Source organism: Dromaius novaehollandiae, chromosome 1 (genome assembly GCF_036370855.1).
Source record: "Dromaius novaehollandiae isolate bDroNov1 chromosome 1, bDroNov1.hap1, whole genome shotgun sequence".
Lineage (NCBI taxonomy): Eukaryota > Metazoa > Chordata > Aves > Casuariiformes > Dromaiidae > Dromaius > Dromaius novaehollandiae.
This window is the reverse complement of record NC_088098.1, coordinates 100477089-100765446: the sequence shown is the minus strand read 5'-3', so window position 1 is coordinate 100765446 and position 288358 is coordinate 100477089. Positions and strand designations below refer to the sequence as shown.

Sequence of the window (288358 nt, the reverse complement as noted above, 5' to 3'; positions counted from 1 at the left end):
AAACCCCGCCAATACTATCATACCTTAAACTATTAATATCTACCAAATTTATAAAGGCCATAAAATTAACAGCTGCACAAATGACTCATCACACACAATTCAAAGAGATATTACCATCTGTCACCAAATTGTCCGAATACATTGTGGAACAATTCCATTAACCCTTTAAAAAGAATTGAGATTCTCGCAGGTTCTTGCATGGGATGGTCACGTACTATAAACTCATTTATGAAAGACTACCTTCCTTTTTTTATGAATGTGACACCAAAATGTATTTCTAGCTACTTTAATCTGGATTTCATAGGCCGCTTTCTTGCATGAGGATCTATCTGCTCCAATTCATGCTGATGTCAGTAAAAAATAGTTTTATTAACTTCAGTAATTTTGGCTCAGAAATGGGGGAGGGCGGGAGGGTGGAACCTAAAATGCTGCAATAGTAGTCAAAATATAACAGTAAATATGTATCTCAGTTAAAGAAGAGCAGAGTTTTCAACAGCTTTGCTCTCACAGCAAACTAGTACTCAGCTCTGAAGTCCTTCCTTCCTTCCTCATTATCCTGCACTACAAAATAATTCTCTCCTATTGCATCAGAACAGAAATGACTGACTGTGACTACGTGCTGATCCCATGATCTCTCTCATTACTAGCATTGCTTGTTAGGGAAAAAGAACTTGAAGAAAAACTTCAGAATAACCTGTAAGAATTTTCTCTGTGAACACTTCTAAGTGAATTTTTAAAATAATGAAAAGTTCTAGGTGTCCTCCATTCATTTGTCAAAGAAATATAGAGCAAGCATTTGCCAGGCTAGATTTTCTATTCACATAACAAAAGTTGTAAATGTACATTATCTACTTTCTCATGTTATTCGTAAAGTAGGAAAAAAATCTATTTTATTGAACTGGATGCTCAGTGCTTTCTCACTAATCCAATATTAAGAGGCCTTTTCTATTACTAGAGCAGAGCTTTAAATTAAATACCAAATATATTTTGTCAGATGAAGCATAGCAAATGTGACCACCCTTAAAGAAGGGCTGACAGTTTAGCTGTGTGCTCTATGAGTCTATCGTCAAGCATTACTGACTAATGTATCACTGCCTGATAGGATGCAGTTCTTGTCCACTAACCAATTTAAGCTTTCTCCCCCTAAGGGCGTTTTATCGATATTGGTTCTTCTAAAAACGATTCTTTTCTAAATTCAATCAACAGCTGTTTTAGTAAGCCAGGAAGAGAAAATAAAAGCTTTGAAGGCTTGTTTGTTGATTCAAAAATCATTTACAGAATATGGGGAAAGTATTTTCTATGACCTATGAGAAAAAAAAAAGCAGCTCTGGATTGTTGATTTATATCAGTGCACAGAAATTCAAAATATGAAAAACATTTACAATCTATCCCCTTTAAATACAGAAAATTGAAGGAAATTCATGATAGCTGAGGAGTTTTGGGGACTGTTTTATGCCTCCCTCACAAAACTTACTAAATTGACATGTATCATCTCAACTTCATGAACTGTTCATGTGCATACTCTTAGTTCATGATAAATGCAGAATTTCATCATCCAGTTTAACCTGCTGTTAGATGAAATTGTTTTCCTACAGAATAAGAACACATGCATACAAAATTGTCACAACACAGATGACTTACAGTAACTTTGTCACAAAGAGGTCTTAAGTCCTTACCAAATTACATTAACTATAGCACAGTGAAAAGTGTGTTATCCTTGGATAGGCATGCAGATATCTTACCAATATCAACAGCAATCTCAAGGGTACACACATGAGAAATAATTTGTCCTTTACTATTTAAAAATCAAAGACATGTTTTAGCTTAAACTTTACAAGGATCACTTTTTAAATGAGTTGCTTGCATGCTTAAAAAAAATGAAAAGAATGAAAAGAAAGAAAAGCAGTAGAATGCATATGGAGACTGGAATAAAGCTACTTTGTGCTTGCACAGCTTACTGCCCCTTTATATTGGTGAACTACCTAAAAAACAGTGTATGTGCTTTTATGCATATATAAGACTGTTCACATGTTCATTTATTTTAAATCAGTAAATTGCATAGATTTCTTAAACTACATCTTTTCAGTGAAGACAACAGTCCAAAGTTGACTCACAAGGAGGATGAAAAACAAGCTCAGAATTCTCAAGTGCTTGGAATTCAAAATGTTCTTTGAAGACTTCACTTTCCTAGTTTGTAGCAGCTTAAAAGAACTCACTTTTCAGAAAACACCAAGCTCTATCTTCTAAAAATCAGTAAGATAATACATAGCACCAAAAATAACTTCTTATAAGACTAGGGTTCCTACAGTTAAAGTTGCACGCCTAATTTAGGTAAACTTTACAAATTTATATTAGGCACGCAAAGACACAATCATTAAAAAGAAAAAGGGAGAGAGGCTTTTGAAAAATGGCTATTGGTAAGAAAAGACACTTTTCAGTATAATGTTTTATATTTTGCATAATGTGACCAAACTTCACATGCAGAAACTGAGGCCTAGGCAAGTCCTGGGCTCATTTTTTAGCTCCTCATTGTTCAGCAGAGGCACTTGCAGTAGAAAGGAGAAAAAAATACAACCCCAAAACCTGGAAAGGAGTAGCGTGCTAGGTAATTAGCTGAGCTAAGGACTTCATAACAGGAAAAACAAACCTACTGCCAACATCCGGTGAGCCAGTGAGGTCTGGCTAGAGACTGGGGGTGGTGTCTTGTTGGGGGAAGATTACTGAATTCTTCAAAAATAAAAAAGCAGCAGCGTAAGAAACATTCCCCAAAACAGCCCTAAAGTTCTTAGAACATGTCAGAGACAATTTTTTGTTTCAGATGATTGCTGCAGTAGGGCTCTTTAATGACCTGGAAACCAAAGGGGAATGGTAAAAAGGGCTGAAACAAGGACATGTTACTAATGATGAACAGGAAAGAACAGTCCGAGTGTGCAGTCACACAATCAGAAAAGCTCTGTCTTTAAATGAATAACAGCTAGCAAGGGATGTAAAAAGACAATAAGTAAAGATTCGATACATACACTAGAGGTAAGAGAAAAACAAAAGAAAGTACAGGTCCATTACTTAACAAGGAAGGTGAACAAATAATGGATGACACACAAGGCTGAAATGTTAAATGTCTTTTTTCCTTCAGTCTACCAAAAGGGTGAACTGTGAACAAACGCTAGGCACAATTACTATTAACAATAAGGATCAAGGAATGCAATCCAAAATGGTTAACAAATAGGTCAAAGACTATTTAGGCAATTGAGAGGTATCTCAGTTGTCAGATGATGAAAATATTTTAGGAACTGATAAAAGCAATCTCTGGACAATTAAGAGCTACCCCTGAGAAGCTGTGGGAGAAAGCAAGTGCCCAGAGAATTGAAAGATAAACATTTATTCTAAAGAGAGACAAAAAAGAGAAACAAGGGAATTACAAGCAAGTCAACTTAACTTTTTGAACCTATAAAGAAACTGAAACAAGTTTTCTAACCACTCAAGACGGAATGAATGAAAAACCATGAATAAATCCAGAGGATGAATCACAATATTATCAATCTAATTTATTTTTGGACAGGCAGTTTGAATAGCTCAGAGGGCAGAAATAAGCTTAGAAAAGCTTCCGACACAAGCACTGTGTGGCACTCCTGTTGACCATCTTTCATAATTATCTACGTCCATGGTTTGTAACTGATGCCCTGCAGGCCTCTTGGAAACATGGAATAGATGCAGAAGGTTTCTGAGAGGAAGCAAGAAGTGGGTGCCCTAAGTTGCAAAGCTGAAGGGCATACATGGATACCCACATCTCAGGAAGATATTTGTTTGCTTTTTAAGGTATCTACAAATTACAATGTTTGCAAACTACTGCTGCAAATAACGGTATTGTAAGGCATATACACAACCGACTCAGGCAACACATGAATAGTCATCAACACTTCAATCAAACCAGAATATTTTAAACTGTGTTCTGCAGGTGACTTTCCTTGAGAAATCTGAAGAAAATCATTACAATAAAGTTCAACAATATTATTTTAGATGGATATTACAGCAAAAAAAAAATCTAGGAATTGCAGTTGACTTAAAACATGCAATAATACTGGGATTTTATCAGCATGCAGCACAAACTTTATTCTGTCTTCTAGATAGGCATGACAGGATGAAACTGGCTGTTTGACCTCAGCTGGAGTCCAGCTCTGGGAACAACACTTCAAGAGGGAGAAGCAAAAACATGACTGTGGCTGGAGGAGAACCAAAAGACTGAGAGGTCTGGAGAATGTGACCTCTGCAGGGAGGCTGAAAGAACTGACTTTCTTTATTCTACAAAAGAGGAGATGCGAGAGAACGCAGAAGGAGGCAGGACTAACAGGATTCCTCCAAATATTTAAGTAATTGTAACAGGAAAGATGCTCCCAAACTGAAAAATAAATAACAAATAAGTTGAGAATTTTCAGGAAAAAGCAAACACACCCCACATAACTCCAAGGTACAGCTACATATAGGAATGGGTTATTCAAGGAGATTGTAGCTCCTTACTGAGTATATCCAATATCACAGAAACATCAGTCAGGAATTGCTTGTGCCTGTTTACTTCTGTTATAGTACAAGGGGATCATTTCTATCTCCATGAGTAGGAGGTTTACTTCATGTTTCAGGTTTTAGTAAATTTATTCAAATCCAAAGTGTTAAGCAGAAATCATGAGAATCAAAATACATTAAATACTAATAATGAAAAGTTTAATGTACTTGTGTGTGTTAGAATACCAACAAACAATTTGGCTGAAATAAGACCCATCAAAGGAAAACTGTAACTGAGTGCTAGGCATAGAATCAAGGACAGTATGTACCATGCACATTGCATAGAGCTCTGTGTTAAAAATATCTCCATTCAATATTTTATTTAGGCTTGTAAACAGAGGGAGAAATGCCCCAAAATCCTGATTTCTAGGATGACTGTAATTCAATCTTTAAGAAATTGAGACTATTAGACCAAAACATGCTGAAATGAAATATTTTTAAAAAAACAAGGGACTATTATAAACTTTAACATTCCCTTCTTTTTATCTTGAATTCAGATTCCCAGTTGAAATTAGAAAATAGATTCATGTTATTGATTCCATATTTCCCAGTTAACTGATTCTCCCAGGTTCAAGGCAGTAGAAAAGAGAATAAGTATACATGTAAATATTAAAAGCCTTCAAACTACTATTGGGTATTAAATGCATTAACATGCAGATTTATCAGTCTATGTTAGAAATTCTTTTGTAGGGAAAATAGGAGGAAAAACTGGATGGAAGTATCTGAAATTAGATTAAAAGATCTTTTTGAAGGCATAGAATTGTAGCACAGAACATGGTTGTGCTTCACACAAAAACTTAAAATCACATGCATTGGCTCAGCTCATCAGAATTGCCAGACGTATTTGTAAAAAAAGGTTTAATTTTTGTTTAAAGAAACAAAATACATAAGCTGATGAGATAACGGAAGGAAACAAACTGAACTTTCTTTTCCCCCACTTTGAGGAAGAAAAGAGAAAACAAAACAAAAGAAAACTTTCCTATATAAATTAAAAAAAAAGCATTAACTTAGAATAAAACAAACATCTTGCATTTTGGCATGAGTTCTTTTTAGTTAAAAAGGTAAGGTTGTCTTTTTTTCTTTTTTTAAAAAAAATTTCTCTATTTAGATTACCTTTCAAGGAAAACCTTCTGCCAGCTTTACTTATCAGTTTGATGAAAGGAAATAAAGTGCTAGATTTTTGAGACAGCCCACTGTATGGGCACCCAGCACACATAACACAGCTAGCTATGCATATGCATGTTATAACTACCAATGCGGTAGTTCCGTTACGACTTATTCAGCTAATGCAGCAAACCACTGTAAATGGTTCCATTTACAGTTGATTTTAACATAGGAAATGCTTGCTATACTGCATTACCAGAATCCTTTATGGAAAATGGGTTACTCTGTTTCAAAGAAGAGATGGGGAAATCTATGCAAGTTGCATCCTTAGCAACAAAATCCAGGCCTTGCTATATGAAAATAACTATATCAAGTGAGCAGTAATCACGGCCTGTGTGGGATGGAAAATGTTAATCTAGAGGAGTAAACAGATAATGGGTTCTCTAATTTGAATTGTATTGTTATTCTTCTGTACCATCCTAGAAGAAAAAAGAGAAATACATTGTAGGTAAGTGATACAATCTTAGAAACACACAAATAAAGGTGAAAACAAATGAAATGACTTAGAGTTTGCATTGATTTACAAATCAGCTACAGAGGTTTCAGTTGTACTGCACAAGTAGTAAATTTTGGCTTAATACATTACAGAAACCTCTATTTCCCTATATTATGCTATGTACGTAAACCTGCATGTGTGCGCAGATATACACACTTACATAGATAGAAATTACTAAAATTAGTAAAACATATGTAGCCCAGAACTAACTGGGAGTTACCCAAGCTTTGACAAGAAGGGCAGCTTCCATGAACATTATCACCTGAATGATTAAGAAGGTATAACACAGGAAAAGGCCTGCATATACTGTCATTGCCTAGATAACTGCTGAATAATTGCACCAAGCCAAGGCAATTAGTGTTTCTTTTGGTCTTGTATGTATGATAATAAGAGTCATTCTCCTTGTAATAAGACATTTGATTAATATGAGTGTCTGGTAATTTCAGATTATTAATTCCCTAAACCATAAAGAGACACCCATGCACTAGCAAAATTGATGCAAATTGAAGCTGATATAAATTATCTAACACAAATTGAAATTTACAAAAACCATTAAGCATCACAAATATGAAAATAAATCATACTCGGCAAACCTTTAGACTTTTTTTACCCCTTCTGTAATTCTGATTACTAAGTGAAAATTATTCAAACTTTGGGCTTTAGAACAATAAACTCAAGTGAAGTAAATGAAGACAATTTTAGCTGGAGTTCGCTAATCACTGCACAACAGTGACCTCTCTGTCCTCTCTGACACAGCACATGCTATATTTTACCATTCAATACTCCACAGATTTTACCAGGAAATAAAAGACATGACAGTCTTCTCTTATTAACATCATCGGAACACTTTCGTTTTCCCACATTGAGGAAACGATGCTCTGTTTTAAATACAGGCAATAATTAAAAAGAGTCATGTTTTTCTATAAGTTCAGAGTGCAGGAAGCCAGTACTCTAGATATTATGTGATACTTTGTTCAGACAATGCAGGAAGTGCAAGAGAACAAAAATGGCACTGCTGCTTCCTAAGCTAATAAGTAATATTGCTAGATAATCATTTTACTTTCACTAGGGTAAAGAAAGAGTAAATTAAAAAAAAAAGTAATTAACAATCCTCAGCCATTCACAGTACCCACATGCCACATTGTCCTCTACCTTGCATTAGCTATGTACCTGGAGATGCACCCACACTTATCACAGAGTGATTGCCATTTGAGCAGCTACCTCTCAGGACTTACATAGGCTGAGGCAAAAGAAGTCATTTTAGAAGAGGAAAACTTAGAAGCAGGGACAAAAACATCCATCCTCTCCCAAAGAGCGCTGGGTTTGTGGCAATAAAGAAGAGAGAAGCACAACTTCCTGCTAAACTCCTCTGTGCAAGGGGAGGATGCCAGCTAAGCACAACACCAGTTCCTCCAGCCTTGTATTACCTAGAAGAGATGCAGGAGAGATGAAGGACCATTGAAAGAAGCTTGGGAGAAAACATTCTGTAAGGCTGTAAGTGTATGTATACTAACAAATGCTATCATTGTATTAGAGAAAAGACCACCCCAGATGATTTTAGATAAAACAACGAACATGATTGTACTGAAACACAAAACAAAACACCAACAGCCCCCCCCCCCCCAAACCCTACTTCTACTATTAATACACTGACCCCACAGTTATAGTACCACGAAGTAAGAGAGCAGGGGTACCCTGACTGCCTGTTAGGACTACTGATAACGTATAGTAGTGCAGTGGAACAGACTCTCTAAAAGCACTTGGGCAAGCCAACCCTGCCACCACCAGCAGTGGGCTTTTACCACTGATCCAGCATTAGTGGATACCAGCAAGATTGGCTGGGTCACTGCTGTCAATGACCCCACCCTAACAACTGCAATTATACAGTTAGGAGAGAATCTGCTATTTTAAGACATGAGGAGTCTCAAAAAAAAAAAAAAAAAAAAAAAAAAAAAAAAAGATTAGGAAAATAACCTGAAGATGTGAAGTCAGTTGGAGCATTAGTTAAAGTGCATTAAACCTTTATGTGCTGCTTCCATTTAGAAGTAAAATGGTCTTGAATTGTTGTAACTTAATCCTCTTTAGCAGCTTAATTTTTTTACTTTCCTGAATGTCCCTCGCTTAAACATGGCCAATGCTTAAGAATAAGCTGTGATAATCTCATAAGAATGCATAGCAAATTGTTTTTTTATTTATTATAGCATGTATCCTTATCCTACCAGAGGGGTGTCTTTGACCTAATTCTGAAAATAAACATCAATAACTATTGATCTCACTTTTCCTCCTACAGGCACAGAACACTAAGATTAGGATCTAAAAAATAATCTTGGCCATTATTAATCCTGAATTCTGGTTCACTGCAGTAGTTCTGAACAGAATAAATATGGCAGAAATTATGATTAGCAATGCACAAGTTTAATGGGACCCAGTCCTCCATCAATAATTTCTCACTGTGCTTTATGAAGACCAGGACTGCCAATACTGCAACACAAGTCTCTCGGCTTCTGATAGCTTGCTTTCCTGAAACTCAAGTTGCTGCAATCAAGACTATGCAATATACTTTTCAGAGCGAATTTCTTGCTCTCGAGATTGTAGTAAAACTCTTGAAAACAAGGAACTAACATCTTGCTAAAAAAGTAGAAAAGCCTTTTTTTGCTTTTAATCTCATAATTTGGGTTAACCTGTCTCCCTCTCTCTTTTTTTTTTTAAGAATGTTCGACACTGGTAACAGCAAAATAAATGCAAAGATATGTGAAGACCCTCAATCTGATTCTGAAAGGATTCATCTAATCCTAAGTAACTACAAAATACCTGCTGCATCTGCTTTCTGTGAGTATTTATATTTTCCTTGATGAAAACTTTCAAAAAACAGAAGATACATTTGTATTTATGAAACTGATTTGTGTCTATGCATAGGTATATTACCCACAACTGTCTTTCCAAAGAATACATTCTTCTGGCAAGAAATTTCTGAAGTCCTAATCTAGGTGCAGAGAACTTTTAGCCCCTTGCAGCTTTTTCAGCTTTTCTGTTCAGAGCCTGGAAGGTGACTGACTGCAGCAGACACTGCGTGGAGCAGGACCGTGCTCCTAGAGGGCAAGCAACTGCTCGCAGCAATGCTTTGCCAAGATGGGCTCCTCCTGGCTCTTCCCTTCACAAGAAAAGTCCTGCTGATGAGCACGTTTGATTAAGAGGTTACACCTTCTTCTACCACATCTGTTTGGTCAGGTTGGTTCCTCTGTGATCACACAAAGCTGAAATACTGTTAATGCACAGTAGAAACTAAGAGTGTCTCATTCACACAAACCACTTTGAGACTAAAAGACCAATTTACAGATGACTTCTGCTAACAGCAACATTTCAGACTGAGGCACCCTGGTGTAGTAAAAAATAAAGTGAAACAGCCTGCAAATAATTCTTACTTGCTGTCAGAAGCAAGTTTAAAAATCACATTTATAAGCACTTGAATAGAAGGGACTGGAAGAAAATATAGGAATGTATAGTTAAAAACTGTCATATTTATATATATACATAAAACAGAGCCATAAACTGCCTGGAATGTTCCCAGAGATATGTCTCAACCTTCCAAGTGTTTGAAGGTGACTAAACTGAATGGAGCTCAGGGAAGGAAATGCAGATGTTATGTAGGCCAACTGAACTTTAGCAACTGCTTGCTACTGACAGGCTGGGAACTAAAACAAAAAGAAGAAATGTTCTTGTTAATTGAGTGCAGCCTATCTGAGGATGCAGAAGTTTATTCCTTCCTTGCTCTCTCACACACACACCCCTTTGTTTCTGTTTAGCACCTCGATATTTATCATTAAGGCAAATGATAAGAAAACTGGTGGAAAAAAAGGAACAGTAAACGAACCTTTCTGCAAGCATGATGTATGCAGGTCGAGTTGGTCAGGTGCCTGGAGAGTAGCTGTTCATTTTCACACAGCACAAAATCATTACTTGAAGATACAAACTTGCTTGTGTTGCTTGTTTTGGAGCACGTGATGCTTTTCTAGCAAGACAGCATTTATTGAGTAATAGTGCCAAGTGAAAGTGTAATCAATCAAATGTAATCAAATGGAAATTTGAAACATATTTATTTTTTGGTGGAACACTTACCGTATATGACAGATAAGGTGGGCTTGTCAGAAAAGATTAATTCCAGTGCCCTGCACCTACCCCATGAACTTTGGAGCACTAAAACAGCGATGTCTAAGTTTAGGTGGAGCAAGCTATGTGACCTTTAACAGAGACACTTAAAGGCTTCATACCCCAACTCCTCCCCTACTGTGAAACTAGATACCTATCCACCAGGTTATCAAAATGCAGAATCCCCACTTCGAAACAGGCAAGTCCTGCCATGACAGTTACAGGTCTTGGGATCAATGAACACATGCATGTTTATGCCACATGGCATTCATTTGCATGGGCATGACAATTTTGTTCTGGTGAGAGCCAAGAGGGAAAGCTACAGGCTACGTGAAATGTTGTTCCAGGCCAAGCAACAGGACTATGGAGTTGTGGGTCGACCTTCCCTGGGTTAACCGGGAATTTTGAATTACTGATGCTGAAAGCCCAAATCAACCAGGTCTTACAGTAACAATATTTTAAAAGCTATGGAACAACTCTTACACTGACATCAGTGAAGTGACAGGAGGGAGGAACCTGGCCAGAATTCTACTAATTATCCTGATTTGAAAGAGAACTGGCAAAACATTTCTAAAATTTTCTCTGAAAATGAGCTAGCATAATTTATTTCAGCTGTTTTGCATATAATGATTTCCCACACATTCTGAGAAAATAAATATTAATTGACAAAGAGGAATTCAACAATAAATTTTAAACAACTATTAAAAAGTATTGATAGAAAGCACATGTTTAATGACAAAGGCAAACATTTTGCATCAAATTCGGTTTTAAGAGATTTACTTATCTAATGAGGTGACAGCTTACTTCTTTCATCTATCATTTAATCAGAATTAACCAGCACATATTGATTTTTAGCACTCCTAAACTGCTCAAGAAAACACAAGTGCATTGATGAGGTGTTCTTTAGTTATTTAGCAGAATTAGTTCCTGAAAGTATTCTAAAAAAACAGCCTTAAAAATGCACTTCTCAGTTTCTGAATTTTTATTACTTGCAGAAGAAAATACACATTTTTTCCTTCAATTCTGTCATGCTGCAAATTATTCCATAGAATGAATCAGCAGAGTGACCGGTGTGTGAGTAATCTGGGCAGAAATAGGCTATGAATGCTCAGTTATTTGCAGTATGTAACTTGTCCACCCCAGAAACTAAACTATGGTTTTACAGTTATTTTACCGATTGCTATCCTGACAATCTGTTTATTTAGATGGAGGCTGGTGTTTGAGAATCTATTAATATCCCTATGCCTCTGTTTGAAAAGGTAAGCATCGAAAACAAAACTTTGAAGATGCAGAGGTTCCCAGAACAAAACAACAGGATTTCCAGCAGAATTTGCCACTTCTGTCCAGCATTATTATTATTATTATTTTTTAATAAAGCAGAGAAGAGGGCGTGCTGGAAGGTATTAGCATTACATTATGATAGACTTAAAAACAAGGTAGAAAGCTGCATGCTGCTTGAAGTTATTCCAGAAAAGCTCCAAAGTAGTCATGCTAGCCAAGAGTATATGCAAAAGGAAGGTGAAGACGGCGACATTTCATAAAACGCTGAATGTTTTTGCTGAAAGCATAACAACAACAAAAAATTGAATGTCACTGGAATTAGAGCAGCAAAGATCAGGGTGGGCAAACAATCATTTGGGGATGAAGATTATGATTAGAAAGATGACTGGCTCAAACCAGCAGTTTTAGTCCCACCAGTATGTGTGGAACTCAAGACTGGTGGTAAAGGAGACACCCAGTCACACGCCAAACACCCCGATTTCAAAAATTCCTCCAAAATGTAAGAATAGTATGCTTTCTTTCTATTGAAAACATGTGACTGGAAAAGCAAACAAAGCTAACTATATTTTTCAGATCTCTAGCTTTGCAGAGAGAAGAGTCATCTTAGGAATACAGCAGCTACATGCTCTAAAGAAACAAAACACACATATTGTGCTTTTAATGACAGGGAGGAATGTGCACATAATTGAGAGATCTTACTTGCAATAAAGCTGAAACTTTTCTATGAAGTTCTCCTGTTGGCTTTATCTTTCCTTCCATGCAGAGATCTGCACTTCATCTTGTTTTCTGCTGTCATTAGTCTTTATCTTCCTTCGTCATATCAAAGAATGCTAGCGAGCGTCCATCTCTACAGGTGCTCGCTAGTCCTTTTTTTTTTTTATCTTTTCTAATTGTACACTCACTTTTGCTCAGTTTTTGCCAGCTCTAGCAGATTATTTCATCTGCATAAGGTATACAAAGAATATATTTGGCTATTCAGGCGAACACATGAGCAACCTAAACAAAAACCAGTAGTCCTTAATAAATCACATTCAGAATAAATTCTAATCCAAATGTGACACAGTTAAAAAATGAAATGGAAAATAATAAACTAATAATTCCATATCTTGCATCTCATTTCATTTTCCAACACATGCTTCAAACACTGGCAAGATGATTTTTGTAGATCTCTTTTCTAAGATACATCAGAAGGGATCTTCAGAAACTTTAAAGACAAAATCTCAATGTCTGAGATTACATCGTTCTTCTATGTCCCAGTGCAGGATATTTCCATGTCAGAAACATTTACAAAACAATTATTTGCATACAAATTCTATAAAAAGATCCAAGTTACTGGCTTTTTAAATTTATACCTCAAAAATGCTTAGAAGCTGGGTTTATTTTGCAAAGCAACTTTAACAGCTACTACAAAACAGTGTTTTCTATTTGGCATAAACCAAAGAAGTGTTGATAATTTGCATTTATTTTATTCCACACTAGCAGCATTCATCTTGAATGAGAATTCCCTTTACTATTTCTGTGCAAAGCAAGTAAAATATTGTTAACAGGTAAATTAGCTTTGTATCATGGCATCACATTTAAATGTCACATGCTTCAGATCTATCACAGACCAAACAAAATCAGCCAGCTTCTTTTATTGATTTTTCATAAATACTATCCTATATGATAGCTATACCACATCTTACTTGAGGATCTGGGGTAGGCCGAGTAAGCCCAGCTCCTGTGCCTAGGAAGACAATAGAGCAAATGCTCCTCAAAGCCATTCCCAAGCACATGAAGGACTAGAAGGTGATTGGGAACAGCCAGAACAGATTTACCAGACCAGGTGCAGTCTCACAAGTGCCAGATAGAGGGGAAGAGTCACTAAACACAGCCCAGCATACAGTTGGCTGCCTTCGCTGCAAGGGCACACTACTAAAATGTGTTCAAATTGCTGTCCGCAGGGACCCCATGTTCTTCTCTCCAAAGTTGTTTTCTCTCCAGCTGGTCCCAGCCTGTGCTGCTGCATGGGGTTACCCCAGCCCAGGGGCAGGACATGGCAGGTTGTTAATGAATACTTCACACAGTATTGGCATCAGTATCAACCCCTGGGAGACGCCACTAGCAATCAGCCATCAACGTGTGTCACTGTTGACAACATTTTGAGTCTGACACTCCAGCCAGTTTCCACCCACCTTAGCATCCATTCTACCAAGTCCATATCTCACCAGTTTGGCCACAAGCACAACACAGGAAACCACACCAAAGGCCTTGCTAATGTCAAGGCAAACAACCTCCACTGCCAGCCCCTTGTCCACACAACCACTCTTCTCATTATAGAAGGCAAACAGATTGGTCAGGCATGGTTTGCCCTGATAATTCCATGCTGAGTGTTTTCAACCACCTTCCTGTCCTTCATCCACCAGGAAATGGCTTTCCACTACTTCTTGACTACTCTCCATTTAAAAAAAATAACAATTATGGTTATTTGATCTTTCATTTTGTCTTCTGGCAAGTCAGATACCTTTTAAACTCTACATAACATCAAGGCCAATAGGTAAGCACGACCATTACATCCACAACTGACTGACAGTAAATTATAACTCAGTCCTACCTATTCACTGACAGAGAATTACGCGTTTTTCTCTATGAAAATGTCCAGTATTGATGAGACCACATAAATAGCTTAGCTAGATCAGAGTAAACTTTCTTTTTTTAAGGAAAGTATTTGTTTCAGCCATGCAAAACATGCAGTTACATCTTCAGCTTTTAAATTGCTATAGTGAGAAGTAGTAGGGCAAAGAAACACTCTCTGAGCACTTTCAGAAAACATTCTGTGTAGATTTATATTAAGCTCAAAATTCAGAGGAATCTGTTCGACATAGTCCAGAGAAGAATTGAGTTACGGAGCTTATGGCTTCAGGCTATCAACTGAAACTGTGCTTTAATTAAAAAGGATTTGATAAAGCATAGTAGAGTTTGGGATAGCTTCAAAAACCATTTCAGAAAGCTGATGTGGTTTGCCAACTTTAAAGCGGAATAACTGTACTATGTGGATATTACAGTTTTTAAATGATGCTTAAGAAAAGATAGAGGTGAAATCTCTGTTAACCAACAGAGATAGCATCTTCTAAACAAAAGTCTGCTAACAGCACATCTGTAGCATGTGAAATTTGCTCACACTACTTTTTAGCTATCGGCTAAAAACTACAGCACTGCAGGCTGCTTGTGTGCTGTGCTTTTACTGTACCAGCAGCTCACGTTGCCATCCTTCAGTTGCAACTCTAGTCATGGCTTGCAGGTACAGCGTACATTGCTTGCAAGACATGATCACAGAATCACAGAACGGCCAAGGTTGAAAAGGTCCTCTGGAGATCATCTAGTTCAACTCCCCTGTTCAAACAGGGTTGTCCACGATGCCCAGGACCCCGTCCAGACAGCTCTCCAAGGATCGAGACTCCACGGTCTCTCTGGGCAACCTGTTCCAGTGTTCAACAACCCTCACAATGAAAGCTTTCTTATGTTCAGACAGAATTTCCTACTTCAGTTTACTCCCATTGCCTCTCATTCTGTCCCTGGCCACCACTGAAAAGAGTCTGGCCCCATTCTTTTTACACCCTCCCAAGAGAGATGCTCCAGTCCCTTAATCATCTTAGTAGCCCTCCACTGGACTCGATTCGGTAGCTCCATGTCTCTCTTGTACTGGGGAGCCCAGAAGTGGACACAGTACTCCAGATGTGGCCTCACCAGGGCTCAGTAGAAAGGAAGGATCACCTGCCTTGACCTGCTGGCAATGATCTTCCTAATGCAGCCCAGGATACCGCTGGCCTTCTTGGCCACAAGGGCACATAGCAGGCTCATGGTCAACTTGTCCACCAGGACTCACAGGTCTTTCTCCACAGAGCTGCTTTTCGGCAGTTCAGCCTGTACTGGTGCATGGGGTATTCCTTCCTAGGGGCAGGACCCCGCATTTCTTTTTGTTGAAGTTCATGAGGTTCCCCTCTGCCTGTCTCTCCAGCCTGTTAAGGTTCCTCTGAATGGCAGCATGGCCTGCTGGGGTATCATCAGCAAACTTGCTGAGTAGGCACTCTGTCCCTTCATCCAGGTCACTGATCAGTAAGGTTCAACAATACTGGACACAGTATTGACTCCTGGGGGACATCACTAGCTACAGGCCTCCAAATAGACTCTGTGCCACTGAGTACAACCCTCTGAGCTCTGCCGTTCAGTCAGTTCTCAATCCACCTCACTGTCCACTCATCTAGCCTGCACTTCCTGAGCTTGCCTATGAGGATGTTATGGGAGACAGTGTCAAAAGCCTTGCTGAAGTCAAGGTAGACAACAGCCACTGCTCTCCCCTCCTCTACCCAGCCAATCATTCCATCATAGAAGGCTATCAGGTTGGTAAAGCACAATTTCCCCTCTGTGAAACCATGCTGACTACTTCTGATCACTTTCTTATCCTTCGTATGCTTGGAGATGGGGTCCAGGATGAACTGTCCCATCACCTTTCCAGGGATCAAGGTGAGACTGACTGGCCTGTAGTGCCCTGGATCCTCCTTCTTGACCTTTTTGAAGACTGTAGTGTCAGTGGAGTGACTCTTACACTGCCATAAAGCCCAGTCTCTACAGAAGGTTGCTAACTTTTACAACTCTCTAAAGAAATGATATCATGTAACTTTTATTTTCCATTATCCATTACTAATACATGTATCTCTGATCTTGACTCTGACAAACTGCACCCAGTTATAACTAAGCTTTACAATCCAATGCAATGCTGCAATATGACATAGTTCCAGGGTAGTTATGAGCCCTTTGATCATACTCCAGATGATCTCCATCACCTGGCAGGCCTGGTCACCTTAAACAACAGCCACTACCCTACCTAGCCTTTGCTCCACTTAATCTCTCATTCATGCAGTGCAGCTGTATCTCACACAATCAATTTAGCTGGAAACTAAATTCAACTGGGGACTAAAGCTTGAGACTTGGCAGATAATTGAATTTTGCTGAACTTGAAGTTCTGGAAGGCCTGGAAGAAGGAAGTCACAACCTTCACTCTGTGTTAATGAAGGTTTTAGTCACTGAAAAGAAATCGCTCGGCCTTTAGAGAGATTAAGTGTTCTATAACTTTCATTAAACTCTATAGATGAAATTCTGGCTCCTTTGAAGTCTATGGAAAACTTCCAATAATGGTTAATCAATGCTAAGTTGTACAGTACTCCGATAAAGGTGTTGTAGAGTTAAACCCATGCTATGGGAGTGCATCAGAGCAGCCTATCTATCTTTTTTCAAGCTCTACAGAGGTTAGGGCACTGCTTTAAAACATGTAACACCCATTCCAGAAAAAGCATCACAAAAATACTCCAAACTCTATTTTTGGATTTTTCTTGACAGCTTATTCAAGTAATGTAGGCAGCCATAAATTAAGTACCATTATTAATCACAGATGTGTAAGTCACAAAACTCAGAATACCCTGGGTTTTTAGAAGTATCTGCTTTGATTGGTCTTGATTATGAAAGTTGTTGTTTTCTTCTATTAAAACAACACAGCTGAGGCATTTTCGTGCCCTGTTTGTCTTGGCAGAAACAAGTGTTTTAATAGGCACTGATGAGACAGCATTTGTGAACTATCAGTAGCATTAGGTGCTTGTGCGGGGTACCAACACTAGTCAAACATTTATCTAGATAATGAAATAACCAACTCAGTCCAACCTGATAGCATCATTTACATAGTAGTAGATGTGGCGGACAGATGAGTGAACTTTTGCCTTAAACATTTCTTGGTACATAAGGTGCAAGCAAACCATAACCCCGAACAAGCCATCTGTTCCCGGCGGGAACAGGACTGAACTGCTGCGACCCCCGAAATGGTCTCCCTGCAACCATTCAGGACACACCAAGCCTGCGCTGAACCAGACCACGATCGGGCAGAGACTTTGGGACCTGGACTGTAAATTACTGCTGCTTAGCACAACTTCTATAAAACTTGCTTAGCATGAGTAGCTAAATTTGCTGAAGCCTTAGGCTGCACTCCCTAGTGCAGTGAGAAAGGGCCCCAGAGCTGGTGCAGGCAGGAAAGACAAGGGGGTTACCAGCAGTTTGCATTCCCATGCTTCACGCTCCGGGAGGAAGGATGTCAAGGCATTGAAGTGAGTCCTGCTTGGGTACCGGGACCCTGGGGGGGCAGGGCCTCCTCTCGTTGTGGAAACAATGCTGACTGGGGGGTCTGGGCTATCTTGGGGTCCAGATCATATTCCCTTTGTCTGGACCTTGGGAAATAACACCTACCGTCACTGCTGGGGAAGTAATAAATTGTCAGGGCTTTGAGAGGTAAGGGCAAGACCCGAAGAATGAAAACACATCTGTCAGCAGAAACCACAACAGTAAACAACCTACCTAGGGACCCAATAAGGAGCAGGAGACCCCAGACCTAAATATTACTATTGGTCCAAACTACTGCGTGAAGGGCGGAGAGCTTAGATTGGAAAGTATAATTGCCCAGGGATTTCTTTATTCGGGGTCCCTCTTCGGAGGCACCCAACTCGAGCTGTAACTACTGCACGCGTGTCATTACAATTTATTTATTTAATTTGCCTTGATTTGGCTCCGAACTTTTCAGCGGGAACCTAGGGTCGGACCCTGCTCGAGTTGTAATTACTGCACGCGCTTCACTAAAATTTACACCCAGGGTGAAGAGGACCAACAGGACGCCGCTGGATCCACGGGTGGTGATATCCCTTTCTCTCTCTCTCTCTCTTTTTCTCTCTCTCCTCCCCTTCACCTTTCCCCACCTTTTCTCCCCACTCCGTGGAAAATAAAGTTAAAAGGCTGTACGATATTTGACTGGTTTTAGCGTCTTAATCTCGTCCTTGGGATCGTAATGAAACCCCCCCGATATTGGATCGGGACAGTAGAAGACCACAGATCTCAGAATTTCCAATTTATTGTTCACAGGTTTTGAAGAATTTGTTGAGTAAAATCACATACAAAAAAGAACAATCCCCCCCTCCACAAAGGATACGATTAAATTGGAAAAGCATTTAGATAACAATGATTTTGATCATGCTGGAAATCAGAGAGATGTTTTCTAAAGCCAGAAAAAAAATTACCCTCGCTGTAGGATTAGTTAGAATATTTAGCAGAAATTAATATCTCCTGGATTTTTTTTTTCAAAGACATTACCATTATCAATTTACAAGCTGACACACAAAGAAGAGATTTGTCAAAAAAACAGCAGGAAGAAAAACAATGCGTGTGTGAGAGAGAGGAGAATACACAGCCAATTGGTACAAGTAAAAGCCTTTACGGAATAAAACCTTACAAGAAAAGATTCACACAGGGAGGGAAAATTGTTTTAAGACCAGTATAGGGCAAGAATAATATATCAGCTGCTCTCTGGCAGCATTTGTATCATAAAATAAAGTTGAGGATTGTGTGGAACTCTCAATGTAGGGCATACAGAGGGCCAGCAACATCACGATAGCTGTCTGTAGAGGAAGCCATGAAAATTGACCATGTTTATCTCTGTTGTTTCCTTCACAGAAATATGTGTGAACAGATAGAGTTCGACTCCCACAGTTTCCTCCCTCATGAAGAGCTATTCTGTCTTTTTCCTTAAGAAACATTTTCCCACTTTGCCTTTCCAAATTCAAATGGCCAGATTGTATCCTAAATTATTCCGAGCTTTGTATCCACAGCATACACTATTAATCAGTTTCTGCACTATCAATACTGATCAATACAGGTGCACAAGCTAGATTCAGGACATAAACTATTTGGAGCAGACACTATCTTTTAAGGCTTTATTCCTAGCAGGTGCTAGGTATAGTTGTAAGAAACTAAGACTGTACTGGCAAACATTTAAATCCTGGACTCACACAGAAAATTTGATTGAGAATGTGAATGAGACCAATAACTAGCCAATAAAACCAGGTACTGCCTATCACAGCAAGCTACAGTGTAACACTATTCCCCAGATATGCTGCAAGGTATTGGAAAGAACATCCAAACACTGACATGCAAGAATCACATTATCACTGGATTACTATCACCTCTTTAGTACAGCCATAGAGTAGATTTACCTATGAAGACTTAATTTAACCTAAAGGGCAATAAGGAGTATGTAAGTGATAATTTCCTAGTTTTATTTAAAAAAAAGTTGCCAAACCACTAGCATTATCTTATGAGCAGAAGCATCTGGTCTGATTCTGATCTCACAGCATAAATGAGAAGAACCCTCACAGAAGGCAATAGAACTATAAAATCAATGTAAGGAAGGTCAGATTAAGACCCTCCACATTTACCATTAAGGGTGTTATTCAGTCTAGGCATTTGTGGTATTCTGGATCGATCATCAGTTAGTTGTGACATTCTGTGCTTCACTGAAAATGTGTGCTGAATAAACACTGGAAGGATGACAGCTTAATATCTGGCAGCAGTTAGAGAAGAGTCAGGCCATATTTTTCATTTCCAAAAGCAATAAACAAAGGACCATCCCAACTGCTAGGAATCATTTGAGTGGATTTCCTTCACATAAGAACCTGGCAAGGGTCACAGCACTGGAACCTTTTCTTCTAGGTTGTTTTTTTTAACAATAGCACTTATCAGCTCCAAAGCACAGCAGAGAGAGGAAACCAGTAATAGACGTGGGAGACATAAGCAGGTGACAAGGTTTCCGACTTGCTTCTTTCTTCCTTCCTTTACAGCTTCATCCATCTTGTGTATTTAGTTTCAGAGTACATACTTTGACCATTGCATTGGCTCCTCACCAAAAAGCCAAGCTTGACTTTCAATCCTAAACCTTGCCATGCACAAAAGTAAAGTGGTTACCTTTGTACCATGGCTTGTGCCATCTCTTCCCATATAGCAGTGGAAAGCATCACCTCAGAATCTCTGGACCCAGAGATTGCCTTCCTGCACTAGACAGCTCAATCCTCAGAAACTCCCACCACTGGAAGTTAGAGAAAGACAATTTCCTTCTGCAGCTCATCCTTCCTGACAGTGGCAGTTTTAAAATCCATAAAATATCTTCTTGCTTTGAAATTTAAAGCTTTTATTGTCAATAACCTGACTGTAAGTCAATATTAAGCCATCAACATAACCCTGAATAAATATCAGACCTCCTCCCAAAGAAAATTTCTGTTGCAGTCAAAAAGCAGAAATAGGTGCCATTTCTTGCCATTCCTTTGATCCAAGCCTGGCTACTTATCTTTATGCACAACACAAATCTGCATGACTAATGAGAAATAGATCTGCTACAACACAATCTGGGTTCCCTCAGCAAGCAAAAACATGCAAATCAGATTCTGCCATATCAAGCTTTATGTCTCCCATTTTGGTAGGGCAGAAACTGTAAGAAACATATTAGCCTAAATCTTTGTCCACGTTGGCTAAGACCCCTGGCCTGTAGCTTTTACTCTTCTAAAACTGCAACTGCATGTTCTCAGCTCCTCAGACTGTGTGTTGCAGCACAGCCTGTGAAATGACCGTCCTTATTCAAATCTTCCTACTAAGGCCTTGTTTCTTTTTCTGCAGTGCATGCCCAAGCATCAGCAATAGTAATATTATATTAAAAACCTCAAAATGTAAAGTGTCCTCCTCCCTTAAACGCATTTCTCAATCTCTGCACTTTCTGCATATTTCACCTATTCACTGCAAGGCAGGCATTGCCTATGGTGTTTCGTCTTGAAACATGCTCAGCATGACTTTAGTTCTTAACTAAAAGTAATGCTTTGGGTAAGTGAGAATTAAGTGTGCAGTCATGGATCAGTACAGTACCCTTGTACTCTGACTAGCTGAAAGACTTCTATTTCAGTACATTTCTGTATAATAATGAACTCTGTACATCTAGAGCCTGCTTATCAGGCTGAGGTTTGACCAGATATTTAATAACTGTATCAGAAAGGTCAATTACCTTTCCTGAGATCACTCTTCATGAGGACAAAACAAGATGCATTTGGTCCATCTTCCTGCTACCCAAGGATGCACGAAGTGAAGCACTTGATCTGTTTTATTGCACTTCAAAGCTAACTGCTGTGGGTCACTTGTAGGAAAATTATAAATGCCAGTTGTTTTTCCTCATCAGGGAGGACAGTAAACTGCTTGGGTAGTTGTACTGAGCTGTGCAGGGGCACTTCTGCAACCAGCGGGCTTATGACCTTATCAACAGATTCAAAGTTTGAGTATAGCCTGAGAAGTTTACTGCCTTTTGTGGAAGGGAATGAGCCAAGGCTCCTGCCTAGAAGTGTTCAGCAACTGACTGATCTAGGCTTCACTCGTTCCAGCAGGGAAAGTTTCCTATCTTGCTCTCCATCTAAGGAGAGATGTACAAAAGAACTGCCATCAAAGGGGTCAGATACAGATCAGCAGCCAAAAGTTGGGATGCTTATATGAAATACTAGATGTCTTGAATCAGCAATGTTGATGCTATTTTATCTCTTTAAGCACTATTTAAAAATTGGAACTGCACACACAAACTGGAAAGAAAATAAACTTTTTTGAAGAAAAAAAGTCAAAACTATAAAATAATGCAGCTTCTAGAAAAAAAAGCAAAGATAACCAAAAAGACATGACTTTTATATAAAAGACCCCTAGGTGACAAACATTTGTGAAAAATTTATGTCTATCTGCATACACTTCTTTGTTAAAGCAATTCAGTCTTTTCTCCCTGTTAAAAAAAACAAACAAACAAACATATTTTGGCTAACAGATATTACCACTGTACAGAATAACACAAGACCTATAATTTTACTCAAGCATTCCTTGGCAATAATTCTTTCCCACAGCTTGATGAGACAGGATATCAACTCATGGTATCCACAACATTATGGCAGAAAGAAGAGAGAAAGAAAATCTGAACCTTTGGACGTTATCTGCATCATCTAACCCAGGGCTTCTAACTGAGGCTCCAGACCACATAGTGTCCATTTCTGCCTGATGACTACACATGGTATTTAGGTTTTTTAATGTAATGTAAATACAATTACTCTAAATTAAGTGAGATGCCTAAAGTTACAGATACTCAGAAAAATAAGTTATTTGGGTTTCATCAACTTCAACTGCCAGAGAAGATTTGCTCAATTTAAGCTAAGGCCTAGTCAGGCTGAAGATACATTTGCCTAGGTGCTTTCAGAGGCAGACACAAACAGGAAGCAGTAGACAAAACTTCCTTTACCTATTTGTAGAGAAGAGTATATATTGCTGTCTGGTCTGCCCTGGAGATCAATGTTTTCCTTGACTAGCAGTATATGTCTCTGTTCATGAATGAAACAGATGAATTAAAAAACTGCACACAGTATTCAATGCTTAGGGTTGCCTATAGATGCTTCTAGTTTCAGCAACAGGCAAATATGATCAAATTTGTCTGAAAAGAAATGTACAAATCCTTTGAGCACAGGCAGTGCAGAATTTCAGTTACAAATCCAAAAGCAGAAGGTTTTCACATGCTTCTGAAGTTCACTGGGAAGGTGATTAGTGTGTTTATCATGACTATGAAAGACATTAAAATGACATAAGAAAAACAAGGCAGAAAAATACTTTCTTGGCTCCAGTTCATCTTGACTTATTGCAAAAAACAAGAAAGAGAACAAAGGCGTCTATATGCAAGGACAACAGATTTTGAACTCGGTAGTTTACAAAAGACTTGCACAATTTATCTGTAAAATCTAATGACTGAGTCATAGGACAGATCATGAAAGCCTAGATTCCTTACACTTTACTCTAACTACTCAAGTACTTTCCTTCCGGTTTAGCAAGATCATTCCTGCTAGTTCAGTCATAATGTTTCACTTTTCCTTGGTTAAAAAACATTTCTTTCCCAGATAAATATTGTCTTTTACAGTTTTTTTTTTTTACTTTTGCTTTCTTCTTAAGAGCTCAGTAAACTGTGATTACACCTGTAATATTTTTGCTCAACTTGTTTAACACCTGTAAGTGCACTGTGCTGTTTTGAGATTTAGGGGAGGGTGAGAGAGGAGTGGAGAGGCTTTTTTTTTTTTAATTTAGTTTGTCACAGAAAGTCCTGTGATTGATTGGAGATTAATAATCATGACATCAAATTGACTGTAATACAGTTCTTTTCCAGGAATGTCATGTTTATTGCCTCGAGTGAGCTGCATCAAATTGAAAGTCCAAAAAAATTATGTGCCAAATGCTCCTGTGGGCACAATTCGTCACCCGCCCTTTTCCAAGCCACTGACATGCAATTAAAATAGCATCATATAAATAGACAGAAAAAGTTTAAGAATATTTTAATTCCTCAGAGAAGAGCAAGTTGGACAATGCATTAAAGTACATTTTATTACCATTCTGTATTGTACTATCATATTTGGATGGGAGACTGAATTGAAGAAAAGCACAGATTTGCAAAGTTTGCTGCTGGAAGCTCAGTATCTTAGTTCACTTTCTGTCATCTGAAAAAAAGCAACTAGATTTTTCATCAACTCTGATTAATATTTTTCTACTGAATACTCAACCTTAGAAATAATAAAACCAATTTGTTTTGATGCCAAAAATCTAGATTCAGAACCTAATATTAGGCTTGATTTTTAGTTTGCCGCTGGTTTGTTTGAGTAACAGAGAAGTCTAAAATAAGCCCTGTAAGTAGATCCATACTTCCCAAAGGTTCAAACAGAAAAGATTTTTCAAAACATATCATTATAATTATTTATTATAAAGTCACTTGGGAATAATCTTGCTAGAAAAATGCATTTTCTTCTGAGCTCCAACGTGTACAAAGCATGACTCATGATAGACATCAGGATACCAGAACCCCAGGATCTGTATAGTTCAGAAGCTGCTTCAGCCCACCACATTTTCTAGTGACCCAAAAATATAATTTCTGAGGTGATAAGATCTTTGTGACATATGTGGATGATGTTGGATGTACTAATATTTCAACACCTGTTCATTAGGCTCTGCAGACTAACTTCTCTCATATACCAGGAATTTAGTATGCAAATAGATTAAGTTTTCTGCCATCTCCTTAAAATCAGTCGGAGATATCACACCTCTGTACGCTCATTTTGGGTGTTTCAGTGGCCTTCCTATTCATAGTTGGTTTTTTGTAAGATCATCTTGAATCTTGAAAAACTTACTTTCATTCCATGTAGTGTTCACAACAACATTCTTCTCTCTGATGCAGGTTATTTTGCTAGTTACTACATCAGAAAATTTCTAATTCCATTTTTCAACAATATTTGCAACCTAAGTATTATGTATATGCTTTGTTAAGTTAAGGCAGATTCTGTTATTCTCTGCAGATGGGTTATACTATGCACTTTCCAGGAAAGAAAAATACCATAAGAAATTTCTAAGTCAGTTTTTGTAAGAGATGAACTGCAACTGCTGATATAAACTCTCCACCTGTTTGTACTAAAGGTAAATGCTAAAATTTCATGGCTCTTTTCAAAGACCTCATTTAAAAAAAAATGTACAAGTTCCCTCTCCTTACATATGCAGGCACCAATATAGCAAGTAATTGAGTTAAACTAATGCATTACTTATGCATCTCCCTTAGAAGCATAGGTTGTGCCCTGATGGGATATATCCACTCACTCTGAAGGAGCTAGCCGATGTCACTGTGAGGCAATTCTCTATTATCTTTGAAAGGTTGTGGTGATCAAGGGAGGTTCCTGTGGACTGGAAGAAAGCAAATATCACCCCTGCCTTCATGTAGGGCCAGAAGGAGGATCTGGGGAACTACAGGCTGGTCAGCCTCACCATGATCCAATGGGAAGGTGAGGGAGCTACTAATCCTGTATACTATTTCCAGACACATGAAGGACAGGAAGGAGAGCCGGAGTAGTCAGCATGGACTTACAAAGGGGTAAATTGTGCTTAACCAAACTGATAGCCTCCTCTGATGAGATGACTGGGGCTTAATGGATGAGAGGAGAGCAGTGGATGTTGCTTACTTTGACTTTTTTAAGTTTTTTCACACCATCTCCCCTAACATCCTCATGGAAGGGCCAATGAAGTATGGGCTAAGTGGACAGTGAGGTGCTTTGAAAACTGGCTGAGCTGCTGGGCTCAGAGGGTTGCGATCAGTGGCACAAAATTGAGGTGGAGGCCGGTCAATAGTGGTTTACCCAGGGGTTGATACTGGGACCAATACTGTATAACTTCTTTATTCCTAGACCTGTATGATGGGACTGAAGGTACCCTCAGGAAGTTCACAGATGATACAAAACTGGGAAGAGCAGTTGATACATTAGAGGGCTGTGCTGCTGTTCAGAGGGACCTCAACAAGCTGGAGAACGGGGCAGAGAGGAACCTCATTGCCAGCAGGTTGAGGGAGGTGCTCCTTCCCCTCTACTCAGCCTGGTGATGCCACATCTGGAATGCTGCACCTAGTTCTGCACTCCCCAGTACAAGAGAGAGACAGTTTTGGGCAACCTGCTGTAGTTGACTCTGCTGGAGCAGTGGGGTTGGACCAGACGATCTTGAGAGGTCCATTCCCACCCAAACTATTCTGTGTTTCTGTGGTAAAGCTTTACCTCACTGCAGCAAACTCAAAAAAAAGGAAAAAAAAAAAGAAAAATCCAATATTGAGCTGCCTAGGCAGCAGGTGTAGGTCATATCAAAGTGATTACTAGGGACTGAGAGGAGGGCAAAGCAACTAATAGAGTACAGCAGTATGTAGGTGCATAGCAAGAACAAACTGTACTAAACTGTGAGTGCTCTCAAGATCAGTAGCCTAATGTAAATCACTGTTTGAGTACACTCCCCTTGCACAGGATTGCAAAGATGCCAATAAGGTTTTGTCTGATAAAGCCTGCTCCCTCTGCTGCATGTGGACAACCAGACAACCCAAGAGACAGGCACCATCCCCCATCTCCTCATAGCCTTTTCTCTTTAGGATGATTTACTGCTCCACTGACACTTGGAACAAACCATTTTTGCCCAAGAGCACTAGGCAAACAAGCAAGCTCAAATGAGCAAAACCACTCTGCATATTTTCTCCCTTCAACCTGGCTGTAAACCTTCAGAGAGGAGTGAAATATTCCTGTAACTTATCAAAACTTCTGCAGTCTTCAACACAGAGGCCTATTTATAAGTTTACCAGAGCTAAAAGTGGACATATTGCCCACAGGAGATTAATGCTTACAGCTAGACATGGACTCAAGAGGGAATGAAGCTCCCACACCATAGAGCCTTCCAGTTACAGAGATAAAGGGCAGGGGAAGGACGGCACTGAAAGGGACAGAAAGTTTTCAGTAAAACCAAGTAGAAATAATGTCGTTTAACTGAAAATATGCTTCATCAGGAGTCCAGTTTTAGTATAAATGAACTGTTACTTAAACATTACATGCTGACTTTGCTAATGATAGGATTGTTTCCATTTAGAAAACTATTTCTACATGAAGTGAAAAATGTTTTTTATTTGCTTCTATATTTAGATTTCTGGATAATGCCTATCAGAAAGCTTTTAAAAGCATAACACCTGGCTAAATGTATCATACATGGGTCACGACAAGTGGTCACTGACAACTAAGAAAATTTTTTCTGCAAGGGCCAACATCAAAGGGTGCTCAGGAGCTACAGATTCACTGGGAAGTTATACACTTGTTCTCACAATTTTTGTCAACAATTTCCCCTCAAAAAAGTGTAGCTCACCCCATTAAAAAAAAATCCAAAATCCTTTTGAGACTGTTTCCATTTTACTGCTGGTGGGGAGGGAGTGGGGCGGGGGGGAGATGACAAGGACTAGCCTGTATTTATGATTATGCTGGGGAAAATTGATAGATACTAGCAAAATATGCCTTTGATTTACGGGCATTTGGAGGTGACTGAAAATGGTCATTTTGTGAACTGACCATCATAGCAGCTATAGGGAATAAATTAAAACTCAGTTATTATGGAATGAGGTAGCTGAAACAATAAAGATATACAACTGAGGCATGCTTGAAGAGTGAATGCCTACAGTTTTTTCCTCAGAGTGATGTTTCTTATTACCAGACCACACTATTTTGAACACAGCCTACAAAACAAGTCAGCTGAAGTGTTGATGGATTACAAAAAAAGCGATACTCTATTAAACAAAGCCAATTAATCCCAATAGCCTGCCTCCGACAGTGACCAAAGGTGGATGCTCAAGGCAAAAAAAAGTATTTTGAGTGTTCCTCAAAATACTCCTCCACCTCTAACAATTTGTGGGTTCAGGAGTATTTCATAGACCTCAGTGGAGTTCTCTCTCATGAACTTGTCTACTCTCCCTTTGAATCCATGCAAACTTTTAGCATCTGCTACATCCTGTTGAAAAGGGTTCCACAGATTAAGTCAGTATTGTTAATGTTAAATTTTTATTTTGAATCTGCCACCTGTTCAGCTTCTTCGGATGAATCAGTTTCTCCTAATGAAAAAAAAGGATAGACAAAGCCCTGAACATTGGCTAATTACTTGGATTAAGAGAGGCCTGATTTACTAAAGAAAAATAAATCTTTTACTCTAAGACCTTTTTTACCCCCATGGTTTTGAAGGAGATTGGCAGGGGTGGGGGAGAGAACATAGACACCTACTCAAAAATCTTTTAAAATACAAGAGATATAAAGCTCTGTAGTTGACAAAGCTGACAGCTCTGGCTCTCCTGTCATCTCTTCTGCTTTCAGGATTGCTAGGAGACGCATCAAATTAATCACATCTGTAAAGATAGTGCACTAAGGAATCAGCCTATATCTCAGGCAGGCAGAACCTATAGTCTATAAAGCATTACAAATCAAACCCGATCTATGTAATTACATCTAAAAACTAAATGAAAGCCAATATATTGTAAATAAGAGAAATATGTTTCACATTTATACTCAAAGCTGGAACAAAAGTTGCTATTAATAATTATTTGACTAAGTCATCATAATGAATCTCAAGACTCATTTCTGTTCACTTCATGACAGCATTAGTGACTGTCTTTTTGACCAGGAGTAGAGGAAGCTGCAGCATGAATCACAAAGCCATAGGAGTGCCTGCCTCTGTAAAAGGTGCTAATGGGAGAAATCAGCTCCTTTGGTCCTTGTGATAAATCTGTGTCTGCTGGCACAAACATCTGAAAGTTCATTTCAAAGTCTCATGAATCAGTATTTGTGGCAGAAGTATTTGAGCAGTCATCTGATCAAGGAACAGACAAAACTTCTCATGTGACTTATTCAACCTTATGCAGCTAATTAACAAAGCTCAAAACAGCAACTATCAATCATAAAATGCTGTCAACAATCAGAGCTTAAAAAAGAGCACCAAATGCATAATTAAACAATATAGCTGAAATAATTCTGTCTAACAAACATTATTTTGTATTCAGATTTTGATTTGTCATGATTTGATGAAACTTATTGGCACAGTTATATCACCATATAAGTGGGTAGCAGAGAGAAAGAGAACGTTTCATTTCACAAAGCACCAACCTGAAAGGGGCACAATTTTGTTGGCAGAATTCCTCAGGACAAAAGTTCAGAATACTCATCTTGTTTTCAAAATGATAACTTTTTAAAATAAGCAGAACACTTTCTGGAAAACCTCTGAGATTTCAACGTAGGGTTTCTAATCCAAGTATTGTCAGAGGTAGCCATAGATTGTAGGGAAGCCAAAGGTGAGATGAATTCAGCGTGGTTTGCTGAGCTTGTCCAAGCCTTCCTTCCTTTCTCTCTTGACTTCCCATGGACACTTTAAATTCTCATTTTCATTCTGATGAATGGAATAAAATGCCAAAGTCTCAAAAGTCAAAAATCTCAAACTTCGGCACAGATTTTGTTGGTCCTTCAATTTATTAGATCAGTACCTCTACCTCAGGCTCTGTGATTGTAGGCACATTATTTTCAACACTTCATTTCTCAACAAACATGGATATTCGTTGATAATCAAGAATGTCTGTAGATATGATTGGTGATATCTACAGCAAACTAAGGTGACTAAAAAAAGAGAGAAACCTGTACTTCAATAATTAACTGTTTGTAGGGTGAATGAAATTTCCAAGTGGTATATTCATGATAATGTATGCTAGAGGTCAGATACATAAGCCACTAATGATGAATCTACATCACAAGGGAAAGCAACAGATACAAGTGGCATATAAACACTCCAAGAACTGCCAGTGCTAAACAAAGACAGAACAACAACATACCTCTGAACATCCCACAGTTATTCTCTGCCACTCAGTAAACTCTCTTTGTTTATTGGGATTAAATTTCGACCCCCATGGTTATCAGTTCATCCCAAAACATAAGGTCTGATTTTATCTTTCCTAACAAGAAACAATGTTAGTGATCATAATGTTATCAGCCCTCTTAGAAATGCTGATACATCCTCGGTGTGACCTCTTGAAGTAGTGGCTGCCACAGAGGCTGAAACATGCTCTGAAGAGACAATGACTTTCTTCTTTAGATTCTAATTTCAGCTAGTGTTCATGTCTATGATCAATACAGCACGTATTTATAAATAACAACCATGTCTGAAATACAAAAGAACAAAATTATATCTCACTTTTGCTTTATACCTTATCTTAGCTAACAGTTAATAGCTACATTTATACATCATCTCTGAACTCAGGCTTGTCTACAGAGTTTGACAGACAGCTTTGCTTTCTCCTGAAAAATTAGACCTAATTACATAGATCTGACAGACTAACAGGCGTGTTTGTTTTGTTTGTTATTGTTGGTGGTGTTTATCTGAAAGACAGAGCATTGATGAGCTAGGGGACTTCCCAGAACTTTGAGGGCTTCCGAGCTTATCATCCTAAAGATGGATTGAAACATAAAACGGTACAAATGCTAGCTTCATGTTTGCAAGCTCTTTATAGCTCCACCACTTTCACCTGAACAACTTCTGGGCAAGCAAGTTAACCTTCTTCTATCCGAGCTCTTAGTTCTATAAATTAAGGGCATCATAATTTGACCACCTTTAATGTTCTTAAAAAGGACAGAATAAAGTCACACAAGTACAAGGTTGTTTATCTCATTACCAGTCCTTGTAAGTAGAACTCTACTAACCAAATGATTTTCACACTCTCACCTTGTGAGCATACTTATTTTACCACCCTGACTAATGAAGTCACCCATGAAGGTGTATGATTCTAAGTACTCAAGCTAGCTGCAAAAAACAGTGACACTACACACTGGTCAAAAGAATCGGGTGAAAAATGAAATCCTGTGCTTTTTATTTTATACCATGCGATAGAGACAACCTACTCTGATTTCTTCCTGAATCACTTCAAAATCTTTACCTTCTTTTTCAAATGTTTTAACCTGCTCCTCTTATTGTTAAATTAATATAGATCTTCCACTACTATAAAACAAATATTTTTCCACATATTTATCACTGACAAAGAAAAGGCGACCAAAAAAAACAAAACAGAAAAAAAACCCCAAAATGAACTTTCCAATACCACTATGTACTATCATCATTGCTAACTTATCAAAGAATCTGGAAATAACTATTTCAGTCATTTTGAATATAGAACAGTCAGCAGGATTTAAAAGGCAGCCAGAATTATACTTCTATACCATGTATCTATGGTGAGATAAATCTTACCTCACTTACAGATGTTTACATTATAGATAACTAATCTGACCTAGTCTGTTTAGCTCCCTCTGATAGCTATCTGATAGAAATAAGCACTTTTATAATGAATTTTAGAATGAAATGAGTTGGTGGGGGGTGGGGACAAGTCAAGTACAAGAATTATGAACAAACAGGCAAGTGTGAATTGGTAAAACCTCAAAGAGCTACGAAAAAGCTCATTCTGTAAGCTTGAATAGAACTTGGAAGCAGTTGAAATGACAAGGTTAACATAATTGCCTACAACTAATGTGTTTCAATTCTGAGTAATTAGAGATAATTAGCAAAAAAAAAACCTCTTAAAAAGTGTACATTACAGTCACCTTTGCTTTTCCATCTCAGTTTCTCATACAAAAGTAGAAATATTTTGCTGGCTTTTAAGTATTGTTCTGACCAAAGCCTACCATAGGATCAAAAAGTCAACTGGTTTCAAATGATTTTTTCAAATTAGTTTCTTCCCTGTTGACCCCTTGAACCAGCAAAGTAACACAGGAGAGATAAAAGTGGTAGAATGTATTCAGTATATTAGGGACACACAGAAGCTATGACCAATTCTTCTTTATGTGTCCTCAGCAAATGAGTCCTCAGTTCCTTCATTTCCTTTGAATGGCAGCTGTGCAGATGGATACTTGTAAATAGTAATACGGCTAGAAAGGAAATGGGACTGAAGAAAGCATGCAGTGTTTATGGTACAACTGACATAAAACAGCTTGTTCCTTTACAAGATAGGACCAATTCAATCATCTTTCTAACAGCCGCTTGCAGGGAGGATGATAGAAATGAGTTATTTGCTGCTCATGGAAGGAAAAAAAAAATTAATTGAAAGGAAACAAGTTGTTCAGAGATAAAGGAAGCAATATCTTTGTTAGGACAAAATGTTATGTTCTAGTTTACCATTCGGCCTGAAATATAACTCCGTTCTCATCTTTCAAAGAGAATGTGGATTTCATTTGCTTTTGTGAAGTTTCTACAGCTCAACACACTAACCACTTTCCTTCCTCACACCTAGCAATGGATCAATCCACAAAATCTGGAGGAGATCATTCTGGAAGAAACAAAGTTTAATGACCTGGAACATCCAACTTTTTTGTTTTTCCAAAAACACTTATTCCATCACAAATGCATTCGGAATTGCATTCAAGTGTTTTCAGCTCAGCAGTATGCATGTTACTATGGTCTATGAAAAGTACCAGGCAAAGCTACTTCAACACATTTTATTATCCACACTGTCCATTTTAGATTAGTGTATCTTTGGATTACTGTCAAAAAGAGCATTTTACAGAGGCCTTCAGTTGCAGCTTGGTGAAGAACAAGCAATACCAAACCCTGCTTGGGTGCAATGAAGCAAAGACAGCATACTCTGTCTGGGCAGAAACTAGAGTCTGCCCATTTGGCTTTTACCTTATGTATCAGAGTACTACATTACAGGACAGTGTCTGCAAGCTTTTCAGACTTGCTAAACAGTGGTAGCAGTAAAATGGTAAATAAAGACAGTGCTTGAAGGGTTCACCATCCTTTCAGTTGTTACTGAAATATCTGAAACACTCAAATACTGGTGGATTTTCTTCTTGAAATGACAAACAGGAAGCAACATTGTCTCACTTTATCTAAAGATATCTATACCCAATTACAAACTTTCCTTACAAGCAGGCAGCGGCCCCATATTTCTACAGAGCAGGACAAAAAAAACCTTTCATACAGTCGGGCAGCTAAAGCTGAGCAAAGGAACCAACATGATATATAACAAAATTACCTTTTCCCAGCACAGTTTGCCATGTAAGTGAGGTTTATGTAAATGCAGCCACCACATCTTTTGGCAAACCAACCTTCACAAGTTCTACTGTTCACAAAACTTAGTCCTTCAATTGCATGAAAATTAAAAGAATGGTAAAAGTAGGTGATGACCTACTGGGAGCTAAAAGGCAACACTGTGCTCTTGAGCATTACTTTGAAATTATAAAGTGAACTTATTAAACTTGATAATGAAGACAAACATAGTTATTTAGCTGGGGGTGGGGAAGAGACCTGAGAGGGGGAAACTCTCCTAGAGAATCTGTCAGGTATTTGGCACAGAACAACTTCTCTAGGACTAAGGGAGGCAGGGGGGACAAAGAGAACCCAAATACCATAAATTACCACCATGGCATCCAAGATCACCTCATTCCACAAAAATAAGCCTTTAAAAGCTTTTGTGGAAAAGACAGAACAAGATATCAAAATTCCATAGTGTAACTTGGCCACTAATTGTATTGAATTCTTCACATGACCCCCAGCTTTAGGCAGGTGAACCACACAACTGGGGCTCAGTCTATAATGGAAACTAAGAACATATGGAGTCAGCATCTCCTGCCAGATCAGACTGAAAACAGAGAAATCTCCTGCTTATGTCAATGTAAATGTACTCAATGAGCATCCACAGTGGTGGTCAGCTGATGAAGACATCCTTGATTATTGGATACTTCTTTCCCCAAGCAGAAAAAGTTTCTGAACAACTCACTTATACATGAGCTGCACTACATAACATTTGGCCTAATGCATGCACAAAATCTTGTTCTGCCTGACAAATACAAAAATTTTTTTTTTTTTGCCTCATTAGCAAGAGAAGCAAAACAAGTATCAGGAGAAAGGATGAGCCAATTCACCCTTGTTAAGAGTAGTTTAATGAATTTTGTATACAATATGCCTCAAGGAAAAATATCTTCTTTATATAGCTAAGTAAAGTTATGCAGCAACATTTCTGGAAGAAATGGGTCACCAAAATATTGAAGCAGAAATGTACACTGGCAAAAGATTGTCAAAAGTAGTCTACAAACAGAGAAAATGCATGTGTCAGGATTATTTTATATTCCTAAAGAAAATAAATCAACAGAACTTAGTAATGCGTTCAGGCTACCCAATGCGCTTCAGGCTATTAAAGAATAAAAGAGTTGATGGGATGCATTTTCTCACTGAAATAGGAAGAAACCCCCTTCTATAAGGTATTTCTTCAAATACCTGAAAATGTTTCAGAGTCCTGAGACTGGTTTTCAAGGGAGGGAGAGGAAGTATATACAAAGGTGGAAAGGCAAATCTGGTAATTTCCATGTAGGTTTTGTATTCAGATATGAAGCCTATAAAATTTTCCACTGATTTTGAACATAGTTTCATGTAGTAGCAGAACAGCTTCCTCAGGTTTGTCACCTAAATATATATTTAGCCATTTAAGTTGTTGTTTTTTTTTTTTGTTTTGTTTTTTTAAACAGATGTTGAAGACGCTTAAAAGTGGTAAGAATCTAATTTTGGGAGTGCCTGTACCTATTCTAGTTACTCAGCTTCCTCACATCTAAAAAAGGATTAATATTTATCCAAAGTTAATACTTCACACAGTTTTGTAAACTTCATATAGATCTTAAGAAAAAAAGACAAAAAAATACACACTGAACTAAGATGTTTTATTTGACGAGCGATAACCCACTTAAATTTGACATGAAAACAAAAATGTGAATTTTGAAAAACCATTAACATTCTTAACATAAGCACAATAATAGTAACTACAGTTCTATTACTCAATACCTCATACACTATGCATTTCTTAAACTTTTAAATATAACTTTTTTCTCACTAAAAAAGCCTGCATTTAGGAAAAGGAGGAAGGAGGACTTCAAACTATTCTGCCCTGAAAGTAGTTATGTTTTGAAGCACAATCTCAAGTGTAACTACAATTGTTACATAGAAGGGGAAAAACAATGATATCTGTGTAACATCTGCAATTGCTGCAATTTACCAACAATATAGTATAAAACAGTGAAATAAATATTTCAAATATTAAGGAGAATAGAATGCTATTTGAAACCCATACAGCAAGAAATACCAAATGCAACCTACACCTCAAACCAGTTTTCTGAATGCTTCAGTAGCAACTGAACTGGTGAAGCAGGCAACTGGAACATTGCAAGATGGAACGGGAAATGAAATTGCATGTGATGGTAAAATGCTCAAACTATCAAATAAATATTTCCTAACTATTAACTCAGAGCTGGTTCATCCAAATCAATTTGCAAACTGCTCACTTTTGCAGATTTAAGTACCCTTCAAATTAAAAGTTGATGGCAAATGCATCCTTGAAGATGGATTCCCATTTAACATTCTCCACCTACCCAGGCATAATGATATGAAGATTACATTTGGCTGGAGGTGGGTGCATTGAAAGATGAGGTTTAAAACTGTTGCATTAATCTGATTATTTATTATTTCCCCCAAAGCAACAGGGTATAGAAATACACAAACAGTATATTACCACAATCATTTAAAATAATTAAAATTAATTTAGAAGAACATTAGAAAATATCTTATGATTGTCTAACAAAAGTCTACTGAGCATTTTTTATACTTGAGTTTCCCCCCTTTTTTTTTCTAAGCATGAAAATACAGAGGTTGTAACACAGTAAATATTATTTTGTCATTTCTTAAAGGTCACAGGCTTTTTTTTTTTTTTTTTTTTTTTAAAAACTCTGATCTGACTGTACTGGGTCTCAGAAACTGTCTGGACTTTTCTTGGTCTGAGCTGTCTTTAGCCTGTTTATCTGTGATAACAATCATCTACCCGTCTGGTAACTCTTGCCCAGCTTTGGTTCAGTTTTGATTTAGTTTACAATAACAGGCACTTTATTCTGTGTGAACTCCAGAATAAAATATGATGTGGAAGAGCACACCTGCTCTACATCAATATTTTTGAGCTCAGAAGTATGGTTTCTACAGTTATCGATTTTATTATTATTAAAAAAGTGAAATACTTTTGTTTTGTTTTGTTTTGTTTTTAAGTTCTCCCCTGCTGAAAGGTTTCCCAATGCTTTTGTTTCAACAATTAGAGGAAATTAATTTGCTTTAAGCATTCCTGTTTTCTTCTGATGCTGATCAAATGGAAGATATTTTTCATCAGCTACTATGATGCAAAACAAGAACTTGAAGCAAGGTTCGTTTCTGTTTTTTTTGTTTTGGGGTTTTTTTTGGAAAGCAAATAGGTGGCTGGATTCAAAAGAAATCCTTTCATAACCCAGAACATGCAAAACAGCATGTGGAAATTTGGCCACAGATTTACTTCTGAGGCACGTGCCCTAAAAAACCCTCCCATCATGCTTTGTCCATCATGGTTTGTCTTTGGTTAGCTACTCTCCCCTCCTCCCCTTGCATGAGATGGCTAGGGAACTTAAGAGTGCTTTGAAATGTTTCTTCCATCAGTCAGTTTTCTACTGCAGTATTTGTACTTTAACACCTGAACATCCTTGCTAGGACCATCTATCTCTACTTTTTTTCCTTTAAATTCCCTTTACATCACTGTAAGGTTCTGCTTCTTTTTTATGCCTGAAACTAACACTACTTTCTGAGCACCCTTGGATTACATTCTTTCTATTCTGATGCTTCAATATGGCCTGTTTAATACCTTAGCTTTGCAAACTACCCAAAATTTAAAAAAAAAAAATAAAGTAAAATAAAAAAAATACAAGCAGAAGCACATGCTTTCATACCCAAACTCTATCTTTTTAGTTATGTTTTTGACAAGAATAGCATATATGAAGAATGGAATTTAAAAAATAGTAGATCCATTACAAGCAATCTGAACTCAGACAGCTTATCTTGCAGCATGACATTAGCTTTGTTGGTCTCACCAGTGCACTTTTAGCAGCCTTCTCCTGGAACCTGAATTGTACCAGCAGCGCTGTGACACTATTTGCACCCTGGGCATTCCCCAGGGGGTTCCGGACAGCTGAGAGAGCAGCAGTTCGGGCACATCAGACCATGCAAAAGCAGATCGGCACACACGCAGCGAGTCCAATGAGACTCAGACTTTCCACCTTTGCTTCTCACATGGGGACCTTTGTGCCTGTGCAGTTGCCTTGCTCTCCTACGTCAGCTAGAAAGAACATGTACGTGACAGCACAGGTCTCCCATATTGCCGATGCGTAGGAGCAGTATTTTTGGACAACCAAATGTTGGCAGCAATACAAATCCATTTCCTCAGGATAGCAGCAGTCCCTCAGCAATCTTTCAGTAGTTCCACAAAAAGCAAAACAGGCTACCTAATTCCAGTGCTTCCCAAATCCCTTGAGTTTTATGGTTTTATATTTCTGCATGACTGCAAAATCAAGAAGCCAGCTGTAAATGAAAGTTTTCTCCTCTCTCATGAAATAAGCCAAGAAAAGGAGCCTATCTTGCAATTCAAAGATAGGCCAGAAATTGAGCTATTTCCCAAGCATTCTCACAGGAGGATACTAGGTCATCACACCTCAGATTTCCCCCACCTCAAAAATAGCTTTGTTTCTGTCACAGGAGCATGGTACATGATACTGAACAATGAGTACCAGAGAAAAACCCATCAATAAAATCAATCAGTGAATTTTCTGATTAAGTGCTAGATAAAGTACCTCACACATCAGAAGTTTTAGTCCATTCACTGATAGATTAATAGCAGCAGGGGAATGCTAACACTGTGAACAGCATACAGTATGGCAAGAGACCTCAGCACTTAGAAGCGGAGGAGAAAAAGCACAAAGATCTGACTGTGGGAAATTTATGCCGGCAGGCATCATTTCACGCCTGTAAACTGCTTTGAATGAGCTGACAGACAGCACAAGTCACATCTTTTGTAGTCTAGATGTGCACTTCATCTAGCATGGAATTACTAAGTAGTACGGGCTGGATCCCTTATCAATCCCTTTTTCCTGCTAAAACAGGTCTGACAATTAATGAAATATCAGTTTAGCAGATCTATTGTATGGTAAAAATGAAGAATATTAGTATCAAAAATATTTCTGCTATTATTTTCACTTGAAATAGGTGAGTGAGTCTGATCACCAGTTAAAAATGCATGTTTTCAATCAATGTATAAACGATCAGGTAAAGAAAAATTAAAGGGGTTCATATTATGTTGGAGAGAATTAAAAAGAGTGAACCTCACACTCAGCTGGGCAGCAGTGCTTAAAGTCTAGCTCGTTCCTAACAAAATCCCCAAACTCAGGGGACTTGGCAGGCTCAGCAGAGCACAACATAACCCCAGCAGGTATGTACAGTGTGCTGGGAGAAGAGGTGGCACCAACCAACCCATAGAGTTTGAAGGCTGGCAACAGAATCCCCAGCAACTCATATCTGGTCCGTGTGGAACAGCAGTAATGAATGAAAGCCATGATCTCTCTCATGTAGAGCAGGTCACTCATGAGTGTCATCCTCACTTTCAGCCTATTAATCGATCCTCAAACCAATTCTTTATTTCCAAGGAAGAGTTAAAGAAGTAAAAATCCACACAAGCTTAAAACCCACTTTAATGAATTCTGAGATCTGAAAACATCCTACAAAGTCTGCAAAACCTCAGACTCCATAAGATTTAAACCACTGCTCAAATCAATTAGCTCTATTTATGATGCACTCTTTAGCCAGTGCCCTAATGAAACAGCAGCTTCCTGTAACTCCAGTAAAGAACAATGCACAGCAGGTGATACTAGGTAAGCAGGCCATACTTAAGTACGTGCCTTTCCAGCTTTTTTCATTATGTTGATTTTTCAGAAGTCTATTAAAAGTGGGTTAAAATGGACATAGACTGAAAATGCTTTTTTTAGCAGATACTGAAAATGTATTTAAGGAATTAAGCAATTTTAAAAGTAGGAAGAAAAATTCACTAGACCAACCTTTTGTTTTTACCCCTCTGTCCTTGGAGAACCTAAAACCAGGCAAATAGGCTAAACAGCTGCAGCTTCTTAAAATAAGAGTCTTTTTTTTATTAATTGTTATGGATACTATCTAACAAAAGGATGATTTCACAACCAAAGATGCAACTGTGTAATTGTAAAACAGCATTAGAGTCTTTATTTTGAAGGAAGAGCTAACGAAATATTCTTATAAATTCTGAAGTAAAATTTTAGCAGACAAAATTTACCCCTCTCACCTGAGCTCTGGATTGATCTTAACTTTGAAAATCTGTCTTCATGTAGCAGAAAAAGAACCACATTGAGAGCATACCAATTTTTAGTCCAGTAATCAATTCTGTTCTAAAATTATAGTCAGATAATGCTACTCATAATACTGTGTAAATACTGGGAAAGACATTATTTTATCCTACGTTTGCCTTGTTCATCAAGTTGATATTTTATTGTTTGGAGGAGAACACAAGTCTAGAGTTGCAAATACTATCCATCACTAATTTCATGCATTAATTATCTCACTTAGGATAGTCTATTAGCAGCAGATAAAAATTAAATCTACCCCCTCCCCCCATTTTACTGGTTGACATTCAGAGAACTGTTCACTCCAGGCCCACAATGGATTGTGGAACTCTGGCCTGACCAGTTCCCATTCACCTGAATGGTCAATAACCCCTGGCGCTAGCAGTCCCTTGGACACAGAGTAACATTCCTCAAAACCTTATCCCACTTTACCTTTCTTATTTACATATCTACCAATATCTGAATAAGTGATATGGGAAAGACTCTATGAAGTTTCACTAGCATCAATTGCATCAAATGTCTTTTCATTAGCAAGCATTTCTGTTTTTTTCCCTGGTATTTGTTCCATTTGCACTTAAATTTTGTGACTATAGAGCCTGTTGCCAGCTTTATCAGCAGCCTGCTGGATGATCTTGGCCAAATCTCTACATCTCTAGGCTCTTCTTTGTTCATCACCTCCCTATCAGTCAAATGGGAACACTGACTCCTTTTATGAAAGGGCTTCTCACTACTACTGTGTAAGGCATACGGTGCTTCACATCTTCCTGTTTTAAGCTTCTAGTATGATTAAATAAGCAAACCACTGGTGTTTATGGCTGCAAAAAAACATGGTTTGCTGTAGGAGAACCCACTCTTTCAACTTTGACATTAGACTTCAGAGAAGAATGGTTTGAGATGAAGTACTTATTCTACTTTTTGAATGAAAATCTCACCATTGCTTTTGCTAGAGCTGTAAAAACTAAATTTTTTCTCAAACAATATTCAGAATAAAATATCATGCTCAGCTGCATTTGAAATAAAAGACATCACACACAGGACTTGAGACAAAGGAAATGTCACCTGTAACACTTTTTGGTAGATATATTTAAAAAACTAGGTTTCTATTAAAAAAATGACAGTGGTGACCTATTACATAATCATCAATGGTAAAAAATAGCAGGGACTAAAATACAGCAAGTTTCCTTGAAGCCCATAGAAAACTCCTGAGGAGTTGCAACAATGCAGCTTACAGAAAACGAGCTACAGGGCATAGAACAACCACTATACAGGACACAACTACAGCTGCTTTCCACAGGTTTAGCAGCACTGCTTGGACACTGAAAGTAGAAGTTTCACCTAAATTGAGTTTTCTTTCCCTTTTGTCAGAGGTATAAGAGGAAAACCTCTACTTTTAGCAAGTCCTCTTGCCTTTTGGAGGGTGTCGGGTGGGCAGAGTCAGTATTTTGGAAATCATTATAGATTTAATGAATTGGTTACCTTATCCAGAAGCAGTTCAACCATCACTTCAATAAGACATATTTTTCCACACACACTGGACAAAGAAGGTAAAATTTGCTTCTATACATTGGTGTATAAAGCAGGGATAGAACAAGGTGTCATAAGAAAGTTCAGAAATGGAAAAAACAACCCAACCCAACCAACTGAAAATCTGTTCTCTATTCAGACCAGCCAACAGCCTGTCTCAGAAAGCAAAGAACTTGCAAATTAACCACATTTTTTAAGTACCATACAAGATATCATAAAAATTACACTACCTACTGACTTTCACAGTTGGAAAAAAAAAAAAAAATCATCCTTTTCACCTTTGCCTCACATCACCATTTTAGCCCCCCCTCCTTTTTAATATATATTTTTATTTATTTACGTAAAGGCAGATGAAATTAAGAAGGCTAAGAGGTATGCCTGATTCCTACACCCTCAAAAGCAGGAATGTGTGTCATGCAGAAAGCCATCTTCTTTTGAAACTGGGTGCGAAACTTCATTTCTTTCTTTTTCCCCTTATTCTTTGCCCTAGCTCTACCACAATATAAATACATATACATGGCGTACAGTACATATGCACGTGTGTGGGTATGCGCAAGCGCATGCGCACACTTATAAAACAGTGAGGCATATGAAACTCAACTGTCAAGGCTAGAATTCAGTAGCAATAAAGCCTGACTACCAGATTGGGACAAATGACTAAGAAACAATCCAGTGGGAAGAACTGCTGAACTCCTTGTACAGCAAGCATCTGTTCTAATGTAAACATATCTAGAAACTAAAAGAGGAAGAGGAAAGAGTCAAATGGGATAAAAACACACAAAAAACCAAAACACAGCTATCTTGAGAAGAATATTTTGAAGCACTTATCATGAGATTTCAGCACACACTTTGAAACAGCTGCCACCATACTTCGATGTATTTCAGGCCTACACAGAAATATCTTTCCCATATAATGTGACTGGGTACCTCATTACTGGATATTTTAAAATTCTATTGTTCAAATACAGCTAAAACTGAGCTCACGAAACCATCATATATTTTAATACAAAGGCTCTCCTGAAAGCCTCCAGGAATTTAATATATTCTGAGCCATATTTGTGAGCCAGAAACCTACACTGTAACTCTCACCAGGACCCACACACTGAGAAACATGAATACTTAATGAATATGCAGTATTAGCTATATAATTACTCCAACAGAAAGCCAGACCACTGAGGCCTTGGGCTGTGCATGTAAGGCAGCAAATTGAAGCTTTCACCACAGTTGTATTGTGGATAAACTTTAGAAATTCCAATCTAATCTTTATACAAATCAACCTGCCACCAATCATGGCAATTATCACTTTAGATGGTGGTTTTCAATAAATAAATAAAAGGAAAGGGGGAGAAAATTGGACTAAATAAAAAGACGCTCCATTCTACACTCTACTATCAGAAAAGAGAAAGGAATAATTACACCCAAGTTCTAACTTTTTACTGCATTTGGTCTCAAGAGATATTTGGCACTTGCAACTTCCACTGACTTGCAGCGATCCAGAGAGAATCAAAGATTCTCTCCTCTCAGGAGAGACTGCATTTATAAATATTAAGGGTTAGATATATCACATTCTATCAATTTAAAATACCTTTCTTCATCTATAACCCCAGCATCCAAGTAATGAAGTTGGAACCTAATGTCAGATCAAAGAAAATTTCATAGAAAGATGAAAGCACTTAAAAGTACACTGGTATGATGCCTGATCTTATTTATCCTGCAATTGGTATCTGATGCTTTCAGATGGCTCCCATGTATTACAATAGCATTTACAATCTGGAAGTAGTTCAGGATGTTAATAAGAAGCATTTCAAACTCCAGTTTAAAATTTAAAATTCCAAATCATGACCCATGAATGCTGCTAGTCAAAAATTGCAATCAAACAGTAACTGGAAGTAAGTCACCTCCTGCTGAAGAGACCTAAGGCTACCAGAAACTTGATATTACGAGCACAGCCCAGGAGCCTCCTGCTCTAAAGCACGCACCTACAATTCCTTCCTTTACATAACAAACTTTGTAGTACAAAGGCAGCAAGATGGTATCCTGTAAGGAAAGTGCAGTAGCACGTAACAGGCAAGTTTAACATCTGTTTTTAAGAGTATGTCAAGGGCACTTAGACATTGAGATAGATGCTGGGTTATAGTGCAATATAAATGAAAGTAACTAGGCCAAAAAAAGTACTAAAATACAGGCCCAATATTAAATTGTCTTTACGTCCTGGAATACAAAGCTTCCATGGACTTTAACATGAGGAAAATGCAGTTTGTTAGCCACAATATATAAATTTATTATGGCAGTTGTAAGAAAAACATACACTTGGCATCCACATAAACTTTGCCTTGATCCATGGCTTTACTGCAAATTAAAAATTAGCTCATATTATCAACAGGGAAACCAACAGAATATGCAAGAACTCAAAGTTTTGCAAGGTTTCAATGTGATGCAAAGGCAAATGAATAGAATCTAAACCTGACCTGCAATATTGGATCCAGCTGGGGGCGGGGGCGAGTGTTTAGGGTAGGAATTGGGGCAGAGGGGAATCAAAACTAAATAAAACAATACCTACAGTGCGATGGGTCAACATTGTTATGTGCCAAACAACTGCAGGCTGAAAGAGTTTAATAACCTGTCTGCATTTCAAAATTCTCCAGTTAATCCACTGAGTGCACTGAAGCACCTGAACTGTTAAAACTAAAGGCCAGTATAAAACAAGTTCACATGTGTTCCCCCCCTCAACAGTTCCTAATAAACCTCTCACAGAAAGCTATTTCAGGCACTTATTAGCAATCATCTTTGGGGGGGAGGGGGGCAGATAAACGGGCATAGAATTTAGAGTAGTTTGCTCATCTAGAGAGCTTCTTTTTAGGTCAGAGATATGATGTGTTAGGAAAATAGCACTGAACAAGCCTTGTTTTCATTTTGCAGCTTTCCTGTAGATGAAAGGAAGGTTTTGACCTCCAGGAATATCACTTTACGGACTCTGAATTGTCAGGTTCTAACATGGAAAGAAAAGCCAAACACTGAGGCATATGCAGGTGAACAATTTTTGCTAGCTCCAAGGAGGTCCTGCCTATGTTCAGGTACAGGCCATGGTTCTAACAGTTCATATTTTTTAACAGAAAGGTTCTGAGCCTCTGCCTGGAGAAAATATCAAGCAGCTTACATCTTCATGCTTACACGATCAGTTACACCACAAGGTTACCAGAGGATGTGTTTACACTCTGCACTGAGTCTGAATATATCTATATATAATATAGATCACACATACATAATAAATATAATCAAATCCTCTACACTATCATACCTCTTATTTATTTGAGCAGTACTTCAAAGTATTCTTTGCAAACTGCATTCTGCAACAGTGGCTTAGGAACATTCAGAACAAAATTACACTTACTTGATCTACATAAAAACAACATATTTGTATACAAATTGCACTTGCAGCTGTTAAAACATGAAGTACTTCTCAATTTCCCTTGTAAGATGAACACTAATCTTTATGCTTAACATGGTGTTTAAGTATTAATTGACTTTCAGATTGTCTCTAGGCATGACACACTTCACTAAGGCCAAAAAAACCAAAATCCACAGGCAAAGAGCTACAGAAAAAGTTGCATAAGTTGTATATGGCTGGTGCATTAGAGTATAATTACCTAGAAGGGGTTAAGGATGTGGATGGGTGCAATATTTCCCCTTATATATTAGAAAATTCATCAATTGAGCTTTCCCTTACACTTGATGGATACACTAGGTACACCAGTGTCAGCAATCAAAGAGGGGAAAGTGGAGGAACAGAGTATTTTTACTGAAAAAAGACCAGCTTTTAGATTCCCAGAAAAGGTAATACTCTCCTATTTGGAAGCGTTATTTCACGCTAAACTTAACACATTGTTGTCCTAGCAGTCCATTTCCACCTCACAAGCTATCTTACAGAATATAAACAGAAAATTCACCTCTCATGGCCTGTGGCGTGATAGGAGTTGCACATGCAGAGACTGGCCACAATACCAATCTCACTCCTGGCCTGCTTAGTTATGTCAACAAGATGCACTTACTAAAGTAAGGGAGAATGCAACAGCTGAAAGGCACTTGGGAAATAATTACATATGGAGATTGTTTCTGATCAAAGTGACTTTAGTCTAACGGCTATATAACCATATGGTCATGCCACGTGCTGATTCCGCAAGAAAAATCCTGACCCCTCTAATCCTTCAACTGCAAACTAGCACAAGAAGAGTGTTCAATAAGAATTTTACATCTCCTAGGTAGGGTTGATTTGGGTGACTTTGTTTTTGTGTCTTTTTTTTTTTTTTTTTTAAACCTGCTGTGATGACAGTTTTTTCAAGGAGGGATTCCTAATCCACTGCTGCAAAGGAGCAGAGAGAAGCAGGGAGGAAGGGGGAAGAGATAAGCCCTTTCTACCATAATTCCACTACTGTTATTCCCATACCATGCACAAACATCATTTGCATCCAATGTAAATGTTCATTAAAAGATGACAACTGCTCAGTTAAAAGTTTACTAATTATGTATCACAACTAACTGGTGAATAGTTCTCATCAAATTATGCATGTACACTTGGCTTAGATGATACACTGTTCACTATGAAGCTGGAAAGCTAATTAGCCTCTGGATTTGCCTACCTAACAATCAGTACTTGGAGATGGAGAAGCTGCAGCATATAAAACTTGTATAGAGAAACTTCTTTAGGCTTTAGCCAAATCACAACTAACTGTGCTCTGGGATGATATAGGTTTAATTGCCCCTCTACTGTACTTGAGTTTCATGCTCCCATACCAAGAAAGATGTTTGTTCTTAAACCAGAACCTTCCCTCACTTCTGTAAGACTGCATTGCACTTTAAGGACTGAAAAACACTCACACAGCTAGAGATCATATCAGATAGAGCCACTGACATTTAGAATTCAATTAAGGGCCAAAGAACTTTAATATAAACAATGAAAAATTTCTAAGCTGCTTCAGGACATAGGGACAAAACAGTTTGCATTGCGGAGGTTTAAAGAAAAATAAAAGACAAAAAGCAATTAAGAGCTGTAAAGTATATTCTGCAAAAGCTTGAGAAATCTAAAGCATGAGTCTACCACATATTAAACAGAAGATCCTGAGCCACCAACAGGAGCCAAGGTTCAACTGCGTGACTTCAGAATAACAGCTCCAAGCACTTGTGCTTTCTCCAAGTAACTACTGACAGCCCCACCATATCTCAGAGGGCTTAAGTACCATAATTCAAGAGCCTGTTACTTTTTCTATATGTGTCCTTGATTTGCAGAATTTATTTCAAAACAGACATGCTTGAGTTGTTTATCAACACAAACATTTGGTTCTCTTTACCATGATAAGAGATGAATATTGCCTACCCAGTTTAAGGCACTATCTGAACTTTTCACACGAAAAAAATTTGGGTGTGTGAGAAACACAATGTATGACTTGCAGTGTTTCCAATGCTAAGCGCTGCAACCAAAGAACATGCTTTTGAAGCTTTGCATGGGGGGAGGGCAGGGGGATCTACTGAAAATTTACAGCTTCCACAGTACCATATAATCTTTGATGAAGTACCAGACAGCTTACAGAGCTTATTACTGGCTTTTGTCATAGCAACAGATATTACAGAATATCATAGATATCAATTTCCTGTCTTCCTAAAACTCACTGGACATGTGCATTTAATCTGTATCCTTCTCTCCAATACAGTGGCAAATACGGCCAGCAACTTTACCTTGGGTTTTGCAAACCATAACAGAGGAACAGGAGTCCTGGGTGAGCATAAGCTACAGAGACATGTCCACCCCAGACAACATGGAGCTCAGAAACCCTGTGCTGAAGGGAAATAGCAGGCTAGGAAGAGATGATGGTCAAAGTAGAGATGTACAGTCACCCTTGTTCAATACTTCTTCTTGACCTGAACACCAAAACAAGAAACATTTTGTGAGATGAAGTTGGGAGCTACGATCAGAGGATGGAGAGAATATTATACAGAACAGATGGAATGACCACAAGGACTGGAATAGGAAAAAATGGGGTTTAGTTTTATACTTCAAAATAAAGTCGTGATTGTAGGCAAAAGCTTCAGCAACAGAGCAGACACTCATCTCATGGAATAACTGAGCATGAGGACACCTAAAACCAGTGTTTCATAAGTCTTCCAGTAGCTATCTGTGTGTTGCCACGATGATTATAAAAATAAGATAAAGATAAATGAGATCCTGTCAATAATCTCACAGCTATTTCAGAGATAAGAAAAGAGGAATAACTTATTGTATAATATGCTGGTGAACCTCACCTGGAGTAGAGCACAAAGTTCCAGCCATCCAGCCACCTATGTTCACAGAAGAAATCAGGAGAGGTGCAAAGAAGCAGAACAAAAAGGAGATTTAATCTCTCATTTATTTAACCTCCAAACATGAAGGCTAAAGTCGATTTAACTGCCCTTATGAACATAGCAGGTAAGTAAATGACACTGAACAGACATACAGAAAGGAAAAATGACAGAATCATTTAACTTAATAGATCAGGCTGAAGTAATTCTAACAATGGAGTAAATCACTAAAATTACCTTAATACCTGAAGACCTAAATAGAGCAATGATATTCCAGTATGACTTCCCAATTCAAAGACAAAAACCTAAATTACTTTCAATTAGGAGCTTCCTTCAACTACAAAGGTAATTGTATTGATACAGTAACCAGAGAGAAAGGGACAGCGCTGAGCAACCATGGAAGTTGCCTAAATTGTATAAGCTGTAGCACGTTACTTTAAAAACAGCAGGGGAACACTTTTTAAAAGCTCGTTAGGAGCACTAAGCTTTTAGCTTGCTGTTGACCATCAACAAGGGCTTCAACAACAGCTATCTATTGGGAATTGCCAGGTCTGCACCAAGTTCTGACAGAAACAGGTTGCTGTCAGAGTGCAGCAAGAGTAAAACTCCTGAGAGAATATGTTGCTTTTTCCTGTTTAAAATAGAGCTCATCTCAAGAGCTCTACTCTGCTTTGATACTGTAAAACAAAATACAGACTAAAGAGGTATCAGGTGTATAAAAGCAGGTATGCTGCAGCATTTGGGTCTCAAAGAAATCGAATATTTTTCACAGATGCAAAGAAAGTTGTTCCCAAAGAATTTCTGGAAATCCATGGATAGTCTATTACCAGGATGATGAAGGCTCTGATTAAAGCGGTCTGCTTCCATGGCTCAGAATCTTTTTAAAGTGGGGAAATACACCTTGCTCCAATCCTCCAAGACTACCTTCAACAGCAACTCGAGACTGTTTTCAATACTGTCAGAATATTCCTTTCTCTCCAGGGACAGGTGTGTTTTTTCTTATTCTTTGGGTTCTTATAGACACCCTATTGACTAACAGTATCCAAAAGTCTTTCTAGCAGACAAGGAAGGAAAGTTGATTTGCAGCATTGCTCTCACCACTGCACTGATGAAGCTCACTAGCTCTCTTGAGGCTCTTTTATAAACACTAAGGAAGTTGAGGGAATTTTCTCTTTGACATTCCAAGGCGCACCAACACCTCATCACATGGCCTGACAGCACTGCATATGAGCTATTACTTCAAAGTCGCTTTCAATTTTCAGCCACTCTAGTTCAATCCCATTAATTGGTATTCATGAATTTATTTTGAAGCTAAATGTGTATTACTTTCCACTTGTAGACATACAATTTCATTCACTCTCTTTGAGATCATTTAAACAGCAGATCTAAATCCTTTTTGAATTTTACCTGCTGTTCAGCCGTGACCTCAATTTTTGATTTTGTGGCATCAGCAAATTCAATTAGTTTATTCTCCACATTTAAGTCTTTGACTAGCTGGAAACAAAAAGAGGTCGAAGTACTGACCTCCATGGAACTCTCACTTAGCAATGCTTGCCAGTCAAACATGCCTTCTCTGTTTTCTATTGTTCCACTGCTTTATTGTGCATTTTTAATCATTATTTCAGATGCCTGAACTTCACATACATTGAACTACAGCTTGCCAACTATAACTGTTTCTTTTTTTCTTAACTGCCAAGAACATCATCCTGTGATAATCAAAATTATCACCATCTGTATTTGCTGGGCTCTGAAGGAAGAAAAAGAGGATAAATTGAACAAACCAAAGTAGATGGAGAATTGGTTCTTTATTGATACATTGAAAGGTGTGGGTACCAGGAAAGCAGAAAGATTATTTAAACAACAAGCAGACTGTTAGAACGAGTTATGTTTTACAGGAGTACATCCAAGAATGCCACTTTTCTTTTACAGGACTTTTCCTACTGTCTCTGCTATGCCTTATGTCATCTTACCTAACTGCCCATTAGGTATTAGGAAGTCACGGATTAATTCAGCTTGAAATGGTCCTCTGGAGGTCATCTAAACCTGTTTACCCCCCACGCCCTTCTCCCTGGCAAGTCTAATTACAACAGGCTGCTCAAGCCTCATCCAGGAGTTTTGATTTCCTCCAAGAATAAAGGTTCCAAAACCTGTCTGAGTACCAACTTCCTTTATGGTGAAAATACTTTTTTTACATTGACTTGGAATTTCTCACATTCTAGTTTGTGTCTTTTGCCTCTCGTCCTTCCATTGTGCACCCCTTTAGAAAGTCTGGTTCCATCTAGATCGTCCTACACCCTTGTCAGATCATTGATCACTTAAAGTCATTTGCACACTTCACATTTGCAGGACAGTGGAGAAGTACACAACTGAAAATCAGACAGAATGAAGAGACAAGAGCTGTCAGTAAGAGTTTACCGCAATTGCATCTAAAAGCTACATGAATGACTGTGCATGTCTCCTGCAAGACTCCCGCTCCAGAGTGAGTATGACGTCTGCAAGACCAGAGTTACTTACTGTGGCAGAGCGTGACTCCACCCCCCCTCCTCTATCTCGGGCCCAGCTGACAACAAATGACTGACAGCATCCAGTGCTAACCAGGAGGAACTAGGCGATACTGGTTGCATCTGGTGAGGCCAGAAATGGGCACGAGATCAGCAAAAAGGGTATATTTTCCCTAACATGGCATGAGACCAGCAAAAAGGTACATCTCCACATCAAATAGCGCTGCAGCCTAGAGCCCATCGAGCTTTCCTGCGCAGCAGCAGGCTGCACAGCAGTGAATTTCCCCTTCAATTGGGACACCTCTCAAGGTTACTCTCTGGGAGTAAAGAGAACCTCTGACAAGAAACCATTGGAGAGGTAAGAAACCAGGACTTAGGCAATGACAAATGTGCAGTAAGATTTGCTTGCTATGACTACACTGTATCTCTGTCTTCAATAAACTTGTTTGCAATAAACCCAGAGTTAATACTCCCTCATGACACTTATGAAGCCATCCCTAAGAGTTCATGGCTGCCTACATCAACTTGCACAAGCAAAAGATAAATGCTCCCAGCATGACTGGTACGTTAGGGATTTGCTTGTTGCCTTTTGGTATCACATTGTTTTTCCATTTTGAAGTTCATCAACTGAGTTTCTGCAGATGAAAAAGCATAACAGCAATCTATTTACATCACCATTTATTTAAAATTATGGCTAAAGTAACACTAACTCATAGATTTATTTGGGCTTGACTCCTGACAAAACCTTTGTTTACAGCACTGGTTCTCAAATCATTCTTTTGAGTTAGCCAATTCAAAGACAAGTTCTTTTCATTTTGAAATTCCAAAGTAAAACAGCATTTTTGGCCAGCAACAGTGAGTCCACAAACAATAGGAAGGATGGCTAGAGGGCCCAGCTTGCCACTAATGAAGATCTAACTGGATATAGATTTGAAAAGCTTACCATATCCACTAAGCTGTTTAACTAAAATTTTTGCTTCATGAAAAGTTAGCAGGCATCGTCTCCTAGGAGTCTGGGGAGCAAAACCAGACAAATTTGACAAGATGATCATTGGTCAACCATTTGATGATTTCAGTACTTGAACACTACAAATCCACCCCACAGCCATTATAACAAAGACATTTCCTACCAACCACTCATCAACATGAAAAGAATATGCAACTTTAATGATGAATAGATCCTTTGCAAAACAGTGGCCATTCAGCTCTGGAGAGCTTTCAAGAAACAGACCTTGCAGACAGCAGGTAACTATAGCACTTGGCAAACACCAGTTGTTAAGCTAGCCTAATAATTGGAGATAATATTGAAATTTTATTTCTGGTTTATCAAATTGTAATCCAAAAATTGAGGCAAAGATACCAATAAGCAATACTTTACATTAATGCAGTCACAAAAAAGACACTGTGAAGCTGTTATGCAAAAGCTATGTTGCAGTCATCCTAGTTCCAGCTGGGAGGAAAAAACAATACAAATACAACCCCAGCTAACCTGTGTCTGGAATAAATGACATTCTCATCACTTGCTGGACATCTTTAGGTGACCACAGCAGGTGAACCGGGGGTGGGGGGAAGAAGGTTGGGAAGAGTTGGGAAGAGATGGAACTCACTAAGTTTGATTTAAACAGCCGGTTTGTAGTCCAAGCCTATCATACCCTACAGAACACATGACTTTCTAAAACAATGATCACCATGAACCAGGTATTTATTCCATCATCAAACCACAATATTCACACATAGTACAAGTAAATACAGCTAGCAGTATTTTGGACTAGAATTCAAGTTTCCTGGCTCCTGCATCTACAGTGATCACTGGCGTTTATCTCAAGATAAGCACCTGAATTTTCCAAGGATATTTTCTGAAACACATTACTAAGTATATAGGTTTGTAATGTGGTAGGGCTGTAATTTTAAACAAACCGATGGAAATTTTTTCTTCATACATTTTCCACGTGTAAAGCAGGATGCCTGCAGGCAGGCACCTTGCTGAGTTCAGTTAAACAAGGGAACAAGACAGGGTTTTCTACAAGCTAAGACACTGGTCACACTGCTAAAAATCATTTGTTCTTTCCACTAGAGCCAAGGCTGATCAATCCCCAGTGAGAACAGCTACTTCACAAAAGCTTCATAGCAACATACTGTTGGTACTGTTAAAACTGTGGTCTTGAGATTATTCCCTCTGTTTTTACAAGGCCTTCCATATGCTTTTCTTCGCAGCTAGCTCATTTGGCAGAACATGCTACCTGCTGGCAGTCTGCAATACTATGGAAGAAAAGCAAAGGACTGTGACAAATAATAAAAATACCTCTGAACAGAATGCAAGGAGGAGGGAGAGTAGTTGTGCAAAGATGTCAGAAGTTCAGGGTATAGAGAACTGTCAAACTGCTGGTGGAAAACTCACTCAGTTAACCATGACTATAGCACCCCTACACTAAAAGCTCTGCAGCTAAAAGCAAATAGCAGCTTAGCTCAGGAATTGAAACAGGACCACATGCTTAGGAAGTGCCTTAGACAAAGCAGAAAGGCTTTGTGTAGATGGCAGCATGATATGGTCAGGTAAATCAGCTTGGATGTACATCTCTAGCTAACTGTCCAAGCAGCCAAAATGCACCACTATGCAATCAAAGGACATATGTTGTGCATTTCTACTTTATATTTTTCCTAGTCACTTACTACTAGAAAAAGATGTGTTCTAAAACTTCTTTTGAAATTTTAATTCCTTTATTCATTTATGGACAAATAAAACCCATCACAGGGTTATCTGGTGACACCCCATAAACCTTATACGGAAAGTCAATTGAATACAGTCTTTCCATAAAGCAGATTTTTCTGAAGAGTATGTGTAGATCAAAGAATGCGTTCTTTTTCTTTCACTAATAAAAGCATTAAAGTGATGAAGAAATTTGGTCCAGTTTATTTGAGCTACCTTAACACAAATGCCTTTCCCACTTTGCTTAGTCTCCAAACACTTTTTGAATGGAAAACTATTAGTAAGACGTTCTATGCAAATCTAAAACATTTTCAATTTACAATTGCAAAGTTCACTGCATCCCAAAAGGCTTTTTATGTATCAAGAAATTGTTTGGCTATATAAGCCACAGCAGCAAGCACTGGCATTTGGAAGCAGCGACGTAAAGACTTTTCCTTCATTGTCATGCAGGACATTGGCCAATGATTTAATTAACCCAAACACTAAGAAATTTTGTTCTCTTCTCTTTCAAAGAATAGATGAAAATGAACATTATAGAAGAATAATAAGAAACACTCTGAGACAGAAATATAAATGTTGCCAAGGAATGGATAAATGTGCAGTAGATTAAGGGCATGGCATCTTGTTTAATGCAAATGTTAGCTGAAGGGCAAGAGCAAAATGCTATAGTCTCTACCTCGACAGGTAGAGGACGCCGACATTTATCACAAAGGGATTTTTAGAATTGGATCTTCTACCACCTATCTAAAGTTGAGCTTCATTCCTTATGTAGTCCATAAGTATTTCAAAAAAGAAACAATAAAGGAAAGCTCAGCTGAATCCAAGTAGGGGCAACAAAATCTAGCACTTATGTACTGCAGTTTTATTAACATGCTAATAAACCTCCAAGGCAATCCACATTAATGACTGTCAGCAAGTGCTGGTGTTTACTGGTAAGCATCTCCTATATGTGAACAATGACAACCAGCCAGATTCCATCTGCTCACGTGAACAGAAAACAGAAGTACTGAGCAAACCATTTCGTAGTAGCAAAATATTTTCCTCTCACTATTATTTAAATTGAATTATGACTGACTAATGCAGATCAGAAAAAAAATCCTGTAATTTATTACTCCCCACCACTGCTGACGGTATGCTATAACTGACATACAGATTTATCCGCAATCAACAAGTGTTGACTGTATGCTACAGTTCCTCTGAGAATGTTTCATGAGAGCTGATATAAAGGGTAGTTTTACCCCTCTTCTGCCAGGTGATATAGCAAAATGATGTCCTTTAATGCATGAAGAGTAGATGTCTTGGATTCCACTCAGAAAAAAAATTAATCTCTTTTGACTGACATGAACCTAAAAATTCCTGCTTACTCAGGCTTGTTGAAATGAAAAAAAAAAAAAGTTTCAAACTTCAAAAGAGGCTACATCCTCCAATTTGTTCCAGCTACATTCTGCACAAGAATGAGAAAGAACTGCACATGAGTAGTGTGAGATCAAACTCCTTAAGTCACTGGGAATTTTCAGTGACTTGAATGGGAGGCGGATCAAGCCCAGGGAGCATAGCAGGGCAGTCAGTCAGCCCAGAGGCACTGATTGTGAGCCCCTTGTCCTTTTTGAAATAATATGTTCAACCCTCAGGCTAGATAGGCTGGCACAAATGATGTACGCTGAATAGAATGCTACCAACTTGGGCTTTTATCAGACGACTCACAAAATTTGGCGTTTCTCTTTAGCCTCAGCTGCTGACTCATGTAGCTATGTAGGAATCTAACGTTTTCTATTAAGAAGTTTTTGGCCATGAGATGCAGAAAACGGCTTGAAAAGCCAAAGCCCATAAAGGCTCATGCCAACAAGTCTGAAGCATTATTTTTTTGCAGATCAGACTCATGATTTAAGATGATAGTAAGCATTAAATATCCAAGGACGACTCTTATTCTTCAATTTCCTCTACTAAAACCAAGAAAGCATAAAAGTAAACCTGCATAATACTTTCAGTGGGCAGCCTTATACAAGTCCTTTAACTCAGACACGTCAAGGCAGAAAAACAATTTTGATTAATAGGAAGTTACATTACGCATTACTTTGAAATCACAGTACTTTGCAAATGCTGTAACTCCTGAAGATGCCTAAACAGACCATTTCAAAAGGTTAGGTTAATTGAGACACACTGAGGAGTAACACTGAATACAAGTAAATAACACAACACAAACATGGAAACAGCTTGTGAAAGATAAACACTTCTGCAACACTGGAAAGACTTTATAGGGAAAATATAAGACAAAAAATCACAACCATTGACTGAACGGGATCACAATTTTAGTTTATAAATCATCTGCAAATCAATGGTTTCAGATCCTGACAAAAGTCTGGTTACTCTGGAATCTATAAAAAACACATTACACCACTAATTACACACTAAACAATATAAACAATGTCACAAAAAATTTAGAATGTAAGATCTAAAAAATAGCTTGGGAGAACCTCAGCTCAGGGAGATAAAAGCAAATTCAACTTTACAAAAGTTTTCAGGTTTAAGGGGGAGAAAGTTTACACAAACAAGCTCATTCATTCTGAAATTCCTTTAAAATATAGATCAAAATATTTTTCCTTTCTTACCCCAATGGAAAAAAGAAATCTGAGAAAAATATTTTTCAGACCGAAAACAGTGCTATGATAGATGGTATAAGATGTACACATTTTAATTTACTCTATGTTATATTCCTTTAAAAAGATACAGCTGGTCGCTACAGAAAAAGGCCTCCCTCTTTACTTGCAAACTGGGGCAGATAAAGGGCATGCTGTACCTTCCCTGGGATGGGCTGAACTTTCCCAGAGCACAGATGATGGAGGCAGAAATGAGAGGTAGGCAGAGACACCCACTGAACTGGAAGCCTACAGCATCAATCCAGATTGGGAGAGTCCTGTGAAGATCAGGAAGAAAAATACAGCATGAAGACACAGGGTGACTGTGTAACATTTAGTTGCTCTCTACAGCACTCTAACAGGTAAGTAGTTTGAAAGAAAACTTGGAAGAAAGATTCTGTCCCACAAGGACACAATGGAGCAGAAAGGGGACATTTATTTTTGGCAGATACGTACCGTTTCTATTCTGCCCCAGTGTTCTGTACCTTTAAAAGGTCAATATTCTTGTTCATCTTTCAAGATTCGAAGTCCTCTTACTGTTTTGGGGATGAGCACTGAAGAAAACTCTGCAGACAACCTCCACAAAGCTCTGAATGATTTGAAGTCCCACCACTTTACAAAAATGCAGTGAAGTTGAAAGTGACTGAAAAAAACTGCTCAGCTCACATGATTTAAATCAAATCAGGATTGAAACTGCTTATTGATTTATTAACAACATGTAATTAACTGGCAAGCAGAGAACTATATATTCAAGACCAACAGCAACAACACAACAGATAACATTTTGTAAGTGTACAGTATTGTCATTTGACAAACACCTATAAATTTCTAAACATCCTTCTAAAATGAATCCCCAGAAGTTGTGATCACAAGCACCCACACCATAGCTGTACGGGTTGCACACAGACACCTTCCCCCCCCCTGCCCAGAGCACACAGGTTCTCCTTTTGTGCCCCGTCCCATGGGCTATGCAGGTGCTCCAGCTGCGCCATCACCACTGCTGCTCCCTACAACCGACTAACCCCACACTGGGAAGAAAGCCCCTCCAGACACCCCCCACAGGCCCATGGAGGGGCCCCGCATCAGGCACCCATGCTGCTCATCCCCTCATCAGGACAGGCTGGGCACAGGGAGGCTGCGCTCATTGGCCTGGGAAGGCTCTTCTTTCCAGGAGGCCACATGGACTCCATCACAGGTGACCAAAACCCAAGTGCTTTATACTGTCTTCAGAGGAAGGTCTGTGACTAACAAGATTTCAGAATAATTCAGGTTAGAAGGGACCTCAGGAGGTCTCTAGTCCAACCAGGTTCAGCCATGGGACCAGTCAAGGTTGCTCAGGGCTTGATCCAGTCAAATCTTGAAAACCTCCAAGCTGGAGAATGCATAGCCTCTCTGGGCAACTATTTCACTGTGTCACTCTCCTAATGGGGAAAAAGTTTCTCCTTATATTTAGTCTGAACCTCTCATTTCAACTTATGTCCGTTGTCCCTCATCCTCCCACCATGCACTGCTGCGAAGAGACTTGCTCCATCTTCTTGATAACCTCAGTGCCTTCTTGATAACATACATACAGGCAGGCTGCTACTAGGTCCTCCTGAAGCCATCTCTTCTCCAGAAGCCCAGGCTTCTACCCTGATTTGCCACCACAGATGCAGTCTACCTCTAACTGAGGTAGACTAGCTCTAATTAGGATAGATTTTCCTTGAGTTTCTTTCACAGTTCTGGAAAAAAAAAATAGTTCTTCTAGGACATGGATGGTAATACACAAAGCCAGTGGTTCAGGAAAAAACATTGCCAAGATGTTGTGCTTTACTAGGGACTGCAGTTCACTGTGAGGGTAGGGAAGCAGCCACAATTACTCAGGTTATCTAGAGATACATGTATTACTCGAAGCTTAAACAGAAAAATACTCCCCCAGAAACAAAGGCAACAGACTTTCCAACAGCTCAGATGGAGAATTAAAATGGAAACAACAGGATTATGAAATAGAGGACTCCACTGCCAGCTAACAAAAGATGCCTACAAACATCATGGTCAAGTCCTACCGAACAATCAAAACTCAAGTTGGTTGACTCTCAAGGGAGCCTAAAGGCCACAAGTTACCTTTGACTCCGATCCCTAGTTGCCCTTTCTAGAGATGAAACTTCCAATACAATTAAAGTACTAAAATACATTTAGATACTTCTAAAGACTGTCTCTCCCCCAAAACCTATTGAGAAGGTATGGGGAATTTACCTGACCCCACGCAAGTATGCTACAGAGAAAGCGGGTAACCAGGATTGGTCTGCAGGGTGTTACAGAAAGGCAATCTTACTCTAGTCATTTTTGGCAACTCTTACCAGACCTTGAGGAAAGTATGACTGGGCAAGGCCTCTCTGACCAACAGGCACTGGTGGAGCAAAGAAATAATGAAGGAAAGTAATAGTTACCTCTAAAAGTACAGAATGCTACTTTCTGCCTCAAGGAGGGCATCATGCTTTTCAGAAGTGAAAGGCTCCAGCCAGCCAGGTATCACCAGCAAGCAGAGCATTCAGTCATACAAACTAGTCCTCTTTTATCCTAACTGCACGCCATGCTCTTATAGAGGCAGTCTTCTCCCCCTCTCCTGCCTTGACAAGACTGTAAACGCTACCTACTTAAAAAGCAGGGATTATGACATTAACTCTCAGCAACAGAAGGCTTAAAAATCCCTGTGGCTCTGACCTGCCATAACACAGGCCACATACCAAACACCTATAGTTCAAAGGCAAGCTCTATAAAGCATGCTTAGCATCACAGTGAAATCCCAGGGTAGGTGGCAATACATGCTAAATAGTCCCCTCTCTTCAGGATGACCTGGATATAGAATGCACAGCCAAGTGAATTTTTAAGGCTTAACAGGAGTGCAGGTAACTCCTCTCATCTGTGAAGGCGTTACAGATTGAAGATCTTCAGCTCTGTCTGTAAATATAAGACAAAAAACAAGGGTCCAACAGTCAGAAACCAGGCCACATAGTTTTGAAGTTCATACACACAGTGCCAGGGGACACCATAAAGCTAACAAGTGATAGGACTTGATGTCTTTTGTAGAATTTAAAATAATTTCAGTGATTATGTAAAACAAATCTAAGCTCAAGCAACAAGCAAGTCTTTGAAACAGGCCTGTTATCTGACTGACTATTCCCATTGCTAATCAATACACAGAAAGGACATTCTGCTTCTGGCACTCTTCCAGGATAAGGAATACACATGCCCTTCAATCATGTAGCACTATGGGGATCAAAACCGAACGGTGTCAGGATAGCATCTCTTTCCCCAGCATGGTTTCCAGCACAGATATTCAGCACTACAAGACAAATAATTATTTCAAGACAATAAATGTACAAGTTTAAAAAATAGCAACTATTGAGAGAAAAAGGATTGAATTTTCAAAAACAAAACAGTAACCAAATAAAATGTGTGCATCACTCTCTAAATACAGAATGAAAAATAAAATCACACAAAAAATTAGCCATTGATAATGAGACGCCAATGGAGATCAGCAGAACCTGTTAAACATAGAAACTTCACAACCTGAAGAGGAAAGAACAAGATGCACTTACCAAATTAATCCCATTTTCAACATTATTTCGACATATTTCCCTTAGCTCTCTTGAAAACATTACCATAACATTAACACCAACCAGAAGACAGGCACATGCACATTTCCTACAAGCAAACAGCACATCCAACCCAACTCACATATGGCATGACTTTATTTCATTTATAGAAATTTGGTATTCTACCATGGTCATATCCTCTTGGGCTCTCAAAAAGGGAAGACATCCTTTAAAGAGATACAAAAATTCACACTCTTCACACTCTACTCCTACAGAAAATGTTCTGCATATCTTAGACAGAAAACATCCACAGAAAAAAGCTAAATTGTCAAAGCTTCAAAGGTAAAGGACAGCCAGCTGTTGCTTTAGTTCCGAAAAAAATGAGCATCATCTCAAAATATCTCTGCCCACTCTTGTCTCAGCAGCCAATTCCCATCCCTACAGATGGTTTACCTTCTCTGAAAGCTTTCCGACAGCACCCTTTGCCAAAAACTGTCTGGAATGTCAGCAAGGGAAAGGAAAAAAGCCACCAAAACTTGGGTTCAGATTTTTGCAGATGTAAGTGCCATGATGTGAAGCATACCCAAAAGCATCACCCAAATAAATGAGACCTTAACTGCATCTGCCCAGCTCTGATAATACAGCACAGGCTGGACAACCAGGAAGCAGCAGATGAACTTGTCATGCAACTGTTGGAACTTCACACTTTTTGAAACACATTTGGGAGGGGAGATGAGTGTCATAGAGAAGACAATAACCCCTGACAAGGATGCGGGCATGGATGTCCAACACTGCACAGAAGGCTAAGCTAACAGTAGGAAATGTAGGGGCTGTGTCGCCAACAAGAATCCAACGCAACAGCCGGGCAGAAAGAACAATTGTCCTGATCCCCTTAGTCCATTGTGCCATCTAAACTGTGCCAGAGGGGCAGGAGCCTTCCCTGGTATGAATGCATAAAGTGTGTCATAGAACAGAAATTGCTATCCACCTGCTATACCTATCTGGCTTAGTAAATAACCTTTAGATTATCAGTCACTGATACACTACAAATTTGTTCTTGTGGCTGACCCACCTAAGTTCCCCAATGACATATAGGGCAACTACTTCCCACTTGCTTAATGGTATTTGGTACCTCGATGCTCTAGAAAATTTAATCTTTTTTTTCCTCTCTGATGTCATTAAGTCACAGAGTTTACAGGGCTTCTATAGAAGAGACAACAGCAATGTGTGTGATTAGGGAGACCACAGAATGCATGCTAAGTTGATCCACCAGACAGCTAAAATCACCTGCAGGGGACTGAAGCAGGTTTTATTGAGAATAGAGTTTACCCCCAAGCTTATAGCTAAAAAGCAGCAACTTCAGCTACTTCAAAGTTACCAGAGTTACAGCAGCATATAGAGTTTTTGATGCATTCCTCCCCCTTTTGTAACTTTTTAAACAGAAATATTACTTTTGCAAAATTAATCTGATTCTCTCCCCCTTTCGTTACAAGATTGATTCTCTGCAATCATTTAATGATCGTCAACTATTATGTCAAGCATAATTGACTAACCTAAGGTTTAAAGACATCAGCTATTATTAATGAAGTGTTTTAAAACACATTTTGCTGACATGGCCATGGCTGGAATTTTATATGGAGCTTTATGATCACAGAACAATATAACAAACTTTTGCTGCATTGCTACAAAAGCTTTACATAGAAACTACCTTATAGTGATGGGCAGAGGGAGGAAAGGGGCTGAAGCACAGAAATTGCATACCAAAAATGTTTATAAAATATATTCTTATAAAAGGCAGATGCCTGCTGGTTTAACCAAAGAACATCAGGATTTTGTGGCTATTTAAGCAGCAGACCGAGATACTACACTGGTTTTTTTCCTCCTGCAGAACTGGAATTTCAGTGCAAGTCAAATCTAACAAACTGGCTTTAGAATCTGCAGACCCATACTGGGAAAGGGGAAGAAAAAAAAAAAAAAAAAAAGGTTTAGGGTTTTGTCCTTATTTTTAATCCAAGATAAGCACGTTTCTACAATCCAGGACGAAATCCTGGTCCCATTCACATCAGGAGTCTCATCACTGACTTTGGGTGTGTGGTGATGGAGCAAAAAGAGGAAAGGAAATAGCAGATATCAAACTTCATTTCTTTCAAATGCAGGTAATCTGCTGGATGCTTAGATGTATAAACTTCTGTTGTCAGTATATCTGGCTCTCACCTGTGGCGGGAAGTTTATGGCTTTTCTAGAAGCCAGCAGAAATGGTCAACAGTAAATGGAAGACACTAAGCTGGAGATAGCATAGCTCCAATGCAATGTCTTCCATTGCTGAGAGTCATATCTTCAATTTGCCTTGGCTGAATTTACTCTGCAAAGGTGACAATAGGCTCAATTTCACTTATGTATCTATTCTAACGAACTCTCACAGGAACTGATTCTTTGGCTGCTTACTTAAGTTTTAAAAACATATGATATTTCAACAGAACTACTTACTATTTGCAGTAATATAAAGCAGGGACAGAATCAAACCTGAAGGTTTTGACTTTCTGCCATCATGAATAGTAAGATCAGCATTCAGGAACAGTTAGGTAGATAAGACACTGTGTGTGCCTCTCTGATTTTAATATTTAGACATCTAAACAGCAGCAAAATCACTGGCAGGCAATCAGCAAATCCTAAAGCAGTGATGAAGCTATTTTCCATTTTTGGGCTATACTGTTTAGTAATTAACATCTGTGTCAAAAGTTTTATAGGTACTGGGAAAGTTGAAAACACTCCCTATAGTAAATTTCCCCTCTCCCCCTGCCAGTGGTGTATTTTACCTTTCTCTGGCCTAGAAGATGAAGACAACTTTCCCCTGATGACAAGTCCCCCCCCAAAATCTTCAAAATGAAAGCACCAGCCTAATAAAGAAAGCTCCAACTTTAGTGCACCAAGAGAGCACAGAGGACTTGGGCAAGCATTCCACCTGCGGAACTAAGAGCACGGGAGGAAGATCCAGGCAAATACACTACAGTTATCCTCAGGCTCATTTATAGGAAAATTAAGATCAAGATATATCTGCCAGAATAATATCACCTCCTACAAAGAGCAGGACATCTCTCCAAAGGTGCAGAATCTTACTATTTTCTACCTTACACTTTCTCATAAAGTAGGACCCAAGTGTCATGAGGACACCACCATGACATGACACAGCAATGTGCAGTTGTAAAAGTTATTCTTCTGCCTACAGTACCGAAACCTGGCTGTCTTTAACAATACAAAGTTAAACTGTGGGCACCTAGAACATTATCTTTTTCACTTCTGACTCCAGGATATCTAGGAAAACAGGCAGCAGGGACAGATGTGCTTTTTTAGAGTCTGTATTTTAATTCCCAGTTCTGTTCCTTACAATAAGGTTCTGTCCAAAGTCCTTCAACACAGAGGCAAGGGCCAGGACATAGATCCAGTCGTCTCCTGAAACCTTTGAATTAAAGGTGTTAAAGATAAGACAGTTCCTTCTTTGGCAACATAATTCAACTATGCTTGGTTTCATTATTATGTCTACACACATTCACATGCTACATGCAACAGCTTGCCTCTAGAAGATACTACTGTCAATGAGAACGGGGGACACAGAGAGGAATTCAGCACCTTGTGCGTTCAGGTTTTTACAGAATATCTGGTTTTGGGCCAGGCCACATCTATAATACTTGAGGGTAGATTGAAGGGAGCAATTCTGATATCATGTATCATAATGTTAGACGACATCAGTGAAGCTTCAACAAAGCTATCCTAGTGTGAAGTTAGAGAGAGAACAACTCTTTCACAGCCACTTACCTGCAGAGGTGTGCTGTTGGGCTTATCATGCACATTGCCTTTATACCAAGAAATTTTCTAAGACATTCTCACAGGAACAAGAATTAGAGTTGGCAGAAATCAGAGTTCCGACTGGTCTGGATGCTGGTTTAGGGAGAGTTTCTACAACAAGAATTGTTTTAACCACTGTGACAATGAAATCTCCTTTCAGAAGAATTATAATTTGGTGGTAAAAACAAAATATCAAACAGTTCCTTGGTAACTGACAAGCAGAGAGAACTATTCTGAAATAATCCAGGGAGTAAGAATCAGCCAAAAGACTACAGTAAAAAAACCCAAGCACACATTTTTACTTCAAAAGAAGAGACAGCCTGTAACCTTGCTGATATTAGTGCCTTCTTTGGTCATGTCATTTATCATTTGTTATGTAGGAGCACTTAAAAACCTTAGGCTCAAAGGAGGGTTCCATTAAACAGAATGAGAGTATGCTGCTCCCTCCTCTTGAGCCCACTGACTTTTGTCAAATTCTTTAGAAAACATTGTTGTTGAGACATTTATTCCCAGACAGTTGTTTTGGATGCATTTAGGTTGAAAGGCAAAAAAAATTCTACTAAACGTCCTCATAAGTCTTAAAAGTGTCTTGATATACTGCTTTAAACACATCTACTGAAAGACCTGGCTTTGGTATTTCCCCTCTCTCCTGTATGTGTCAGTTTTTTGATTTGAATTCACCACCTCAAGTTATTAAAGAGCAAAACTGAAATCTATTCTATGACAGTACTAAATCAAAAGTTATACATAGATATAAGGATCCATCTCTTCCAGGAGGAAGAGAGTGGTCAGCTTTCAAGCCACATGCCTAAATGTAGTTGAGGCAAGTGATTATCTCATGGAAGATAACACACAGTTTTCTCTAACTCAACACAAGGGTTTATTTTTTATTTTGAACATTGGATACACTTTTTCACACAGTGTTTTTCCCTTTGAAGTGCTGAAAATCATTAGTAATGGTTATTGGCACAAGATCCATTAGATTTTCTAAGTAATAAATGCTCTCTATTGATTTATCATTAAAATTAAATTAAGTGATAATATTTTAATACTGAGTTCAATAGCACTGTTCTACTCCAGCTTGGTTAGCTAAGTAGAAGTCTGGGCTTCAAAGTGAAGCATATACACTTAACTTTTTAGCATTTCCCATTTTGAATGTTTTATCTATAAACTCCACACACAACTGAATCCTAATCTAAAGCATCCATTATTCAGCTAGCATTTGTCTCCTCAACTCCACTATAGGAGGTGGAATGAAGATTACATGAGATTAACATATTTATCCTCTGGACTCAAGTAAAACCATTCTAATCCAGTCTTATTTGCAATAAATAAATAAATAAATAAAATCTTTCAGAACCAAGGTCCTCAAAGGTGAAAGTTTATCACACTGCTGTTCCACCTACCATTGTACTATATCCTTGCTACTCTTCTGTAATCTTTTACAACTTCACATGGCAGAGAAGTGATCATTGCTAGACTACATTAAGTTCATATATGTAAGTACCATTCTTCAAGTGTCAAATGCACAGAGCAAGGTGCATGAGGCGAAAATAGAAACACTGGAGAAAAGTCCATAGGTGACTCAAAACATTTGCAGGGAATACAGAACAAGGCTGGCTTTTCTTAGTCTGTTAAGCAGACACTTTCCACAAAAGTGTTATATTTCACCACCACCACAATGGCTGTTGCTTTTGTGAACTGCTCAAACAGAACCAGAAAAGGCGACGTAAATAAAGCTTTATCTCATATTTAAGATCCATTTACTCTTCCCAACTTCATTCTTCTAATCAAAGCTGGCAACAAAAATCTACTTCCATTTGTTGTTAACGCAAAGTGATTCATAGGATAATTCAGGTTGGAAGGGACCTCTGTAGGTCTCTAGTCCAACCTCCTGCTCAGAGCAAAGCCAGCCATGGGATCAAAGCAGTTTGCACAGAGCTTGCAAACCCAAAGCTGTAGACTGCACAACCTCTCTGGGCTCCACTCCGTGGCCATTTTCACGAGGAAGTGTTTCTCCTTATATCACTGCAACTTGTGCCAATTGCCTCACATCTTCCCACCATGCACCACTGTGAACAGCCTTGCTCCCTCTTCTCAATAACCTTCCCATAGGTACAGGAAGGCTATTATATCCCCCCAAAGCCATCTCTTCTCTGGGCTGAACAAGCCCATCTCCCTCAGCCTCTCCTCACAGAGCAAGAGCACCTGCCCCCAGCCATTTTGGTGGCAGATATCCAAGATGAGATAAACGGATAGTGAGAGAGAAAGAGCAAGAGTGAGGGTGTGCACATGAGTGGGAGTAAGCACATATGTGCATGTGAGAGAGAGAATGCAAAGGGAAGGGGGAGAGCAAGAGCTGTCAGTAACAAGCACTGTGGCTAAGGGACAAAGCTAAGCTGATTCATGACTGGACTATGGCACAGTACTATTGTACTCAGTCTGTGACCTACCACAATACACTCCTGGGTGCTCTGAATTTTATGTTTACATTTCATATTTCTTTAATTATCCAAAAGAAGGCTCTCATCTATTTATGCTTCTTGGAAACACCTGTAACTTCTTGGCAAGTCCAGGGAAAAGCTACATATTTATACTCCCTACTGTTGCCCAGACAGCTGGATTTGTCAAGTCATTGGTCTCAAAACCACATACTGCTGGAAATAAGCGGTAAATGTTTTTTCAACAAATTTATGAAAAAAATCTTGAAGAGAAATGTCTTTTGCAGAAAACTGATCCATCTGCCATAAACCTTGGCAGGGAAAGAAGGCTTCTGGTTCAGGCCCTGAGAGTCAAAACAAAGATGCTATTTCCACTTTGGTCAATGGAGCATGAGCCTCACAGTAAAGCTCAGAGTGACACTGCATTCCCACAAATAAATAACAGCCATTTAATAAAGAGAGAGTTCTGGTGCACCTAGGTAGAACTAGAATTGAAGCCTATTCTAAGCCCTCAATTGCATAAAAATAAGGCAGTTGGTTCAATATAAGTGTTTTGCCTAAGTATACAAGCTCAGATTTTGATCTGAAGAGTGCTTGAAATGGTGAAAAAAGGGTAGATAAACAAAAGGGTTTTTATCCCCTAATCACTAATCAGATATCCTCTTCAATACAACTCAGTTTTTGCTTGCATATCCATTCAGTAACTTTTTCATCAATGCTGGATGTGTCAGTCACAACAGCTATCTACTGATAAAGTTTGACCTAAATACTAGCATGAACATAGTATCCACACATAAGCACGCTGGGTGTTAAACATCTACTAGCAAGCAATAAATAGGAGTAAGAAAACCTGATCCATGCAGCAGTTAAAACATCACATCAGGATCCATTTTCTCCCAGACACAACAGGAAGGACAACTTGGCAGAGCAACTGGAAAAATGAGTAGAAAATTGTGAATGAACGACATTTTTTAAAGGAAGAGTAGTAGACAAAAAAGCAGTATGGGCAGTAATTACAGATCACAATGGGATGTTCCACTTTGTTAGCTCTCTTGAATAGAGCAAACCTGTAAGCAGACAATTTCCATTCCTGAGTACAGATAGTTTCTATTCAGGCAGAATTAATGCAGAAGGGAAGATTATTAACTCACTAGTTCTAAAAGGCAAACCTATGAAAGTTAAATACATAGGGAAAAAATACATATATACATACAATATAGCAAGACAAATTTCCTGAAAGGCAAATTAATAGGTCATGTCTAAGATATTTTTAATCTAAATTTGACTGGGAAGAGCAGAAAGGGCAGGTGTAGTGTAAAATTAGGATGTGCACTTTGTAATCCAGCTCTAGGTAGCTTATGTTATTAAAAGTGGCTCATTCAGTGAATGACAGAGTGTGAGAGCACACATGCGTGAGTGCATTAGTTAGTTAAGCAAAGCCATTACAATAAGTAGCACCACTTCTACTCCACTTGCTACAGTTCCTGCCACGATGCTTGTCAAAGACAAGCCCACACCACCACAGACACTAGACTTCTGCCTGCAAAGCAAAGCCATAAAGCCATGAAAACATTTAGATTATAAAGCCTAGTATCCTGAAATTAGGAAGTGAGAGTAGATGAAGGATACTGTAAACACTAGGCTTGCCCTGTCCCTCCTAAATGACTTTCTAGCTCCTCTTCATCTCCCTACTATTTCCCTCTCCTTGCCTTCACTTTTCCACCCCCTTCTTACAGCTTGAGAGCCAGGAGCCATTTGGAAATGGCACATACTCGTCATGCAGAGAAAGCAGAAAGGGAGCATGCTTGGTACAGAACATCTTCACCAGAGCAGTGGGGAGAACCACTTCCAGCACTCATCAACTTTCTACTGCTGAAGAACCAAAAGGAATTTCTTCTTCCACAGCTTTCCAAGGTCCTGCTTTAGTACACAGGAGTAATAACAGCCACACAATGGAATAGTTATACAAATTCTATAAGACAGAGAAGAAAAATCCCTTTGATCTTGCACACCAGGATGTTTTCACCGTTTTACCCCAAGCTTTCCAGAACATTGCCAGCTACAGCAGGCAGTCAACACTAATAATAAAAACCTGATTGGGGGGGGGGGGGGGGGGGGAGAGGAGAATTGCACTTTCCACAGCTGAAGTCCTGGTTTTCTGTGCTTATATGTCATGCTTGTAACATGCTGCAACTGTTCACTCAACTCCTGCTCAGACTTCAGGCCTAATACACAGCTCACGCTAAAGCCTGATGTATGCTGGGAGTGGCACTATTAGGCTAAAGCAAGAACAGCACGTACACCTGATACTCAAGGACAAAAAGAATGAGGTCTGCCATCCTTGCAGTTTTAGAAGTAACTGCTTGTTGACACCTGATAAGACCAAAATTCTTCAGAATTTAGTAAATCCTTATCTAGTAGCTGAAATGACCAATAGGGATGGTACAGACCAAATTCCTGAGCTAGAAGGTATAAACACATCAGCTCACCCAAGCAGCCTTTGGAGCAGATCCACCAGCAGCCAGATGCTGAGGCTTTCCTGCTTCCCAGAGCAATGCAGGGGATGCCGCATCATGACAGAGGAGGAACACTCTCACTGTTGGTCAGGGAACTATTTTGCTCATAAGCATGCGATATTAAAGAATTATCAAGTTAATGAATCAGTGAACTAGTGAATTAAGTAACTAGAGAATTAACAATTTAGGCTAGTCTACGGAGAAAGAATTACTTCTTTGCTTGCTTCTTTGCTTTTTATTTCCTAACGAGCTCATAAAAATAAAGTTTGTTTACACATTATGCCATCCTGTAAATTTGTGAGTTCACAATGAACCATGATACATGCATTCTGAGAAACTCAGAAAGCCAGAATATTTTGGAAAACTGTTTTCTGGTATGCATAAACTATTAATTGCTATGCTCTGCACAGAACAAACAACACAGGAAGAGGACATTGCTCAATACAGGACTGTGGCCACTCCTAGATGAAATGTGCTGATCTGCAGCAGCAGTAGCCTTAGATGCTATTAGCTTGCCCTGTTAGCAGTCCTCAAAAAGTTAACCCACCTGTTTGGTGGATCATAAGTGGAAGTTCCTCTTCCAAGCACCTTAAGAAGCTTTGCTTGCCTTCACAAGATGTACAAGATTTCCTGCAGTTCCAAACCGCGGTCAACTATTTCGTAAGTATGGTTCCAGTGGGCCGTAACCTCTTGCTTTAGTGATGATTTATTTAGTATTTTTCCCGCCACAGCTCAGTCAGTTTCTCAGACCATGACTGCGTACCCAAGAGCCCCTAGACTGGACTATTTTCCAACACCTTCAATGTTTGCGATATTTAACCTGTACAGAGGAAGTCAATTGTCAAGCAGACTTAAGAATTGTGCAGAAAATGGAGTGGAGTCATGTACACACAGTCCAGCTATACTAAAATTTTTCCAAAGAGAAATCAGAGGTGCTGAAAGTCATCCTCAGACATTGTATGCAAGTCAGCAACAGGCAGCAATGGTGAGTGGAGAGGGCGGTGTGGCACACGGGGATGAGTTGTGTGGTGGCACTAACAAAGTAGTTATAGCTAAAACAGACCATTTCCCTGACCACAGAGATTTAAGACAGCATGTCCATAACTAATTTTCAGTCTAGAAGTTAGAAAAGTAGCCTGTTTATGATCCGTCTTCTGAGAAATGGCAGAAAGACATTAGAATTATTTGAACTGTAGCCTACCATTTTTCCTCTTCAGCCAAGCACTTTCTACCAGGACAACTCTAAGCATGTTCCTATAACATAAAAGGGCTTTGGGAAGGGTTAAGAGATATGATTGTTCTTTCATTTGGTCTCTGCCTGCTTCTAAAGTGAAAAAACAAACAAAAAGTCACTGCCAGGTCACTTTTTTCTCTTCAGCACATCACAGAACATACTTGCTGACAATACATGGCCTATCTTCCACACTAAGAAGTGAAACCATTTTTTGAAACAGTTATCGTACTGTTTGGTCTATAACAAGGAAGTATGCTAGCTGCAGTATGCAATACCACTTCCACAGTATTTATAACAATGAATAAAGTAAGGAGAGGAAAAAAAAAAAAACAAACAAACAAAAAACTACCCCCCCCACACACCTAGTTGACAATTCATAGGAACTGTTCTTCTGCATTCAGATAAGAGTTTGAACCTCTACCACCTTCTCTTCTTTGCCGTAGAAAATTAAGAAATGGGTAACAATGTGCACTAGAGTGAATGAAATAGAATGAGATGATTTGGGACCTTTTTCCTATGCTAGACTTCTCTGTTCTGACTGATTTTATGCCCCTGCTGCACCAGGAGCATTTCACTACCTATGCCTTCTCCCATCTGTCTCTACGAAGGAGGTAGGGGGTGGAAGGCAGGGGCTTATGACCCCGATATTTTACATTTATTTCCATTCTGAAAAGAGAACCACCTCACCAGTGTGTGCATCCTAAAATACTGTTCTGAGCACCTGAAGGAGAAACAGAGGAGCAAGATCTTGCCTGCAGAGATTGATTCCCTGCTACACCTTACGAGGTTATTAATGCTGCCTTATCTCACACAACTTACCCTAAGGTTACTAGGGTAGACTCAGTCAATAGTAATACACACCCTTTCCTTTTCAGACCCGCAAGAAGTGGAATTTTGACTAGGTTTCCCCTTTTGTTGTTCACTTCCTATTGAGGATCAGGGAAGCGGGGGAAGAAGTCTCATAGACTTTCACTACAACATTCTTGCTCAGTTTATTGCAGGTTTGGAAATCCACTGCTTCTGGTTCAAATCTAGATTTAAACCTAACAAATTTTCAAGTTCATAATTTATATTGCACCATGTGTACTAACAGCTAAAAACATAGCTGTTGTATATTAATTTTTATCATACACTAACTTTCCCAATATTAATTCTAATACTAACATTAATTTAGAACATGAATTAATTAGAAGGGGGACAACATCAGCATGATTTATCAGTATCTTTGCTTTTATGTCTAATACACAATTCTTACGGTTCAATAACAGATATACTTAGATTCAGGAGATACACAGTACCCTCAATATTCATACTACAAGGCTACTAAGAATCATAAACAACTACAAGAGAGTTAACTTATTTATACTTCAAATACAAGATTCTTCAAAATGCTCAGAGTTACCTGAGCATTCATGAGAATTCAATAATTCATATTCAATAATATGATACTAATAAAACTCTGATATGTCAAACTATAATTCTGTTCATTAAAAAAGTGCTGTCACTTTAAATAAGTTCCATCTTAAGATCTTCATCTTAAGGTTTCTTCAATATCTAAGTTCTCTCATCTGAATTCTTATATATATAGACAAAGAATAATAAGGCAAAAAATCTTAACATGTAAGTGCAAAACAAAAGACGGCATGTAATTCATGTACACTATGCAGCGTATCAAGTACAGGATTCTGGTTGCTAGTTTTATTACAGAAACAGATGCATTCACAGCACAAGCTATTTTCTCATATATGGAGCAATTAGAAAGCATGCACATATATACAGAAAACTGCAATTATGGATGGCAGGCTCCATCCGATACTTAAACATTTAATCAGTTTCTAAACCAGCTTTCCACAGCTTCTCAAAGTCACAACCCCCTTCCCCCCCGCCAGTTGCACAGGGCTTGATCCCAGACTGGTGGTGTTAGGGGGAGCTTTGTCATTAACCATAACATACAAACAGTGTCTGCAAAGGCCCCCGGTAATCAAGCACTACAGACAGGACTTTCCTAATTACGCACAGTTCTGAGCAGAAACAAACACCCAAACTCTCAACAGCTGACTTCAAAATACCCCTCAGAGGCATCAGCTGGCTTTGTTCTCTGCCACCTTCTGAGACAACACAACAGCACTAAAGCCTCTTCTGCTGCTTTTAATTCTCCCCTCCATATCCTTCCTGAAAAGGGAGGATTGCCACTACTCAGTGGGTCAAGTAGCCATTTATTGCTGTGATTGGAGATCTTTAAATAAAATTAAGAAAATGGAGGGTAAATGTAAGTGCATTCTACTCTGCTAAAATCTAGTACACAATTCAAATTTTCCAGCTTGATTTTAATGGAGGTTCTTCAAGGGATATCAGAAAGCAAGAAGAACAATTTAGCCAAAAATATGACTCAAATGCAAGCATTTAAGAGCAATATAAGCTAATGAAATTGCATAGACTAGAACAACATCAATCTCCAGAGACATTCACAGACGAACAAACAGAACCCATCATTCAGGTCACCTGTTAAGAATAGGACTTTAGCTGGCACAATTTACCACTAAACTGAAATACACAAACTACCCTAGAAGATATGTTTTTAGCTGAGTGAGAGATCAAGTCTGGAGCATCTTTACAACCATTACCTCTCCTTGGGTTCCTCAAAACTCTTCTTCACCTCATGCCTATAACCCTACCTCATTCCAGCAGTTACCCTTGCGACTCAACCACCATACCTTCTCCATCTGCTCCTCATGTACTCAGTGGTATCACACACTCATGCAAAAGCTTTTTCATATTAGATATAAGCAGCAAAATCACAACACAGTCTCTTCATCCCATATACCATATGGATTTCTTTAGCAGTCCAAGAGAGAACCTACACATGCAGATACGACAGCACCAAAGCCTTTTGCAGCTCCCATAGCTCATCTTCAACACACTTCAGTAAAATAGCCACCACCAACACCAGATTTTCTAATCAACTCCTTTACTTATTTCTCTTGAAAGCATTTTATTCCTTAGGGGACAGTTTCCAACTCCTGTCTTCAGGCTACCTGTTCTCTGACCCAACCAGATCACAGAGATGACCCCTGTTGCCTGGCTGTTAGTCCTGCAGTTTGGAGAGAGACTGCCGTGGCTCTCAAAATTCTATAACCCCCTAGCAGACAAGCCTTTGCTCTCACCTTGGACCCGGTTCTGCTCTGTCTCTCTCCAATTCTGGAAGGTAAGCCATTGTCTGCATCTCTCTGCTTCTATAGCTCTAACAGCTCTCTCCCCAAGTATTTTCCTTCCTGATCACAGCTCAACTTCTGTGGGCCTTTCTTTGCTATTTATAAAGGGTGGGGCAGCATCTGCCACTAATCAGTTGTAGCTTAAGAGCACCTGGTCCATCACCCTGTAGCAGGATACTTTGCTTTGTGTTGCATAAATCTGAAACTGCACAGAGAGTAGAGGATTGGTATATATTTCCAGTGTTTTACCTGAATTAAAGAACAAAACCAGCTGCATCTGCTGTTATCTAGAGCAAGACAAATACACAATTTTTCAGTTAGACCTGGATACTATTTTTGCATTGGCATTAAAAAAACACCTCTACTGAAGACACTAGAAATGCCTGGATTTCCAGATGGCGCAACAGAAATCAAAGTCTTTTCTTTGTAAGTCCTGTAGAACAAAATGTATCCTTAGCTTACCAAAACACAACTAATTCAAGTTAGCATGCACCACAGACAGATTTATCTCTCTCCTTTAAAATGCAACTCTACAATTAGTTTGAGGAAAAGAAATGGAGTCTCTTTCTTGTATTTCACCTCATCTGCTGCTGGGAATAAAAAGTAGGCAGTCTCCCTTGTGACACTCCAGAACTCCTAACACTGCTAAAGGCTGAAAGGTATAGGAAGATGCATAAGGGAACATAAACAAACAGAAAAAGCAGAAGTTAAACAGTAAAAGACAGTATCTTAAAGATATGTAATTGCTGAAGACTCTATAATACTTAGTAAATACCCTACCACTTTTTCCTTGCCTTTCTGACAACAGAAAAACACAGTGGCCATGCAATGATGAGGTTGCATTAGTACTGATAAATTTTTCTGCGTACATTAGCAAAAAGATGAATATCAGCTTAATATCACACGTGCCGAAGAACAAAAGTTCTTAGAGAATGCGAGAGTCTCAACACGAATCGACATTAAAAAGACACACCAAAAAAATGGACTATTGGTATGATAACACCTAACTTTCTCTCCAGAGATGGGGAGGGAAGGCTGGAGAAGAGATGCACTTCTAAAACAAGCCTCGACACGGCAGTCATGCTAAAGTCCAAGTGTCTTCCTGTGGGTCACTCCAGCACCTGTGTTGCATAAGCAGCTCAGTAGCTGTGTTGCTCCTCCCTAGTTCACAGCTAAGCAACATTCCTCTATTCCATACCATCGAAGTCAGAAGTTCGACAGTTTTATATTTTCTACAGGAAACAGTGAATTCTGCCAGTGAAGTGTGTGTCCAAGAATCATCACATCCTGGCCCACCGCTCACTAACCACCACATGTTCACAAGTCATGCAAAGGTGCTATGTGGCCTACACAGCACAAGCTTAGCAGAGGTACTTTGCTGCAGCTCTCTGTCCCTTGCTCCTGTACTTGCATACAACTGTTTTCCCTTTGTACCTTGCAACAAAGGGAGCACATGGCCTTAGGTTTTCAGCTGTATAAGCCTTGAGGGGATGCAGACTTTATGTTCGGCTTAATTTTCTTAGGTAACTTTCTCCTTGGTAAAAAACTAAACTGTAGACTCTAATTTGGTAGAGGTAAATTAGAGGGGAGGGGTTCCGCTAGGTCCAAATGAAACAGGGATGTGTGTGGGGGGGGATTCTTCCTTCTGCCTTTCTTACCAGCCCCAGTTTTTATTCTCACCTAAAAATAAATGCTTATGTCTACGCTGTGAGAAGATGGATGGAAAGGGAAGTTACCTTCAGAGCATGAGAAACATGATGCTAAATGCACATAAATCTCCAATACAAGATCTCTAACAACTCTGAAGAGAGAAAATTAGCTATAGATTCCTTAAATGTTTGAAGAAGTTTGCTGAATGTGTGTTATATTAGGAGTGATCATGTGGAAAGAGGGACACATTTTAACAATGAGAGCTCCTTGTCTAGTGCATGCTGGATGTAAGATATAAATGCTCCAGGAGTACACAGGAGGAATACACTCCTATAAACAATGTGCTCGTGCAAGAGTCCTCAGGTTAGCTCAAACAGCAGCTAATAGATGACCAGCCCAGATGGACTTCAGGGAAGCTAACAGTAAGGTGGAGGCAAGAGTAAGCACCAGAAGTCAGCAGTACAGGAACAAAGAGGCTAAGGCAGACTAGCCTGATGCACCCTAATATAACCACTTCCACAGGATGACATTGATGGTCTGCATTTTTAGGAATTATACTGAAGTCAAAAGCAGTGGGTCTTAGGAACACTGACAGAAAAGCAGGGAGCACTACATTCTTCAACATCCATTTACTATTAACATAAACTAGAAAAAGGGAGAAAAATTTTCCTTTGTCTTCACAGAATAGTATCTCTGAACAAAACAGACATGAAGCAGCCAGTTGTCTGCCTCACTGCTGTCATTTTTGGAACTGATTTGATACGGATGACACCCGATCTGGCTGATAGCCACAGAGAATTGGGGCCTCAGCCACTGTCAGACATCCACAAAACACACACTGTTCCTGAAGGCATTTTAAATACACTGCACTCTTACTTCTCACACATGTTAACAAAGCCATAGGTCACAGAGGACCTGACTCTAGGGTGATGCACACAGGTGAGGAGATAGTATATGATGCTTGAGAAGAACCAGTCTCTCTCAGGACACAAGGAACCACGAGGCTACCATTTGTAAGGTACCAATGGATCTGGTCCTGCAGAATTACTTAACATACCTACTTCCTAGATAGCAGTAAAATGTGAGGTATTGGAAATCTTGCAAGTCCCCCCAGCCTCTGCCATACTCCCCCCAATTACTTGGTATATCTGTGAAGAAATAAATAGCCCAAAACCATCATGGGGCTGGTTTCCTCCTCCTTCATACTACCATTTACACCTGTTCATAGCAACTGTATCTTGGACAGCCATGTGACTTGGCAGTTTCTGTAGCAAAAATAAATCAAGCTGAATTTACTACAGAGAAGGAGAAAGGCAGAGGAGAACTGAGCATTCAGATGTAGAAGTAACACCATCCATTTTAATAATAAAGGCAATTACATCATAATTTTTCTGTAAACAACAATATATACTATCTTCAGATATATATTGGTTCAGGTTCAGGTACTCTGTTGACATACATCCTGCCTAATAGGTATGGCAAATAATTTACTTAGGGGAGTACGCCCCAGCAGCATCTGATATTTCTGCATTCATCTTATTCCCATTTCATTAAGATGACTGCCTAATCTGCCTGTTGTAATAATGGTGACACATCACACATGACATGGAAGACCAGTCTTTGAAATGAAAACAAGGCTGTGGGGTATTTGTTAGCTTCTACTTACCCTTCCTGCATAAGATGACAATTTAAGGTTAGTTCAATGTAGATAGGAACTTCTGAAATCTCTGATAATTTGTTGGGACGTTCTGGTTTCCTAGCAATAAATGACAAATGATTTTAACTGAACACATGTCTACAACAAATAAAACCTTTTAAATATTCTTAAGCAAAATTTTGTTTTAAGGGTATATATTTTGTTATTAATGAAGAAAAAGACAGCAATAGACAAAAGATTTATGTTTATTCTCAGTAAAGCACAGCTTTCAGGATGGTATAAGCTTCAACCCAAATTGCTCAGTGCTTATGGGGGAAAAACTATGAATTATTTCATCAGCATCAGCACTCTCCAATACTATGACTGAGCCACCCTCTGGATACCACTCACAGGAGTACACAGCTTGCATGCATTTCTTGCATCTGCTTTAATGTCTGTGGAAAGAAATGATCCTTCAAGTGATTTCAGTGGCTTTGAGATCAGACTTTAAATCTTTCATCCCCATAAAGACAACATGTGCAGGGAGCAAACTGAATTGATCTGTTTATTTCAGTGACATGGACCACACTCCCACAGACAGTGGGCTGAACTTGCCAACCCAGTTCCACATCATGTCCTGTACAACCAGCAGAGGGTAAAGATTGTTGATCTTTGCCAGCTTGGGCCTGATTTAAATTGATATCCTAGAGCTGACAGACTCTGTATCCATTAACATATTTCATGGTGCAGAGAAATGGTTTCATGTACATGTGAAATTAAATGAATTGAACTTGATGAAAACACCTTGTTACCCCCTGCTGATGTTGATTCCCTCAACTGTGCAGAAAGAAATCCGTTGCCTGCTGACAAAAGATAAAGCAAGAGAGGGAAAAAATAACTTTGGCATAGACTTTCAGCTCACTGTGTGGTGCTTTAGAGTCCAGTCACAAATGCTATTAGCATTAATCAAAGCAAAATGATGGGCTTTCTAACATGTTTGGTCTGGTAGACAGAACCTGAAAAAATTTGAGAATTGGAACTTCACAGAGCAGGGAGAGAGAAGGATGGGTGGTTAGACCTTCTCTACTTACCAAAATACTGATCCACAGGGCATAATGAGGAAAATATTGGAGAGCTCATTTCCTATATTGACTTCTCTAAAGCATTGCACACTAATAAGCAGCTGTCACCAAGGTGGGTACAGCAATAAAATCTCAACAGTCAAGCTGAACAGATACAGTCCATTACCTATTGAATCATGCCTATACGGGTCTCTCAAATGAATGATTACAGCAGTACCAATGGGCTGTGGACTGCAGTGTTGTATTACAGCTCTGGTTCATAAAATTTTACAATGTATAAGTAAAAAATTAAATGCTACTGAAGACATAAGCATTTCTCTTTCACACATGCATCAGGCATATCCAGCAATGGCTGAGGTTTAAAATGCATACATGATGAATTTCTAGGAAACTGGCCAAAATCTAACACAATTCAGCTACATGGATCTCCTGAAAAGACATCCAGCAAAAGTCTGTTTTTTGAGTATTTACAGCTGATATTATAATTGTGTGGCTTTTACTGAACTACTGTTTATCTTTATTCTTTATTTTGGAAACAGTTCAATAAGCTTATAGGCAGATGAGCCAGAACCAAAATACACGCTTGCTGGCATGTGTTTTGAAGTAATCGCCATGAAAAAGAATATTCCAGCCAGAACTGCATAACTGGAGAACTACATGCCATATCTAATTCTGAATGTGTACAAAATCTAAATGTCTGCCTTATTGACATAGTAAATTTTTTCTGAAAACTACACTTTTGTTCAAATAATATCGTTGATTACTTTTGTTAGAGATGGTCAAATAGTATTCTCCAAATACTGATTCTGGTAAATTTGGGTAAGCTTTTATGTTGTGAAATATTCACAACCATCACCATTATTTGCAAGTCTCCTTGGAAATACATGAAGAAAATTACAAGCAGTCTTGTCTGTTGACTATTCACACAATGTATTGAGGCCTCGTATTTGCTCTTTGACATTCAAGCCTCAAAATTAGTTTTGTGATTAATCTGCCTGCCAAAATAAGTACATTGTATCAAAATACTTAGATTTGTTCAAATTGTGCTCTTTACTCTTGAGGTTTGTTTTGAAAGATCAAGTATAATCTAATCACACTGCATGTCTACCACTATTGAGGTGTTTATGCTTTCCTACCCCTAGCCACCAATACTAGGTCAGCTCTGATCTCCAGAACAAAGGTTAAACAAACTCTAGCATATAGATATATTTGCTCACCATCCTGAACCAGGTTTCCTGCTGGTATAAGTAGGCTTAATCTAACAGTTTTCATTCATTTATAACAGCAGACAATACACAATATGAATGTACACTTAGAACCGATTTTTGGAAGTGTTCCTTTTGAGAATAACCTTTACCAAATGCTGAGATCCCAGTGAAATTTCTGAAGACAGTGAGATTTAAGCCCCTGCTTTAATTAACTCATTCTCTGAAAAAGCAGGAATTCATTGATAACTTTTTATTGAGCAGTATCTTAATAAACAAACCAACCAAAAACCCCATTTGTAGCCTTATACCAGTAAGCAACAGTGATATAAACCAATTAATTTTCTGTTGCTGTACCTACACAATCTAAAACAAGAGCTGGGAAAGGAGAAATCATACTCTTGAAAATTAAACATGCATCTACTCCTGTACCAATCCTGTTGCTAGGTCGTAACATCCAGACGTGTGTAACAGCTGAATTATTATGATCAAACATTTTCCAACTGCCACAGAGCTTAGACAGATCAGTTCTCACTTTGCCTAGGTATGTTTGCCCCAGTTTATTAAACCAGCTATATTTGAAAGTGAAACTCTACACAGACTTCAGAATATGTTGCAAATAACAAAGCTGTGTAAATTAACTCTTGCAAGAGGCAAATTCTACAGCCACAGCGTAAGTCAGCTGTGTTGCATGTCTATGAGATCTAACAATGGCATTCTGGCAGTTTTAGCAGAATGCTGACACTCGTGCCCTCTTCATGTCTTCCCATACACACCTGGAAAGAGTTCTCCAGTTTGTCTCCACTTTTTTCAGTGTGGAAATCTGTGACCACTTTTGATAAAGTCACTTTGCACACAAGAGCAAATATTCACAGCAAAAGAACTCATGGTTCTACACTTTCATTAACCCCACATATTTATTACTAGCATTTTCTGTGTATGCTACCTATACATCCTTATTTAATTCCACTCACTTCATGGGCTTACACCAACTAAGGGCAGAAACGTTATTGACATAATTCTGCTTGAACTGGTATCAGTGGTGGAATTTTGGCATTAGTCTGCTGTTAACTGCTTATGAAAGCAGACCATAATTGTTTAAAAACTGGTTTAGAAGCTACTTCACATTAAAAAAAATTAAAAGCCATAGCCATTTATGACTAAGCTATTTGGTTTTGCTTTTGTAACCCTACGCTTAATCTCAGTAAATAGTACACACAGCAAACAATGAAGAAAATACAAACTTTGATGAGTAAAAATAAGGCAATGCATCCTCAAGTAAGGGAACTATTCCATTCAAGACTGCAATCAATAATAATAGCTTAAATAAAGAGACCCAGAGCAGGATCTCTGGATAGAAAAGATCCAGGAAATCTTACTAGTACTTATTGAGCCTTAAGAGGTTTGGAGGCCTCTATCATATTTCACTGGCTGTTTTGGACCCCGTCCAGGCATACTGCAGTTTGTTTTCACAATTGTCTGCTCAAACTTCAGTCTTACAAAATACTCACAAGATCAACAAAAAAGCACTGTGGGAAAATTGGGTGTAAAGAGGAAACTACCTAGCAATTCTTGAGGTATAGCTGTACTTGTAATGGGACACCAAGGCAGCATGAGCTTTGAGGTGGCCCTGCCAAACTGCCTCCTACTGTGAATTCCCCAAAGAAAATTACTTGGCTTTTAATCAAAAGCTCGGTTTCTTTACAATATCAACTAGAATATTTATCTTTTAAACACAGTAAAAACTGAGTGACAGAAATAGTTTATACCCTGCTCTCCCCACATGCTTGTACCCATGCAAACTGGTCCTTGCTTCTACGCCCAGTTTCAGTCACTTAATGATATACTGAGTTGCAGCAAATTCCACCCAGTCCCCTCTGGTTCCCTTCGTATCCTGGCAAGGGGGGCTGTTCTCCATACTTTCTCAGCCCCTGCATGAACAGAAAGCTCCCACCTCTGTGATGTTGCCAGAAAATTCCTGCCCTCACCATGCCCAGTAGCTCCTCCAGGGAAGGACCAACCTGTCCTTGCTCCAGGGAATGCTATCTGACCTGGCAAGATAAAACCTGAATGCAGATAAACCAAACACAGTTTGTAAGCAAACAGATATTGGTGCTGTTAAGAAATGCTTTGATACAAAATTACTTTACAGAAATATAAGCATAAAGTTAAGTCCCAACTTTTGATTAGTAAAGGCCAGGGCTAAGGTCATATGAAAGAAAGCAATGCAATGGGTTCCACTGTTCTGGCATAAGTTGTCCTGACTAGACTGGTCAGGACAAAAATAAACAGAAAACAAAACACATTTTAAACAGGCTGACAGTCATCTGATAGGACTAAACTATGTAAGTGTAGAAACAACATCAAACAGCCATGTTTCCAGAGGAGTCCCTGCAAAGACTATTCTAATGCTAATTCACTTTATCAGTAATGATGATAAAGTTTACAAGGGAGAAAGATTGAGGATAAACAGCAAGAAGGTGAAGACACAGATTCACAGCAACTGAGATTGCTCTGTAATCTAGGGCACAACTGAAGGGTATGTACAGTAAAACATCAGGTTAAATATCTGGGTACTTAGAGAAGGGATTTGAAGAGGCTACCTTTAGCTAAGGAGACTTCACTTGTATAGCTAGTGGAAGAAAATGCTCCTACAGAGGAGGATTCAGATAACTTCAGGTGCTCTAATTCTCCTTCTGGCAGAGCCTCAATCTCCCTCTTTCTTTTCATTATAGAGGGAGAGTAGAGGGGTGACCTGATGTTAACTTTTGTGAATGTCTCCCAGGAAACAAAGACCAAACAGAGTTTGAAAGCAACTCTGTGTTTGAAGATCTGTACCCCGCTCTGCTTGTTGACCCTCACATGGTAGTTGCAAAATCATGAGAGTATTAGGAAACCACAGTAAAGAAAGTAGACTTTCATGGTAGCAAACAACAAGAATTTTGCTTAACAACTTAATCACGTACTGCAATGAATGTATTTAAAAAGTGATATGAAATGGCAAATGCATGTACCACCATGATACATAGGAACTGCATCTAAATTTTGATTCTTTGAGTACAGGGTGAAAAGAGAACAAGCAAAAGAGAAGAAATGTATCTAAGTTAGCAGGAAAGATTATTTTGAAGATACTCAGAGGGAAATAACTTCTTTCTCAAAAATCTTATCTAGGTTGCCTAAGTTCAGCAACTACATTTCAAGAAGGCTTTGGCATCCATAGATGGGAACATCTGTAGCCATGTAGGTTCATGGGCAGAGGAACACAGTTAGGATGCCAGGCCCCTCTTTTATTATCTTAATCTATAATATAAACTATCTTAAACAATATAAGGTAACCAGATACAGTGGTATGGTCTCATTCAAAGGAGGCAATGAATATAACTTCTACCTATGTAGCTATGAGGCTGTTTTCTTCTGACCTTTTAGCTGTAGAAAACCCTGAATCCTCCCTCCCTTCCTCCCTCTCTCTCATCTCCAACATTTCCTTCTCTACAACTTCTGCTCAGCCTATCTAAAGTTAAATTGACCTATGCTGCCAGTTAGAGTTACACATATATGCAAAACTGTTTCTTATACTTGTATTCTATACCTGATGGTTCTTACACACTACTTCCTATGCTATCTTTTATATAGAAGCATTCTGAAAGAGTGGGGATTAAATGGCAGGTCAATTGGCATTAAACCTTCCAGAAGGACAATGAAAAATTGGAGGAGGTTCAAAGAGCCATGAAAAGAAACCTACAGTAAAAAGACGAGATAAGGTTAATTCAGTTTATTTTGCTTTTCAAAGAGAAAGTTAGAAGCAGAGATGATTATAGGAACTTTTATGTTACTATTATCTAATCTGATGGCACAGTCCTCTTTAATCTAAAAGACAAAGGCATGAACAAGGTCCAAGGCTTCAAGTTCAAACCAGATAAATGTAGATGAGAAATGAGGCTCAAATCTTAAGCTGCAAACACAATCAATCACAGCAAATTACTGAGTGTTTAAAGTAGCTTCTCTTTTATTGCAAGCCTTTGAACCAATATCAGTTTTTCAGTTTTTTTTTAAATCACTTAAAGATCTTAAGACTTAAAGATCAAAGCAGATCACAAGACTTCTGTGACAAGTTACTAAACTACATGGAAAGTCAGACCAGCTATTTTTGAGACACCATTCAGGCCTTAAAATTTATAAACCAATCCATGTGCTGTGCATTATGGTTATGGTGATATACCCCACCCCTCCTCACTTCCCCCAGCAAGATCAGAGCCATACCAGGTAATCTGCATAAATTTTGGAAAGAAAGTCCCTGCCTCAAACAGCTTGCAGTCTCCACAAATAAAGTTGGTTTCAGGTTGTAGGGAACCAGGTGCACAAAGCAGCGAGATGACTTTGATCAAGGTTAGTCCCACGTGTCCCAGCCACAGCCTGCCCCCAAATATGAATCAATTCACTGTTAACACTGGTGTCATAGTAGCTCTTATTTTATCAGAACTAATTAGACAGTCTTAGGTTGTGGTTGACTGAATCAATGCTTTGCAAGGACAACAGAACCTTCAATGTCTCTTTTGTAACAAAGCCTTACCTATAAGGCAAAGAAAAAAAAAAAGGAAACCTACATACACTACATACGGCATACAGAAAGAATTCCCTTCAACTCAAATTCTTGGTTTAAAAGTTAGCAGACGAAATGTTTCCAAAATGCTCATATTGCAACAGCTACTATTTTCAGTCATCACCTTGCAGGTGCTTTCCCCAAATTCAAGTGACACAATGCTGAAATAAGTTATATGCATCCACTTCTGATGCGTATCCATGTCTGGACAGTAGCAAAAACTCTTTCAACAGAGCATGAGCTCCATTTTTGAAAACTCAGGCTCCAACATCTTAACAAGTAGAGTTAACTGAAGATATAGCGTTATTTTAGAAGGATGTTTTATATACGGACTAGCACTATCACAGCCCTCTCTCCACCTGACTACAGGAACTAGAACAGCCTACAAATATCATTTTGGATATCCCATTGCATTGGGATGTCTAAGCACAGTGGATCAATTGTCTTTTGGGCCTATAGCCTACATATTTCCTACTCCTGAGTTACAGTGGAAATTAATGATTTATTTCTCTTCTAAAACATTTATTTTCACAGTCTGGGAAATAAGATTTGTGGTGCCAAAGGCCCACTCACATAGTATAAATATATTTATATGTTCTTGTAATTATATTTATACTATACCTGAGGGATTCCAACTCTGCAAATAAATCTTGTTATTTTCTAAACTATGCAAATAAACTTTCTATAGTAGAAATAAATCATCTGTCCCACTACAGAATTCTCTTCTCCAGAAGCAGGAAATTACATTATCAGTACTGATGGCCTGTCAGCCAGTAATGGTCAAGTCCCACCAAACTGTGGTAAGTTGTACCTTCCAATTAGTTGGATACTGTAGCTTACTACAGGGGAAGGGAACAGGAAAAAGAAAACATTCAGTGAATATTGGGACCGGTTAGCTGTATGTATGCTCATAACAGTACTATGCTGGGACATGCACAGGGAATTCACTACACTGTGCAATGCAGCTCAAGAACCCCTAAGCTAACTCTGCCTAAGCTATTTTCCCTCCACTGTATGGTGCAAGTACATACCTGATGATGTTCGGCATCACCCTTGAAAATAAATGGGGGGGGGGGGGGTGAGGAAGGGGTAACCAAGGCAGGTTTGGGGGCAAACAAGTTTAGGAAGTGCTGATTTTTTGCCATGCAATATTAATCTTGATAAAGTCAGCAAGGCAACTCTCATTTTAAACATATCTGTGAGCAGAATTAATCCTGAGTTTAATCTAGTTTACTTTCTTTAGTGGCACCACTACAATAGCATCTGGGCATCCTGCATTATTTAATTGCATTTATCCTCACAACAGCCTTGCAAAGAGGAAAACACTATTACTGCTATTTAACAAGTGGGGGTCTGAAGCACAGAGAAACTAAATGACCTATGCAAGGTCACAGGGAGGTCTGTTTCAGCGAAAGCAGTAAATCCCAGATTTGCCGAGTCCTCTGACAGCACAATCCAATAGGACTACCTGCTTATGTCTTCTGTTCACTGATACCGGAGATTCTTCCTGAAAGGAGAAATAGTATTTGCCTCATAATTGTCTCAATCAAGCTGTTTCTTCATAGTCTCAGGAAAAATTAGGCAAATAAAACAAATCAAAAACACACTAGGAAGAAGAGCTTGGCCTCAAAGACATTCTGCACAGGACTATAAATACAAGCATAAATGATAATCCACCAAACTTTTCTACTTCATAAAAGCAGTATTTTGTTCATTCAAAATATACTCTTCCTGATGACAGCAGTGCAGCACAAAGAGATAAAACACCTTGTGTTTCACGTCCTGAGGAAAAAAGGATTTCCTCCCTTTTCTTTTTCTTTTTTACATATACTTCATCTTCCCTCTCCCTGCCTCTCCTCTTCCTTTCACTAAGGAAGGTAAGTCATAGCAATGAAGTTATGGACACCTGTTTTCCAGTTGCTAGTACAGGCATTTTTACCAGTTCCCTAAGGATGATGCAGCTCAGATTAAAAATTCTTCATGTCCTAATTGGTAAGTCTAGCTCTACAGCTGCTGGGATATGCCTTGCACACAGCTAAACCACCTTCCAAAGGATCTCTGTTCACAAAGCATCATAGTGTGGGACAGAAGTGAGGATTCTTGAATTACACATTTTAGGAAAAATAATGTGAATAGCAAACAAGGTAATTAAAAAGCTAACCAGATATGTGGCTTAGGGAAAGCAAACAGACAGAGGAAGGTCAATTTACTGCAAGGTCAGGGTAGAATCAGGCTCTTGTTCTCCTTGTGCATGCGCCAGAAGAGCAGATACAGTAGGAAACATATAAATGCCAAGTAAATAATTCAACTAATAACTTCCATAAAGAATTGGCACTTTATACAAAACTGGGTGAAAAGGGAACAAGGAAGGAAAGGGGAGAGGTGAGTTAGTGAATAAAGCATCAGTCTGAACTCTGGACATACAGATTATATTCTGGTTTGCAAATACCCATTCAGCTATTTTGAACACATTGTTTCCCTATCATCCTACAGTTTCCTTACTTGTAAAATACAACACAACTATTATTAGTATAATCACACAACAATAATGCTGGCATGGCCCTGTGAAGCACTTTGATTTCTGTCAATGAAAAAGCTAAATATTATTTCTTATGAAGGAATATGTCAAGACATCTTAAATTTCACTGTACTGACAGAGAGAGGGAAATCAGTTAAAATTTTAGTAGTCCAGTCACTGCCTCTTCACTGCTTGATAATTAGCGTTCCTGCTCTTTGAGACCCTTACATATTCCAACACCGTAAAGTCAGCCTCCTTTTGCTGCAGCACCAGGTATTCATCGTGAACAGACCCTCCCTGGGAAGCCAGTTTTTGAGCACTGCCCCCATAGCAGCACAGGTGCAGCTTTAAAACCAGCTTGAGGTCTCTGCTTCAGCCCAGGTTTGTTAGAAGCTGGCAAGGCTGCAGCCATGCCAGGATTTCACTCTGCCAACTGCCTTTTGACAAATGGCCTCTTTGGGACTACTGGTGGCTGTTACAGCTTAGCATTTGGGGGCTGCTCTAATCAATGGGGCAACTGGTCAAGGTACTGGCCGTAGGGTCAGAGACCTGCAACCTGTATCCTGGCCATTCCGAGAGAAATGGGAGAACAATGGAAAACCATGTGTTACTGGGTAACGCATATTTTTTGGAAGCCATTTCAGACTGCTGTAACACAGAGGTCATTTACTAAGCTGTCCGATTCATTAAACAGAGAGAATGGCCAGTTTCACAAGATTAGGAAAAAGGTCTGAATTTGATTTCTCCTATGGCAGCAAATTATATTCTGTAGTTTATGAATACTTTACACAGTAACAGCCCATCTGAGACAGCTCTAGTCAGTCATCCTTCATGGATCTTCAATGCCTAATCATTTTGAGTGTGATTGTACAATCCTTCCCCTACCAGCTCCTCTGACCTCAGCAGCATCCCTCACATGAGTGAGGCCCACAAATGCTGCATCTTAACATGGACTAGAATGGGTGACTTTTCTTTACATCTCTGTGCACTGCAGGCAATCCAAAAATCAGTAGAAACAGAAGTATTGCCTACCCCACCTTAGGATCTCTAGTCGCTAGTTAGCAACGTTTTTTGATTTTCAGACTTCCAAGAGTTTTCCAGAGGAGGCATGGAGCCAGAATATTGGGTTTAAGCTTTCTATTAGTAAGCCTGATTTCTTAGACCTCTTTTGTGAAAGGCTTTGAAAAAGTTCACAGCTTTTGAGGGATGCACAAACAACAGATTTAAAAATTAAATAAGCCTAAAACCACACTATCTAGTTTTAGCTTTATCAGAGCAGTGGAGCAAGTAATCTTTCCCAAGGTCATCACTACAAACAAATTAAACTTGCAATTTGTTAGAATGATTAAATTCCCCAAAGGAAGAATATAAATCTCTCCAGTATATGGGACATCCATGTTATCTCATTTCACACTGCATATTTTCATTAGCTGGCACCATGGAATGTGCTCCCTGTCTCCATATGCTCTGATTTTCAAACTGTCTACAGATTTATGCAACTTTGGCAGGTGAGGGATTCAGACCCAAATTTGGCAAATCTCCCCCTTGATGAGGCATCTTGGTGTCAATTCTTCTTCACTGCTTTTGCTGGCAGACTTCTCCCTGGGGCCAGTAGAACACCCTGCTGCTGCCTAACACTTTGGGATGTGACTTCTACTCTAAATTGTGCAGAAACCTGTTCATGCATAGGTGAGAATACTACAGTTATTATTGCATTCATCTTTGTGTTGACCTTTAAGCTTCTCTTGTTACAGTACACACACTCTTTATGCTCACTGAGCTTTCCTTTGGAATCAAGAGGTGAAACCTTATGATAGAGGTTGCCTGTGTATGCCAGCTTTTGTGAAAAGAAAACATAACATTTACTTTTTGTATTGGAGCAATGCACTTGGGAAACTGCTGTCGCTCTCTTTAAATATGAAATTTCATTTGCCCAAGAATTGCCGTTGCTGCTCTCCAACATGCACTCATTTCCTTATGGGGCTTCTTTCCAGATCCTCCTGGAAGGATAACTTTGAACTTTGTTTGCCAAAGACCAAGGAGCAGCAGCAAATGTTGTTTAATCAGAAAAAGAGCTGATCAGCTAAAATGAGATAGAAAGCATTTCTTTTCTAAACCAGAAAAGAATTAAAAGGACAGGCAATAATAAACGTTTTGTGATCAAATTTTTATGCATCAAAACTTTGATTGACAAAATACATTTTTGGGAAGAAAGATGAGGAACAATATATATGCCAAGTAACAGCATCTTTCACTTTAAAATTGGTAATTTAGACAAAGGAACTCAGTAGTTACTCTTAATTTTAAGCTAGTTATTAGAATAACACTCCATTTAATAGAAATGAATAATCAAGCATCATCAGCATGTGGGCCAATCAAGGAAAAGAAAGCTCAGCAATCAGTCAACAGAATACATCACAAGCCCTAACAGCAGGGATTGCACATGAAACACCAAAGCTGCTCTACGGGTTAGTGAATATGAATAGTTCACTACTGTCCCATAGGCTGAAAGCCACTCAGCAGGCCTTGTCAAGAAATTTCCATTGGAAAGTTGACTAAAGCAAAGTTTTCCCCATTTCTACTTTCTCTGGGCCTTTTTTTCCTTCTGAAATAACATTGTTTGTAATTTCTGCAATGAGGAGCAAAAATCCATCCATCTGTAAGTTATGAATGAAACAAACAGTTGCACTTACACTAGTATTTGTTGGTGGGGGAAGGAGTGGAGGTGTCATATTTTGCCTGTTCAGCTAAAATCTTTGATCCATTCCCATGTAACACATTTTTCCAATAAACTAAGTAGGAGTATGTGGCACACAGAATGCAGGATTAGATTCTCATGAAAATCTAGGAACATACTGGCAGTCTTAGAAAGCAATGCTGTGTTAGAAGTCTGGTGTTAAAGAATCGAAAAAAACTGTTCCAAAATCCCCCAATATCATGCGAGTTTTAATAACTTCTGAAAGCAGACACGGGCACATCTTGCTTTAAAATAGCACTGATACTTCCTCACCCAAGTATCAGGAAAGCAGCCCCGCAGACACAGAACCTGCTTCTTGCAAGGTTACCTTATCCTTTTTGGAACTTCCTCTGCTATGCTCAGGTGAAGGCTGCATCAATCTAACCATCAATTCCATAAGTAACTGATGCCACAGCTTCTCATTACATATCATGCAGATGCCCTTGGTCATCCTGAAGTTAAGAGAAGGGGTAGGAACTCAAAATCCCCCAGGGTCTTCCAGGATCTTCCCTCAGCAATGGCAGCACAGGACACTGATTTGTCAGCTTTCAGTTACTTCACTTAAAGCTTTTATTTTGATGCAGAGATTCTTGTTGCTCCTTGCTGTTCACTACTAACATCAGTCTGATGTCAGTAATCATCATGCATCGCATATATAACCTTATCAGTGCTCTTCTCCAATTGTTATTTGGACAGGTGAAAGGGGAAAACACAAAAGAAGGCAGGAAAAAAACAACAACAATGAAACACAAGATTCTGGCTGGCACCTTATTAATGCCTCCTTCAAGTAGCCAAATGTGTGTCTTAATAAATCTCAACCCTTCTGGAGTACAGTATTTTTCAGCCTTATTACTTCCAATATTTTGCCTGTCATTTCTGAATGGTTTCTCAGAAATAAAAGCTTGTCCTTGAGAAGCAAGAAAAAGTTACTATATTTTCAATCTGAATCGCCTCATAATATAAGCACTGAAATGCTAGGAATAATGTAAACTCTACAGTAAAATACAATGATATAGTATACCTGGAAATACCTCAGCTTAATAGGTGTTGTGCCATTAACAGTGAATTTTATGGAAGGTAGCAGATATAAATCTGTCAGGTAGACAAAGATTTACAGTAATATTCACTGCCGTGGATGATTTTCATCACATTTAGGACTGTCAGGCAACTAGTGTGTTTTCCTCAGTACCTTTAGGCATGAAGGCCCCTTCATTTTATTTAAAAGGTTGCTACTTTGACCTTCAGGAATTCTACACTGATGATCTAAGCTCTCCAATGCTTTGTCCCTCTTTACAGATACAGCCTGAAGCTTAGGTAACTTTGCACATTCATGCCAGTCTTTTCAGAGAAGAGAGATGAGACTTCTATGTGTATGAGTTGGACACCAAGTCACGGACATGACAGGCAAGACCAAATCCATGGCATATGCATTTGCAAGGTTAAAACAATGTTTGCAGTACAGTACCTCCACATTCCAAGAAACCAGTGTGAATAGTCTCTCTTTTTCAGGAATCACTGCTGGTGTTTATTCGGCAGGCGGAGGCGCTAGTACCTGGTTGACAACTAAGTAACTGGTTTAGAATGTATGTACCCATGTGAGATGCGTCACTGACCTTAAGGATAATACAGAGAACAAGCATTGAAACTTTACCTCCTGACCCTGCTACAGTGAGACACTAAAAACTCACCAAGAGGGGCTTTGTATTACTATTTCCACAGTAAATAGTAGACTGCAAACAGCACACACTTCTCAAATGCAAATAAGAAAAAAATCTGTGCCTTATATCCATGATTGTTTCAAATTTCTGTTTTAAAGGTCCTTGAATATTTGTTTAAAAAGCCTAAAGATTTCAAACAAATTTAACACTTGCCTGAGACAAACATTATTAATTTGAATTAGATATAAAAAATGAAGCAGAATAAGATTAAACTCAGCCCACAGTATGACGAAATACACACAACGCTACACACAAAGGCAGACTATGCAATATAATAGCCTGCCAGAGGGGATGACTGGTTGTTTTAATTTAAAACAGTATTTTCTCATACCTCTCCTATGTGCTCAAAGATTTGTCTCAGGCTTCTATGAAAGGGCTGCTAACACCAGAGAAGAGGCTTGGAGGAACCACAGGAAAGGGCTTGGGGAAACACCTGATAAGGGTCTGGACCACATCTGCAAAAAGACAATTCCTTAAGAGTTCCTTTACAATACGCAGGTTTCCAAGGTGAGTAGGAAAAAAAAATGCTAGTCAGTTCTATTTCTAAGAATGATGACCAGCGTCCCACCTCAGCTTCCATCCAGTTCCTTCCTGGAGGAACTGCCTCAGGCCTTCTGGGCAACCACAAAGTCTTCATCACAGCTAGCAACAGAGCTAGCTGGGAACCTCCTGTTTTAAACTTTGTTTTATGAAAGAAAAAATTGATGAAGAAAACAAAAACCACTGTTGACTAACCACATTCCTTCTCTTATGGCACACCTGTTAACCAAGTACCCATGTTAACCCATGCCAGAATTTTTCGAAGCTTTCTCAAGCACGGAAAGAGACTTTTTTCCTGGGATGAAAGAGAAGTTTCACAGGAATCAAACAACAACAACAAAGCTAACGGTACTTCTTAATTATATCTCACTACTTCTGGGCTCTTAATTGTCATCAGGTCTGCAAGAGCACAATTATACGGTACACCATAGGCAACCTAACCATTCAGTACTTGCAGTGCATATTGTAAAAGATGAAGAACCTCTGGCAATCACAGTTAAATACAGTGTCTAACTGTGCTAATAGCTGAGGTGAAACACCTCCACACCACAACACTTCAAATACAGGAAATCTTGAGCCAACAATTTCTTCAGAAGCTGAGCAATTACAAACCTAAATCTCCTTCTGATCAAGAACTTCAAAAGCACCTGATATCCAAAAGGAAGCCTGCCGTGCATTTCCTGCAGAGAATCCCTTATCGTCTGCAATTCTAATTAATCTTTCAAGTTGCTCAGTTTCCAGCTTGAGAAACAACAGAAGCAAAATACCTGCATCTTACAGGCTTATTCATGAATAGCATTTCCCCAAACCAGTCAACATGGCTGCCATTCTTACGAACTCCAAGTTTTTGGCACACAAGCCTATAAATAATTCCCTAGCAACACATACTAAATAATGCTTACCAATTACCAGTGAAACATATAGTACGTTCAATTGCATCCTGTGGTAACGGAAACTAATAACTATGCAATTCCCACGTTAAAACTCACTGGAAAATAAATTCAAATACACGATAGCAGTAGCATTTAAAGTAAATTAAAATACTTAGCAGTTTTATTTGTCACTGCAAACACTCTAATGCACGCTGGCTACTTCTATTTACTACTTTAAAGGCTTTTTTCCTATTAAAGTTTCACTACTTAAAATTCTGCTTTGACGACAATCTGTCAGGTGTCTCCTATCACCTTCACGGTGTATTTCAATAGTAGTAAGCTAGGGCTTTTATAGATTACAAGACCAGAAGAGTTCTCTGCAATCTTTAGTCTTATTTTCAGCATGAGATGGTTGAATTTAAGACAACAAATGATGACAGCTCTTCCATATCCTTACCTGGGTAGTTCCATTAGTTATTTACATTTACAATTAAAAGTCTGTTTTTTATTTTTATTTTCTTAACTGTCATAATTGCATTCCTGGAATCCTATAACACCTTGTTTTCCAAGGGACTCCCAGAGAGAGGAATTTTCTTTTCATAGCCTCACCATCTTTGTTCCCTCTTCCTTCCCCAAAAACAGCTTTTTGAAAAATATTTGCAATGGGAAATCAAGCTCTCTGGGTCCCTCACATTTGGGGTTATAGTGGCTCAAGCTTTAGTTTCCTTTTCACTGTTTGCATGTTCGTTTTACTCCCTGTATAGTGAATAATAATTATTCAGTTAATACTTTGTCAAATACATTCACATTTACACAAAAAAATTTTGCTGTCATGCTTTAAAAATACAAGAACATTAGGAAAAACAAAAACCCCAAACAATTCCCTAACCCTAACTGCCTTCTATCTGTATTAAAAACCTGCTTGGATAAATAGTTTGCAATTCTTTTTGCAAGCTGGGAGGGAATGAGGAATAGCAAGTGAAAATTTGCCTGTTTTTCCTGCTTTGGGAATGTTATTCCACACACAGCATCAGATGTGCTAGAAAGTAACTATACAGTATTTATTTAAGATTTCCCAGAGTATGTGATGTTAACTGAAACACAAAGGAGTTCTTGATGTTCTTAGATGACAGAACAATCACAGTCACCTTACCTAATCAATGAAAAAAATATGGATATTCAAAAATATCCGCACAAACGTGCATATTCCATAAACATTATTCATATTCTATATCCACTCCTCAGGATTTTTCTTGGGATGCTGCTTAACGCCTACTAAGACTGAATAATTTTGTGATTCAGGGCATTTTATTGTTAGGAAAAAGATGCAAAAACATGAACAAATAACACTATCCAGTAAGTAAAAACTTTTCTTACAGCTTTTTGAAATAAAATCAGCTCAGGAATAAAGCAAAATATAGGAATTTTTAATTATAAAGCAGATGGGCTTTTCACAGCTTTTAAAAACTTCTGAAGATAGAGTTACAGTGAAAGTTTCCACGAAGTGCAAGAAACTTGCACTGAGTACATCGAAAAACTTTGTTTTTCACAAACAGCGCCATTGAAATCAGCAGATCCATCCATGAGTAAGGTGCACATCCAAGATTAAGCCACACTGCAATGGACTGCAAGTCAGGTCAGCATTTTCTGAATTATACATACACATATACATACAAACACGTGTGTGTGTGTGTATGTGTGTGTGTGTATGTATGTTTTTGCTTACACAATTAATAAAAAATGGCTGCGCTAGCACTACTTACTATTAAACTAACCTGGCATTTCTCATAATAAGACTCTTGTTTTTCAGGTATCTACCACTCTTCAACCACACAGGCTAAAACACTTTGAAAGGTTCAAATACTCATTGCAATGGAAGAGAGTCTTGACATTTAGTAGGGAGCATCTCATCCAAATGAGCACAGATTTGGCCAAACTATAAGACTTTGGATAATAATATCTCATTCATCCCCAGTAAGGACACACCAGAATTAAACAGCTAAAATGTTCGGAGTGTCTCACTTCATGCTTGAAACCTGCGCAGCCTTAATACAAGTGGAACACAGATACCTCATCACAGCAGGGAAACCAATTGTATCCTTTCCAGCTCTGTATTAATGTTTGCACAAGGACCTGACTTACTTCACCACTATTAAAACTGTGAAGTCTAGTAAATGGACCACTCCAAAACTACCTGTAAAAACTGTGCATCACATTAGGAAGTTGGAATTATCCACAAGAATACTATCCACGTGCTATTTCAGCTCCTGAAGGAAAAGGGATATTGAACCTTCACATTTATTACTCATCCATTACTTGTTCTTGGTTACGGATTCCCTCTTGGAGCCTATGAATATTTCTAATATTTAGTGGAAACCCCAGTAAGAAACATGTTTTTCATGTTTTTGAAAACTACTGTATAGACAACTTTAAAATATGTTCACATGTTCTGCTCTCTCTCCACACACCTGCAAATCCAACATTTTATATGACCCTGCCTGGGTTTCTACAGAATATATATGCATGGAGACCCCTCAACACTGTATTTCTTTGCAGAGCCTCTTCCTGTAGGTATTGATATCAAGTAGCAACTTCCTGAACTGCAAAATACTTAAATTACTTTCTTCATTGGTCTGAAAAGCTCCAAAGGATGGGGGCAGTGGGGAGAACCAACAAGAAACCCCACCTTTCTATACCTCTGTATTAACTGCTCGTAGAGGCTGTTACTGCGTTGAGGCTGAACTTTGCAGTGAAACTTCTCTTAAGGAATTTTCTTCTGTGATTATATCCCCTGGAGCATAAATTACAGAATAAATACAGGGTAGCTGCTGGGATTTAGCATCATTTGTTGTGATGACTAGGTAGCTCAGTCCATTGGAAAACTACAGTAACACGTCACCCTGTATACTGCCCTTCAGGAATTGCAATTTCACAGTTTGATTCCCAGCACTGCCTTCCAGGGCTGCTACTGTAATGAGTTTCTGGATCTTCGCACACCAGGTGAGAGATTCTCTTTGCAGTAGTTTCCCAACAGGGAATGCAGAAAACACCAGAGGAAAAGGTAGTTAAGGCAAAGCATAACAACACCGAGAGAACAGGATGAAGCGTTCTGAACACTTCACCAGAGGCAAGCGTGGACTACTGTCATCTTCTTCTCCACTGCAAAGATTACTATTTTAGAGCACCAACACAGTCAGTCTTACACAAGCTAAATTGCAGGGAACACATCCGGAAATGGGGAATGCTGTTTTTCTGCATGGGTCATGGGCACTAATTGCAAACTGTGCCTTTATGCACTAGGTAGAGCAACTAAATTGAAAGAGCCAGGAATAAGTGAACCAGGAAACTTCTGATGAGAGGACAAAAAGCTTTACACAAGCTTTACAACAACTTTGTTATAACACCTTTCACATTTCTTTTCAGAATACTCCAAATGTTATTGCTAAGAGTGTTTTTTGGTCAGAGAAAGAAATTTCATATTTGGTGCAGTGTCTTTCACTAACAACTGTTTGTCTGCTGCATTTTACATAACTGAATTTTTAGACAGTAGAGCAACACCTTTGCAAAAGCAGAGTTGTAAACCTCAGTCACCTTTACTAAAGGCCAGTAAAATCTCAGTTTAAAGAGCATTCAGCCAGGACAATTACCTTTTTACCTTTTTATGTAGCCAGCTGTTAGAATATAGCTATATGTTTGGTTTCAAAATTTTTGCCTTCCAGGAGGGGGGGAAAAAAAAGAAAAAGAAAAAGAAAAAGAAAACGAACAAACTATGAATGAACATAAGAAAGATGGTGGCTAGCCATTTCACCCTTATACTTTGAGAGTTTTCCACGAATGTCTGTAAGTCATTTCAAACGCACCTTCATTATTTTGAAACATAAATCTCATTTTAGGGCTTGTCACAGTTGAAGAGCATGAGCAATCCAGTATAGTTCGAATATAAAGGTGGATCCACAAAAGGGTTGGTGCAATTAAACCATACAAAACTGTTTGTAAAAGATTCCTCACAAAAAGGAAAGATAGAACAGTAAAGGACATATTATAATCAAATTTCCAGTAGGATCATTATGAGCTGTTCAACTGTTTTGATAAATAGTGAATGGGGAGGAGAGCAGAGAAAATGGGATCACACTCCTCACAAGAATAACTATATCAGTAGAAAACATGTACATCCAGATCCAGATTAAGGCCCCAAACCAAAATATTCATCCCAGAGAATCCTTTTGGAAATGGAACTGAAAGAAAAAAATCTTTTAAAATGACAGGATTCATAGAGTGCCCTGCACAATTACTGCAGGACTGCTGGTAGTAAAGTGATATAAAGTAAACCCATACATGTCAGGAAAAACAAAAACAGGTCCCTAAGTCAGCCATAATAATGGGAAAATTATGAATGTATAGATAAATTAGTGTATGTAGCACATCCAGAAGTATCCAAATAAAGAGAGATGCATTTCTAACTCAGTTTGCTGGCCTGCAACAAGCAGAAGAAACCAAAGCAACAGAAGAAAAAGGAGTAAAGATAGGCAATAAGCATACAACTCTGCTACAGCCAGGCTTTTTCCTCAGGTCTAACTGAAATTTCCCAATGTTACAACTTGTGCTGTTGTCTCTCGCCCTGTCACTAGGCACCTCTGGGAAGGGTCTGGCTCCATCTGCTCTGAACCCCCAGCCTCCCACGAGGCAGCTGCAGGAGCACTAGCAGCTGTCCCAGCCTCTCTCCCACATCCGGGGCTCCAGCCCTCACCAGCTCGGTGGCCCGCCCTTGAGCTCGCTCCAGCAGGTCAGTGTCTCCCTTGCACCGGGGAGCCCCAAACTGGATCCAATGCTCCAGGGGTGGTCTCACCCACACCAGATAGAGGAGAAGGAGCACTTCCCTTGACCGGCTGGCTGCACCTGTGCTCATGCAGCCCAGGATGCAGTCAGCCTTTGCAGAAAGATGCATTTCACATTTTTGAGCTCCAGGAAGTTTCTGCTAGCCCATTTCTCCAACCTGTTCAGGTCCTTCTGAAAGGCAGCCCTGTCTTCTAGCATATTGAACACTTCCCCCAACTTAGTATCCTACAGGGATTTGCTGTCAGAGCCCTCTGAACCCATCATCAGGTTGTTAATAGAGAATTGTTGTTAAACAGTATGGGTGCCAATATTGAGCCTTCAAAGAGGCCACTGGTACCCAGCCAACCTTTCAACTTTGTGCTGCTAATCACCACCCTTTGAGCCTGATGATACAGTCAATTTCCACCCACCTTATCATCCACTTATCCAGTCCCTATCTCACTGATTTGGCTACAAGGGCACTATGGGAGACCATGCCAATGGCCTTGCTAATGTCAAGGTAAACAACATCCACTGCCTGCCCCTTGTCCACACAACCGTCATCTCACATCTCATCTCAGGAGGCAATCAGGTCAGGCACAATCTGCCCTTGCTAGATCTGTGCTGGCTGTTTCCAATCACCTTGTTCTTCATGTGCTTGGAAAATGGCTTCCAGGAGGATTTGCTCCATAATCTTCCCATATATGTCCAATCGTATATGTCCAATTTTCTTTCTGCCTGCATGTTAGAACTGAGCAGACAACACATCCAGGGAAAAGGGGATCTGCGGTATGGGATAATTAGAGTTGCACTAAACAACTGAGCTGTCCTGGAGGTGAAGTAAGAGAATGTTTCTTTAACTTGCTCTTCAATTTGTTCAGATTGACAGATCAGGGTAGGTAAATGGAGACAATGCCCAATGGATTAAATTCTTCACTTCCTCCTCAGCTAGAAGAGGAATCACATTTATTTCTCTCTGAATGAGTCATTCAGAAGATCCAGAGGACCTGAAGCTAACTTTAGAAAAACTGATGTGCAAAAATAAAGGGATGAAGCACTCCCTAGCAAATAAATTAGGGTCTTGCTCAAAACCTGGGTCTCCACCTCTCTGTTTCTTCAAAGGATCATATCCTTCTCACCCCAGCTTCCAACAAGAGCAACACACGGGGGATTGAAAATAGCAGGAATAGCACTGGTTGGGGGGAAGCAGGAGGTGAAAAAAAAGAGTTGTTCTCCCACTACATACAAGGAACATTCTGCCAGCTTCACCAATTATAATATCATGTAAATGGTATTCTAAATTAACTTAAGACCTTTTTAATTTCTGATTTCAAATTAAACCTCCCCTAAGGGCCCACCCTCTTTAAGAAAGACAATTTAGTTCATTCCCTGAAGTTATATTTGAAGAGGCATGACAATTATCCCTGTTAGGAGAGGAAATAAATGTGATGTCCAAAAGAAGAGACATAGGGAAATCAAACGCTAGGGATTTACGGCTACTTTGTGTCATGTGAGGTGCACAAAGCAGCCAGTGCATAACATGGAATCTGGTCCCTAAGCTTTAATGGCTGTTAAGGGATTGCCATGTTTCTGTTTTCTTTTAATATCGCTTCCAAATATCTCAGTATCTCTGAAATTCACAACCCTGATCACAGGAACATTGCCCTACCACTTTTGCCAGCTTCACCAGCAAGACTCTCGATTTTCTTTAGTCCAAAAAAAGGAACTGCATGAAAGTTTTGGTAAGGATGTTATTACAGAAGGACAGATGAGAAAAGCACATCCCTTGCATTTGGAGGAACGTCATTTGCCAAATCAGTTTGGACATCAGTCTTGAGAGTAAGAAACATACCTGCCTAACTCTGGGCATTACATAGCTCCCACTCTGCAGTTCACTATTTAATTTTCCACATTTGATCTGGATTTTGCTACTCCAGAATCATTAAAGCATGTTATTAAATATTCAGGGGATCACTAAGCCATCAGTCTACTGTAGGAGCCAAAACTGCATTTACTTTCTTTTCTTTAATCTCCTGGACCTTAATTGCCATATTGACAGAAAAGAAACAGTTGTTTACCTTCCAAAGTCTCAGGAGTGCCTGCCAAATTAATCCTTTTAAGCAGTGTTTCTTCAGCTCCAGAAACAACTAAGTAGCATGCAAAGCAGCGAGATACTCCCTTAAGAGGCAGTAAACATTCACACTGCTCAGAAATTAACCTTGACTATTAGAACTTGTCAAAATTTTTTCTTTTTCATTTCTTATAGTCCAGAGGTTCCAAAAGGTAAATGTTTTATTAAAAAACAATCAGGAAATTTTGAAACTCTTATTCAAAAAAGTTTTGTTACCTAGATAGGTGCAGTGGCCAAAATGCACACAGAGATAGGGAAGTTTCCAAGATTTTTACACTAAAGGATGAGCTTGCAGAAACTTGTAGTACCAAGAGACCAAAATTAACTGGAGTCTGGAAAACATAAAAAGTACCCATACATCGCAAAGCCAAGCAATAGCTCTAAAGGCTATGAAATAATGCACACTACTGATAAAATCTGTGTCAGCATATCCTACAATCAGTGCTCTAAATTTTGGTGCATAATTATTTTTCCTCCCCAATACTGACTTGTCACCCATTCTCTTGACAAATAAAGACTTGGAATTGTGTATGTTAACTGACTCTTCTCTTATGACTGAAACATAAAGAAAAGAAATTGTTTCCTCTTAGATGATGCTTTCACTTCAGTTGCAAAGGAAATGAATTCTACTGCAAAAAAACAGGACAAGTGATTCATATTTCAGATTGAACCAGGAGCATGTTCAAAAGTTTCAGTTAAAAATCAGCAACACAACTGAAGTACTCTGAATGATTTTCAACAAGTCTCCTCATACTGTCCTTTACCTGCTCTGAGGCAAACCTGGGTTCCCTTGAGACAGGATCTTTCCCACTGTGTTTGTGGAAGGAAACATACCCCAAAAAGTTCCGTAAAAACTGCAGTGTCTGGTTACTGAAAGGAAGTTTAAATCAAGAGGCAGCTGCATGCTTAGATGCGCTTCAGCATACAAGATGCAATACAGCTACTTTTTCTGTATCTTATGGCCTCACCTATTTTATAGATGTCAACAGAGGCTCTGTCTACCATCTCTACATTTCAACGCCTCTCAGTTGTTCTCTCCAGCATTATTTCAGTCTAGGAAGTTTAAGAGCTTGTTTATAATAATGAGGCTGTAGCTAAGGCTGTAATAGAGTTGCAAGAGAAAGCAAATATGAGAGAAAATACATGAGGAAGGGGGCTCTTGGTGTTAGCTAGGTTCTGAGCAAGATCAGTGGGAAGGATTAAAAGGAGCTAAATTGACATCTTATTCCAAGTGCCAAAAGGTCTTACATGATTGCAGCCAATGCAACAGAAATTCCACTTAGAGTAATACTGCTGCACTGTTACCAGTATTATTCTTTTTACACTCTTGGCATTGTTTTAGGCCTAGCAGGAACACTTGTGGCAGAAGTGAAATAAGGAATACAAAAGGACACCTTCTGTATGTATGTTGTTTAGACATATATACCCAGGCATGAAATACACTGCCAAACAGCTGGAAGCCAACCTTCCCATACCTTCATCTCAACCCAGTATTTGAAAGCTTCTAAAAACATACAATAAAACACAACACTGAAATTAGAGATGGAGTCTCTCATATTCATCTCATAATGAAAATGTAAGCAATGTTTTACCTATATACATCTTCAGACAAGTTACAGTACAGGAGGTTGCTACAGTACAACTGCATTCTTTAAGACAGAGTGCCAAAGTACACATATTTAATTTTTTCCTTCATTTTGCCAATTCATTACCTTGACTGACTCCTCAAGATTACTAGAAGGAAAGCAAGGTGCCTTGGAAAAACAATTTAGGATAGCATTTCACTTCAGATCTCCTCTATAGCCAATGTTTGCTCATTCCATTATGAAAGAGTCTGACACTTTACTACTCAAGACTGATCTTTATTTGAGGGACAATCTGTGTGTTGCTGTAGCACTGGCTCCATTAGTTCTACTGTGGATGGGCCAATGTTAACAGAGAGACCATCCAACTGTTTTAATATAAAAATGCCAGCAACAGTCAGAAGCCCACATGCACTGGGGCTCCAAATATTGTTAAAAGCCGAAAGGCTGAATATAGGGCAGTAATGAAGGGAAAAAAATCCAAATACTCTTCAGCGTGGACAGGCATCAGAGGATGACACAAGTTTCCCCCTGGAATGTGACTACTTTTTGTCTTCATGGACTTCTACAGCTTCAGAAAGCATACTGCTATTTGCATTCGATCCCAGCAAGCAATGGGCTAAAAATAGTGTTGAAAATCCACTCTGTGGATACTGAACGGTGCTCTAGGAACTTTACAGTTAAGCCTATTTTTTTCCTAGCAATTACAGGCAATGTTGCAGAAAAAACCCCCAAGGCTTATCACTTTTTGCAGAAGAGGAGTTTCCTTTTGCAAGAGAAACCATGTGTCTTTCATACATATTAATGCACCAGCATGCCTGTATACATTCACTTCAGATTCTTCATAGCTTTCCTGCTTTGATATCTATTCCTTCACCAGTGCTAGAAACAAAAGAATATACAAAAAGTTGAATTATATTTGCTTTCCAGAGACCATCAGTGAAGATTATTCTTCAGCATTTCTGAAGTCGCAGTCACCACAGCTTTTAAATATGATTCTTTGTACCAGAACCCTGCTCTGCATAGTCCACTATGATACATATGCATCAAGAAGTTAATTTTAGATAAGCACTGAGAAATCCACAGACCTGAGCGCAAGGTCTAAACCAGCAAAAGTTGAAATCAGCTTGGCACAAGACTGCTAAAAGTAGAAAGCCTACCAGAAAGCAAAACAGATATGGAAGCTAATGGCACCAGTCAGGACTGAGGACTGCTCTCCAATGCATCTCACTGACCCCTTACAGAAATAAGGCTATTATCCCACTGGCTGTCAGCAGAGAAGCACTTCCTAAGGAGATCTATATCTATATTGGGACAAGCCATTTGCATCTTCCATCATTTTGTAAAGGGAAACACAATATTGAAGATATCATCAACACAGCTATGTGGTAAAGGAGTATTGAAAGTATGGATGCTACAGAAAATCAGTTTCTTCGACCAACAGTTCTTGTTTCTCATTACTAAGAGGGAGAGAAATATGTAGTAGAGAAAAGCTTTTAAAGAAATGTTTCCAGTCAGCTCTAAAATGAGAAAGCCTTCTGCAGTCTTTGAGCAAAGCTAGAAGATTCTGAACTAGGTCTGTGTTCATACTGCAGGATTTAATGACACCAGAAAACTGTCAAGGCTCTGAGTGCACTAATAAGCCTTAATAGCCCTGAGCAGCCTCACTTGGGGCATCCACCTATGGACACAGGAGCTCCATTGAAGCCCAGTCCAGGGAGTACTAGTCTCAGCCTAAGCTATGCTGTAGGAGTGCTGGTCTCCAGCTCAGCCATAGCCATACTCCTGCCTAGCCATGGACCCTGATGATCTGAACTCTCATCCATGGTCTGACTGTGGCGGACAGATGAGTGAACTTTTGCCTTAAACATTTCTTGGTACATAAGGTGCAAGCAAACCAAAACCCCAAACAAGCCATCTGTTCCCAGCGGAAACAGGACTGAGCTGCTGCGACCCCTGAAATGGTCTCCCTGCGACCATTCGGGACACACCGAGCCTGCACTGAACCGGCCCACGATCGGACAGAGACTTTGGGAACTGGACTGCAAATTACTGCCGCTTAACACAACTTTTATAAAACTTGCTTAGCCGCACTCCCTAGTTCAGTGAGAAGGGGCCCCAGAGCTGGTGCAGACTGGAAAGATAAGGGAGTTACAAGCAGTTTGCATTCCTATGCGTCACACTCCAGGAGGGAGGATGTCAAGGCTTTGAAATAAGGCCTGCTTGGGCGCCAGGATCCTGGGAAACAAAGCCTCCCCTCACTGCTGAAACAGTGTTAATTTGGGGGGGGTCTGGATTATATCCTCCTTGTCAGGACCTTGGAAGATAACACCTATTGTCACTGCTGGGGCAGTGCTAATTGCTGGAACAACACCTCTTTGTCAGGGCCCTGAGAAAGAAGGGCAGAACCCGAGGAATCAACACATTTGTCAGCAGAAACCGCAACAGTAAAGATAAGGGAGAAAAGCAGCCTGCCTGGGAACAATAATGAGACCCAATAGGGAGCAGGAGACCCCAGACCCAAAAATTACTATTGGTCTGAACTACCGCGTGAGGGGCGGGAAACTTAATTTGAAAAAAGCTATAATTGCCCAGGGATTTCTTTGTTCAGGGTCCCTCTTCGGAGGCACCCAACTCGAGCTGTAACTACTGCACGCGTGTCATTACAATTTATTTATTTAATTTGCCTTGATTTGGCTCCAAACTTTTCAGCAGGAACCTAGGGTCGGACCCTGCTCGAGTTGTAATTACTGCACGCGCATCGCTAAAATTTACACCCAGGGTGAAGAGGACCAACGGGATGCCGCTGGATCCACGGGTGGTGATATCTCTTTCTCTCCCCCCCTTTTCTCTCTCTCTCTCTCTCTCCTCCCCTTTGCCTTTCCCCACCTTTATTCCCCACTCTGTGGAAAATAAAGTTAAAAGGTTGTACGATATTTGACTGGTTTTAGCGTCTTAATCTCGTCCTTGGGATCGTAACGAAACCCTCCCGATATTGGATCGGGACACTGACTTCCTGGTTGACCTTGACCATGTCTTATCACCATGGACCTGCCTGGCAATCACTGGACCAGCTGATCCTGGCCTGCAGATTGCCTTCCCAACTTGACTTTGGGCCTGCCTCATCCCCATGATCTTGCCTGATGGTCTGGACTCTTGGTTGAACCTGGCCATGATCTCTGGATCTGCCTTGCTTGCGTCACTTGGGTGGCAAAGCCTCTGCCCTGCTGGCCATTTTATCACACTCAATTCCCTGTCCCTTGAGGGAGCAGCTGGCTCTCATTGCTCTTTGACAGCAACTCTGCAACCTGTAGGAGTCTGTGCCCAATGTTCAGCGCCTCTATGGGAGTGATCTGCCAAATCTGGACTTCCCAAGTGTGGGCTTGATAATATATATGACTCCCACCAAAAGCCATTTTTTGACCTCATCTCCCACCCTGCCTCCAGCTACTTGCTTATCTTCCTTGCAGAAGGTCAAAAGGCATGAAATCCCCAGCTCAGGAGTCAGCAAACACAAAGTGAATTTTTTTTGGTTCCATGGATCAAACTTCTGGGGAATTTAAATCTAAGAAAGGCAACCTTCCCACCACTACTGCAGCAGAAACTGACAAATTTGGGGCTTCCAAGTTCTTTGCATTTTGAAGCACAAATGTAGGAAGTACCTTATCTTATGGAGATAAGAAAGGCATTTGTGTTACTAAGTGAAGTCTTCCAATAGGTCAGTTAGCAGCAGGACCAAAAATCATCAGTACCTCAGGTACAGTCATCAGCTAGACTATAGTTAGGGCTAAGATTTACATCCCATTGGAAGAGGCACGATCTAAAGGAGAGAATACAGCCATGTCATGCCTGCTAGTGTAAGATGTTCTTTTTAAAAAGAAGAGGTGGACGGGTGTGGAGAGAATGCCCTGATAGTAGAACAGCTTTGAGTAGTACTACTGCTCAAAACTGTTTTGTCTGTATAGGAGAGGTTTTGTTCTTGTCTGCCTGGGTGCTACACTATAGGCATTTAACTACCTGCTTTGTAATTCTCTAGAGTGCCTTAGGCATGAAAGGCCCTCTAGCAACCCAAATATTATTCCATTCATAGCTGACGATATGGCAGTGAAGAAAAACAGACTATTCCTCACATATTCCTACCTTCAGCTGTGCTTTCAAAAAATAAATCCTCTGTAAGACTCGTTCTGTACCTGGTTCCATCTTGAAAGAAGCCATCTTCTTGACTGAGGATTTTCCATGTGTGTTCAGCAGTTAAGTTTGCTTTCAGCAACCTAACATCCTTTCTCTCTGCCCTCTCATCATACAGGAAGCAGGAGGAACAAAAAGAGAAAACAAACACTCAAAATGTGTTTTCCCATTTCTTGATCCTTCTCAGTGTGCTGCTCTTGCCCTCCCCTTTTCAGAAAGGAAAGCAACCATTAGGGTCACATTGTTGGATCTATTGTCTTCTAAACAATCAAGTCTGCCATAGCAGAGAGTTCTCCTTCAGGAAAGTTCATTGTTAATGTCAATTCAAACAGCAGTGCAATATTTGGTTCAAAAATACTCTCCTTTTCTGAGATTTGACACCTAGAACGATAGCTTGACTTAGAGGGTCACTGGAATCAGAATAGTGCAGAAATGTCTTCTCTTTTCTTCTGTGTCTCTTTGCTAGAAACATTATTGCAGCTAGTTTTATTTAAATGCATCATTAAGCCTGATTGCAAATTGACTGAAAGCATTAAAAAAACAAAATCGTAAGAGGAAAGCTATGTTAGCTAATCAGCTAAATTCATACTGGGAGTCATATCTCCCGAAAATATTGGTTCAGGCATATCTAAGGAGAATGGTGTACTTCTACACCACTTTCCAACCTGACCAAGCTGCCGTATTAGCATCTATTTTGAGTGGTACTATCTTCCCACTAAGCAGCTGATATTGGAAAAATACTGAGGACCAGTTGGACAGCTAGTTCCAGTGATCCTTGATTTCTCTTTACTGTGCTGTTTCCTTCTGTAGCAGCTGAATGCACGTATCTCAGCTGAATATTCAAAGATATGGCAAGCAAAACCCACTAAGTATGTCAAATTGTCAGTGCTAGCACAAAGTACTAATACAGTGCTTAAAGAGCATTATTCTTACCGGGAAGAAAAGAACTATGAGTTTGAAAAAAAAGAAAAGAAAAGCCTGCTTAGGCAGCATATCCAGTATCCTGAGTTGGGCCACAGAGAACATGACAATAGGAGATATCTAGAACACATGAAGTATCACATCTTTCTTTTCTGCATGCTCCAAAGCTGCACCTCTAGGATTTTGTCACCAGACAGGCGGTTCCTTTCATCTCCACTTATTTGTATTCTACTATTTTCTCCAAAGTCTTGCCTAACTTTGGTAGCATGCAGGGCAAAAGCAGGCAAAGAGAATACAGAAACTGCCTCTCCTTCTCTTTGAAAAGCTTTTATCCCCAGCTATCACAAACACATGTAAGACCCAGAGGGTAAGGCAAGGGGTAGTCAAGCCCCACATGTACAATCTCATGAAGACTGACTTCAAGTTTTGCCTATATTCTTGAAGCTATATGCCATTTCCAGAATCTGGAGGGCACAGGGCCAAATTTCCCCATAAATGGGATCATTAATGGGGGAGAGAAAATGTTATGGAAAAGTAACAACTACATAGCCAATTTCCTAACATAAGCCACATGAGAGAAGAGGTGTGAAGATATGCTTTTAAATATGAAATTGCAAATATACACATTTTGAGCTCTTTATACCAAAATCAGCAGGCTATAACACTGCAGACTACAGCACTTTTTAAGGGTGGTGCATCTTAGTTCACTGATATTGACCCAAACAATTAAGATCTTTGTTAAATCATAGGCACATTGCTAACTCTGCAAATTTGAGAGAATTAATTTAGACCACTTGCAGCTGTTTAGTAAATCACACTGTTTGATTAGCTGATCTGTCATAACCTGATGATCTTAAGAAAGGCGGAAGGGCACCACACAATGACTTTGAGTTTATTTCAATAGAAACTATTCCTGTACAAACTATTTAATGTAAAAATAAAATGTAATTTATTATGGTCTTTCATTCCTCTGTCCACACAGTTTACAAGATACTTTAAAAGCAGTTCCCTATCAGACACACACTCTGCCTACATTTTGATCAAGAAAAAAAAAAAAAAAAAGCTAAAAAATTCCTTTCCCTTTTACAAGCAAATGACAGTTGTATAAGTATTCCCAACAACAACAGGTATTCTGCAAAACAGAAAATAAAGGAGAAAAGCTATAAATACTCAAACAACATGTACAGCATTAACGTTTTCCCCCGTCCTTTTTTTAAGATTTACTGTCTTTGAAGATACTGCCTCTCAACATTTCACCATAGTAATGCTGCAGAATGCCGACAACCCAGCCAAGGCTCCCAAGAGTGAGAAATGAGACAAAAATTCTTGAAATAGAGTTGACATGAACCAAGTTTCCCTTGACTTTACAGTTCTTCCATCTGAGTCCTTTTTTAGCCTGGAAATAGTTAAAAATTGGAACATGATGTGAAACCTGTTAATTCATTGACCTACAGCCAATACAATGAGTATAGTACATTCCTTGTTCTATTTATTATGCAATTTGTGAGCTTGCTGGTCTTGACATTCCTACATATTAAACATTCTTCTAGATAACTGAGTGAAGTACTGTTGCACTGCACTTCTTTTAAAAAGAATAATTTTAATTTTGATAGAGCAGAACCTACATATACTTCAAGTCATTAACATTTTTGAAATTAGGACAGCTCATAGTATCAAAATGCAACCACTTTCTCCTAAAAACACTCATGAAAGTGGAAACCTTGGAAAGGGTAAGAGGACCAGCCCACAGTAGGACATTGCTTCTTCCACTTGCAATGAAATTAAGGAAGTGGTATCCTTATTTCCCATTCTAAGTCCAAACCAGACATCCAGGGAGAATTAAGTGTGTTACTGCTGCTTTAATATCCAGCTAATTCTATTTGCAATAAAATATTCAAGGCATCTGAGTAAGAATTGGAAGATTAAGCAAAGAAGCGCCCACGCCGGAAACCAAGGTTTCTGTTCCTTTGGTTAGTCCCTAATTGTGTCCCTAAAAAGAAGCTAGATGGTAAAATAAAATACAATACAAGAACACCCTCAAAACAAACAAGCAAACAAAAAAACCCAAGATACTAGCTACTTCCCAGTACTTTCACCCCCTTACTGCATATAGAACAACACAATAGGATTGATTTTGTGGCTATAGCAATCTCTTCAGTCTTTCCGTAACTCTACCACAGACATTCTCTTTGATGTGGAACAAGATACACTTAGGACAGATCATTTGCCATGTTCTCCAGTTTTGCAAGAAAGAAAGAGAGAGAGGAAAAAAAAAGAAACTTATGCACTGACGACATGGAGGAATTATGAAGCTAAATCAAGTAATATTTGTTTTTAAAGGCCTTCTAAAAAATACCTGGAATGAAAGTTCTTTAATATAAGAAAAGTAATTGTTTAGACACATTTAAAGTCAGCAACATCTGCACAGTACTTACTAGAAAAAGAAAATGTGCAACACAGATATGGGAAAAAGCAGTAGTATAGTGGTTTGTAAGGGAGCTATGGGGAGTTGCAAACAAATATAAAGTAGCTAGCATACTTTGCTCTTTTGTTCCCAGGGATCTCAAGGTGTTCACCAATGCTTTCCTCTAGAGGAGTCCTCTTCCAGAAGTAAACAGTAACATGCTCAGTTACACCCTCTCCAAACAGGCTATAATACAGTAAGGGTAATGAGATAGCACGAACTACACAAAGAAGGATTTGGGTCAGCATGTGCTAAGTCATAGACAAGAACAGGTAGGGAACTGGGCTTTGGAGGACTAGCCTGCATGACAGCAAGAGGGGAAGGGCAAAATAAAACTCTAAAAATAAGTTGAACGTCTCACTTGCAAATCCAAGAAAGGCAAACTTCCGCTGAAGTAAAGCTCATGTAATGCCTACACACTTCTCCTGCTTTTGTAATGTCTGCCAAAGTCTTCTCACTTAGCACTGCTGCAGCTTCATTTAGGAAAGGATAAGTTATGTGCTCCCTGCCTTTCTTACAGGAAAAAAAAAGAAAATCAAACAACAATCTAAGAATCATCAATAAGGTGGAAAGATTAAGGGGAGCAGCAGTATGAAGAAAAGAAATTCCTTTGATAAAACACTGCTTACAACTGCCTACACTTATTTTTGGAAAGACTAACCCTAGTTTATCTCACCATCACAGAAAAATAAGTTGATTCACATTTATTACAAGCAAAAAGCGTACATGCAAGATGTTATACAGTAGCTATTGTCATTCTTGCTTACCTTGGTAGCAATCAGTTCATGTAGCCATGTCCTTAAATACATTTCATTATTATTATCATTATGCAGTATTCACCATCCAAGGCAGCACAGCATTGCAAAAATTCTTTGACTATAATTAAACAGATCATTTCCTTTTATTTAATACTGAAGAGCAATAAAATGTTATTAGCGGGTAGAAGTTTTAATGCCAGTTTATTAGTAACACTGACTTGGTGCCTGCTGATAGTTGTTGTGAAGGCCAAAAGGTTAACAAGAGTTGGCTGGGACCAAGCAGCTTGCCAGGTGTTTTTTCCTTGTGGTTGATGGAGTAGAGCCAATTGAAATTATCAGTTTAGAACTAGCCACTAGCAACTCTTAGTTTCAACATGGAAACATTATTTTCATGCAAAAGTCACTTTTTTCCTTCTGTTGCTCCTACAGTTGTCACATAATTTGTAATAATTAGAGCCAGCAGCAGTCAGCTCTCTCTCAGATGTCAACAGCTTCCCCATAACACTTAAAAAAAAAAAAAAAAAAAAAAAAAAGCAAAAGATGGTGTAACACTTTCCATTAAAATAATAATGAGTTATTCAATAAGAAAAGGTTCACAGCTTTCTGTATTTTGTGAGCAATGTTTGAGGCGCAGAACAGGTGTTAAAATTTTCCAGGGGACTTCTAATTGACTAATTCGTATCTGTAAAGAGCTGTAATAAAATAACAAAAATCTGATTAGATATGAGGCAGGCAGCATGGATAATAAAAGAAATGCACACTGGCATTTTGGATTGACTACACAGGTATTTGGTCCAAAATAAAGCAGATGGCAAACCAAACAGGTAAGCATCCACTTTATCTTGCAGATCCTGTGGTTCTCCGATTACTTTTATTTATTTTGGGTACTTCAGCACATCTGTAAAATTAGGCAGACAAAAGACAGAGATAACAGATTCATGTTCCACAAATTCATTGTCAGAAAAAAAAAATAACTTCCATATGCACAGCAGGGCCCTTAAAAGCACATCTGTCAAAAATGAATAAATGTATCTAGGTATGGATATGGGTATCTACTTCTTTCTATTTAAGATAGGCTACACCCTAACCAGAGATGTCACTGAAGCATGAGTCCAGTTATCTAGGACAGTCTTTTTGAATATGTATGTTCATATACATACATATGTACATGTGGGTATGCACAGATCTATATACACATTCTATACATACATAGCATATACACACATGCACACATTTTATTATCAGTTCTTTAGCCTCAGTGGCCTTTTGCCATGGAGTTGTTAACAGGAAAAGACACAAGTGTCATATGTGTTTTGTTCGGTTAAAACTTCATCCCATTTTTCTATAAGTACTTCAAAATCTCCTAAAAGCCAACTAAAGTTTTGACTATATTGATATCAAAAGTGGATTGATGAAGTCAGGATTATACCCCAGACAGCTAACTCCAAAAAGGAAGAATAACCAGGAGGGCAAGACAAATTTGTGTGCAATAGAAACATTTGAAAACTATTTTCCAGATGAATTCTACTCCTCAGGGAGGGACTTGGATCCTAAGGGGCTTGACTTCCCAGAGCCACAAAGCATTTCAGACAATTCATTTGAAAATCCTTATTTTAAACTGTTCAGCTTCATTCCCTGCCTGTCCATTTTACTACATTTTCTGTTCAGAACCCTATCATTCTCATAGTGCTGCTAATGACAACAAAATGCTCTGTTCCCTGTAGAAATTTCAGAAAGATAAAGCTGAAGTATCCTGCAAGGACAAAGGGTACATTAAAACAAGTCTTGGAGTATATGGTAATGATTACATAAAGAAAACAACCTCTCTGGGCAACTTGTTCCCGTCTTCGTCCTTCCCCATACTGAAGCTTTTTTCCCTTAATATCAAGTTGGAATTTTCCATGTTCCAACTTCTGACCATTGTCTCTCGCCCTGTCACTTTGTACCTCTGGGAAGCGTCTGGCTCCATCTGCTTTGCACCCCCAGCCTCCCATGAGGCAGCTGCAGGCAGCACTAGGGGCTCCCCCAGTCTTCCTCCTCCTGGCTGAAGGAGCCCGGCTCTCACAGCCTGTCCTCCCACACCCTGGGCTCCAGTCCCCACCAGCTTGGTAGCCCACCCCTGGGCTTGCTCCAGCAGGTCGGTGTCTCCCTTGCACTGGGGAGCTCCAAATTGGAAACAGTGCTCCAGGAGCAGTCTCACCTGTGCCAGATAGAGGGGAAGGAGCACTTCCCTGGACCAGCTGGCTGCACTTGTGCTAACAATAGTTGGGATATGGTTGGCCTTCTTTGCTGCAAGAGCCCATTATAAATCATGTTCAACTTGCTGTCCACTGGGACCCAGGTCCTTCTCTCCATAGCTGTTTTTGCTCCAGTTGGCCCCAGCCTGTGCTGCTGCATGGGGTCACCTCAGGCCATGTGCAGGCTAGGACACTTGCCTGTGCTGAACTCCAGGAAGGTCGTTCCAGCCCATTCCTCCAGCCTCTTGAGGTCCTTCTTAAAGGCTGCCCTCTGACATATTGAATACTGCCCCCAACTCAGTATTATACATGAATTTGCTGAGTGGGAGCTATGGGAGACTATGCCAAAGGCCTTGCTAACGTCAAGGTAAACAACATCCACTGCCTGCCCCTGGTCCACACAACTGTCATCTCACATCTCATCTCAGGAGGCAATCAGGTCAGGCATAATTTGCCCTTGGTAGATTTGTGCTGGCTGTTTCCAATCACCTTGTTCTTCGTGTGCCTGGAAATGGCTTCCAGGAGCATTTGCTCCATAATCTTTCCAAGGCTTGAAGTGAGGTTGAATGGCCTGTAGTTCCCCAGATCCTCCTTCTTGTCCTTCCAGACTACAAGTGTGAAGTTAACTTTCTTTCAGTCAACAGGAACCTCCCTCAATCACCATGAACTTTCAAAGATGATAGATGGTGGCCTTGCAGTGACATTTGCCAGCTCCCTCAGCAACCCCAGATGCATCCTGTCTGGTCCTATGGACTCATTTATGTCCAATTGGCTTAAGTGCTCCCTAGCTCCATCTTCTAATGCAAGTAATGCTTCCCTTCAACACACTAGTAGGCTCAGTTACCCAGGAAGCCAGAGGGCAAACCCTACCAGTAAAAACTAAGGCAAAGAACACATCAAGTGCTTTGTTTTCTTCCTCTCCTCCATCCCTAGAGCCCCTGCCTCACTGAGCAGTGGGCTCACATTTTCTTTCCTTTGCCTTCCTTCTGCTGCCAGTGTACTTATAGAAGCCCCTCCTGTTGCCTTTCGCATCCCTTGCTAGTTTCAACGCCAGCTGAGCTTGGGCTTTCCTAGCTTTATCTCTGCACTCCCAGGCACCATCTTTATATTCCTTCTGGGCAGTCCATCCCTGCTTCTGCCTTCCACGGATTTCTTTTGTGCATTTGAGCTCAGTGAGGAGTTCTCTGTTCATCTATGCTGACCTTCTGCCATGGCTGCTCGGCTTCCTACCCACTGCCGAGGACTGTTCTTGTGCTTCGAGGACATCACCCTTGAAGATTCTTCTGGCAAACCAAGACAAAATGTTTTCTAGTCTGCTTAAGTGACTCTGGAGGTTGTACTTGCTTCTTCAGATGAAGCTTAGACACTGTGAAGCCTGATTTCCATTGGTTACTAATTTCCACTGATGAGGCTTAATCTCCCCAATACCAAAAATCCTTTTCAAAGAGTTTCCTCCTGCTATTTAGGCTTTGTAATACATTTAAATACCCTCTGCACCCAAATCTCACTTCAAGTCAAGAAGTAATTGACTCCTAAATGCTTAACTTGCTTCTGAAGCAGTAGAGCTTTTGCAATATTTCCCCCTGTTTAGCAAATATATATAAGGCCCAAACCATTGCCACCATAATTACTATCATATATCCATCTTGTGGAGGAACCCTTTTGTTCTTCAGTAAGCAACTTTTTGTTATTAAATTGTTTGAGATTCAGCAACAGCACTACACAATGTATTTTTATTAACACACTAGCCAAAAAATGATTCAAGAACATACAGCTTTTCTGAACTGGATTTAAATTACCATCAATCATTCAATAAACTATAACAAAAGCTCCCTTTCCTGCACATTTTGTCAAACACTGCCGCATATTTTCCTGACAAAGGCCTATGATGGCCAAAAGGCATCTCTCCAAGAAGACTACACTGTAGAACTTGTACATGCAGGACAGGATATATACTTTAAAAGACAAGACTGTGTTTGGAGTTTATCCCTCTCTCCTATTATTTTGTTTTTCTTCAATACTGTAGCCTTCACAACAATGGCATGCCATCTTTTTTTAAAATGTGTTTTGGAATACTGTTCAAGTAATCACAGCAACCAGTTTTAGCAATTTACTCATATCTATACTTACATTTCTCACTATTCCTCCCTGTTCTTTTGCTCATTTTTATCGACTCCTTTTCATTTTTCCTTTTAATGCAATCCAGCCCCATAAGATTCTTCTTTCCATACATACACAACTTTTGTTTGAACTGCCCAGGAACCCAACTGGCTGAGTAGCAATCCTATATATCCTATCCTATAATTACTTAATAGAGACAGACCACTCTTCTCTGGCTAATCCACAAAGCTTCCTGCCTCCCTAAAATTACAAATATCCAAAGCATAGACAGTTAGCTGTGGTTTGCAATAACTTCAATGCAGGTAGATGCTAAAATGGCCAAGCCTGTACCTAGTCTGCAGGTAAGTAGAGGGCAGTGCAGTCCAAGACAGTCTGAGACCTTTTAAACGCATCACCCTGATTTAAAGTAATTCTGGATAATCTCAATATAATACAAGTCAGGGCACATGCAGTAATTCTGCTCTAACCCCAATTACTATGTCACTTCAGGGCACATGTACAGTCTTGTTCACATGAAAAAATGTAAAGTAAATCATTTATCATCCTCAGTTCTTCATGACTGTATTATCACAACTTGAGATCGTAACTACATATACATATATAAAAAACTTCACTCAGTTTCCTTGGGCATTTAGATTTAGTGCAAGGACTTGTTTCTAATTGATAATAATCCAGCAATGCTTACAGCTTTGTACAGGTTCACAAAATAACAGAAATAATGTTAAATAACATAGTACAAGTCATTCAGGCTTGAAGAATGCTTTCCAAAAAGTAACATTTGTATATTCTGTTTATGTATTCTATTTAAGAGATATGTATCTCCTCTGATTAGATGATATCTAACTTCTTCATAGATAAGCTACACAAAGGCAGAGCCCTTGTCATACTAAAGAAGGAAGTCTTCTCTGTTCCCAGGAGGCTCTATTTTGTTTTAGTGCATGTGGGGGTTTGCCTGTGCTATCCAGTCATTTTGTGAACAATTTTTAGTCTAGTCAGGCTTCCTTAAAGAACTAATTACATAGGTTGATTGTTTTTACTGTAAACATTTTAATCTCCAGCTCTGATGTGGTTTCTCCTCAGTGTCTGGACACTGCATATTCTCATAGACACATTGCATCTTCTGAGAAGGGCAGGACTAGGACACAGACAACTTGAAGGCAGCGCAATAACAGGTCAAACACTGACTGATCAAGGAGCAGAGCATGTGCCAGTAGAGCTCACTCAGCTCCAAAAGCTCAGAGAAAACCTAAGATTCCTACATCAGAGATTCTCCAGCAAAAAAAATACAATGGGACCATGTAACTGGACATCGTGTCATAATATATCTAGGGTACAGGGAAACAAATTAAGCTTGCATACAGGACCTTAATATAGGAATTTTCAGGAGGCTGAACTTGTAGCCCCTGTTTTCTTTTAACATTGGAGTCGCTTGTTAGCATGCATCTCCATGCACATGGGCATGCTTATCTATGTGATAAAAAATAAAAATACATAAAAAAGGGAAAAAGTGTTAAAAAAGTATTTTAAAAAAGTTATCATTGTACAACCAGGGCAGAAGTTTCAAAAGCACTCACTAGAACACTCTACTTCTGTTGAAATAAGTGGCCTAAGTCTGCTTGTATTAATATTGGTGGCACTGGTCTCCCAGAGAAAATGGTTAGGTCAATAGCTTAGTGATTTAAAATCCCTCCCCTGCAGGATGACAGAAACTATGAACAGTAACAAGGATGTGTTACTCTAAAGGAAAAAAGAGAATCTTTCCAGACTATTCTTACTACAGTTTTAAAAAAGATCACAAGGTTAGCAGGTGAGGGAAATACAGCAAATTCAAGATAGTTGAATCTAAGTAAAGAATTTGATAGACTGCTACACAAACATCTTGCCTGAAAGAATTAATTCAAATAAGCTTGAATATAGATGTAGAGGTACAGAAAGCCAACTAAAAGATTATAGACCAAAAGTAATAATAGAGGTAGGAATTGCCTGGACAACTTAGTTGTTCTAACATTTTCTAAACTTTTGCAGCAAAACCTGAGATTTTTAGAGTTTGTTTAAAGACAGAGGTAAAGAAGATGAAAGAGAAAGGGGCTGAGCAAGATCCAGAATCAACACGGCATATCCACCTCACAAGAAAATTAAGCAGCGTACAGGGTCTATAAAGCTCTATAAAGATGTGTCTGTTATTTATATCATTCTGCTGCTTGTCTCTTTTGTTTGTCTCCTTCAACTGGTACATCTCGTCTTTTAGGCAGTCTTGTCTTCAGGACAGGACTTGTAATTTTGCTCTCTGCTTTATTCAATGCCTAACAAAATAGGTCCCCAAATGGCTGAGATTCCTCATGGTATTACTTCAATATAAATGTTAAACAACAATATTATTGCTATGCTATATAGTTGATCCACATCAAGGGATTTGGAGTTGATTCATTCATCATTGTCAGCCAGGCAGTTTAAATTCCACTCAAGCCCATAAGCAACAACATAAGAATAATGTAATCACTTTTTAAGGGTATGGAGGGAAAAGGAGTCTTGGGGACAATTTGAAGTGAAGGAAGTTCACTTAATAACGGAAGTCAAACTGGAGCTCAACAACTTTATGCATGTTACTGCACCTTACTGGCTCAATCTGTGGGGCAGTCTGAGGCTCTATGAGATTTGTCTGCAGGACCCTCCTCTAATTGCCCTGGGAATGCCAACCACATGCCCTAGGACTGAAGCACCTCACGGTTTCCAGGGCCTATTGCCATGTGCCCCTGTAGTGATGTCATTGGACTGATTTTAGGCAGACGAGGTTGGGCTCATTCCCAAAAGAGACCCAGCGTTGCCTGACACACAAATCAGTGACATCTTGTAGGCAGCTGCACTTGGAGACATTAAGTGTTGGATTTTGGATCCTTCACAGGCTGCTCCTGAGACCTTTCTGCCTGGTAACTCAGAAACAGCCAGCAGGCCCAACACAGCAACAGAAGTATTGTTTTGCCAGAGAGGCTGTCACAAGACAACATCTAATTCGAGGATATTTGTCTGAGGAACAAAGTATCGAGCTCTGTTGTGGACTCCACAATTCCTCAGCCATCCTTCAGGCTAAGACTGAAAGACTGGATAGGAGACTTCCTGGAGACCAGTGACTTCCTTAGATCTTTGAACTTCCTTTCTACACTCACAGCAAGGCTTCTGTGCTCTTCTGATCTCATTTCTCTGTTTCCTACCCTTCAAGAATGCATATAACTAAACATTTCTTCCGCTTCCTTGTATCATTTCCAACTCGAGCAATCTTTCAGGTAGCCCTTCTACTTTACCAGTCATCATGCTTCTGTCTGAAGTGGCATGTCTACCATCAAACTCAAATTCATCAAATTGCATTAGCCTCCAACAGAACCACCAGACCTGAAACTTAAGTACAGATTACAGCTGTTCTAAAGCAAGGGCACAGAGCTTGATATGGCTCCAACTGATCCAAGTCAGGACAAAATTTCACACAAGATCTCTTATCTGTATATTCATCAAGGTGTGTAAGCAATAAAATGCAAACCTCAGTATATATTACCCAATGACAAACACTACAGTGAAACTCAGTTCCCGTTCTTGACAATATATTACAAAAGGGTATCACAGAGAAGCAAATTAGGAAAACGTTTTCTTTGGATACAGATTAGGGGAGTACCTTAGTATTCCCACAAATCCAGGACAACTTAACTGGGTAAGATACAAAACCAAGCTCTTTAGCATCTGTGTTCAGTGAAAATTCCAAGAGATTTTTGCAACTTTGAGCATATTAGCCTGTGTTTACCCTAAACACCATTTTGGGTTGAATTCTGAGCATCTGATTCGTCCTGTACTTCTCATTTGGGAAACTGCATTGAGTGTATTCAAGGCAAAGAAAAAACAAAACAAAAACAAAGAGTATGAATAAGCTGGTCCAGAATCACTTTCACATACTGCTCCCAATAGGGTAGTGAATAATCCCTGCAGGTTTTTTGTGAAATACATTATCTTTACAAGGAAAGGTATGACAAATACAGATCAAGATACCACTTGGAATTAAGATGTCGTTTTCCCAAGTCGCTTTGACACTACTTTATTTAAAAAGGGTGATTTTAGAAAAGGTACATTTAAAAGTATGGTTTTGAACATGTTTTCTCTGTATGATAGAATGAATCTGATGGACAAAAGCATTTTTGCCTCAAAAAAAAAAAAAAAAAAAAATCCTCCACACACCCATACTCCTCTGTCTGCAGTCACTGTTTCATCATTTCTTTCCATTTTAACTAACAGTCAAGGGGTCAAGAAATATTCCCCAAAGAAGAATATTTTCTTTTATTTCTAATTGCTGTTCTTGCTCACTAGCTGCCTTCACTTTGGAAAGTGCAGCAGCTAAACACTCAGCAGTACATGAACTCCTGCATTCTTCACATTGCGTGACTGGGTACCCAAGGGCAGGAAAGCAACCCTCTCAAATGCCTAACAAATGCACTCAACTTGAAAGAGACAGCAGTGTCATCACTGGCCTCTACAATCAGCTTGCCAGCTATGGGGGCATGGGAGGAGGAGAAAAGACAGAAGCACAAGGAGAGAGAGAGAGAGCAAAAGCCTGTGCGACACAGAACATACTGCTCCGTAACTCAGTGTCACAAGAAATGTAACTGCACTGTGTTTGTTTACTAACAAAGATGTCAGATGCTTTTCAGATGCTTGGGATTCTTCATATTCACAGTGATCAGACTGCTTTTCATCTGTCTTTTGTTTGGCTGACTCATGCATATACGTAGAAGTTCACCCACCAAATTGTGTGAAGTGGCCTGGGAGACTTCTCTTGCCAGCCAGGGACAACCTTTTTCTAGGCAGTGACCCAGAAGCCAAGCCTGCACAAGGCAGGCAGCGGGGCGAGGCCACCACCTTCCTTCCCCATTGCAAGAACTGAACTGGTCCAGTGTTTCTAGTGAGGCACACATTTAGGGCAGGTTTTTAAAGCCATTGGTTGACTAGAGGAGAGCACCTCTTTTTAGATACTTAATTCCCAGTATCTGAATGGAAAGGGGAATGCTTCCTTAGAGTGATGCCTGCAAAAATCCTGACAACTATTTGCTATACTCCTCTCACTGCCATCTTAATATTTGCACCAAAGTAAAATGTAAGAGCCCACAGAGCCTTCTACTTCCCCTGCATTTTTTTCCTAAATCCCCATGGATTTTTGGTCTTCAGCTCCAAGCTTTTTGGACCAAGACTTTTGTTGCATGTTTATACAGTGTTGCCACAATGAGCTACTGGTCTGTAGCTGCTACCATTAGAGTTAATATGAAATACACTTCCACATGTCCCATTCAACTGGGATTTCTCCTTCATGAAAATTTGCTTAAAAAGCAACATTAATGAACTTGAGAGCGATAATACCAACAAAGTTCTGTTGTTTTAACTAAAGATAGTAGAAATGAATGCAAGATGCAGGAAATAACACCACTGAAGTTGTAAAACTAGGTATAAATATTATAGTCATTGTTGTTGCTGACTTTTCATTAAATACTGTATTTCACTTGCATAACATGCTAGACCACTATGATCCTACAGTACATTGAAGTATTTTCACCAGCCATCTCCACAGCTATGGATATCACCAGAGAGGCAAAGAGCATTATTTACTAGAAGACCATTTAGAAAACAAACAAACCAACCAACCACATCTCATGAAGCATGTACAATGCCTTATTTCTCTTCTTCTATATCATGGAAAAAATAAAAAGGCTTTCCTGATTCCTGAGTGTTTGCTGATCCTTTGAAGAGAAGACAACAACTAGGCAAAACAAAACAAAAATAAACAAATGACAGAGAGAGAGATAGAAAAAGAAAAAACAGTTTTCTTGCTACCAACACCTTTTAAAGGCTGGCTTTTTTGCCAGACACTCTTTTTTACTCCTGCTTCAGACACTTTTTGTTCTTTCTGCAGTATTTTTTCCAGCTTGTTGGTGAAACAACATCACTGTCCCTCACTGTGATCATGGTAAAATGTGGATCAAAACAGCAGCTAGGGAAGATAAACTCTGCACGCTACAGCACTGAAGAGAAGCTTTAACTCCTCTCCATTCACAGAAGTTCCTCTGGTAATACTGTAATGCTCATTTGACTGACGTGTGCCATCATGTGGCCAAACTCAGTAACACTCAAATATCCCAAACCTTACTTCGTTCCGTTCTGTAATTTTACATATAAGATGAAATTGAAATAGAAAAAGACCTGACTGTGAAAGTGTATTCATTCAGGCCTGTCTCTCCAGCAGGAATTCAAGATTCCTCAAGTGACACTGCCTTTTCTATTCCTGAATGGTTGCTAGCAAACTGAATAAGGGTTATAATCTTTGTACCCCTGGTAAGTATATTGCTGCCAAAAAAATAAAACCCTAATATGTCTTCAGAAAGTTCTGCATTTCTAGTAGACGCCATTATATCCTTGCAAATCAGCGAAGAGCTCAATTCTGCTTTACAGCTGCAGAGAAGGTGCTGACTGACCACCCCGCCAAATGAATCAAGCTGATTAGCTGTCTGGAGCAAACTGCCACAGGCCCAACAGAGAGCGGTCACCTTTACACATAACAGCACAAGAAGATTACAATTTCAAAAACATTTAGACACTTCTACTAAAATAGCAAATCCAGTCATTTTCATGAGTGTTGCTTAACACAATTTCATGCCCTCGCAGCCTTGCCGAGTGGCATTTTCTGCTCCTTTCTCTTCACAAGGCTAAGGTGAGTGATTAAAGCTGGCACAGCTGGCTAGCCCCACACATAGTGGGCTGGGCTGCATGGTACTTAAAGCCACAACACTGGCTGTTAGCAAAAAGTGATAAGCACATGTCAGTCCTTGGGCAGGCAGTCACAGGTCAGAGTGGCCTGATCACAAACACAGACCGCACTGTGGTTCAGGGATGAGCAATTGCAGAGTCACCTCTCCTCAATTCATGTATACAAATATTGAAGGCTGTAAAATAAGACTTGTACTAGAGAATAAAATGAAATATAAACAGCCTATCATACTCTACAGAATGAAGAAGGATCTGAGCTCCAGTTTAACTTAAATATTTATTCATAGAGCTTGAAGCCAGACAAGACCATTACAATCATCTTTACTGACCTCCTATATACCACAGGCCACTAAATTTTACTCATTTACCATGAAAGAAGTCCAATAACTTTTATACAACTAAAGCATGTCTTCCAGAAAGGCATCAAGTCCTGATCTGAAAACAACAGCAACTAAGAGTCCAAACGTTTTCCTTGGCAGTTTGTACCAGTGATGATCACACACATTTTTAAAACTGTGTCTCATTATCACATTTGAGTTTGGCATCAGCTTCCAGCCACTGATTCACTGTGTCTTTCTATGTTAGTTTGAAGAGCCCTTTTCTACCCAGTATTTTCCTTCCTCAAAGGCACTTAAATATTGCAATCAAATCATCTCAGAGTCATCTTCTTGACAGCTACACAGATTGAGCTCTTCTAGTCTTCTCCAGTCTCTGGAAGACTTTGGGGCCTGTCTTCTGCACCTGCCATAATTTTGGACATCAGATCATAAAGATCATCAGCCGTAAAATCCTTTTGCTTTTTTCCCCTGCTACTCCTTAATTCCTTTTCAACAGCCTGGGATCTCCGCAGCCCTTTTTGACACAAACTTGCATTGAAGGTTTGAGATCCTTGTCCTGCTAAAACACCTAAATTGTTTTCTACTTGTAAGGATTCAGTTCCCCATTTCAAAGCTACTACCTGTCTTTCACTATTTCTAAATCCATGCTTCTTTACAGCTGACTGAATCAAATCATATTGTTTGAATGTGAATTTTGTGTGAACGGGCCCCAGTCAGCAAGTTATCTAGATCTGAAAAACTGCCATTGTCCTCAGTGTTATTTATCACTGACTGCCTTTGTGCCATCTACAATTTTTTTAGTCTGTCTTAGGGGTGCATTTATTCCCAGAAGATGAGGATGCGGAATACCATTCACATAGTATGGACCATTAAGATGCATTAGTAATGCCACTTTTTATTTGGGTAGTGACTGGGACATTGACAACTGTTTTCCCATCTGACAAATATCTACATAAAGGCATGTTTGTCCAACCCCACAGAGTGCTACATCTTTAAGCAACTATAACATTAGATCAAACTCCTTATCAAAGTCTAAGTCTATTATGGCTTCACAGTTGTCTTTATCAATAAAGCCTTAATCAAAAAAAACTAAATTTGTTTGACAGACTTTCTCCAAAAATTCACATTTCCTGGCATTTAATTTTATCTAAATCTACCACTTCTTTATAAATCAACTCTACATCACTTGCTGAATATTAAGTCTGAGATAGACATCAGGCTAACAGGCCTTTTATTGCCCGTATCACCAAATTTGTCTTAAAATATATTGCCAAAATACTAGCTCTCTTAGACAGTTCTGGAATTTCTCCAGTATTCCAAAATGTATAAAGAGAATAGAGAAACATGAGCTCATCTAATTCTTTTGTATCCTTGATAAAAGTTATCTTAAATCAGCAAGCCTAGATGTTAACCTCTAAAAGGCTTTGTTCAACAACTTTCTCAAAATTACCAGTAGATTAAAAAGTACCTCATTATCTTCACATGGTAAAAATGTATTGTTTCCCTTCTTTCTCAGTCCCAAGAAGAAGTATCTGTTGAGTATCTCTGCCATTCTTGCATCAGTTATTGACAGCTTTACCTACTCACAGGCCTCTGCTATTTGCATAATTTTGTTTTCAATATTCTCTAAAATTTTTGTGGACATTAACCTCTAAAATACTGTTGTCATGTCATGGATTTTTTCCTGGTAAATACCAAGTCTTTCCAATCTTCTGCACTTCCTAATGTCTAATCTACTTTGACTGCTATATTTTCTTCTTCCATCTGTTGCATATTAGTACCTTCTCTTTATTCCAGAACAGGCTTTTACCTGAATGGGCTTTTATATTGTAGAACTGAGGTGTCTTACCTGTGTAAGAAAGTCTTTTTTAACTCCCATTTTCATTCACATTTTTTTTCCCATCCTCATTTTCCTTCCAAGATTCCACTTATTTTTCTTCAACTTTCAAAAGTTAGCCCTTGAGGAGGGCCAGAGGTAGATGTTACCATTCAAACAGCTCCCCTTTTCCTTTCTAAATTTCAGTAGTGCCCAGGTATTGTATATTCAGTAGTGCCCAGTAGTGCAATAATTAGTAGTGCCCATGTATTTACCATCTTCCAGGCCAAAGACTAATACTTCTTAATATATCATGCTGAAGTAGGAAAGACAGTTACTGTGTCTTGAGTGCAACAGATATCATATAGGAAAATTGCAACTTGTAGTGTTTTTGAAATTCTAACAATATTTTGCTACTGGTTGCATGACACATTCAGTATATGCCACTCAAATTGAAGTTGCCCATAAACTATCTGTACTGCAGAAAGATGCTTAGACAATCATTCACAGTATTCTGTAAGCTGCGTTAGTAACCTAAAAGAGACAGTATCTTCTTCCCCACTTCAAGCTCTGTTAGTTAGAACACCAATGAACATGCATTCAAGATCCTACACTTTCACTTTACCAATGACACTACAAAACAAGTATAATGACCTCATACTATTTCTGAACAGGACATAGCCAGTTGTTTTAACATGTCATAGATCAGATTCCAAATTCCACTCATTTCACATTATGAGGACGTCAACAAGTGGACGCGGCAAATATAAAATGCACCTAACTAACTACAGCAGTCCAGAACTTCAGGTTTAGCTAAGCTGTAGTCAGGCCCAAGCGGGAGACAAAGTGTGCTTTATGCACCCTCTGCAATATCCAGACCTTTGAAGCTGCTCTAAGTTTTGTTTGATAATTTGGCTCTTCCTACTGCCCATGTTCCAAACATTCCTGAGACCAAGTGACACAAAACAGCTAGATGGACTCCAATGTCTCAAGCTTCCTCTGTCTTTAGAGAACCTTGAGCTAGGCAGGGAGGCAGCCTTTACAGCCTCCTCACATCTCTAGAGCATCTATAATGACCTGAGCATAGTGCCCATGCCAACATAACAGAGAATTTATCTCCCCTAGCATGTAAGTCCTTCCTTTCACACACAAAGAATAAAATTTACACAAACCTATGACCAGAAAAAGCTATAAGCTGTACAGCACAGACCATCAGATATAGGTTTGGTCAAAAGAAAGTGAGATCCAGAGACACCGAATCCCAGAGATGGAGACTTCTTATCTTCCTGATGAAAATCTCTGTTGTTGAAGTAGCACACGGCAAGGAAAACTGCATCTGATCAGTGAAAACCCAAGTCACTTAGTAAAATGTTGACTTGCTACTTTGAATTTCTTGCAAAAGCAATTTGTAATTTGATGTTGCTTCCCAAGACCTGATATAATATGATCCTTGAGATAAGCACTAACAAATTGCTGAAAACTGGCACTAATTGTAAATCGAACATCATTTTCAGGAAAAGTACTTCAGAAAAGGGATGATAGAAATGCATTCTGCAGATCAAATTAAAAAAAAAAAAGTAACAACAGCCATGGAGTTACCAGCTCTAGACTTGAAAATAAATAAATAAAACGAATTTACTAAACCACACTATGTTTCAAGGAGCAGCTGAGGTCTCAAACACCATCTTTCAACCAGAAGCACCTTGGACAACATGAGTAAAATTCTCCCAACTTTAGCTTTAAACTATCCTAAATATTACCCTTTCATCCCTTTATCATTACCTTCAAACAACTCTGTCCCCAAATTTAAGTGACATTTGAGTGGTATGATAAGAACAGGACAGAACTGAACTGATGCCATTACAGTCCCAATCATCTATGACAGAAAGGATAGCATTTAAGCATATGTGTAAGTTCTCTCCTGAATAAAGATGCTGTTCTGACCTGAGGTTTAATAGAGGGAAGCGTCCAACTTCCACACTGAAGATTCATGCTTTAAATATCTCTAAAACCTCAGTGTGAGAAACATGAAAGCCAGGAAGATTATATTATGTTTATTGTAGTATTGAATCTGATCTCCCATCACAGATTCAACCAGTCAGTTCCTGCTGCTGTTGATCTTCCATACAAAGCCACAAAAAACTACCTTTCAACCAGAAAGGTCCAATACAAGGAAGACTCATCCTGCATTAATTGAATCAACTACCTGGAAAGCTGTGCTGGAGAGAACTTTTGCAGGGTGAAAAAAAAAAAAGGCTTTCTCATTTCTATTTAGCTTCAGCATAGCAGGTTACAATATGCTTACAATATATCCAATTTTGAGTGTGATTTTTGCTCATGAACTATCCTGTATTTGTCATCTGTCACAGGTCATTTAGCTCAGACAGGATGATAATAATAGGAGGAAGATGCAGAGAAAAAGAATGCTTACGAGTCATCATGTTGACAGTGAAGGACAGAATAGATGTTATTTTGTTCCATCTTTTACCATAAGATAGTTCTCCAGACTTTATGTGCTTTGTGAGGTTTAGGATATTTCACTGCACTTTTCTTAAAGATAGGAGGTGTCACCACGGCCATTCCCACACCTTATTCCCCTCAAGTTTATACCAAATATAGCTATGCCTGACCACTGAATCTGAATCAAGCTTATTCATTATAATAATGGACAGACTCTTCCATGCTCTAGTATACATTCAATCTTGTAAATACATACATTTCAAACTTTTATGCAGAAATATTGAGGGCTTAATCTGATTGATGGTGAAGTAATAAAACTTAAGAGAGCACTGAATCATGAATGAAAAGTCTCCAAGAACAGAACTCTGTAGCATTTGTATTTTCTGTTTTCCTCTTCTGTAGCTAATTTTTATCTTTACAGCCACTGTCTAGGCAATCAATAAAAGGCTTTCACATGTCTTCTAATGTCTCACTTCAAAGTTTATAGCTTATGTTGTCTTTCAGTATGCTGTTGTCTGTGCTATTGTCATAATCTACTCTGCTTTAGTGGATGGCAATTTATCCTTTAATGCCTTTTGTGTGAAGAGTTGATAAAACTGATCAACTACCTATTAGCTAATGTCCTCTTATTGCTGAATTCTGTTGAATGACATGGGAATGCTATATAAAATGGTAGAAAGCTGCTAACTCTGGTAACTGTCCTATAACTATCAGCAGAGTGTGGATGCTGAAATTCTAATTGAAGTCAAAAGAACAGAAGCCTAGAAATCCAAGAAGACAAAAGCAAGCCCATTTCCAGCTGAGCCAGGAAGCACAATGTTCGATTCACCTCACCAGGTCTGCCACTATGATATCCCGTTTCATCAGGGTCTGCGTGCAGGAACACACTCCTGTGCCAGAACAGAAGTATTGCCCTACTATCAGAACTGCCATATCAGACCCATACCTTATCTTTGAGGATAGTCACTACCAGAAGGCACAAGAAACTCCAAAACAAACACAATTTTGCAATAATAAAACCCTGAAGGAGTTTTTTTCCTAAACACAGGCAATTGCTCATTGGCTTGTGACCTAAAGCATGAAGGTTTATATCCCTTACCTTCCTATCTCACTGCAAGCTGTTGTGTTTTCCATCAAGGACCACATTAGAATAGACTAAATCAACTAGCAGAGTGTCTCCTCTGGTTGCTGGATTCAGCATACTTTCCTTTTGGAAACTACCACTGATACATGCAAATAGAGATGCTTGTGCATCTTCCTCAGCTCTGCAAATCTGGGGAGATGTTCCTTTTCTGATACAAGTCCAAACCAAGAGAAGAAAAGCACCTCTTCTATCATTTGGAAATTGCTAAATCTCTCTTTTATCTTAATTCTTAGTTGTAGACTACAATTTCCATGACTGGGATCAACTCCCATGCATCTTTATATACACATATACTTACTAGTTCTTCTTTCCCCTCCCTGATTATCAATGATATTTTAAAACTACTTCAGTTAAGAATATAGCCACTTTGACTCTTATAAGGCTGTTCAGATATTTGTTTTGTCATAAAAATTGGCCAGCTGTACAGGTTACCTACCTCACAGAGAGAGCATTTAGAGGTACATGTAAGAGCTATCCTATATGAATTCCTTAAGCTCTCAGAGTAAGTCATATCTGACATTCCATTCCTCATCCTGAAATCCTTAGAATAGAAGATAAATGGGCCTCAAAGTTGAAGGGAATCCTTCAGACAGAAATCACTTAAAAAGTAATAAGTTAATAAAGCGTGGAGACGCTTATGCAGAATAGTCATCAGGCTCACGTGCTGGGATTTTGCTCAGACGTCTTTAAATAACTTCCTAGATAAAGAAGAGAATTTAATTTTCCTGATAAAATTAGACCGATTAATCAGACAGTACAGCAAAGGATATATTTCCCTTCTATAAGGGGAAAACCAGCTAAGTTATGATAAAGAATTTATTAGCAAGAAGAGTTCTCTTTAGACATCCTTGGGAAATGAAGGGCAAGCCAATAGTAAAATATTTTAAAGCTCATTGTGGGCTTTTGGAGCACTGGTGAAATGTGCACCATCTATCAAGATTATTAAGATGAAACTATTAACCCTCTGACAGTTTAATAACCATTCTTTATGTTATAATAACACAGGGCCCCTTTGGGATCAGAGTTCCAATTTTGGAGGCAGTGTCCATCATTTGTCAAGGAAATTGAACCTTTGTGTTGAGCAAAACAGCAACAGGACTAGCCTCCCCCACTGTTTCCTCCCCTAACTATATAGCCTGCAGCTTCAGGTCCAGGCCCCTCTCTTTTTACAGGCCTTTTCCTGTAAATAGTGTGATTTGGTCTGCACACTGCTTGTGGGATCACAAATCACTGGGCTATAAGAACTAAACAGAACAGAGAGTCAATGAAGTTTGGTCTCACAACCTGAACACTCCTGCAGCTCATAAGGCTTTGGACCTTTTATAGCATTGACATGTTATGGTAGCAGATAAACGCCAAATCTCAGGCAACTTACACCAGCTTCCCTTCTTTTCAGTTATGAAGTGACCAGGCACAGTGTGCAAAATAATGCTTTAGTGTAGCAGCCAGAAAGAGAACTTTCATGCCCCTTTGCACAAACTTTGTGACAGAAGTCAGTAATAGAAGCTAGGAGTATTAATACTCATGCATGGCTAGTGTCACACATACTTGTCTCCGCATTCCATCAGGTTTAACATTCACACACTTGCTGGAACACAATGACATTCTGGATTCCACAGGAAAGCACCTTTCTTTAATCTTCATTGAGTAGCACTGCAGTCCAATGCTCAGTACTAACGAAAGAAGCCCCAAGCACTTCATATTCTAATGCAAGCTGAGAGCTGCTATTACCTGGGGAGGGATCTGACTGACTGCTTTTTCCCTCCTCATGTTTTTCCAGCTGTCCACTTCCAAAAACCTTATTTTCATTGAGCTACCACACCATCAAAAGTATGACCAAAGGCAACATGCATTAGGGTAGCACACATGAGCTTAAACAGTTTCCCATGGCTCAGAATGCAGTCAGCTTCCCTGTTAACGTGTATTCTTCACAGGTTTGTAAAAGATGTCATATGCAATGCCGTGTCACTCAACAAGCAGGTAAGCTATCTTCAAATTGAGTATTTTTTCTGAACTGAAAACTCTTTAGGTTGCATCACCCTAACCTACAAATATGCGAGCTTCCATTTTACTATTTGCACGCCCTTGTTTAACACAAACTTCCTGTAATACCAGTATTACAAGCCACCATACAGTCATGCAACACAAGCAGGGATGGTCTGCTTGGTTAAGATCCTACTGTGGGACTCTAGGCCTCCTAGTTCATTGTCAGGTACTTTCCCAGAGTTCCTATGTGACCTTGGGCAAATCACAGAGGAAGTGTTATGCTAAAGCACAAGATTTAGTGAAGTACCTAAATCTCTTCTGAGACTAACATTGTACCTAGAAAAGTCATCCTGTTGACTAATTCTGAGTTTTGTCTCTTATCTCATAATACAGTGAAAAGACAAGCATAAATGCTCTTGAACTTCATAGAACTGTTTTGTACGAATAATTGACCAAATGATATTTTAAAAGTATCAAAGGCATGAAAAAATATGTTTTCAAATATTTCTCATCTTCAGTTCAGCTAGCAAATTATTCATGGGAGCAAAATATTGCTGTGTTTGCTACCAAATTAATCCATGAAGTATTATTGTCTAATCAATGATAAAAATTAAAGTGCAGTGGAAAACTAAAAAAAGTATACTGAAATATATTTTCATGTCTTACAGGCTCACCTAGCAATTTGAGTACCAAGGGCTGAGGCTGAGGGCCACAGAAACTTCTTACTTCTGATCTCACGTTCAGGAATGGTTTTCTATAGATTTGAGGGTTTGGTCTCCAGAGTGCTTGAAGGCTAACAATCAATTTATCCTTGCTACTTCACCTATAGTTTTATTTCACTTAAGATTAAAGACCTACTGGAGACTCCTCCAATTCAGAAGTAGTCCTGAGTGGCTGTAGAAGGTGTAAATTGTACAATTGTGGAGATAACATTCAAGCAAACACCAGTGAGAAACTTTTCAATGATGCTGACTTCCAAAGTCTATACTAAGAAATACTCTGCACCTCATGATTCAAGATATCTTAAGATACATACGAAGAGAGGTCTAGAGGTGGCAGAGGAACGTGGCTCTCAAACCTAGTCTGGACATTCTATTGAGACTAAAGGGAAACAAGTTGATGAGTTCCAACTGGACTGGTGTTGGGCTTTATGTCATGGACACTTCTTTACTTCTCTTCAGCAGAAACAACACTGAAATAACCAATGCCACTCCCAGCGGTGATGCAAATATTGCTTAATCACTTAAGACATCTGATTGCCCCTGCTGTTAACTGACTACAAATTGGAAAATCATAGTGCAACCTTTTGGGAGTGCAATTCATGTGCAGCCAGTGTGGGAAAACATTATTATTTATTTGTATTCAGATTCAGGACAGCATTCACCTCTGAAACTTTTCTGGGGTTGCTTATATGACAATAGCAAAAGTGTGCTTGAGAACCCCTGCTGGAAAGAAAAAGGCTTTATGATCAGGCCCTGTTATCTCACCATCCCCCACCATTCTAAATAATGCTAAGTTGTATGAGTTACACTCATTGAAGAGGGAACCAGAAAAACTCGCATTTTGAGAGATGAGTATCAAATCCCTCAAGGAAAAGGGGTGAGAGTTCTGTAGACAAGGACAGAATCAAAACAAAACTCTATCAAGTAGCATTGGAGCAAATAGTTGAGGAATCTAGGTCCAGCTTGTGCATTTCAAAAGCGGAAACACATTCCACCTTATTTACATATGTACAAATAACTTGCTGCAATTAGAAACAAGGGGAACAGGAGACAGGACAGGCTTAGAGGACATGGCAAAATGATTAGTGGAACAGGCTATGACTGGATGCCTGATGGTGTAACAAGATCTGCAAATGTCTCCCTATATTACTGTCACTAAACTGTAGGCCTTTGGGGAGGCAGGGAAAGGGAGGACTTTCTGTGAAGGGGAGGGTTGGCAGGAGGCTGTCTGAATATATGAAACATTCACCAAGTACCTTACCTGCTGTAGATTTGTTCAATTCTAAATAATAAAGGTCAAGAGTTGTTCTTGGTCCAGGCCCCAACAACTACACTGAGTTTTTCAGAGATAACTGAAATTGCACTTGGGATCAGATGTCCAAAACAACACAGCTAATCTAGGATCATAAAACAGTGAGAACCAAGCTCCTAAGTCACTAACATATATTAGAAAATTCTGTGTTTTGCCTTTAGTTAATAAAACTGAAAGATCACTTACATGTGTACTGCTACAGCATTCAGTTTTCAGAGTTTATTTGTAAAATCTAGCACTTAGAACTGCAACAAAGCCTTCAGAAAGCTAGCACAGGGATCTCTAGAGTAACATGCTGATACTGGTGAAAACTTTCATACAATGTAACTAAGAGAAAAACAATTCCTCCAGAAAATGAATAACTAGTCCTGACATGATGAGAACATTTCACAGATATCTTTAATACTTCCACTCTCATTCAAGTCATTTATAGCTATTCCACACTCACATTATATGCTATATTTTTCACACTAGCCTTGTGGGTATGAAGATTCATAATGTAGCCAAGAATTCAGCTTCCTAAGAAGTGGTGAAGCATGATCACTCAGCAAGGGGTCTTTTGTACAAATATTATATGCAGACATGTCAAAGTTTTTAGCTAGATTGAATTCCAAGGTGTCTGTGTATTAAGGCAAAGTGCTTTGTTGTCAGCATGATTTCCTTATACATCTACTGCTGCCACAGCTCAGCATTTGTAATATCACACTTAGAAGAGACAACAGCTCAGATTCCACTTTTCCTGCAATGCTGGGTAATCTGGATGTGGAGTCTGCCTGAGTTTCTAGTAAAAACAGTGTTTGGTTCTGAAGGCAGCGCCAGATACTTCACTTCCCCAAAACTTACAGATGTTCAGATTTATGTTTTGGGTCAGGCCCATCTCTATTTGCACGCACTTCTGCAGTGATGAATTGCAGTGCTATAAACAATTGACCATATCACCAGGCTAAGATTAATTAGGCAGGAGGAACACTTTAGAACATGCTGTTTTAGTTTTAAAGCCTATTCGAAACATAGTCTAGGGACAAATTAAAAAAAAGAAAGAAAGAAATTTTGCCCCAAACAACACAACATTTGAAAGTTTAGATAACAGCTTTTTTTTTCCTGTCTTACCTCTTAGAATTTCATTTTTTAGTGTTGGATTGTGTGGGGCAGAGGGTTGGTTTATTTGTTTGTTTATTTTTTAACATTTAGTAAAGGTCTGTTCTTGAAATACTGTTCACCCACAGTAAACGTCTGTTCTTGAAGTACTTTCTACCCCATTTTGAAAACCAGCTATTCCTAGACAGATAGATAGGTTTTCAGCTGGTACAAAATACTACCATGCCACTGAAGTCAGTGTAACAAGAGACAGTTAAGAATCCCTCCACCCCTTCATATTTTTGAATGCATTATCAGCCTCTTCATGTTTTCCTCACTCTCTATCATCAAAATTAACCAACAAGTTATAAGCAACGCCTGTGTTAACAGTCAGGAAAGGAGGCAAGAACAAATGGTGAGAAACAAAAGAAACCCTACCTATGAAATGGGTATACTCGAATAAGGGGAAACAGACACGTCCCCTCCCTCCGCCTCCAAAACAGACAGTATGCTAAAACAAAGGCTCCAATAAACAGGAGAGATTATATTCACTGTCTGCTGGAGACCCCAGAACAACATATACCTCAAAAAGGCATAATGTAGCAGTTCTGTGCACTGTAAATTTTGCTGTCTCTGTATGTGCTTAAATTTAGAAATTATACAAAGTTTTATAAACATGCCCATTTGTGCATACTAGCATTTCTAATGTGTACCTTTGGCCCTGTGCCTAATTTGATGTAGTTCACATCTGTAACCTTGTAGTTTTTGAGAATTTAACTCTGACCTCCATCTATTCCTCCTCCAATACAGGTTAGTTTTCTGTCTTACCCTCAACTTGGCAAAATTGCCTTTGTGTTACTGACTAACAGTCCTACCAGATGTCTTTGGGTGACCTCAGTGCCCTTCAGCAACTGTCAACTCTTCCCAAGTCTTTAATTTAAACTATCTCCTCCAAATCTCATCAGTGTTTTCTGTCAGCAGTCTAGGAAAAGAGGAATTCATCTTATCTGCATAAGCTTTCCCTTCTGTGAGTATCTCAGCACCTAATAATACACTGAAAACCTTCTTTAGGTCGCCTTCCCTCCCCACATTCAGGCCAAGCTGGGCTTTTACACCAAACTAGAACCATTTCAGAAAAAGATACTTACACTTCCTCTCCTCCCTTCCACCCTTGGAAATTAAGTAAGTGCAGCTCCCTGAAACTCTCACCATCTACCTAACTCACCTCACTGATTTTAGTCACGGAGTTCCTTATGTTCTGTACATGCAAATGTACAGATTTTTCCTTTTAATTGCAATTGTTGAAATCACTCTGTCACAAACCTGAGGTTATGTGGGAAATTATCTACAGCACTTAATCAGATACCTCAAATTTTTAGTATTTAATTTGAATATTAATTCAGTGAGCTTTTGAAGACTGTTCTATTTTGATCTGAATCATTAGGCTTCAACCAAAGAACACCAACATAAAACATAGCTCATTGTATCCCACACTGAGATGATGATGCTAATAAATCTCTATGCAGTCCTATGCTTGCTTACATCAGAAGTGACACTGTCTGACACAGTCATGGCTTCTTCCTAACATCAGCCTTTTCTCTTCTTCAAATCCCACAGAATATTTGGTCTTTTACATGCTAGGATCAGACTAGGAAAGGAGAGAGAGTTTTCTAGTGTTCAAAGTTTGGATGGATGCTAGTTGCTTTTGGAATTCTTTTCTTCAGTGTAGTCACTAAGAGTTTGTGCTTTGCACTGTTCTCTTTACCAGCTTGCTCTCAATTAAGAGGCTTGAGAGCTATGACTGTGAGGAACTCAGACCTTTATTTCCAATCCCTTTCTATTCAAAGCTCCTAGGAACATGTTTAACTTCAGGCATGCATTTGAGTCTCATGGAACTCAATGGCTCTTAAGAACATACTTATATATTCTGCTGAATGTGGAAGGACTTGAGACATGTTTAATTGTTCTGAGGAATGTGGGGCTGGAAAATACATATTATGTTGCTTTAATCTTATCTGCAATCCTCCAAGTGCACTTCTATTTAGTAGCATCTACATTTGCTGATAGAGACACAGAAAAAGCTACAGATCCCCTTTACCATTTGCTATTATACTGTCTTTTAAACAGTCATAGTATATGAACTATCCTTGGAATACTAATCTGGAAATGGCTTTTAGAATGGAAAAACTGTATTGTGCAGAGTATGGAACATTAGAGAAAGCAGCAGCACCCACTTGGTAAAGACACCATGGGTAAAAGTGTAAACAATTTATTTTTGTTTCTACTGAAGTGCTAGCAATGGCTATAACTAAGATTCACAAAGCATTGTTCTGTTAAAAGTGTTCCTATATTCACTTAAAACTTACTGCAACTTTGTTTTCTTTCTAGGACTACACTGTGCTGACAGCCTGACATTTCCATAAAGTTCGAGAAAGTTAATTCCATCATTTTTGCGAATAACGTCAGAGAAGAGAAAGGTGCATGTGTGGGGATGTAGGTGGAAAGGAATACTGGATATCCCAAACAGATTAAGGGCCTACATTTTGTCTGCTTAGTTGGTTCCTACCAACCCCTACAATGCAGTAGTTAAAAATCAACAGTTTATTCTCACAGTACCATTCCAAGAAACAGACAAACACCTTCCCTGTGTCATCAGTCAACAGACAACTAGAGCACTCATGTTCAGACAGAAAATCTGTAGGTGAACAAGGAAGTGCAGTTAGGTTGGTTGAGACCCAAATCAATGCTCTGTGGACTAGGCCAATCTTCCTCTTCCCAGACAAAAAGCTAGTATTAGGCAGTACGATAGTCTTTTAGTGGCAAATAACTTTTATAGTGTCCCAGCAAAAAGCCACTGGTTATGAGCTGGCTGTAGAGAAAAGATGGACAGCTAGCAGCTAGGAAGCAGAAGAGTGGTCTGAAACCACAAGGACCAAGATATCCAGGCAAGATATCAAGAGCATTAACCTTTGTTGAGAAGAGCTGAAGGCTAGCGTATCATTTCCTCCTGGGAGGAACAGGACAGAAGAACACCCCATGGTTCACAGAGTCAGCTACGGTCAAGCTGACTCCCCATTCTTGCACCTGTATTACACTAAATCAAATATACTGTTGGTGCCACTATGCATATGGCAAGCTGCGTGTACCTTTCCCTTTGTGAAATCACTATTAAGCATTCAGTTGTAGTAATACACATGCCTTTGAGTGAACCCACTGAAGCCTTGATCCAGAAGGGCTGTCTGGAGTGTCTACAGCACTTCTATGCTGTATCATGGCCCAGGGAATCTGCTATCAGACTACTAACATTTAGTAGTTTATCACATCACTGACAAAGCAATACCACGCCGAACTGTTGCTATTACACCATTTCATGTATTGAATTTTCCTAAGAAAAAAAAAAAAAACAACCCAACCCCCCCCCCCCCCCCCCATCACCACCACCTCAGTAACAATACTTCTAAGTTGGTCTGTTGGACTGCCTGTGGATTACTGGTAACTGGATAGCATCCAACCATCCACCACCCAAGGTGCGGAGAGTATGAAAACTAGAGTATTAGACTAGGGCAAGAAGTGCACAGCTTCCCAACACATCTCTAGTGTATTTACGGCTAAGAGAGCACGTTCCTGAAAGGCTGTGTGGACTGGCTTGAGAAGGAATCAGAGGAGTGAGAAGAAAAAGAATCATCTTTCTGTATCTAGCAGTGATAAGCAGGAAGGCTTTCTTGAATGCAACAAACCAGTCAAGAGTTCACCTGAATCAAAGGTTTGAGGAGATTTGGCAACATTTTTTTGCCCTCACCCTCTCCACTCCACTGTAGGTCTGCATAGCCTTTTTTCCTTACATTCCTCTATCTGGCATCCTGGAATGTGGAAAAGTATCTACTCCTTTTTTAAACCTCAGAATTACTGTATATAGTTCATAAAAAGAATAAAAGAAGAGACAAACAGAATATGAGAGGCAGAGATCTGAAATTATCAGCATGAAAAGAAGAGAGTCAAATTTACAAAATAATGTTTTGCAGCAAACTCCGGCAAAGCATTTCATTTCTATGGAAACTTTCAAATAGTCTAAAGGCATTCTTTGATCAGCTGTACAATGTATCAGCTAAATGTCCTCTGAGTGAAAAGACTCTCACAACAGAAGCACCTGCAGGATGTGTAACAATACCCTTCTATTTCATGTATTTGTTCAAGGCAACCATGCAGTTCTACTGGCTCATCATTTACATTCACAATGGACAGCTGGCACCATCTAAATGAAACATTAAACTTGTTTGTGCTGTCATTTAAAAAAAACAAAAACATCAAAAAAGGAAAGGAATGTCCTCAAAAGTTCTTCCAGATTCTGAAATGTTTAATTGCACTTTCAACTGCCAACCAATCAAAATATGCTGGTTTTCATGTATGATGAGCACTAGGGAAACAAAAAATAAACCTTTGCAATCCCCCAGAATACTGATAGACCAACTTGCCAAATCAGGGAGTTTGGAGAAGGAAGTATAATTATTGCAAGTGTCTGCTTCATTAACAGATCACAATCCAACAGAAAAGTTAACCATATGTTGCACTTTAATAAGGGAATGGAGGGAACAAAACAGAAAGCCTTGTAGTTAAGCCTTCTAACAACACATGCGTCTGCTGAATTCTACAGGGTAAAATTCTACCCTCGCTTACGTTAGCAGAAACATTTCCACTGATTTCAGATGTAGTTGTGGCCTTGGCACAACCCAAATCAAGGTCTCATGTCAAAGCTGACCAGACTACTACGGTTCAGCCTCCTTGGATTGCTGTTCTCTTAAAGTTCTATTGGTCTGCAAGGCTTCACATTAATACCATCACTTTCATCACCCTTGCTGGCAAATTTATTGGGTACAGAATTTCTTTCTGTTCTCAGAATGGCTTTGTGATTCAACTTACTACCTGTGGCCCTGCAAAACATGACACATTCTTCCCCAAAACTCCTGCATCACAGTTACTGTGGTTTACCTTGTCCGGCTGCAGCAATGGCCAGCTGCTCTGCCGGGGAGGGGAGCCCAGTGCCAAGGCAATCAGCAAGAGCCCAATAGCCAAACACATAGAGCAGAGCTCTTTGTCTGTCCAACAACAGTAACCATGATCAGCTGAGAGTTCAGTTATTATCAGGCAAGTCCATAGTGATGAGGCAGGCCCAAGGTCAAGCTGGAAAGTCAAGCCAGCAAGACAAAGCTGAGATCAGCAAAGTACTGGCTGGACACAGGTGTACCTACAATACAGCTTAGGCAAGGGCAAGAGACTAAGCTAAATGCAGCTCCCAGGCAAGATGCAGGAGGTTCCTGACAATGCCTCTCCCAGCTCTCTCCCAACTCTTTTCACCCGAGTCTGATGGGTGGTCACCCATTTACATTGTATCAGAGCTGGCTTCCAGTGTAGGCAACTAAACCCTGGGATGGGTGGGAGAGGTTGCAGAGCCTGTCGATGTGCTAAGGGCCCTGACACATCTCTTTGTAAATAAATGGTTGTAGCTCAGTTACTCTCCCTTCAGAAAGCACAAGAAATAGCAAGGGTCAGGTAGGATCCTCATGACACCTGAATACCACTCCCTATCTTAACAAATTTCAGCTCTAAACCTGCTGGAATCATTTTGGTGTTATAGAATAGTTCTCAATGGGGGAGCAGCAGAGACTTCTTTAGGAGGTTTCCAAGGACAAGTCTTTATTTCTGTATTAAATTAGGTCTTCTGTATGTAAGACGCAATCAGACTTGCTCAAACAAGAATGGAAAAAACTGTGAACGATTCTTATGTTGCTGAATTCACAATAGTCCTGCATGTGCTGGAGTGAACTACCAGATTTCAGGGCACATTTCTCAGCACTTTGTATTGCAGTAAACTGAACTGGTTAAAAATTATTTCCTAGGGCAGTACAGAAGAAATTCCAGTCAAAGCACAGAGACTGGTGTAAAAGGTTGCAGTGTCTTTCTGACAAGTGTGAAAAAGTACAAGAGATTTAACCCATTCCCACACAAGGTCAGCTAACTCAAATGTATTAACATGTTTGAGTTAATAGGTTTTGTGTAGAATATAAGTAAGGGAAATACTTGCAACTTGAATAACATTTGCATGGTAGATAAATCCTAAAAAGGACTATTTACAATTTGCAGTGCAAACATTGGTTTATCTCTCATGCCTACACATCATGTTGCCACTCTGTTCTGAAAGAGCTACCATAACAGGATACATTAGTTTGCCATTCCAATAAATTCCTTCTTTACCTTTTTGCCAATAAAAAAAACGAGGCATTTCTCAAAGATACTGTGATGGAGATGCCACAGGAATATAAAAGATTATACAAATTTAACTGATTAAACAAGCAATGCAGCCTTCATACAGTACAGATGTTATCATTCTCTTTGATGGAGAGGGAACAGTGAAACAGCAAGAAATTTAAGAGATTTGCCCAAAGTTACATATTCACTTTGAGAAATAAGGAGGAGAAAAATAACCTTTGAACACGTTAATCCCATAACTGCTTTTACAAGTTTATCTTCTGCACAGTTGTGATGGTGATATTCTTGTGATCTGGATATTTATCCTCAAAGAAATGGATGTAAGCTCCTTAGTGCGGGGTGGACAATGAGCAATGGGTAATTTATCCACTGGATTTATTGCTTTGATGTTGCTGTTGTTCAGAGAGACTTTTTATTAATTTTGTCTCTGTCAAGCATTATATATCACTCCTATTTCACAAACACATCATAACACATGACCTTCCTCAGAAATATCTGTAAGGTATTCATTCAGACATTTAATATTCTCCCTGTATGATTAGTAGCCTAAATCATGGAATGACTTAACTGGATGACTTTGCAAGACAAAACATCCTTAAATAGATGGTCTGACAAAATGCACGATCAAATTACATAGTGAACACAGAACACAGTCAAACTAGTACTTGTCTAAGTGTTTCTAGTGCTTCTATTTTTCTCCCTTTTTTTGCTATAAGGCTTTAAATGCAAAACTGAATCAAAGAGGAAAGTGAACCTACAATTTTATTCAAAAGAGTATCTGTGAACGTCGCTTGATGTGTTCACCTCGCTTTTGCTCATTATAATCTGACAGCTCTTCAGTATACCACTGTTAATGATCTGAGCTTGGCTTGAATCTATAACTTGGAGCTAAGCTGCTCCATTTTTCATTACTGATCCCTTGAACCTTATATTTACCTCTCTGACCACATCACAAACAAGTTTGCACATCAAAAACAAGTCTGCACATCAAAAACAAGTTTGGGGACAGGGAGGAACAGGACTAAGCCCAGCATCTGGGCTTAGAGAACAGCTGTGGAAAGCAAGTCTAGAGATGTGATTCTACCAGGAAAATAAAGGCAACTTCACTGGTTTTGAAACTTCTGATGACTTTTTTAAAGCAACTTTGGAATTTATGAGAAGCACATACTGGAGATATTTAACAGCCCAATGATAGTTAGACTTCTTTCCTCCGAATTTCCAACGGGAGTATGGAATCCAGATCTGTTTTATTCCTTGAAAAAAAAATCCTCTTCTTCAATATAATTCAATACACTGAGATCAGTGGAAATCTTTGTGACTTCTTTCACCTTTTATGACTACATTTGTCAGTGGCTAAAAAGACATGTGGTTGCATTGAACCAGCAGTTCTTAGTCAACTAATGCAGACACAATTTCTCAATATTGTGAAGAACTGCTAGCTTTTACTACCTTTCCCTTTGGTACTATTAACAAAAGGTTTAAACTATTTAAAACTTCGGGACTAGTGAATCAATTTTAAAAGCCCCTTATTTAATACCAAAACATCAGTGAATGCTGCCAGTGATAAACTCCTGTTCTTAAAATAAATATTGTATTCCAGTTTGCATTTGTATTTATTTTTAATGCGAACTGCTAAGGACTTGTTCAACAGTGGGAGTCTATTTATCTGCACAAAGCATTCTCTTGTTCACACATTATCACTTGTTAAGTGTTATGTCTGCATATAAACAGACAAAAGAAAAAGCTGGACTGAAACTGCATGGCTCTAACAGGGGAACACTTGACAGAATAGACTACAGGTCATGATTTTTTAACAGATTGTTTTATGAATTGTCAAGTGATGACAATGGTCAGAATTTTAATAAGGTTCATAACCATGACTGGTGCACTCTCTGATTTTAAGAAATATAGTGCAACTGTTTGCGTAAATAATACAGAATTCTAGATAGATTAATTCTCAGAACAATTTAATTAGGTCAGAAGAGAGACACATGAACCGGAGCTTCCTTCTAGTAAGGGAGGAACCACTACAAATAAAGAGCAAATTTTAGCACCAATTGCTAAACACATGTCAACATTTTCTTAGTCATTCAAGTTTTGGGATGGGATTTACCAAAATGTTTAGTATTGACATAGTACTGCTGCCTTTGGGATCAATGTTTGACTTGTTTGAACCATCCAATATTTCACCTATATTCAGCAACAGATTTCTAAATTTCTCTGAAGGCCACCCGTACCTGGATCAAGACATGGTGCTATCATATCCTTGTGATACTGATTCCTTCCACTCATGCCTTCAACTGGATGTTTCTGATGACCACCAGTAACACGTAATTCCTTATTTCGAACAAATTATATAGCTCGAATTTTGGCCCAAGAATTAAAGATCTGATCCTAAGTTCAATGAGAGAAGTTTCATTGGCATCTGTGCTTCTGCAGCTGGCAGACAGACATTTTAATTCATATATAGACATCAGTTTTCATCAGGTATTCTGCTAATTTTATTGCTGTATTATTTATGTAATCGAGCAAAATAAAATCCACAGTATTAAATGCTCCATTAGGCTTTGCTTATCATATGGTAAATACTGATTCTGCATTTTCATACATGATTTTTCTCTCACCACTAAAACCAAACCCAAGTCAGAAATAAGCAATACTGAAAATTTCTTTTCAATTAGCTAACTCCATTGCAAATTTCACATCAAAGACATTTTTTTTCTTTTTATGTGTAGCTTCTTTTTTGTATTGCAGTAAGTCAGGAGACAAGTCTTGTGTTTGCTAACAGCATTTTTTTAGTATCCCAAGGAAAAATACCCATAATCGTCTAATATTGCTCTGAGCAAGATTATGTAGCCCAGTTCAGTGTGATACAGTAAATACATCTTGAAAGAAGCATCTGAATGAATTTGTATAAATGGCCAACCTCACCATGAACTGTAATGTGACAGGGTTATGATCTCAAAATCTTGCACTTCCCTTCCTTCAAGCACTGCTAGCCTGTGCTCCTTGTCATGTCTGAAGTGATAGATAGAGCTGGAAAGCAAGATCAGAGTAATTTCTGTATCAGCTATCCCATTTAACATTGGAAGAGATTATTTTAAATGACAAAGAAAAATACGTATCAAAGTTATGTCCCTCAGGTACTAGTTCAGTCAAGACTTTAGTAGGGTCTTTCTGTCTATATGTGGAGGACATTTACTATTGTAAGCTATTCTTGGAGTTGGTTGGGTTCTGCTAATTAGCAGATCTTTTGCCTTCTGCTTTAAAAAATGCTTTGTTGAAATTCTCTCATTTCTTTTTTGGTGAGTTTTCTCAGAGGCGTTACTAATAAGTGGACTTATTTCTGTTTAGAAATCCTGTGTTAACAGTTACATTGTGGTAAGCATATAAGCATCTATTAAAAACAACTGCCACCACCCTGCAGTCATGGGCCCATCCGTTACAGTTTTGGGCTGTGTTAACACAGCATCATAGAACATTACTGTAGAGCAGAGTGTTTCTGTGTAAGGGAGCAGATGGAAGTTCAGTGCCACATATTTTCTGCTCTCAAGTGGATTTTTAAGATTGATCTGCTCTCTCTGTGGAAAACCCACAATGGCCCTGTATAAATACAAAGCCTGTACCCAACAAGACTCAGTGCCAAGAACTGTCTAGAGACTGGAGGGACTGACCAACCTTCTCACCTGAACTTTCAAGCTACTTGCAGATGAGATCCTTTCAGTTTTCCAGCACGGAGGCTGAAGCCTTAGCAGGTGCTCTCCACATCTCCCATGTGAGCACTCCTTACCACCTAGGAAGCTGAATCTTGCATGCTGTTATTCTTTTCCATCCTGTCTCAGGTGGAGTAGCTTTGGTTATCATGGGAGAGAAATTAAGATTTGCTAGTTGCCACATTCCCAGACTGCCTCAGATACTTTCCTCACTTTGACTTTCTTCCCCCATATGCAGGTCTGATCCTATTCTCTTCTAATGCTGATCTCTCCATAGGACAAAGAGCAGGGAAAGATCTAGCAAAGTCTCCAACTCATCTAATAACCACATTCTTCCTCACTTTGGCCACATTGGAGTGTTACAGTGAGATGAAAAACTTGTTATTCTTCTTGATTCATGACACATTCTTAGACTATTTGACAGTTTGATTAACTGAACAGATTTTTTGATTTAGAGTAATTGATTAATTTGAAAAGACGTTTGCTTTACTGTTTCAACTGCCTTGATTAGCATGTGAGAAACATTTGAAAATAAAGTGCTATAACATCTATCACAAAAAACTGAAAATCTGGCTTCTTCTATAGTGTCAATCAGATGGGAATTAACTTACGAATATACTGTAATAGACAATGTGTATCTGTAGTAACATTAGAAGGCTGTATATGAAAGTTCCCCTTCTGGCACATACCAGCACACCTCTTTTCAGTGAAGTTATATGAATTTACTCCAGAGCACAATTTGGCCTTCAGCAGGCATCTGGCTACAGAGGTAAGATCCAAGGATCTCACCAGAGTCACATTTCCAGTATGACGAGTGGTGCTCAGGCCAGCCCCTCACACCTCCTCATTGCTGTGCTTCACGTGGCTGCAAAAGGGCACTGCCATCTCTGCCTTCCAGCATGCAGTGTGTGCAAATCCAGCCTTGCAGCTAACCTGTGACCCAATGTGCACTCTGTCCTGAGGACACAAAGCACAGAAGAGGCAGCGCCACTAAACTCTGCAGCTAGATGTCCCAGTTCCCAAAGAAGAGCCTGGCTCTACACAAGGGCTCTGTCAGGGGATGGGATGGGATTCAGGAACTTGCACAGCCTAGGAGTGTGCACCAAGCAGAACATGGGCAGCTCTTACATTCTTCTAGAATGTGGCTGTGAACACCAAGTATTGCGGCTGTCTGCAGCTCCCCTGAACAACATCCAAAGATGCCAGTGATATTCATTTGCTTGTGTTTCATTCTCTGCTTTAAGAATTGGCAGTGAACTGCACACCTGCCTTTTCTCCATAAATATTCTACTTCCAGGAAAGCCAAGCTGTTTGTTTTTCTTGACTGTGACAATGTTCCTCTAGTACCTTGTTGAGCAAAAATACATAGTTACAGAAAGCTACGTTAGACAATCACAACATTTCTGAATCAATCATGTTTATATTGCTCAGTAAGGAATACTAGTGGAAAGTGTTCCTGAATGATGCCAGTGTGCTGCATCGGTTGGTTGTATCTTTTATGCTTTTAAAAAACACTACAGATAAAGACCAGTCACTGCAAATGCACAAAGCATTAAAGGAGTTACCATAGCAGAGAACAATGAAAAAGAAAAAAAGCAATTATCAGGTTGCTTGTTTTTGCATGTCTGAGAAATGTCTAATGCTGTCATATCACAAGATCACAATAGTAAAACTCTGCACCAAATAAATCCCCCAGATACATCTAGCATCAGTTCCAGGAACTGGCGATGCTGTGCAAATATGAACATACAGAAACACATGTTATTTAAGCAACATTATTGTCATCTTTCAGATGCCTGGATTTCTTGCTATAGGCACACCAAAACCTCTACTTGCACCTGCACCTGCCCACTCATTCTTACCAGCTGGGCAGTTTCTTGAACCCATGTTATATAGGCAGCCTTCATTTTTATAGTGCTATTCATTTCTGCCTCATGTTTTTATGCTTGTGCCTACCACAGGAGTATCTAAACATTGTCCACCAATAACCAGTATACTTGAAGAACACATATTTCCCTCTTCTCTAAGTCAAAATTTTATTTTATTATTTAATATGTATGCTGGTGGTGGTTTAAGATACATATTTAGTCCTAAAGTTGCTTTTACAGTTGAAAACTATTACATCAGTGCTAAAAACTCATGCAACATCAGCTACAGAATTGTGTACAATAAACACAGAATCCAATGGCAGTTTAAATTACCTTCATGAATTATCTGTATATTTCTTGTCATTCTTTTTATATGCAGCTTCTCTTAATCTGTTACGTACTAGCTCCACATTTGGGCCTGGGAAAGTTGATGCATGTATTTGAACTCAGCCAAAGTACTTTGGCAAACCAAAAAGAGTATTCATAATAATTGGCTTCCAATCATCCAAAATCACTGGGCTCACTTGGTAGGCAAGCTGTGCCTGCATGTTTCTCTATTCTCCCGCCTCTTCCTCTTTTCCACACTCACTAGGTAGACTCTAGAGGAAAACAAAGACAGCCAAGAAATGGGATGTGCTACAGGACTATAGTTACAAATGATTCTTCCAGTCCTGCTCCTTCTGCTTTCTGTACGCTACAGAGGAATGGGACACAGACTGGATGGTAGGAGTGAAAAACCAGGACTGAAATGAAAAAGATAAAGATGGGAAGTTTGAATGTCTAAGAATGGAATCAAGAAATTTTTGAAGAAGAATCAAGAAATGAAGAAATAAAGAGCATAGAGGTCTTGGCATATATTCATATTATTTTTTACAGAGCAATCATTCTCAAGAAAAACTCAGTGCCACAACAAAAAAAAAATCAGTGACCAAGTTTTAAATGGACCACATGTGAAACCACACAGACTTAGAGAGTTTTTACATATTATTGTTAAAAACATCTCCAAGGACAAGCCACAGATCATTTTTAAAGGACTAGTGGACCACTGTTTGGAAATCAATGCTTTTAGAGACATTGCAAGGAATTCTTCAAGACTCTTATTTCCTAGTGAGGAAAAAAAGAAAATCTACCAAAGGAAATGCCAGAATAAATGAAAGTCATGGTCCTTTCATTACTCCTTTTTCTGAGACATATATACACAGAAGGTGCACCATCTCTCCTAGGGAAATAATGGAAAATGAGCATCTGACACAAAGTGCTACGAAAAGATGACAAATCGTGGTAGCAGAACTATTTGTTGAGGGAGTGTCTGAGGATGGCTTAGGTGAATATTTATATGTATATTCAAAGTAAGGTAGCTGTTGAGCCTCTGGTCAGGAATATTTTTAAAGGACTTAAGATTCATCAGGTTATACACTCAAAGCCTTCATCAGCTTGACTATAGTTGCCCAGGGCCCACAATTTTTCAATGGATTGTTTCCAGAAATGTTTTTCCAAATACTGTAGAATACACACCTACACATTCTTGCCTTCTTAAAATCTTCAGCTTTCCTCTGCCTTGATCTCAGGTGAGCAGTTTAAGTATAACAATCTACATTATTAATGATTAATTTCTACCCCTTCTTCTCCTGAGCAGAAGTATCTGCAAAACAGTTCTCTTGTTGTCCAGCAATACCCTGCTTCCAGCCCCGTAAGAGTCAGAGCCATTGAATAGGGGGAAAAGAAAAAAAAAATGCAAAGTTGTATAAAAGAATGAATGCAATTCGCAGTTTTTATGTCTAACAACCCTGCATGCCTTTCAAAATATCCATGTTCTTAGGAAATGTGTTTGAACAAGGCTTGATGCTTTACTGAAATAGCTTGCTTGGCTCCTTAATCAGAAGGACTGAGAATATAAAATTAGCCTTCACTTGATCTTGAACAATCAAAACACTCTGTGGAAAAAATGTAATGAAGCACCATTACTGCCAAGCATAACATTTACTATCAGATAGAAGCTGTTGTGCCTGGAAGGTTAAGTTTTCAGGATCAGGTATCAGTTCTTCTAAAACTTCCCTGCTGCTTTCCTAAAAAAAAAGTGATAGAATGAAATCTCTAATAATCTTTTAAGTCTAGCGTGGAGGGAAAAAAGTTTTGGAAGAGTTATTGCTACTTAGAAATGTGTGTTAGGCCTTGCAACTGACACATTAACCTTGGTCGAATCACTTAATTTCTCTTTTTTCCTCAATTTGCTTAACTGTGAAATAAGAATAATGCCTCTCCCTTCACAAAAAGGGGGGATAAGTCAGCATATAAAAGTATAATATTTTTATTGCAACAGACAGGTGTATTTTATCCGCTGCTGGATGAGTTGAAGTTCAGAGGATTAAAGCAGTGCATCAAAAGAAAAGTCTTCACAACCGTAAGGTGCAGTCTATGTAAATATATCAAGCTACAGTCTCCTCACGCCTCAGCTACTTAATAAAAGGCATGCAACCAAGCCACCACTCTGAGCTGAATGCCTCTAACTTATTAATTCCTCACGGACAAGATAAGGAGATAGGAAACCTCTGAAGCATGTAAATTCCATTGTTTTAAAGTGTAAGCTGTTTTAAAGTGTAATCTCTTTTAACCCTGCATAGTCATGCCAGACATTTGAAGAACTCTCTGTCAACCCCTGAATGTCAGACAGCATTCTCCTAATTTTGTTGTTTTATTTCAACGCAATTTGTCTTTAGCTGAGGAACAGCTCCCCTCAGAGAGTCAGCTGAACAACTCAGCAGTCAAGAAAGGGAAGAAAAATCCCCAGGCAAGATTCCACACTCATGTAATAGAAGGAATCAGCTGTAAATGACACGACAGGTATTTAGAATAATGAGACCATTTTAACTTCTGCCAGAAGTGAGCATGTGAAGGCACCCAGCTTTCTGAATTAACTGGGAGTAGAGTGGGTCTGCAATCCACTCATTACAGACAGCCTGTTTCCCAAGTATACTGAAGTCCTCTCAGAGGAAGGAGAAAGTTCCTTTCCCCACACCCACACAAAATATCTTCAGAGAAACGCCAAAAATTTGGTGGAATCTTTACTTTTTCTCAAAAATATTTGTTAATTAGCAAAGCTATTTAAAGAAACTCTCCCTCAAGGTGCAGCTTGATTCTGGGACCTTACAAGACAGAACTCCAAAAATGACAGAAGATTCATCTACCTGAGCAATGAACACATCAACGCTCCACTGGGCTTTATATAACCCTCTTAGATTACAAGTACTGGAGCAGGAATTCTTCCAGAAATAGGCATTTGTTGCTGACAGCCAAAAAGAACACATAAGGGGCACAATTCTCATCTCCACCAGCATTACACCTATAGAGTTACAGGTTCACTGAAACAACTTCTGATTTATAACAGCTGGGAACAAAACCAGACCATGTAGTTACAGGATGCCACACTGACCACCAAGTGCAGCTAATAGTAGAGCTTGGCTGTATAGAAGCAAAACAGGAACAAACCCTACTCTAGTTCTGGATCTCAATAGAGAAACATCCTGATCTGCTCCCAGACTTCTCCCCATCAGCACTACATGAATTCTACTGACACCAACTTCAGCGTACTGCTCCATGAAAAGGTAATGACAGTTCTGTGAGGGTTGTTGTGTTTTTTTTTTTTCCAGATTAGTTCCTTATGTCTCCCTGTTTTTCAGCAGCAGCTGCCCTAGCAGTTCAACAGCTACTGCCAGAATTAAGTGGTTGTTGAGCAGAGAGACAGAGGAAGAGATAGGTGCATTTCTTACCAAAATGCAATCAATTCTGAGGAATCAATGCTGCCAGAATAAAATATTGAGTTGTAATTGGACATTCTCACTTCAGAATGGCACATCAAGTGATGATTACACTTGTTAGGTTCTCTCTTCAGATAATCAGACCACTTCAATTTGTGCTGGAAGTTAGTATGTAAAGGCGCTCACCTGTCAGAATTAACTCAAAGTGGAAGGAAGGTGAAACCTGACTGAAATCCACTCATTATAAACAACCAACTTTTTAAGTGTATTAAAATCCCCAGAAAGGAAAGAGAAAAGTGCTAAAAAAAAAAAAAAAAAAAAGTAATGTATGTTTCCAGGCACAACACAAGCCACTGAAATCATAATAATGCTTCTCAGATATCAACCACTTCCTAGAAGGAGTTGGTATTTGTACAATTCCAGCCAAAGCAGAATCAAATGCTTGCCTCATTTTGATTGAAAACACAGTTCAGTGTTCCAAAAAAAGCAAAATTTTAATTTATAAAAAAATGCTGTAAAAACACAGATGAATGCAGAGAAGGAAGCAGCTGCTTGACGAGAAAATTAAAGGGTGCCAAAATATAGACAAAGTCTTGCAGATAGTAATTTGGGCACTTATTGAGTATGCTCTTCAGTGGATTATGTCAGCATAGCTTCACTAGTCTTACCTTCCAGCTGCACAGTCCCACCCACCAGCTGATCATCAGTTCCTTGTAATTGTGAGAGGCAGAGGTTACTGATTCAGCTGCTTGGATTTAAAGCTCTACCACATTTTCAGAATAGACCTCTTTCTTTCCAAAAAGTGGGAGTATGTGAATATATAAAAATAGGTAGCAGAATGACATACCATTGCATGTGGCCTCTCTTCAAGCAATATTTTCCTCTGCAGACAAAACAGAGGTAAGAGCAACAGCAATAACTTTTGTCTTAGAGGAGTCTAAGTTCGAAGCACACACACACACAAAAAAAAGCCTTGGCTCTTAAATATGAAAGTTACTTTTGAAAGGCTAGTCTCCTATGTCCTGTAAGTATTTTTGAAAATGTGAGGCAATACGTATTTCAAAAAAAAGAAAAAGAAAAGAAAAAAAAAGCATCAAGCATCTAGTATGTAACCTTAGGGAAATTATATATATACAACTTATATACAATTGCAAAAATGCAGGCAGGGTCAGCAGAGAACAATGTTGGAAAGATCTATGAAATGGGACAAAACTGATTTCACAACAGAGGAAAAATTCACAAAACAGAACCCAGAAATACTAACGGGAGCCTCAGCATCCTATTCTACTCACCAGATATCCACTGCCACAGGTGATGAAAGTCACACAGGCTGCTTTCTTGGCCAACTAAGAAAGAGGTCAAGGAGCACCCCAGGAGAGACTAAAGCAATACACTCCAGCTCCTAAAATATGAGCATTGACCTCACTAGGAGTTATTCCCTCTGACAAGGCCCAAGTACTCAGCGTGAACACAGCATCTTTAAATCTTTTTTTGCTGGTACAGTATAAATGTCTCAGCCTGCTTCTTTGCTTGTGTCCTAAAGATGAACCTGACCAGGATAATTGACTCTCAATCTTCCAGATATAGCTACTGAAAATAACTTCATCTAATGTAATCTCTTTATTACTACTGTAAAACACTTTCCTGTTTCTTCAGGTCACAGGCAGAAGGGTAAGCCAGTTGAATGCCTAAGCTGGTCCTAGGAACACAAAACTCCAGCAAACATTATTAGAGCTTTGTATATATATCAGCACTGTTCTCAGCTTCAACGAAATCTGATTTACATCAGGCTACTGCTGCAGCAATGCCAAGAAAGGTTCGGCAGAGATGCATAGCTCCAGTAAATCCAGAAACCATTTCAGAAATTAAACAGAGGGTCACATTCTGCTCCTAGTTATGCTAGAATAATGGCCTTGCAATCAATGGAGTTATTCTTGATTTATATTGTACCTAATAGCAAAAGGTGGCCATCAGACACCAGAATCAGACTCCATTCTCTTGAGAACTTTGAAATATCTCTAAGCCTATTGTTTTTAAGCTTCCAGTTACAGATAACAGAATAAAGGCATTTGGAAGCAAAATATTGCCTCCTCCAACTCCCTTCCCCCAACCAGGGCGTTAAAAGCAGGGGTTTTGGTTCTCAAGAATACCCAACAGCATGCTGAAAAATACACAAACAAAAGCAAAAATCTCCAAAAGTTTGATGGACCACAAACCATTGTTTTTCAGAGAATTAGTCAACCTTGATCACTGAGGTTAGATACCAAAAGTCTTGTCTGCATCGTTTTATCCTCACTTTGGAGTGTCTTTGAAGTGTTCGGGGTCAAAGGAATGTTAAGGAGACGGAATACTGGAGTATCTGAAATGTTGCTCTGCCCTTGTATGGCAATTCCTACACTCATTTCATAGTCTGGAGTTACAAAGGAGAGCTGCTTAGGAAAATACTGAGACTCACATCTTCTCTAAATGCAACACTGTTGTTTGCTTTCTATCTATACTACAATAGCTAGCATCTTACAAATGCATTAGATAGATTCTGGCAAAAACGCTAAGCCCAGCTATTTAAAAAACAAAATAAAACAAAAAAACCACACGCAAAGCAAAAACCTGTTTAAGCTCAACTTTCTTGTGGAATGTGCAAGTCAAAAGAAGAAAACCAAATTGCTCTCTAGAATGCACTAGCATAGAGAAGAGCAGTTTGTATGTCGACATCTCAGTCTGACCTCTTGTTTTCCAGAAAGGGGAATAGGGAGATTTGTATGTGTTCTCCATGGTTGCTGAGAACTGGGATAATCTTACATGGCCTGCCTGAAGCTAAACAGATGGAAGGCACAGAAAGATTGATACAGGCTGTTCTGTTCATTTACTGACACAGACGCTTGTCATTTCTTAGCCAGAGCCAAAATGAAAGAGCTGTTACAAGCTGTTGGTTGCATCCAGATCCACCACTGGAAAGACAAGCCCCCTTGTCTTGAGCCCCTGTAGCCTGCTAAATTCTGCCCAAGGAGCTACCCACCTTTATATGTTTATGGCTTATATACACAGATAAAACAATCCCAAAGTCAAACAAACAAGCAAGCAAACAACACCTCCAAGGTCAGCCAATATCCAATAAACAAGGGAAGAGAAATCTGCAGAAGTGACTCATTCCATGTTGACTTCTCCAGTGTAACATGGATCTAGAGGTGATGCTGGATCTAATATTGATTTATGCTGGATATTTTGATCTCAACCCATTACTCAGTGGAGCAAATACCACACATTTCTATGAGAGATTCTGCAGTGCAGGAGTCCTCTATTTGCATGTGTAACAATAGTGTGTAACATATCATGGTGCAAATAAAATGATTCATCATGTCATCAACAGGATTTCATTGCAGAAGGCTACAAAGGAAAGATAAAAGTACTTATATGCAGGCACGGCAGAACTGTTGTGCCAGGACACACACTCTTGAGACAATAGTGTGTATTAATCAATATCTAATCTTAACAGTTTTATGGTAAATATATGTTATGAAAACATAGGCCTAGGGCTGAGAGGAGATATATGAAACCCATTAAATATTACAGCAAGGGTTCAATCACAAGGGGACAAAGCTCAAACTAAACATCTTTATGCATACAATAAAAAAATTAAGTAGATGCCATGTAAGGCAAATTTATCCTAAGGATGGATGTCTTTAGGACATCCTCCCAAAAATTCAATGATGAAACAAAACATGGGACAATGAAGTCATAGAACAAGAACATTTATAACAGGTATAGCCTGAAATAACTGGCTATCTAACAAAGATCAACCAAGAGCATAATATCCCAACAAGGAGACTTACACAAGGCATACCCCAAGAGACTAAATGCCAAACTTGGACTTTGGTCACCAGCTTTTTACAGCAGCATTGACAGAGAGAGTGACAAGACTGACTCTTTTGTGGTTGTTCTGCATTTACCATGGTGTAAATGGAGGCAAAGCCTAAGCCCAATACAACCAGGTTTCTTTTCAAATGCTGTGAAAAGGAGGAAGTGCTTTCTTGGAGACCAGTATCAGAGCTATCCAGTGCAAAGGCAGGGATGATAGCCTAACGGACCACAGTGTTGTAAGGGTGAAAGGAGTAGGGAAATAATTAAATTACAGACAAGTTCTAATGAAAAACATTACCAGAGATTTTTTCACTATCCACTAGACAGATATGTGTACAGGAAGAGGCAGATGCTCTAGCCGACATTCAACAAAATCTGTCTTCCTATTACTATTTTCTTAATTCCAAAGAAATTACTGCAAAAATATCAGTAACTCTGAACATGCCCAGATGTGCTAGCCCAAAAAACCAAAAGATTTCAGAACCAAGATAGAGACGCTTTATTTCTACTGTGATAGTAATTCCTCAGTAACAAAACATGAAGAGAGGCAGTGGGGCTGAAAATGAAAACAAATACAAAAGAAGACATGTAAGATATGTAAAATCAAGAGTAAAGAACATTTCAAAGAAACCCTTATAGGAAAGTTACCTGTTAGGGCAGAAATCTTCTGTTGTTTTAGCAAGCAGGTTTCAAGAAGCATCTGGCATTTACCAATGAGAACCTCTCTAACCACATAGGTTCAAGGACAAAGAAGCACTGTCACGATGCTAACACCATTCTTTTTTTATCTCAATAATATCAACTATCTTAAACTATCTAAGGTAATCGGCTATGACCATGCTCACTTGTATTGATCTACACAAGACAAAATTTATGTTTATTGGATACCAGGCTGTCAAGCTCTTTCTTCCAAATTGCAGTCTAAACTTACTGAAACAGCTAGGATTAAATGGGGGGGGGGGGGGGGCGGAGGGGCGGGGAGAGGGAGAGGGTGTCATTGGTGCTAAATAAGTCTCTTTTTACTAGGTTGGAGATTATAATCTGCATGCAGCTCTTTAAAAACAATCTGTCAGAGTGCAATAGGCACAGGTTTTATTATCCTCCCGCAAGTAAGCACTTGATGCGCTTAAAGCCATCTGTCTTACATTCCTTGGTGAAGCAATTTCCCCATCCTGCTTTTGAGAAAAGTAAAGGGAGTCCATGTCAGCAGTGGGGTGACATGGTCCTATGGGCTTGAGACAAGGTCACAGGCAGGGGCAATACAGGTAAGAGAAGGAAGTGCCCTGGGAAGGCTGCCAGTTTGTGTGTGAGGAAAACCCTATGGTAATACTGCTGTGACTCCTACCTTACGGCATCCTTTCAGAGCAGAGCTGTAGACAGCAAGGAAAGAGAGGACATCATGTTGCTCCATTCTCAAAACCTCTGGGAGGCAATTCCAGGTACTATTTGATATTCCATTAGTATTAAAGCAAGTCTAGTTTGGTGCAAGTATGAGGCTACTATCTTCTGATTTGGATTTACTCCAACATTTCTAAGACAGAAAGCAGATGGTTTTAAGTTAATTTTCTGACAAAAGCAGAACCTTTAAAAATGATGCTGCATAAGAGACCTGTAAGACATTTGTTTATAAGCACTTTCCTAAATAGCACGGCTTATTATCTGAAAAACAGCATTTGTGGACTTTTCTCACCTTTAAAAGATAGGGCATACGCTTCAGTGGAGATTCCTATTACTATTGTTTCATTATTTCTGCAGATGTAGGATGGAAACCTTCACTAGTAGACTATGAAGCATCATAAATAATTAAAGACTTGCTAGCATTGACAAAACAGAAAAACAGAGTATGTTTGCCGAGGCAGTAGCCATCCTTGTAAAATGCACTCATTAGCGCACAAAATCCATTAATGTACAAGTTTTTCATCCACCAGTGCAAATTAGCACAAATGCACTGTTCTGATGAAAAGGATGAAAATCATATAAAGCACCCAAAGAGAAAGGACAAGTTTTTTTTTTATTTTCAAAGATATCCAAACCCTATATTTATATGTCAAAAATAGAGGCCCAAAGTCAATGTAGTTTTTCCCTTGATTCTGCCATTTCTGTATCACACATTGTGTGTCTCCTTCTCAGAATGGCAAAGCACAAGTGTTTTTTCACAGACTACATATGAAGCAGAAGTATCTGAAAATGAACTGAAGAGCTTCAGCTCAGAAATAATTTCTGAAGTTGTGGTCAGTATGTCTGATGCAACACATTCAAGATACTGTTAATTATATACAGTAGGAAGTTATAAAGATGCATGAACTAAGATTCTGTAGCTGGCATTGCAAATTTCCATATTAAAGGGCGATCCCTTCCGTGATGCAATTTTCTACTGGTCAAAGTACTTTCCATTTACACATTCATGCATAACAGGAGGTTCACGCTTATCTTTTGTTAGACATACATGACTGCTTTCGTTATCTTTTGACTTCTTGGCTTCCTTTTACAACTTGTCTGACAAGCTTTAGTAGTAAAATCTTATTCTAGTTTAGCAAATGAATTATCCATCATTACACTTGAGCACAGAATACTGAGGTCTAAAATACCAAACAGCTTGTAAGCAGCTGTTCTTCAAAACTAGTTATCAAAATTTGGAATTTGGTTTTTCATGGTTAGCTCAGAACACAGTAGAAAGCTACATGAAACCAGACCTTGATGTTTGGAATATCTGTGCATACCTCCCTATCTCCATCTCCTGCCAGGGACACTGATTCAAAATCAGTATTCATAAGCTTTCATTGGCAGTTTGCAAAACTGAAGCCTCAGAAAAGTGACAGCTATTCTAAGAAATCATACAGAACACCATTTTACATGGTTCTTGTTATAAAATATAGCCCATGAGGGCTCTCTGTCTTCTCCTTTACCTCAGAGTGGATTTGAAACAATTCACTGTAAACTGTAGGACTACCTGATGTAGAACTAGTGGGAGAGGTGAGCCAAGCCAAGACCAGCAGTCACTATCTTCCAAAATCAGTTACCAGGATACATAAGGTTTAGTAGCCGGAATGAATTTTGTGTTAATCTCTAATATGCTTCAGATGACAGTGGAGGTGGCAACCCAAAAGACCCAAGTGATTGAGGTCAGCCGGAAACCTCAAAAGTAGGGTGCATATTTAAGTATGTTCCAATTCAATAATTACCATTTGGGTTTTTAAAGTTTCCTTTCCTTTGAGAAAAAATACTAAAAGAGTCAAACATTCTCCATGTTTATGCCAATTATCAGAAATGTCAACTGTCCCTTATTCGTAATGTGCCTATGCATTGGTTTTCAAGAGCATGTGAAATAAGCTGAAGAACTGAAGTGTATTCATCATACTGCTATTAAACTTTAATTTGTTACCTATGTAAAATCAATTGTTCAAATCTCCAGGAGGTATGTGGGAAGGGAAAAAGGTTAATTCCTTCTCTGCCCTTACTTGAAAGGCTTCCCTATATTTAGAGAACAACTATTTAGTTAATTACTTTCAGCACTTTAAACTTGAGGCATTAGAGATCCACAGAAAATGTTAGTCAAATTTGTATTAGAACATGTGCAGTTTAAGCTTTAAAACATGAACTTTGAAGATGTGAAAACACACCATGAACCCAATATTTAAGCATCAAACTCAAAATAATGACATAGCTTGAGTATAAGAAGGGGAGCAAAGGGTGAGCAAAAGGGAATGGAGATTGCACTGTTGGGAGGATCAGGCAGGGCTGTCTGCCACCTAGCAGAGTTAAGCAGTGCTAAACTCAGTAAGTATGGGGCTAGTTTCCATTAAACAGAAGGAGGACCACACAGTAGCTGCCCTTCTCAGCTGCTCCATCCCCTGTGTATTCTTGGGAAGGTACGGAATGCGTGTACATTAGTACTTTGCTTTGGAGCAGGATTGTCCTTTTGGAACAAATCTAATCATCTCATTTACTGGGCTTTTGGTTCACGTATGGGAGTGGTCTTCAAGTGTGAAAACTGGATTCCTTTTGAATGAAACTCAGAAGATGCACACCAGGCATGAACCTAATGTTCTCCAGCCACTAATGGGCTGAAATACATAACATTGCATCCTCAGCCCCAACTGTTCTACTGCACAGATCTGCTTCTACTGAACAGTGCTATTTGGTAGTACAGAAATAGCCATGAACTCTGCTTTGCTGAGACGTAGGGGCTTTATATGGTCTACACCTTCTGAGCAAGCCTCTTCCAACAACAGCCATGCACTACTATTTTACCCCTTCAACATAGGAACACATTGCTAATGCATTCAATTATCTTTGCTGCATTTGGCTGCAGATTCACAGTGAATTGGGACCCATTCACCAACCCAACTTTATCTATGAGGTCAAAGGTTCATAGATATGTGTTTGAGTTCTTGTTTCCTAGAATCTTTCAAGTTTTCTCTTTGCAGACACACAGAAGAGGTGCTGTACTGCACCATATGGCAGCACGGGACCATCTGGCTTGCTAAATCCCATGATGTGTAGAAGAGTCTTGCACTACCCCATAAAAGCCTAAGACATGGTCATATCTCAAGGAAACGTAGAGTGTAGCCTTTTGCATGAGTCTCTCCTAAAACAGCGCCCCTTTTCCAAGAAGCTTTTAGCTATGCTCTCGAGTCATGGTAAGACATGGTACTTGAACAATAATGGTAGGGAAGACAAGGTAAAGCGGAAAAAATAAATTATTTCTAGAAATAAGCAGAAGCTACTAGTCTGAAACCTGCCTACTTCTGTTAAGCCCTGGATGATCAACAACAAACTCAAGGACAACACGGCAACCTTTAATATAAAAGGTATGGCTTATGGTGAACAGCTGTAAAAAAGACAAGGATATTTAATCAACACCTGAAATGTGAAGAACTGGACATGGGAGAAACATTATACTTCAAAATGAAAGGCAAAATGGACAAATATTTCTTTAGCATGACAAAAATTATACACCTTAGTCTGCATTTCTACATTTTTGGAGTAATAGCCTATATTAGATCATTTACTCTCAAGATTAAAATTCTACTTTCTCCCTGCTTCCTTAAACAGAAATTCTTATCTCTCCCTCCTTGTTTATCCTCTTGCTGCACAGAACTCTTCCCTACTTCTTACAGTAGTTTTGAACTGTCAGGTCGTCTTTTCCTCATCTCAACTCTCCACAGCCCTAACAGCTGGACTCCAAATTCTCCTGGATTTTTACTCCTTGCTGAATCTCTCTTTTATAACATCTTTTGCACTTGCTTGACACAGGCAAAATATTTAAAATGGAAACAATGAATTCCATATTCATGAAAAAGCGTGTGACTACATGTTGGCAAATGGCCTGTGTTGTGTGGGAAGTCAGATGAGATTACTGCAATGGTCTCTTCTGGCCTTTAAATATAACGAAAAGCTCTTGATTCTGTGCTACTCACCCATGTAACCAGGAACCAAAGCATTAGCAAGTAGCTCATACATACAGATGGTCTGGTGTTAAACAGAGGCTGAATTCCTGACTGCACTGAACTCAGAGATACGCCTATGAGAAAACATGATTTTAAGTCACATCAAAAGGATAGCCTTATGAAATCACACTTTATTTTGAGATCCAAAAACTATTTCATGTATTCACAATACATGAATATACAATTCACTATCTATATGTAGGAGTACAGTTGTGCACCAGGGCTCAGTGACGTTAGACCCTGTAGGAACACAAAGATAGGAGGATAAGGTAATTATCAGCCCAGACAGCCCTCTGCATAAATACAGTAAATGGTTTGACCTCAAAACTTGATTGCTAATACTCAGCATATGCAATTCTGCTAGATACAAAGGTTTTCAGCTGCCACAGCCTCCTAAGGAAATATAAAGGCAGTAATCCTTTCGAACAGAGAAAGGAGAATGGTTTCTCTCAACAGTGCATCACGTTCAGACTCTGTTCTGTGGGCTGTCCAGGCTTCACTTTGTGCCCTGTGGCTTTATCCTACACAATCTTTGATGCCATAACCTAGGTAACAGAATGCCTCTCCTCTTCCCTGCTTGAATTGCCTACCTCATTATCCTGGGACACAATAAAAAACTAAAAGCAGCATCCATTTTGTTGTTGATTTCAGTGAGGCTGACAATAACTCCCAGAGGTCTCAAGCCTTCACTTCACACCTTTTTCCAACACAGGCTACAGTTATAATCAGACTCAACAAAAACTGATGACAGAGGAAGAAAGAACTCCTAATTATTTATGAGAGATGGAGCTTATACATTCTTTTTGAGTGTTATCAACATTTTGTCATGGTAGGTGAACATCCACAGGAAGTAAATGAGAGCAATGAAATGCAGCTCAGAAGATAAGGCAGATAAACCATATCTGAATGCTTGGGTTTCCCTCCACACCACAACCTTCAGCTCTCCTCCATGTCTCTATCACACATTCATTGGTCAAAGAACTTGTATTAAATCTTGACTCAGCTTGCCAGGGTCCAAGGCTGAACGCATTTTCATATTTTGATTGGTGTTTCCCTTTTGGCTTAGATCTATTAACTATCTCCTCACTATAAAATTCTTGGATGAAGATAAATAAGGCTGTGACTCAAAATATTCTACACAGCATTCGGTGTGAAAAAAGAACTGCGGATTTCTGGTAGAGAAGATTGGATGGATTAATAATGATTTTTTTTATTCATATCCAGAACACAGAATAGTTTTTCCTAACTTCAGTGAACAGAAGTCACAAACATGAAAGGCTAAAAGGTACAGACTACAGAAATTCAACACTAACAGTAACTTTAAAATGAATCACACACCTCAGCCTCATCAAAAGAAATAGAGGCGAGCAGCTAAGCTCTGACCCTCTGGACGGTTTTATCTAATTGGTGCCATTTTGTATCAATGAACATATTGCTACTATCTAATAAGCAGCTCTACTAATAACAGAAAACAAACTGTACCACTAAAAATACTACAGCACTGAATATTCATATGTGAGTGCAAATGCTAACTCATGCACTGCTTACATTGCACTGGCCTAATTATTTACTAGAGGAATCTACTTAAATTATGCTGTCAGTCTTGGAGATTTGGTTTATTGAAGGAATCAGGAAAAGGCACCTTTTCATTTAGTTGCAAAAAATGAAACAAAGTAAAAATCTGCCTTATTCAATAAATATACCTTGTGGTCAACAAATGAAAGTGTCAGTAGCAAGTCACCTGATTTCCTGTCCTCTCCAGGGCACATTACCAGCCTTTCCATCCATGGCAGATGGAAGGGAAAAAAAAAAGACAAAATACTTCAAGTGGTGCTAATTCTTTTTATTGCTAAGCAAGAGGTCAGCTCCTCAGAAAAACTGCTCTCTTACTAGTACCTTTTGGAGACAGTATTTGCAGATGTAATGTGGTGAGTGACATGACTGTCACTAGAAAAACGCTTCATATTTTATGGCCATACTAATTACCAAGTATTCCTGAAGGGCCCCAAACTACTGAGACCAAAAATGGGGTGAAATGAAGGGGAGAGAAATTAATGCTGCAAGATCTGCCAAACCCCTCCCCCCAAAATAAGTAGGAAAAGAACTTGTGGCAGTCAGTGACTCTGCCATCACTCCCTTTCACCTTGTTTTTCTTTTCTGAAGCTCAAACACACCAGTCAACTGTACAATTTTTCCCTCTTGATGTTTTTAGCAACAGACCAGGACAGGCATTCAATCTGTACAGTCACAACCAATAGAAGAGCTTTCTTGAATTCATATGCACAAGTTGATCTTTATGGGTAGTAAACAATGCTAAATAAACACAGGCCTAGTCTCATCAAGCACATATTAGGTATTGCATTTTATACAAGTTGCCCCTCTGACTTCAGCAGACTACATGTGCAAGATACTACACTGCTTTATGGGAAGGTTTTGTGCAACTTAAAAAAAAAAACAATAAAATTGAAACAATAAAACCACATAGAAGTGCCATGGAGTTATATAGAAATTACTGTGAAAAACCTATGGAATTTTTTAAATAGACTAATTTTAAAAATGTGTTAAAATATTCTATAGAAATTGATGTAACAGATACTATTTTTATTAAACACTATAGCATGATTGAATACAAAATGATAGCTTTTCCATTAATAAAACTCCTCCAGAAGGCCAACCTGTAGTTGCTGTCCTAGACCACTGTATGGCATACCTAATACCATACATACAGTACGTCTTTGTGTGTGTGTATGTACACATACACTCCCATGTTCTGGCCTGTTATACAAACATATTGCCCAATAGCATTTGCCAGCATGCAAGCAGCTTTACATCTGAAGAGAAGAGGTAACTAAACTCTTACCTACAGTAGCTGAAATGGTGTTGAGCAGCAGGCATTAATTTTGGTTGATTCGAAAGCATGTTAAAAAAAAAAAAAAAAAAAAAAAAAGTAAAAAAGCATCCTGTAGTCTGTGAAGAGCTAAAGCAATTTGAAGTTTCAGTCTGTGATACAGATTGGCATTCAGACCAGCAAGAAGATAGAAAGGAGATAAGAGAGATTAACATCATGAGGAATGCTGGAGAACAAACAGCAACAGCACTGAATTTTATCCAGAGAGGTAAATCAAACCCTCTTAAGCAGCAATAAAAAAGCACAGAAATACAACACCAGAACTTAAACAAGGTCATTTATAAGAGAATATTTGTAGCATATTTTCAATCTAGTGCAGTAGGAAAATTCATGAATATTATTAGGGGTGTTTACATGATCCACTTTCCCCCTGTACAGTCTTTGTCTAATGTAGTAAGATCTGGATTGGCTGAATACATATACAAATTTTAGAGTGTAATATCTGAACCTGATCATGCGTGTTAAAAAAAAAAGAAATAAAAAAAGACAATGGAGCATTTTTAATGCATGTAATACTGTGTGTTAATATTGACACTCAGCTGCATTAATACAGGAGGTTATTGCTACTGAGTTAGCAATGCTTACAAATTAACAACACTAGAAGCCTCACAGGTTAAATGGACATCTTCTGTATAAATATTTTTTTGATTCTTGTTTCTATTCAGGTCAAGGCCACGACATTCTAATTTCATTTGAACAATTCAAATCCTACTCTGTGAGGCAGACAATGTGGTAGCAGTATGACCGACGGAAGATGGATTTGCTTTATTCACTGAAATTGAAGTGAAAATTACTTTTCTCTCACTACATTTTAATACATTCTCCCAATGAATATACATACCAGTATATACATACATATACACACACGCACACAAATATATAGATGCAATCTATTACCATTCTAGACACTAAAAGTTGATAAAGTTATACATCCAACTACAAAAAAATACTACATGGAAAACTTTAATTTTGTTTGCAAGCACTCTATAAACTAGGTACAGTAGTTTTCACTGAGAACAAAGTACAGAAGTCTGTCCTAATTTGAGAATAAACCCAGAAAATTCTAGGTAGGAATAGGCTTGCTTACAATATACATTAGAGAGAACTCTGCTTAAAAAGGGAGACAAATCGGGAGCTTGTTAATTGTGGCCTTATGTCTCTCTTTCCTCCTTTGAGTCTTGTTTTCCAAGTTCTTACTTTTTGTATATTACTGCTTCAGGCACCTTTTGAATAGCCAGACCAATTCCCAGTAGCTGCAAGTACATTCATGTCTTTTGAAATTTTGTTTGTGGGAGAATCCAAGAATACCACTTCCATTCCTCTGAGAAGTGAGTGTTTGTCACATTTTTCTCCTCAAAAAGCACACTGCTTATATTTGTACCCCCAGAACACCTTGAGATTATAGTCCTAAACTAATGGCTAAACTGAGATAAAGTGAAAGCCTCAATGTTGTAAGTGAAAATTCTGGAAAAGCTTTCCCTCTCAAAGGATGGACCAGATTTCCTAGTTGGTATCAGCTACCATTGTTACGCTGAAACTATGATAGTTTACATCAGCTGAGCATTTGTCAGCAGAGAGAATTTATACCAGTTAAGGATTTGCTCCGGAGTTTTGCTGCCCTGTCACAGTCCCAGGGGCTGCAATCCCAGGAAGGCTTGTCTTGCTTAACAAATATAAATGAGCTATGTATTTTCCTCCATTTTTCAAGCACTGATTTATGCCATCTTCTTTGTAACAGGAAAACTGCAGCTGACTTGTTTATATTTGCATCAGACACAAGCAATGGCCTCGAGATAATTTCTTAACAAATCCTTTATGAGCCTGGTAGCATACCTGCCAACCTTGATAATGGAAATATGGCATGCAAAGTACAATGGGTCTATAGGGAAGGACTAGGGAGCAGAGGGCCTCCTGACGTAGACAGGAGATAATGTTTTCATGTGTAGATTCAGAACACAGAAACTGCTACAAGGTAAGAGCAGTTAGGAAGTCTTTAAGTCTAAACATGTGTATTGACATTCTTTAATGAAGTGGGTTTGTTAGATAAATGTGTTATAATATGGGTCTGGGGAAACAGCAACAAATAGAAACGAGTTGACAGTTTGCATGATGTCTTGGAAGAAAAGGACCACTTAATTTTTACTCTTTCCTCCCCCTCCAGTAAACTTACTACATTGCCATTCATAAAAAACGCTGCTATGCATTTTAGTAAAGCATAATCATGCCTTTTGGAAGAGGTGAGGAAATAACAGTCATTCAACTGAATGATATTTAGATATTGTTCTCCATTGAAAAGAAAAACCCTTCCATCTGAAACCTCCGAGACAAAATGTTAACATCAGATATGCACATCTTGATCTGAGTAAGAGACCAAAAATTCAAAGAAATTCTCATAAGCTTATCATTCAAAGATATGGGTTAAAGACAAAAGGGGGACTCTTATCTCACTTCATTAGGTTCACTGAACAACATATGGCAGAAAATGTAAGGAGGTGTTAATAAAGTGATATTCTAATATCAGTTGTATCATTTGCTAACATATTCTGCCAGGATAGGCCACTACAAAACTGGCTGTGCTTAGGACTACCTTTTTCACATTTATCAATGCTCTAAAGTAATGATTTCAAAAAGTGGACACACCAAAGAAAGAATAAAGATCAGGTATACATAATGCCTATCAGGAAATACAGCTGTCCAACACATTTTGAAGAGAGACTGAATGCAGGGATGAAACAGAGTCTTCCAAACAGAGTTACACCAAGCCAGGAGCTGCAGACTGAAACTTTGTTATGCCAACATCAGGCATTTGCCTGTTGTCCCCTGTTCCTAAAAGTATTCTCTCTTTGTAATGCCCTATTATATAATTTGTGTTAAACACAGACATACATGCTGTTAGAGATGAGCTAGTATGATGATACTTATTAGCTCTGCCTGCACCACAGTTGCTATTGCAAATTTCACATCAGTTCTATGCCTGGTCTTGGTTTATTCATCATAAGAATAATCAGTTAGATAGTGTAAACCAGTTGAAGGTGTACCAACAAAATTCTACCTTTTCCTTTCCAAAACAAGCCTAGACAATATTTTCATTAAAATCCCATATGGAAGATCTAATGCACTTTCCCATCAGCAACAGCAGTGGTGCACCAGAAGTAGCCAAGAAACCAGGGGAGAAGAGCCACCATGAAAGACATACTGAAGCTAGTCTGTTCAGAGCTTTAAGTTAACACCTTCAAAAGTGCTGAAATGATTTTGAAAGCCTAAGTCTCCTAGGAAGTGAATATGACTTTGACACCTAAGTCACTTAGCTACTACTACCCTTACTGCATTTCAGGCAGACTAAAGGTATCCTGTGAAGAGTTAAAGAGTTCTCATTTTCCTTTTATTGTAGGATTCAACAAAGCATAAGCTTTTTAGAAAGCTTTTTATATTCTCCTTGTTTTACAGCATAACTATTTCAGAAATAGCAAATTCTCCTCCATCCCTTTTTTTAAAAAAAAACTTCAGAAGGTTTCAGATTTTTAAAAAATATCTCTAACCTACCACAGGTGTTTTTCTCCTTCCAAATGTTCTGCATATTCGAAATACGTAAAAAGAAATCAATGATCCAAAAGTTTCAATAAAAAAGAAAAAACAAAACACATGCCATCTCAATTAATCAGCTTTCACTTCCTTATCTAATCAGACTTTAGCTATCTGTAAGTATCTTTCAGGCAGAAGAGAGTGTGCATACATGAGTGCATGTGTGTGTGCAGGGGGAAGCTTAGAAAAAAAAACAAAACCAAAACAATCCTGTTTAGACCTTTTTTTATAGGAACACAGATATTACCATCTGGTATAAGACAAAGTCTACATAATCCAATCTTGAATCTCTGGGAAAAATCACTGCCAAATACTTCAGAAGAAAGCAAGGAGCCATTCAGTAGACAGCAGTGGCAGAGGGTAATTCTGCCCCATGTCATGTCATCTTCTGTGTAGTTCTCTGAGAGACTGCCCAAAGAATGAGGTAAAGACAACTCTTCCAACATTGATCACCATTAATGATAACTCTAGTTATTCTCAGCTTATTATATTCTCATTCTCAAAAACATCATGTGAAAAAACAGCTTCCAATTTAAGTGGCTGTTACATTTCAACTTCCTGAACTTAGAATTTCCCAAGCTGTGAGGTCAGTAAAGGTTTTGCTGCTTGTACAGCATGAGAAGTTCCAGCTTTACAAATTTATGCACATCAAACCATAAACAAGGGACAAGTCCAGCAGTTTTGAGTTCTGTTTTGTTCCTGAGGCTTTTTTTTTGTCACTTTGAGTCAGTGATTCACATTTTCTGTCACTTAAAAACACCCATGGAAATAACTCACAAATTGGTATTCCAGGCACTACCATAAACCTCTTCCATTTCCTTTCACCCACTCTTGCAGATATTTATTAGGTGCACACTACAGTATTTTGGTGCCACATTGGAAAATTGGGGTTCAAAACCCACCTTACATGTATTTTTCTATTTGCAAGTATGTGTAATATTCTTTCCAGCCATAGCCCTTTGTGCTTCTTTAACTACAGTGACTGCACCTAGCATAAAGTGTCTGGTAATTCTATTTTCTCTTCAGCGCTACACATCTCTCTGACTCTTCCTCAGACATCCCTTCTCTTTGGAACTAGTAGCTACTTCCCTCTTCCAAAAAAACTTTAACTGCATGCAAACTTCAAAAGCTACAAAATGTTGTGTTCCTTTAAGCAATGGAATAGTCTTCATAGAGTTAACTGTGATAATGTCCCCTTTTGACATCCACTGCATCGGCAGCCCCAAAAGTAAAACTGTACATGCTTTTCCAAAACATTTTCTCTTCTGCATTGAGAGCAATGCAACTTGAAGAGAAATAAAACATGTCCTTTGTGTTTCTTGGGTCAAGCATCAATAATTCTAAAAAAGCAGCAACATATCTCAGACTAAAGAAGAGCTGAGTTTAAAAGTTACTGCATTTTATATTATGGAAGAAGGCAAGAAAATGTACAGAAGACAGGCTTTTGCTGAAGAAAGAATTTTTCATCTTTTTGTTTACAACTTTCACTAATTTTAATCTTTGACATCTCCAGAGTTCACAGCACACTGCCAACTGCCACTGTGGCATCTGCTAGGGAGGGTGGAAATAATCTGCAAGCTACTGACAGCTGTTGTGAGTTGTAAGACTCTGTCTTTTAAGACAGGACACAAGAATAAACTTTGTGGGAAAAAATTCTTGTCATCCTCACCCTCTGTTATTAAAACCTGGCATATTCTCAGCAAAAATAAAGAAATTTCTTATTAAAAGTAGCCCCATATTTTTAAAAATAAAGTCTCACATCAACCATCTTTTGCAAATTGGCAGAGTGATGGCCCAGTAGCATTCATTTACTTTGTAGATGTCTGGCTACCAGCTTGGCTTTTGTTACTCTATGTGCCTTATGCATATTAGTGAATTTATTGCACATCATTTTTGTGAGTAAAACCCATCATTCTGTTATGGAAATTAGGCTTGTCGGCCACCATAACAGGGCCTGACCCTAGGTTCCCGCAGAAAAGTTCAGAGACAAATCAAAGCAAATTAAATAATTAAATTTTAGTTACACGTGTGCAGTAATTACAGCTCAAGCTGGGTGCCTCCTAAGAGGGACCCCAACAAAAAAAATCCCGGGCAATTATAGTTTTTTCAACTTAAGTTTCCCACCCCTCACGCAGTAGTTAGACCAACAGTAATTTTTAGGTCTGGGGTCTTCTGCTCCTCATTGGATCTCATCATTGTTCCTAGGTAAGCTGTTTTTCTCCTTATCTTTATTTTTTGCGGTCTCTGCTGACGGTTGTACCTTTATTTTTGTTAGGTCTTACTGTTTTCTCTCAAGGTCCTGAGGCGGAGGTGATTCTAAATCGTAACAATTAACACTGCCCCAGCAGTGAGCTAAGGCTTTGCCCCTCAAGGTCCTAATGCCCTGCACTGGTCTTATTTCAAAGCCTTGACACCCTCCCTTTCGGAGTGTGAGACGCAGGAATGCAGACTGCTTGTAACTTCCTTATCTTCCCAGCTTGAACCAGCTCTGAGGCCCTTTTCTTACTGGACTAAGTTCATTATTTTATCTAAGTGCAGCCTAAGGCTTCAGCAAATTTAGCTACTCATGCTAAGCAAGTTTTATATAAGTTGTGCTAAGTGGCTACCTCTAGACAGTTTCAGTTCGCTATTCTGTAACAATTCCCAGCCTACAGATGGAAAAATCAGGCCTGGAGAGGTTAAGGACAAAAACAGCAAATGTCCGTCAGTATGTCTTAACCCTGTTTTCAAAGAAGTCAATAGGAATCTTTGATTTCGATAGCGAAGTTAGGCCTACACTAAGTGCTTCTAAAAACCACACCAGAAGCGAATTGCCCAAAGGAAATCAATATCAAGACTAGGAACTGAACTCTGATCTCCTGAACTTCAGCCTAGTGCTTTAACCACAAGACTATCCTCTCCACGAAGCCACAGCTGCTTCTATAATGAATGGCAATACGGTGTACAGTTCAGCACTCAGAGGGATATAGCTCTACGTGAAACTGTTTTCAGCACTTATTCAAGGTCTGCATTCTCTTGAGAACAGGGTAGGAATATAAATCCCAACCCAACAGTTCAAGTCAACCTCATATTTAGAATTTTTTAAAAAGACTACTTACATAAAAAAAGAATCTGTGAAAATTCCAAGAAAGTGAAAACCAAATCAAACCAACCAAAACCAGTTAGTTCATGTATGTCTTAGATAAATACTCTTATACAAGAGTGGTTGCAAGGCACTGCACGCAAGTGGACTTCTTGTATGTTGAGCTGATGCTAATGTGCTTCAAAATGGTGGTATTTGTCTACTCAATTACTGTGTAATCCCAAAACAGCACAATTACCTAAATCAACACATTCATAAAGACATACTCTTCCTTGTTCTTACTGCTCTAAGTAAAGGAAAGTGTAGTTCAACAAGTTGGCTATATTCTTGCATGCATCCAGTCACAGAAAGAGTTCATAAGTCTTTGAACAATCCAATTCTAAACTGCGCGGCTGCGGCAGGCACTGAATGAAAGAGCATATTGTACAGTAGGCTAGGTGATCAGTCACCTGCCGTGCAGACTGATGAATTATTTACTCTCTACTGGTACGTAACTGATAATTTCACACCAGGAGTTTCAGTTAAACTGCAAACTTCCCATTTGGGTCCTCTACAAACCCTACTCTCTCATTAAGTTGGCAATGTGAATGCTATACAACTTATCATTACTGTGAAGAAAGGAAGCCCCTCAAGTTACAACATGGGCCTGTCAGATAATTCTATTTCCAGTACACACATTCTGAATGCTGTTAGGAATCAAGATCTTTCGGTGCACAACCAGCAAGGGTTTCCAGCTACTAAAATATGGCTCATACTCTGTACATTTTCTTTAATGCTCAAGGATGATGGGGTTTGGAGAGAACAGACATCTTTCCACTGCCTAATATATTTCTCAGTAAGAAGACTAGCTAAGATACCCAAAGGATCAATAATTAAGTATAATTTTGGTTGGCAGCTTGCTAATTAAGCAAGTGTCTATCCAAACATGCTTTCCGAAAGGGACCTTTCTGAGCCTCTCTGGTACTGCAGGCTACTATGTAATATACTAACCTACCGATCCATGCTGCCTTCAGTTTTCTTTGATGCTTCCTATTTTTCAATTTTTGAAAAGCACAATGTTAACCTTTCAAGTGTAACATCCATTTCTAACCTAGTTACCTCCTGCAATTTATTTGGGCAAATTTTCCAAAGATAGTCCTTTTACACAGGGAGAGCTTCCATGTGCATCCTGTGTTTAAAATAAATAAATAAGTCAATGTTTCAATCTCCTTTTGAAGATAGATTATTTTATCTCATCAGCTGGAGACTATATCAATGGTTCTGACTTAACCACTTTATACAACATTCCCAGAACCTCACATGAGAAGCATGTTATACACGGAAGTACTGTGTGCTGGAAATATACATTGTATATCTACAAAATGGGCCATATCCCACAACCATTAAAATTGATGGAGTTTTGCCATTCACTTCAATGGGATCAGCAGCAGTATATAAAGATGAATTGGCTATAAGCGCACACACACACAGGTGCTTTATGGGCGTGACAATATAAAAGCCCTATGTGAAGTAATGAAATGAATTATAACAGTGCTGGATATGTCAGTCTTCCTTCTCTTACCCTCACCTGCTGTACCAGGAACATTAAACATTTCCCTGGTTAGCCACAGAATTATAAAAATTACCGATAAAAAAGTGCTATTAAGTCTGTATCTTGCCAACACAAGATTATTCCTCCCTAGACCTTTTGTAGTCCTCTTTCACAGCCTAGTTTTAAACTACCCAGACGGCCTGGATTCTTCTCCTTCTCATAGGAAATTATTCCATCAGCTACTTAAACACACTGCCAGCCAGGCTTTCCTGATAACTGACCTCCAGGTTTTTTCTTAATCTCATACCACTCCCCCTAGCTATTCCCCTTTTCGTAACACTAAAACCCTTTGCTCTCTTTTGTGTATGTCTTTCAGATACTGGCACTTATTCCTTCACAACACTGCTTATCTAACTTCCACCAAAGAGTTAGCTTTTACCTGTTCTTCATGGATTCATCTCCATTAACTCAGGAATAAAATTTGCCACTCACCCCTGAATTCCTTCCTAATGTCAGTATTTTCTTATTGCAGTAACACAGAGGTAGCGCAAATTGTAAATTTAACAGGAAGCACAACCAACTTAGGAAATTTTCGGATGCTATGTCCTCACACTGCCCATCTGTATTTTATCTTTTCAGTTACACAAACTGCTTAGTTCTCTCCTAAAAATAAACCAACGTAGGGAAAAAAAACCCCAAATAGCCTAAGGTATCACTCAAAAATTTCCCTTATCATCTTATTTCATGTTGGAACAATCAGAGAAATACTTTTAAGAACTTTATCATACATATTTCCATGTCTTTTCTGGCCTACCATCCCCAAATGAAGGCAATAATAGCTGCTGTATTGTTGTTGGTGTGGTAGTGAACACAGGAAGCAGGCAGGGATGTGCACTAATCTCATCTAAATCTCCTAGAAGATGTCCCAGGTGGGATGCTACTCTTTATCCCATACTAGAAGGAAATGTTGGAGCCCCATTTGAGGAGGGCAAGGGTCACATTTAACGCTTAAGCCCAATGCTGGCTCAAGAACAACTAGGTATTAACTGGTTGTGAATACATTTAGGCTGCCATTTAGTTTTCTACATCTTGAGTAATGTGATTCCAGATTTGTGTTCTACTGTAGGCAAAAAACCCGAATCCTTTAAGACAAAGCTTTGTCAGTTTATGGCAGGCATATGATTTGAGACTTGTCAAAGTGGGGAACTAGAACTGGTAATGTGGGAGACCCTTTTCAACCATATGTTCATCAGGTACTCTTAACACTAAACCCTCTGTATAGGCAGTCCTAATTTCATCAGAGAGGATGAGGAGTTTGGAGCTGCACTTATTTCTGGGCAAAAGCTAACGAAATGTCCAAACCAGAAACCTTCATTTAACCCTCAGCAATACACATACACTTGACTTAAAGTTCTGAGTAAGGCTATAATCATAAAAAAATTAAGTTACAATTTTGCTGTTACCTTTGTGTTGCTCTCTCCTTGTCCACCCCCTGCCTTAACACACTTGTGCTACCCTGTGTTTTACTTATGGTAGAGAGCACCAACTTACTTTCTCTTTTGGGGAGGATGCTTAACAGAACTGAGCACATTAAATAAAGGGGAAAAAGTGCATATGAACTACATTTTTATACATAGCAAACTCATGACCACCTCTAAGCCAGTTAAAAGACAAGAACATCTATTCAGAGATAGAATTTTGCTTTGTTAGTCTGTTTGTACCATACTGAAGTATGCCATCTGAAAGCCATTCATTCTCCGATTCTTATGGAAGCACGGCAGACCTCTCCAGAGATTTTCTCAAGTAGCAAAGTAAGTTATTTGAGACAAAGGGAAGATCAGAAGGAGTTCTGTCAGCACCCATCATTGACGCAGGTGCTGGTATGTAAGTATTACAACAGAATGAGAGTGACAAAGAAACAGCAACAGCTAATCTAAATATGTCTTGGATCCCTGTGAGAGTTACTCTAATGCTGCATGCAAATGAGCCTCTTCTTGCTTATTTTCATGGCTTTATTTGATTAGACTTGTCAGAAGTAAGGTCAGGCCAAACTGTTACGGTCTTTAAAGAAGAAAACCATCTTTCTAACTCAGGCAAGCACCACTTTGGAAAAAACAATGCAAGTATATCACTTACCTTAGCTGAAGTGCTATTTTCATTCAAATTTGGGTAGTTGTGCTGCCTTCTAGTGCTTTATCTTCTTTGACAAAAGACTTAGCTCTAAAGAACTTTTGGAAACCTCTTATGGAATTGATTACAGTTTTAGGGTAACAGCTCTGTTTCTTTTCCTCTATGACTATGACTGACTTGCACCATCATAGCACACTGGTCAGTGATCACGATACTACCGCATCTATAGAACCATCACAGTTACAGGAACATACACCCACCGCAGCAGTGAGGAAACATTTACGCAAGCGTCCGCCTTAAACAGAGCTGTAAGGAGTGGAAATTTCCCAGTGAAATACACAGATACTTATAAAGGGGAAACTGTGTGAAGCCCAGGTCTGTGTTCCATCCATTCTCCTCAAGAATAGTTGTGACTTTTTTAAAGAAGGAATTTTATTTTGGTTACTATCAAAAAAACATTTATCAAATGGGGTCATGAGAGCTCTATGGTGCCTGTTTCTGTTGGAAACTATGCACACTGCTAAGCAAAAAATGTGCCAAGCCCATTAGACCCTTCAAAGCTTATGAGGCAGCTAGGATGATTAGCCAATGAAAGCATTTTCTGACAAATGTTTCATGATTACTATGGTCTGTCTTATAAAAAAGCTATCTTCAGGGAAAAATCATGTGCTGGGGACAGACACATCAGCACCATCTGAAAGATCAGAGCAGTGACTGTTTATGCCCCACGCTCTTTGCCCCAACTTCGACAAACTGGTAACTGAAAACACAAATGATTTTCACTTTTACTTGAATATTTTTCTGGAAGTAAGAGATGGCCAATATGTGCTGTTTAAGTTTCTCCTGGAAGAAAATAAAGTCTCATTTTTAGCGAATATTTCGTATAGTTAAGTAAGCATCCCAGTAGGCCATATTCAGTGACAGAGCAGACTACCGAACCCAGATCTGATTCTCAAAACTTTCTCCCACCAATGCAGTACTTCTGGTAAGAACACCGCACCAATACACAGCCATTCACTTTGTTAGAAATCAGGCAGCCATGCTCTACTTAGTGGTCATAGCTGATTTAAATACTTTGTAAATTCAAAGCAAAATCCCACAGCTTTCATAATCAAAGTCCTCAAAAGACGTTTTTCTACTAAGATGGCAAAATGAACTAAGCAGAACCTCCTCATTCCCAACACACGTAATGGGGGTTCCAAAAAACTTTATTATCCATACTTCTCCAAAGAAATTCTCCTCTCCTCACCACTCACCCACAGACCTTTTCCTACAGGGGGTTCAACGTTGCTACTGCTCCATCCGAATCAAAACTGGTAAAAGCAGTGCTATCTCTCATTTAGTATTTCATATTTTTCTTCCATTGCTGTAGTCTTAATCTTTTTATTGTATCCCTCTTTCAGTATACTTCCCTCTCTTATTGCACATCATAATAAGAAAGCCAAGAGCTCGTTAGTCCCCTAGTTGACTGTAACAGTCCACAGTCATTTGTGTGTGTAATCTGTTTTTCCACTCTGTTCCACAGTGGAGAATGCTTTTGACAAGCCATAATAGAACTATGTCAGATGTCATTAGCTAAAGGATAAAATTTGGCAAATACTGAAGTTGCTTTTATATAAGGCTTGCATATCATATTGTGACATATAAAAAAACAACAAAGAAATTAACAGGGAAATTCCTTTTTGTATATTTGAAAAGAAAATGGCAGAAAAGCACAGTTCCAGTTATCTCTACTGTCTTGAGGTATAGTGATACTGATATGTGCTATGCATAATCTGTTCATGAGTGGTTGCACAAACACTCTCTTATTTGCTTTGCTCAAAGATTATGCAGATTTGTCTGTTTATTCCATGACACAATAAAAATGCTCATTTTCTTGCCCTCAGCTTGCTCACCTGCCTTTTCCCTGGGGCTGCAATTTCCTCTAAGATAGAGAGGCTGACTTGTTTGCTGCCCCATTTCCAACAGTGTTGCTCTTGAAAGAGGAGGCAGGATATAGGAAGGAAACGTCTTTACAATTCCCTGAGAAAAAGGTATAAAAAGGGAGTATGTTGCAGCATTATCCTGAAGGTGAGCAGAAGGACATTCAAAGTAAGATATTAAAAGAACATTTAGGACATTAAAAGTATCTAAGAGGTACCTAAAAGGACACTTTTCAAGAGTCCTGAAAGGATGCTTTTCAAGAAGTATACTTTGGAAGCTGCTTTCTCACAGGTGCAAGCCTTCCCCCTTGCCTCCACAGGCATACCTCCCTTCCTTTCTGCTTTTCCCTTCTCGCACCCTCTCCCTCTACACATGCTTACCAAATCCCCGTTATCAGCCAGAACTGATTAGAACAGAACGGAAAACTCTCCACAGCTCCCTGGACTAGTATGCATCTGCTACAAAACAAAACAAATAACATCCATTAGTTAGCCTTTTTTTTTTTTTTCCCTTTGTGGTACATTTTTAAACTAGTTAAAAGGAACTCCAGGAGATCAGCAAAGGGTTATGCAGAACTCAGTGCAGCTTTTACATAAATCAGGAGGTCTTGCTGCATAATTTAGGTCTAATGCAATTCACAGTTCACAGGGATTCACCAGTACACTGAGATTCATCAAAGTCCAGCTTTCAAGGATTCCTTTGTTCTGTGTGTGATTACCTAGCCCATATTCTCCTCAACCATTTGGTTTAACCACATATTTTAATTACATTCCTGAGTAACTTACATTCTTGGTTTTCCATTTCAATTTCCACAGGGCAAATAAAACTGATGGAAAGCATTTTGACAAGGGTATTGTTATTTCAGCCAGTAGCCTGAGATGACTCCAAATTTGGATATTACATTTAATGTTTCTGGAACAGATGCTGTTAGGTCTTTTCATAGGAACACAGTATCATCTGCATATGTTAGTAACTTCTATGCCTCAAGTTGCATACGCTTTATATCCTCTTAAGTTTTCACAGACACTGCTGACAATTCAATAGTACAAGTGCACCTCAAACATTTTTCATCACAAACTAGGAGAGAGGATGACCATGGAAGCTCATATGCCAAAGCAGCGGGGTACCTCATGCATTTATTTCCTGCAGCAAACAGTGCAGGGGTGAGACACAGGTTTATTGATCTCTGCAGCCCTCTTAAAACAGAGGCCCACGTGCACAAAAACTCCTGGAAGAATCTCACTACCTGATGGAGAGCAGTAATGGATCAGGCAGGATTCTCCCGAGCCTCCAAAGGAGAGAGAGAGTGTTTCTCTTTTCCTTAACAATCCAATTCCCTCCCCCTGTGGAGTGAAACACACTGTGACAGTACAGCAATGATGCCCCATCTTTCTTTTATTATCCCTAAGGGGGGACTTCAGGTTTACATTTGTTCTTAAAGCCAACTCTGTCAGACAATATAACGCCAGTAAAGAAAAAAGTGCATGTGTATGTGTGTGTATACATATAATGTATGTATGTATTTTTGGTGAGTGTACAGAAATTGCTGATACTGCTTCTTCTTCTGGCCTCCAATACACAGTTAGATAATGTGACCTTTTCCATTTATGTAGGAAGTCTTCTTGGGCTTCCTGAGATTCTGGAGTTGTTTAATTTAGTAGGGCAAATAACACCTTCGCTACTGCATTTCTTCGAAGGCCGTCTCAATCATACCTCTCTCATTTTGATAATGTTTGATGGCCTGTATCACGTGAAGGTCAAAACATGGGCTCACATAGGACTAAGTCTCAGAATTTGAGAGGTAAAGGCCTGTGAGATTGCCTGCTGCTGAGAAAGCACACGCAAGACAACTTGTATAGTAACAGACTGGAAGTCAGTAAACGCTCCATCAATCAGTTACATTTTCCTCTTGAAAAAGCAAAATGCAAAAAACGAACTAAAACGAGCACTTTCAGAACATTATTTGTTTTGACAAATTTTTTGCCTTTTAAATGTCTGTCACTATACATACATACATACACACACACACACACACACAAATAAAATATTTCAGTACGTAACCCAAAATGTTTTAACCTTTTTTTTGGACAGGCAATGTCTTTCTTAATGTGCAACTGTATAAATGTTTCATTTTCTGAACATACAGGTCAGGATTTGGCTGGGCAGGAGAAGCTGATAAATGTCTCCAGAGGATGAGCTATGTCTATTCTGAAGGCGAACTGCCCAACCCATCCTCCACTTAGCCACAGAAGCCGAAAGAAGCAAAGCCACTGCACAAGATCAGCATCTGTTTTTAGACAACAGTAACTAAGGTTGTAGGTCAGGTGCTGTCCTTTTGAACCAGCCATCTCACTGCTCTTGATGCCATGGACAGGAAGTTCCCAGCAACCATAATGCTCGCAGTGGGGACAAATGTTAAATGCTTCACTGCCATGGATATACGGACAGAGAACTGAGCTGAACACAGAGTTGAGGCTCATCAGCACAACAAGCCATTTTAGTCACAATTGTAACAAGTAATTTTTGAGCTTACAAAAACAGAATTATTTGAGAAACTAATGAAGAACTACTGCATTTCTGATGTGCTTAGAAAGAGCTTCTGACAGAAAACCTCACAGACAGAAATCCTGCTTTTATTGACAAGGTACCTGGTAATCTTTCCAGTATTTACCACTTATGTCCTTTTATATTCAGAAAAATCAAAGCTGCATTAACAAATGATGTTTGTGATTGCAAAAACCTTATAATTAAATACATATACAGATGTACATACAAAATGGATATGAAATGCATAAATGTACACAGTCACAAAAACACACATTTCAACACAAACAACTCATCTATCAGAAAATCCTCCGTCCTTTTAAAACACGGTTCCTTAAAAACAATTACTGTAAGGTTTAAATAAGGAAAGGACTCCTCTTTGCTCTCTGTGCTAAGAAAGGAATGAAAGGGCTCTATTCTGCTTTGAGACTGACATACAACCTAATACGTAATACTCATAAGCATAATCCAAGTACTGCTCAATCCCAAGTTTTTACACTTAATCTGCAGGCAATAACATATGAAAAAGCAGTTTGCATGTTCATATGCATGAACATGGGAATGCATGTTTATAGAGCCATATTTATCCATAGCATTGTGTAGCAGAATTGAAGAAGCTTGAGAACAACATTAGTACCCGACTTACTCTCCTTGCACACCACAGATGTGACATCATAAACTCACGTAACATATCATAACTCAGTGGATAAACCACTTCTCCATACTGTGTTTTGCTCATTATGACTATAATTATGTAACAGAATTATCTGAACACTGTGCCATTATTGGAGTTATTAATCATTCTGGTTCAAGTATGTGCTTTATCGCCTGCTAGATATACTGCATTATGCCACAAACTGAGTATCAAAGCTAAACACATCTAAATCTACTGTTTTAAGGGCCTTTCAATGTAATTTACTCTTTCAATTTATATTTTGATAAAATATAAAAACATAAAAAAGAAAAAGTTGGTGTCAATATAGCTGCTGACCTTTATGACTGTAAACAAAAGGCAGTTCTTACCAGTAAACAACTTAGCAAATATGAAACCTGTTTTGCCACTGCTTGGAACAGTGAGTGCTTAGATGACAGACTCTGCATACAAATCAGCTCTTACAGAAAAACATATTTCTAGACATGTTTGAGAATAACTGCAGGATTTCCACGACCCTAGAGGCAGGCACCATTCAAACCATTTATTTAAAGATACACTGTACTAAAACCAAAAAAGCAATTTTAAAAAACTGTGCAAAAGCCACAACAGAAGCCACTATTCTAGGATAAAAGTCCATTTCAGAGCATCGCTGTGAAAATAATACAAAGTTTCCCGGATTTCAAAAGGACTTCACAGAGGCCCGCAAGTCTTCATTGTAAGACACATTCTGAATTGTAAGCTAAACTAAGTCAAGTTCCTAACTTCCTTCTCATTTGAGAACAGCTGACGCAAAACTGCAAAGTTCTAAATTCAGTTGACTTGGATATCTACTATAGTTCATATACACACAGTATATTAGAAAAAATATGAATTAATCATACATCCCTTATAATAAACTAAAAGGCATCATGTGGATTATATTATTTTCTTTAATTTGGCTACGTACATTGGACCCCATGCTTTCTCCTTCTCTGGGAGAACCAGAAGTTCATGCTCTTGTGTACCACTGAGAAGAGTGAATTCCTGGGAAACAGCTTTGCCCATATCACTTATATCTACAGGCAGAATATTACTGCATGAGTTTAGAATGAGATTTATTACATTGCTGTTTTCTGCCTTCGAGAGAGTGCATGTAGAATAGACCAGTGATCCACCAGGACGCAACGCTTTAACGGCAGACCTGCAAATAATGAAAAAAATATTCACCATAAGAAGTGAGATATTTGGGGGATTTTGGGGGGAGAGGGGGGGAGGGGACAAATTATTTATAAATCTAGATTTATAAGTCTTAACATACAGAAGAAAAAAAAACTTCAAAAAAGACTCTTAACAGAGAATATAATTGGCAAGTTGGGAAACAACCTGCAACACATTTTTGCTTTCTCATTTATTTATGTATTCTCAGTTAACTGAAGGTATTTTTACACAAGAATGACAAGTAGGAAGCAGCATCCATTCAGAGCTGCAGAATGTACTTCAAGCATTCATATAGACAACAAAACTGTGAAAATGCTGCAACTGTGTATACAAACCAGACTATACCACATCAAAAGTGCCTGTTAAATACTTAGCTGCTTGTGCGAACAAATACCCAAACATACATTTGCACTAATAATCTAGACTACTTACGGTACTGTAATTTTATAAACATTTCTGCAATTTCTGCAACTTAGCAGGTGACAGGACTAGGGGTTTGATTGAGTCACCACTTTTCTATCTGATTTCCTAAGGAAATACGATTTAGCAGACCATACTGTCTGTTAGTTTATCTGCCCTTCACCTATTAACCTGTTGATAAATTTTGACTAAACAAAGGCAAAATAGTGGTTTAAGATTTTAAGTTTCATGAAACTTTCATGTCAGAAGTTCTTTTCAGTTTCCCTGCTGAATCTAATTTTAAATAAACTATTTACTTTCCTTTAAAGCAGATCCCCAAGGTCTTTTTCACAGGGATAAAATGTAGCCTATGAGAGTAAGGAAATGAGATCTGCAATCCATATTCAGCTATCGCAAATTAAAAGAGTAAGGAATAAAAACCCTCAAATCTTGCAGAAGAGCATTCCTCAAACCTGGTAACAGCACATAACTGAAAGAGGAAGCCGCACTAAAAGTTCATTTGCTATTAAAGTGCTCTCTTAAAATAATCCCTTTTAATCATATACTTTGAAGGCTCCAAGGACATAATTGCTCAAAGATTGATTTACAGGCTAGTATATAAACAGATCACCTCATTGCTTCTGGAAAATAGATACCATGGGGCTGAAGCAAATACCATATTAAAATACAAAATTAAAACCAAATCTCTCTTGTTCAAAAACAACAAGAGTACCTCAACAGGTGAATGCTGTTACTCTACTTGTGCATACTACAGAGACACCGAGGTTAGTGCTCAAGTGACTGCAAGTGTGGCACAGGGAATCTTGCCTGTGCATAAGGGCAGGTCAAATTCTGGAAGCATGGACTCTCAGAGACAGACAGTCATGCTGTATGGAAACATATACAATAAGTCTAGACTGGTGGATACTACTGACGCTACTGCATTGACCAAAAAAATCTATGTGGGAAAACTAAAAAGACAAACTAAGAAAGAAAGAAAAAAAAGCCCTCAAATCAGATGAGGTGAGCAGCCTCCAAATGCAGTGAATCTGATTCAGATCCCAGATGAAAAAAACAATGACACTGAAAGAGTAATTCCTCAAGAGACATGCTGAAGAGCTGTTAAGTGTGATATCTGAATGAAAAAAGTTGAGGAAAGAGCAAAAATACGAGAGGAAAAGACCTTTTAACAGGATTGGGCCTTTTCAGGAAAAGAATCAATTAAAAAAAAAAAAAAAGCCTTATCACAAGCAGGAAAGCAGGATCAAAGCAACTCTGAAAAAGTTCTGTCCAAAATAGTAAGGAAACACCAGGACAAATGACTGTTTCAGATAATACAATTGTGTTCACCTTCCCAGGTGAAAATTCCTGTGTATTATACCCAATTTCTGTTCCTGGCAGTGTACACATGCCTTTCTCATTTCTTCTATGACTCCTGGTTACGTTAATCAACAAGCAATAAATTATGTATTTAATTTATTGCATTTTATACTAGCTTAACTTTAGACAGCAAAAGCAAACAGATCTCTCACAACAGATGCTAAAAAAAAAAAAATCAGTGTTTAATGCCTTTACTGTATCAGTCCAGTAAAAAGATGAAGAGTGAGCAGATGGCTAGCACATTCCGCATAAGTGAGACAGCAGCTCAAGTTCAGCCTGTTATAGGTAAAGAACAGGTTACAGAGTACTTAGGTGGTCTGAATATTTTCAGTTTAACTGGGCTTAATGAACATGATTCTAGGATACTTCCAAAATTAGCTAAAGCTATCCCAAAACTGCAAGCTTATCTCAGGCATCTGAGTTCTTTCTGAGAATCTATAAAAAAATTTAAGAATATTTTAGAAAAATGCTGGTAATGGATGACGTACATCATGTCACCTTGAGACAGTAAAACAGAGCAGATGTCCTCCTGACGACCCTTCCAGATTTAATTTTCTAAAATTCTGCAAATATCCACATGCATTTGAATTACTGAACTCTGAGTAGATTTTCTGTGTGTTCCTCCCAACCCACAAACATACGTATACTCCTTAGCAGGGTACAAAAGCATGAGCATTGGTCCCTAAGTTGTCTCTGTGTCTCCACCTGTTGTCTTTGTTTGCATCTGTTCTGCTCCCGCTACAGCTGTCCATTTAAAAGGACAGTGTTTACACTGCTTCTGTCTGGCCTGTGTGACCAATCAAAACATGCCCAGATGTACAGAAGAAAACGATTGTAAAGCAGAGCAGGTAGCTAATGGTATGTATTTCTGACAAAGTACTTGCAAGAGATTCAGTAAGTTAGGTAATATTCTGTTCTATGACAAATGAGAGCAGTTTTTTAAATGCCTCTTTTGACTACCTGTTTGCTTTGTTTTCATTCCAGCATTTTTAATCTATCTTTCTGAAATTAGTTTGCTAAGGTTTAATTTCTAGCACCGCCTTCTAATCTAGAAGATTGAGCAGTAAAGTGTCTCTTAAGAATTTTGGCTAATATTTGATGCCACAGCACTGTATGCTGGGAGGGAGCAGCATTGCCTACCTAAAGTGCCACTTGTGCGTTTTTGTTTTCTAGTGAGAAATGGTATGGCACAGTGAAAATTCTGTACCTTTAAATACACAACCAAAACAACACAAAGATCATTAAATGCTACAGCCTGAGTATCCTGAAGCAAGTCAACACAACCACGACTTAAGACAAATACAAGCAATAATAAAGTATTTGTGAATGCAGTTCACCAGTACGCAGTTCATACACCAAGAGGATTGCACACCTGAACATTAGCATATAAACAGAATGTGTATGTATACTACTTTATAACCAACACTATTAACAGTACTGAAGGGAGCACCAGGATTCAGGGTAATGCCACAACCACAATTGTTTCTGCCATTGTGGGAAACAAGGAGAGAAGGAGAAAGAAACTGTTGGCAGAAGCTCAGGTTTAGTTACTCCTTCTAAAGAGCACTTACCTTCTTGCTTGTACTACAACAGTATCTGGAAGCCTCACTTAAGATTAGAGTACCTAAGTAGTGTACTGAAACAGTGTAAGACAGTCCATTCCTTAAAGAGTTTACACTGTTAAAGGGTAAAGGGGGAAAAAAAACAAAAACAAAAAAACAACCTTCCCTTCTCACAGAGAAGGAACCAGGACAGGCAGGAAGATCAAGCTGCCACCCCTCTCAAAGGTGAGCAGCAAGTCAGTAAGAGAACTGCACCCTGAACCCCCATCTCCTTAGACCCAGATCAGTCCTGGTAATCATAAAGCATTTTTCTCCTTGTAACAGTTATTTGCTTTCCAGCTTTCACATTAGAACTCAAAGAGAACAGAGATGAAGTATAAATGCTCTGTGACACAGATTAGCTAATCTTCAGAGTACAAAGGAAACCACCTACTTTGCATATTTTCATAGAATTTCCCCCTCCCTCTACTCTTTTTCCATATAAACAGGAATACCAAGCTATGAGAAAGTAGCCAGTTGGCTTGTAAACGTGGAAATACCGTTGCGTGACAATCACGGTGCTCACATTCACACAACATCCCTCCCTCCAGCAGATTCCCAAAGCAGTGTACTAACTTGTAACATAGCTGATAACTTTTCACACATAAGTTCATAAGTTGATAACAACAACTGCTTTCTAATGTGTAACAGATACTACACGAAAATTTAAACAAGGATGTGAGAAAATACTTTTACCATATGAAAGTGGAAAAACTATAAATACCAAAAAGTAAATACAGCTTTAGGGTGAAAAGCCAAGATACCTACAAAGGTGTCTTTTTTAACATGTATAAAGTAACAACTGTTCAAGACAACAGCACACCAGTGCTTTCAAAAGCACTGTGCTCCTGCAACAGACAGCTGGTGCAGTAATTTAGAGGAAAGACCAACATAATCTTCTGAACCAAATCCTGAAAATCTTGCATCAAAAACAAACCAACTCTAAGCCTGCTTAGCCTGGGAATTTTCACTGGACCACGATGCAAAAAGGTCAGGTCACTCAATGCAAAACTATCTTAACTCTGAACCTAAGTCATGAGTTAAAATATCTACCAGGGATTACTTTATACTGCAAGGTTAATCAATGTATCTACCCAACTTGCCAAGTTCAGCAACAGCTGCTTCTGTAGCTGTATTCAATGTCACTGTATCACCGTCCCTGATTAAGCTGTGCTTAGCTTTTGAAAAACCTTCAGCACTCAGCTGCAAAATTCAAATGAAGTAGTGCTGGGCTAAAAGTCACAAGGTGATACTGTGGTGGGCTCAGTAGGTTCAGGGAATTTGGTCTGCACATCAGCAGCATGAGAGAGAAACCATTCACCAGAGAACCTGCACAAATAAATTTAGGAAATCAGTCTTCCTCTGTAACGAGTGGAGAGAAACAAGCTTAACCAAGGGACATATCAGAGCTGCAGTATAACTTACTGACATGTGTGGGAACCCGCCACCACTATGACTGACTACACAGAGTGTCTAAGAATGTAATATTCCTCATATATTAGGCATCCTGATTATCTGCAGAATATTCAGTTAAAGCTGAACCCCCAGCTGAAGGAATTTGGTTACTGTTACATGGTACTTTGTAACTTCCAAAACTGGGCTCCACATCCAGAACGATTAAAATGGATGCTACAGAGGGCAGCCCTAGGATATTATTTTCACCTTCCTTTTATTGTAATACATTGTTTAAAGTCAAAATACGTTGTTTAAAGATAATTAATCTGTAATTACTTTTCTCAGTGGTACAGATATCCTTATCCATATTTACTGCACAAGCATTAAAGGTTCATTTTTAATTATAAATCTAGTTATACTTAATTTCATCATTTTAAATTGAAGTACATCCATTTATCATACTGAATTTTCTATATTACAGAGACTAATACTGTAAAGTTTTAAGATTCACATGGAGAAACATGAGAATACATACTAAAGGGACAGGAAACTCACCAGAGCCTCCCTGACATATCCACCATTCCATACAACTTTTTATGTTTTAGTAGGACTTAGTAAACTTACTACTTGCTATCAAGATCCTGAAGAAGCACCACTGTCATCAGCTGACTTGTATAACTCAGTGGTATATACAATCGTGTATATCACTGCAGAAACATGGGGTTATTGTTTTAGAAGTACGAGATAGTCAAGGCATAGCAGAAAAGACTAAAATTGGAAAAAATCCAACACAGTTCATTTACAAGACCTATTTAATATGAAAGGCCTGTATATAGGATCGCCAAGGTTACCTCTTCCAGGGGACAATGTAAAACATTATGCAAAAGATGTCATTACATTATAAAACTGCAAGCACTGTGGTATATTTGGTACAGGAAGACATACACGCTGAATTAAAAAGTCAACTCTTCTCTTGGCTACTGAATGCAACTTTAGAAAATACCAGCATATCACAATTCCGGAGACCCACTGTAATATCAAAGAGTCTAATAGGTTTAATGGTATTTTGAAATCATCGGTGGCCTGGAATTGCAATAGCAGGAACACTGAAGGTTAGATCGAGATTCACCTGCATGTCGTTCTGTAGAACTTGTCTGATGCTCGTCATGCTCCCCTCCGCTTGCTTTAAACTACTCACATTACCACTTTATGGTCACTGAAGCCACACTCAAATTCTTCTAGCATATAAGCATAAGAGTACAGCTGTGAACTAGCTAAGAGGGTGGTGGTCATCCCATTCAGGAGTTACTCTAAAACAACTGAACATATGCTGATTGCTCCTCTCTTCATTCTAAATGAATATTCCACTTTATTCATATATTTCTGGAGGATGTGTCTTTGGAAACAGATTCAACAGCACACATTATTCTACTGTGGAAGCCAGCGGTATAAAAAAATGTATTAAGGTAATCTATTCTAACTCCTCACATTGCAAGAATGCTAGATAAGGTTTTTTAAAGCAATATATTATTTTAAAACATTTTTATTTAGTTTACTTCTCAGGATTTATTTTAAATCTAACAATGGAGGAGTGAGATGCTAAAAATAAACTAGGTAAAATAGAGCAATATGATTATTTAGCACCTTAGGAAAAAAGGACTACTCTACAGCCACATGACGACTTAAACTGATACACTTTCACATGCAACTAAAATGTAGTTATCTAGAATCCCAAAGGGGGGGTTTTCACACTGAAAAAAAATTAAACAACATGATAGGTTGCCATTTTGATCATTTTTAAAGTCTTGGTGTTTCAAACATCCTTTTAAAAATAGGCATATAATAACTGGATATAAAAACATTATGGTATACTATTTCATACTACAGCAAGCACCTGCATGTCCAGCCCACTCCTCCTATGCTTGGGTGTATATTCTGCATGCCACTCAAAGGGCCATTAATTACATTGCTCATTTAACCATTTTTCCATATTAAAGTAAAAGACTACATAGGTTTTAGGGCAAGTTTAAAACAATGCAACACTTCAACAGTGCCATCTTTTGGCAACTGGGATGTATTTCTTTTCAGTATCCTAGTTAATATCTGATCAGAATAAAATTATCAACCCTTTTATAAGCCATTCAAGAAGTACATGCTTCCTTTTATCTTGAATCCCATTCTTCTTATTGACTAAAGACATCATGCATTTCCTTCTTCCTCTTAAAAGAGTCCAGACACATCACAGTCACACGGCCTGTATCTTAAAGGTTTTGCTTTGTTTTTCCCAAGCCAAAGTCAAAACGATAAGGAAATCCCATCCCATCTCATGCATCAAAATAACCCTTTTTTAATACTTTGGTGAAGGTCAATGGCAGAAGTGCACAGGAGACACTGATATGAGTTCAAGTATTCTCTCCATGCCCCAGGCATTACACCATCTCTGCTCTTCTCTTTAATTAAGCTTTGCTGCTGGGGAGAGACAGCACAGTTCAGAACAACATAGTAATGACAGTAACAGGAAGTGACCGTGTTTTCTTGCAGCATTAGACCTAAGTATAAATAAGTGTAAAAATAAGAACAAATAAGTATAAATACAGCCACCTAAGAAAAGAGGAAAAAATAAACCCCACTTGTTTCGCTCTCGTCAAAATTTGCTCTGAAAACACTGATAAATAACATGTTCAGAACAAATAATTTTAAACTCGTCTAATAAAAACACTGAACTTCCAGTTCAACATTAGTGAGCCTTCTCCTTTAATGTATGGCGAGTTCTGAGGCAATCATTGTGTTAACAAAAGGCTATGAGACACCCTTTGCAATATCAGATGCATAGCAGTCTTGCAATAGGAACAGATGAGCTTACTTCTTGTTCTCAGATTTAAGAATCACAAGTGCCAATGTGACGCTGAAGAATTTTGCTCCCACCCTGAATGTTGCAGATGCCTTGCAAGCTTACATGCTGGGTCTGCACTTGGGTGGTATCACTAACAGCAAGGCTATTTTCAGCTGGACAGCCTCCAGCTGCCATTCCACTGCTGCTGCAGTGACAAACCTTCAACCCTTCAGCCAATTTAGTCAACCCAGAAGTAGCTTCTTCCCCTGCAAACTTTCAGATGTCCAAGCTGAAGGAAAAGTTTTTGCTTACTTTAACCCAGTCTGCTCCCTTTGCTCCTTCTTCCCAACTTAGTTATTTAAAACAAGAAAAACATATATAGTCCAAGCAGAGCCTTCTCAGCAAGGGAAGGGAGAACAAAAGAGCTCTGAAGCCCACTACAGACTTTGCCACACATCCCTAGTGTTTTTCATTAGAGCTTACTATGCACGTGTATACACTAAAAGGACTAAAGGTAGTATTACAGCAACATCTGTGTATCTTATGCTTAAACTGATCCCCAAACAACTACTTAGCTGTTTTGTAGCTTATTTGTTCATTCATTCATTTATGAATTCCATAAACCTCATTCTGCCACCTCTCAGGGGGTACTTGATCCATATTTCTCATAGGGCACTATCAAAGGCTTAAAAACCAGGAAGCAGTTAAAATCAGCGCCTACTCATTTTAACATCTCTGACAGAAGAAGAGGCGGGGCCACAACAACCACCACAGCATTTGCTCTTCTCTCTGTAAGGAGATTCAAACCAACCATCAGCCCAGAAAACAGCTCAGCTGTGACTGGAGTCTATTCTTTATTCTAAAATAAAGGCACTCCCTATTTCTCTGCTAAAATCCTACTTACAGAAAAAAGGTAAAGATTCACTTACTACCAAAATGCATCAAGATAAAAGGAAGCATATTTCTCAAATGAGGTTGCTTGGGCACCTACTTGGAAGAATAAGAGTCCTCTGCTCCAGTTCCAGTTCCAAGGACTATTTCACTGTTTTAGTTAACAATTTTTTTGTACAAAATAAATAGCAAGTCCTTGGAGTAGGAACCAGACCTGGGACTTGTCTCTCTTCCACTAGTATCAGGCATCATGCTCTCTTGCCAAAGAATCTTCTACTTCTTTTCTACTGGCACAGCCTCTACAGAAAATAAAAACAAAAGACGCATACGGCCAGCAATGCAGTCAACAGTGTTTTGGGGAATGGTATAGAACAAACATGGCACATTTAAGCACATGAAATTAGAATGAAAATTAAAGGCTCACTGTCCAGTCAGTGGCTAGCTAACCATTTTTTATCCTGAGGGACAAGGAAACATGAAAGAGGGAAACATTTTGCCTAGCAAGACACCCTGAACAGCACTGACTCTGGAGCCGCAGGCCAGCACTCTATATCACCATTCAGTTTTTCCAGGTAGAAAGTGGTTAAAGAAGGAATCATCCATACAATCCACAAAAAATGTGTTAGTTCAACAGCTGCAGTTCCAATGAGTTCCCAGTGGAACTAAAGGACTAAGTGATTATGAATAGCAAATAAATTTAATGGTCCACTATAGGAGAACAAGAGGAAAAATTCAGGGGAAACAGTTAAAAGGTGCAGAGGAGTAATCCTCAACATGATTCTCCCCCCTTCCCTACTTGCGCTCTCTTCCCTTCTCCACACATAACGGTGTACTTCCTTCCTCAAGCCACCTCTCTCCTTCTGCTACCTCAGTTCCGAATTCCCTTAGCTTGTTTCAAAATGTCCCAGAGCGTGACCCCATGGAGCTCCTTTCTACAAGTCCCGCAAACTTGGAGATGGACATGTTAGTCACAAGAAGTCTGAAGGGACCATTGCATTTCTCCTTTCCCCATGACATGCAGCCCTATCCTCCTTCTAACGCCAGACACTAAAAACCTCAAGAAACATCTAGGATGGCAAGTTAAAAAAAAAAAAAAAAGAAAAAAGTCCTTCCTTGCAGACCTTCCCTGCTTTTCCTGAGAACATTCAGACTGAATTTTCTTCTTTCATCGGTAACAAAGCACAAAAAAACTAGATCACTTTGCCTGCACAGTACAACTAGCTGATTGAGAGTATCTTCCTTTTTATTTCATCATTACAGGCCCATGTGCCAAAAAGGCTCTTTTTGTCTTAGTCAAAACAGAATTTTTTTTCACCCATTCATTTATGCCAAAAATTTTCTTGCACTTTTTTAAACTATTTTTTTTTTTTGGGGGGGGGGGGGGGGGGAATTATTTACAGCCAGAAACATCTTTCCAAAGAAGGAAAAAAATAAAACATTTTGGAGAGAATGATCATTTTAGAGTAAATTTCACAAAAGAGGAGATTTGCTTTAATATAGCTACTGAATATGCCAACACAGATCACAAATGGGATTTTCAGAATTCTCTCATGTGGCATATAGTAACACGGGAAGTATAATTACCACCAAAATCACTCTAAGTAGCTGATGTCACCATCACTATGCTGCTGTCCAAACTGAACTCAGGCTTTACCTACAGTTAGGAATTTCCCTCAAGTAGCTGTGACCAACAGGGAGTCCTCATTAAGAACCTCAGTGAAGAAACACACAGCTGTGATTTACAACAGCAGAGACTATGTCCTCCTGAAATGGATGTCATCTCACTGCTCCTAACTGTGGCCTACGAGGGTTACAATGACAACAAGGAAGGTGGTAGCTCTATGTCACTAATGTCTGAAGCAAAGGCAAATTCTCCACTGTTGACAAAATCTGGACTGAACAAGTACATATGCGAAACCGTGTTTTATTCATTTAAAGGTAGGATATGTCCTACGGATTTTCTTCACCAGGAACATCGCGATCATCCGGTAAAAGAGAGGTGACTAACTGCAAAGCATGTCTTGTATGAGAGAAGTACACTGCTCAGGCTAGCAGAGGTTGGAAAAGGAGTTCAATATTTACCTTTCAAAACACCAAATCCAGCAATGGCCAAAACCACATGCAGGAAAAATTATGTATGGCAATATACAGTAACAAAATTACAGTAAGAGATATTTATTACTACTCAGTGCATACACCACAGTAATGTATCTAAATTAAGATACTGTACGTTTAGCTGTGTAAATGCTCAGAATAATTAAAGAAGGAAGAATTTTAATGCAGGAAACAAATTAAAACCCTAACTTCTACTGTATTACTAGGTGATGCATTAATTTTACTAATGATACAGTGGTATTCTGCCTACTTAAACAATTTTTGCCTCTGTCAAAACAAAAAAACAATTAACAGTACACTGAATAAAAAGTAGAAGCAGCTTTGTGATTACTTTTCTAAGTATGTGTCAAAAACTTTACATTTCAAGGAAAATATAGAGGTGACACTGAATATGTAAGGGAGGAACATCAGGTTTTTTTCAGTAATTCCCAGTATTTAATACACATTGCATGAAAAAGATGTTCTTTTAGGGAAAAAAAAAAAGTGAATTACTCTATGAGACCATGTCACTAATTTTCATATACCACGGACCATTGCATGATCAGCAATCTCTGCTCCAGTGAAGCCCAGGACTGAAGCACCAAGACAAACATAGATCAGAAGCTTTATGACGGTGCTTGCACAGCACCTGCTTACCTACATTTGACATTAACTAATAGTGTAAGTTCCTAGTATTTCAGAAAATTAAGTTCAGAATATTCAAGTTGAGGGTTTTTTTTTTTCTTCCAAGTAAAACATGTGCACAACCCTTCCTCCTCCTCCCCCCCCCCCCCCCCCCCTTTCTGGTAACCTTTTCTTACAAAGAACAAATCAGCAATTACAAATAATATGTTATGATTGACATTCAAAGCAAAATAAAGTTCTAATGCATTATACCTTGCCATTGCACTCCAGTTGCACAGGGGATATAAAAGAAGATACATATATAATGGACAGCCAGACATTGTTCCTTATATATTTATAAGCAATGCAGGGATTCAAACTTTTCATTAACTAGGAAGAATAAAGTGTTTCCCTATTTTCTCAACACAAATATAATGCTTCACCCTGAGTTCTGAAAAATGAGAACACATACAACTCTAAACAAATCAACTAAGAAAATAAAAACAAGGTGCAGGCTTGTTTTGCCACCAGTAATTTCAAAGCACAGAATATTCAGGATCCTTCAAATTTCTTATGCACCTAGAATCCCCTGAAACCCTGTTAACTTTGTGTGCGCGTGTGCACGTCTGTACCTATTCAAAACTAACCATCTGCCCTGTAGTAAACTCCTAAGAAAAAAAAGGGGAGAGGGAGGGACGAAGTCAGACACGGCGTATCTTTAAAAGTTAGTTTGAGCTCCTCTGGACCAGAACTCTATTGCACACTAATTATAACTGTTTAATTACTCTGGGATGTTGTATATAAAACAGTCACGGTAGTGTGAACACCTTCATTGCATTTTCTAAATTGTATTATGTTTGGGATTTTTTTCAGCTGAACCCTAACACAGTTTCTTTCAGCTGCAATAACTGGTCGGTCTAGGAATAATTACAACATCCATAAGAGTTTTACCATTAAGTTATTATGCACTCAACCCTAAGTTTAATTTTTATCTGAGAACTGATACCATTGGTAAATTCACTTATCGGTATCACTGCATTTTGTGCTAGCATTCAGTAAGAGGAAATGACCATTCCTCACTTAGTTTGCAATTTGTTTTCTGCATGAACACTCCAAATAATAACAAGATTTGCAGTGTGTTCTTATATTATAGCACTCAGCAGGGATGCTTTGGTTATGGCATTAACAATCATTATAATCTCAATTTCCTTCAAATCAGTGGTGCCCTCACTGCTTATAATTTGCTTTTCAGTATTTATGCTACTTATTTACATTTCAAATTTTATTCTGCTGATCTGCTTAAAAAAATGCAAGACGACAAGTGAATTACAAGTGAAACATTTCCATAACTAAAAAGAAAGAGGGAAAGCCAAATTTGGGGCTAAATGTCACTTGACAGAAATGAAAATAAAACTCTCTTTTCCATTTCACCCCTCTTGTGTATGTATTCCCTCTTTGAATATGCTCCTTATATTTAAGTACTACAGCTAAAGTAATACTTGGCCCATATACTTTAAGCTTCATCTTCAAATTGCACAATATTTATTACATTACTTTAAAGAAAATTTCTGGGATACAGATTTATACTTATTTTTGTTTTATAGATATGAGAACTGAGGAGAGAAATGTCCATGAGCATTAAGCACAAGGTAATCTGAACAGATAAATCACGGCTAACTGTGCGTAAGCTGACTCGAACAAGATGTAGCATAGCTGGATTAGTGCATTGGTTCAACCTTACCAAATATTATCAAAGTATCGGAGCCAGGATTCAAACCCAATTTTTTATTTATAATTATGTACACTGGCCATAAAAATGATTTTATCATTTCTGTTTTTCACTTACATTCAGGATCTGAGGCTTCATTAGTATTGTGAATTCATTCTAATGTGACCAGATAAAAAGTACCATAAACATCCAGAACACAGCTATACCATTTACTAAGTATATGTCAAGTATTTTACTAGATAAAGCTTATAATCTTTATATCTTGAATCTAACCATTCTTTCATATGCTCCAAAATCTTAAAAACAACAACAACAAAAAAATCCCATGCACGTAACAATAGACTCTTGAATCTACATAACTACTTACACCTACAGTGAGTGACAAAAATGGAAATTAACATCCTTTTACTTCAAGTTACCTATCAAAAACATTTTGTCTTATTGCCACTGCTACGGTAAAGCATACTTTCAACCGAAGCAAAGTTCTCTTCTAGATTTAGGACCAATTCAATTAAATATGATTTGAGGTGACAGGAATGTTTCCTTTTTTAAAACAAGGGTCCTGCTGTCAACAGTTCTCCACTTCAGGTTTATAATCTGGAGTGATTTATGTAAATTTTCAAAATTTCACTGCATGATATATGCCTTCTTGCGTTAGAGGTTCACAAATTGGATTTTATATGACAAATATTGAAAAGAGAAAACTGAAAGAGGTCAGTATTTTAAATGTGATTGATTTCTTCAAAGGAAACAAGTGACATGACGCATTACTGCAATAAGACACTCATATTTCTGTTATAAATCATAGGCTTCTGCTAGGGCTTTTTTGACTCAAGTCTTGCAAAACTATCTTGAACTGCTGCAATGGGAACTTCCCATAAAAGCTTTTTTTTGTTGTTGAAATAATACATTATTTTTCCCTCAATTTGCTTTGACAGATGGGTACTTGCAAGGTAAATCATTGAGACGCACTTAACAGTTTATTACTTTATCAATACCTATACAGCATTATAATAGCTCCAGAAACTGTTTTTGGAAGGAAGCATAATTCTACTTTAATTTAACTCCTAAAACATTTTTACTTTCGTATATAATTGTGTATTATTACTATTATTGGTTCATTTTGTAAAATTTTTTTTAAGAAGTCAGTTATAGGCAACATTGTACTCATTTTCAAACTGAAAGTTACGAGCAAGCAGAAAACATGAACTTTCATGAGACTGAAGGCAAGACTCACAGGACAGTAACTTCAAGCATGACTGTTACTTTACAAAAAATACTCGAGTATAGAAGGTATCAAGGAGAAGCCGTGTTACAGTTTTTCATGTTGTAGAAAAGAAAGTGCTTCAAATGTTTCACGAGTGCTAGCCTATGGCTGGCATCATTTAAAAGTATAATACATTACAACTTTGATTTGGATTATTGGGTGGATTTTCCTGAAAAGCAAACAAAAAAGCTCTCCAGGTCCCCATCTTTTTTTTTTTTTTTATTTAAAAAAAAACAAACAAACAAACAAACTTTTTTTAATAGTCATCCAGCCTGGAAGACAGCAATACCCTATCAATTACAACCAGTAGTCTTTCCTGCTATAATCACTAAAATGGGTATTAAATTCAAGTAGTAACAATGGGCAACAGTAGACTCAACTTCTTCATATAAATAGGCCAGAAAACAAATTCTGCAGCAGCGTTATCTAATGATCAGCTGGTAACCAGTATTGACTGACAGCTCTGTGATCAAATAGACTATAATAAAGAACCACATTTGATAATTCTGCTGAAGAATAAGAAAGAAACACGCTTGAAAAAAAATGCCCAGCTTAGCTACTTTTTCAGACGGTTAAAAAAAAAAGCTATTAAAAATTCTGCACATGTTTTTGCTTCACCTGGGGAATATTTCTGGAACCATTTTAGCTGTGTCCACAGAGAGTATTTTGATAAGGTACCAGGCTGTTTTGAAACATCTATAAATGGACCTGTATTTTAATAAGTGAGTTAACAGAACTGCAAAGCAGTATGTTAGTAGAGGATCTAGACCTCACTACTTACATTACCCCCCAAAATTTCCATATTCAAATTAGCCTGGATTAACTTCCATCTAAACAGCAATTGCAACAAGATATTCTTCACTTACTCTTGTCATTGTGTGAAACTTGGATTTGGATATTAAACATGACAAATCTTGCCCCCATATCATTTTCATTAACTAGAAGAAGCTCCTTTAATAGCTTTTCTTTGCACATCTCACCTTAGCAGCTGTAATTGTAGAGAAGATAACTCCTTTCTTTGTATTAGCCTAAGTGTAGCTTGCTGAATATCAGAAGCGAATAACCAACTTCTGTCATTTGAACACGGAGCATCCACCAGTATCTATACAACCAATATGAGGAAACAAGATAATTAACAATAAAAAAATCCACTTTCTGAACAGTGTATGCCAAAATCTACTCAATTCATTTAGACTGCTTTTTTATTCTCCATTTTACAGGCAAAAAATATCTATTTATTATTTTGAAATGTTTTTGTAGAGTCATCAAGGAAAAAAAATTTGCAAAAATTACTACTCCACAAGCATCCTCCACCTGAGTAACTCTCACGCTTCTTTCTTCCCCCTTCCTAACTACACATCATGCAAAGAACACAGTGATAAGGTCTTCAGAATTCATTACCAAGATTAAATGGTTAACATCATCTAACACACCAAGAAATGCACAATAAGCTTCATATAGTGATTCCTCAGGCTCTGCAGAGCCTGTTTGTGACCTTGTTTCCCCTGATAAGCCAAATATTTCTACTGGGTCTTGAAAAAAAAAAAAGAGAACAGCATAGGGAAAGATAGAAGTAAAATACAGAAATACCTTTGGCTAATATGTAATAATGTTACCTTGTCATATAATTCAGGATTGAGATCTCCAATCTGTCTGCCGTCTAGTTTAGAAACAGTTATTGAGTTGATCAAAGGATCTGGGATGAAGGATTCTAGTGTCTGTTTCAACCATCTTGATCTCAAACCATCATACTCATTACAGTGAAACTGACCTTAAGAAATTAAAAACTAAAGTAACATTCTAAATAAAGTATCATTCACTAAAGTAAACATTCTCTGTAACTTTTACAAATATAAGGAATTAAAACAATGTCACAAGTTTTACTATTTTTCCAGGACCATCACAGAGTTCACACCCCATGTGCTTATGTTGTTGCACATATTATAACACTGCTCGATATTTACAAACCCCAGTAAATCTCAACATGTTCCTACTTAGCAACCCACTAACACTTACGGCAGTAATAGACCGCCAAAGTAAAACAAACTTTAAACATAACCCACATCCAAAGAACAGTGCTAAGTAAGAAATTTTCTGGTCTCCTTCCACCATTGTCTAAAGAAAGTATGTGCCTTTAATTAATTAGCCGCCTTTTTTATTAAATAAAACCTCAGTTTTCTGTGTCCTGAGCCCATCACTACAACTCTTTGTTTGAAAATTAAGCCGGAAGTATTTTAACAAAAGAATATTGGTTGCATTTACGTTTAAAAATGTAGCCAGAGTAGTCACCTGTTCAGAAGAAACACTGCTGTTGCTTGCACCAAGGCCAGCATGTAGCATCACATTTTCCTCTTACTTTAGAAAGAGGGCCACTCCTTTCTTTAATAAAATTTCTATTTTGATGTCTCCGGACACTGTGGTTTGCCCTATACTCTATTTTTGCCAAATACAATACAGTATATCTTAGCATTCGCTGAGGTATAGTCAGAATCAACTTCCTTGTATCTGACTCACTTTCATGCGTAACAATTCAGAAGCAGCCATGGGATATAAGTACTTTTTTCAAACCCTTTTAAAAGGGCAAGCCACATTTAATTTACCTTGTAAACAGCACCTCACTCCTCTAGAAGAAGGAGAGAGACAGCCATAATCTCCGGACACAGGTGTTTATAGTAGTTTTCTCACTCTAGAACCTACAGTGCTGCCAGCATTTCAAGACAGTTACTACCTACCCAAGCTAGCATATAATCTTAGAGCAGTCACATATTACTTGAACTCCTTGGCCTGGAAGAACTGAACTGTGGTTTTCTGCTGCCTTCCCATGTGTTGTGACCCTCTTAGTGCCCTTGTGCAACATCTAGGTGGATTGAGACACAGAACTTGATACAGACCAATTCCTCACCATAAGCTTTCTCTGCCTTAATCTTTTATGTCCCATTTTACATCTGTACACTTAAGTTTACAAACACTATGTGCATAGCACTGGCCAGACAAGCAGCAAAGGAAAAGGAAAAAAAAGTATTTTAAAACTGCAGAATACTTACCTCCCTGTGTCAAGAAATCTAGAAATGCTTTTAACTAATATCTTGAGAAGTAACAATAAGCGAATCAGTGGAGTAATAAAAATGTAGAGCTAATCTCCTTTTGTTTGTCAGTCTGCAATAATCTGTATTTGAAGAACTACAGCATTTTTCATCCACTTTTAGGTAAACAGACATCACAAAAAACCTTACCAAACAACATGAGACTACTTAGAACATATGCTGGTGCTTTTTTGATCCAAATCTTGTACAGAATGCAAACACAACTAAAATAACCCAGATAAACAAAGTCAGAGACTGGGTATTAACAACTAATAACAACTCAGTATGTTACCTGGATAGGCACACTGTAGTATAGCTACTGATTTACCCCCTGGCGCAGCACATACATCCAAAACATCCTCCCCATCTTTCACCTCCAGTGCCAGCACTGGCAAGAGTGAAGCGGCATTCAGCAGGTAATATTCTTTCAGTTTACCAATCTGGTGTTTCTGTGCTGGGAATCTCCTAGGAGTTCTACTGATGTAACACTTCAATGATCTTGGCAGATAAGGCAAAGCTTCTTGAAAGAGAGGACGATATCCCCTCAAACACAAAGTATTCTCCAGCTCTGAGGACCAACTGAATTTGTTAAGAAGGACAGCATGCTGCCAGCAGACGGGGTGCGTGAGTATATCCCTGGATTGAAAAAAAGGAAAAGCTATTTAATAGCTTGACAAATGAAATTACATTTCCATAATGTGGTAAGCCTTTCCTTACATATGAATAACAATTTCATCATGGCATGATTTTGCTGAAATTAAAATGGAATCATATCATTTTGATTAGATATGATTAAGAAAAGCATCCAGGAAAAGAATTTTAATAGGAAAACAAGACACTATTTTCTATAAATACTGCCTTTCAAAACGTTATCTCCCAAAACAGAATGTTATTTGTTTTTCCTAATGCTTTAACAAATGACTGTAGAACCTACACATTATGAAGTTTAATGCTGTAACTACAAAGTATTTCCCTAGGGGCCAAGAAGACCTATCATATCAGTTGTCAAAAATCACAACAAAAACAAAAATCACGTTGGCTTTGTAAGGGTCATTCCAGCCAACTCTGTGTATGTGCATTTCTAAAATACATTTTTTACAGGTGTTCTTTTCTAAATTTCCATTTATGTTCTGCAAATGTTGGGTCAGGAAAACTTAAGACAACAGATATTCCTGGAAGACAATCAAAAAGCAGTGCTTATATGGCAGGAACAAGCCTGTTTAAATTTCAGTTCGCTTTTCACAGACCTTTGTTTTGTGAATATTCCCCATTTCCCGTTTTAATTCCCCTCTGTATTTTTTCACATTTAGCCTGAGGAGTATCGTATGATACTCCTCAGCAGTATTCACTATCTTAAAAGAGAAAACTGCATCGATGCAATCCAAAATAGCTTTTAAGTTTATTCAGCTAATCCAATGTTATGCTTCTGTGTGTCTAAATTTTTATAACAGAGACACTTATTTAAAATTACTTTTTAATCCAAACATGCTAAACAAAGACAGCACTCAGAGTAATCACATGGTTACTAAGGCTCTGATCATGTAAGATGCTTTTCCTTTCAAACTAGAGCAGTGAATTTCTCCTGAAAGGCTCTTTCACTGTCTTTCCTATGAGTAAGAAACACCAGCTAGCAGGGAGAGAAAGATGTCCTCTCTCAATGCCACAGACCGTTTTTTAGCTGCTGTGTGATCAAGGCCCAAATTAAATGATGTCACTTTCTGTACAAGTAAAGAGCCATTAAAATTCAATTTCTTCTAATGAAAGAAACCAGGGGAAGTACTTCTAACATCTTTGTCTCAGTCTCTTAACATACTATAAAGCTGTAGAATAAACGCTAACAGCTGCTGTTAAGTATACAGGGATGCTTTTTCGACCATGGTTTTATGAAACATGTAAGATAGCAGTCTCTTTCTCTTTAAACTGCACACACATACAGGTAACAGAAGATTAACCACCACAAAAAGAAGCATGTCAAGGGAAAAACAAAAATTCCCTGTTAGTCTTCTACTATTTCATACTGCTACTCTAAACTGAAAATAGCAGAACCAGTTGTTATATTCTATGATTTCTTGCAGGAATTTTATGAAGCACTTCAAAACAGAACACACTCCCCACACACACCCAAAATAAAACAGACCTGACTTTGGTCCATGCATCTCCCAGTTCCTTTGTGTACTGCTTCTCAAAATGATCCAAAACAACTTGACAAATCTGCCTTTGAAGCTTCCCTTTTGTTTTATTTTCTAGCTTCAGAGAATAGAAGGAAAAAAAAAGCAGTAAGAAAAACAATTATTAAAAACACAGTTTATCAACTTAAATCAACTCGGTATCAGTGATACTAAGATGTTCAGATATCACGGTCCTGTAACACATGCAATCAAAACTAGTAATAGACATTTTAGAGAAAAAACAAGTTAGGCTAGTATAGTCTCTTCTTCCCTACCCATGATGAGGTAATTCAAAACTTGCTGATAATACTCCTTTTACATATCCACTAAGCTAAGACAGTGGTTTCTGGGGCTCTGATGTATCAGGAGCAAAATAAGCAGAGCATGATTATGGAGATTGTTTCCTAAAAATATAATCACCTCTGCCAAGACACATCTCTCAATGTGCTTAACTAAAAGAAAAAAATTCATCTGAATCATTGTGCAAGTAAGCTGGAGTAGAGTCACAAAGCACTGCAGTGGCTAGTTTATTCCAGGAGAAAGGAAAAACAATTAATTCAGTTATACTTTCTGGTTTGTTCTTTCTTTAACCTAAGAACATCTTATGTCTCATTTTAGGGGACCCGGGGTGGGTGGGGCAACTTTTGGTCTCTAAACAAACTCATGCTATTCAAATGGAAAACTTCAAGGGAGAAAGCTGGTTTTTTGCTCCCTAAAGGTATGCAACCTTCCCCCGCCAACCTAGCACCATCATTCTCCCTGTTTTCCTCCTTATATGTCATCTGTAGCTCGCCTCTAAACAGAAAAACTTAACAAAATGTGAATGGCCTGTTGACTTCAATGAACTGCAAATCTTGGAGTTATTTCTGTTGTTTTTTAATTTCTTAAGTGGGAGAGGTGCATAGCGTTGTACAGATGCCACTGAAAAAATTAGATGAAATGACCACGCAGGTACAACCGATGCTGTAAGAAACCAAACTGATTGCTTGGCATCACCGATGATGTGAAAAGACAGGAATTAGCTGTCAGGCTTGCTTCCACGGTATCCAGAAGAGTTCTGCTAAACTAAAGCAGATGTCTAACCATACTCATGCTTAAAAAACTAGGAGAGGTTTTGCTTTCACAAAATTAATATCACAGTACAAAGTGAACTTGTGGGCCAGAGTTTTTAACTTTAATGTTAAGCAAATCCTATATTAGAATGCCTGCAGTGTAACACAAAGGGAACCGCCACTGTGTCACATTTAAAGGTAGACACACACAGCACTAGGACAAAATCATGTAGAAGTAGTTCTCAATACCAAGCACCAAAATTAAAGATGTACATGCTTAATTATAAAAGGGATAATAAAAGCATATGCAGGAGTTTGGGATTTACGTGGTTCAGGTCATAAGATCTTACTGGAACTTCTTCTGCAGATACAAACATGAGAATGAGTCTCCAGAGCGCTTAAATTCAAGAGTGGCTAATTCAGCTGGAACAGGGCTTAAGAAAAAGGTGAATTAGCTTCAACTTTGAAAGAATTTGGAAATGAGAATTCAAATAAATAAAATAATTCAGGAAATATTTTCATTATAAAGACCTAAAAAAAAAGCTCAGCAGTCGATGTTTGTAAACAGGTAAGGGGAACACCCAGCATCCAAAGTCAGGACTAAAAACCTAACCGCTGCAGGCCGTTATAAAATTAAAAACTCACATAAAGACACCGCATAAGAAAGCGCTAATAAAACCCCTCAGCCAAGCACTATTGCTGCCCCATGCTCTCTGTACGTTTTGTACGCCGGGTACCTCTAATAGCGGCCGTCCGCGCGCACGCCAGTCTCGCCGCCGGCCTCCGTTAACGGCCGGGAGAGCGCGGGCGGCTGCGCGGTGACGGGGGCGGGGCGCCGCCGCCATGATGGCACAGCCCCGCGGGCACCGGGCCGCCCTTCCCTCACCGAGTGCTCGCTCGGAAAGTCGCCCCTCGACATGCCGCCAACGGATATTGCAATCTCAAACTGCGAAGCTTCAGTCAGGATTGCCGATTCCACCCCCGCCCCGTCTAACGCGCCCGTTAGCTTTCCTTAAGCCGCGCCGTCTGGGCCCCAGTGTGACCGCAGCACTCGGCTCCGCGCCCCGAGGCGCCCCGCTGCCCGTCGCGGGCAGGCGCCGGGGACGACACTGCCGCTCCAGCGGCCGCCCGCCTGCCGCGTCCGGGCCGCGCCGCTGCCCTCGGCGCCTCACCTGCTGCGGCGCCCGGGCCGCCCCGCGCCGCGGCCCCGGCCCCGGCGCAGCCGCGGCCCCGGTCGGGGAACGCGGCGGCGACAGCAGCCCCGCAGCCGCGGAGCGCAGCAGCCACATGGCCGGATCCTGGAGGCGGCGGCGCGCGGGGCGGCGCGCGGGGCGCCCCCCGGCGGGCAGCGCGGCGGCAGCGGCGGGTGCCCAGCGCCGCTCGTCTGCGGGCTCGCGCGATTGATTTATTTTCTTCGTAAAGTGCTTTCTGCCTTCTGAACTCCCAGGAGAAATTTTATTTATTTATTTATTTTTACAGCGGAACGCTGCGTTGTCCTCCAGTGTTCTTTCTCTTTCCAAGAGGTAAACCAGGATTAGGAAACAACTGACCTGTATATTAATCAACTTATAAAACCGATCCTCATCCCAGAGCCTGCGCAATCTGCTGCTGCCATCCAAGCTGTATCTATTTTTTACCACTCCACAGTCCTCCTGGCTGGCCCGAATTGATGCAGACTTTGCAGTTTACTTTTCAGCAACCTGTTCTGCACCACACAGAGATGACCTCTAGTTTAGCCTGCTGCTATTGCAGATAAAACAAATCACCAGAAATATAAATACATAAACCTTTTGCACAGATTTTCAGCTAACCCAGGGCTGTTCTGTGGGAACAGCATCCAGCAGGGCCACCAATCCCTAGCTGATGAGCTGCCAAAATGCTGGGGCAGTTCCTCTTCCAAACACTTCACGGTGACTGTTTGTCAAAAAAGAAATGCGGGAGGCTGCACAGAACTGCCGAGACCTGCAGACTCCTCCTGTAAGAAGGCACTCTGTTGGCCATCTCTTGCTTCAAATTTTGTGGCCTCCAAAAATTAAGTCACTGAATAGCCACTTTCTCTCAAAAGTTTGCTTGTCTATAAGCTTTTGCCAATTCCTTCAGGAAGAGCAACCCCTTTGGAAACCTCAAGTTCTTTTAACACTAGTTTCTACGAATGGCTACTCACACAGCTTCTGCAAACTCAGATAGCCTCTGAAATCCAAAATGGAAAGTGCTGTAAAAGGCAAGAGTGCTATGACGTAAATAAATATTTGAGTTTCAGGCAATGACTAATGAATACTAAGAATATTTATGCAAATTATCATCAAACTGGAAAGCTTATTTAAAGCAACATGTACCTCACTTATGCCAAATGTGAAAGGAGACCAGAAAGGGTTTTCGATAAATGAATTTTACTATCAGATATGGAACAGTACTGTTGTAAAACTACAGGGCTGAGTCCTCTGAGGTTGTAACTCTGCCAAGACCAGTAACATATACAACCAAATACATACAATAATTGAATTTATTTTACTTGACCATTAAAGCAAACATAAATGTATGCTGAAGGAATCACCTTACCCTAATTACAGACCAATATTCCAGTTGTAGGTGGTACTGTCAGTGTTGCTTACTGTGGCAAAAAAACCAGTAAGTTTTGCAACATACATCTCAGAAAGCAAAGAAGGGACTTAAGGTTGTTTAATAGCAATTCCACCATCACAGACAGACAGACAACACTATAAACAGCAAAAATGCACCACAAGCAATATCTCTATTGCGTGCTATTGTTCAAGAGATGGATTGACTTTGGTGGGAATTGACTTCAGCACTTTTTGAGTGGCAGGCTACTGCTCCTCTTAAGAAAAAACATCCAAACCTATGTGATTTCTGTCATCTAAGAAAGTATACTTGCTACAGTAAGTGACTGTGTGTGTGCCTGGACACCCTGTAAAGCAACAAACCACAAGTTGTATCACATTTCTGCAAAATCCAGTATTACTTCACAACACCACTGTAACTTCACTCCATAATTCCTGTAAGCTAATTTACCGTCTTTCAAATTTAGGATTACTAGGCATGTTTTTGCATTCAGGAAAGCAGAGGAAAGGAGACTGTATAGACCCTATTGTCCCCTGATATTTTCAGAGGGTGGAGGATGGCTCACGTATCTTAAAATTAGTCAATATTCAGAAATACCACCAACAGTACATCAGCATCCTCAAAGTCTAAAGAACAGCAAAGACCATGCCATTACTGTGACTTTTTACACTTCAGTTTTTGAGAGTCCACTGCTTCATGGAGCAAGTACAAATTCTGAGTCTTCAGAGTCTAATATTATATAGTGATTTAGAACTATACATGTAAACAGTATTCTTGCTTCTTATATTTAGAACAGATCTTGCAAAAGCTTACTAGGTTTTATGAAAATTGAAATCATGGACAACTTACAGTAATAAGCAGTATATACAGTTTTGGATCAAAAATACATAGGATTAAAAGACCATGTAAATTAAAGCTATCATGTAGTACTCTTTGGCAAACTTACTTAAGACTGTATTCTCCTGTGTAATTAGCATGTTTGGGCACTGATTAATTTTAGGACACTACTTTTTTAAGTAGCAAATACAAACATGGTGGGAAGACTGACTAACCATCAGTTTATTTGAGGTTTGCAAAAATTACTATATTCTGAAAAAAATTTTGAAGTGTAGGTATACACTTCAAAATTCTGAGGTTCCTCTCCTCTTTTTTTTCCTCAGTCCTTCAGTCTAACATCTAGTGATCTTAGCTTATCAGTGAACCATTACTTCAATAGCATGGCTACCTTATTCAGGCCTGCATGGCTTTGTTAGTCTTCACAAATTTAACCCGTTTACTGGACCTTGATGAAAGGACTTTGTATCTTGTTAAACATTCTCACTCAACTTTTCCCTCTGTCTCAATCTTTCCACTAGCCCAACAGAATGTGAAGTGACGAAAATTCACATTCACTGGGGAGTACACAGTGGTTATTAACCTTTCCATGGTCCACTTTCCTAAAATCTTGTGGAAAAGCAGAGATTTTGTTACTGTACACCAGTTGCCAGAGCAGTCCTAGGTAAGAAAATACAGTTTATCTGAATAGCAAGAAAAAGAAAAGTTCTTCTGGCCCAAGATAAAATTTGCTCTAAATTGCATTCCCCTTTAAAATGTAGTTCCTAACTCTATTTAAGGATGCATCTACTATTAGAGGGTTATTTTCTTTTCAAAGCAAGAGAAGTAGTTTAAGTTGAATGAATGCCAGAAGCTAGGAAGCTAACAGACAGTATTGCAAGGTTAGTGGATAGCACCCTGAAGTCAGAGCATTAAGCTTTCACTTACAATATTGAAAGATCTTAGTGAAAGGAGAAAAATACTGTTCAAGTGTTATTTAAAAAAAAAAAAACAGCCTATATTGCTCGCTTTGTTACTCTCTACCAATATTTTCTAGCATGACATCACTTATCCAAAAATAACTACTTTTAGGAAAAAAATGGTTACCACTAGAGAAGAAAATTAGCATAAGACTACTTTCAACAACCATGTTTTGAAAGTTCTCTAAAGTCACAAAACTGAGAAACCCATTTTTAAGCTGCAGATAAGCCTCCAAAGGATAGTTACAGTTCCTCAAGTTTCAAGGGAAGGATACTCACCTCAGCCTTTATAAAGCTCCCCCACACTGCAGAGCCCAGGAAGGGAGAGTTAACATGGGCTCAAATCCTGTTATAAAGAGGTTTCTGAGGCCCTGCTGATGGCCAGCTGGGCTATTTACGTGCTTAAGGAGTGGCAGTTACACTTGCCTCGCAGGCTGCTCTGTGGATAACAGATGTTTGCCTTGCTGCTTCCATCTTGATCCTCATGAGAGGGCTCCCGAGAGGGCCATTAGAAAGCTTTCATCAGCCAGCCGTTGCAGGGAATGTGTCTAGAGTGCCACCAGGACTGAGGAACTGAAATGGACATCTCACAAGATTATCAAATAGCTCCCTTGAAAGTCACAGTGCTTCTGTCCCACCTCAGAAGGAGGATCCCTCACTTGCTGTGAATTATTTACATGGAGAAACCACATCATAGAAATGAAACTTAACATAATGGACATCAAATATATCTGCCTCAAATAATTCAATTATAGGTACTATTTACTATTTAAAACCTTTAAATTTCTGAGTAAGGTCCTTCATTCTATGGATTCTAGGTTTGGGCTAAAAAGGAAGAACACAGAATGACTTATTTTGAAAGAGTGATTACCTTTTTACATTAATTTGGCTCATGAAAATTACTGTTCCTTATCTTAGACATATTTCACTTACCTTTAAAAAGTTTTTCTAAAATGAATTTAGAATATTGCATAGAGACAATACTAAATGTTCTGCTTATGTTAGAACATTTCTTTATGCTTACTGCTCCTATATTTAAGTGCAAATATCCTTGGCTGAATGCACTGATACATTTTGAAAATAATGTTACTGACAATGAAAAGCATCAGAACCTTACGAACTCTTATAATTTGTGGAAGAATGGCAGTTTCTTATTACCTCTCAAATATTAAGAGCACTATCAAAGAACTTTAGAAGTATACATATATCCTTGAGTCAATTTATCAATATATTCTATATGACTAAGTTGCAATTGTCAAAATATGCAAAAAATTCCATCTATAAGGACTCTATTTTGTACTTTTTAGCAATGTAAAATGCAGCCATTAAACATTTATGACTATATTCGCCTCCAAAAAATGTAAATTTATGATAATATGGGAAACTGATGTTGCGCATTAGTTTTATTCTACACACACGTCATCTTGAGCAAATAAAAAGTCAAGGTAATATAAAGTACTGTAAGAACTATTTTTGTAAATAATTACAGTACATATTCATAAACAAAACTATGAAATTTTGTTTAGTACTTTGGTCACATATAAGTATAAATTTATTTTAACAGCAGAAACAAAACTGATAGATGTGTACAAACACACACAACATACATAATACACATTTTACATATAAGTATCAACATCTTACATTTCAGTTTTTCAAATTTTGTTTCCACAGCAGTATTTAGCTTTATTTTTACTAAAGATTTCTATTAATTTATTTTAGATTAGTTTTAAAATAAAATGTAATAAGTTTGAAGAAACTGAAGCTGTAAAAAAATAAGCCTACAAAGGTGGAATTTTCAAGCCAAAGAATTTAAGTGATAACATAGTTAAAGATAGTAAGATTAGGATTGCACACGTAAACTTTTATGCAAGAAAACCCCTGCAGTAAAGATAGTGTTTATTTAAAATTAAAGTGACTAAGTCCTGAGAATAATCAAACAGAACCATGTTACCCTATTAGAATACAGCAGAAGTGTTCCCATCCTGACAGTCACATACAGATTGTTTCATACTTGCACTAAGCTAGCAAACTTAGAATATTCCTCTCCACCCATTCCAAACAATATTCTTAAGACTGATGATTTTTTTCACTAAAGCATACTGTTTAAGAATCCTAATTAATAATTTCCTTTCAATTAGTATGGTAGATGTTTATTTGTATAACTCATTGATGTAAGGGATATCTGGCAAAGCCTTCATGGAAAGATTTTGAATGTTGAAGTTGTGAATATATATGTCACATCGATTTAACATTTACTGAAGTCATGTGGAAATACCATGTTATGGAAGACTGAAAGTATAACAGAAAATCATCAAGTAATGCTTCTTCAAAAGACCTTTGATTAGGACTTTCATCTCTGCTGTAATTAAGTGGCATAACTGTGTATGTTCACACAGTACACCAACGGTTGACTCCAATATAAGAGAAAAACCAGCATATACAGACCATTCAAATGGGAATAAGTCCAATTTTAACCTGTTGTTTATGTATCGCTCATATCTGATTTTTAATGGAAAACTAAAACATTACATGGAAGTATTATATATGAACATAAAATTCTGGATGTTTTTGTTTTCAAGATAATATTTTGGTATTATCTAGGTAAAAAGTGCTAGAACTTATATGTGTGTGTTAGATAATTCAGTTTGCCATGACAATTGATGACTGAATTTGTGCAAAATTTTTGTGCGTGCAATTTTCTTATATGGTATAGCAGACAATACAATATTCAGCTAAATTTTTTAACTTATTATCTACACCCGACTCTGTTAAAAAAGCTAAGAAAGCAATTCATAGTAAAATTTTTAGGCAAATCAAATAGAATAATTTTGTGTAAAATGTATTTATCTTAGACTTTCCTTTCTACTTTTCCCCCTTCAGATTCCCAAAAATATGAAATATGAATCTGATAATGTAATTCCTAACAAGAGGTATTGCTGCTGTAAGAGAAAAAGAAAAAGAGTCAAACATATTCTGCTCATATGTATTTGGCTATCAACTTTCTAATGCTTTCATTTTATTGGGAACAGATATTGATGTCCACTCAGACTTTCAAATAGTTTTATAAAAAGTTAGAAAAATATAGTCAAAATTTGTTGCATAACCTTCCTATAGTCACTCTAACATACAAGAATCTTACAAAATGGTTTAGAATTAATTGTTAAGCTGCAAAAATATCAATCGCTGCTCAGCACCTAGAGAAAGGTCTTGATGAGAACATACAAACCAGTATTATATCATACAAAGGTATTTTTCTTCAAGTTTACAGCTATGAATTTTAGCAAGTAAACCCCCAAAATATTCAGTACCACGTTCATATGAGCATCCTTGGACACATATACCTTACTTGCTTTCATGCTAAATCCTGAAGAAGTGCTGGTGAATGTGAATAGTAACTGACAAGTGAAGTAGAAAGTCTGATCAACTAAGTAGGACAGAATTAACTCCAGGTTTAATTGCCACCAACTTCTTATTTTGCAACAAGCTGACAAGTTTTCCTTTGAGGGCAAAAACTGTTTCAAATAAAATTTCTTGATCATGTTTTTTAAATGTTATCTGTGATCCAGTTAAGCAATGACATCATGGATATCGCTGTTGGGTCTTTGGCGTATAGTCAGTGGGGGTAGAGGTTTTCCATAGAAATCTGTGTAAGAAACACCAGAGGAGAAAAACACATTAATCTACCATTTACTATCTCCCTTGTTTAAAGGCTGTTTGACTCAGATGAATTCTTGCTGCCTTAACAAAAGCTAGGTAGCCTGCAGGTTTAGAGCTAATTCCTACAAGCTACTTCCAGACATAGTGCTAATTAAGGTCTGGAGGTATACTGGCCAAAATGGTGGTTAAGTACATTTTATTATGCATCAGCATCAGCATTTGCAAGATCAAGCCCCAAAGTAATTTATAAACATTCTTAAAAATAAGGCATGAAATATCCCAAATGTGCAAGTAACAATGGAGAAACTGAAGTATCAAAATTGGAATGTTGCTTTAGTCAAGGCTGCATTGCAATACAGTTTTAAGTGACAGTAACTTTAAGCAGCATCCAAAATTTCAGTATGATTTCTATATGACAGCTATCTAACTTTCTAAAAGACAGCATACTAACTTTCTAAACTATCTTAATAAGTTTTAGCCATAAGTGCAATATTTTCTGTGGCCAAAAGAGTTTAGGGGAAAAGCGGGAAAATTGTTCAAAAGAAAAGTTAAGTACAGCAGAAGAGAATAAGAAGTATTCTCAAATGTGTTATTGATATAAAAAATACATGCAGACTGGTACATATAAAACATTTCACAGACAAAAGAATATCAAGAAAGATGTTGATAGGAAACAGATAGAAATCAAGAAAAAAGTAAAAGCAGCTTTTTGAAGCATTCAAATCTCAATTTCAGTTATACTGACAACCACCTCCTCAACAAAACCTTGAACCAATGATGACCTGCCAACCCAAAATTCAGCTTTAACAAATGATAATTGTCCACATTCTAACTATATCTACATATGCAACAATCTGTGTTAAAATAGCATTTTTAAGCTAAAATTAACAGAAGCATGCCAGTTAGATGACATAACTCCAAGAATATGTGTTCATGTCTGTAGGATCAAGGCTTTAGTTATCCTTACATTTTTTCAGTAAAATAACCTTTTTGTATACTGTCACAAATCCTTTGTTTCAACAGAACTGCTGTTGATACCATGATATCAACATATCAACATGAGCATTACCATGATATGCTCGTTATAGGGTATAGGGAAACCTTTACAATGAATGTTTCTATTACGGTCAGTCTCTTGAGGTTGCTAAAAAAGCAATTTTAAGAGCAGGACTGGCTGACAATTTTAGCTCCTGTAACAAGAGAGGTTTATCATTCTTGCAAAAGTACCCTTCAGTGGTAATAAATAGATGCTCATTACCAAGCACTGTGCTAGAACCATTAACATGGCTGGCAAAATTGCAGTCTTTAGTAAAAATAATTGTATAATTAAAGATTTATATAATTGAGTATACTGCCTGTTAACTCTGCCTAAACATCCAGCATAATGTTCTCTGATATGAATGACACATAAATCACTAGATATATATCCTAAATAGCCTGATCACTAATACTTACATTTTTTAGTTTGCATATTAAGACAGATTTATGTCTTTGACAGCTCTTAGTGCTAAAAAACCAGACCTCTGCAGGTTGTTTTAACCTCACACTACACTCATTTTATGTATTTCAGTATTAATGTTACCACCACATATCTGTGTCACTTAAAAAAAATCATTTAAAGGCAAAAACAGAGAAATAACTGCTGTCCCAAACTGACAGACTTTCACTAGAGTACATGCAAATACTGTGAAACATTTATTCCTGTGGTTTCTCATGGACTAGCAGAAATCAAAACTACAAAAAGTCATATTTGTTTTAAAGCTTCAGGAAGTTTAGATTCTTGACTTATATTAATGAGCTATCAAATTTTTCAGTGATGCACTCTTGGATGTGGACTTTGGCCAAGAATACTTCAGAAAATAACATTTAAGCACAAACATGGCTCTTGAAACTTTTAAAAAGAGACTGTATAATTTTGACTGTTTAATATTTTTTTCTTTCCTTGCCCTTATGGACACTAACAACTTTATCTGGAGCCCTGACAAAAACACCCACCAGGCATCCGACAGGCATCGTGATTTTTCAGCCCAGTCCATATGAATCCTACTGTAGGTGCTTATTTTGTCCCTTATACCTTTTCAGCCACTTAGCCAATAACTGTTTGACAAAGGGAAAGAGTTCCGCAAATTTCAGTATTGGTATAGAAAAGTGTTCACCCCCTATTAAGCCTCAGAGGATCCAAAAATCCAAAGAGAAGAGAGCCTTACCAAAGACCCAGCTAAAGGAAAAACTTTCACTGTGGATCATGCCTTCAAGACATCTATGCCAATTGACCATGAAACCAATACAGAAACCAGACTTTCTTATTTTATAAAGTCGAATGCCAGAAGAACTTTTAAGACCACATTTAGAGTGAATTTTGGGCAAGTCTGGGGTGGGGGGGAACCCTCCAAACTGATTTATTCCTCTGCTGAAGAGACAACTCACAAGAAACTCTGGTTTTCAGGAAGATGCAATTCAGAGAATGTTCTGAATAACGGATCAAATGTAGGCTCCACTGGTCTTAGGAAAACTCTAATGAGTTTCCAAACAGAAACAGGTTCTCTGTCTGCAAAATACCTAAAACTCACTGAAAAACACTACTAGGTGATGGCAAACAGGCAAAGACAGATGGCAAGCTAAAATCAGTCTGAGATTTCAAATGGTCCAAGCAAAAAAACCCAACTACTTCCAGCAAAATAAATAATTGATACTCATTGATAATTAGAACCTAACCAAAGTTTTGACAATGCTGGACCATGCATTTGAAGACTCTTTTCATTTATAAACATTTTTCTAATAGATGTTTTCTTGCTCTCTCATAATTTTCTGTATCACTTAGTAGAGAGCAACTTTTTTAATACATTATCAACTACCAACCCCACTCCCATTCCTTAATAAGAGCAGCGGGAGTGAATCTTGTGAGTTTGTCAAAAGCATGGCTTCCCATAAAACTGTTCTGGTAATGATTTGGCCAATGCCTCCTACCAGCCTGCAACACTTCTGCCTCTCACATGTCAAGAAACTACAACTGGCAAAGAAAGCTTCATGTTGCTTGATATGAAACACTGAGCTAGTTTTGCTTAGGTATAGTTTCATCTATGCATTCCAAAACTTGGGAGTCCTCAACAAGAATATGCATGCCAAATGCACTACTGAAAAGCTTGCAGGAGAAAACAGTTGTTGAAAAATCTAACAGCATTTATATTGTGATGGTTTGAAAGCCACCATTAAAGTGGTCATTAGCATAAAAGCCTTAATCCCAGAGAGAAATGGCAATATTCAAAAACTATACAGTAGGAGAGAGAGGTTAATGAGTAACTTTTCGTCTTTATGCAACATCCAATACAGGGAGAAAGTAAAGACTTCTTCACAATGCTACTTAACAAAGGAAGATTTTTGAAGTCTCATAGAAAGAGCCTAAGGACAGAGTACTGCACAAATTCCATACTGATGGGTTGTTGAAAATGATCTTTAGTTTCTACCAGATTAGAAACAATTTATGTAACAAAAATCCCTCAACACAGGGCATTTTACTACTATGCTGCTCAATAAAATTCCTTAACCTCCCCCCCAGATCTGAGAAAAGCATAGGCAAAGTGTTTTGAATTTATCTGCAAAGTTCTGAGCCTCCAAATTTCTCTGACCCCAATGGTTACACCTCTGGTCAAGAGAACTTTCTCCTATCAACACCTTTTTCATTGTTGGATTCCAAAATACTGTAATTATTATTCCTGTTATATAAACTGAATAAAGCAGCAGCACAGACCTCAGGTGATTAGGTTACATAACCTGTGAGTTGGGAACCTAACTTAAGATTCTTCTTCCCCCTTGTCCCACCCATGCTCTTACTACAAAATGCAACACATTCTTTAGGCACAGATCAGATAAAAGCAGAGATTATGACCCCTTCCCTTTCTCTCCCTCCCTACCTCTTTGTCTGGCTTTTCTTCCTTGCCTTCTTCTCTCTATACTCCTTAAAAAAAGAGCAAGATGGTTTTATGATTAAGAATTTCTGAAATACAGACTACAAATTACATTTTACGCACATGAATTGTGTTCCTGTGAAAAATAAATATTTAGTTTTTAGAGCTCTCATTTCCTCTTTGGGCAACTTCTGATTATCTGTGGGATGATTATCCTTCAGCAGAATAAATGTTCTGTGAGTGCAGAGATACTCCATGTTCTAGTCTTCAGGACTTCAGCAGGTATATCCACACGATACTGCACTACATGAATTAATCAGTTCAAGTCAAGGCTAAGCTCAAGGATTGCTACAGTCACATTGAGCTCTTTTCTCTATAAATTCCTTAATTAATGGTCTCTGTTCAATTTGTGTGAGGATGCCTATTGCTTTAGCTGGGTTGTCCTCCCCTGATATTGCTCCAGATGGTCCAGATTGTCTCCACATTCATTTGGCTTCTCAAAATTTGAAAAGTTATAACATAATAAAAATGAAGAATTTCCTCTCTAAAACGGAGAACAAGACACAATACCAGCGTTTGAAAAACAATCTTCCACAGTCTTCCACAAGTGGAAAATAGTCATTATTAAAGAGAGAAAGCATTCATATCAAGAATCTACCTACTACACCTTGACATCTCCAGCTATTAAACTTATTTCTCCTACCAGTTTGTGAACTTTCAGGAACACTGGCTCGTTAAGTAAAGCAGCAGATCCCAAGCTTCATCACTGACATCTCTCCTTGCAGACCAATAACCTAGTTTTCAGTTGGAAGCCCCACTTTTGCAGCCAAATTTCTGTTGGGCTTTTCATCAAAGCTGGTTTTCTAGTTCCTCCTTTGAAATTGCTAAAATAACGTACTTAATTTAGTGCCCACAGGTCTTTAGTTTTCCTTCTGACAACAAAACACCTCCAAATGAATGGAGAAAGAGCTTGCAGACTATGCTTTATAACTATAGAAACAGGAGGAATGGATGGAAGAAAACATGAACTTTCTCAAGAGACAACACACAGAATCAGCTTATACCCAGCAAATTTGTCTAGAAGTGAGCTAGTGTTCACAGAACTACAGAAATACATAGGTCCAGTTTGGGTTCAATACTGTGAAGTGAATGGCACTTCCAGACTGACATCATGAGCAAGATCAGTGTGGAAACAAAAAGGCAGCTAAGTGCAGAACCAGCCTGGATGTGGAAGGAGCACTGTGGATCCCAAATTAATAAATCCTGCTGACATCATTCTCTACAGAGATTTATGTCTGCAGATTCTCTGCAGATGATGCTGGCATGATTCTCTGCAGACCTGCTCAGGTGTTTCTGCAGTATTCTCTCTGATAAGTAACTCAAGGCTTTTCCATTATCTGGGTAACTCAACTCCAGTCCCAAGTGCATCAGATAATGGTGAACTGTTTACATATAGACAATTGAAATATACTTTAAAACTTTTACTTTGAATGCAATATATGTTTGGACATTTGAAGGAACTACTCCTGTTATTCTTTGTTATAATATAGTGCATGCTGTTGAGCAAACAGTGTCAACTCATTAATAGCTTCTGATATCCCATGGCACTTTAAACTTTGCAAGGGAATCTGAGAGAACTTTTTTGCTTAAAAAAAGAAATAAGACTTGAAAAATCAAAAAGAAGCTTTCTACTAAGCAAAAGGGTTAGCTTTTGGTCAAAGAAAATTGGCATTTAGAAATTAAAAAAGATGAAGAATAAAATGAATTTAGAAGTGAATGAACATGGAGAATGCTTTAAGACAGTTTCAAACTCAAAATATTTTAAATTACCAGCATGATGTGTTTCACCAAGAGGCTCAAGTTTTCGAAGTCTGTTAACTTTGGGAGTTCCCCAGCCAACTAAAGGAAAACAAAGACAGTCAAAACGTGTCACTACTGCACTTGGTTTTGAGGAAATGTATGGAAGCCAGTTCTCTTTAGAGAAATGAAAGCATTTAGAAATAGAAAAGTATGTAATATATTATATCTTCTGTATATCGATGAAATAATTTTAAAATAAGCCACTCTATGTTTAAAAATATTGACATTTTTAATCATTGTTTTTCATCAGTGAGTAGTCAATTTGCTGATCCCTTTTTTGTAAAATTAATAAAATCTCCTGCAGAATGGATCAAATCAATACTGCTGAAAGTTCACACCATGAAGTGAGAAACTACATGATTCTCACAGAGGTAAGTTTTAGTAGCACATTTCTGTATGAAGACTATTTCAGTTTCACTATGCACAAAGGAATATTTTAAAGGCTTAATTGTCACAAATTGAGAAACTACATGATTCTCACAGAGGTAAGTTTTAGTAGCACATTTCTGTATGAAGACTATTTCAGTTTCACTATGCACAAAGGAATATTTTAAAGGCTTAATTGTCACAAATTGAGACATCTATTATAAAATGTAGTATACTTACCTGGTGGAAGAGGTGGGGGTGGTGTAGGATTTTTGGGAACAGTATCTTCTGCATTAACAGGTTCTACCCTGTGGCCCCTTTTTAATTTTGTTTTTTTCTTCTTCTTACTGTTATCTATACCAGACAGAAGCAAAACATTACATACCATCTAGTTATATTTAGAGAATATGTTATATCATTTTTTGATTGATAGTCATTGGAGTGAAATACATCAGCATTTTCAGTCCATACTTGTACACTACAACAAGCCTGTCAAAATGTAAAATTTACACAACACATTTTGCTTTAGCAAACAAAATGTAAGCATAAAATATATGCAAACTCTACCTTTTAATAAAGAAATTCAACTCGGCTTGGTATTGTTGGAATCTGGACCACATATTTAACTAAAATAAAAATGGACCTAGTTTCAAGTATAATATGAACCACACCAATAAACACACACTTATTTGAAGTAGATTTTTCATTACACTAACCTAATTATGCATATGCATATGTTTGCAATAGATTAAATTGGCATGTGGTGCCCTGAAAATTAATGCAAACACAAGAACGAACTATCTGAAAAACAAAATTAAGTGAAACATAGTAAGGAAGTGGTTATATTCAGTTTTGCATTTTTACCTGAATCAAGGCATTCTGATGCTTGTTGCTCACTGTCTTCATTCTGCAATTGCTGTGTAGATTTGCAAGTTTCTAGTCTATTATCATTTGGTTTTTGGCTATTGCTACTGGATAAATGCTGTACATCCATTTGTTCCTGCCCTGTTTGAGATTTCAAGACAACGGTAGCCCTTTCAGTCTCCAACCTTTGTCGCTTCTTTTCCTTTTCAATTTGCTTTTCATTCTAACAAAAAGTATAAAAAATTTTTTACAACTTTTTAACTGACTAATAAAACAGGAAGGCTATCTTAAAGTCAAAATTCCTAAAAATATTTTTTTATATCCCATAAGTAGCATAGAAAAGAATTTCAAATAGTAGGCAAATAAATAATCAAAACAGTTAACATTTCCAATATGCTGTCTAGAAAAAAAAAAGGATCAACAGTAAAAGACATGATCTTTAGTTTTACAAATGATTGATATGCATAGAGGTTTGCAGCCTGATTTTTTTGTCACATGAGAAAAAGTTACTAGCTGTATAAATGACATGAACAGCCTTTGCAAGAGAAGATTAGAAAGGTCCTGATTTCTTCCTCTTCAATTCTTTTGTTTTGGTTTTGATTAAAACAACACACACACACACGCACGCAGAGCTTCTAAGTATCTGCAATGTACTAGCATGGTTTGCTCAAATATCAGTTGTGTAACGCAGACTTAATACAGGTTCCATATCACAAAATCAACAGCTTTGAAATACTCAAAGCTATATCCTCTCTTCATACTCTCTATGATATTATGAAATCTATTATTGTGCATTTAGCTGACTTGACAAGATATATAGATAAGGGCTTTTTTGTCCTGGAGAGAAGCAAGCGTTTGAATTACTTACTGGCAGAGTCTGAGAGAATTTACAAATATTTCTTGAAATTATGCTATCTCAAGTCAACTGAATGAAAAATATGTTACAACAGATAGAAAGCCATGGACTACCTGAACTCAACCATACAGGTTGAGGAAACTTTATATATGAATCTGATTTTCATATTTCAAAGCTAAGAAACTCTCTTCAATTGTTTCAGTTCAACAGAAAACAGGTTGTGTTCAGAAAAGTAGCTGAAGTTGGCAGAGGGATTTTATATGACTCACCACGTTAGTAAAAGACTACAAGAAACTAAAAGACCTAAAATATTTTCACTCCCGCATATCCAGTAGTTTGATCAGGAAATGTTTTCAGTCATCTGTTTACAATATCTTGCTTTTACTGTGTCTACAAAACTTTGTTCCCCTGAATTCCCCTGAATATTAAGAGGTTTTCTTAACATGAAAGCACTGATTCAATGCACACAAGACAAGACTGCCAAGATGAAAAACAGGCTTATAATAATTCTTTTAAATGAACCATTTTTCTCATTACCTCTCAGACATTTGTTAGTGGTAGGTCTAAAATGATCCAGATTTCCACATATTCTCATACCTCAGAGATTACAGTAGCTATAGGCTTGAAGGGGTTTTCAGAGTTCCCAGGCCCAAAGTCTGCCTCATCAGGTACACTTCTTCCTTCTTCTCTTTCCCTTTGTTGTTATTGGAGTTTTGTTTGTTGTTTTAGAGTTGTTTTTTGGTGGGTAAGGGCGGAAAAGGAACAAAGCATTATGAAGAAGAACCATAAATTCTACATAATGGAGAACACTTACTAGGTTACCTAATTCATCTTCCAGTTTATGCCAGCTGATTTTTACACTATGCTTCCATAATTTGAAAAATGTTCTACAGAGTGCTATGACAGCATATCAATAAAGCACAAATACATTTTAAGGTAGAGGTAGAAACACATGCTTGTATATGCCAGGATGTTCAACTGGCACTTCAAAAAGTGGAAGCCCTTTCTGAGGAAAGGATGTATGACAGAGTACTTATATAACTGGAGGGTTTTGGTTGCACTGTGGTATATTGAAATATTCACACCAGTAATCCATCAGTTCTGTTACAACAATTGTTTTAAGGTATTCAACCATACAAAAAAATCTACATGGTGTAAACCAAGACTATCTAAAATTTCTTCTTCTATTTTTAATACACCTCCACTTTTCCTAATGCAAGGTTCTCCTTCATATACTGAAGAGACAACTGGTGACACACTGTTCAGTTTACAGAGTAACAGTCAGGGAATCCTATTTGTTTCTACTAAACTCAGAAAAGTTCAGAAAGACAGGTACTGCTGAGTGTACTGTTGCTGCAACAGTACTATTTATTTTGTATGTACCACACCTCTCAGTAAGAAATTGTATTAAATGACTACGCATTAAATGATACACCAGTAATAAAATATATTCGTATCAAACATTTCTAATCAATAGGTCTGACATCACGTACACATACGAAGTCACTGTTAGGCCTATGTTACAGCTGCAAATATTGAAAGAGGAAGTAACCCTGAGTGGCATAGATGGGAATAGAACTGAGGTATCCTGATCTATCGTGAAACCACACTACTTGGAAGAAATGGCCAGTACTATATTAAAACTTACTAGCACTACTTGTCTTTGGCTTTCCATTAAGAACAAGATGACTGTTAATAGCGTTTTGTGGAGGAAACAGACTTTGAGAAAACATTTGCAGAACCCTATCTGAACAGAATGTAGCAGTCTGGGGAGTTATTAAAACACGGACTGAAATAGAATTATACTTGAATTAAGAATAACCTAACTGTTCCGTACAGTAAGAAACTGATTTAATGCAGACAGCAAAATGAGTTACATGCCATCTCTTAAATGAGACAGGACCTCAGCTACAGCTATAAACAGCAGATATTACTAGTTAGCTTTCCTCAAAGATGCAAGACATTTAGCAAAACTTGTAAACTTTTAATCCAATTCCGATCCATCCAATTCTTCCACTGAACAAACACAATCAAGAAACACTAGGCAGTTACAGAATGTATGGAAAATGTCGATATCATCGGGCAATCCCTTTGAGACTTTTTCACAGTCAATCTTCTTCTCTACACCTCACAACATGGCATAAATCCAACACAATCCAACATGGTCAGAGAGTTGGTCTATGCAGAGACATCTAGCAGACTAACAGCATGTGCATTTTTATATCAGCTTTGTGGAACAGATATGAAGACCATGACAAATTCCTTCCAAGTAAATTGTGCTTATCTCAAATATGCTGCTGAAGTCATTCTCTTGCTGAAGTAAACCGACTCCATAAAAGTACAAGCCGAGAGACTCCACAGAATGGTTTGCACTATAGTAACTGGGACTCACAGGTCTCCACATGTACTGGGCAGACAGCAGGGGTGCTTAGCGAATTTTGTAATAATGACCTGGTAAGAGGATTCACATCAACCTTTAATACAAATCATGGAAGGGATTCAGGGATTCACAGGAATTTGAAGGAAAGTAATAAAACACTTGTCCTGCTCCCCCTGCATCATCTTAGACCCTCTGTGTATCCTCTGCTGGATATCCTGAGGTTGATGAAGCACTGTGTTGAATAAAGTTTTGCATCTAGTCTCTGATATTTACATATCAGTTACAAAGTCAGGTCCTTACTTTTAATATGGAGGTTCTTGGCTTGTAAGCTTTAAATCCTTAATAGCTTGGTTTCCATAACCCCATGTTCAGGAATGAATCAAGTATCTCAGGGCGAGGGAGGAGAGGGAAGCAGGAGAAATTAGAGAGAATACCTTTCTTCTCGTATTCTTCTCACTCGCTCAGCTCGTTCTTGTTTCTTTTGTTCTTCATACGCTTTTTGCTCTGTAGTGTCTCTTTGGATGCGCTCGTTTAAGGCATCAAAATCTTTTGCTATTATATGTAGGAGCCAATATAAACCTTTTTTTATTGATTTATCAATTTTTTTCCCGCAGCCCATGACAGCTGAGCAAGGTTCCTGTAAATATAATGAGGAAAAGAAGAAGAATAAAATTATTTCAGTAGTTCAGATAAAATTACTTTGCTAAAAACAAGAACTCAGACAAATTACTGCTTCCTGTAACCTTGCAAAACATCGAGAAGTACACAAAATAAATTTGCACATAGGTATTCTGTAAATTCAAGAGGTTTTTTTCCAAGATACAAATTACATTAGTTCTATGAAATTCCATTATTTCCAGTCCCATTCCAAAAATACTAGAATACTGCACAGAAAAATGTTTGCATGTCTTTCTGTAAACATATATATACACACACACCTGTTATACATTCATCTGATGCATGTATATACATACACACATACATACACACACACACACCTGTTTCTCTATATATCCATATCTATGCACCTATCTGTATAGATATATAAATTTTCAACTTCAAGCTTATATGTTCTGTCTTGCTGCTGCTTTACAATAACCCAAATTATATTTATCTATTTCAATGAAAAAAGGAGGGGAACAGAATCGGCTTAGCTTCAGTTCATGAAAGAAATGATCAGGTTATTCATAAACACCTCAGAGATGAATAAAATCCAGCATGAATTTGTCAGACAAAACTGTCAAACCAATACATTTTTTTTTAGATCAGGACAGGTGTTGTGGATAGGGGTGAAGCAATACATTATGCATCTTGATTTTAGTAAAACTTTTGTCATAATATTCTCATCAGCAAGCAAGAGAAACAAGATCTGGGTAAATCTATTGCAATATAGCTGCAAAACCCATTGCTAGATTATAGTTTGGAATACTTCACCTAGCTTGGATGCAATGCAAATGAAGACGTGGACTGAGTGTAAGGAACCAAGAGGAAAACAGTGAAAAAACTTGACAAGTTTGATTATGAAAATGCATCCAGTAAGAAAAGGTTGAAGGAATTGGAGTGGTTCTTCTCTTCTAGAGAGGATAAAACTTCAAGGAAATATGATATACGCCTTCAAATACGCAAAGGCTAACTGCAAATAGGAAAAGAATAATTTGTTCTTCACATTCATGGTCAAGAAGGCAAGTATAATGGGAATAAACTGGAACAAAACAGATTTAGTTAGACATAGGGAAAAACTACCTAACAGAAAGCTGTTTTTAAAAACTTAATGTATAAACACATCATGAAATTGTTACGTTGAGTTGACTCTAGTTTAGAACATGAAGAGGACTAGATGACCTCTCAAGGCCTCTTCAGACCTGTTTTCTACATCCTTTTGGAGCATTGTATGGATCTCCTAAGCTGTTCTCTGAAAAATAATTGAATAGGTCATGCTATTTATTTGAAATGACGGAGGAATATTTCACACGGATTGTGTTCAGGATTTGTTTTCATGCTTGAAGAAAGAAAAAAAATAGGACCAAATCTGCAACGGCACTACCGAAAAATTCTCTTTATCATTGCTACATTTACAAGTATTTAAATGACACCACAATCAGATAGGGTTTGTACGATTTACAGTAGAAAAAAAAATTCTGACATCTTGTGCCCCTGAGAGTGCCAAAGTGACTTTATATTTTAATAAATTCTGAGTTTCTCTAAATTAAGGTTCAAATATGAGTGTCACTTACCATGGAACACTACAACATTCTCCAGCAGAACCTAATCAGGGAGAAGATGTATAGACAATAATATTCTGTCTCTGTGAGAAGACTAAGATGAGACAATAGAGAGCATTGGGACAATTTTTTTCTGTGTTTGCACAAGGTTATTGTTGCTTCAGCTCAGTTATAAAATATACTCAAGCAGAGAAAAGAAAAAGATGAAGGTCATTTTCACTGAAACTGTGTGACAGCGAGACAAACGACTCTTTGCATTTGCTTTTATATTTTGCAGGGGAATTTAAAGATCCAGAAGAAAACTGATTAAAAGAAAAAGAATAAACAAAAGTTTTTTGGATGCCAGCCTAGTTTTATTTGAACCTTTTTGTTTCATAACTCCCTGTTTAAATTCACCCCATCAGTCATCACATTGAAATACTGCTGGACCGAGTTTACTTTTAATGAGCCTAGCAAAGAAGCCGCCCATTTTGGCAGGTAAGACCCTCAGTTGCTCTCAGCTTAAATTACTTGCAGAGTATACCATATAGCTTCTTTGTTGGTTACACCACGATAAAAATGGGGAAGGAAAATAACATTTTATTGAAATATGCCATAAATTTAGTAATTCTACAGCACTGGAAAATATGCTGGAATCCTTGAGGTTTCATATTTTAACAATGCTTTGTGAGAAAATATTTTTGCCACAGAAATCCCTCCAAGAAATCCTGTCAACTGTGTCTTTATAGATGAACACAAAAAGCTTATGTAGGAATGAGTTTCCCCGAAACCCTGCTTTCATTTTTTAATTCTAGCTTGCTATTTTTTATTTTCATGATAGCTTATGATGCATAGTACACAGTTCCCTTACTGAAGAAAAACCCTTAAAGAGTTGTGACATAATGGTGAAGCTATGCCCTTGCTATGACGCAACTTCCTAGAAAAAATAATAGAACTTTGTGCTAGTTTGTGAATTTTGCAGCTCTCGCTAGGACAATTACAAGACTTTAAATTTTAAAACCCAGATATCTGATGGAACTGTTCTGTAAAACTGCCCTCCCATGTCATTAATAGTCTCAATATAACTCAGACCATCTTTTAAAGTGTTTCTTTTTGCAATTAGGAAAAGATGATAAAAGTAAACCCCATGAATACTTGGATAACAGACTGGGTGATTAAAACAAAGGCTTAAAACAACTGCAAAGACTGTTGATCTGAATAAATAATCTGTGATACTGACCAATATTAAGTAGCCTTCATACAGCTTTCTGTTGTTGGTTTAGGGGGAGGGGGTAGTAGTAAGAATTTTTTTAACATGATTGTGAATACTAAATCTGAAATGTAGTTATTTTAGGACAGATATTAATTAGCTGTAATGGTTTTCTTTTGTGATGACTGTGCTGGGAATTAGATGCACTAAGAATTAGATTAAGTTTTTACTGTTTGCCCGACGGTAACTCAGACTAAATGATGGTTTTAGCTATGAACAGAAATAAGACCAACATCACATCTGAACAGAGTGGTCCTTCCTGAATGTCAACACAGACAGATCCCACTTCTTACTTCTTTCTAAAGAGGTGGAATACTAAACTTGCTGTCCAACTAAACAAGTTTTAAATCACATCAGCAACTATCTATTTTTACAGGGTTTCAGAGTAGCCAGCAAGTACACTTTGAGGACCCACATAATGCAGAGTCATAAAGATTTCTTCTTGAACAGATCCAGAAGGATGACAAAGTGAATACTAGGATTGTGTGCAAAACACATATATGTGCTGTATCTTTGCTGGGACTGAAGGGCTTCAGTTTCAGTTTTACTCTATTTGGCACAATCACTTACCTCCTTGCAAGCATTACACGTATATTTGAAAATGTACTTACAATTTGACATAGACACTTGTGTTCATTGACAAGCTTTTCCAGAGATAAGGACTCAATTACATCTGCTTCTGACAGAGCTCCTTCTCTGTCCTGCTTATTTGCCAGCCTAAAGATTAAAAGAAATATTTAGCACCCTCACCCAGGAAGGTTAGAAAGAGATCAGATCCCCAAAACCACATTTTTGACATAAGTAGGAAATAGAAAAGAAAGAGAAAAAGAAAGAGAAAGTAAAGAGGAAAAACCTCGTTTCAGCTTTAATTCTTAGTTATTCTTTCTACTTAACAAAAATATGTTTGTCCATACACCACCTTCAACAGAGATGCGAACATTAAATAATTACTATGCACCCATAGACAGAGCAATTGTATTTTATAGTGAAGAAGATGAAGGTAAAAGACTGAACTGCTTTACATCTAAGTCTACGCAGAACAATCTGTTTGATCTATGGATCGAAGTTCAGAACTTCATAACCTCCCAAATCATGTGCATTCCCCTACATAATGCTGCTTCATGATCATCTTAGGTCTGTCTCCTATCCAGAATTTCTCTCTGATTGTAAACAATTTGATATGTAATGTTTTGAACCTGCTCTTCCTAAGGAAAACACAGACCTCTGAGGGAGGAACTTCCACAAATGGCTCTAAAAGACATACTTGATTATTAAATGGAGGGAAGAAAAAAAGCCTATGAAACACAAAATAAGTATTTGCAAGATGAAGTGCCATCATTGTCTTATTTCTTAGAGATACTTTAGCAAAAGGGAATCCAGAAGACAAACATCTCCTTAATTTTGGGGGACTATCATTCTTGATCATACTTGTATTCCATAATCTCCATAAATGCATCCAGCACCACTACCAGTAATATATAGCTTATAAAACATAAAAAGCCCATCTGGAATACCATCCAAAGAATGTTATTTATTCTTTCACACTTTAACATGGACATAGGTTTTGAAACAAAGGATGTTATGCTCCTTTCAACCCTGTTATCAAAGACTATTATGTACATAAAGAGGGCTGTCCAGAGTTGTAAGGCATCCCAATGCTTAAGTTCTGCATCTCAGCAAGCTCCTAGAGATACCACGTTCTAACCACAGAAATGAAAGTTATTTCCTTTTAACGAACTAATTTTTGAATCTCTGTTTCACTGAAAACTCCTTTATATCATCTGAGACTGAAAAAGTTTCCAATCTAAAGCCCTAAAAGCCATAACATAAACTGTATGTAAGAAACAGCAAAAATGACTGCTAGAAACTGTGTGGAACCACCTCCCAAAGAAAGGCAAGATCTTGTCACTGATTGAGATTTCCCTCAGCTATCTAAATGATTTTCATGAAACTCACAGGACTTGTATATCCTCGAGACCTCAATTCCTCTATTCAATTGGATTTAAATTGGTCACCATCCAAGAAAGCAAGATGGATTACACGCAGTGTGATTATGTAAAACACACTTCTTTAAGCTAAAATCTTCTCAGGCATTCCCTAGCAACATGCAAACTTTAAGTATTTAGGAATGTAAACTTGCAGTCATGTTGGTCTGATTTTTATGAGGTAACTTACAAGCAAGTTTTAGAAACAAATAGAGAATTTTAGATAGAAATACAAAACATGCTTTTACAGACAAATACATAGGAAATTATTTATGTTTCTTGAGGATCTGAGATGTCTGTAAGAAATAAACGGAACTTCACGAAGAGGTCAAGTCAGCAAACTTTGTTCTCATCTTCAGCAAAAACAGTTGGTGACAATAGGATATATAGTCTTTTCTCTCCAATTAGCTGTTTCTGATTAAAAGCTAGTTATTTTTTAGACCCTTCTCCATAACAATATTGCTGCATGGCTAATCCCTTGGAACTGTGAAAAGGTATTAAGTAATATTTCACCAGCATTATTCTATCCTGTTCAAAGCTATTATTTTTCTGCACGAAAATTGGTTACTGTTTGCTTTGAACTGACGTAGAACGTTTTGGAATATAAGCATATAATGCAATGTGATTTTGCACTTTCTATATAAACAAAATCCAAACTAAGTGCAATATCTGCAAAGAAACGTGTTGCGTAGCATTAGAGATTCTGAAAAACGTACTCACTTCTCTCTAATAAAGCTATTTCACCATAATAACGTTCTGAAATTTTAGCAATTCTGTTGCAAGAAAACTCCAATTTACCTTTCTGGATAAAATCAAAAATGTTTGCTTTCCGTGAATACAATGGTAGATGGTTTTGGAACCAAACACCGTATCCTCTCTTCTGAAATCCCAAATCGTCATCATTAACTTACATGGCTTTTAAGGAATGTTAAACCAAGGTTAGTACATTGGATTTATCACATTCCTGTCTGGGAGTGAACAATGGTAGGAATTTACTCCATAGTTAGCAGAGCTTGTCAGCACCTTGACTTGATCTAACAAGTCATACAGATTCCCTCCAATTTTCCAGAATTGTAGTACGAAAACCTCAGTTCTTAATTATTTTACTGCTAAGAAAGCTTTTAACCTCACACAGATGTAACAAGCGAAAACTGTGTTGCATTTACAGCTCAAATAAACCCAGCTTGTCACTATTTATCTTATATACCGTGAGATAGATGACCACCATCCCCCGCTTTGATAATCCATTCCCATTTCTCAAGGAAGTCAGAGCAATTCTACAGTACTTTCTGCTCTGTACGATTTAGCACAGTGTCCCTAACTGTTGTTCATCTCATACAGACCCATGACGTTCAGTATGCTTACGATACTCTAGTACTCTTCCTTCTCACCAACCAGCCAGAACAAGTAATGTCCTCTCGATATTTGGAAATGAAACAGAAGCAGAGCTAAATCCAGGAAAAAACTGAAATGAAATTTAGGAAAGCTATGGAAAGTAATTAAAAAATTGAAAACAACTGTCTACTTTGTTCATTTAATGCATCTTTGTCCCAGGCTGAAACTCTTACTGCTCTGCCCCCTAGCCTCTCAAAAAGCATTTCTCAACAGTGTTGTGAATTCCGATCTATACCTGACTGAAGAAGAAAATTTTTGAACACAGACTTGTTGACATAGCCTACTCCTTTCTCACCTCCAGATTAAATAACTGCAATATTTGTGAAGTTATTGGACTACATATTCTTCCAACGACAGTTGAACTAGAATGTAATATCAGTAAGCTGTATAGCTCAGTGTAAACACAATACTACTGTCCTGTAAGTTACAATCGCTGCTGAGTTTTAACCCCTGATACCGTGAAAAGTAAAAGATTTCTCTTCTTAGGCAATTATCTTTCATTTTATTCACAGTGCTCATGTTGCAATAGCAACCGTATTCAAAAAATGCACATGAAGTGCTGCATCTAGGTAAGTAACGCATCCAGACGGAGCTCTCCAAATTATATTCCCCAAGAACCAAAGTAATTTAACGCAGGACACGCATTCCATGTTGTACCCCCACCCCACCTCGCCCCCTTTCAGCCTTTGGGTCAAACTTTTAAATGGAGTTAAAATACTTTTAATATCCTGACCGTGATGAAGGGCATTATTATACTGGATTTTTCCCCCCTTTCAGTTAAATTTATGAATAGATCGATGACTAGCCCCCGCTTTCTTTTTGTTTGTTTGTTCTTGTTTTGTGCGCTTCAGTGCAGAATAAAGTGATTACTGCCCTACGCTCGTGCCTCCTAGGCAGGCAGTGCCACCCGCCCAGCGTGGAAGGTCTTTCTCTAGGGAGCCGATGCTCAGCACTTCCTGCTATGGGCCGCCGTGCTAAGTGCTCCGCCTCCGAGCAAGGCTGGCTTGCAAACAGGCCGAACCAGATTCCCCAAGCAGAGAGTAATCAATTCGCCATCTACTGCACTTGCACAAGGCAGCTTCTCTCTCGCACTCTCTCACACACACCACAGCTCTTGAAGACGAACCCCTGGACAACTATTTAAGAACTGGAAGCAGAACGCATGCAGAAAATATTTAACGGAAGGTCACTCAAGACACATTACTTAGGCAAGTATTCAAAACAGTGTTTCTCAGACTGCACTCGAGCTTGTCTGTAGGAGTTCCTCAGTAAAGGATAAAAGAGGCTGCCACCAACACAGGATTACAAGGTAAAGAGTTTTCTTTTACTCAATGTTTACAAAGTTGCAAACTTGAGGAAAAAAAAGGAGTAGTTCAGTTTAGAGTGGAAATGCACCTAAGTGTCAAAACATACAAATAATGGATGTCTACCCTGCAAAGAATTTGATATTTCTCTGGCTGAATATAGTCTCAGAGCTCTACTGCTCACGCACAGGAATGCTAATTTTCAGGGCAAGTTTTATGCATAAAATTTCCTTCCTTAGAGAGTACGTCAGAGTTATCTTAAAGGATAGAGCTTGATTTTAATTTTCTAAGTCAGTAGAACCTCACATATAACAATTTTTTGTGTTTAAAAACTGTAGAAGGTATATAATCAAAACATACTTGAAAGCACAGGAGAGTGTCTGTTGGTTTATCACATTAAGTTACCAAGTGAAAAGCTTCATATATAAGATCATGCTTGGCTTATTTCAATTTCGCAAAAAGTATATTTGGAACCTTTTTAGCGTAACAACATAAACTTTCTTTTCACAAGAAATAAAGAAAAGGTAGGCACCAGTTGCTTTTGTATCAAGTAGGATTTTTTTAAAACAGCTAGAGAGCTTTTGAACTTTATTTGAAGAGTCATGGGAAACTGTGGAAAGGGAGTGCATGTGTGCATTGGCACAACTGACATCTACAGCTCAGTAACAATACTTCTCTTAAAAAACAGAAGACTTGTCAGTGAAAAACAAAGTCTGAATGCAAACTGTGTGTGCTCCTTGACCTGTTTCTAAAATCTAAGCTACTGATCAGAGAGGAAACAAATGAGTATTATAATTTACTCTACAAGCCAAAAGGCTCTGTGAAAAAAAAATCCAACATGAAAAGGACACATCCGTATCTCAGCTTTCATCAAAAATCCAGAGTGCTACTGAAAGAGTTAAGGATTTCTTTATTTTTTTCTTGTTCTGAGGTTGGCTTTTTTTAAACACTACTTGTTGCTTTCCAGCTTATGCATTTCTCTCCACTTGTATGGGACTCTCATATAGTAACACAACACTGAAAAGTATATCCTGTAGGGGCTGATATACTGTATTAAGGGGAATTTGTGAAAAATACCCCAGAGATGCTTCTTTTTGGGTTAAGTTTAATCACAGTCAGCTGCCACAGACCCCAAATTTTGTGTCAAACCTGACTTGCCAAGATAATACAATTACCTTTTATTTGTTCTTTAATTATTCGCTCTAAGTCTTTTAACTGCCCATTTTCTAGTGCATGTTTCCCATCAAAATTAATGAACAGCAAATAATTCTGTGGTCAAGACACTATAGTATCAGAACTGTCAACATGAGTACAAGCAACTTACCAAAAATAAATCTTCATGTGAATGATTTACCTAAGCTCAAGAATATTAATCTTTAAGGCTACTCTGAGAAGCCATAGCTTTGGAAGTGACTTATTCAGGACTCCTAATGTGTGTGGGGAAAACAGATGAGAAGAGAGAGAATCTTTGACCATAACAGCAATCTACACAAGGGAAAGACCAATGCCTTATTTTTTCGTCCATGGTTTATAGGGAGGTTTTATTTAAAACGCTGTTGTACTGTTTTTCTTCAGAATTTTAACTCTTATTTTTTGTTGGACAATCCTGTGGACAGCAATCAATAAACTGATTGATACTAGAGAGGTGGGGCCTGAGCAGTCAAAGCAGGAAAAGGTTTGTTAGCATCTTTACGTTTTATGTTAACATCCATGAAACTCAAATTCCTGATCGACAAACAGGAAGAAAGGTGTGGATTTGTCAGATTTGTTTCTTTGTTCTTAAAACATTTCACATTCTTTCCTCTTCAGTTATTGACTCTACTTTAGCCTGTCAAGGAAGTCACAGAAAATAAAATTCTTGATATTTTTAACACAAACGAGCATGTACAAGAACCACCAAACACTTTCAGGCCTCCCATAGAGACCTTTAGGCATTCTAAGATTAAGCTCTGACCCCTCCTTTTGCAAACTTTTTGCAGATTACTTTTAACAGTTTTTAACTTATACTGAAACAATCAAAACAGTGCCTGTTACGAGATTTTAACCTATGTTCTTCATTAACACTCTGTGAAACAGTCCTAGTTTTCAGTACCTTATGAATTGTTCACAATTACAGACCCATCGGCCACTTTCTACTTATTGGCAATAGCCTCTTTCTCAAAGACACGGGACGTTTCATTTCTCTATTTTGTTTTTCATGCCTTTAATTCTTAAGCAAAACAATCCTTTTAAAATGAGGATGAGTATAATGAAAAACTGGTGACATGAGGTGCTCCAAGATTATCTGCCTACTAACATCAGTTAAGAGTTTGTATAAATGTAGTTGAAGGGAGATAGGAGAGACGTTTCTCCAATTCAACCTTGTCCTTAACCGGTTCCTCCAGTTTACATTTAAATATAGAGAATACTTAGATACGGGATTTGAAACTCACCCTGTTTTAGTATCTCTAGGCAACTCTAGAGCAACTCCTGAGCAACTCCTTTCTCATACTACCTTTTGAAGCGGTCACAAGAATGACAACCACTATAATTTGTTTCACTTGGGTAAATGGTCTCATTCCCACCTCAGGTCTGAATCATATTCTTATGTACCAAAAGTGTAATTTCTCTGACACACACTGCCATCAGTTGAATCATGCCTACTGGCTCTGTCCCAAAGAGGTCTCTGATCTCACAACAAGGATATTACGTTTGACTTCCAGATGTAGAACTTCCAAAGTCAATAAACAAATGCTATTGCCACATATTTTTTGCACAAGATTTTTAAAAAATTGTAAATATTATTCTTATCCTGTATTTCACCTTGAAGATATGTCAACACCTAGCCAAACAGTAGAGTTTTTAGTCAAGTTCCCTATAAGATGTTCTAAAAAAGCTACCTGGAAATTATTACATTTATTACAGCTGATTTTCAAGGCTACAATATTTAGCTACACGGTCTGACAGAGATGAAATGGGAATAAAAACTAGGTGGAAATTTTGCACAGTACAAATTTTGAGTCTGCAATTCTACTGTCAGGAAAACAATCACGAAAGAGATAGAACATCACAATTTTAGACTAAGTTGCTAACTAGCAATTCAAACTATATGTCCTAGTAAATGGACAGGATTTCACCTATCCTTCATGCTGTGCTGTAGCCCCTTCTCTTGCTCCTAATTCAGTTTCAACTCTGCTTTAAAATACAGCAGTATCTGTACCTTCACTGTGTAACTGTTTGACAGAGGAGATTATGATTTTGAGAATTTCTGTGACCTATAGGTGGCCATCATATTTGCACCAGCTGATCAAGTGCAGGTGCTGATTTTTAGTATTATTCCTGCCTGAAGTAAACAAGTAAAACAAGAGCAGGCATCTACTCATTTTTTAGGTCTCTGATATACCTCTTAAAAAGCACTACTGACATTAAAGATTTAGTTTAATATGTGAAAAACACCATCAAAACATTAAATAAATTCTTCAGTTTTGCTTTCAAGCAAGCAATGCTCAAATCCCTTACCAATTACAGAGAATAACCTGCAGACTGTTTCCTCAGAGTGAGATCACTGTTTTGTCAGTCAGGACTGGCAGGTGCAGCATATGTCACTGTAACTGTGACCAAACTTAAATGCAGCATGCACATTCATGTTTTTTCCCCCAAATATAATTTGTGCGTGAAAGCACATCAATAATCTTTGAGCTCCGAGTACCACCAGTAGAGTACAAAACTGGCCTGATTCTTCCTCTTCTCCAACACTGTGTTGTATCCCTTCCTTACTCCTTCCACCTCCCCCCAACATACAACCCACTCTGTAGCCTTGTCTGTTCTTTGGTTGTATTTTCAATATTAAACAGCTTCTAACTGTACACAGAATAGGCACAGAACTACATCAGTTTGACTAAATTCTCACAGCCATGTTATTAGAACAACTACATTTCCATAGATTTTCTCTTTTAACGACTAGTTAGCAGCTCTTGATTCAGGTTCCTTACATATTGCTAATTCAGGTTTCAATGTAAATAACAGTTCGGATAAATGAAGATGCAGTTTTTGTGACTGAGGAATGGCTAGAAATATGGGCAGACCTCACTGATGCTCTAAGATTTGTATGTTTAGGAGAATTTAGAGCTGTTTTTAAACTCAACAGACAAGAATTTGAAACTACAGTTTAACCAGCTAATGTTCTTCCACTTACTGATTTGTTTTACTTTTATTGCATAGTCAGTCTCCTGCTCTTAGCTGTTTAGCCCAATCTTTTCAACTATCCAGAAAGAAAAAATCTGGTGAGGGTGTGCTAGTCTGTGCTTCTTTATCACTGTAAAAGGAGAGGTTAGAGCCCACCTTTTTATTTTTTTTTTCCTCAATGTAGGGGACACTCTAAGTCACACAAGTGTTTTCGGTCCACCCATTCCCTTTCTACAGCTCTAAAAGAATAGGCATAATCTCCCTCTATTGACAAAAATCTCAAGGAAAAACCTTTCATCTCAACAGAAAGAGCCACAGGATATGCCCCTATGCATATACACAAACATGCAGGACAACAACAAGGGCTTAGGACATGAACAAAGCTCTGCCGTGGAACACTCAAGAAGTCAGGACAACAATCTTCAAGGTTATCTTTGTCATGAAGACATCCTTATTTATTTGAAACCCGCATCTGTTTCAATTGCCAATATAATCAACCACATTTAAGTGGCAAGCAAGTTCAGAGGCTGATTTTAAAGGCCAGCCAGATAGGATGCAAGACATGAAACTACAGTCCAGTTGCTTACATTCCATTCTTCAGTGCAACTGATGTTTAAATAAGAAAAAAAAAAATCCAGTTAACAGCAACCTGAAGTGTTTTCTGCTTACTTCTCCACGAGTTTGATACTTGAGAAGAAACTGTGATATGATTCATACTTTGCAAAGAGTTCCATAACGGTCACACAATTCCATTCCATTTTTTGCAAGGAATTTTGTGTATACAGCCATTTCAAGACCACAGCACACAAAACATCAAAAAATAGTTACCAGTTGTAAATGGATACACAGATTGATTATGAAACGCAGTATAATTCTTCTCTTCCTGCAACTGATTTATTCTCAAGCCAAACTGATCTTATGAAAAATTCTTAACTGCCCCTTTTGAGAAACTAAGGTGTTTTGATGGATGACTGTACACATGCTTTAAAGCTTTTCAGTAATTACTTGCATTTTCTTAGATACAAGAATGTCTTGCCACCTCGCATAAGCATTAATGGTGCCCTTATAACTTGCTTTTTAATCATCGGCCTGTTAAGCCATGCTAAATTAACATGGGTCAACAGATGTGTTAGGCTGTACTAAAACTGATTTTCAGGTCAAGTCTTTGGAGCCTCATTTAGCACTCCCGGTTCCTTTCACATGCCCCACACTGAACTTTCCCTGCAGCAGTCTCAGTGGTGCAGTTCTGAAGCATTTCAAACAAATGTTATCTTAAAGGACTCGCATGTCTTTCTGCTACGGCACGATTTACATCAGGTTGAGCAATGCAGAGGATGTACTGCAATATGACAAACACATCTTGCATTTTTCCCACCCCCAAGTAGTGTTTTCCAATAAATTACTTCCAAGCTTGCCTGATCATATGACTCAGTACATTACTGTAATTTCTAATAGCTGCCAAACTTTCTGGATTCTCTTGCAGTGGATCACTAATCACCAAACACTAAATTCAAATATTAAGATAATGATGGGGGGCAGAAGGAAAGGAGGGAATCAACAAAAACAACAAAAGGTTAAGGAAAAACTACTCTAGCAACTGCACTAGGGTAGAATATCATTCTTTGATGATTCATCTTCGTAGCATTTCAACTTTGTTTTTCAGCTAAATCTGTCTATCTGAAGAAGGATTAAGTCTGTGGAAAACATGTTCACTCTGTTCAATTCCATGACTTGTATTGTGCAAAAATCTGCTTAGAGGCTTGAATACGCATTAGGGATCAGAGCAACCACCACAGCAGCGTCATTTGTTAACAGGTAACAAAATCATTTGCACATTAACGAATTATTGGATTGATCCTATGCAGCTATTCCAAAAGGGTGCATTTTGTATGCTATAAAGAAATACTGCATTTTCTTACTAAAAATCTTTAGAATTGGGGTTTCAAAAAATTTTCACCTATAGAACTACTGTTTCATCAAATTGTTCTGAAATCTCTAAAACTAGCCAAAAGATAGTACTGCACTGTTTAACATTTATGCCTAAACAAACGGTTCAAAGAAAGACATTTGCATTAGCTGGAGGACCCCAAATAAAAACCTTAGATTCCACGAATTGATTTTTTACCACAGGAAGGGCACAGACAGAAGACAGTGTATCCATATGAAGAGTACTCTCACAACCTCCCTTGGGGTATCTAAGCTGCAAATCTAGACTGAGTCAATATGCACTCCAAAAAGCAGTACATATCAGTAACCTATTACAGCTTTTCATGAACCCCTCCCTCTCTACCCATTAGCAACATAAGATGTGCAGCATCCTTATGTAGTCTAACTAGGCATCACATGTGGATGCCTACAGCAAAATGAGACACAGTAACCTTCACCTCTGTACAAAGAGCCCACTTTTAGAACCAGTAAGAATTTTTTTAGAAAGGCAAAGAAAACATAAGAAGCCTTCCTAAATGTTAACTGCTTAAGAATATGGATCTTTTCTGAAGGCACAGCAGAACAGGATTTCAGAGTCAGCCGTGACTGATTTTCGAATGTATGGCATATACTAAGCAATTCTAGAATCTGTACTTAATGTGGTATAAGCAAGTTTATTCCACAATCATCTACTTCTGAACATTTCACTTCTTTTACTGAAATCTTCCATTCTTGATTATAGGCCAAAGAAAACATTCATGGGAAGTCTGAAGAAAGTATTTTCTCCCCATAATTAAAAATAGTTGAACTTAAAAATTTTCTAAAGCATACCTAATGGAAACTTTCTCTTAACTAAAACAAAAGATTGGGTTCTGGATTTCATATTCCTAAACACATGCAAACATGCAAAGTTTTGTCTTCTTCATAATAAAATCGTCAACAGAAATATTTAATACAGAGATTATCTATCCTCAGTAACTAGTTGCTTTGTTGCATCAGGCAAAGATATCAAGTACAGTGAGCAGTTCAGTATTAACATAAACACATCACCCCCTTGAAGAGTGCCTTAAATTGTCTTAGATTTTAAAAGAGCAATCCCAGCTTACTAATACAGCACTGAAAGGCTAAACCTCTCTTTTTATTTCTGCACACACAATTTGCAGTCCTATACTTTTTGTTTCAGGCCCAGTAGAACCCATATCTAAATTTACAATTTTCACAATCATTTTGTAACGATAAGTCTTCAATTATCACCTTTGGCCAAGTTTTTTTTGTCTGGCAGAATTTGTGACATGCCATCAACAGCACTACATACAAGCCAACTGCAAACTAACCACTTACACAAAATTTTAACCTAAAAAGTAAATCCAAATGCTAGTCTACTTCAAAGCAGTAATGATCAATAACTGTGACTGGTACAGAATGAAGCAATTCCTTTTTGCTCACGCAGCAGGGGAAAAAGCACTCAACAGCAACAGCACGAAAACAGCCATAACAAAAAACATTTTAATAAAAGACAAATTATGCAGTAGATGCACAAAAGTGTGTGTGTAGGGGAGTTGTTACATGCTTTAAACCCAAGTTGGTTAATATGACTAACATCTGAAAACTCCTGGAAGCCATCTGCTAGCATTTGGGGATTCTTCTCTATGTAATGAGCTATACAATAGAAACATCTTACTATCAAATGCACTCTCTTCAATATGTGAATTTTGAAAAGCTAGGTTAAACCTCAAAGCCTAGGATGTGGTGCAATGAATGGAATACCTTAAAATCCCCAAAGCAACCCTTCCAAAATTCTTGTTCCTTATATATAAGCCTTCTTAACTTAAAAACTAAAGCTGCATTCAAAAATATTCACATTTATCACTTTTATTTTTCAGGGTTACTTGGTCTGCGTTTCATCTGTCTGCATAACAGGCTAAAGATCCCCCTCCATGGATATTGCTAGGTTCAAGACAGGCAGATATTCAACAGCGGTCTAAGTTTTCTTTTTCTTTCTTTCTTTCTTTTTTTCTTTTTTTAATTATATATTTATAAAACAGCTCCACAATTTGCCAGGGCTTTCTAAAAAATTATTATTATATGAAAGATGTCTTCAAGCAAGCCACTTAAATATTTTTTAGGAAAACTTTCTATATTCAAAAACAAGCAAGGAAATTAAGAATGACCACATAAGGCCAGGCTGAATGCTGTACCCCATGTCATTTGAAAGGTATGTTTCTCATATTTTTTATAAAATTCACTTCCAGTAGAAAACTTCAATATCACTTTAATAGGTACACCATTAATATAATTCTCAGAGGTTTTAAATATCTCCATTACAGCTCTCAGAACAGCTAAGGGAGAAAACAGAACCAAATCCACTTTCTATTAAATAAAAAAACAGTACTGAACCATATCCCAAGATGGTGTACAGATTACATTTGCATAAATTTTACAAAGACTGCAAATAACAATATAAGAGCAGATGATGGCAATACACAAAAGGCTTAGAAAATCTTCAAGCCCCAAAACTAATACCACATCCACCTCTAAAAATACTCAGATATTAACAAAATATATGTTTTCACACTAAATTATTAGAGTTCTGTTGTTCTGTTTTGACATAGAGTTAAGTGCTTCCGTTACTATCAGTTTAACTCCCCAGGCAAGGGAAGGCATGGTAAAAATGAAGGAGGACTTTTAAGTGTAGCTAAACTAAAAGCCTAAAACAGCTTATTCGAACCAAAATGCTGATCTTTCTTAAGAGGGTCTGTCTCATGACCTCAAAAGCTGAAGTTAAGTGCTGTTTCCCACTAAGAATGTGAAAATGGAGCAGCACATTCACTTCTATTTCTGTAAGACTTATAGTTGATTATTTTTCTTTCATCAAATAAGGAATTACAGTAAAATTAGAATTTGAGTCACTCCTCTCTTCCTCCCCAAAACAAACATCCTCTCCACATGCCCTCTTCCCAGTTTTTCTAAGTTCTAGATCCTATGCTACAAATTTGCCACAGTGCTACAGAAACTGAATTACAGGATGGAGTGCACTGATATCACCTAAATCTTTCTTTTGTTCATAATACCTATAACTTCCCATTCGCTGCTACTTTTACCTCACCTTTGTACTGAGGGAAGTAGCTCTCTATAATCTCCAGAATTACTTTTCATGTATACAGATAACTGCTAACATGGATTGCTGTTGCTGTTACACTTTGATTACAGTGAAATAAGAAAAAAGATATTGGAGTTAATTCCCTGTGTTGCAAGAGGGGAAAAATAAAAGAAAATCTTGAACACAAAAATCATGAGAGACCGCCTTCAAGAGCTTAAACTAAGAGCTAAGGAACTGCAGCTAGTTGGAGAAAACAGCTGTGCAACAGTACAGGAAGAAGAGCAGGAACAGTTTGAACAGCAGGCTATCATTTATGAAAAAGAGCCCATAACTGAGAGACACTTGCATGAAATCCAGAAGCTTCAGAATGAAATTAATAATTTGGTGGAGGAGGTTCATAAGTTCAGTCAACAACAAAAAACCCTAGTATCTTCAATGAGAAGGTTCAGTGTCCTTAAAAAGGAATCTAACATAGCAAGAGAAATAAAAATTCAAGCAGAGCACATTAGCAAATGCTTGGATGAACTGTCAAAGGCAGTGAAAAAAGCTGAAAATGAACAGGGGCCATCATCTGCCATAGTAAGAATCTTGACTTCCCACCATGCCTTCCTATTCCAGCGTTACCTAAATGCTATGCTCTCATACAATGATGCTATTACTGCTAAGCAAGAAAAATGCAGACAATTTATTGTTCGCCAGCTGGAAGTTGCTGGTAAAGAGGTATCTGATGAAGAAGTCAATAATATGCTCCAACAAGGAAAATGGGAGATTTTCAATGAAAATCTGCTCACTGAAGTCAAAATTACCAAAGCACAGCTTTCAGAGATTGAACAGAGACATAGAGAACTAGTCAATCTGGAGAACCAGATCAAAGACTTGAAGGAACTTTTTATACAGATATCAATTCTGGTGGAGGAGCAAGGGGAGATGATCAACAACATTGAAATGACTATGAACAATACTCAAGAATACGTTCAAACAACAAGGGAAAAATTTGGGCTTGCAGTCAAGTATCGAAAGAGAAATCCTTGCAAAGCAGTATGTTGCTGGTGTTGCCCATGCTGCAGATGACAAAAGAAAAACTATCTGCAATACTAATGGTTCCTATTTAGTAAACTGAACCAGTCTCAGGATCCCTCTGTTCCTTCATCTTTCTTCCCACTCACTCCTTCCCCTTCCACATATCTCTTGAAAAAATTGCATCTCTTCTTCCAAACAGAGCTGGAAGAATGTGAAGGGATCTTCATCTGTTTCTGAATTTTATGGCTTTCACAAAAATGTGAATCAGAGGAATGGATTCAAAGGAGAGAAATAATATGTTTTTGTTCTTTCACATTTCAATAGCCCAAGTGTTCTCCAGAAGATAAACTACAATGTGGCAACCAACCGCTAGTGCTTTTGGGAAGCATTAACAATATTGTTAATCTCAAACGGGCAGGATTCATAAGACTTTTATTAAAAAAGAAAAGATATTTTTAATTTCCTTGTGATTTTTGAGCGCTCATGTTAACTTAGTTCAAATTAAGTTTTCTTAATCTAAAGATCTACAAAAAAATCCCTATGTAAAGCAGACCTCCTCAGTAAAAATTATGAACCTGAAGCCTAAAGCAAAAAAAGTACCTAATATTTTCAAGAACCATAGTGAAATCAGAACAGTGAAAGACTGTTGTAGTACTGTAGCTAGTAGCTACTTCAAAGAAAAGTTGAATTTCAGATCAATTGGGGGCTAGGGGGGCAAGCAAAAGGAGCCAAAGGCCATCTTAACACCATGAAATAACATTAGTGTTATATTAGTACAGTATGCACCGTCCTCCAGAATGTGAAATGGACATTGCATTATCTGTTTTAACAGTATATCTTACAGATAGGTGTTGAGCTGGTATTTTCTGAACATGTTACAGATCACTAACAGCAGAAGACTACATCACCAAACCTACAGGGACCTTTGTCAAAAGCCTGCTGAGAAGCCAAGTGGTAACAAAACAATAGATATTTGTGTTATTCAACTATGCAGGCAGACCCCTATCAGGTAACGGGTAGGGAAAAATGACCCTTCTATTACAGAGAGGTAGGACATGCTCTTGCTGCTGCCAAGCCTATATAACTATGCAGTTGTCTCTGCAGTCTCCCTTTCATTGGTTAAAAATATATATATAGAATGCCCTCCTTCTAAAAATATACATAAATACAGAATCAGAGAATGACTTCGGTTGGAAGGAACTTGCGAGTATCCCAACCAACCTCTTGCTCAAAACAGGACAAGAATTTCTGAGCTGGACAGGAGCTGGTTGCGGATCTCATCCACTGCTTCTCTGACAAGAATGTGGTTGTGCCTTCTCCATGCCCTCCCATTAGGTAGCTGTAGACAGTAATAAGATCTCCCCTTAGCTTCCTCTTAAGGCTGAGCAAACTCAGCTCTCTCAGCCTCTCTGCCTACATCATGTGCTCGGGCACCTAACCAGCATGGACTCACTGCAGGATATCAATGCCTGTCTTCAATATCTTTCTTGTAGTGGGGAGTCCAAATCTGGACACAGTACTGGACTTGGTTTATTTGTATTACTACACGAGTAGCCAAAAGAACCAATGAGGGTTTCCAGATCACTAACGGTTCCATGAAATTCTGCTCACTGCTGGAGAAGCCCAGGATTTTCACTTAAGAATGCAAGTTAGATGCCCAGAGTAGTAAATACGAATACCTCCCCTTAGTACCTAAAGCAGATACAGAACACATACGTGAAATCAGTACAGGGGCATGCACTTAAGCATCCTTGAAAGTTTTAGACCTGTCATCATACAAATTTTTTTTTAAGTAATTGAGACAAAATTAAAGAAGGAATAATAAAGAACTGTACTAAGAATTTTGTTTCACTCTGCTTAAGCTGTTTTGATATGTTAAAAATAGAACTAAACACTTTATTTATGAATGCTCTGTATTATACTCCAGTGATCTATGGACTTGCATAGGTAATATAAGTCTCAGTTTTAAGCACAGCAATTTAATCAAATCACTCTAGCTGCAGCAAAACTTAATGCTTTTTTTTTTTTTTAAGAAGAATGTGAATGAAACACGCAGAAGACTTATTCTTTCCTGTTTCTAGCTATCCTAAAAAAATGCCATCATCTTATTTCTTTACATTTAACACATCTCAAACTAGCCAGTTTTGTCAGCCTCTATGCCACTTAACAAACAAACAAACAAACAAACAAAACCCCCAAAAGACCACAACTTAAATTATTTAATCTTCAAGCTCCACATTTTTAAAAGTGGAACATAAATTACATCAGAAATTCTTGGGCATATGCAAGTATCTGGACACTCATTTAAAGACTGAAAATGTTAGTGGCAAAAAACATTCAGCATATAAAAAAGACTTTGTGCCCTGTGATACACAACATAACATTATGTATTTTAAAATGCATACTCAGTATCTACATATCCCCCCAAAATAAGACATTTTAATTTTACCTTAAAAGCTTTAAATTGCAACCTGGTTTAATCATTTTAGATTACAGACTCCATATACTCTACATCTACGGATAAACTGAGTCTTGTCTGCTGTTACCACTTCATGCCTGGAAAACCTGCAATGGAATCCGGTCCAAAAATGTTAGCAAGGATTAGATAAGAAGCAAACACACAGGTCCCTATTTCTTTTTGTATCAACTCCATGAGACAGACTGATGGCTGCACATCGTCCACGCTCCAATTGCACCAGGCTATCAACAGTGTTTGTCAGTCTCTCTCATTTTTTTATTTCTATTTACTTTTTACTTCCTACACAATGTTCCTTTCCTTTTTTTTAAATCTAGCTTTTCAAGCTTTAGTTTCATTCATAATGATGCTGTTGCCATGCCTGAATGCGGGTGTCCGTGTATCCCTAATAATTTTTTTTTTAACTCAGATTATTTAAATCACATCTGACGGTGGGGCTGGTGTAACAAAGATAATATGTTCCTATCGTTTCATGAAAACAGACAGTTTACTGTTGACAGCTTTACTGAATATTTATCTTCAGTGGAAAAACAGCTGATAAAAGGTAAGGGTGCCTGAGAATCTACTTGTAAGATTTAATAGCTCTACAATTCACAGAGGTATTTTTAGTTCCATTTTATGCATCCTGCTGTTTTTGTTCTTTTTCCACCTTCTAATGAGGTACATTCATGTGTCCCCTGATGTTATAAGCTGTTGAAATGAGGGGGAAAGCTAACAGCAGCTAGCCGTTGCCTCAACCTGTGTCTGAAGATAACTTATTTGTTCTTATGAAATGGCTGAATTAGCAAGATGGGAAGCATACCATTGCTTTATTTTGCAGCAGCAGATCTTTTTGCAGTGAAGAAATAGCAAGTGGATGTGGAGTGCTTTTGCCTTCCATGATCCCACTTGTTGGCTTCTAGTCTGCACCCAGCCCATTTGGGAACTGAATGAGAAACTAATTACTGTTACTCTAACACAACAGTGCAACTGAGATGAAAAGAGTTATTTCCAAAAAACTCCCCAAGAATGCAGTCCTAAACTCCTCTATGCTGTGCAAAAATGCAATCAATAGCACTTTATCTGGATGCAGTCAGAGAAGTCAGAACAAATGGCATTGCAATACTGCAAGACACTGAGTGAACTGAATGTCTTTGATTTTTTTTCTATTAGCATGCAATTAATCTACATATTGAAAGACTTATGAAACTATTTCCATGCTGCAAGCTTTAGAAACAGGTGGATTCTTTCCACCCCAGCTTAAAATTACAACTGAAATTAAATGACATCAAAGAACAGAGGTCTGAACATTAAACTGAAAAACAAAGATTATTTACGTAGTAGAGAACATAAATCAGATAATGGCACCACTGATGCAGATGATGCTATCATCTGTTACATATATGATAGCCACCTTTACAGACAGAGTAGAAACAAGTCAACAGGGAATACAAAGAGAAAAGTTGCTAGAGTCAACATGCTGTCTTATATACATATACATGCATGCACACACAAATATGCACACATATGTATATATACATATATTTAGACATATGTATATATACATATCTATGTATATATACATATCTATGTATATATACATCTTTTATTCCTGTTTTTACTTTTAGAACACAAGGTATGTAAGAGAGCCTTCCCCCAACTCAGCCCTAAAAAAAAAAAAAAAAAAAGAAAAAAGAAAAAAAGCATTACTGTACTTTTGTGAAGGATTATCTCCACTAGGGTTAACAGAAGAGCAAACCAACATTAACAACCACCATGTATTTACCAGCATCCCTCATGGCAGAAGTGTTCACATAAGCATTCTTATCTGCGAGAGGAATGTGTTTCTGGGCTAGCCCTTCCCCTTCTTCAAAGGGACTTTTAAATAGACTATGTTTATTTCAAAGATAAAACAGTTGTAGTTTAAGTCATAGAAGAAAATACAAGTTTCAATAATACTCATGAAGGCAGCTACCTACCCATTAGCAACTAAATAATTCAAGTAGTTTACAGCTATTTATGGGTTAGAAAACAGCAAAACAGCAATGTACATAACATGCTGAAGAGCTGAGAAGACAGAAAACCAGAAAGACTTGTGGAAAGCTTTTTCGTAATAAGTGCTATTAACTGAAGTTAATTAGTATAACTAAAACCTACATTATCATCATGAGAATTTTATATTGAGTATTCATAATGATCAGAATTTTCTTTATCTATACGGTTATACAGAACAGCAAATTAAAGCAGAGCTGCTAGTATGCTAATAAATGTGAGACATTAATAGCTACAGTCCCTCATCACTGAAATAATAGGTAGGAAGTAGATTTCTACGAAGAAAAACACCTGCCCAGGGGTCCATCTGGTATAAAAATATCAGCCATAGCACATGAACTTCTAAAATTTACTCTTGTAGGTATTTGTGTCAAAGTTAAAAAAATAAAAGTAAAAACAGATTGCTCCCGTAGTTCTGTTATTTCCTTACATAATATGAAGAGTAAGTGGCTCTGGTTAAAATGGAGAATAAAACAATTCTAAAAAGAAGAAAAGTTATTAAGCTTGCATACCGGTATCAAACCTGAAGATACTGACAAAAAAACTGATCCATATGAACCTAAGAACTGCAAGAATTCTTACTTTCTACAACTGAATTCCCTGTACATAATAGACTGATCATCTAAAGCATTTCTGTTTTTCTACACAGCCTACATGGGCAAAGCAAACATAAATTAAATAGTAACATGGTACAGTAAACACACGCCAAAGACCAAGTTTAACATCTTAAAGTAATTTGTACTAAGAAAAAAAAACAGCTAATACCATCAGAACTTTAAGATAACTGTTTTAAAATGATATTGCAACCTCTATGGCTAGCAATAGATAATATAATGATGCCCTGTACCGAGTCAATTTGAATCAGCTATCATATTGAACAATACCAAAATTCTTATATCTATGTGTTACCCTTTATTTTTCTTCCACCAGCAGTGCTTCTTTTTCACCCCAGCAAAAAGCAGGCACACGTACACAGGCATACTATGGGATTGGGGTATTTCATAATGCAATTGATAGGGACAGGAGAAAAGACAGCAAAAGGAAGTGAGGGCCAGAGATCCCAGCCCCAACTTGGCAGCAAAGGCTGCATCCCAAACTCTTTAGTAATGGGTCCTGTTCTTCATGACAAAGCCAGAGCCCTCTACGCATGGTAATTTACGGTGGTATCTTGGTATCAAAGTCATGAAGAATGCAAATGCTAGCGCTACTCACAGCTGACAAAGAACAACAGATGTCTAAGGAGACATTAAGTGACATAAATTGCCATGTATGTACAGCACTTTACAGAAAAGATCTTTGCTTGTTTTGACAGATAAAAAAATACATATTTGGGAGAAATGTTCTGTTTCTCAAGGAAAAAAAAAGAAACAAAATACTTAGGAGAAAATCCAGCATTTTTTTTAAAAAAAAGGTCATAAAAAGGGTTTTCTCCCTCACTTTTTTTTCCATAATAAAACACAAATTTTTCAAGTGACCCTACTCTTATATCTCAAAGATTTTAAAGTATTCCCAAGGAGATAATTTTCCACGTATTTCATGAAAGAACTTCGGATTCAATTGCACAGCCCTCCACACACGATGACTAAAACTCTTTCACTGCCTCACAATCCTGGCTAAACAATTTATCCAAAATTATTCTCCCACCTCTCCCCCACCCTGCTTCTTTCAAATATGTATACTAACGTAGTTGCTCACCTAGGAGATAAGTTATAACAATGGTGCCTTTGTGGACAATGACAGAGGGCAAGCCTTGGCCTCTGGATTGAGCGAGGTGGACTGGCTCCTGTCTATGCTGCTCAGGGTTAACAGCTTCTGGAGAGGACTGGTCATATCCACACTACACAGCACTTGACCCAAGTCTCCTGTGGGCCACACGTGACATCCCTTTGGCCTTGGGTCTTTCATATGTATAAAAGATAGATGACTTTTTAAATTCAAAGTGGCCAAAATAATCAGAGATGCAATATCTCTCATGAAAGCCTTTTTCATAGGGAAAGCACATACTTAAAGTTTTGGGAGCACAAGAGCATATAGTGTGCAAGATCTGCTGATGCAGTGTTAGAGACCAGTCCTGATTAGTAGGAGCCACAGGTGGTATGGTCCACATCCATCCTACCTGACCAAACTACACTGTTAAACACACATGTTGGGAAGAGGGTGATAACCAACTGCTGCCCTCCAAGAAGGAGTAAGCAAGTCAGCTAGCACACACGCAATACAGCTCATCGTGGTGCCAGCACCCAAAGAACACCACCACCACCACCACCCTGCCCCAAAGAACACAAAAAAAAAGGAGGAGGGGATTAAATTAAATTACCACATAATTACTGCTGTATAGCTGTATTTTTGGAGATAACTTTTGCAAATAGAAAAAAGTTAAATTAATGTACTTTAGATAAGGACTTCACATCAAAGACTCCCAGTCTTTCCTGGTAACTATTAAGTGCATCATAGTTGAAGTTACTGTTTGTTCCTGTTCTTGGAGACTTTGTTGTTGGGTTTTGTTTTAAATAACTGTATCTCTGTAGCAGCAAGTGAGAACGTATTGAAAGTGAATGAATATACAGAGCACTGCGGACAAACCTGTCATCACATTGCAGCAGCTTAAAAAAAGAGCTGGAGAAGTTTCATTCAAATGCTACTAGCAGAAATTTACTTTCATGAAACATACCCCACAGTTACAGACAACATGATCTTTTTACATGAAAAAAAACTCATCCAATTATCTGAATCAGGATATGGGGTTTTTTTCTTTTAATCTTTTTCTTTTTTTTTCTTTTAATCTTTCTTTTTATCTTGAGAGATATATTTAGATAAAGGAATCTTATGGTTCAACACATATTTTACCTGATGCGTTACATCAAAATTTGCTTATCTGAGTAGAAAAAGAGATTTTCAACTATCTTTTTAGACCATTTTTGCAAGGACAGTTAGCTCCTACGAGAACCATGCTACTGAGTGATATCAATTTCACACGGCTAGAGGTGAGAGGCCAAAACTAGATGTAATTCATTCACCTCACCTATTCTGAAAGGCAACAGAGAGCCGAGTAATTAGCTTGTGCATTGCACTGCAACCACTCGCAGCATGTGCTACCACTTACCCAGCCAGAGAAATCATGCTGAATGGAGGAAGAAAGGAGAAGGAGAATAAGACTTCAGGAACAAGTGAGATAGACTCATTTTTTCTTGCATACTCTGAACTATCAGGGAATGTATTTATTAATTAGTACAGAATCACATAAATTGTATGTTATTCCCTCTTGGAATCGTTATTTAATAATTAATTTTCTAAAAACATTCAACAACAGCGTTCTCCTGAATTCAAATCCTAATTTTCAGAACACCAGTAACTCTACAAATGAAACAGGATAAAAGCTCTAGTAGGCCTTTATTTATCCAATATAGACTGGAATTTCTATTTCAACTTTTGCTTTTACATCTGCCGAGACAGTCCATGAACATATACGTAGTTTTATCCCTAATCTACCTTTATTAAAAATACAGAGGAAGGTTCTGAGAGATTAGAATTCTGGTCCAGAGACAAATTCCTGCCTCCTTACCATTGCTACCGTTCCAGTATCATTCTTTTCTGACACAACCTTTATTAGCTAGTATAAAGAAAGTGTAAAATATTATAGAGCACAGCCACAAACATGGTATTGATAACCTGATAATTGGAATGTTTCTTCTATGAGTACAAGGGTTAAATGTAATAGGGAAAAGAATTAAAGAAATGAAATAGGAGGAGGACTTGAGATACTGAGCAGTAGTATATTTCAAGGCTATATCTTAGCTACCAGCCATAAAGATTTGATTTCTCTTGATCCAAATGGCAAAATTAGTTTTTTCCAGATAGATGAAAGCTCAGAAACACAAAAGAAAATGGAAAAAGGGAAATTGTCTTTTTGCTGTGTATCTACCAGAGGTTTTTTTAAAAAAAAGGGGGGGGGGAGAAGGGGGAGGGAGATGCAGGTTAAAGGACAGGGAGGTGTTAGGTACATCTAACACTGCATATACAGCAGTTCTATTGTTGCCTTTGAAATCCAGAAAGGCCTTTCATCCCTCTTTAAAGTATACTTGCATACATTTCATTGTACAGGATATTGCACATAGCACAAGATAAATAACATTAGACTAAAATTCAGAGCTGACTGTTGAAATCTTGGTACATTACCTCAATCTATGCTTAAAAAGAAACACGAATATCCAGTATGAACACGTATTTGTTTCATTTCTGCTTTCATTTCAGTACCACTTTCATCATTCTCCAGCAAACACACTCTCCAAAAGAATATAAGGGGGTGACCTATGACTTAGTTTCCTTTATTAGTTTTTAATAAACCTTTACTAGTTCTAATAAACATTATTTAATAAAAAATTAGTGTTTTGTATTTAAGCCTACAAATAACATATTAAAGAAATTTGTGCACAACAAGAAGCTTTTGACAACAACAAGAGTACAAGTTAAAACTGGTTTTCTGCTTCTCCTTGTTCCTTTTAAGTGCTGGAGGAACAAAGCAACAGTGCAGATAATAGGAACATACTTGTGGAGTAAGGACATCACAGAGCAGGGGTCTCACCTGGCATGAAATTACAATACCATTCTGTGAAAAGAGAAATAGATAATGCTCTTTGTTGTAACAGCACAGGAGAGAAGGGACTTACATAAACTATATTCCAGCTTCTCTGATTTAAAGTATTCAGAGGTGACTGCATTCTTTGTATGAAATACTGCCCTTCCTGCATGCATGCACAAACTCCAAATGCACCAATTAAAAGCTTAGCAAGATTTTAGGTAATTTATTGCTACATGGACACCAAGCTTTTGACATTACTATTTATGCTCTTTATTTATTTCATTATTTTATTTTTATGCTTACTATTTATTTCTCATTAAATGATATTTTCCAAACAAACTACTGTTTTCTCTCTGAGGTACACACAAATAATAAACAAAAAAAAGCTGAACCTGCTTAGAAGAGGAAAATATTAGAAAAGGAGAACTTTCACAACAATTTTGGAGATCTGCTGTTTCCTTTATTTTGCTCTTAAAACATTTTCATTTGGGGGGATTTGTTAAGGAAAAATTTATGTATATATAATTTTTCTGCTCACATACATATACACACACGCACATAATAGAACTCTTATTTGGCAAGTATGAGTGGCATGGATTTACACCCCCCAAAGTCATCTTCAGGCAATGGAAGGTGCATGGGACCAGTTTCATCTCATTTGCTAACCATATTTCCATACCACACACTTATTGACCAAGCTGTCCAGATTCACAACTTGCAGGCTGAACAGTATAAAATATCCTCCAAATGCTGAAGCAAGTTCTAGGGTTTATGAAATCTGAAGATGCCTGGAGTGCAGCAACTACACAATGAACACAGACATCAAACAGGAAACAAAGACAATCTCACTAAAGAATACCTAACTTAGGATGCAGACTCATATAGGGACCATAAGACTAAGAATTACTAGATTGCTTTGCAAAAGTGGGACATTAGAAGAACAAATTCTGTTTGAGAGCTTGAGGCTTAATCAATTTGAAGCCAATAACATCAGTGAACTTAATTTAGTCACTATTAGACTCAATTAATATACTCTGCCTTCTGATTAGATACTGACATGGATTGAAAAGCAGGATTAAGTCCCAGGGAAGTGAGTGGCCTCTGTGCAGGTACAACCAACCACCCATATAAGCTCTATTACAGTATTAAGACATGTAATTTTTATTTTCATAAAAAACTGTATTTATTTAGAAACACTGCACAGTTGTCAACTGTCACAGTTTCATTTTAAGAAGAACAGATTTGAGTTAAACTACCTGCAGTAAGATAGTTTTATTGCCTCCCCTATTTCACTACCATGCAGACAGCAATGGAAGTTAAAATCTAATTTATTTTTCAACATAGATACTATGTTTTCTGAACCACACTCCATTTGATCAAAACAGATTAGGCAATTTAACTCTACAACCTCAAACCTCAAAGAAGCATCATCATGATTCCTTAAAAATAAGAGGGCTCTCCTCTTAACTGTAAGCAGAGATTCTTAATGATATTACTAAAACATTGTATAATTACTGAATTAGGAAAATCTTATGCCCACCACACAAAGAGATTGTCCTGATAAACCATTTGCTACTTTCAAATTTTATTTTGTAGCTTTAAAAGGAAATTTGTTCTTCCCAATTATTTCATAACTGGATTTAATAAAAAAATACTGTAATTAATGATATTTTCCAAAAACTAAGTTTTAAGTATAGAAATCTATGAATCTACAGCTGTTCTGTGAAAAAAAAAATTAGATCTTCCGAAAACAAAAACTTTTTTTTAATTAAAACACATGGACTGACTGAAACAAAAGCAAACGCCAAATACTATTAGAGTAACCTTTCTTTAATGAGATTTTGCTGATCGTGTATCAGCAGCACCACCATGTGTTAGGTGAACAAGATGCATTTATTACCAAGAGGTTACTAGCATTGCAGAATATAACAGTTATTACAATTTATGGAATTAATGTAGGCCTGAATAGTAACAACATTTTTTACACAACGCTGTCACGCCAAACTTGCACAGCCTTTCACCTATCATACCATTTGAAGCAACACTAAAATCTTAAGAGTTTTTTTTTAAAAAAATACATCCTTATTATTTTTCCACTGCTACGGAAAAATAAGAGAAATAAACATCCATAAAAAGGGCTAAAGAAAAAGATCTAATGTCTGATAGAGAATGAATTAGTATATTACCACATGCAACTAAAGAGGGAAAGGAGAAGGGAAGAAGGGAAGAAAAGACTTTGTTGGCTAATATCATATTAAGATCGAAGAAAATAAATATTTCATAAATACTATAGTAAATCAGTATATCAGTAATATAGTATATCAGTAAAACACTAACTGTAATATTTAGTGATAAAACTACAGTGCTGTCAAAGTACTGTATACTTATTAATACTATACATAAATCTTTCTTCAGTATGATTATTGAAACTCGAACTTTACTACATTTCAGATTATTAGTACATTTACTAATACTACTTACACTAACATGGGTTTCCCTGATATCTTAGGGCTGTTTAAAACTTCTATCATGGCTTGCTTTGTTTCTTCCATTCTCGCTATGTCACTGGAATCCACGACAAATATCACACCATAGGACTCAGCGTAGTAATTCCTCCAGATGTTTCGAATTCGTTTTCCACCTCCCAAATCAAAAATGGTGACTTCAAATCGTCCCTGTTTAAGGTCAATCTTCGAAAACCCAACTGTTGGAGCTACGTCTTCAGGAGACTCTGCCAGAGTTCAAACAAGAAAACCTTCAGTAAAAAGTTTCCTTAGTGATTTAAAGTGGATTTTACATTGTGATTTGTGTAGCAAAACTTACGTTGCAAAGGCAAGGGGCAACTCCCCCCTTAAGTGACAACATATTGCTAACCACATATTTCACATTACCATTTTTCCCTCTCCTCACGTAATATTTGTTATTTTACATTCATTTAATAGGAGCACCAGGAAAAGAAAAAGAATAAAAACCTGCAATTTACATCAATTGTGGTTTTAAACATTAAAAATACAGTCTGAACAAAAAACACATTGTTGTGGTATTAATCCACGTTTGAGAAACAATATATACAAAACATTTAATGTATTATGATCTGGGGTGCCTCACGTTCTGCCAAAATTATTCTTCACCCACCCCCCCCCACTCGCTTCATTCCCCCCTCCCCCCTGCCCCTAAAAAAAGAAACCCTTACGTTTAGTAGTCACGGTTGCCAAAACTACTTCAAATGTTCAAACCATGGGCTGAGATGAAGTGAATGCCTGATCAGCTTTTAAAGAGTCTGAGACCAGGTTCTTCTGAGGTGGTACTACTTCATTCCCTTTATTCAAGGTCTGGGGTTTTTTTGTTTGTGGGTTTGTTGTTGGTAGTTTGGGGGGTTTTTTGGAGTTTGCCATGCAAAATGATTTTTTGCTGCAGCTGTTTACTAACATTTTTGCTTGCTGTCTCCCTCTCCAGCTGGCAAAAAAGTCCTGCACCTACCCCACACCACTGAGTTGTCTCTACAGGTGTAAGTTAATTGGATTTCTGCAACTGTTTCATAGAGCTTGGCAGTACAAGGTCAGAAAATCAGACATAGAATTTGGCTTGTAGAGAGGGAGAACTGAAGGCACAGTTAAAAGGCACAGAGCAACCTGAAAAGCACTGCGGAAGCTAAGTCACCATCAGTCAGTCACTACCACGCTTTTGGGAGAATCCTTGTTCCACCAGAGATGGAGATTCAGAACAGACAACTTGGCCAGAACAATACAAGCCATGATTCCAGCAAGGGAATGGGGACACCTGCTTGTGAAAAATTCCAGCTTTAAAACTAAGCAGACTTTATTCTGAAGAATGTTTTGCACTGTGAGCCATACATACGTGCTCACACAGGAGAGAACAATGAGAACGTGAGGGTTTGTTAGGGGCCAAAGAAACAGTTGTTGAAGATGCTGAAATTACAGTGATACTGCTGAAATATTTGTTCCTATTGTACCGTTAGGTTTCCAAAAATAATGAACAGCCTCCATTGTAAAAACACAGTCTGCAGTAGTAGCTGCAGATCTATTTTGGCAAGTATGACTTTGGTGACTATGCTGATCTGCCCAGGTTTCAACAGTCCTAAGAATCTAAATACATCTGGAACAGATTTCTGCTAAAATCCACTAATCATAACTGCAGTATCCTCCTATAGGCTGTATGGCTGTTGCACGGCTAAATATATAGCTTTTATCAACCCTGAAGACTAACCAAAGGTCTGCAAGCCTTGTTAAGAAAAGAAGAAAAAAATTGCTTTCTAGATCAAACACTACTCAAGCTATGGTACAGAGCCATGAGAAACAGTCACAGAAGTCAGAACCATTTTTTCCTGGAATTTCGCATTAGAAATAACATATCCACCTTTGTCCTATTTTTCCAAAAGAATATCCTTCTAGCAAACTTTCAGAAAAAACTGTCACTTTCAGCTGATAAAATCAGTAAGATCCATCTTGAAACACAATGGAAAACTAAATAACGCAGTACACATGTTTTCAGGGTAAATATTCTGGAATATAAATGGGAGAATATTCATAACTTTATTCATACTTTTGCAAGTCAGTGAACTTACACAACAAGCATAAATAGAAAGTCAAGGTGGAGTGGCAATTTTTAAACCTGTCAAAACACTGCCTTGTACTCTCTTGTTGTTACACAAGACATCCTGCAATCTTACAAAGAAAAAAAAATCATAGTGAATATTTGTTTATATAAGTACCAGATTTATGTCAATCAAATTATGTCCTGCTTGCATGTGTCACTGGAGAAGGACAAGGCAAAGTATCCTCCAAGGTCAAGTGGTCCCTTGCTGGAGAAAGTATATAGAAAACCGTTCGGGCTTTTCTGATTATAAGCAATGATACAAAATATAATTCATTAGAACTGTCCTGTATGTTATGTGCACACATATGCATTTCCTTCTCTGGGATTTTTTCCTAATTATACATACTTACAACATCAATCTTATATATAGTTTCTTGATGTATGCACATTACTGGATGGTCATCCAAAAGCAATTTCTGCACAAAAATCAGGTCCATTGATTTCTCTAATTTGTGCTAGGAAGTAGCACAGATTTTGCATCACTGCATTACTTCGAACTAATCATGAATTAGAATGTTGTCTACAGCTTATAGAGTTTTTCCCTATATCTTCTGTCACTTACAAGCCCTCCTTTTCCATCAGTTGCTTTGTAGTTAAAGTGTTAGAATGTTCCTTCAGCTATTTATTGAACTATTGAAAAAAAATTTTCTCCAGTCTAAAAACATGCTATGACGTGTGAAATGGATTGGATTTCCAATGAAATCCAAAAATGAACCCTTACCAGGAGCACATTTTGCTACAAATGAGCGTCCCACACACCCAACAATACAGTGGTCAATTCAAGGCACACAAGAACTAAGACACTCTGAACACTTTCTCTTCAAGTCTGCAAGACAATTAGACACCTCTGCCTCCTAACTTATTCTGTCTCAGTGGACTAAGGGCTCTAATGGTCCTTGCTAGAATGACTTAAGAGGCAGTTCCTTCCACACTATCCACCTTGCCCATATGCATTGGCTATTATTCTCAAAAAATGTGCAAAAGAGCAGTAACAACTTTGCTCCTCGACTGCTGCTGGTGGATTAAAACTACCTCTGATTTCAGCCTACATTAGTTCAAAATCATGTTAACTGCAGTGGCCAATGAGCAAACACAGAGCCTACTCTGCTGCCTCTCCTGTACATAAAGTGCACTAATGGGGGCACCTATTTTTTAAACCACCCTAGCAAGACCTGCAAGATATCAAGAATCAGGATCCCAACACTAGGATCTTCACATTTCCATAGTGAGATCCCTTAATTTTTAACTCAATCTGTAGGTCTTCACACAATCAGGCCTGTGATATGCTTACTTTTGCTACTAGACTCTTAGAGCAGAATACCATCTCAAAAGTTTTCTTTAAACAATATGAGAGAGAGAGATAAATTACAAGATTAGATGAAAATGATGGAAACTGAAAAATTTTACTCTCTCTTTAAATGGTCAGTTTAGATGATAATAATTTATTGATTTACCTCCTTGAATTCCTCGAACTGTAGCAGTTTTGCCAGCGTTATCAAGACCCACCATGATTAGCGTCACCTTCCTCCAAAAGGGGAAAAAAAAAATTTCAATTTTTCCTCTAGCTAAATATCATTTATTATATTCAGTTTTTGAATAAATGCATAGTAAATTTACCACAAAGTAGCAAAATGAGTAAGTTTCAACATATCAAGTAGCAGGCACCATTACATTTGTGTATCTGGTATTCAGTATGTCAAACCATCTTATTAAACAGAACAGAACAACGAATGAAATGAGAAGTCTCATACTGTGCTATTAGATTCACATGTGACAATGATTTTGCTTTTAACTTGTATTCGCCTGCTGGAATTTAATTTTGTGATATTGTAAATGTTATCCTTTTTTGGTATGGTCATGGGCTCTTAAATAATTTTTTAAATTTCATTTCCATTATCCTGTGTTCTTTCCCCTCTCTGAATCAAACAAACAGATCAGTGGTCTTGCCTATATGAGGAATTTATTCCTGTCTCAACCAGTGCAGCTGAACAACACCATACAGTATACAATACTTGTGTAGACCACATAAGCAACTATAAGCTAAGTGGCACAAACACTTCTCATGCCTTTGTTTCAAACAGGAGCAATTCGGGCTGTGAATGTGCAACTGGTGGTACTGCACCACCAGTAAGTAATATATGGCACCACCAGTATAATATAATTTGTTCCTCAAATTGGTGTACAGGCTAGAATTTGTATCAGGATCGGATTTTGAGCAAAGCAATAGGAAAAATATCTATGTGTATATCTCAATCATTCCTCCAATTCACAAGGAGTCAAAGGAATTTGCTCAACTTTATGTTCACTCAAGCTCCTTTAAGTGAAGGAATACTAAAACCACGGTTATCTCCAGTCTTAAAATTATAATAACATCATACATGAAATATAATTTATGCAAGGTCTTTTAGAAGAGCCAAAAAGCTCAGAAAAAAGAACCTGAGAATGAATAGCAGGATCATAGTAAATTACACTTTTAACAGTAAGCTACAGCCAGAACAGCCATGAGCATTTATGACTCACAATGGCCTACATTAGTGGTGTCAAAAAGCTATTTAATCCAATATACTTATTTGTACAACAGCACATTCTGCAAAATGTAAACTCTTCTAGCATTCAAGAGAACTCCTCCTCCTATGTGACCATGAAATGTAAATAGATGTGTACCCCTTATTTCCCCTTCTCCTAGTTTGTAAATGGTTTGAAATAAAATCTGTGCATTGATGCTAATTGTAGGCAAAAAGATGTGGGATGTCAAAGTAAAAGTAACAGAAAAGAATGAAAGCACTAGAAGGCTTCAAGTGAGAACAGACCACCAGGCTGCCCACAAAATGCAATTTTAAAATACTTAAATAATAGTAAGAAAACTAGTCTTATGTTGGTGCTAGGGTCTACTCTTGACAACACAGTGTTTTAACACATTACACTTCAGAACCTCAAAATATAGAAACTAAATCAAAAAGACAAAACTGAGGGAGTTTTACATAGCCATTTTAGCATCACCTCATATTCCTGACAATTCCCAAATTCAGGAAGCAAAAGGGGAAGGACAGTATTTTGAACTTCATACTTTCTTTCAGTCAGAAACAAAATACCTGATCTAGTGGTGAATAACATTTTGTTTTTAAGTTACATACACTGATTTTCTCTTGGAGAGAAAGTCACAAATTTTGGGTCTGCTTTGAAAGTATTAATGAATGAAAATTAAATAAAGTTAAATATGGGTGAGAGGACATGAAATACAGTTTGGGAAGAAGGTGAGCACAGAACTGTAAAATACTTCCATGCGCTTACCTGACAGGTTCCTGCCACCGTTTTAACCAGCTGCAGCAATTGGCCATTAGACTGAACATCCCTCTTCAATAGCCATCCAGAGCCACAAAAGCTACAGAAACAAGTGTGGACAGGCCAGGGTGACCTAGGAAGACGGTGGGAGAGACTGCAGAAGCTCAGATGTTCTCTTGTCGCTGCTAGCAAGAAGAAAAAGAAAATGAAGAAACACATAGCCTCTATGTGTGACCAAGACAAACCACTTTCTTTGCAGCAGCCTATCTATTCAGTGACTACCTAGGCAATCAGCTTCATGACAGTCCCACTGTGCTTTTCACTTTTCCATCCTCTCACACTTCACTTGCAGCAGAACCTAGTCCCCATTTTACATTTCCAGGCAGCAACACCATAGTAGTCATACAAAATAATAATGCAAGGCCAGTGCACATAAGGAAACCTGCAAGTCTGGGGAGTAAAACATGTCAAGCTATGAAATTCTAGTGCTTGCCTAGCTAAGATATCCTATGGCTCTGCAGTTTTCAGTCTATGAGGACTAATTTCAAGTGCAGATAAGGCCTAAGAATACAACAGGAGGCAAAGGATGATGGAAGGGACATTTTTAAGGAATTTTTCAATTCAGGTAAGGATCTGGACAGGACACTGAAAGTGAAAAAAGAACATCCTACCTGCTGAGCATATTCATTTACTGTTAGTTTCTTTTACAAAAAAGATGCCACAACACACAACCTGAGCTCTCTAGTGAGTGCTTTGAGGAACAGGCAACTTAAAATCTAATACTTGTTACAAAATTAAAAAGTAGTATCAGCAGTACTTCAGTCATTTTACAACCTCATTTTCTGCTCTTCTAGCAAGAGAAAGAAGAAAACAGAGAATATTCTCTGTTCTGATGTTGCTCCGCAGGACAAACAGGAAATGACCGTGTGACTGTGTGCATGTTTATCACTTTGTATACACACACACATATAAAACAGGAAAGCTTACACAAATCACGCAGTCAAATACATAAAGAAACAGACTTTAGGACTCCCTTAGTTATTTCAGCTACGGAAATCCTACTGCAAAGAACAGCAGAATAAAAATGTTCAGATAAAGGCCTTTCACAGGCAAGCTTCAGTCAATTCTACCATGCTATTTCAAAGTCATTACCTCCCTGTTAGGATGCCAATCTCTTCCAAAGGTTATCACAGCCCTTGCAGAAAGAATGTTCACCATCACCTCAGTATCTTCATCTCATAGGCTCCAGACATCTTAACTAAAATTTTTATCAGCAGCTTAAGCTGAAAACAACTGGTTTCACATCAGAGTAGCTGAGATGTAGACACATTTCCTACTGCTAACTTGGCTCCATGAGCAGATACTTCGAATTGCCGCAACAAATTTGCTAGAGCTTGTTACTCAAGCTTTCAAGTGTGTTTTTATAAAAACAGTCCTTTCACATTTTAAACTACAACTAGCTCAAAACCAAATTAACTTCTAATTAATCAGAAAACAATTACAGATTTTTTTTCGATGTCATCATTTTTCCATTTTTTAATTTGTATAGAATCGGGGGGGGGGGGGGGGAGGCACTGCCCTAACAAAAACATTTGCTCTTAACAAACTACTATGGTCTAGACAATTGACTAGGTAGGAGCTGAGAACTCCTCCTGATCTGATTAAGTTGCTGTATCTGGGGATGCCTTTGTATGAAATTGCTACCATTCAATGTCAGAAAGAGGTCAGATTTCTTCTCGGGCAGAGACAACAGATACTCTTTAAATATTTACATCCCTTTATACAAGAGCACCTGAGAACAGCTTCTCCACAAGTCTAGCATGCAGAGAACAGAAAGGCTCCTGTAAAGGAGAACAAGATGATTACAAGTTCTACAAGTATTAAAACCAGTCTCTTAAGAATCCAAAACCCCCAAAATCTCTCCAACACCCCCCCACCCCCCATGCAGCAGAGTATGCCTAGACCCACAAGCAAGTATTAACAAAGCTAACTTTGAAGGCATGGCTGCACCAATTCTCAGCTAGTTCTGCTGAAAAGCAAAATGTAACAGCTCAATAAACAATATACTGACACAAATTTAACAATTTCCATACCACAGTTTCCTCACAGAACAATCCCCATGCCCTGCTATACATACTTTCCAGTTTGGAAAGTTCTCAGAAAATTGCTCTAAATCATAGATACAGTCCATAGCATTCAAACTGGATCCAAGAGATAAGAAAAACTTGTTAACAAGAGAAGATAAGAGGCGGACTATGTAATAGCACAGGAATCTTGCTCAAGTAAAGAACCCAAAAAGGGGAAAAAAAAGAAAAACTGACAAAAGAAGAAAGAATTCCTCCAAAACATGCCACATACAGAAGGCAAGCATTATCTTACTGCTGAGGAAGTAATGGGTAGGGAAGTGAGTTACACTTTGTTATTCTCCATTGCTATACTCTATTGTGTAGAGGCTGTGTATTTCTTGAGCTAGCTATAAAAATATCCACTGATCTCTGAAACACATACAGAGCATACCTATACTCTATGAATTTTATATGTTGCATTACGTACAGATGCTGTTGCAGACGTTAAACCTCTCAACCTGAACTCTTACATATGTTTGCACAGGTGAGGTGAAACCAGCATGCCCACAAGCTCAAGTCTGTAGAACCGTGTACTTAAGCTGGTATGCCAAAGAGGTAGCAAGTCAGCATTAGTTAACTCCCTATTAAGCAAGTCAGGCAAGGAATATCGTAAGTTTTAACTGTGAGAACACAATATTTTAGTCGTGTTGCATTATATTTTGAATTGCAAACCAAGTAATTCAACAGTGAAGGAAGCATGTTTGACAAAAACTAAACACTATCCTCTCAGCCAAAACTGCAGGGTAAGTTAATAGATGCACGAAGTACAAACGAGAAGTCTTCCAAGTCTTGCAAGACTGAAGTGTACAAGTACTCGTGAAAAATAACTCTAGGACTGTAAGTTCTTCTACAAAGAAAAGCTACTGCAGGTCCAAGTGAGCTCCTGTGCTTTCCAGCCATATTCCTACCCTTCTCGTGTGCAGAAAGGAGCAGCCCTGATGTCCAGCGACTTTGCTTCAGGCGTGCTTCCTCTACTCCTCGCTCCCACTGCGGGAGTAGTTTTTTCTGTTTTCAAATAAAGATACCAAATAACACCTACTCTGCGCTGCTCAAAGACTTACAAACAGGCTGTCAAAGACCCACAGTCCAAGGCTACCGCTGCGGACACACGCTGAAGCGGAGCCGGAGGCCGCTCCGGCCGGCAGCGAAGCAAGGCGCTCAGCCCTGGCCCAGCGGGGCGTCCCCCGCCGCCGCAGCCACCCCCGCCGGAAGACGCCGATACCTGACCAAGGGTCCCCGCTGCACAGCGGGGCTCCCCGAGCGGCGGCTCCCAGCCCCGGCGCTGCCAGTCTCGCCCCTCTGCCGCTGGGGCGGCCGGCAGCGCGGCGCACACGGCGCTCCTGGAGTAACAGGCCGCGGCAGCGCCGCTGCCGCGGGGGCAAGCGGCCGCGGCGGCCCCACGGGCTGCCCCTCGGAGACGGCCGCCGCTGCCTGCGCGCGCCCACTCCCCACAGCGCGCGCAGCGACCGTTACCGCTCCCTCAGCGCAGGGCCGAGGCCGCGCAGCTCGCCCGGGCCACGGCGGCGGGCGGGGCCTGGGTTGCCCCGAGCGATGGCGGCCGCGGCCGAAGGCCGGTGCCGGCGAGGAAGGAGGGGAGGGGAGGGGAGGGGAGGGGGTGGGGGAGGGAGAAGGGAGCAGCGGCCGCGGCGCTCCACAGCGCGCCGCAGCGCTCGGCTCCGCCGCGCCGGGCCCCGCCCAGCCGTGCCAGAGTCACGTGGCCGACGCCCGGGCCACGCGAAGCCGCCCATTGGCCGAAGCCGAGATCTCCGAGACAGTGGGGACGCGTAACCAGGCAGCTAACCCCTAGTTACCGCTAACGGGAAGTGGGCAAGGACAAACTTGTTAACATCAGCGGAGCGCGAAGGCAAGGAACACCAGCTCCTGGGAGGCGAGGCGAAAGGAGGCGGGCCTGCGATTAACCAATAGGAGCGGGTGGCTTCCTCGACGGCCGAGGGGGAACAACCAATCAGCTGTCAAGCGCCCATGGAACGCCCGCCCCTCCCCCGCCCCCACCAGAGTAACCACGGGCGCGAGCACCGTGGCGGCCCTACAGTACCGCGCGCCGCTCCGCTCGGGCCACCGCTTTCGCGCTGCCGCAGGGGCCTCCCCGGTTCATACCCGGCGGTGCTCCATGCCCGGTGTGCCTAGAGCGGCGGGGAGCCGGGGCGGCCCCCGCTGTGCCCGGCGCCGCTGTCCCCCTGTGGAGCAGCTCGGCAGAGGGGCAGGCGGGGGCCTGCTGACCCTCGCGCAGGGCAGCGCCGCTGGGGCGCGGCCCGGCGCTGGAAGGCGGCCCGGCCTCCCTCGCCCCCGCCCCGCCGCCCCTCCCTCCCGCCCCCAGTGGCACGCCCGGCCCCGCCGCCCCGCAGAGCAGCCGCAGCGAAGCCACGGCGCCGTGCCCGCTCCCGGCCCGGCCGCCCCCGCTAGCGATGAGGCCGCGGGGCAGGCGGTGCCTGCCGCTGCTCGCCGGCCTGGCAGTGGCCGTCGCCCTCGCGGAGGCCGCGACCTGTGAGTGGGGGCAGGGGGCGCGGGCAGGGCCGCGGCGCGCGGGCGGCATCGCGGCGAGCTGCCCCGGAGGAGGGGGCCGGGGGCAGTCCCGGCGGGATGGGGGGGCTCCGGGCTGTCCGCGGGAGCGCCGCTCACTGCCGCCTCGCGTTTGCCTGCCTTGCGCGTTTGCTTTCTCGCCCGCCGTGGTTACCGTCGGGACGGCTGAGCTGTGGCTTCGTGGCCGGTCACGGCCCTGGAGCTGTTTGCAGCTTAGGGGGAAGTGTGTCCCCGCGTAGTGCCTGATTCACTTAGAGGAAAAATAGCCAGAGGATCGTGGTCCCAGGAGGGTGCCGGTAATTGTGAAGTGCAGGCAGACAGCCCCGACTCTCTTGATAGGTTCAGACATATGAACGCAGTCAGGTAAGAACCGCTTCTTATCACATACAAATATAAACAAATCAAAGTTTAACTTTCATTTGAAGACTAAATTCTTTGAGCTGGATACTAAAAGAAGCTAATGTGTATCTGGAACTAGCAAAATTAGCACAAAGTAAGCAAGCCTGTTTCTGACCTGCTTTACTAATGATTAAACAGGCAGAGGAAAACACTAATATTTACCATTCAGGCTTTCGTTTGAGTGATAGAGATTCTGACTATGGAGGCAACAGCATGGAAAGATGAAAGTTCATCTCATAACTTATTTCTGAAGAGGTCCTACAAATAAATCTTTTTCCTCGTGTCCTTTTCTTCTGTTTTCATGACATTTTCTGTTTTATCTTCCCCACTGCACACATTGTCAGTTTTCTTTTTTATAAACAGTGGAAAGTTAGAAACTGTGACATTTCTGTGATCCATCTAGTCCAGTTTTCTATCTCTAATCCAGTTTCGTTACTCTGGCTCTGAACAATGCCAGGGATTTCTGGAACGGGAAAAAAAAATCAGAAAACACGTCTTAACAATGCAGCTTGTGCCATAATCATAACGGGAATTTCCTTCTCTGTGGTTGACTTTCAATTTATGCCCTGAAACACAAAGATGGGCAGACCCTTTCGGTTTTATCGCATCTAAAAGATCTACTCATGCTGTTCCTTTTCATATAAGTGGCTAATCATTTTTAAACTAAACTATTTTTCTCAGTAATAACCTGCAGCAGTGAGCATCGCAGGATTAGTTACAAGTTTCATAAATGTTCCTGTTGCCAGTTTAGATCTGTTGTATTCTAAGTTCATGAAAAGTCTTCTAATATGTTAGGAAAAAGTAAATACGAGATTCTTAGTAACCCTATTAGTTTTCTTTTGCCTTAAAAAGTCTTTTTTAATTAAGTCTGCAGTAGGAAGCACTCAGATGTAAATCTTGAAAACTTCAAGCAGTTCTCTTAAGCATATGCATTATAATGAAGTTTTTGGAATCTGCACATCTGTGTTATAGCCCTCTAACCTGTAGTCGTATCCATGTGAATGGTACTTCATCCCTGTGGACAGACTAACCAATGTCCAGACCTCAGTGTGACATCTATATCCATTATAGATCCTATTGCAGCATCAGACCATTAGTCTGTAAGCTTCTAAGAGCAAGAGCTATCTTTGTTAATTGTTTTTCATGATTAGAGAACAGGATAAACAGTTAAATTGTTCCAGAACCATACTATTTGCTGCTTTTCCAGACATTTTGGGTAATGCTTCAAAGAAAGGACCAAAATAAATGCATGGTGTAAACACACACACACGGATACGCACACACACACACACAGATACACACACACACACGGATACACACATGCATGTATAAGCATGCATTTTTTTGTTCACCTTTCAGGCAGAACTAAGTGTGGGGAAAAGAAAGGAGGATTTACTTTGTTTGTCTGAAGATGGAAAACTCTTGTTACTGCAGTGGGTTCAGATATCAAGTATGCAAGGTAGTGAAGCTGTATTTGGGTCACTATCCTGTGAGGCACAAATTGTATCTGCAGCACGAAACAGATGTAAGGTACCACTGAATCTCAGCCCCCTTTTTTCTTCTTTTTGCATGGCATTACTTTTAAACAGGTGCTTGATAAATAATCATTATACAGTGTTTATACAATATCTATTGAAATCATGGAGAGGATTTCTTTGAGGCTGCAGTGATAATTAAATGAAGCACACTGTGTTCATTGAGGGTTAACTGTTGCTTTGGCAGCGATCAAACTGGCAGCAGAAGCAGTAAGGATTTTTTTTTTTAATAAAACTCCTATCAGAATCCTTGTAAGCAAAAACCGCTTGAGTAAATAAACTGATATTTTCTGTGCATGAGTACTGAAGTATCTGCAATAAAAATATGGAAGCTGTGCTGTGTTACATAAGAGATGCTATTTAAACTCAGAAGTCACAGTCACAGGAAATCAGTTTAAGAGCGGGCTGCTGTGAGGTAGGTGAATAGACCTATTGCCATTACCCCACTGTGTTCGAAACATGAGGTAGGCAGTGATCTGACATCCTCAAGAACATTACATTTACCTGGGATTTTCTTACAACTTTTTTTACAGAAAAAATATATGAAAATGAGAATGAGGTAGCTAAATGTCAAAACATAGGATTGTTTAAAGTCAACTGTGAATTAGGCCTCATCTATAACACAGAGCCTCTGCCTTAAAGCTTTATCAGCATGGCTGCACTGATAGCACAGCAATGTAAACAAAACCAGCAGAAGAGTTTTTCTGCTTGCATACATATTCTCCCTTTCACAGTGGCATACAGTGATGAAAGTTCTTTTCTGTCAGCATAATCACATCCATTTGAATTTTACAGATCTTGAGCCATTCCAGCGGGGCTTTGTACTGCAGTCCTGGGTTTACTCTTGCTTTACACAATTTTATTATTTTTTATCATTCCTGCTATTTCAGAACAGATGGAGCTTCAGCATCATTCTTATTAGTCTGCTTTTATGTAATGACAAATACATACCACTTATTCCCACTTCAGTCTTCAGTAAGACCACCAGGTAGATCTATTTATATTAGAAGAAATGAACACTGGAAGACTAGAGGGTTCCTGCTTAAATGCTTAGTAGCGGGGAAGTGCACCAGCTGACTTTTCTCTTCTTGCATTTCCAAGCAACTTGCTGGTTGCTCTCTGAGATCAAGGAGTGCTTCAGGACTTCAGTAGGGCCACCTGACATTCAGGAAGTCTTGCCTATTGTCATACCAGAAAGATCAGTTTTACCAAAATGAAAGTGAGTAAACCAATTTGAAGATACAGCTTTATTTCACATAAAATAAATTCAAGAGGCTGTCACAGGAGGGTTTCTTCAGGTCAGTATCTGACATTGCAGTACCTCTGAGTGCTTCAGTTGTGTTCTGTATCATTTAATAGAGTGTTTTAATACTGTGTTTAGGGCAGTATGGTTTTAGTTATATGTCACCTGAGACATATCCAGGCTTGAAGTTTTGGGCCTCTTTAGCTGCTCTTTCTGATAAGCTTTGTAAGTTTTTCTTTCCTGTTAAACTATTTAATAGTGCACAGACACTGGGAAGCTATGCTTAACTGCTAGGATATCTCACAAAGGTGTTCCAGTTTTGAGGTATTATGTATTCAAAACAAGATGGAATTGACTGTCTGCCTGAATTGATCATCTTCTTCATAGACTAGTGATGAATGTTTATGTACACCATATCTGGTTTGCACTGCAGGTGTCATGACCCTCACATGGTTATGCTCGTCTGAGAGTTTAAATTGTATGAATGCTGATAAAGGAAAGCCAGGTGCGGAAGTGTGGTGCTCTTTTGTTAACATATGTCAGCCATGCTCCTTAACCCTATGAGTTGGACTTTTTCCATCTGCACTCATCCATTCTTCTCTTGATCACACGGAATGTTCAAAAATAAAACAAAACCAATGAGGCAATGACTCCTCAGTCTGATTTAGTTGCTCTTCCTTTGGTATTGTGTGTTGTACAAATTAAGGGCCAGAGACAAAGAATGTTGAGGTAAATGGAAACTTTTCATTTTTATATCATTTCCCCAACTTACTTATTTGCACATCATTTGCATAAAAATCAATAAAATAGTAGTAACAAGATACATGAAAATGAAATAATGACACACAACACGATGGTCATAAAATAAAAAAAAAATAGCTAGGATTCCATTTTATCTTTATAAAATGTAAATGTATTTGTATGTTATATACCTTGATGTTTCTCAGAAAAAAATCTTGCCTTTTATTTTGTCTTATACTTCATGGTTCTGAAGAATAAAATGACATTTATGATAATTGTAAATATCAGATAGCTTGATTTTATAAGATACATTTTTGGTCTCACATAATAAGCTTGATTTTATAAGACACATTTTTGGTCTCACATAATAATAGAGATCAGAATATTAACTTCTAGGTCACTGAAACAGGTAATTCAAAAGAGGCTACACAACTTTTCCTCACCTATCAGTCACATACCTCACTTCATAATAGCCATGGCTAAAAAAAAGCCTTTTCCTGAATATGACATTTAAACTATGCTTCAGGCATAGCACTGCACAAACTTTTTTGTCACTTCAGATCTTTTTGGTCAAGAACAGCTAATACACATACAGAAAGCAGAATCCTGGAATGTTGTCCTTGACCACATTTTTCTAAAATTATATCAAACAGCCACTCCATGACTATGCATTTAATTCAGGTTTTGTGTTATGTGCTCACATTTGGTCAGTGTTTATAGCATTTTTCAGCTATTAAAAATAAACAACTGAATGCCTTTGTTTCTACAAAGTTTTATCACAGCAGCATGCCTCAGAGTTTCTGGTGAGGAAACGTCGAGCAAATTCTTTTATGGAAGAAAGCAAGAAGGGAAATTTAGAAAGAGAATGCATTGAAGAATTATGCAATAAGGAAGAAGCCAGGGAAATCTTCGAAAATAATCCTGAAACTGTAAGTGTCTGATGAATGTCTGTGAGGTAGGTAGTAGTTTTTGCAGAGGGAAAGGCTTGAAGTACATAAAATTCACAGTGCAAAGCTTAAAAAAAATGTCGAGCAAAAACTAGTGTGATATTCTTTTGTGTATACAACCTGCACAATTAATAACGAAGACCATATAAGAACAGAGGATAGCTAAGTAGATATTATTTTAAAATATGGACCACCAATTTTAGATCACAATTGTCTGCAGGCATTCCATGTCGGGGAAGCTTGTTGACTTCAGTTAAAATTTTACACAGAGTATGCGCATGACAATGCAGCCCTTTAAATGAAGGGATTGGACATTTTACTGTAAGCTTTTTTTCTCATAGTGAGAATACTGCTCCTCACTTCATTCCCATTGCACATTATTTAATATTAAGCATATTTTATTCAGCTTTGTATTATAAAATGGATATTACTTAATAAAAAATGTGATTAGAATAAAATTTTGTTTTGCAAACTATGTATCAATTCAATTTTCTGTCTTTGGTAACATTGCATCTATATGGATATACTGATCTTTCGGATTACATCTCACATCATAATCAACCATCAGTTTTTAACTATTTCTATTTTAGTAACACTTTTCATTTTATTTGAAACGAATTGCATGTGGGATATTCAGCATATTACTTTGGGGTGGTGGGGGGCAGTAGCGCAATAAGGGAGGCTGTTCTGTAGTAAGATTAACATTGGACAAGATCCAGCCATCCAAAAAGATGGGTTTCAGAGTCATTTTGACACCCAGTTTATTTTCATTTCCTTCACTTCGAAAGTTTCACAGAGGGAGAAATGAAATTCAATGAGGACCTTAATCTTCCCTCCACTAGTAACTCAGAGGCCTGTGTTTAATAAATATCTGCTGTCCTAACTTAAACAGTGCTGATATAGACAACTTGATCTATAATTAATGAATCAAAGTGATTTTCTTTTTTGCTTCCGTTATAGTTGTAAAACAAATACATTTTAGAATGTATTCACTGATATATTTTGCTATAATTCTGCCTTAAACCAAATCAGATTTCTCTTATTGTTTATTTTTCTTTTCTTTCTGCAGGAGTATTTTTATCCCAAATATTTAAGTAAGTACAAAAAACCTGAGCAATCCTGGTATATCATTCACTACTCTTCTTATTTATAATACTAGTTTTATTGTTCTAGCCATAGAGCTTGAATGATTTCCTTCCTGATTGTAATGCATAGTAGCTTCTAGGCATTTCTGTGTGCTTAGATCCCAGCAGAGACATTCAGAAGGTGGGTTTGTGATCAGCTGTCCTTAATATGCCCAGTTTTTCTAATTCAAGCTGTGAGACCAGACTCTTTGAAGATGCTGTGCATAAGCTGTCTAAATGAGTGTTTGTATCATAAGCAAATTGTGTGGGTTTGCATTTGCAGGCTGCCTTGCCTCCCATCGAGCAGGGGTTTTCAGGGTTATTGCAAGTACTCCAGATTCTCCAGCTGACCTGAGGGCTTGTGTCAATGGTAAGCACTGCTGTTGTGTCCTTCACCTGCTGCACTCAGACCTAAGTATACACACTTGCATGGCTACAAAGCAGTTCACACAGGCAGAAAAAGAAACAAATCTCTGTTTAACTCAGGCAAACACAATTACCTGGAACAGAAATTCACATAAAAACAACTAGATGAGACAGAGCACTTTCAGAATAAAAGGTGTAGGTAAGTATTTTTAACTGTGCTCTGGAAAAGAAACATAATTAATTGCAGACAGCTTCCATTTGTAAAGCTCTTCTAGAAGCACAAGAAAATTCGCTGCCTCAGGCCACTGATGTCCCCTGCTATGTCCTCTGCACTCTACCAGAGTGTTTAATAATTGTGCATGACTCTCCACATTTAGCTGATACTGTTCTGTCGCTTAAGGGAACAGACCTTCTGCTTAATTCTCCTCTGTACCACTCTTTGGCCCATAGTTAAATTATAGCACTTCACGAAGTAGGTAACATTGCCAGCTGAAGAAATTAAAACATTAGCTAGAAGACATAGTCATTGACTATAGACATAAGGTCACAAAACATGAAATCTGTGGTGTTCCTCAAGCACGTAGTTTTTAAGCCCATACATTCATAAATCCAGTGTGAATAGTATCTTTTCGAATAAATTCACAGGAAGCAATACCATATTCCCTATGTGTTGCAACAGAAACATCTCTCTACAGTTCTTAAACCTTGACATTAAAAGAGTTTGCAGTTAGTTTGAATGTACATGCTTAAGCATCTGACCCTGTTTTTGTCATTGAAAGCTACTGAGAACAAAAAAGAAATCCTTAATAATTACACTGCACATGGTATGAGTGAACATATTTTCCAGATCACTTGGCCAGCGTGCCTGCTGTCACAAACTAAAATGTACTCCCATTCATCTTCTCTGTCTTTCTCACTCTCATTAGAGGTCCTGGGAGGAAAGGAGCAGAGTTCTGTGGATGTGCAGTGTTTCTGTATTACTGACCATTTCCCAGTGAGAACTAGTTTACTTGATACTCATTTTATTTCTCTCTTTGGGTTCACGTTATAAATTTAAAAAACCCTGTTGTTATTGGTCAGTCATCAGGAAAAAGGAGAAGTAAAAAGATTATGCATAGAAATTTCAAAGGTTTTTAAGGCCTGAGTATTCAAAGAAATTTAGGAAGAGCATTTCAGGAAGAGAGTTACTACTGAGAAAATAAATGGGATTTAAAATTCTCATTGATAATATATAACAATCTTTTTTAAATCTTGTTCTCACTGAGACAAACTTTTTTGTGATATTGTTATCAACAGACTTTTTAATTTTGAAAGTTTTTACTTTTTGGAATTTATTGACTCAATTTTTAATATTTTCAAAATGAATAATCTGATTTTTCTAATCAAAATTAAATGACTATAAAATAATAATTATATTAATCTTCTCAAACTGAAAAACTAACTAAAGAAATGACAATACAAACAGAATTTAAAAATAATTTCACGATTTTCATATTTGTCCAAATTATGTGTTTCAGATTACAAACACTAACATTTTTGGATAAATGATTAAAAAACAAACATTGAATATTTTGACTTTTACTCCATTTGGAAAGGAAGAAGAAAATTTTCACAGACCCTTTCTTACACGTTTCTAGTCCAAGCAGCTATCTAAGCTGCATCTTTAAGTACCTAAACATCTGTATCACATAACTCTGCATACTTAGAAATGCATTTGAAAATAAGCACTTAAAAATATCTGTATTTATATTTATGCAGCTTACCATGACACATTTCATGGATATCAAATACTCTTGAGTGGCAGAGGATACAGGTACCACAATATGTTCCTGGCCACCTACCCTGCCACTGTGGGCTGAATAAATCTTCTAACATTTAGCCATTGCCACAGAGGTTTCTTAAAGAGCATCACTGGGTCATAAGTCAAAAGAAAGCATCCCAGCTGGGAAAACAGGAAACCCAGGCCTCTCTTCAGAACAAATGGCTGCTACTTTACTATCCCTTCTGTGGCACACTGATCCTTCATCTATGAACATAATCTCTTTGTCTATCCAGTACTATCTATCCATTCTTATCTTCTTCCTCCAGTGTATTTCACTGGTTCTCCTTCATTGACTAGGTTCCCCAGTTCTCTCTCCTTTTGTGCACTTAATTTGCTTTATCTACTCCTATTGAGTACTGCCAATCCAACCCATTGTGTTTTCAGATCACTCTTTCACAAGTCCCCAGTGCCTTTTGCTCAGAAACATTTCCACTCTTTTCCCCAGTTGTGCCCTCTGAGGGTCAACTTCCACTTTCTATCATTTACATAATGCTTTGCTTATACAAAGCTTAGTTCCCATGCTTGTTCCTGAAGCTACAAAAGCAATAAAGAAGCAAGAAAGAAGAAAAAGTTTAGGCCCTTCCAGAACTGACATTTGGTAATTGCTGTGAATTAGCCATACATCAACCCCATTCCTTTTATTTCTTCTGTGCCTGTCCATCTTCACCTGTAACTGGAGTCCTTTGGCTTGCAAAATGAATATTACATGTTACGTAACTGCTGTCATAGAGGTGTGGTATACTTTTCGAGCTTGGCTGGCCTGTGGGGTTTTGGATTTACTTGCAGCAGAATTTAATTAGAACTAGATTTAATTGGCAAATATACTAACAACAGATTTTTTTAAGCTTTCTTTGTCACACAAGGCTAAACCTATTATTCTGTGGGGCCCAGTTCTTTTGAACACAATAAAAAAAGAATTAAGGAATCCAGGGGGCCTTATATGCAGAATCGCTGTAGGTTTGGGTCTACAGAAACACCGATCTTTCATTTCACTTTTCTGAATCTAAACTTCACAAAATCCTTCCTTATTTTCATTCTGCTATCTATTCTGTCAGGATACTACTTTTTTTAAAAGCAGGCCTCAAAATGACATTTTAAAGTTTTACAAGAACGTAACTCTAAAGCAGAAACAATATATTTGTAATTATTGGAAGCCTGCAGAAAAGAGAATCCATAAACCTACCATAAAACTCTGGAGAAGTAAATAGAAAGATAGCTTACATAGTATGCTGATATAAGATTCTGAAAAGGTGGGAAAAGTTAAAAAACATTTATGTATTTTGAGTAGAGCAAAAAAGTGAATTCTGTGTTCTCTGCCACAAACTCTGTTTTGAGCTTTGCTTTCTGAGGTCATGCTAGCATGTGTAAAGAGCCCTCAGTTGCTCTTTCCAATACAAGTTTCCATTTCTGTCAATGAAATTAGTATATGTGAAAGGTGACAGTACTGGACATTGGTGTATCCAGTTTTCCCACAGAACCTGTGCAGCTGTGGCAAACTGAGTCCCAAGACTCTTTGCAAAGATGACCTTCCTTGAACAAAGAAAATAATCTCTGTATTCTTTAAACTTTGTTTATTCTGTTGAAATTTGCGCTAAGACAGCTGAAATGATGAGGCAGAGTATAGTTCTATGAAAAGTGAAATAAGTCCTTAAAATGTAATGAAGTATCAAGACTACATTTGGTCACAGCATTCAGAGATTAACATGGTTTAGTGAGCCATTTGTTTTCTAGTTGTTTTCTCTTTGGCAAAGAAAAAATACTAGTGTTGGTGATATTGTCTCTGGATTAGCTTTAGAAGGGGGAGCGTGTCTTTTTTTTTTTTTTTGGACACTTGCTAATTTTTACTAACAGAGTTAGTAGTGAGGTTGTTATATGGGTGCTTGATCTTATGCGTCAAACTTTCTCTTCTTATGAAAGGTTCCTGTGGGAGGACAAAAAGACAACTAAGCTGACTGTTGAGGAAAAATCACCCAAATAACAAATATTTCTAATGTTTTTCCTCTGACAGAAATTTCAAACCAATGTAGCCCTCTACCATGCCATAGAGACGGATATAAGGAATGCATAGATGGACAAGCCAAGTATACATGTGTCTGTAAACCGGGATGGCAAGGAGAGAAATGTGAAGAAGGTACAGTCTCTACTGTCATTGTGGTGATAGTTCTCACAGTTATAGTTGTTCTAGTATTACTAAATAGTATCAGATGTTTAAGAATACCTACACACACGCAGTTGGTCAATGAATCTCTGAGCAAAGGTTTTTATTTTGTTTTCCTTCTAGATATAAATGAATGTGAAAACATAAATGGAGGTTGTAGCCAACGCTGTTCTAATTTACCTGGAAGCTACCGTTGTTTATGTGAAGATGGTTACTTCATGCATTCAAATAAACAAGACTGCAAAGGTAGGAAGTGTGACTTGAGGAGAACATTGTTACATGACAGTACATTGCCTGTAGACTAGAAAGGAAAGAATTTATGCTGGTAGTTCCATAAGTGCTCCAAGTCAGCAGCAGCTGACATTACCTCTGAAAGAAGCAGTCCTGCTCCAAACCTGACTACTTACCCACGTCTTGCCTTACACCACCACAAGCTTTTATGTAAATATGTAGTCAACCATATCAAGGAACTGCAATAGGTTAAAAGCAACCCGGGGCCAGTGAAAGGCTAGGTACTAGATTCTGCTTCATTACTAGAGGTGTGTAAAGATGAGCGAATCTAGGCTCATTAACTACTTGCCAAGATGTATTTTGTTTCAGTCACTAACCAGTTTCACATGCCCTTTAAGCAGGCTGAAACAAGAATCTAGATTGGTGAGACCATCTAACAAACAGAAATCCTTTCTGGCGAATGGTGGGTTAGCCTGAATCACTCTTAATTTGTGATGCCCTTCTTTTGGGAGTCTGTAAGTTCACTGGAGAAGAAACTATTCATGAATCTGAAAATTCTCTTCATAGAAAAGAATTGTCTTGTACTCACCCAGCATGACATTTTTCTTACAGGAGTGTGTCTGTTAATATCGACCATGACCTCTATGCTTCCTTCTATTTCAGATAAAGACTATGTATAATAACATAATCAGCAGTTCTTCCTGCAGAATCAGAAAAAGTGCAACCTCACTTCTATTTTAACATCATCTATTTCATTGGTGAACTATGCCAACAGTTTTGGATAATGTCAATTTATTAAGAGACTAGACGTTGGGAATATCTTCTACTGTCGCCTCTTTTAGTGGATATATTTTTGTGAATGAATAGTTTCCAGAGAAATTCCAGAAAAATGGAAGATAGCTGTTGTGTCATAAAGGGCAGGCAGATAAGTTGGTTAGCCTCTAAACAAGTCTTGGAAAGATACTGGAAAAGCTAGTTAAAAAAAAAAGATAGAAACATACTACTATATAACTTAGTTTAGTAGAAGAACCAGCTAACTGATAGATCTCAAAAAATATTTCTCAGTGAGGTGATTATTTAATGAGGATATTTCTAGTGGAGCTTCACAAAAATTAATGGTAAGACCAACTCTGTTCACTGTTTTCACTAGTAATGTAAGCAAAAATGTGAGTACTGATCATTCAAAGACTGGCAAATTGGTAAATTAGAGTGAGGACTAAGCAGCCAAAGTGCTGTTTCGTTCATCTGATAAACTGGATTACATCCAAGCACAGAACTGTGCACCTAGGAATTTGCAGTGCATACCAGAACTGTAGAAAAATGGACAGCTTTGATTCCAAAAAAGGTTTTGTGCATCCAAGGAAGCAAGTAGCAAAAACTGTGTTCCCAGTGCAGTACCATTTCCACAATCACCACAAAACCATGGAGAAAACTAAAATGACCCTTGCACATACAAGTGGGAATTGAAGTATTACCCAGAAACTGACACTCTTCTGTCTACAAGACATTTAGTAAGGTTATATGCTGCATCCAGTTGTAGAATCTACATTTTGAAAAGGACATTGAAAAATTGGAAACAACACGGAAGACAGATACTAAAATGATTTAAGTGATGGAGGAACAGTGAGAGACTTGAACACGTGTCAACATGGCCAATTAAAGAAAATTGTGAGATGAATTCATCATAGCACATAGGAAACTCCGATAGGATTATCAGTGTCTTTCTGGATGTCTTTTTCTAAGATATGATTTTATTATGCAGTCTGGCTTAGTTTATAGGAAATCTGTAGACTGCATTTCTCTTTTGCCTTCTTAGACATGCGTCTGTTTTCCTGTTATCCACAAAACGCACAAGAGAATGTGAAAGGTAGGCAAAGCGGAGAATTCACTTTTCAGTGAGAGGAAGCTAAAATGCTGTTTGGAATCCTCTGGAAATCTTTACTGCTGTAGATAAACTCTGCTGTGAAAGCATGGTAAACCTAGCGAGAAAGACCTAATTTGGCAGCCTTCTTCACGCTCCCCTGTTCCCAGCCTGAGTTCTCATGATCTTGGGTAGGGGTCAGGATAAAAAGTTATGCAAGAGAGCAACTTGTTTTTAATAACTTGTATTTCTAGATATAAACGAATGTGTGCTACGTCCAAACATCTGTGGGACAGCCATCTGTAAGAATACCCCGGGGAAATATGAATGCAAATGTGCGGAAGGCTACACATACAATTCGACTTCCAGGAACTGTGAAGGTATATATATATTTTAATCCACTACTGTAGCAAACTCCAACATGTCTTGTAGTGGTGTATTTTATTAATCTTCATATCGTCTATTGCAATATGGCTCAAGTATTGGTTCTTTTAGGGGGTTGATCAGGCTGTGCTACATATAGCATGTATAGTTGCCATAACCCACTCACAGATCTTGGAGGGTTAAGGTTTATTCCCCTGTGCCCTGCTGCATGCCAAATACGTTCTCAGTTCATGGTGGGTCTCCTGTCTAGCAGTAGAGAAGACTTGCTGTCCTTGGAAGATCTCTTGCATGGTTTTATCTCAAGCCAGCCAGCATGTTTCTTTCAGATAACTTGGAGCAATGTGTTAGGAATCTGAATAGTACTAGAGTGTCTGGTATCCTGTTGCAAGCATTGTTACACCCATAAGGATGGAATATTTGATGTCAGACTCTTTGATATAAATCCCTAACTCAAGTGAGGTTATGGTAAAAGCAAATAGAAGTAGTAGTTATTCACCAATTCCAAACTAGGTAAGACAATTAAGAAGACTTAGAAAGATGCAACCACCAGAAATGAAAACCATGATTTGTCTTGAAGAAAACCTAAAAAGCTTCTCCTTATCCATCTGATAGGCTGTTTAAGTGCTTATTTAGCCCACGTGGCCAAGGGCTCAATCTTTCTGTCCTTTGTAGGTCCTTATGTTTCATGTACATGAAAAAAGTTCTCACGAGGGTCAGTGAATCACTTTTAAAATGACATTCAAGCACCTAACCTTCCTTGGGGAATCCAGTTACATTGGAAAATAACAGCTTTAGAGTGAACTAAACTTTCTTCCAGGCTGGGAGTGACAGCATGACAGTCATATGAAAGATTTGTTATAAGAAGATCTCCATATTTAAAATGAAAACCATTTTTCCATATCGAGAAAAATACTATGAAAGAAGGAGCTGCACCAAAAGAGTCTTTCTTCAATAATATTATTTTCTGAAGTGACAGTCTGGAAGAAGGAACCTCAAGACAAAGTTCTGTAACAGTTATAACAAAGTTGAAAAATACTAATAGCTAGTGGTAAAGTGGCAAGAAGCCATTCTCACAGACACCATTATAAAATAAATTTTTAAAGTATTTGCAGAATTGCCCTAGAGTAAATTTTAATTCTACCATTTAAACTTTTTGTATGTTTAATACATAAAAATTAAATTAGAATTAATTAGAAATTAAATTTGAGTTGTAGAAGAGATGTATGAGCTCTTAGAGCTTTATCATGGAAGGAAATTTTCTACTTCTCCAGTTTAAGAAAAATATATCAGTGACTGACTTTTAATTAAAATACTACCTTTATGTTATTGCTCAAAAAGACTCAAAAGTAGCATCTTACTAGTTATGAATCTTTTGGTCCATGCCTTTTCATTCAGTTTTCTAGTGACAAAACTTCATACAGTGATAGGGATTATATATTCAGACATCTGCTCTTCTTTGTCCAGTTACTATGGAACTAAAAATATTACTGGCAGAATTTTGTGTCCCTTTTACATGCACTGGAATGAGAAAGACCTCACAGTAAATAACCTAATTTCCTCCCCTCTCACTACTCCCTGCAGATAATATGGGTTGCATCAAATCAAATTTAAGTATTTTCTTCTGAAATGGAGATTCCAGAAGGTTGCCGGATGCAGACATTAAAAGCAACCAAGTCTTACCTCCTAGAAAGAAGATAATGCTGCTAAGCTTTCAGACCAGGTTATAACCACATTAAGTGAGTCACCAAATCCTGTCTAAGGACAGGATTATGCAGACAGACAGGAATTAGCTTTTCATTGTCATATTGCATGTGGGTGGCTAAATTCAATCACTCTTACTATAAAAATCAGGTTTATGTGCATTTATGCATACCTGTGTCTATGATGATGGCAGATGCAATAGAGAGGAATAGAAAAGATTTTTTTTTCACCAATTCTTAGGAGAAGGTTGCTACAGTAGTTCTTCATCTCCACCTTCTGGGAGCCACCATCAGTAGAAGATACCTGTACAATCCAGTGTTTGTTTCACAGAAATCATACCAGTTTAGATACAGAATCTGTTTATCCTCTACAGACCAACTTTTCAATTTCAAACACCTTAACACAAAAAGTAGTAGTGGGAATGAAAAGTATGCTTATTGTGCCAGAAGGGCCTGCTTTGCAGTCAGTATCTAGGAGGGAAACCAAGCCAAACCTATGTTTTAAGGAATGACCTAAATATTTTGCATATTTTTACCCCATACCTATCTTCCTTCTCTAAAAAGGAGATCTCCTAAAGAAGCAACTGAACAAGCTAATCAAACAGCACAGAGTATGTCTGTATTTCAGGTATTAATCCACTCTAGCACATAGTCTGAAAATTTGAGACAGAGAATCAGCCTTTCCCCTTCCCACATGCATGTTTAACATGCACAAAACCGTGCTTATCCACACCCATGCTCTGGGGAAATCACCATTTTTCCCTAGTGTTATATAGAGCAGCCCCCTTCTAGGACACAGTTGGCAGTTCCTTTGTGGCTTATTTTATCATACCTTAGCAATTCAAAGCAGCAAATTATTTTAGTCTTCCACTGAAAGCAGCTGTATGAACCCAGCATGCTGCTCAGGATCATGGGTTTATATGAGGAGCTTCTCCTGGCTGTTTTATGATGTGGGACCAATACTTAAGAGAGATTTGTGGGAAGCCTTTGAAATAGCACAATGCAAAGATGTTGAGTACTTCTTGAAAGAACAGCAGGATAATTATAGCATATATGATTAAAACAACTCCAGAAAACCTGCTCCCCACCTCCCTGTGCAAGTCAGCATTTTTGTAGCAGGGCAATTAGCTGAGTGAGATGCTGCCATTTGGACTGATTGGGGGTTTCAGAACATCTGCTGAGAAATGAGACTTTCATACCTGTGCAAGAAGCTTGTCTCTGGTGCTATAGTACACACTGGAGGGAGACCTTACTTTTGAGCAGTAGGTTCATATTAGAATAGAAATCGATGCCCCAGACTGATGCAAGTCTATGAGTAATTGGTTTAATGATAGAAATTCATCTGTCAAGCAGTGTGTGATAAGCTTTCATAATACCTTCATAAGCCTCTGTTTACCTCCAGGCTCTGGGCCCAAGGAATGTGCTTGAAATAACTCCTGCTTTCAGAGAATTCAGCATGCAGATTTACACTAGTGCTGCTGATTATCCAATGCTTATAGTTTTGCTTTTCTACTGCTGTGTGTTCATGTACTGAAAGGGGTACAAGATCTTTCACAGAGAACAATGCCTCCTAAAAGGTCTATACTGAGTCATACCCCTGTACTGGGGCTGGGAAGAAAGGTGCTGTGATCTGATTTTAACCTTGCTGAATAAGTACTCCAGTTCAGGGTCTTGCTCCCTCCTCAGAGTCTGTCTGCTGCCATTCTTTCCAAGAGGTTTTGAGTGGGGCATTTCCTTTTACATCTCCACAGTGAGACAGGCTATCACTTTTTTATTTCTTCTCTGTAACATCATCCCCATCTCAGACTTAAATGGATTTTCCGATCCCAAAATGATCATAATGGGAATGAAAGATATTTTTCCAAAAACAGGCAGAGTAGGGAAAGACAGAGGAAGAATTCTTCTCAACCATAGCATAGTATGAATAGGCTACATTTTGAAATTTATCATTGCCTCATTTGCAATTTTGATAGGATGTGAAAATACAGTAAAACCAAAAAAAAAAGCAGCGGATGACATTGTAACACATTGTTTGTTCAGGTTAGGCAACCCACCAAGACCATAAACACTTTGACGATTACTAAATTGAAAAGACTACATATGCCAAACAATAGAGAGGTCATCCAAGCATAAAAGGAGGAAATAGAGGGGTCAGTGAGTTACAAATGTACATCAGCAAAATTTGTCCTAACAGACAGAAATACTGCCACACAACTAATCTGTGAGCATTGTCCCAGGCATACAGAAGGAACTTGGGACAAGCTTCTGAAGTAAGCACTTAAATGTGACAACCTGCCCTGGTATCTTACTCCTCCAAAATGAATGAAATAGGGATCAAGCCATCAGCAGGGGTTTGGTAATTTATATCTGCAGGAGTTTGTACAAGTATACATACATATATACATGCAAAGTATACCATTTTAATAGGGAAGCCTTCTCAAATCTGAGCAAAGATAAAACTTTTAACACTGACCAACATGCTCCACTGAAGAGACTATGTAATTTCAGACACAATTTAATTTGTATGTTCATTTTTTAAAACTAATACAAGTTCTGGTAATGCAACAGCAAAAAAATCTGCAAAATGTTATGTCAAATCAACTTGAAGAAACATCTATACTTCTATACTTCTGTATAAGCAATTCCTTTTACTCTGTTAGCTGACATTTTGGATGCACATTTGAAGAAATGGAGGGAAGGAGGAATATCTCTTGTGTAGTCTTTTCTGCAGCTACCTACCTAAGAGGAGTTAGAACCCGAACAATCCAAAAAGCCACAATCATCAACTTTCCATTCATTTCTCAGGAAATCTCTTCTAGTATATGTCAAACCTTCCCTCAGAACAGACAAACATGGCAGGCAGCACTTGCTGGTCGAATACTTGAGGTCTTCTACCTGTCTTTATAACCAAACATATCCTCAGAGAAGCCTCCAGAATAGGCAATGGAACGGCATGCAGAGCAGTTGGTTTGAGTTCACCGTTTTTAAAAGTACCATGATCATGTGCGACGAACTCCCAAGGAGAACCCTGTCACTATTCCCGCCACCCCCCTTCCAGGAAAGGGAACTCTCTTCTAGCAAAATAGAAGCAAGGCAAGGTGGTGGAGTTGGCTGTAGAGTGCTAGAAAATGCCGTGTTGAGTTCTGCACAGTTTGAACATACTACAGAGTTAATAGCAGTTTTCCATAGTAGAACACCCGAGACACCTGATGTGCTTCTAGCATACAGTGCAATCCTGCAAATACCCAAACTTGCTAAGCTAGTTCTTTCCAAAAACAGAAAAAAAAAATCCAAACCAGTCTGTTATACTCCATCAGCCTGCTACAGGACAGGAGATGATTCTCAGCTTGGTAGAGCAGACGTAAGCTATCATTCTGGAGGAGAAGTGACTCAGAACAGTCACTGTTCAGTAGTCTATGTGAAGAGTGAACATGAAAGTTTGGTACCACAAGGATGTATAAAGGGAAATGCAACTTGCTGAGATCAGAGGGTAGAATGGGAGGTGAGCAGAGAGAGTTGGGACTTAGGTGAACACCATGGGAAGACTGCATTTGAATCCTGTAGCTCACAGCTCACACAACCACAGCAGAGAAGCTGACATAGCACATGGCTGGACCTTGAGCAGAACGTGTGAGTTTTGGCTGTATTTGCCACAGCAAGCAACTGTACAGCTTTTTTATCTGATTACAATCATGTAGGAGGGAATGTAAGCCTGAACACAGACCGCTTGTGGTGATGATTTATGGAAAAGACAAGCAATACATTTTAATAATAGGGAACTTTTCATCCAAATATGAGGTTAGTTTCCTCAACCAGCCCATGAAGGCTGTGAATTAGGTTGAGCCTAGTGATTTAAATAGTATAGAAACTGCTGGCACTCAGAATTTAAGCAATTTGTTCATGATCATTCACTGCAGAGATAGGAATCAGAATAGCATTCAGAAACTCCAAAATTTAGTAACCTGTTCTGGAAGGAGATTATGCATACTCACTGCAAAGCAGCACTTTCTCCAGTAAGGTTTTTAATCTTTTTTTAAAGGAACAGAAAAGAAGTATTTTAATGTTAAAAGAACTGGCATTATATAAAACAGATTTTTAAAATGCATGCATCAGTGCAAAATCATTTATTCCCACTAGAAGGGCCATTCATTTCAAAGCAAGCAGCGCAAATTCTTTAATCTGAGGCCCAAGATCACCCTCATTAGAGTTTCTTAACCAGGAGAGGTTTTGTTTGTTTCTGTATTGTTAATATAAAATTGTTAATATAAAAGATATATTAGCCTTTTACACCTAAATTATTGTATACAGCCTACAAAATAGAAAATAGTTTAGCTTATTCACAGACAAACATCTTTTGCTGTTACTCAAATCTGATTGGTCTCCACAGATAGATGCTGCCTGAAACTTAGTTTTTAATGAGATTATTGTGCATCATTTTAAGGAATATTTTGCTCTCAATATTTGGCCTTATGTGAATAAAGCCTGTACCTTCTCCAGCTACTTGCCATATATACTCCTAATATTCTAACTTTGACTCTTAATATTCTAACTTTGCATGACATCTACAGGGAAAGGAAGCAATCTGACCCACAATGGCATTGCTACCATAAATGGTAGTGATTTATGGAGGTTTCTTTCACTAATTCACCACCTTACGGCTCATCTTTTTACTCTCTCACAAATTAGACCAAATTTTCTCCAGCTCTGCACACAAGGTGTCTATCTGATTACTAGGACTTATACACCCAGAATCTACATTCTAGATTGTAAATTTTAAATAGGAGGCATCCATTAGCATTAGTTTAGCTTAGCAACAGTCACCTATTGGATTCATCTTATGCCGGAGAACGCATCTTGTCCATTATTGCATTAATTTAATGTTTGTTTTCAGTCTGTGCCATGAATTCTCTGAGTAAATCTCCTTCTGTACACTTCCATTCCTCCTAGATATTGATGAATGTGCTGAAAATATTTGTGCTCAACTTTGTGTAAACTCTCCAGGAACTTATAGCTGCTATTGTGATGGCAAGAAAGGCTTCAAGCTTTCTAAGGACATGAAGAATTGTGAGGTAAAACTGCACTATATAAAATTCCATGGGGAAAAGTACAAAGTTGGATATTTCTTTATAACAGGGTGTGTTAGATTAGGGAATATAGAAAACTATTTGAGAACTGATTGAAAATTGCTGAGAAAGTGCTGGGTACTCTAAGCTGTGGTTTGGCTCATGAAGCAAACCCAGTAGGGATTTGGATGCCATTCAGTTTATGCATGCTCACTTACAGGAATCCTGTCAGGAGATGCCTGCCTTGGCCAGTCTTTTTTTATTCCCTTGCTACTTCCAAAATAAAAGCCCCAGCTTTCTCCTATTGAAGTAGTAATTCTGGTTCAGCTTACTCAGAGCCAGAATGTATCCGTATGTTCCCAGGTTTTCCTTAGACTGCACAAAAGGTTTCACTCACTTCCAGAATTACTCTGTGCTTTGCCTGTTGAAAAAACTGGATTGTTTTCCACAGTTCTGATCTGCTATAACTTAAGAAAAAGCCCTTGGTAATGTTTGCCCATGGAGAGTGTCTCACAGACAAATAGATTCTTCTTACTCAGTTTGAGCTTGCACTTTTTAGTAACAGAAAATTTGGAACTCCAGAGAATCCCAGTGAAAGGATTTTCTTGTGAATGGCTCTCTGTATACTTTGAAAGGTTCAGGCAGGCTGAGACTTGTTATGTGAGGTGAGCTCAGATAACTTCCAACAGCGAAAAGAAAAACCCCACACCCCTAAAACAGTATAATAAAATTGGGCTTGAACTGTAGGAACAAGGTCTGGCACTGCACTAGTATGTATTTATTAGAATTTTTCCACTCTAAAATTTAATATCTGAACAACACTGGGAGTCATTGTATTTCCTGTTGCTTATTCATGGAGTAGGAAGAGCATCTTCTATCCTCATTACATATCTCACAATACTGCTGTTTCAAAAGTGAGTAAGCGTGTACATGGAAGTTAGTTTCAGGCCTTTTAACTGGAAAAATAGTTTCAGCAGCTGAAAAAATATACGCAATCCAAAGACTGGTCATACTGGCAGACACAAAATGCAGTGAACAAAATTTAGGAGGAATGCTTGTAAATTTAATGAAATTGCTGCATCACGAATATACAATTCAGAGTTTGGGAATGTTGATCACTAACAGTTTACCAGACTAGCAAAAATCCAGCATGTTTTGAAAACAGAAGAGTCTTTCACACCTATCCTTGTTGTTTCTCTTCTGTAGAACTGGTATACTGCCATGATGTAAAAGATATACAGGGCTAACTTTAGATTAGAAAGGCTCTTAGGCTTCTACTAGTAGTCAGTAAGACATGTACTCTGAACCACATTCTGCAAGAGCCTTTCTGCCTCTCCATATGCAGAGCCTAGTTCCCTGTACATAAAGGAGGTCTGAGTCCTTCCTTTAGTCTCAAGGCAAAACTACGGATAGTACATGAATTTTGACGAGTGTTTCACACAATAACAAAAAAAGGCAGCAGCTCTTTCGAGTGGATAGGAGCTGACTGAATTCAGTTTACTTAATGTTTTACCTGTTTAAACTTACCACGTGTAAGGTATACGTTATCCCTAGACATAAAGGTCTCTTTGTTCACTGCTGGAATACAGAAGCTGTTTAAAACTTGAGGTACCTTAATACCTGAAACAATATAAGTGCCACAGTTTTCTTCTGAGTGGGACTGCAGCTGGTTGACTGTTGTTATTCACATGGGACTTTGGCTAGAGCATTAGGATTAATCCCAGTTTCACATACTGTTGGGGGACCTTTAGTTGCCACAAATATTTAGAACCTCTCCTTTACAGTCTTCCTGAGAATATACATTAAGAGCTTCATATGCCTGCTAACAGTTTGCAGAAATATTAGTTTAGTGTTATTTCAGCAGGAAACATGCTGCTGATTGCGTCAATATCCCTTTCCACAGCTCACTTAAGAACTGCATAAAAGGAACAGCCAGACTGAAAGATTTTCCAGTAATCTATTATTAAATCAACTTGCAATTGTTACTTTGTATTCCAGGTAAACAATTCTAATAGTACTACAGATTATTTATACTGATATAAGTTATTCATACTTGAACAAAAGAAAGAAAAGGGGTTTTTTTTATTTTTTTTAAATCTGCTCTGGCCCCATTTCCTTCTAACACCTGACTAGTTCTATATGCCACACAACTTAAATAATGAAACCTGGCAGAACCCTAGCCGAAGGTGTCATAGGTCCCTGGTGAAAGGAAATGGCCTGATGAAAGATTGGAGGCCCTAATGTCTTGATTCTAATATTAAATATTTAAGTACTAGTTGTAATCAGCTACAACTATGTTTCAACCTGAATTATGCTTGAGCAACTTAGATACATGGACACACCAACCGCCACCCCTCAAAACTCCCCAGATCACACCACTTTGTTTGTACTTAGGTATTCAGATAAAAAAAAATAGTAAGCCATTGTTTTTGAAGAACAGGACAGGCTAATAGCAAAGAACAGAAGTTGCTTCATGAAATACCACAGTGCAGAGTTGACTGCTTTTTTTCTTCTCCATTATTTCCAGCCTGTTCCAGTATGTATCCCACTGAACCTTGAAAAGAATTATGAACTGCTTTACCTGGCAGAACAATTTATAGGCATTCCTGTTCTGTACTTAAAGTTTAAATTGCCAAATGTCACCAGGTAAGCATTTGCTATTGATAAAAGTGTGGATGGAAGTTAGGGGCATTTGTTTCCATTAATTTTCTCAGAGTGCAGAAAGAGTGCACTGCATGCATAAATCATATCGCCATCTCCCCACTGGTTAAAATACCTTTGCATGGAGAATGAATTAACTGAAGTTCCTGCATATACTAGCACTTAGAGGAGGCTGGCGTCATTTGAAAGAGGGCAGACGAGTAATGAGTCAGGAGTCAGTTTACAGCATCTCTTATTGATTGTACTCTATCCTTGAGCCAAGTCAGCAGTATGAGCAGACGGCAGCTTTCTTGCATGGTAGAACTGAAAGATTTCTTCTAAATACCTCAGAAGCAGGTAGGAGGCAGTAGCAGATGTATCCCAGTAAGGCAACAATACTCAGCTAGGGCAGATGTGCTCCATTGGTATTTGAACATGATTACATCGATGAATAAAAAAGTTGAAGTCATCCAACCATTACAGTCCAAGTTACTGATGCTGTTGTAGGGAGAGGCGTATGGACTGTGAGAAAGAGAATACAAAGAGATCCAGGCTTGAATGTGCAAAAAAAGGAAAAAGGCTGATGGCAGTAGGTATAATATGGATTATAAAAGGGTGCCATGGATGTGTGGAAAAGAGAGCAAAAGATTGGTGCTTCTTCGTGTACTTCGTGCTGCTCTTCCTTTAAAGGAAAGAGCTGGGGTTGGGGAAGATGGGAGACATTGATACAGATAAAGGAAGACATATAGAATTTTCATCTTAAAATTCAGATGTTACAGGAAAAATAATGAGCGTACAGCTTGCTGTTATATGGAAAAGGCTCAAGTTTGGATGTTGCTGTTACTTCTGCTTCAGGTAGAAGGTAACACGCTATACGCATACTGCTGAGAAACAAAACCAGGCGCAAATCCCCCTCTGTGCTTTCCTTCAAACAGCATTCCAAGGACACCGATAAAGCACAGTACTGTGTTTGCAGTGCTGTCTGCAGGATTTCCTTTACAGCTGTCAGAACAATTGTCGATGGCAGCAACCTCTTTATTGCTCTTGAACTTCCTCTCACAGTGGCAACTGAAATAGCAGTGTTTTTTGACTTACTGACCAAACAATTCCAGGGTAACAACAGGAGCAGCCGTCGAGCTGGTGATCCCCAGAACCTCAGAACCTTCCTGAAGGGCATAAATATTGATAACTTTTTCCTCTGCTGTGAATCCAAGTTGACCTGGCATTAATGCTCTCCTGGAGGACCTAAGATGATAGATGTTTGAAACTATCTTAATAGTCTCTGTGTAAATACAGAATACTTTTCTGTGGGTTTATGTGAAAGACAAAGAACAAGACTGGGAGTGAAAGTGACCCAAGGTCTCAATTACAGATCTGCTTTGTCATCTTCAGCACGTCCTTATTTCTGTATACTTTCTGTATCCTTGCATCCTTAATCTATTTTGTCTGGTCCAAAATTTCTAGGAGATGAGGACTGTTTCTTACTATACTTACAGTCTCTCTTCCACTCTAGCCAGTACTGTAATATAAATAAGTTTGGTATAAGTTTTATATATATATATATATATATATATATATATATATATATATATATATATAAAAAATACATATATATACACACACACACACATATATATATATATATATATATATATATGTATTTACACACACACAGATATATATATGTTCATCCAGTTCCCAGGATGGAGGCAGCATATCCTCCAATTAGAGAATGAAGTCTATAAAGACAATAGTGACCAAAATGGATTGCTGAGTTACAGAACCTATATAGTCTTTGTTCCAGGACTGCATGCGGCAACTCCTTCCTGTTGTTCTAGAACACATCATAGATCATGTATTCGTGCCCCTGCCCACCCCCCCCCCCCCCCCCCCACACACACACACTCTATCTCCACAGTATGCAACAGGAATGTTACTTCTATCACCTTACTCTAGTGGCAAGTGATATCCCTCATATGCAAACCTCATAGCAGAGTTAGAAACTGAACCAGAGGTCTTTCAGCTCCCAACCCAGGGCTTTAATCACAAGACCTTTCCCTGGATTCAGATGAACAAGGCTTGTATTGGATTGTGCTTTTGACTAATAGTACGCAAATATCACAACTGCACAGATTCATAGATGTTAATCTTTTGGTAACTCTATACTTTACTACCATATTAATAGGTTATACCAGGCTCCTCAGTACCTCATGTATCCTTTGTTATTATTAAAATTCCTTCTTCACAATTCAGATTTTCAGCAGAATTTGATTTCCGGACATACGATGCAGAGGGAGTTATATTATATGCAGAATCCCTTGACAACACGGCATGGATCTTACTTGCTCTTCGTGATGGGAAGATTGAAATTCAATTCAAGAATGAATTTGGAACAAAAGTCACCAGTGGAGGCAAAGCCATTAATGATGGACTGTGGCATATAGTAAGCATGGTTTTCCTCTCTCCTCTCCTTCATTTAACTCCTATGGGAAAGATCTGTTCTGATATATAAAGTTGGGAGAAACTAAGCAACTTTAAGGGGTTTAAAATTATGCCCCCCCCCAATCCCAGATTTAAAATCAACCAAGAAGTTGCAAGGATGCCTTACATCTTGAAAATTATGGCACCTATTTAGCATTGCTAGAGGCATAATTAACACTAGCTGGCAGCAGAGGAATTATTCTTTGTAATCATTAAAAAAGGCAGTAGCAGAATATTAAAAAGTGTGATTGCATGAGTAAGTGCATAATTATGAGATACTTTGTCTAAAGGGCAAGATTAACTTTTGCTAGACCAGAAATCCAGCTTATTCTTCAAGCTTGCATACTTTATCTTTCACTAAGATGGAGGGCCTTGTTCAGTTATAGGGTCTATGAATAACACCAAGTTATTAACACCAGTTAGTATTAAAAAAAAAAAAAAAAAAAAAAAAGCTTGAATATTGCATACACCTCCTGTTCCGTTTCAGTACAACTTCCTTTAGATTAAAAGCCTACTTTGATGATGAACTCATTTTGTCCACATCCCACCTGGAGATTCAATCCTCTGTAGCAGGTTGCAGCAACAGAGAGCTGTATGCCAAATGGAGGTGGAAGGTAGAGCAATTGTAGAAATCAGCTTATAGCAAACTCTACAGAGCATTGAGCGTAAAGCAAACTTATCAGCTGTATGGGTTTTCCTGGGGGGAAGGAGGAGGTTGAACCAGGAGATCCTCATCCTATGAATGTCCTTGGGTATGAACAATTACCATGATTCAAGCTTAAATATCCTGAAATAGTGAATGCATTAAAACCATTTTAAAAATGAGATATTTTGACATACATTATGTGGGCTTCATAAGGCATATATAATTGATATTTTAGACTATTCTATTATGTACACGTGTGTATGTATGTAATTATTTATATTTACTTCTAGATATCAGTAGAAGAACTAGAACACAGCATCAGTGTAAAAATAGCTAAAGAAGCAGTGATGAATATTAACAGCCCAGGAACTCTTTTTAAACAGTCATATGGTTTCTTGGAAACCAAGGTGTACATTGCAGGATTACCTCGCAAAGTGGGCAACACTCTTATTAAACAGGTAACTCAAAAAATAAAAGTAATGCTGATTAAGGCTGTTCTGCTATTTGTGTCTTTATGTGTTGTTTGCTTAGTAGTCAGAGAGAAAAGAAGAATGGCATAAAATCTATTTAGAAAGTGAAAACAGGATTATTAACCTCTGTTTTGAAAATAAATATATAGTCTGTCCTTAGGCTTCAGTTACAGAAACACTATGCTTAGGGTCTAATCTATCTTTCAGGATACTGTAGCCCATTTCATAATACAGATGTAAGATTCCCTAGATCACCACCATTTCTGCCGGGAGAGCATTTCAGAGTGATTCATGTTTTTAGTGCTGGCTTTTGCTTGGCCCAGAATAGGTATGGAAATCACTCTGCAGGCAGCTTTCATTTTTACCAGGTTCTTTAACAGCCCAGGCTAGACAAGGCTCATGATTCACTCAGTCTTCCATTCTCAGCAGCTCTGTCTTATGCTGGGGATTGGTACAATGAAGTTGCTGCAACCATCTGCTTCTCAGTCCAGGTGCCCTCAAACTAATTGGCAGTCTCAAAGGGGCGGGGGGAACCCTGGACAGTAGAGGCTACACTTCCTTTTTGAAAAACTCCATTTTTGCTCAGAAGTAAAGTAGAGAGGAAAAATACGAAGACATACAACATAGCTTTACCTAACAGAAAGTCATTCCAGAAATTTCTGTGTACTTTCGTACAAAGAAAAGATGAGACATTGAACAAGGAACAGTGCTAGAGATCACTGCTTCAAATTTGAAGCTCAAGCTCTCCTCCTGTTTAGATCAGAACAGCTTTTCTATAGCTAAAAGGTAATCTATTTTGTACAGACTAGTAACATCAAAATGGGAAATGTTTATTAAATCAGTGCCTTTTGAAGACTGAGCTACTACATGCATAGTATTTGCCTTCTCTCAGCATCAGTTCTGTAACTTACAGCATTGATGCCATTACTATTGGCTGCCCAGTAATAAGCTGATAGGTAAAGTAACTTCTCATTATTAACAATGCTTTTAGAACAAGTTTGAATGCAAATACCTAGTGCTGTAACTATTCTACAGATTAACCCTCGATTAGATGGGTGTATTCGTGCTTGGAATCTGATGAATCAAGGACATTCTGGCGTAAAAGAAGTCATTCAAGAAAAACAAAGCAAACACTGTTTAGTCACTGTGGAGAGAGGATCCTTCTACCCTGGCACTGGAATGGCAAAATTTCATATAAACTATGGTAAGTATTTTTCTGTCATCTTCTATATTTTATGCTGGACTGGTGAAAGAACTGATGGCTTGTAAAGAATGAACCAACTAAGCTATGGTCTGCTGCCTCTAGCAGTGATTTCAGCAACTTCTGTGAGAATTTTCTTGAACAAAGATTCTGGTCCCCATTGTGTTATCCATTTAATTTCTGAAGTGCTCTAGGTTAGGAAGCATATTCTTAACTTGCAAAGGATGGGCACAGTTGAATATCAATTATCCAAAGATCTAATTCTGCCCCATGTTTGTTGTTGAGAGGGCTATCATATTACTGACAGAAAAAGACAACTAGAGATGGAGAAAAGGATCACTGATACTTTTGTGTACTCAGTTCTGTTTCTAAACAAGCATCCTATCTAAAGGTTTTGGGTGCATATCTCAGTTCTTCCAGAACCCAGACCTTTCTTGCCTGACCTCCTGCCCTAAATTCTGATTTTCTAATCCAGAATCCCCTTCTGTACACCTGAAGGCCCAAAATATGACATCAATTTTGTCATCCTTACATTTTTCCCTATCCTACTTTTCAGACCCTCTCTGATCCCCAGTCTTATTCATTTCCAAACTTGCTATTCTTTCCCAGGCCTTTTCTTTAAATTCTCTAGCCCACTTCAGAGCCTTCTCCAGCTTTTCCTGTTCTTTCTGGGTTTCCAACCATTTCATCTCATAGGTTCTTATGACACTCCGGTTTCCCCAACTTTCCTCCTATTCATACACTAATACCACACCTCTATGCCTCCTCCAGACCTTTTGGGGGCTGCGGCCACACCTTCACTGCCCTCCTTTCTGCCTCTCTACCTCCCCCCCACCAAGCAAATCTCAGTGGCTGCCTACACCTACTGCTGCCCTTCCCATGAGCTGTTACAACCCCCCCTGTCTCCCCTCCCATCTGGCTTTTTCTGGGATTATGACTTCAACTCACATTTTAGAATTTCTATTTCCTGAAGAACCTACCAGAAATCAACTTGGATGTGATTTGGGGGGGGCGGGGGGGGGAAGGCAGTGGCAGGAGAGATACAAGAGACAACATATACCCTTTAAATTGTAACTTTTATATTGGCTTCACTCTGAGTGCCTCACAAGACAGCATAATGAAATTATATTTGTGCCATCTGCATATTTATTTTACTCACCTCTGTATTCCTGTTTTTAACAGTGGAACTGCTATGGAATGTCAGATGTATGAGAACTGCCAATCTGCTGCTCAGTGGCAATAACTTATGAGTAAATTAAAGCATTTTTCAGGTTTAATCTTAAACTGACCTGTAATTAATGTGGCACCTGTTCCACAATGGAATGGAAAAGGTAGGGAAAAAATACCAACAAGCACAGAAATTGTGCAGGGGAAAGTGCAGAATTAATGTGTTTCTTTCTCTTTTAAGACTAGGACTTTTAGGAAGAACTAGAAATCTGAAGTTCACTGTTCTTCTGGAGATTAGTACTAATTTTTCCACAGTGCAAACATATTAAATACTAATTTTTAACACCTTAACAATTTTTATTTGGCACATGGATTTATTAATTTCAATCTTTTCTTTTAAAACAGATTATCTTGACAGTGCTGAAGATTGGCTAATAAATGTGACTATGACTATTCGCCCATCCACAGACACTGGTGTTATGTTTGCCTTGGTTTCTAATGAAACAGTGCCTCTTGCTTTGTCCATAGTGGACTCTAACTCTTCTGACTCACAGGTGATCTTACAATTATCATAGCTGCTCTGGGCCAGAGCATCAACTCATATAAATCAACACATCTCTTCTGTCTTTGCCTCACTGAATTTACTACTCCATTTGTTAGACAAACTAAAAGAAGTTACTTACTCTTACTTGCAGTGGAGCTAGGAGGCTGAATTAATATTTTGCAAAGTACTTAGATCATATGGTGATGTGCAGAAAAGAAATTACTGTTAATAATTGCTACAGCAGTGACTAAGCACTAAATACTCTTGTATTAGGTACTATTCATTAGGTCATGTCTTTTTTTAACCTTTCAGCCCAAATGCACAAAGCAGGAAAGGGAATATAACAGAGCTAGAGTGATAACAATATAGCAATGACAACATAATAGTACTTATGTTTCCATTTAAATCTGTTTACATCAAGATAAGTAGGTAAAGTGTGATTGTGCACCATGGCTAATCCATGTATTTGCCTGAAATAAGAAGGAACCTGCAATGAAAACATGGTTACCTTTGAATCTGTAGCAGTACTCCTTTTGACTTTAAGGAAAACAGGATTTCACCTCAGAACCATAGCCCAAGAATTTTTACTGTAAACATTCTCAATTATAAATTTAAGAGCGTAAATGAATGGCTTTGTTTTCAAAGGTGATGGATATACAGCAATTATCAACTTCTGTAACTTTTCCTACTTAAGGTATCAATTTTAAAAAAGTGGCTCTAACATTTCCTTTTCTCTCTACTTCCAAATACAAAATGCATCTGAACCAAATTAAAATGCATCAGAACTAAAATACATCAGAACCAAATTAAATATGTTAAAGTTACATGTGACGTCTTCCTCCCCCTCCCTCCCATTCTTCCATTTAGGAAATCATTGTGACCATTGGAAATATCACTGTTGCGCGGCTGGAATCGAAGAAGTTGTGTACGCCTAAAAAAGTGCTGGTAGGACTTCTAGTAACCAAACAACAACTTGAACTGTCAGTTGATTCACACACTGACAGAAGCAATTCAGAGCAACTGTCTGTCCTGCATGAAGCAATGATGGCAAATGTTGTTACCTACTTGGGTGGACTGCCAGGTGAATTGCTTTTCTTTTTATTAATTCATTCATTTGTACAAGCTTGATTTTTACTCAGACTTACCCAAGCTAGAAAAAGCCCACAACTGCACAAAAAGAAATTTTTTTTGAATGCTTCTAGTTTTCATGCAGTCTGTTCAGCTTTTGATGGAGCCTGCTTTTCAATAGCAGCATTATTAGGCCTCTCTCCAGGTGTTTGAATTTGGAAATAATCTGGGAAGAGTCTTGTTTTTTGAGCTGAGAAGGAATGAGCATTGTGCATTTCTGACATGCCCCCAGCTGGCACATTTCAGGAACTGCATCAGCTCTGTAAGAGTCAAAACCAGGCATCTGTAAGTAAATGAAGAGGCAGAAATGCCACAGGAGGAGTCACGGATAATTTGGTTGTAACAATTACACTCTTGACAATAAGTGATTGCTAATTTTTGCGAGACAGAACATGTTGAAACAAGAAGTAATATTTTGTTTAAAACAAGCTGCAAGTGAATCCCACTTTAGATGCATACAAGCATTATTTTGTGCAGGAAGCGATAAGCGTGCTTATCTTTACAATAGTTTGCCTCAAAAATCAGCCTCAAATCTTCAGACTTGAAAACTGGTGTGGGAAAGACACTGTGGATGCCAGGTTAAGTTACTACTGATGGAACTTTTCTGTATCCTCCATTAAAGGGATTTTAGGAAGAATAAGTCACAGTTCCTAAAGGAATCCTAGAAGTTTGGCCAACAGTTTTGAATTTACAGCCTACATGTAAAATGGATGTCATGCCATAGCACTGCCCCAGATATATCCAGTCTTTACTCCTTATCTGCAATATAATTCTTCTGCAGGAAACAAGGGTACATTGGAGTAGAAAGAGGGGAAGAATTGTGAATCCCTTGGAAATGATCTCTTAGGCATTTCTTCCAAGGTAACACGTACGGTGGAAGCTGGAACTCTGGTTCCATCCTCTGGACTTCCCTGTCAGAGCAGAAGCAAGGTATTTTGGGCAGTGCTGCAGGTACCACAGCCTCTGTCTTAAGTGTTAGCTGCCTCTTAACCCAGCTACATATGTAGGAATTGACTTGTTCTCTACAAGTCTTGATACAGCAGTAATCAAGCATAGCATAATTTAGGCACAAAGGAAGAAAATCTCTCTGCTATTTTTGCTTTTGAACGGATATGCAACATCTTGGAAACCAGCTATCCAGGTAAGTTCAATTCAAACTCAATGTGTAAAGTGAGGAGAGCACTAATGGTGAAGTAGCATCAGATACTGTGACAGCAAAAGCATCCATATTTTTGTAATGACTACTGAACTAAATTTAAATGCATTTTAATTTAGTTCAGTAGAAAAGAGAGATGAAATCAGTATTTACTTAGTAGAGGTGAGTCAGTAGGTTAATCAAACCATAGTAACTTAACTATGATTTTGGTGATTTCTTAGCCCTCCTTCCCTTTGTGATACTTAAGTGATTCTTCCTAGCACATTGCCAGCTATAGAGTAATTTGAGCCTTAAGAGCTTAGACCTTGGCTTAAATCATGCATTTCAACTAAATAAGCAGCAAATATTAGTCCTTGCTATGCCATACAACTAAGTTTAACTTCCCAGTTTTACAAGGCATCTTTGACTTGTAAATTAACAAAAAGTTCTGTATCTGTCAACAGTCTGCACAGAGGTCTTGAAAATACAACATCATCCAAAATAACCTCTTCCCCAACAGTCTCTGTTACCAAAGGGAGAAAGAGTAATATGAAAAATCTATTTTAAACCCTGGTGTATAGCCACTATGGCACATTCATTCTGATTCACCTCCGAAAAGCCTCTGGGGTTATTGAACAACATAAAAGGATAGGTAATGATTCCCACATTGAGCTATAGCATGAAGAGCTTTATGGTTCACAATACACCTAACAAAAATAAGTATTTCATGAAGACCAGAATTACGCTTTTTGGTATGTGTTTCTTCAGACCAGTAACAGTGTTAGAATATTTATTTTTGTTAATTCAGTACATTTCAGTGCCAGCTAAATGAGGTTTATACAGTTCTATGGCAGCAGTGTTTTAACACTGGGGCAACAAGGGCAGAAGAGCATGCTTCTACAGGACTATGTCTGCAGTATCTCAGCTTACAGCAAAATAAAAATCAGAAAGAAGAAACATGTCATACTCCCAAGACTATCATGGATATCTTCTAGGAGAGATAGGATGATTAAATCTGAAAGATACATGATGAGGTCAGCTTCTAGGCATCCTCATTCTGTTGCTGAAGGTACTTGGATTACCTTCTGCCTACCTTGCAAGAATCTGGTCATACCCTCACAGTAACGCCTGCTTGATTCTGCACTTCTTATACAGTTTGCTGGAAGCAAGCATATCGGTGATCTGATGTTGCCATAATCTAAACAATAACTAAATGAGCAACAGATAAAGTGGGTCTTCTGCCGAAAAGTCACTTGGAAGAAGCAGTAAGGAAGCAATAAATTGTATGGAGTTCCCAGGGGTCCCCTATCTGAGAAACTGCAGATTTGAATCCAGAGTAGCTTTCTGGCAAAGCTAAGTGGTTCTTCCAGTGACCTCTAAACCCATAAACATCTGTTTGTAGGTCAGGACAAAAACAGTAGACCCCAGGAAACACAGTATTAGTTCACTGTAGTTAATACAGGAAATATTGTTAAGAAAAAAACCTCTCATTTAGTTACTTCTAATGCATATTTCAGATTTTATCGACCTTTCTCAACTTTGCTGACTTCATCTCAAACACTTTTAAACAAAAAGGAGAAGAGCTTACAAAACTAAACATTTCCTGCCAAATTGCTGTTTTCTCCCATAGATTACTGATGGATAGGGAATGGAGTGTTCCTTGTCTTTTTGCTAATCTGAAAAATACATAGGATGTTGCATGCCTTGGCCTAATAAATTGAATGTGTTTTTGTGCAGATGTTCCTCTGGGTGCTACGTTAGTAACTGCTTTTTATAACGGCTGCATGGAGGTGAAGGTCAACAACAGACAGCTGGATCTGGATGAAGCCATTTTTAAACACAATGACATTAGATCTCACTCGTGCCCACTGATTATGGAAGAACCATTCAATTCTTAAATTAACTTTTTCCCTTCAGATAAAATTGGTGTAATTAGTCTCATGCCATAATGAAGCCTGTATTATTTTAATTCAGGATGTGCCAGGAAAATAATCAACAGCATGTTTTTCCTCCCTCTCATGTAGCATGGGGAAAAAAAAAATCCCCTCTCCTTTCAGCATTAAGGAGACATAATCAAGATCAAAATTCTGTAAAATGTTCTTTTGTTCATGTCAGTGGTAAATCTTAAACCCAGACTTATCTTCCATATTCATACCATGTCCTCAATATATTTAGTTGGGAGAGCAAGTTCAGGAAGTTCTGATTGGAACCAGTTTCACATCTTATTTTTCATATATCAGCACAAAGCTACAACTTGCAAGTTTTGGCATCATATTTGAATCTAAACAAAACCATTCCCATTAAACCTGTTGAGATTTTTTTGTGTATGTTTTGTGCTTTCAGTAAAGGAAAGAAACACCCTGAAATTTTGAGCTAAACCTTTCTTTAGATATGTTTACAAATTTTAGCAGTATCGGGGAAGCAACTTAAAACAAGTGTTTTTGTAAATAGCTCTTGTTATACTGTACCAGCATTAATTATTTCTATCTTAGGAACGAAGCTTTAGACTTTTAACAGCATTCTGGATCAGGTCATGTAGTTCACTTCCAAAGTGGATTAAAATACAGCCCAGGCAGCTTTAGAACACAGGAAATCACAGGACATCAAACTGGAATTTTCACAACAAATCTAGCACTCCAAGATGAGCACCCTCAAACAGTCAGTCATGCTCCCCTTATTTAGCCAACTTTGCATCCACAGAGCCTCCAGAGGAGAAAATTAATTTGAAAGCCCTGTTACAGTTGTGTTTCTCATGTACATGAAAGCCTCAATTTTGCAGGCAGCTTCAGAATATAAAGCATATTCCTGCTCAGCCAAATTTAGTGAAACAAGTGATTAGAAAAGTATTATTTTCCTCAGATGTGTTCATTTCAAGCATTTCTAATATTTCTTTAACATCCTTCAAGCGATCTTTCCACTTCCAACTTCATTTGCACACAACCAGTAGCCTCCCTTTGCAGCTCACCTAGTGGTTTTGTTAACCCCTAAACAAATAAATAGCCAGAGAATGGCCATAAGCAAGGAGTATATGCTGCCATCAAATAGAGACACATTTATCTGCCAGAATTCTTGACCTGAGGTTTGCTTTCTACGCTTGAGACATTGAAGTGGAAGTGTATGTACAGAAGGATGGATTGTGACAATATTCATTTTGAGGATTACTTTTCCACAGAGGTATTCTCCGTACAATAGTCGCGTTTCTGTCATTGTTGCATACTAACATTAGTAAATTAGTACGGCAGAATCTGAGTCCATCTTTCAATGCTATTGCTTTGTCTGAGGTTTTTGTTAACTTCGCTTCCCACTTGTGCCCTTTAATATAACACGGTGTTTGCTGTGACTTTCATGCCAGCCAGCCCCAGTACACTTTTAAGTTTGTCCAGCACTGGTTCATACATAGCTTTTATTGACAAGAATTGCACACAGCCAACACCCAGTGGCTAAATGCCAGTGAACTACTGGTTCACTTCTCTAAAATAGCATGCAGAAAATTTTGATCCATCTAGACTCTGTGGAGGGGAAATAACTGCTGGAAAGCATCCCTTCCTGCTCTCTTCTGCCCATCCCCTGGAACACATACTGTATTTGAGCCTAGGTCAAACAACCACCCTACCAAAATAAGCAGGTTTCAAGTGCGAGGCTGAGCTGAACTGGGGCTTTTGACATCAAATATACTTTTGATTACTGCATTTACTGTATCTCAGCAGCAGAAGCCTAATTCTGGAATGCTCTTGGTCAGCCCCTTTGCCTTGCACAACGAACATAGAAACAATGAGATGGGGAACACACAGTAAAGTGTCAGCAATACTATAAATGCATATGTCAGAATGCACGAACAGCAGAAAAAAAAGGGGTTGGATTTTTTTAGTGGGTTTTTCTTTTTTTTTTTTTTTTTTGCTTAAGTATAGTAAATAGTATAGAGAAGAAATTAAAGAAAACAAATTAGCCTAGTTTCCTGCTGGGACACCATTTTGTTTTCATGTAAAAATATTTTAGGATATTGTAGTTTTAATGAAAACTCCACACTGGGTTTTTGAATGTAAATGTGCCTCCTTATTGTAAGAAATAAAAGCAGTATTTGCAAGTTTCTTATTTCAGGTTGTATTTGCATATCTTCATTCGTTTTCACTGTGCAAGACTTGATCTAATGGTCAAATGGCTTACTTAAGAGCCTGTAATAATCTTCAGCATCAACAGAAAAAATTACCACAGATTAATACGCTGTCCAAATAGGAATCCATATTCTCTAGATGAATGTTTAAACTTATTAATAGTTTCATATCGCCTGAAGAAATTTAGCTTGGCTTAGAACCACATGGGGGAAAAAATGAGCTTAGGGAGAGAAACTTACTGACTACTATCTTTTCTCCTCCCTCAGATGTATTGTATTTTTAAGCGTAATTATTTCAGCAAGGGCTTTTCAGTGTTTGTACAGGACAGCTGGAACCTGCTTTGTGCTTTTTCAACTCCTGTGCACCAAGTGTTATAAATCATTATATTTCCTTGTCTCTTAGTCTCTCTAGTCATGGAATTGGTTCTTATTTATCCTAAGGCAGCTTTATGCCTATAGATCTGATCTAAGGTTCCTTTGCACCACCCAGAGTATACAGGGCTTAGCTAAGCAAGAATTAGCCATATTTCTATCTAACATAGTTAGCAAAGTTTACCAACTGGGCTCTTCAGAGATGGAGCTGATGGAAGGGGAGAAGAAAGATGTTCCTTCAGAGCAAGAAGCCTAGCGCATATGCTTTTAACTGTCTCCTGGTGAGCATAACTGGCTAGGCTGGGTGCGAACACCCTCACTGTTGATACTCTTCAGTTTATCTGTCTCTAGAGTTGCCATCTTCAAAGAGTGAGAGAGGCCAACCTCCTTTTCAGTCAGTCCAATCCAGCTCATCACTGAACCAAACACTGATGATGTTCCTTCAGTGGTATTAGTTAGAAGTACATGCTTAGTATCTTGCTCTTCAGCAACCTTGCTGTACCAAAATAACCACCTTGATTTGGGAGCATTTCCATCTGTCAAGCA

The 288358-nt window shown here is 38.5% G+C and overlaps 4 protein-coding genes across 16 annotated transcripts; 2 read left to right on the top strand and 2 right to left on the bottom strand.

The window, feature by feature from the left end:
- Nucleotides 1-171762: 171762 nt before the first annotated feature.
- Nucleotides 171763-195411, bottom strand: NSUN3 (NOP2/Sun RNA methyltransferase 3). 2 transcript variants are annotated; one of them, XM_064522354.1, is made up of 6 exons: nt 195235-195411; nt 192980-193089; nt 191135-191478; nt 189376-189530; nt 188740-188861; nt 171763-173529 (listed from the first exon to the last, which is right to left on the bottom strand). In XM_064522354.1, the coding sequence occupies exons 1-6, from the start codon at nt 195349-195351 to the stop codon at nt 173265-173267; spliced, it is 1113 nt and encodes a 370-aa protein (XP_064378424.1). In that variant the 5' UTR covers nt 195352-195411; the 3' UTR covers nt 171763-173264. The 2 variants fall into 2 exon arrangements, with proteins under 2 accessions (XP_064378424.1, XP_064378430.1); XM_064522360.1 differs by lacking the exon at nt 195235-195411 and adding an exon at nt 194800-194922.
- A 4399-nt stretch (nt 195412-199810) lies between these two features.
- Nucleotides 199811-252095, bottom strand: ARL13B (ADP ribosylation factor like GTPase 13B). Of its 9 annotated transcripts, XM_026122440.2 has the most exons (12): nt 251276-251503; nt 247686-247861; nt 245849-245919; nt 242259-242508; nt 216409-216514; nt 212761-212963; nt 210544-210640; nt 209091-209313; nt 208467-208580; nt 207831-207899; nt 206007-206050; nt 199811-202081 (listed from the first exon to the last, which is right to left on the bottom strand). In XM_026122440.2, the coding sequence occupies exons 2-11, from the start codon at nt 247742-247744 to the stop codon at nt 206043-206045; spliced, it is 1200 nt and encodes a 399-aa protein (XP_025978225.1). In that variant the 5' UTR covers nt 247745-247861; nt 251276-251503; the 3' UTR covers nt 199811-202081; nt 206007-206042. The 9 variants fall into 9 exon arrangements, with proteins under 9 accessions (XP_025978225.1, XP_025978217.1, XP_025978224.1 ...); XM_026122432.2 differs by lacking the exons at nt 206007-206050; nt 251276-251503 and adding an exon at nt 251921-252095; XM_026122439.2 differs by lacking the exons at nt 206007-206050; nt 251276-251503 and adding an exon at nt 251921-252095 and having other exon boundaries at nt 247686-247858.
- On the top strand, nt 220174-247121 carry STX19 (syntaxin 19). Of its 2 annotated transcripts, XR_003262550.2 has the most exons (5): nt 220174-220486; nt 226309-226460; nt 228455-228786; nt 233577-233711; nt 243234-247121. XR_003262550.2 is itself a non-coding variant. In XM_026122441.2 (4 exons), exon 4 carries the CDS (start codon nt 229864-229866, stop codon nt 230740-230742), a length of 879 nt encoding a protein of 292 aa, XP_025978226.1. In that variant the 5' UTR covers nt 220178-220486; nt 226309-226460; nt 228455-228786; nt 229782-229863; the 3' UTR covers nt 230743-232532. The 2 variants fall into 2 exon arrangements, 1 of the variants encoding a protein (XP_025978226.1); XM_026122441.2 differs by lacking the exons at nt 233577-233711; nt 243234-247121 and adding an exon at nt 229782-232532 and having other exon boundaries at nt 220178-220486.
- A 2-nt stretch (nt 252096-252097) lies between the features above and the next one.
- On the top strand, nt 252098-287421 carry PROS1 (protein S). Of its 3 annotated transcripts, none has more exons than XM_064522282.1 (16): nt 252107-252307; nt 257033-257190; nt 258278-258302; nt 258616-258702; nt 262529-262651; nt 262802-262924; nt 264726-264776; nt 265025-265150; nt 271802-271923; nt 274445-274563; nt 276811-277000; nt 277975-278142; nt 279190-279358; nt 280928-281076; nt 281934-282147; nt 285067-287421. In XM_064522282.1, the coding sequence occupies exons 1-16, from the start codon at nt 252229-252231 to the stop codon at nt 285225-285227; spliced, it is 2064 nt and encodes a 687-aa protein (XP_064378352.1). In that variant the 5' UTR covers nt 252107-252228; the 3' UTR covers nt 285228-287421. The 3 variants fall into 3 exon arrangements, with proteins under 3 accessions (XP_025978255.1, XP_064378352.1, XP_064378347.1); XM_064522277.1 differs by lacking the exon at nt 252107-252307 and adding an exon at nt 252493-252706; XM_026122470.2 differs by lacking the exon at nt 264726-264776 and having other exon boundaries at nt 252098-252307.
- Nucleotides 287422-288358: the final 937 nt, after the last annotated feature.

Bases quoted from the DNA above. Each gene is read 5' to 3' on its own strand.
- STX19 (XM_026122441.2), top strand. From the start codon at position 229,864: ATGAGAGACCGCCTTCAAGAGCTTAAACTAAGAGCTAAGGAACTGCAG.
- NSUN3 (XM_064522354.1), bottom strand. From the start codon at position 195,351: ATGTGGCTGCTGCGCTCCGCGGCTGCGGGGCTGCTGTCGCCGCCGCGT. The intron at 193,090-195,234 runs GTGAGGCGCCGA...TATTCTCTGAAG, and splicing joins CGGCCCGGGCGCCGCAGCAG to CTAGAAAATAAAACAAAAGG. The intron at 189,531-191,134 runs GTAACATACTGA...TAATTTCTTAAG, and splicing joins ACTACAGTGTGCCTATCCAG to GTCAGTTTCACTGTAATGAG.
- PROS1 (XM_064522282.1), top strand. From the start codon at position 252,229: ATGAGGCCGCGGGGCAGGCGGTGCCTGCCGCTGCTCGCCGGCCTGGCA. The intron at 279,359-280,927 runs GTAAGTATTTTT...CTTTTAAAACAG, and splicing joins AAAATTTCATATAAACTATG to ATTATCTTGACAGTGCTGAA. The intron at 282,148-285,066 runs GTGAATTGCTTT...GTTTTTGTGCAG, and splicing joins CTACTTGGGTGGACTGCCAG to ATGTTCCTCTGGGTGCTACG.
- ARL13B (XM_026122432.2), bottom strand. From the start codon at position 247,744: ATGTTCAGTCTAATGGCCAATTGCTGCAGCTGGTTAAAACGGTGGCAG. The intron at 212,964-216,408 runs GTAAGTACATTT...TTATATTTACAG, and splicing joins ACAAGTGTCTATGTCAAATT to GAACCTTGCTCAGCTGTCAT. The intron at 207,900-208,466 runs GTAAGTATACTA...GTTTTCCTTTAG, and splicing joins ACCCCCACCTCTTCCACCAG to TTGGCTGGGGAACTCCCAAA.